Raw genomic sequence first — 264,829 nt, forward strand, 5'->3', positions numbered from 1 at the left:
TGTTCATGTTAAATATAAGCCTGGGGTGGCTAATAAGGTATCTTCCATCCATGATTAAATCATGGGTAAAGCCCTTGACTTCGTTTATGTAACTAACCCTTTGTTAGTTTCAGCTTTCTCCAGACTCTCTCTATGTAGCATGAGTTGAGAGAATCTCTGAGGTGGCTCAGCCTGCTTTCCAACTCCAGATACAGGAGCCGAATCTGACTTTGCCATGATTTATTTTTATCCTGTTATTTCTGAGACTCAGGTAGGGTTAAAGATAAGAATAATTATGGCGAGGTGTGAGCTGAATTAGTTTTCTCAAAACAGCACTGGTTTCCCAGTTGCTCATTGGTGAAGTTCCAGGGGGTTAGATATTGTTCTATGGAGTTCTATATGGTCACCTGAGAGACCACATCCATGCAATCCTACTGCAGCTGAGATCAACTGAGCCATCTGTGCCAACAAGTCCACAGATTTGAATGTCTAGGAGTTTTGGGAAGGATGTTCTGTCACAGGGCCCTTCAATAGGCATTCATTTCTTCCCCTCCACATCTGACAGATTCCTGTCAGGGTACTGATTCCTGTCAGGTTACACTTCAGACCATTGTGGTTTCTTTTTCTCAGGCCTGTGACTGGTAGAAAGGGGAATTGGGTAAGAGTCTTGTTCTGTGGGTGTCAGCTTCTTCAAAACAATGCTCATGGGTTCAGATCTTGATACTGGATGCGTTTCATAAAAGTAAAAATAAAGTAATGCTGTGAAACACTGCTGAAGAAGCATTACTCCAAACAATTTACCCGTGACATTAAGAGTTATTGTACTATTTACAGTAAATCAATTTAGTGAGATCTACTAGTGCCCACTCAAGTTAGTGACCAAAACACCCACAGCACTGAAAACATTCTGACCCAGTTATTGACTTCTCTACAAGAGGAAAAAAAACCCTATGACACAGGCCTAATAGGCCGAGCTTTCTGTATGATTCCTTTGGATCAGGAAAAATGAGGTAAGGTAAAACTTCACCCTTGAGTGAACTTAGTCATATGTATAAACTTGAGACCAAAATTTCATAGGAAACCTGCATGCACAGGATACATTTTCATCCTGGCTAGTGTCAGCAAAAATACGGAAAGACGTTCTTAAAATCAGATGGATAATTTTGGCCCAGTTTTCTCATAAGTGGTGTGATGGCTGGCCACATCTATAAAACAGGCTTTCTTAATATTCTGATGTATTGCATATGATAAAAGAGAAGTAATCTATTAGTCATTTAAACATTTATTAAAACCAGACTAACTCTCCTTCCAAGGGTAGCAGCAAAATGTTTCCCACTTTGAGTCAAAGCATCACTCACTATTCTCTCTCTGTTGCAACCTTAAACATGGATTTGCTAGCTAGGATGAATTCGTTTGTCTTTGAAAAAACAAAACAAGAAACCAAAATAAACCCTAACTCTTCTTTAATCTGTTGGTGCCTCCACACACCTACCTACACGTTAGTATATTCCAAGAACCAGGCTTACATAATGTCACTGGAGACTGTTTAGTTTTGTGGAGATATTTTAGTTGAAATGAGGCTTGCTTCCCTCCCCTTTCAGAATAACCGAACAGCTATAGGGACTTCACCCTTATTGCAAATCATTGTGGTTTTAAAAAAAAAGTGGCCATTGTACCACTGATGATTGATACTGAAACTCACTTCAAGCAACTAGCAAGGGACTAACAAATACTAGTTTCTGAGGACAAAATTCTCAAAAACACCTGAGTGATTTAGGAGCTTAAGCCATGACTGAGTTGTAAGGAACTGAATTAAGCGAGCCAACTTTATCATCATCATTGTGGTATGGTTTTAGGTTTGTTTTAGCCTTGACCTATTTTCTTGTGTTTCCTCCCCTTAAACCACAGGAGCTCCTAAGTCACATAGATGCTTTTGAGAAGTCTACCATCAGTAGAAATGCTGCATTACCTTGAAACTGAACAAAAATGTTCTGCATGGGAATTTCTGAAGTAGTTTGTTAAGGATTGTTCCTGGTGTGGTCTCTAGTATTGCTGAATTCCCTGCACATACACACACCCCATCACCCATATGACACACCTATATGGATAAGTATAACTATGCTTTATTTGTACTGCAGGATCTCTCTCTTGTTTGTATGTCTGTTGAACATACACTTAGGCAATGGAAGTGATCACTCACAAAGATCAAACTTACGCAGCAGTTCCAGTTAATAAATCTAATTTAAAAACAAACAAAATACAGCTTGTAACGTTCAGGGGAGAACCAAGACATCCTGCATACGTTGAGTGTCTAACTAAACTCAGGGAGACTACTACTCTAGTAAGTAAAGTAGGGTTTGGCCCTCTATCCACAGACAAGATACTCAAAATACTACAGAGGTGAGGGGGTGGAAAAGCACAGAGACATGACCAAAACTTCTGAATGCATCCATGTAGTCGGAGACTAAAGACAAAAAAATCCAGGGCTTTCAGTGGTTTAGAGATTTCCAGACAGAGATCTGGCAGATTTCAGGAGAAACTAACCAAGCAGCACGGTGCTGGAATCCCACAGGTTCACTGTTCCCGATGACTACATCCTCCATGTAGACAATACAAGGATGCCATAATTTCCAAACTCCTCCCCTGTATGAAAACCATGGAATTCATGCAAACCATTTCCAGTCCCACATATTCAGTTAGACACACTCTGCACCTGACATTTAGTCTGGGTGGGGACACAGCAACGGACACTCACCCAGGCAAAGATTATGGCCTTCCTTTTCCTCTACCAGGCAAAGGAAGCAACAAAGCTGGTTCAGCCAAGAACTGCTTTATCCCACATATTTTCAGCACACCTTAGGCAGGCCAACTACTCACATACAAGGCTTCTACTTGCTCGTAAACACTATAATTTCCCAGTGACCATAGCCACCAATGCCTGTCCCTGAGACAGCCTCTCTCCTGAACTGACTGGAAAGATCAATGGGGTTCACAAATGAACTATACTGAATGAAGTGGATAGGCAGTAGACTAGAATTTGGTTGGTGTAAACCTGTTTGGAATCTATCTGCCAAGATCACCAACTATTTACAGGACTATGCCATTGCTATAATGGAAGGAGAGAGAGCCTTCTACCGCATCACAGCTTCAAAATCATGGCCAGCAAAATTATTCTGTGTAGGGAAGGAGCGAGTAAACTGAGACTGTGATGCAGGCACTAGACTAGACTACTGACTAATGTAAACCATTTTCATTATATTCTGCAGAAAATCTTAACCACAAAAGTGAGGAACTCTGTAAGGTAGTTAAACTCTAATCACCCCTGCTGGAGTTGGGTCCTAGCACATATACACACACAGGTGAAAGCCTTTAAGACTAAATAAGCCACCACCTGGCTGGTGAAAGCCAGTGAAGAACTATGTCCACCACTACTTTCAAATTATCAGCATCTCCTTCAGAGAAGTGAACCTGCCAACCTTCCTGGAAAAAGTCTGCAAAAGCCTCAAAAAGCTAACAATCTATGCATATGACCTCTGCAAGAACCACCCTGTTCTTAATTTCCCATCCTTAAGCAAAATCATTTACAAAGTTGTGACAACCAAACTCTATGCCACCTGCCAACCTCCTGAATACTTCACAATCAGGCTTCAGACCAGGACACAGCCTGGGACTGCTACAATGCACTGAAAGTTGAAGGTCACAACTCAGTGCTAATATTGAGAGGGGAGGGACTGACAAGAACACATCAGCCCTGAGCTCCAATCTCTCCACTGGCTCACAGTGGGTTTCCGGGCTAGTTCAAGGCCTCTCATCTTCAAGGCTATCAGCTGGGTCAGGACCAACCTAGCAATATCTTCTTCCTATCTCTTTATCTAGGGCTGGGCTGTCATGCAAGCATCTGTCATCCATCTGAGGCAGCACCAAGGTCCACCTGCTTTCCATCTTCTCTGATGCAGGCCATCCTCCACTTCATTGGCTTTCCTCGGGGTCTCTTTCCAACCACCCTCTCCTGCCCTGCTATCTTCACGGGGTACTCTTCATTTATCCTCTTTATGTGTCTGAACCAGTGAAGCTGCACTTCCTGGATTTGGTCGGTCACACTACAGACATTGACTTCCATTCTAATGCTTTCATTTCAAACTCTGCCCCTTGGTGTAACTCTGTTTATTGTTCAAAGACATCTCATCTCAAATACCTGTAAACTTTGAACCTGCTGTCTCTCTGCTGCCCATGCTTATGAACCATACAGCCTTGAGAGGCACAGCACTGTTCACTACAGTTGGGCTTAGTCTCAGTGGCATATACTTGTCATACACAACACCCGAGATGTTATTCCACACTCTTCCAGCACACCCCAGTATGGACGGTATCTCGTACAAGCTTGCTGTTTTCCATAGCCCAGCTGCCAAGGTACTTGAACTGGTCAGCCTGGTTCAGTCACGCCCCATTAATCTCTATATTCAGTTTCCTGATGACACCTCTACTGACCCACATGTCTTCAGTCTTAGTCATGTTCATTTTCACCCCAGGCCTGCTTAGCTGGTCATACCACTAGTTTACTATTTCATCTAGATCAGGGGTAGGCAACCTATGGCACGCGTGCCGAAGGCGGCACACAAACTGATTTTCAGTGACACTCACACTGCCTGGGTCCTGGCCACCGGTCCGGGGGGCTTTGCATTTTAATTTAATTTTAAATGAAGCTTCTTAAACATTTTAAAAACCTTATTTAATTTATATACAACAATAGTTTAGTTATATATTATAGAGTTATAGAAAGAGACCTTCTTGTTGTCAGTAGCTACCGGTGTGGTGCGCTGCTCTTGTTCGATGATGATAACAGTCGGCTGCATGCGTATCTTACTACACTTCTGAAAATGTTAAAATGTATTACTGGCACACGAAACCTTAAATCAGAGTGAATAAATGAAGATTCGGCACAGCACTGCCGAAAGGTTGCCTACCCCTGATCTAGATCTTCTTTTGAGGACATTCTTATCACCATGTGTGACCCAAGGACCTGTTGGTACACACTGGCAGAGGGCACCTGGGTGCACAGGGTTATGGGGATCCTGTGGGTCTGGCCTCCATTGTTTGTCAAAAGGTGTCATGTAAAGTCTCTAATGAAAGCCTGTGTCCCACTGATCATCATAATCATTGTGAAATGTATGTAAGGAGTTGCATGTGTATATATGCTGAAAATTATGCTCTTAAAGTCTGTGAGTTGGGATTGGTCAGCAGAAGGTGATAAGCAGGTTTCTGTCAGGCTATATGTAAATGGAGTATTGTATATGTTACAATGAATGCCTGTTTACTGTCTGAGCAAAATACTAATCAAGTGATTGCAGTCTCCAGGGAAGATCATATACAGGAAAAAACAAAAAGAACAGGAGTACTTGTGGCACCTTAGAGACTAATACATTTATTTGAGCATAAGCTTTCGTGGGCTACAGCCCACTTCTTCGGATGCATAGAATGGAACATATAGTGAGGAGATATATATACACAAACCGAGAGCATGAAAAGGTGGGAGTTGTCTTACTAACTCTGAGAGACCAATTAAGTAAGAGAAAAAAACTTTTGAAGTGATAATCAAGATAGCCCAGTACAGACAGTTTGATAAGAAGTGTGAGAATACTTACAAGGGGAGATAGATTCAATGTTTGTAATGGCTCAGCCATTCTCAGTCCCTATTTAAGCCTAAGTTGATTGTATCTAGTTTGCATATCAATTCCAGCTCAGCAGTTTCTCATTGGAGTCTGTTTTTGAAGCTTTTCTGTTGCAAAATTGCCACCCGCGGCAGACAGGTGAAAGTGTTCTTCCACTGGTTTTTGAGTGTTATGATTTCTGATGTCAGATTTGTGTCCATTAATTCTTTTGCGTAGAGACTGTCCCATTTGGCCAATTTACATGGCAGAGGGGCATTGCTGGCACATGATGGCATATATCACATTGGTAGATGTGCAGGTGAATGAGTCCCTGATGGTATGGCTGATGTGATTAGGTCCTATGAAAAAAACAAGCATCAGGAGATACCCTGTTTACAAGTAAAAGTAAAGGATGGTTGAAACTATAGCTAAGGGCGCAGATGTACACACAGGTATCCTTCACCTAGAGGCAAGCTGTCAACCGACTTGTCTTATGAATGGATGATCACAGCTGGCCTGTTTGATCAGCACTGGGAGAAAAACTTTGGGTGAACCATTCTTTATGAGACAGGAGAATGTCTTGCTAGGTAAGTTTAGGCTCTAGAAAGTGTGTTGTGATTTTATTTTATATACAACCATTTGTTTCCATTAATTCTATTTGCTTACTGTTCTTCAAAATCTGGACTGCATGTCTCACTTCTTCCTCCACTGTGTCAGATTCATGCCCTACATTCAGATCATATGTTGGCAAATCCACCAAAAAGGGGTTTGCCTCCTTTAAAAGATTCTCACCTTCCACCTCACCTTCACTTGTTCAGCTCTTCCTAGCAGTCTCCCCTGGTCATCATTTACAAATACCGAGCTGTAATGACAACATGTCATCTATGACTCGCCAAGGCAGTTGCACACTGCTAGGTCAGTTCTGCTCACAAAACCAAGAATCTGAAAGCTGGGGACAATTCGCTGCCAGCTGAGTGGGCTTTGCAGTGATGAGAGCTTCCAGAGGAGCTCAGACTAAGCCAGCATCTGATTAGCTTCAAGGCAGGATGCACAAACCCTTCCTCTCTTTCCCACCATAACCAAACTCATGAGTATGTGTGGGTGAAAATACTTCTAGGGCACTGGGTTTTTTTCAAACTGAGGTATGCATACCAATGGAGATACTTAAGCTCTTGCCAGGAGATACATAAGAAAAATCCTGTACTAAGGGCTAACACTTGGCAATCTAATCATGTCTTTTATAACCAGATGGGGGTACACGCTAGACTACTGTATTTGAAAAGGGGTATGTGGCCTGAAAAATTTGAAAACCACTGCCCTTGGGAACCTCTGTATCAGGGAAGAGCAGAAGATTCCTGAAGCCAAGGGATGCTGGAACAATTTTTATAGCAGGGGTGTTGAGAGCCATTGAACTAAACTGTAAACCCTGTGTATGATGGAAACCACTTCAAGCCAGGGACTGCAGCACCCCTAGTTCCAGCCCCTATGTTGAAGTCCACTAGATACCTGATCAGGCCAGTTAATTTGATAGGGAAGCACACAGAGGCTACAGGGATGGTCGCTATTAAAGGGCTAGATGAATATTTCATTTCCAAGCCCGGAGAGCGACCCTTCATTTCACTCAAAGAGAGACAGAGCGCTAGCCCTCGCTTCCGGTCCAATGTGACACCTCCAGGGCTCCGGTTTGTGGTCAGCGTTGGTGGCAGCTCGTTGCAAGGCAAGGGGGGCTTTCAGCGCCCCGCTTGTCGCCACCCGGTGCCCTGCGGTTTGGGAGGGAGGCGGCGTTTGCTGCGTATCGAGCCCCCACCCTGCTTAGCGTGCGGCTCAATGCAGAGAAATTCGGAGCCGCACCCCACGCCCCGGCTGGAGCCCTGACCCGCCCCGCCCCAATCCGCAGCAGGTTCCTTCTCCGAACGTTGTGCTGGTAGCTCGAACCGGCTTCCCCGTGTGTGTGTTTGTTAGCGCCCTGCCTAGCCCAGTGCCAAGCCGCCTGCTCCGGGGTGATTAAACAGCAGGGACACAATTGCACCAGAGTGTGGGCGTGGGAGAGCTCGCTCTGCCCGCCGGAGCGGCTAGAATAACCGGCGGCTTGTCAGTATCAGGGTGGGTGTGGGTATTTTGCACACGCTTGTTTTTGTTTATCCCTGTCCTCTCGGCCCCGTCACGTGCTCTTGTGTTGCATTGTGTTTTCCGTGGGAGGGAGGAGGGGGGGAGCTGCCTGTGTCCGTGATCAATGTTGTGACTTCCTTCTTGCGCTGTAGCAGCATTGGAAACACAGCTGAAGGAAGCCGATTGCTGCTAGTTTCAAATTGGCTGGGAAGGAACAATACACACAACCACACACACACACTGGATTCCGTGTCGCTTCTCTTTGAGAGGGGGGGAAGATGAGCTCGGGGGACGTTGTTTGCACTGGCTGGCTCATCAAATCACCCCCCGAGAAGAAACTGAAGAGATATGTAAGTAAAGCGACGCTCCTGATATTGTTCCATCCAAGAGCATTTTTGCATCTGCTCCGTGTCTAACTCTTACTTTGAAATGTGTGGGGGATATAAAGCTTTTGTCGGGACCAAAACAATAAGAGAAAAGTCGATGCGCTTATTAAGCAATTTAATTTTCAGCAATATTTTTGTGCCCTTTTAAAAGGAACCTTTGAGGCTCGCAAGGTCAGAATACTTCAATTGTATGTTATGCAACAGAGCCTAGGTTTAAACCACATTTCAGTTTCAGTTAATGTTGCCATAACTATAACAGTTTTGTAACAGTCACTCATGGGTATCTTGTTCAGAAGCTAAGAAGAACCTACTGTCCCAAGGTTTTTAACTCCTTGCTTGAATTAGGGTGGCATGTTTTGCTAAGATGCTAATGTAATGGCAATGACACTTGATAATGCCAATGCCTGTGATATTCTTGTTTACCAAATTAACATTCCAGTTGCATTTACACAGCTACACTTTTTGCCTGTCATAAAGAAGTACAAGGAGATGCCTTGCTATAAAGTTCCAAATGGTCAAAAGGTAAAATGGACTGAACAAAACAAACCAGGATTTCTAAGCCTGGATAGCAGCAATGGCATTCTGAGCAACGGGGACCCCTTGTTTCATTTTCTATCTGTCTGCCTGTTTTTCTGCAAAAAAAAGGGTGTGTGTACAAACATAGGAAACTGTATCACTGCAGGGCTGCAAAGGAAGGCATTCCAGGCAAAAGTAAATGACCTTTTTAAAAAAAAAAAAAAATTTTGCTTGGAACAGCACTAAACTTAAACCCATCTTGGGCCATTTTGCATGCATGTTTATGAAAATCCTTATCGAGGCGTGTTATTGTTCAGTCTTTTGGAACCTTGTGATGTTCCCTTAAGTAATGCACTTTACATCTATCTTGCCCCAGAGCACTTCCCTAGACTAGAAGGATGCCACCATATGTTTCTATCATAATTTTGTAGCCATTTACATGGCTTACATCATTTGTCATATTTGCGTGGGTTTATCAGCATTTTTTTTTCTGGGTTGCTGATGCTAGCTTTTTTCTAGTAATATGGGGAACCACTCTGGCTTCTGAAGACTAAAATCACAGCTCTCTTGAAATGGACTTCTTTTGTTTGCTTTTAGAAAAGGAGTAATTTACTGATGATAAAATTGACATCAAACTTATTCTAAGCATCAGTTTCTCCTCTCACACCATGGTAGTGCATTTAAATTTGCTTTGTTCAGTTAACATTTTCTAACTAAAATAACCCATGAATTCTGTCTTGAGAGAACAGCATATAAATAGGGAAATCTAGTTTTTGTAGTATTTTCTTTAATAGCATACTAAGACTGTTTTGCAGCAGTGTATAAGCCACTGATTCATCCAGCTGGTAGGATTAGAAACTCTGCCAGTGAAACTATTTTTGATGACTCAATATTCATAAAAAGGCAAGAAAGAGAAAACCGAATGTGACAAAGCTGGGAGTTGAAAGCCCCCATTATACAGTCAAGATAATAGTCACAGCAGGAGCACTGATCAGCTCACAAAACTAGCAGCAATCTGCAAAAGCTGTCCCTAGATCTTGCACTACAACCCCCAGTGGAATTGAGTCTAAATTATTCCTCAAACCTGAGCCATTAGATTAGCTAGATTTCTCTTGATTAATGTTTGTTTTCTGGTCAATGGGATAAACTACCGCCTTGTTCACAGTAAAGCAGAAGCAAATCTGCTCTAAATACAGCAAAGATTAACATCCTTTCTCTTATCCCCATGCTTAGAGTGTGGGTGGTGTAATCTGAATGGTAAAGTAATTTTTGGTGGTAATAATAATATCTAGTTTTAGCATTTTTCATCCATAGATCTCAAAGCACTTCATAGAATCATAGAATCTCAGGGTTGGAAGGGACCTCAGGAGGTCATCTAGTCCAACCCCCTGCTCAAAGCAGGACCAAACCCAACTAAGTCATCCCAGCCAGGGCTTTGTCAAGCCTGACCTTAAAAACCTCTAAGGAAGGAGATTCCACTACCTCCCTAGGTAACCCATTCCAGTTCTTCACCACCCTACTAGTGAAAAAGTTTTTCCTAATATCCAACCTAAACCTCCCCCTCTGCAACTTGAAAGATTTGGAAGATTCTTTTTTTTTTCTGTTATGGTTTCATCACCACAATTTTTTGTTATAAAGACAAAAAACCCTGCTAAAAGAGTGACTAATTTAAATTAATTTCTGTAGATATAAGTATAAACCATTTACTGCAGAATGCTGTAGGCTGTGATTGTGAACAGAAACCATCCACTAATCCCAAAGATTTGCACCACTTTGTGCTCAGTTGTCAGAATGTATACTCTGATACTGAAGCTTTCACAGATTTTAAAAATTATGTGCAAATTGTACACATGGGTCTGATGTGCCAGTCATTTGCACCAGTTTTACACTGGAGTAACTCAGCTGACTTCTTTGGTGTTGCTCCAAGTTTATAGTGATTTGAGTATAGGACAAGGCCCACATAGGTTCAGGTACTCTTCCTGTTATACACACAAATGATTCCTAATCCTGTACCCATTGCAGCCATTGGGGAATTCTCAGTGATTTCAAGGGGATAAGGAGCAAAGGTATATTGAGGGAAAGGGAATAGACCCTCAGTTTCAAACCTACGCCTTAGTGTGCTGACACTGCAAAGACTTACAGGTGCTTAATGTTACGCATTGTGAGTAGTCCCACTGAACTCACTGGGAATACTTACAGAGTGTAAAATTAAGCATACGTGTATGTCTTTGCAGGATAGGGACGTAAAGGTGAAAGCCTGCCTTCACTGAGGCCTGGTCTGTAGTTAAAAGTTAGGTCAAAGTATCTACGGCGTTCAAAGGTATGAATCTCACACCTGAGTGCTGTAGTTATGCCAACCTAACTCCATGTAGACACAGCTCGACCCAGCTACCATCACTTAGGGAGATGGAGTTCCTACAATGACAGAAAACCCCTTTCAGTTGCTGTAGGAAGTGTCTACAACATGGGAGCTACAGTGACATAGCTACAGCACTGTAGCTGTGCCGCTGTATCACCCGTAAAGTGTAGACATGGCCTTGCACTTGTACCCCATGAACTCAGTTAGGTTTTGTGAGCATAAAGAAAGTCCGAATTTGGCAGTAAATAAGGATAAAATTATGTTGAAGCCTGTGAAAACTGAAAAACAGGTGTTGGAGTCTGTATTTTTCCTCTAATGTCTCACAAAGCTAACACTCTTAGTATTACTATTCTTAGAAGTGTCTTATCATTCCCTAACAAAGGGTGCTGTCTTACATGTGCAGGAAATGAACATGAGATTAATTACCAACATGTAACTTTCTGTAAAAACAGAGGCTAATGCTAAATGCAGAGACTTCATTAGAAACACAGGACACTTGGTTTTTTTTATAAGGAAATATTTTAACAGTATTCTAATATCCTATACAGTATTGTACCGCTCTCTTATCGTGAAACATTAATCTTTCATCAGCCTATCTAAAGGCTCAACTGTGCAAGGAATCTCCCTGGAGACTATTTGGTGTTTGCTGCAGCTCTTTGTCCCATAAATGTGACCTGCAAACTGCTGAGCTCTCATTTCCCCACTGTGTTCTATTGTGGGTTTTTCTCATTGGTTTAATCTATGTAGGTTTTGGGGGAAGGTTCTGTAAAGTGCTGGTGTAGGGTTTGGTGAGGGTGGGAAGACACTGGGTGTTACAGTGAAAGCAGAGGTTACATAGTAGGGTCCATAGTTTCCTAGAATAAGAATACTAAATACACTGCTACTTCGATATAACGCTGTCCTCGGGAGCCAAAAAATCTTACCGCGTTATATCCAACTTTGATCCGCTGGAGTGTGCAGCCCCCTCGCCCCCCCCGGAGCGCTGCTTTACCGCGTTATATCCGAATTTGTGTTATATCGGGTCGCGTTATAACAGGGTAGAGGTGTATCAGACTCAATATAATTAAATGTTGATATTTCAACACTTTGGGTGAAATCTTGACCCCATTGAAGTCAATAGGATTTTTGTCATTGACTTCAGTGGGCCCCCCCCCGGGGTTCCATACTGGATGAAACGGGATTATCTGGGCTTGTTTGGTGAATGAGCCCTGGATATTTAGGTCTCTTGTTGGGGTGCTTTTATCCCCCCTATTAGCACTTAATAAACACCGAATTTGGTTAAGCGCTGGTGCACTGTCTACGCTGCCATTTTACAGCACTGAGACTTGCATCGCTCGGGAGGTGTCTTTCCACACCCCAAACGAGAAAGTTTCAGCACTGTAAAGTGGCAGTGTAGACAAGGCCTAAGGGTGCATCTTTCCAGCCAAAGCTGACTCTAGCTACTTGTAGATAAGGCAATGAGCGTTCAGAAAGGAAGAGCAGGCAGGGATGTTCCACCTACAATCAGTTACACAATATGAGCCCCGAACAATAGGGAGCTTTTTGGTATCCTTAGTGTTGTAGATGTAGCTGGGAACAACCACCAGTTTCTCATTGTTGATAAAAATAACAAAACTGTTTCATGGCCTAGAAGAGAGAGTCGGGCGTGAAATTTACCAGATTTGCTACTAGCCAAGAAAGACAGAAAAGAGGAGGATCCAGAGCTGTGCCAGTGAACTCCAGGTCAGAAGGCCAGCCCTATAGATACTTCTTGGTGTCCCGTCCCCCCCCACCCCCAAATCATAAAAACTATAAACTCTAAGGCCAGGTTCTTAGCTGGTGTAAATCAGGGTAGTAGCTCCATTGAAGTCAGTGTTGCAAAGATTACCAGCCAATGAAAATCTGACCTTCAGTTTTTAACCTTCAGTACTGTAGCAGGGCTGCCCAGAGGGGAGGGGGGGAAGTGGGGCAATTTGCTGCGAGCCCGGGGCCCCCACGAGAGTTTTTCGGGGGCCCTGGAGCAGGGTCCTTCACTCGCTCCAGGGGTCCTGGAAAACTCTTGTGGGGCCCGGGCCCCCGGAGCTTCTTCTGCTCCGGGTCTTCGGCGGCGGGGGGTCCTTCCACTCTGGGACCCGCCACCAAAGTGCCGGGTCTTCGGCGGCAATTCAGTGGCGTGGGCCCCCCGCCGCCAAAGACCCCAGGCCCCCTGAATCCTCTAGGTGGCCCTGTACTGTAGAAATTGATGGAGTAGGTCCCCTTCTTCACCAGGCCCAAGGTCCCACTTGACTTGGGTGAGTGAATATTTCAAACACTACCAACAATCAAGATTCTTTATTAGGAGCTTGAAAATTATAGGCTAAAATGAATCCCATGTAAGTAGAGATTGAGTTGCATTTCTCACCATAACCCTTCTTGGAGTTTGTGTGTTAGAAATGTCATGAGTTGATGCTTGCTTTAGATTTTTGATGGTTTAACTAAGTGTCTAGGCTAGGTTGTGGTAAACAATATCAGTTCCAGATATCTGAAGCTTCATGATCCACATATATGGTTTGACGCTGAATGTGAGGCTTTAAAAAGATACGAAAATGGCTAACTGTTTCCTCTGAACAACTTCTCCATTTTTTGCTGAAGTTCTGGTATTTGTCAGTAGAACATACAGGAAGCTGCTAGCAGCTACGAAGAAACCAAGAAAAAATTAATTATGGGAAAAATTTGTTCAAGCAATGGAAACAAAAATCTCACAAAAATTCTGGAGGCTGCTGGTATGTAAAATATCATCCAGAAGGTTGTCTGATTCCCTAGTAGTTGAGTTGATATCAGCAGGAGACACGTCCTCCCTGCTCCAAACAAAGTCTGCACATTCTAGGTACAGGCCAAATTAACCCCATTAGTAAGGTTTGACTTTTCTGGTAGCTCTTGAAAAATAACAGAAGAGAACCTTCAACTTAAGTTTCTCTTGAAGCCAACTTATTTCCTGCAGAATCTTCCCATTTTTGCCTTGGTCCCCTACCATTTATGCTCTGGTGAAGTTAACAAACTGCACTTGTCACAGTGAGACAGCTGATTGGACTCAACCACTTTATGAAAGGTTAACTCCTGTTGACAACAGAAGAACCCTATGTCCTTATGTGGAGGTCATAGAGCCTGTCTCCTTGGTATAAACTGTGTGTTCTTCAGCTATGTAGTCTATTCTATCTGGTGATATAAAACCTAATCTAACATCTGACTGGCTGGTGTTCTGATCAGGCTACTAGTTTCTGAGAACGATGCAGAAAAATAAGGTACCAGTGAAAAGTGATTGCAATGGAAGTTACTTTTGAGCAAGGACCATGTTCTCCTCTGTTGTGAAGCACTAGTTGATGTCTCTGAGTAAATAACTGTGAAGTTATTTTAGGGCAGAGTTTCCTTCTCTAGTATTAAATGTTCATAATTTGGTGAGTGTTACATCATTTTATCCTATTTTAACCATGTTTTGGTGGTTTGATACAATGTTTAGTCTTCTGACATGGCGATGAATTCTAAGAAACAAATTTGTAAAAAATAACCACTGCTGTTCTTGGCACCCTGAATATCAAAATTTCCGTCAGACTATTAATTTGGGTGGAGCTGTAATAGCTCTGAAGTCCCTGTTTAATCTTTGACTACATATTTTCAGTGCCCTGGAATGTCCAGCTATTGATTTCTTTTCAAAACAGCAACACAGAAGTTATCAAGTCTTCACATTTGAAAATAAGGACTTATATATAATTTAAAAAAAAAAGAAAAAGGAAAAAAAGGCAGTTCCACAAACTAAAGTGGAGAAGGAAACGTTAACTTACTGGTAATTAATCTAGTGATGAAATCAGACATACATTAGAGGAAAAAGTTGTTAAAGTAGTGGCCCTGTGGTAGACTCTTTGTTATAGCCTATGAAAATGGTAAGGCACCTAACAATGTTTCTTCTACCCATTATTATTATTTAAAACATTACAATAGAGAAATATTTGTATTGGTCATCTCAGAGCATCTGTCACTTTTAATCTATTGTATACTAACGTGTTTTATGATTTTTTTTGTTTTAAGAAGGAAGGGAGATTATGTAGCAAATTTACACGTATAAAGTTCTTTAGAAGAGAGGATTTTCATCTGTGTTGGAAGTGAATTAGTAATATGATCATGCAGGAAAAAAAACCCACACATGCTAAATTAGAAATGAAATTTGCATGTCAAAACATTGCATCCCGGCAGATGATGTAAACTTGCTCTATCTTATTTGACTATTGAATAAAATGCTTTATTTCAACTTTTTGTTTTATTATATTTTAAAATCTCTGCCTTGGTTGGTCTTCTGTTTCACCCAACTTGCACCAGGACACAACTGGCTTTCCAAATATATATCAAGAGAAAATTAAAATGTAACGTGGGTTGAGAGGTATTGTTAAGGATTGTGTAAATGACAGTATTACCAACCCCAAGCGTTCAAAAGTCACGAGTCAGATCCCAAAAAAGTAATGAGATGCTTTTAACAAGAATGAACTTTTTTTAAATAAGCCTTCTGGCTTTTGCACCTGTGGGGTCCATGTTTTTAAGCTTTTCTCCGCAGTGATGATCATGAGGGCTAGAAACTTTATTCTTTTTTTTAATTAGATCTGAGATTCTCACAGTCACATGACTCTGAGCTGAAGCTTTAAGAAAAACAAGTATCATGAGAGTTGCAATGAAATCATGACAGCTGGCAGCACTGTATAAGGTTTGGACATTAAAGGTGCAGAGGGTAAAGTGTTGTAAAGTTCCCATTGAAAGTGAGGTGAGGTTGAAATATAGTTAAGAAGATCCTGCAGCCTCAAAGGTAAGGGCCCTGCCTTACAATATAAGGGGTTAGGCAGGGCTCTGAATATAACTTACTTCTGCGGTCCATTTTTTTTGTTTTGTTTTGTTTAGAAAGAGTGTTTGTTTGTGCTCTGGTGCTATCAGTTAAAATTAAATCTAGCCTTGGTGGTGGAGAAATGCTCCCTTCACCGTTTTGAAGGCTGACTGAGCAGTGTTATCTTCCTGAGTCTGCAAAGAGACAGAGCTGAAACAATAGCTCTTATAGGTGTGAGCTGCCCCATTCATTTGTGTCAACAGGCTGTTGAATTGTGAAGGCAAATGGTAATGTCAACATTGTTAGTTACTCCCTGCAGGTCATTTTAGCAGGAACATCAAGCTAAGATACTTAACCATTGTTACTGGATGTATTGGCAGATACTGGAGGGGGCAATTAACTGCTATCATAGGTTGCTGAAATAAGGGATTCAAGAACCCCCTTTCACTTAGCATTTAAAGTAATCATTGCCCTTCCCAAAATGGGGATGGGCGGGGAAAAGATTCATCCCTGACCAATAACAATCTGGCTGTCAACAGCCCCAGCTCCCCTGGACTGTCACAACTACCTCCAGCTTCCCTCCCAACAACTTGTACAGCACAGTTCTGCATTTTCATGGCAAATACTAAAGCACCGTGAAAACTGAAAATAGAGAAGCAATGTCAAATTCAATTCAGTATCAAATAGCATGAGAAACAGCTGATTTACTGATGTTTTAAATCACTCAAAACCTGCATTCTCAAATTTCCCGGAATGTGCAACAGAATGACTAGTTTGCTGCACGAAAACCTGCAGTTTAGGCCCCTGATTAAAGTCCAGACTACATGGGTCCTGCTCTTCTGGGGCTCCCTTCCTGCAGAACTTGCAGTTCACAGGTAACATTCGGAAGAATAATGTTGATGTTATGTCTATGAATGCAAGTTCACTTCCTTGTTAAAGAATTCAAAACTTATCACTTTATATTTTAATTTTTGTTACTTTGCTATTGTCTGTTTCCTAGGAATCCAGCAAAATACTTCTCTTTGTGCTTTCGAGCTACACAAATCTCTTTTTCAGGTGTGGGAGGTATTACAGTTAAATATAAGGTGGAAAAGATTGTTTAGCATATGTAGTGAACATATATTCTAAGAGACCATTCAAGGTAATGGTCTAAGAGACCATTCAAGGTAAAGTTCAAGGTAAACCTCTGAGGTTAATAGGCCTAGTAGGCAAACACTTTTCACAAAACAATCACTGTATATCTGACCTCTCAGTCCTCATCCTCAAAGGAAACCTGCACAATACCTTCAAAAGATGTGGGAGCTTAAATTCGTAACTTTGCTAGATACTTGGTGAAATGATGATAATCAATGGGACGCTGTAATACCAGGGTACAAAACATAGGAATAACTATAAATTGTACAGGTGGGGGAGTGGGAAAAAGCATAGAGTCAATATAGTAAGGATCTTAAATGACTCAAACAGTATAATAGAATCTCTATGGAGAGAAATTCCATGCTTGAATAATAAGAGTATAGCAGCAGGAATATAGTACTGACCACCTGACCAGGATGGTGACAGTGATTGTGAAATGCTCAGGGAGATTAACGAGTCTAAAAAAACAGAATAGCCAAGAATAATGGGGAATTTCAACTATCCCCATATTGCCTGGGAACATGTCACCTTGGGATGGGATGCAGAGATAAAATTTCTAGACTCCATTAATGACTGATTCTTGGGGCAGATAATCCTACAACCCACAAAAGGAGAGACAGTTCTTGATTTAATACTAAGTGGAGCACAGAATCTGGTCCAAGAGGTGAAAACAGTTGAACCACTCGGTAACAGCAACCATAATCTAATTAAATTTAACATCCTTATAGGGGAGGAAATACCAAAGAAACCCAACATAGTAACATTTAACTTACAATAGGGGAATAGGTGCCAACTCTGTGGGTTGGGGCCCCGGGGCTCAAGCACTCAGGGGAAAAAAAAATAGGGGGTTCTCAGCATCCACCAGCCACATTGGTTCCATGGCTCCAGGGCTGGCTACCGATGAGCTGTTAAAAATTGGAAGTCAAATTCTACTGAGAAAAATAGAAAGGAGCATAAACTCTGGCAAGCAAGCAAAAGTATAATTAGGCAGGCCAAAAAAAAATTTGAAGAGCAACTAGTAAAAGACACTTTTTTCTTTTTTGCTGTTAGTTATTAAGTACATTGTTTGGCAAGTTTCCTGCTTCTAATCATTGGGGTCACTGGACAATAAAGGTGATAAAAGGAGCACTCAGGATATAAATGTCTCTTGGACAGGGCCGGCTCCAGACCCCAGCGCGCCAAGCGCGCGCTTGGGGCGGCATTTTGCCGGCAGGGCGGCAGGCGGCTCCGGTGGACCTCCCGCAGGCATGACTGCGGAGGGTTCGCTGGTCCCGCGGCTTGGGTGGACCTCCCGCAGACGTGCCTGCGGATGCTCCACCGGAGTCGCGGGACCAGCGGACCCTCCGCAGGCACGTCTGCAAGAGGTCCCCTGGAGCCGCGGGACCGGTAACCGGCAGCGCGCCCCCTGCGGCGTGCTGCCGTGCTTGGGGCGGCCAAATTCCTAGAGCCGCCCCTGCTCTTGGAGAGAAGCTAAATGAATTCTTTGCATCGGTCTTCACTGCAGAGGATGTGAGGGAGATCCCCACACCTGAGGTAATCTTTTTCTGGTGACAAATCTGAGGAACTGTCCCAAATTGAGGTGTCAATAGAGGCACACATTGATAAATTAAATAAGAAATCACTAGGACCAGATGGATTCACCCTAGGGTTGCCAGGTGTCCGTTTTTTGACCGTAACGCCCGATCAGCACTGCCAACCAGGCTGTTAAAAGTCCAGTAGGCAGTGCTGCAGGTCTAAGGCAGGCTAGTTCCTGCCTGTCCTGGCACCGCGCTGCACCCCGGAAGCAGGGCCAGCTCCTAGTTGAGGGGACCACAGGGCTCCACGCACTTCCCCCAATCAGAGCACCAGCTCTGCACTCTCATTGTCCAGGAACTGCAGCCAGTGGGAGCTGGGGAAGGTGGTGCCTGCGGGTGAGAGCAGCCTGCAGAGCCTCCTGGCACCCCCTCCTAGGAGCTGGACCTGCCACTGGCCGCTTCTAGGGCACAGCGCGGAGCCAGGACAGGCAGGGAGACTGCCTTAGCCCCGCTGCGCCACTGACCAGGAGCCACTGGAGGTAAGCCCGTGCCTGAGCCCCAATCCCCTGCTCCAGCCCCGAGCCCCCTCCCGCACCCCCAGCCCAGAGCCCGCACCCCCAGCCCAGAACTGTACCGCTGCAGCTGCGCCGCTGTAAGATCTCTCATGTAGCTGCTCTATGCTGACGTGAAAGAGCTCTCCTGTTGACATAATTACACCACCTCCAATGAGCGGCAGTAGCTACGTCTGTGGAGAAGTTCTCCCACCGACTTAGCGCTGTGCACATTGTCACTTATGCCGGATAAATTTATGTCGCTCAGGAGGGTGCATTTTTCACACCTCTGAGCGACCTAAATTTTGCTAACAAGTGGTAGTGTAGACATGGCCTAACTTCAGTACCAAGCAAATATAGTAGAGAACAGAATTATCAGACAGATGGTTGAACACGGTATGTTTTGGGAAGAGTCAACACGGTTTTTGTAAAGGGAAATCATGCCTCACCAATCTGCTAGAATTCTTTGAGGGTGTCAACAAACGTGTAGACAAGAGTGATCCAGTGGATATAGTGTACTTGGATTTTCAGAAAGCCTTTGACCAGGTTCCTCACCAAAGGCTCTTAAGCAAAGTGAGCAGTTATGGGATAAGAAGGAAGGTGCTGTCATAGGTCGGTGGTTAAAAGATAGGAAACAAAGGATAGGAATAAATGGTCAGTTTTCACAGGGCCCCTCAAAGGTCTGTACCGGGACTAGTGCTGTTCATAAAATGATCGGGGAAAACAGGTAAACAGTGAGGTGCCAAAGTTTGCTCCTGCCTTGCCCACAGCCTTGCCTCTGTCCTGCCCCAGCCTTAAACCTCTCGTTGCCTGATACCCTGCTCACTCCGGTTCCTGCCCTCCAGTTCGACCTTGGTTTTGGCTCCTGAGTGCTTCCTCTGGCTTCACAATCAGCTCTGGTATCCAACTTCTGCCATCCAGTTTTGACCCTTGGATATGGCTCCTGATTCTGGCTCTGACCCTAGGCTCTGGGGCCTGATGCCTGCTTCAGTCACTAGGTTACACCACCCTCATCCCAGTTGGCTGACAATGTGTTAACTACTTCTATTAAACAATTTGTTTTACCTTGTATTTAGCTGGGGCTCTGAGTACCTTTTCCACATCTGAAGAAGAGCTCTGTGTTGCTCGAAAGCTTGTTTCTTTCACCAACAGAAGTTGGTCCAATAAAAGACATCACCTCACCCACCTTGGCTCTCTAATGTCCTGGGACCAATGCAGCAAAAACAGCATTGCAAACAGTACAATATTTGTTTTTAATTCAATTTTAAATCTGTTCTACTAATCAAGGGCCTAATTTAAATAGGAGTTGGACTGAACCCTAAAAATAATTTTATGATGTCTCATGTTAACTTTTAAAATGTATTGTCTGAAATCAATGGTTACCATAAACTCTAAATGGCAGACATTATAAATTCTGTGAATCCCATGTTTTAGTTATTGTGGATTATATAAACTCTTTGGACAGACTTTGTAATGGTCATAATTGGACCATTTGAGTCAGAGTTGTTGTAAACTCAGCAGACTATCTAGCTCATGAACCAGCTGCTTTTACATCTACACGTGCCAAAGAGAAACCAACAGTTCATAGTGGTCATGAACTTGCTATTTTTATACTTGCAGCCACTCAAAACTCTTCAGAGAAAGCAACTGAGTTAATAAAGGCCTTGAGTTAGTTATCCCTGAGATCACAAACTTATAAACTCTGCAAAAGCTGAACATTTATAAAAGGTGTGAAATATCATTTCTAGGATCCACTGCAAATTCCACAGAGAAGCCGCGAGTTCATAAAGGTTGTGCACTAATATAATAGGTCTGAGCAGAGAAACTAGCACTAAGATGGCAACTACATTTTCAGTGGCAGCAAAGAGAGAATTTTTAAAGAGCTCATACCCTAATTCATGATAGCATAATTAATCCTACTAATCCATCTATTATTTAATGAGGTGGACAGCGGTAGCTAGGTGCTTCTCCACCATAAGTAGTTTTGCTTTTAATAACCCAAACCTAATATAATAATTGTCTGAATTCTCACTGAAACATAGGGCAAACTTTTCAAAAGTGCTTAAGTGAATTAGGAGCCTAAGTCCCTTTTTTTAAAGTGATTTAAGCACTTAAAGAGACTTACTTTCATTGAAAGTCAATGGGATTTAGACTGCGAAATGGGACTTTGGTGCTTAAATTACTTAGGGTTATTTCCCGAAAAGGCACTTAGGCTCAGCATTGCAACACCTAACTTAGGTGCCCTGTGACCTAACTGCATCAACAGCCGAGAGTCAGATGTCCAAGCTTCCTATAAAATGCACGTGGAGACTAGGCGGTGCCTAAGAATAGGTTTGACAAAAGCCATCAAGGTGACTGGAAAGCTACCTAAGCTAGCCAATAGGAAATGCCAAGGAGAGCGGTATGGCCTAAGCCCCATCCCTCAAAGGGAGCTAGGCGCTGCAGTCTGCTCCTCTCTCCACTTGGGATTCACAGCCTCTCCTGGATTCAGATGCCTAAACCCTTTGTTGCAAAAGACAGAGGTGGAGGCAGCACCTGCTGTATAACCTTGGGCACAGTGGTTAGTGTACTCACCCAGGAAGCCTGGGTTCAGATCCTCCAGCTGCCTGATTTGGAGCAGCGATTCGAACCTACCTCTCAGGGGAATATCCTAACTACTGAGGTACAGGATCTTCTGAGGTGGGACTTTCTCAGTCTTTCAAGTTGAAGCCATTCCACTGGACTAAAGACTTGGGCCTCCCACCTCCCTAACTACTGGCTATAGAGTCATTTTCACTCTTCCTGTGGCCCAATGAATATTTAATTATTTATACACAGTGGAACAGCTTCAAAAGGAGAGACCAAAAGATAACACTCTCCAGAATAGTTTGCGGTAATCTCCCGAGTCCTTCCAATGCCTGCTCCAAATCAGGCAGAAGTGAGATCTGGACACAGGTTTTCCACCTCAGTGGTGAATGCTCTAACCAGTGGACTAAAGATTATAAAGAAATCCATGGCACGACTGCCACCCCCTCCAGCAGCTTTGTCCTGGGCACAATCTGTTTGGCAGCCTGTGAGAATGCATATCGGATCAGACTGTGCCGGTGAGATAGGCAGGGGAATGCCTAGTTTGAGGGCCCCACTGTTGCTTAGGTGTGAGATAGACAGTGGGTGTACGACTGACATGACTGTGTACATGCTCACGGGTGATATTTAGGTATTTAGGAGACTTATATCAGCAGAAATGCCTAGGGATTTTAGGCACATACAGGGTTAAAGGCAGTTGAGAGGGGGAAGTGGTGATCTGAATTTTGGACTTAGGCACTTAAAGTGACAGATGCCTAAATCCCTTTGTGGATCTAGCTCTTGGACACTTTTCAAAATTTTACTCCTAGACAATGAGCTTCCTCGATCACATTGTTTTGGAACTATAGATGGTCAAATAACGAACCATTTTTGAAAAGTGGGGGGAAAAACCAAAAACCACTAAGTTGCATTATTAATGCAAACTATTCCCCCCCCCTAAAAATCACTCTCCTGTGCTTTGAAACCATACTAAATATGCTCACACATTTGTAAAATAAAGGTTGGAGGGGGAAAGGTAAGAGGTTTATTATGGGAACAGTTGCCACGATGGCTTTTTTGTTGCGACTCCATCTGCATCTCTCTGTACTTTGAGTATTTGCCCAAACTGGAAACACGGTAATACTGGCTTTCAAAAGGAAAAATGAAACCATTATTAGAGTTATTACACTGAAATTCTTTAACAGACTTTTCTTATGAAAAACAGGTTTTTTTGTTTTTTTTTAAACAAAACCAACATGACATCTGAAAATACTGTTGCTATGTTACTGTAATAGTGTGTAGGCTGCTAAGTAAATAAAGGGAGTTTAGTCCATGCCAAAAATAGAAAGCCAGGTCAGAGGTGACGTTTGGGGAAAAAATATATATCACTATTACTTTTCCTTCCTATCCCCCTCTTCTGCTTCTTCACCCCAGACGGCTCTGCAAGAAATCACCAGAGTGTTTCTGGGCACAAGTGGGTGCTGCGCTAACCCCAGAGGCTTTGGGTCTCTTGTGCCCCAAGAGTTCACTTTGGTGTGTTTTGGTGTGTTTGTTTCAGATTCCAATCCAAATCTGCAAAGGAAACTCTGGCAAAATTACTGGGTTTTGCATGCTTCTTAAACCGAGGATAAGGCCCTCCCAGGAGCCTCTGGGGAGGGGGATTGTCCAAAAAATGCAGCGCAAGTTGGTTTGCTCAGACAGTAAAAGTCATGAATAGTGTAGACTTGAAGGGAGGATGGTCTTGTGCTTAAGGTGCCAGACTGAGATTTGAGCAACGTGGACTTGCTTTCTGGCTCTGCCCCAGGCTCCCTGTGTGGCCCAAGGCCAGATTTACGAAGGTATGTAGGTGCCTTATAAGAGGCACTTTTGTGAATCCCACTAGGTGCCATAGTGAGTTAGGTGCCTAACTGTCAGTGACTTTCAGTGGTAGTTAGGCACCTAACCTGCTTAGATGATTTTGTGAATCCCACTGGTTGCCTGTCTGCATCTTTAGGTGCCTAAATACCTTTTAAATCTGGCCACTTAATTTCTCGTTGTGGCAGTTCTCATCTGTAAAATGGGTAATTCCACTTCCTTTACCCTTCTCATCTGTCCCTCCTGTAAGCTTTCCATGGCAGGGGCTATCCCTTTCTCCGTGTGTACAGTGCATAGAACAACAGGACCTTGGTGCTACTATTATACCAGGGGTGGGCAAACTTTTTGGCACAAGGGCCACATCTGGGTATGGAAATTGTGTTGCGGGCCATGAATGCTCATGCAATTGGGGGTTGGGGTGCAGGAGGGGTTGAGAGGTCTGGGGTGGAGCCAGAAATTAAGAGTTCAGGGTACAGGAAGGGGCTCCGGACTGGGGCAGAGAGTTGGAGTGTGGGGGGGGAAGCGAGGGCTCTAGCTTGGGAGGCGGGCTCTGGGGCGGGGCTGAGGATGAGGGGCTGGGACCGAGGGGCTCAGAGGGCTGGAGGGAGTTCAGGGCTAGGGCAGGGGCTTGGGGTATGGGAGGGGGTCAGGGGTGCAGGATCTGGGCAGCGCTTACCTCAAGCAGCTCCCGGAAGCAGCAGCATGTCCCCCCTCCGGCTCCTACGCGTAGGGGCAGCCGGGAGCTCTGCACGCTGCCCCGTAAACAGGTGCTGCTGCTGCAGCTCCCATTGGCTGTGGTTCCTGGCCAATGGGAGCTGCGGGGGCAGTGCTTGACGTGGGGGCAGCGTGCAGAGACCCCTGGCTGCCTCTGCATGTAGGAGCTGGAGCGGGGGACATGCTGCAGCTTCCAGGAGCCGCACAGAGCCATGGCCTGGAGCCGGGCAAGCCCCAGCCCCTGCTCCCCAGCAGGAGCTTTAGGGCCAGATTAAAACATCTGAAGGGCCGGATGTGGCCCCCAGGCTGTAGTTTGCCCACCCCTGTATTATACAAATAACCGATAATAAACCAGTGAGGCTGAGACAAGTTTAGAGTTTGTAGCAAAACTTAAAACCAGGCAAGTCATGGGTGCCTTGTGCTTTCAGACTGAACGATTATCCCTGCGGAAGTTCTGATGTCAGTTCATCTCCCAGAATGTGAGCCTGATCCTGCCTCCATCCGTGTGAATGGGAGCAAATGTAGTCCTGGTATTGCTTATGGTGAATGCCCTTTGGCTACAAACCTGTTTGTTACTCAAGTATTATCCCACTTGCTGAACATTTCTACAGTGCACTCATCTAGCCACAAAACTCTTGCTAAATACCTGTATCCCCAAAGCATACCGTCTCGTGTCTGTGTGATTGTATTGCTCACCTGATGGTCCATTCTTGTTATGCCTGTGGCCTTTATCCCTTGGTTTTGGTACAGGTGATCTTGCATGAGAGCCGATAGCCCTGGTCCATGCAGTAGAGCAGATCTAATTTGTCAAACCTTCCTGCTAGAGGGATGAGACTGATTGATATGGATTAAGCTCACTGGCCTCTGTTGTTTAAGGTCTGGTCTACACACAAAGCTGAACTGGTTTAATTGAAGGTGTGATTTTTATACTGAGTTGGGGCACTACCAGGCACCACAGTCAGGGTTGTGAACCGTAGAACACTCTAATACGTTTGTCCTCTGTTCAGGTTGTTTAGACTTAAACACACTGCAGAAGTGCAGGTGCAGCACGGTAAAGAAGTGGGGAAATGGAGAGAGCTTTCTTGAAGTTGGAACTATGCATAGTCCTTTCAGAAGAGTAGCTAGGAGGGAGAATCAGTTACTGAACTAAACTGTGGATCTGAACTTTGTGAAAATTCACATCCAAACGACATGTCTCAGCACCATCCACGGACAGCTTGCATATGTTATAGTGCCCTGAATTATATAAATATTTGATCAGTGTCAAGCTTATTTCTCCCAAGCACAGAATTTATTGTGAGCCCAGGGCAAGGTTTAGTTTGCCTAGTTCATGTGGGTTTCCTGCTTCCAGCAGTGGGACCAGCAGTGCTCTGTGAGAATATCATTATTTGCATTGAGTTAGAATGTAGTCGTTGGAGAGAGCAAATTTTTAAAAAATTCATACACCCTTAGAAATGTTCAGTAGATGAAAGCAAACTCCAATATCTGTCTTGTGTCAGGGATCTGTTTGTGGCAGAATGTATCATATCAAGCAGCTTGTCACCTCCATCTGTTGTGAATAGTGCTTGGGAACATGGCATTGTGGAGTCACCTTAAATAAAATCCTGGATAGACTTGTCAGCAGGCCAGGGTCATTATTGTCGTAGTGCCAGGACAAAAGGGGACAGGTTCCAGTGATACACCCACACCAGCAACTGGGTATGGAGGGGCGAGGCCTGAGCATTGGCTGAGTCAGCACTCTGACTGGGAGCGTCTCCACTGCAAATAATAAAACAATGATCACAAGGAACGCTGACAGCTTCTCTCATTAACTGATAGAATTAAACATAACAATGTGCTAGCTCGGGTCATGAAGTTCAGCTCTTGTGTCAAACTGCATCCAGTTTCAGGGAGCTTAGATCTGTGTTTTTAGTTTGGACCCATTGGTTCACACACCTCTGTGAAATACCTTTTTGTCCTTGTTAGTAAGGATTGTATGTGAGGTTCCCATGCTTATTGAAATAATTTACAATATCCAAGTTACATATTCTGAAAAACAAATGTAATCTCATGCTGCTTGGAAACTAGAAAGGTAGAAGTCTAAGGAGAATCCAGGTAAGCCAGAGTCTCCTCAAGTCTTAACCTTTTGGGATCTTGACGTTACTAAAATTTGTGGGCAATACTTATATTTGCTCTACTTGTTCGTTGCTTCTGACTGTAGTTTATGATCACTAATACTTGTCTTCATGAATAAAAAATGGACTTGATTGTAAGAATTGAGCTACAGGTTTTTCTCTTTAAAGAGTGATTGGGTTTGGTATCTGTTACATTGGCAAAGTGAAGCTGAATGCAGGAGAAGTTGAGCAAGCAGTACTTTAGTAAACGCAGCGTGCTGCTCTGTCCTTGTGGCAGCGCTGCTTCCAAACTGATTCCCTGTGTTCCCTGTTTTTGTTCTGGTGACTTTTCAGTAACTCTCTCTCTGGGGAACGTTGGCCCTCTGACTCCAGCTCCGCTAATCACGGTACATCTTCCCTATTTTACAAACATTTTTAATACAAACATTAAAACTCATAATTGACCTCCCAAAAATTTGAGTAGTAGTCGGCTGTAATCAAGTTCTGCTTTTCTTTGAAAGTAAATAATCCTACTCCCACCTTTTCCCAGGGTTAGGTGGGCAGCTCATGTGATAACCACCAGTCATGTGATAACTTTATACTGGTCATGTGATAACCACCAGTAGAAAGTGACTCTGTTATCACATGAGCTGCCCACCTGACCCTGGGAAAAGGTGGAAGTAAGATTATTTACTTTCAAAGAAAAGCAGAACTTGATTACAGATGACTACTGCTCAAATTTTTGGGAGGTCAGTGCTCTGCCTGATACAAGAAGCAAGTCAATGACTGGCAAACTGAAGGCCCACTTTTCAAACTGTGGCATTCCGCACACTGTGTTCATGACAATGGACCCCTTAGAATTAATGGATTGGGCGTGCAAAAGGGAATTTGACCACTACACCTCCTCCCCAGCAACCCACAGAGTAATGGTAAGGTGGAATCAGCTGTGAAGATCACTAAGCGACTGTTACGCAAGGCTGTTCCTTCTGGCTCAGACCCCTTGGTAGTATTTTTGACACACAGCAATACCCCATCACAGGGGTGCCAAAACAGTCCAGTGCGGAATCTGATGGGATGAAGGACCAAAACCAGGTGATGAGACCTGTTGCAGCCAGAAGGATCAGGACATGGCTGAGAGGAGATGGCCAACAATCGGAGAAAGCAGGCACTGGAGAACAACAGGTCAGCCAAGCCCTGGAGACAGGCTGTCCTGTGAGGATACAGCCATTACAGAGACATCAGGAGTAGACTAAAGGAGTCGTGAGGAGTGCAGTGACATCCAGGTCATATGAAGTGACTACAAAGAAGGACAAGTGATCCAAAGGAACAGGAGGTGCGTACATGCCGCCAGACAACACCCAGAGTGAACCATCGGGGGGCCAACACCACAGGGAGGGAGGAGACTCTACAGAGAAAAAAGTTTGCTAAACTTGGAGATAGGCAACAGGGAGACAGAGATAAGTTGCTCCTGGCGTAGTTGCCTGGTGAGTAGACTATGGAACCACTTAAGTCTGTAGTAAAGAGGAGACTCCCACTTGGCTATGTACTAACAGCCTCTGGCTGAAGAAACACAGGGTGGGGTTCTGGGCATCAATTATGTGTTTTAGTGTTTGTTTGTAAAATTTTTGTCAAGGTGCGGAGTCGTGTATTTATTCCCAGCCAGTAAACACACTCTGGAGTCCCTTTAAGACAGCTATCAATGCTCAGGTGCGAGCCATATATTTTTTGCATGACATCCTTCTGTAATGAGGCAAGAATAACAGTTCTCTGTTCTCAGAATGTGATCCCATCCTGCACATTCAGCTCACCTTTAATTTGAAAATATGGTTCTGCTCCTACCGGGACTTGGTTTTTGTCTTTTGGCCACGCTGCTAGGACTGCTCTCTTGACTGCTTTTCTGTAGTCTCTTTGATTTCCATCAGTTATGCTGTTAAAACTGAGAGATTGAATCTATTATCATGCTATACTGTGTCTTGATCTCCTTTCCCCAGCTTGCTGATGCCGGGTATATATGCCCTGCTCAAGATATGAGCTAATACCAGTAATCATCCAGAACAATACCTGATCTCTGTGTGATAGCACTGGAGGTACATCAACATGCTCTGCAGTCTTTTTGGAGCACTAAGAAGGGGCTTTGCCAGGATTGTCTCTGGAGGTTTGTGGCCTGATTGAACTATTGCTGGGTGGCCATAGATGTATTGAGGGAATTGGTCCACTCCAGATACCACAGCCAGAAGCTCTTTTTCCTATTTGGGCATACCCTTGTTCAGTCTCTGAAAGGGGTCTGCTGGCATTAGCAGCCAGCTGCTCCTGCAAAAGAGCTACACCCAGTTCTTTCTCTGAGGTATCATACTGGCGTGTCAGTGGCTCTCCTGGCCAATAGTATTTCAGGACATGGGCTTCCATTTTCATTTGTTTCGGTGTGACAAATGCTTGCTGTTGGGCACCTGCCCAGTCCCACTCAACATCCTGCCTTGTGATCTGACGTATGGGTTCTGCTGCTGCAGCCAGGTGTGGACAGAAGATTTGTCATTCCTATGAAGTGCTGAACCCTCTTTCACATCCACTGGAGCTGGCCTGTCTCTGACTGCCTTGATTTTGTTGGGATCTCTTTTCAGTCCCTCTCCTGTGAGCCGATGTCCAATGTATCTCACCTCATGTTGCTTGAGTCACATTTTTTCTGGGTTATGTTTTACATTCTTGTCACTTAATTGCTGTAGAAAAGATTGTTGTTTTCTGTCATTCAGCTTCGGTATCATTCACCTTCACCTAAAGTGAGAATATGATCTGGCAATCCTTCCGCACTTAGGTCAGTGTTCTCTGGGGAACACCTCTGGTGCTGGGCTTATGCCCACTGGCATGCACAACCATCTCTGGCAAACAAATGGTATTGCAAAGCTTGCCAGCATGCTGGACTCTTTATCCGGGCTTATGTGCAGAAACCAGTTCCTCATCTCACAGACTGTAAAGATTCTGACTTTGGAAAGTTCTGGCAAGATGTCATCAGTTATGGGCAGTGGATAGTGGCATCTATGCAGATGTGTAATTTGGCTTCTTTACCACTGCTATGCTGCTTACCCAGGCTGTACTAGTCTCTACAGGTGCTATGAAACCCCTGCTCTGCATACTTTCGAGCTCCTTGCATACTGGTTTATGTTAGGGTTGCTAGGTGTCCAGTTTTCAACTGGAAAGTCTGGTCGAAAAGGGAACCTGGCAGTATCCGATCAGCACTGTTGACTGGACACTAAAAGTCCAGGTACCTGAACGCGTCTGTTTTTAAAATCATCCCCATATGCTTTTAAAATTGTCTCCATTGTCCATGGGTACTCTGTCTTCTAAAGGAAAATACCAATGTGCTGCCATGGCCAGAAATCGTGGTGTCTTCAGTGTAACTGTGAGATATAGTAATTGATATAGAAATTGTGATGCATTGTAGTGGACAGTGAAGACAAAAAAAAATTGCGTCTAAGAATCTATCAATAGTGAAGGAAAATATAGCACAGTTCATCTGTCTTTTGAACAGCATTCTTCATACAAACAGTATCCACCAAAAGCCATTAGATTTGGATCTGATTCTGGTGATAAATAAGAACAGAGGCAGAGAGAAACTAATCTCTGAAAGAACAAACTGTCACTATTTGAAAAGTCTCTCACTTTCTAACTGAGGGATCAAAATTTATACACAGAGTAGCCATTTTTGCTTTGCATAGTGTGGGTTTTGTATGACTCACACTCAGCAGCAGTACCTATTGCTGAGGACTGAGAGAGAGAATTCAGAAACAGATGCCGGCTGCGAACTGGAGAATTCTCATAGCATCCTTGAGACAAAGAACTTATTTGGTGGGGCAGAACAAGGTGTGCCATGTCTGTGTATTTACTGCCCTTCCCCTCTACGGGACAATATGTGAAGTGAGCAGCTGTAGCACTAGCTCTAAAAGCAGCTGCAGATGCAGAAGTCTATCCCAACTGAAGAGGAGGGGCTATAATAGGCCAAGCAGGAAGGAGAAGGTTTCCAAATGGGAGGGTGTAAGGACTGCATGCAGAACTGAGAGTTGCATTCCTAATTTAGAATGCAGACAGCTCAGCAGATGGCCTAGCAGATGAGTTGTTAGGTATCCGAATATTGCGTGAGAACATGAGACTGTTAAGTGAAATAGGGAGGCTGTGTACAAAAGATTTACAACCCTTCTTGACTGAATGGTATGAGGGGTGATCTGATGCCGTGTTGCCCCACCCTGGCTGGCAGCGGCACCCATGTTTCTCCCACTGTCCTGCCAGTGTGCCTCATTTCCTCTGGTCACAAGAGGGTAGTTCAGCTTTCATGTCTCCCCTGGGTTAGCCTACCAAAAAAGGTGTCCTTTAGCACCATTATGTGAACTGGACCATGACCACCAAACCCATTTCATATAGTCCAGTATTAGCCACTTCCTGTCATACTTATTCTAGCTTGCCTTTGAACCAACTACCTATTCATCATTTGAACCCACCTAATGTACTATTCATCCCCTGAGCCAGTGGTCCCCAACGCGGTGACCATGGGCACCATGGCGCCCGCCGAGGCATCTATGTGCGCCCGCGTACTGGCCGGCCGACAAGCATCCGCCGAAATGCCACTGAAAAGTGGCGTCATCAAGAGGCGTCGCCACCAAAATGCCACCGAAAAGCAGCGTCACCAATAGGCATCGCCGCCAAAATGCCGCCAATTTTCGGCGGCATTTCGGCGGCGACGCCTCTTGACGTTGCCACTTCTCGGCAGCATTTCGGCGGATGCTTGTCTGCTGGCCACAGTCCTTGGTGGCTCGTCATCTGGCGCCTGCCACCCGGAAAAGGTTGGGGACCACTGCCCTGAGTCATGAACTCCCCCAGACAGTGGAGTTTCTATAAAGCAATATGTGAGTGACACTGCTAATGGTGCTATTTGTTGTACTGCTGTTGGGTGCTTAGCAATGAGCGTCGTGCATTCTGGTGCTTCCCGAGGAAATATTTATCAGAGAATTTGGTGTAATGTTAGCTGTCATTCTAAACCAAGTTTTTTTATATACAATAGACAAAAACCACTAAACTCCAGAAAACGGTTGATATAATGATGCTGCCCAAACTGTCTTTCAAGCGAAGGGGCTATGAATAGAAGTGAAATGTTCTGTTCTAGGGACGTGGTGAATGAAACCTCATCTGATACAAGTGCTTTAGTGAGAGGAAGCAGAAAGGTGCTTAAAAATACATTACTATGATTTATTATTTTATTATAAATAAGATGAACCCCCAGGACATCATATCTTTATATATTAAAGCAATTAAATAATGAAATGCATCATAAAATTAAAATGGGTTTTTCCTCCGTAACATACCTGTGAGGTGGAATCGTTAGAATGCAACAATCTGACTGTGTTTTTTTTCCACAGCTTGAAGCACTGGTGGCCATCTGGAAAATTACATGGTTCAACAAGTCCAGCAATCAGGCTAGTCACTTTCAAGGAATTAAAACTGTAGTTGCTGTACACAGCCAAATAGAACTGTCAACAGTAGGAAACGCCTTCAGTTCAAATGATCGTGTTTGGCATTGTTCTTACTTTGTGATAATATCAGTCTCTCTCAGTGGGCCTGGTCCTGCAATCCTCACTCAGTCAAAATTCCCATTGATCTGAATGTGAGTTTTGCCTCCATGGGTATGTGTGCACTGCAATGTAAGCCCAGGGTTTTTAGAACTCACATTAGCAGACCCTGGGTTTGTTTATTTAGGGTTTCAGAATCTACACTCATTTGTAACCACAGCTCAGGAATTATTGAAATCTGAGTCCTGGCATGGGGCTCCAACGTGTACAGTGTGCTATCCGGGTCCACTTCCAGCCACCCATATCCCAGATTTCCAAGCGCCCTCCCAAAATGTGGCTATTCTAACCCTTTGTTTGTGGTGCAGTGTGGGAAAACTTGACAAAGGAAGTTGGCCCGTGGGATTGTGGGATCCTTTTGGCGGATTCCTAGGGTATGCCTACACTGCATTAAAACATCCACAGATGGCCTGCATCAGCTGACTCAGGCTTGCGGGGCTATAAAATTCAGGCTTGGACTGGAGACAGGGCTCTGGCTCATCTATGCTGCAATTTTATAGCCCCGCAGCCCAAACTCCACAAGCTGATAGAGGCCAGCCGTGAGTATTTTAATGCAGTGAAGACATATCCCCAGAGCACAAGTCCTGTGGGGCTGTGTCTATACTGCAAAGCAATAGGGTTTGAGTGCTGGGGTCCTAGCTTGACTCAGGCTCAGACTCTCCACCCCTGTGGGGCCCTGGGCCCAAGTTCAAACCCTGGACTTACATTTCAGTGTAGACATACCCCATGAGAACAGCAGGAACAGGCCCAAAATGTTTCAGTTAAAAGGCATTTGAGACCTCTTCAGAGCTGGCTTCATAATGCAGAACATATATGCAGGCCGTCCCTAGGGGATGTGGGACGCGGGGCGGAAGTGACTGATTTGTCTCTTCCGGGAGCGACCGCACCGGCCAATCACACCGGCCCACTGGGCCACCCAAAGTGCGGGGGCTGGAGCAGTCGCCCCGATTCGCCCTACCCGAGGGACGGCTCTGCATATGCACGGCCCACTACAGGCAATCTGATAATTCCCTCCACCAAATAGGAGACAAATGAAGGATTCCTGCCTGTGACCTTTTACTCGTGTGAATAGTCTTTAGTGATATAGGCAGTCTCCTCCGCATGAAGCAGCTAAACACAAAGCATGACTTAGCATTAATCTCAAGTCAGTCAGAGGATCCGGTTCTTTGTAAGGTGATTTTAGAGAAATCCACCTAGAGCTGAGTAAATTACACTTTTTTGTTTGTTTGTTTGTTTGTTTTGGGTTGTTGGGCACTTTCAAGAAGTTGAAAAAAAATCATTTGGGGTCAGACTAAAAATGAACATTTTTGAAATTTTCAGCAAATTCAAAAATAGATTTGTTTCAGGTTGAATGAAATGTTTTGTTTTGATACATTGAAACCTTTTGTTTCAACAATTGGAAATGTTGCATTTCAATGTTGACCATTTTTTAAATGTTTTTGACATTTTTAAAATTAAGGACACTGAAATGGAAAGTCGTTTCAAACTGAAAAATGGAAACATTCTGATTATTTTTCTGAATTGTTTGTTTTTGAAAGAAACAATTTGGTGAAATTGACATGAATTCGCAAAATGTTTCAGTGTCGCGTAACTTGCATTTTTTTTTATGAAAAAAATTTCAGCCAAGATAAATGTCTCCCAGCGCTATATCCAAAGGCTTCATCTTGCTCCCACTGAATTCAATTGAAAAATGAATTTTTGGCTATTGACATCAATGGGAGCAGGACCAGGACCAGTGACTGTGTGCATGGGGAGGAGATTCCCTGTCTTTGGGGGGGGACAAGGGGAGTGTTTGGGGTTTGTTTTTGTTTTTACAAGTATTCCTCTGACATTTTAAAAACCCATTCCATTTGAAGTTGCCATCTATCCTATGATTAATAAAGTGTGTTACTTTTTTCTCTTCAGATTAAAAATGCTGAGCCGTGCATTGTGCTTCTCTGCTTTGGAGAACATGCTATGGAGCACTCTTAATTAGTCAGCAAATACCAGAGCCGCACTTCAGGGAGTCAGTGAAAGAGAAAGGGGGAAATGTTCACTAATGATCCAGTTATTCAACAAGAATAACGACATTCTGGTAACGACATTCTTCTAGTGCTTAGCATCTAATTTGTTTTCAAGACTACAAGTGTGATAAGACTGCAGTATCTATTAGCTGTGTGGAATGAAGAGGTGAGATATCGGATAGCTACATATCTAACTGGGCCTTCACAAGACCTTTATGGCTCTATCCTACCACTCTTCGGAAATTACTGTGGCAAGGCACCTCCATCACCTTGCCAGGCTATGGGGTGGGGTGAGGAGGGCTGGGATAAATCAGTCCCACTCTGGAGAGTTTTTATTTCTCAATTGGGTTTTATTTTTCAATATTCACAAGGTGGGCCTCAGGGTAGGCCCAAGGAGTACTCTTCAACCAAACCAAAAAACAGATTCATAATGCACAAAAAAGGAATATCTTTCCCTGGCCCCTCTCTGGAGTATTGCCTTAGTATGCAGGCCCCAGGGTGCCAGTCCTTCCTCAAACAGGCAATTACCTTGGTTGCTTCCCCTATAGGGAAGGGAGCAGCCTTCCACCCTGGAGAAGCCTTGTCTCCCTGCTGCCACTAGCCCTGCTGCAGCTTGCCTCTCCTGCTTTCCTCTCACCAGAGATAGTGTCAGAGAGGTAGCCATGTTGATCTGGATCTGGATCTGGATCTGGAGGACTCTTTGCTGCTCTCACCAGAGAGGGGTTTTTATTGTTACAGGCAGCCCTTAATTGGACTCAGGTGTCCCTAGCTCGCTTGAGGTTACCTCTCTTCAGCTCATGGGGGAAAGGGCCTTTACCATTCTAGGGCTGCCATACCTGCCTTCTACCACTCTCTTACATCTCTGACTCCTCTTGAACCTATTCTAATGGTTCTGGCTGCTCTTCTCCCTGCACCTTCTAATCTATGCTCATCCCATCCATGGCCCCACGAAGTCGCGAGACCTCCTCGTCAGCCTCTTCCTAGTGATGGCCAAAGTGGCCATTTATAATACTAGGGAGAGGATGTTGACTGAGGGGATTCCCTGCAACTGTGGGGCCTATTTCTGTTCCTCTCTCTGTTCATGTATCCGGGCAGAGTTCCTCTAGGCCGTATCTGTTGACTCCCTTGACATCTTTGAGGAGCAGTGGGCACTGTCCGGTTCTCTGCTCGGTGTCCCCTTCAGGTTCCCTACTCTTGACCTTTGACCCTCACACCTCTCCCAGTTGTTGTTGTTGTCTCCCATACCTATTTGAGTCTCAGGTTCAGTAGCTCCTCCCCTTAGGCTGGGGGAGGGGCCTGTAGCTGTGGGTGGGCTTGTGCCCACCCACTTTCCAGAAACCAAGAAGACCACTCTCTTACAGCTGTTACGTCTGACTTTGTCACACCTCTATTCAACTGTATGATACATTCAGCTGTCAATAACTTCAGGGCTTGTTCAGCTTTTCAATCAGTTTGTCATGCTATGTAGTGCAGATTCCATGGTTTAAAGGATCAGTTCAGTGGAACCAGAAGGGGTCTATCATATAGAAATAGTGGTTTGTCTCTTATGTAAATTCAAGTAATAATTCCCCCTTACTGAACACAGTTTTGTTGGGAGAAACTCTTGTCCTCACAGCATCTGGCCATAACTAAGTTCTGATCTCACCTGAGGACTGGATGCTTTGGGGCAGATCCTTAGCTAATGTCAATTATCATAGCTCCATCCTACTTCTAGGCCTGTAGTTTTGCTTCTTTTGGCTTCCACCAACCAGCCTCCTTCACCTTGCATGTTGCCTTCAGTTATTTTAGTGGTTAAACCTAAAAATTCACACATCTGCAGGCTTAGCCTTCTCTAGGCTGCAGGAAGCATGGGAGCTACCAACCCCAATCCCCATGGAAAAGACCAAACAACCACAGGCAGACTAAATGGCAAACAAACATAAGTTGGTGTTTTTGCAGTTTCTGTCTGTTCAGTTCCATTCCTTTCTACTACATCTTGGAATGGGAATTCCAGAATGGGGCCTTTAGGCCTGAAATAAACCCTGCTGCCATTTCCTGGGCCCCTAGATTCATAGGAGATGTAGAATACTTATGGTTCAGGCCATGTCTACACTGTAGGCACTACAGAGACGCTTCCTGTGGAAGAAGTTTTTCTGTTGCTGTAGTTAATCCACCCTTCCAAGCAATGTGAAAACTACAAACTGCTTTGTCTTCACTAGGATATCACCGTGTGTTAGTTAACATGAAGTAAAAACACACCCTTTTCTCTAGTGCAGACACACTTACTCCGTGTGAGTAACCCTTATATGAGTAGTTCCATTTTCTTCAATGAAACTACTTAAATGAGGAAGTGAGACTCAGTCTGAGTAAGATTTGCAGAATTTGCACTCTACAGAAACATGCAACTAAAATGATGTTGCAGCAAGGGTAACCTGTTCTTATTAAGACTGACATGTAAATATAATCCGTTGCTCTAGTTTGGAAGAGTTTTCATATGATTTGTAATGTTTCACAAATCATGGTGCCGGCTTAATTAGTAAAAAATAAAGCTTGTCTGTTTGGGCCCAATTTTGCAGTCCTTATTCAGAGAAAACTCATGAGAGTAAGGACAAAGGAGTGTAGGATTTGAACTTCTAATAGAACCATTTTCTGCCTCTGAAGCACATGAGTGTGTGCATAGCGCACCCCGTCGCATACACACACAGATCTTTGCACTTTCATAAGCAAAGATTAAGGAAAAATATTAGCTCAAGTTAAGAAAACTAACTAGGTAAATTTACGTTAGCATAACCAGTTTATCCTTTCTCTATTGATTCTTTAATTGTCAGGATCTAATGCAAGTTCCTCATACTGATGAATAGAAAGCCTGCCCATCTTGTTACGCTATTGGCAATATACAATGTTAAGTCTCTGTTCCCTGGGTTTGGTCAATTTGTATGTCTAAGTTCAAAATGAGACCTCTGTACTTCATTTGTCTACCATGCAAATTGAGATGGTGAGAGGAAAGACTTGACGACACAGGAACAGGCGAAATCTTTACCGATGATCTTTACTGATTCACTTGTGGTTCCATTACTTGTCAGTTAAAGGTTATGAACAATGCTTGGCAATATTACTTATCTCCGTGATCAGTGCATTGGCGAGCGTGCCTTGTGTAGAGGTTATTCTGCTACATCTCAGGCTTATTCATGCAGTCTTCTTGCCATTTACACAATATTGTCAGGGTGAAACCACGGCACAGCAGCAAAGGTTTTGAGCTGCTTGTGAATGTGGTTGTTTTGGCAGTTATATTGTCACCGTTTTCCAGAGCACCTGAGCACTTTACCTCTGATGCTGCAAAGCCAGAATGTGGCAGAGAGCAGAGGTGAAATTCACCCCTGTGCAGAGGGGTCATACAAGGCCTATGTATTATTTCAGTGCTCCAAACAAAATTTAAGGTGGACTTAAGTGATGGATAGGCCTTTTGCTGGCCTTCTGCACAGGCGAGTATTTCACATCTTTACATTATTCTCATGCTCCAAGAGTACCATGGGGGTCTGATTCAAACCCCACTGACTTCCCTAGAACTGGATCAGGCTGGATATTACTCCTGATACGTTCCCGCACTGACATTCAATAAAATCACATTGATTTGAAAATTCTTGTTAGTGATAGTTTAAAGCATTGAATGGACTTACACCATCCTATTTATCTGATCTTCTAGTTTTATATTCTGAATTCTTTAGTAAGAGCCAAATAGGTCAGCTATTTAACTTGCCCTGAATTTAATCTCAAAATTAGGAGCCAGAGCTTTGTGTGATTTGAGCCATGTCTGCGGCATGTCACCATTTAAAAACTCCACATCAGCAGCGGAACAGACAGGAATCGCTATTGACTGCTATGTTTTGTTTTTATTGCTGCACTGGATTCTGTTCTTGTCTACACTAGTATGTACAGCGGTGATATACTCCAGTATAAGCCTAACTCCATTAGAGTCACTCCAGATTTACACCTGCATAATGGAGAGCAGAATCTGGCCTTCTGTTACTTGTAGTGTAGGAATATAGAGTGCTCTGGAATTTTTCTCTAGCTGTTTTACAGTGCAAGTTTTCTGTTATAGATGCTCTTGTACGATGATGAGGGACATAGTGTAAATATGAAGAAAGATATGCAACATATTCTGAGCTAAATTTTCAAAGATTTGGCCTCCCTTTTTGCAGATGCAAATCGGGCAGCTAGCCATCCGACTGGTGATGTTTTTATACACTAGCTTGGCTTTGATTTGTATATAGCTTTCGCTAGGTTTAAAAATGCTTCAGAGAGTCAGTCAAAAGGTAAAGAGAGAAGATGAGATTCAGAGAGCGGATTCAGTGCCTCCTAGGGAGAAAGAAAAAGAATTCCAGATGGGGAGAAACACAAGTCAAAGAATGACATAGCCCCACATCAGATCACAGAGAGGCAAAAGTGGGGAGCCCAAGAGCCTGACTCTCCTTTCACTGGTGTAACTACTCTGGAAAACAGTGGGCAGGCTATCAGCTGGTGTAAATGGCCTGAGACTCTGCCCTAGTGGAGTTGCATTTGGCTCAAAGTGTGTAAGAATCTTACCTAGAAAGACTCCCATTGACTTTAATAGGGCCGCAGGTGAGAGGAGAGTTGGGCTCCAAGATGACAGGAGGGAAGTAAGCAGATGCAGCGGTAGCTGGAGATCGGAGAAGTAGGATAAAATCATCCCATGGAGTGTTTTGAATACTAGCGGGATAAGTTTGTCCTGGATCTGATGACTGAGAAGAAGCCAATGAAGTAGACACGTTCTTCAACTCCTGACCCCAGACAGGCTAAAATGCTACTTGAAATGTGTTGTGCTTTAAATATTTCTTTGTTGGAGCAATGCATGGGATAAATTCATAACTATAATAGTGCTGCCTTAGTCTTCAATCCTCTTATAGTGCATATGCCTCAATCTTTATAAATAACAAACTCCTGGAATTAAATAGTCTCATATGTGTTTTTTTTTCTTTAGAAAAGCGAGACCACACTACTATCAATGAGGCCAGAAGCTCTAAAAGTTGCCAAGTTTAATATTCTCCAAGTAATTTTTTAATGTCTTGTGGGTTGTTTCCAGTAAATTAGGGGAGATCTTGTACAAACACTTCCAAGCATTTCTTGCATTTGTTCCTCTAGTTATAGACTATGAGACAAGATTGTTGCCTGTCTTTGGCCAGGAACTTAGATATTAAAGCCACTAACGCTTAATTTAATTAAAAAAAAACACAAAAAACTTGTAAGTGGTTTTGCCATTAATTTTACTCTTAAAAAGAAATCCTCTGTGATAATGCAACTCTATATGTTTATGGAAATATGCTTATGAGTGTAAATATAATGTAACTGGAATATGCTTTATGCAAAAGGTCTCTTGTAAGGTATCATTACAAAGCTTATAACCTACTGAGTGTGGTCATCCTATTTGTATGAATGTATCATTCTTGTATCTGATGCTAGAAATATGAAGTATTACTCTGATATCCTATTGTAACTATGCAAAGTGTGGGCCATTAATGGTGGCTTGGAATCTTGATGGCTCTCATTAACTAGGACAGTTGGTTGTGAATGGCTCTGTTTACTCGCAAACCTTCATTGGTACGTGCAGACCAGCCCTGAAAGAATGGAGAATGAGGTCTTACAGTGACATGTGATCATGTCACCTGGTGCTGGAATCCATCTTAAACCTGGTGCGTTTCCATTTAGAAAGAAGGGTGAGGACCCAGAGAGACAAAAGATTCCTGCCTTGTGCCAAAGCTATAAAAGGGGGTGGAACAGAACAAAGGTGACCAGTCATGAGAAATCCCCTAGTTACCACTTGAGCTGGAACTAACAAGAACTGTACCAAGGAAAGTATTGGGCCCAGACTAGGAAGGAGTCTAGTCTGTGAAAGAAGCTTATTGGAACATCTCTGAGGGTGCGATTTATCTGTATTCAGTTTCTTAATGTACTAGGCTTAGACGTGCGTGTTTTGTTTTATTTTACTTGGTAACTTACTTTTTTCTGTCTGTTATTACTTGAAACCACTTAAATCCTACTTTTTAAACTTAATCACTTTTGTTTATTAGTGAACCCAGAGTAAGTGATTAATACCTGGGGTAGCAAACAGCTGTGCATATCTATCAGAGATGTTATAGAGGGTGAACAATTCATGAGTTTACCCTGTAAAAGCTTCGTACAGAGTAAAATGGATTTATTTGGGGCTTGGATCCCAACTGGGTGTCTAGGTGCTGGAGAGAGGTAACTTGCTGAGCAGTTTTTGGTTAAAGTCTGCAGCTTTGGGGGCATGGACCAGACCTGGGTCTGTGTTGCAGCAAACTAGCATGTCTGGCTCAACAAAGCAGGGTTCTGGAGTCCCAACCTGGCAATAGAAAATGGGCTCAGAGGTAATTTCAGCACATCAGGTTACAGTTCCAAGGGGGTTTCTGTGACCGAACCCATCACACTTCCATATTTTGATGTAGATTGAAAGAAGCAAACTGAAAACTCTTTATGTGGTAAAATTCAAAGCAGGAGATCACTATAGTGATTACTGGCAAGAAGCTATGTAAATATGCTTAAAAGCGAAAGCCATAGCAGATCTGGGAATGATGTCTCTGCCAAGCTAGCTCAGATTCCATGGTTGATTATATTACATAAATAAATTATTGGGAAGGTACATTCTGAGCTTGTCTTTTTTCCAGGGGGAGTGGGGAGAGTGATCCATATTTTATCTTTTGAAAGCGGAGCCAAGATGATACAATGAGCATGACATGGCTAGTTCACTGCCAATTACTTTGATTTGTAGATGGCCCTTCTGAGCAATGCTGGTGAAAATATTCCTGAGATTAACTTTCTGATCAATTTTTAGTTATTAAGGGCCAGATTGTTCAAAGGTAGTTTTGTGCCCTAAGATGTAGATAGGAGCCTAGTGGGATTTTCAGAAGTGCCTAAGCAGTTTAGATGATTAACTCCAATTAGTGGTAATGGGAGTTAGGCACCTAACCTGCTTGGGAGCTTTTGAACATCCCATTAGGCTCCCCTCCACTCTTTGGGTGTCTAAATGTCTTTGAAAATCGAGCCGTAACTATACACTCAGTAGCCCTCTCACATCTCTAACAAAATGTTTTTTGAGGTTCCCTCTGGCCCTCCACCCTTATGGATAAGGCATAAGAGTGAGTATCCAAGGACCTTTACCTAGCTCTGCCACAAAATCATTGTGTGGCCATGGGCAAGTCACTTAACTTCCCTCAGTTACTCCATCTGAAAAATGGAATTAATAATAGCTATCTCACATGCAAATTTAGGATTAAATAATCATTGCTGTAGTTATGAAGTACTGGGAGATCGGGGGATACAAGCATTAGTTTAAATCTTCATAATAAATGTCTAAATGTTATGGTGTTTGGTTTTCAAGTCCGTGTTTTTTCTGCAGAATCTCATAAATGCTACAGTATGACTCCCTATATTGTATTGCGTTGGTTTCTTGCATACGTCAGGGCTTCTGGCATGCTGCTTTTTACCATGAAAGGGGATATTAAGACCTTAAGAGCCATGACATTATAGGATCACTACTGTTCTTCTTTAGTGAAGATGAATCTGTGATCGCCACACAGAGGCGGAAAATTTCTCCATCTTCATGCTCATTTGTGTTCAAGGCCAATCTAAATATGCTATATAAGCTACTGTTTGCCTCCAAACCATTTTCAAATGTAAATTGATTCATATACAAAATACAAGGAACATGGCCTGAATATATGTTCCTCTTGGCATCTATTTTTAGATTATACCTCGAACAATCACTGTTATGCCAATGGCATTCAGATTTGTTCTCCCTGCTGTTCCTTCTAAGGCCAGCTCAGTCCCATAATAAAGTTCAAATCTGGATTTCAAAGATATATTCAAATCAATGCTGACAAACAAGGGGTTTTGAAAAATGTCTGCTAACCCCTTCCACTGACATAAACGTTGTTTAATGGCACTATAACTCAAGATGAAGAGAAATCAATGCTGTTTTTTAAAGTGGTTTTTTTAAATTTTAATTCATTTTTTTTAAATAAACCTATTTAAAAGTAAAATTGACATAGGTTGTTACAATGTTAAGGACTAACCTTATACTACATCTATGAAAATAGTTTAAGTAAAAAATATCATTCAGTACATATTTGCTGCTGAAGTTTAATCCACTAAGCTCGTGGAAGCCATTGGCTAAGCATCTGGAACTACAGTTTGTTAAAGTGCTAAACCGCTTTTGACAGCAGTAGCCTCTTCTGCAGGTGCAGAGAATATTTTCTTCATTTCAGTTTATTGAAGTAGTTCAGTGCAATGATTAGTTCATTCAAAGTTGAAAAACTGAGTGGGAGTTGAAAAAGCAGGAAAGTTTATTTTCTTCTTCCAATCTATGAATAAAAATGAGTTGAGAAAAGATGAGAGGTGGTGACCAGAAACAATCAGTTCCATTAATTAGCTACTGATAATACTTCTTTTGTTTAATAAATCAGTTAGTTTTAAATGCAAAACAGGCATTGATAAACATACTTTTTTCTTGTGTGTCAGCACATTTGAGATAGTTTTATTGAATCGATTTTAAAATCCTGGTTTTGTTCATTTTTAATTGAATTATAGTTTCCATACAAATGTAGCTTTACACAAATCATGAGTTAAAAATTAATCATCTAATAGTTAAGAATTGTGTCTTTCACCATTTTCTAACAAAATAAAAATAAAATTAACAATCTGAATAAATATGTTAACTATATAATTGCTTAAATAAATGTGTATAGATATTTCCTCCTGGTTAGTAAAAAGAAGTATGAAATTATACCAACTAACGAGAAACAGCCTTTCCTTAGGAAAATAACTAAAAAGTACAAATGCAAACCAAGATGAATATCAATAATTTAAATGAAAGTTTCCTGCTTGGTGATTTAAATCATTATTAAAATCAGCGAGTTAAATCATTTTGATTTAAATCACTCCACCCCCTATGACTGTTCCGTTTAAGGCCATGTCTATATGAACCATGCTGCAGCAGTGCAGATGTGCCGATGCAGCTGCGCTACTGCAGCATGTGTGGTGAAGACACACTGAGTTTATGCTGACTGCAGAGAGCTCTCCCGCTCGCATACAAAAACCACCTCTGCGAGCAGCATAAGCTGTGTCGGCGGGAGAAGCTCTCCCAGCGCCGTGCACACAAACACTTATATCTGTATAACTTATGTCACTTGAGGGGGGGGGGTGTTGGTGTGACATTCTATACCTTGGGGGAGCATCCTGTAACCCCCATATTCCTCATTTTTATATAATCGTGATTTTACCTTACAAGGCATGCTTTAAATGTGTCAAGGGAAAGGTTATGATCTGCTGAAAGTCATTTCTCTAGCCATATATGTGTATTATTAATGCATATGAAGTTATGAGAATTGTGTTGTATGGTTGTCACTAAAATATGCTGCAACTTAGGGAATCAGCCAGATATTAGCTCCCCAGAGGCAACAGCAAGGAAAGTAACCAACATCCAGGCAGGGTGTCAAACAACCCACCAACAACCATTGTCCTGCAAAGGAGCTATAATTCAATGACTGCATGAGGCCACACCAGGGGAATTGCTCAGCCTTGCCTGGAGACTCAGCAGTGCCCCCAGACATGCCTGGACTTTGCTCCCCAAGCACATGGGACGGAGGGTATAAAACAGAACCCAGCGGCCACGTGCTGGGCCTTTCTCCTACTCCCACCTATGCTGCAAGCAACAAGGACACGGAGAAGATTTAAGACTCCAGCAGAGGAGACTGGCCCAGATTTCAAGGGTGAAATCTGTGTACTATGAACTGCAATATCCAGTGGGGTGAGAAAAACTGCTTAATTTAGATGTTGCCCAGTCTGCTAGGGTTGAGGAGTTTAGTCTGCGTGCTTATATTTCATTTTATTTTGGTAACTAATTCTGACTCTTTTTACCTATAACGTAATATCACTTAAAATCTCTCTTTTGTAGTCAATACATTTGTTTAGCTGTTTATCTTTACCAGGGAGTTTGTATGAAGTGTGTGGCAAAACTGCTCAGGTTTTAAAGTGGTGTAGATCCACTTTCCATTGATGAAGTGGTGAACCAATTAATAAATTTGCACTGCTCGCAGTGCAAGATGGTATGTTACTGAGTTACGGTTCTGGGAGCTGGGGGGGATTTGGCTCTGGTGCCTTTCTCTGTGTGATTCAGGAGTGGCTCTGGGAGCATTCATGCAATTTAGCTGGGTGTGGGTCTCCACATGTGGTTGTGCTGAGTGATCACAGCGCCTGGAGGGGTTGCTGCTGGTCACTAGCAAGGCATTATGAGAGCCAGCCCAGGCTGGAGAGAGTTAAGGGGGCACAGCAGTCCCACGGTCCCAGGCTGCACCCCGGGGTCCCATCACAGTTGGAATATTCACATCCCTCAGCGTCATACATTTTGCCGGCATAGGCTATAGTGTAGAACAACAAGAGTTAGGAGTGGTAGTGGAATCAGTGGCATTGTTGTTAGTAATCTTGTTTGCTTTTTGTCTTTTTAAACATCTGGGAAGTACAGCTGATGTGGTATTGACATCTAAAGCTGAATATTGTCAGTCATACTGCTTTGTGGAGTTCCATCCCATCCCAAGTTTTCATTTGTGTGTCATCTGTTTAGATCTTAAGCTCTTCACAGCAGAGTCCTGCTCATCAGACCTTTCTCTAAAGCAGGTAGCATTAGGGTGACCAGATGTTCCGATTTTATAGGTACAATCCCGATTTGTGTGTCTCTTTTCTTATATAGGCTCCTATTACCTCCCACCCCGTCCCGATTTTTCACACTTGCTGTCTGGTCACATGCTGTTGATAATATATAAATAAAAACAGCAGTTCTCTACTTACGGGTCCTTCTCTGTGCACCAGCCAGAGTACCTGCCCATATTAGGCGGAGCACTCCACCAAATACTATGATTTAGTTTATACAGGGTGTCTCTGTGAATATTTCCTTCAATTCCACACTGTGTGAGCTTCTCAGCCCTCTGAGTTTCTGGCTCAAACTCAAAGCAAAACTACTTCTGAGTTTTACCTGGTTCTGTACTGAAATGATTTGAAACCACAAATTTCACACGTTTTTTTGGTGCAAAGCCATAAGTGGCCCACAGTTTCTTGACTGGTTCTTGTGCTTGAATTGAACCCCCCCCCCCCCCCCGTTTACTTGGTTATCAGTTTTGCTGCAAATATTTCACTTGGCTTTAAGTATTTCTTAAATTTCCTTCCAATTTTAAGACACGTCATTGGCTCTCTATAAAGCAAACCCACCAAAGTAATTTCATAATTAATTCTTTGAGGTGTTGCATGGTCTTGCTGATCCTTCCTTTGCATAGAAGATCTGCTGTTTGTATGTTCCTGATTATTCTTGCTTTTCCCTTGGTTAACTGTAATAGGGTAAAATCTTGGCCCTATTGCAGTCCATGGAAATTTTGCTATTGAATTTATTTTCAAATATGGTACCAGCTTCTCCCTTCCCAGTTTCCCCTCTAAATTGTATTCTGCTTATCTTTTTTCACTGCAAGGTCATTGGTGTGTTTCCTATCCTTTAGACTCTATTGAAAACATCTTGAAGCCATCAGAGAGTCCTCTATATGATCATTACCTCACTTATATTCCCACCCATTGGTTGGGTTCCTTAACATTACTATTTAATTTTTAAAAACCCACTTACCTCTGGCTAATATGGCAAATTAGATATATACTATTTAAATTATTTTCATTAGTAATTGATATTTGCTTTCTATTGTGCTCCCTTCCATTCTAGCTGCTGGGTTTAAGCACTTAACAGCCACGTGTGAGTCTAGCTCTTCATCTGATCCCTTTTTGTTTGTGGCACACAATATCTTTTATTTTTTACACAGTATCCTTAACACACACTCTCAGAAACCACTTCACTGAAAAAGTCATACGCGAAGGAGAAGAGTAGGAGGAATTCAGCGTTGAGATCTAAATTTGTATCCCGTGTGGGATGTAAGTTAAAATAAAAAAGAGCTAATAATTGGAGCTCTGTTGTTTCTTTCCACATGGCTCTGAAAAGGAATCTTGTGATAACGCTGCATCTTTACAAAATGTTATTTTCTGCTGGTGGCTATTTACTAAAGTGGTGCATAGCTTAAAATTAACCGTGAAAGTAAACAGTTGGGGGATATTTGCTCTTGCCTTTTTTTTTTTTTCCCATCTGCCCAGAAATGGGTAACGGGCAAATGTTTCTCTGTGGTTTAAACAAATAAGTCATGAAGCCTAAAAAAGGAAAGCAGCCTGTGCTTTCTGTGTACGACCTTTCCTTTCAGATCAATCTCTTGTGCCTGTGTGGTTGGGGATTGGCTTTTACCTTAAAAAAATAGCATGGGTGTTGATGAGGGTGAGGGGAGACGTGTTTGTAGCTCTGTTGTTGTTTTTGCCGGAAAGAGAGCTGCTAATAGCAATCGTATGAAAATGAGTTATGGCTCTGGAAATAGGACAATGAGAAAAGTGCCGATTTCACTATAAAACATAAATAATTTGTTATTCAAAGCACCATCGGGGATTTGTTCTTTAAAGGGACACCATCAACCTAAAATCAAGTTAATTTTAGAAAACTGAAGTGAGGGTGGTTTCAGGTACTTTGACTATCCCTGAGTTCCCCTCCCAATCTTGGTTTTACAAACGCATTTTCTATTGTTTTTTTTAAAATGTTGTTCTCACCCCTGTTGCTGTGTGATACATCCAAACAAACAGGGGAAACTGACTATGCAGGGGAAGCAGGGCAATGGGCTTTGCATAAAGTTCTGTCCAATACACTAAGCAAACAAACTCAAAAAGAGAGAGAGATGATTTTTCACTCTTTTTATTCAGTTACCGCCCGTGGGGTTGTTACAGGTAACAATTATTTACAACAAAATTTCAGACAGAAGTGACAGTGTTCCTTTAAGGGCCATTTTCACAAGTTGCTGAGCAACACACTGCTGAGTGCCCAACGCCTTCTTTGCCAGTCCCTCTGGCCAAGACTTTCCAATGGGTGTCTTAAGTTACTCTCCTAAGTAGAACTAGTTGGAGAATCTGTCAGGGGCCAGCCTGAAGTTCTGGGGGAGGAGCCTTCAGACATCCACCCGCCTCCCAGAATTCAATGAGGCCAGCCTGAAGTTTCCTAACCTAAGGAGCACAGCTGATTGTTTGAGCTACCTGGTTGGCTGTAGGAGTTACTTAAGCTCAGTACCAGCAGTTGCCATCCACTGGCTGCTCAGTGCTCCTTGCCTGCAGCTGTGCTTGGTCCTGTCCCTGGCTCCTGCTCCAGTCACTCCTTGCACCTGTCCCAGCATCCTGCTCTGTCCTGGCTTCTGACTTCACACAGCACACAGTCAACCTGTGGAATTCCTTACCTGAGGAAGTTGTGAAGGCTAGGAATATAACAGGGTTTAAAAGAGAACTAGATAAATTCATGGAGGTTAAGTCCATTATTGGCTAATAGCCAGGATAGATAAGGAATGGTGTCCCTAGCCTCTGTTTGTCAGAGGGTGGAGATGGATGGCAGGATTACCTGTTAGGTTCACTCCTTCCGGGGCACCTGGCATTGGCCACTGTCAGCAGGTGGACCTTTGGTCTGACCCAGTATGGCCATTCTTATGTTGTTATGTTCTTCTGACTTCCAGCTCTGACCCTCAGCTATGCCTCCAGACTCTTGATTCCGGTTAATGCTTTGGCTTCTCGATCTTGGCTATGCCTTCTGACTATGACTTCGGCTTAGGCTTTGCTTTCTGATCCTGGCTCTGACCTTTGGCTTAGCTTCAGGACCCTGCCTCAGCTGAATTCAGCTCTGTTAGGTCAAACAGTTGCTCCAACCATTAGGCAAGACCACCCATGACTCAGTCACTGACAGAAACTTTGCGAGAACTATATTTCTTCAGAATATGCAGTTCTTTTGAAATCAAAGCTCTTTGCAAGACTGGGTCGATTTCACTGGAATTTCATTTTGGAACAAACCCAGGAAATACATTTTTTGACACTGTCAAATGAATTTTTGAAATGATTTTTTTGTTTGTTTTGAAACAACTTTTTGTTTTGAAACATTTTTATTTTGTATTTTATTGCAAATCTCAAAATCCTTTGTAAAATGGAATTTCCATCTGGTAGTCATAGCGCTAGTCCAAAGGCTCTAGGCAGCTTTTATATTGATGTTTTTCAATGAAAATCAGAAGGAAAATACAACTTCATTATATTTTCCTCTTATCCTTTCCATGTTGCTAAATGGAATTGAATTTATCATGCTGGTGAAATGGAAGTCTTCCCGGGATTAGCTCTGCTCCATTTGGGACTGTCACTGCTCCATGCCCCACTATGAGAGTCCTGTGCCCTCAGCTGGGAGAATTCTCTTGTGCCTTATTAATGGATCACAACAATCTCTCTCCCCTGTATAACCATCCATACTTTTAAATTTAAATTAATGGAGCTATCCTATCTCCTAGAACTGGAAGGAACCTTGAAAGGTCATCGAATCCAGCCCCCTGCCTTCACTAGCAGGACCAAGTACTGATTGTGCCCCAGATCACTAAGTGGCCCCCTCAGGGACTGAACTCAGAGTTTACCAGTCCAATGCTCAAACCACTGAGCTATCCCTCCCCGCTTCAGAATTGCTACTGTAAGGAACCACTGTAACAATGTGTAATGCAGCAAAAAGATCACTGAATAGTTCAGTATTTGACAGTAGTTGGAATTGTTCCTTCATATGCTCAATTTCTTAATTAGTTCTGACTTATGTATATTAGTCTTATTTTAGGAGATGCTGGGCACCCACAACTCTAGTCGAACCAGAGGAGCTGCAGCGCTCAGCACCTCTGGAGATCAGGCTGGTACTTTATATTTTGTAGGAATTCAAACCTCTTGAAGCTCAAACAATTTTTGTTCTGCTGGTGTGATTATTATTATTATGGTTCCCATGTCAGTATAGTCTGTGACTTGCATATCTGAAAAGTATTTGACTCCTGAGCTGTTTTCTTTGTAATATCATAAATCAACCCACCCTCCCCCCACCTCCCCCAAATCCATAGAAACATTTTAACTGTGACCCTTTTAGGGAGAATAATTGTAGAAATCTATTGGCATAAAGCAGAACGACAAGTCAAAATCACACGTTTTGGTCTAAAATGTCAGTGAATGTTTTGGAATCAAAAATCAACTTTCCTGTACAGTGGCTCTCTCTGGAAGAGCTCCCTTCCTGGAATCCAAGGATCTGTTTATTTTTGCAACTGATTATGCACTGACTTCTTATGACATCTACAGATGGTGTGTGGAAGACTGTATGACTCAAGGGAGACTGGAAACTGGACAGAAATTTTCACAGGGCTTAAGAAACTGAAGGCCAACACACATACTATCCAGAACATGCAGAAACATGTGAGAGAGAGACAGCTATCAATACATAACACATATACAGTCCACAATACAAAAAATGCCCATTCCTGCTCTCATGGAGGAATGGCCATTAACTCCAGTAGTAACTGGACTGGGCCCATGCCTTATCTAATAGGGAAATACCAGTATTCTCATGTTCCTTAACTCTGGTAAGCATCTTCCAGGTAGCTGGTAAATTTATAGCATTGTCATCTAGGCTTAAATTCACTTTCCTCTCGTTTACATCACTATAGGCAAAAAATTAGAGGTCTTCAGATCTTGTTTTTCTCCTGACCCAGGGTCAGTCCGCTGGTATTTGTTGTTGTCATTTCTATAGTTACGCTAGAAGCACTAAATATTTTGGCTGCCCAGTGCCAGAAATAACTAGCTGGAATAAAGTTAATAATATGATGGCTGTGGGCATGAGTCATAGTCCTGGTGGCCTTTGAGACAGAAGAGAGATTGCATTGGTGTAGTAGTGACGAGAGCCTTCCCCTTGGACATTTGTCTCCAGTTTGAAATGCGTATTGTAGGCCACATCCCAAGGTCCTTAGAGGGCAAACATCCATATACTCTTCCTTCCCCGACACCTTTGGATGCATGTGGATCCCACGACGTATTCAGGGGCTGGATTCATGAGTTGTCCTGTAGGTGGGTAAACCCCACCCCAACCCTCAATGGAGCATCTAGGGAGAAATCTCTGTGAGGAGACCCTCACAGAGATTTTTCCTCCCTGGTGGTGTCTACTTCCCACAGGAGCAATTGATTGGGCCCATCATTTTTAGACAACCCTTTCGAACTCCCACTCAAGTCTTGAGTAAGGACAGGAGGCTTTAGTTCAGTATGTGTAAGTCACTCACACATGCATTTCCATCTGGTGCATGTTTTCCCCTGGAATTTGCTTTAGAGGATTTTCTCATTTGCCTTAGTAGTGCTCAATCATGTTTAGTGTAACCAAGGTGAGTTAGGCTCATTCATTCAGAAAGAAAACCTCCCTATCCTATCTCTACATTAAGAAGAACTGTCAAATACGAGCAATTCAGTTGCTTGGAACCAAATCCTAAGATCCTTAGGACAGTCTCACTCAATCTTTACTCAGACGTCAAACAATGAAAACAGAGCAAAGAACTCAAATTGTGGCCCAGACACATTAACATCCCAATTCCAGCAGGTATATAAGCACATGCACATGACTATTGCCATTGAAGATTGACTACTCATGTGCTTGATGGTAAGCATATGCTTAAGTACCATCTGAGATTGAGGTCTATATTTTGATGACAAATGTACTGGCTAAATGGCTTCTTTGGTACTCACAGAAAACTGCTTTCAACCAAAGAGGAGTCGTTTCTCTTCAGATTTCTGTCTAGGTAGTTGAATCCTGAATTTATTCCCTTTAGATTTAAAGATTGTATTTTTTAAATAGCATTAACTCTATTGAGGTTTAAGGATCAAAAGATTCATGTTTGTTTTTTGTTCTGTACTCAAAACAACCCTTTTCTCACATCGCTTTTTCTGTGATTCAGCTAGCAAACTTGGTCACAGTGAACTTTGCGCTTCCTCTTGTAGGTTCTGACATGCTCTTTGTGTGGTGCATTCTATAAATTTTGCAGATTGTGTTTGAGTTTTGTTGTTAACGTGAAGCTACAGGCACCACAGCAGAACATGCTGTGGCACTTGATTAGCATAGCTTCCCGTTCTGTGGCCAGAGCTGGAATTAGATCAAATTACAAAAGCAAATAATTATTGGAACTAATTGCCTCCATTTTCAAAAGTTACTGGTGATTTTGGGTGACTCCTTGGTCTTGCATGCTCAGGTTGAGACACCTTAATGGGCCTGCTTTTGTCTGAAAACTAGAAGCCCCCAAAATCATTAGTCAATTTTGAAAACGTTGGCCGTTATTTCTAAACATACAGTTGCACCAAAAGGAAATCTACCCAGAAAACATTCCTCTGTGCGTGTGTGTGTGTGCGTGCATGTGTGTGTAAATCTGGAAGGGGGAAAGGGAAAGGATGCAACTGATTTTTTTCCCCCTAACCTATTGCAGTGAATTTTTTTCTTATTTTTGTTTTAATCTGCTCAGAAAGACTGCATGCATGCAAAAGATTTTTGTGGTTTTAAGTAAATAGGCTTGCAGTGTAAAAATCTTTGCATGAAGATTCACTTGGTTTCTTTTAACTTTTTTTTTTTTAATTGCAAATACATGTTACATATACATGCTGTTTTCATCTGCTGGAGACAGAGTGGGCATAGGAGGAAGCAGTGTTCCATTATTAGAACTGTACACCATACAATACTGTTTGGAACAAACCTGCATTTGAAAGGGATGGCACTTGGTGAAGAGAGTTTTGGAACCACATTGTTTCCTGTGTACCCTACTCCAAAATATGGTGAAAGCCTCAATAACAGTTTTAGATGCATTTTTGATGATTATCTTTGGCCCCGGTGACTTCAGTGGGGTTGTTCACAGTGCAAATTGGGCATCTGCCCAAATCTTTGCAAGATTGGGACCTTTGTGCAATGCTAAGGCTTTAATCCATTTTATTCCGGTAGCAGTTTGTTTTGAAACTGCGATGCTATATGAGTGACAGTCTTGGGATAGTCTATAATTTTGTTATCTAACATAAGCTTGGTATGGGGATTTTACTGCTGTGAACATCTGATCCAGCAAAAATCTTTGTGGTGATATATATTTGTTTCCGGGGTGGCTATCTGCTCTGTATCCAACCTCTAGACCGTTGTTCGCACACGGCTCTGAGATCCCCTTGAAAACAGGTGTAAAAGGACAGTGTTACTTTCTGCTGCTGAAACAGAATTTGCTCAGTGGGTCATGAGACTATCACAATGATGAAGAAGAATCACCCAAAAATGTCATAATGTGACGTGCATATATCCATAGTTGATTGTGTTGTTTTTAGTGGATCCAGGAGCTTTGGATGAAAAAACAGGGAAAATCCTGACTAGGATTGTGTCAAGGAGCAAAACTCTACAGCTATATTGTTAAATTCAGAGGCAAATGTGACTAAGGATCTGTCTATATTGAGGATATCAGAATCAGTCAGTCTGCAGAGTGAGTCACAGAGGAAAACGCCAGCACATATGACTTTCACACAGTCATTTGCCTGCTGATCAGTACAGTATTCGAGACTAATTTATCTGATACAGCCTAAGACTTTGCTTTAAAAGCCATTGTTTAAAATATGTGCTCCCTCACTTCACGAGGGGCTCCCAGCAACTCTGCCTGCCAACAGGTGAGCATCCGGATCTGGTCCCCCACTTGGTTCCTCATTCACTGTGCCAGCAAATGGCTGAGAGTATCAGAGATGATGCTTTAAAAAAACCACCGAAACCATGCTAACAGCTGCTCTGCTGGACAGTCAGGTAAAAGCTGTTCCCTGGGCTCCAGTCTGGAATATGTGACTGTGGCACTAATCTCCCTGTGAGAGGGACAGGAACTCTTGCTAATAACATTTAGCACTTGCAGTGCAGTGCTCATGACGGTACACTCTTTGGGGAGTGCCTGTTGTGTTTGTACAGCACCTAACACAATGGGGTTCTGGGCCATGCCTGGCCACTGGGGTAATACAAATAAGAACAATGGTATGTGGCTCTTTGCACTTTCAAAGTGCTGTTCAGATACTAATCTTCCCCCGACAGGTAAATATGAGTAGCTCTATTTTGCAGATGTAACAGTTGGGCACAGAGAGCTCAAGTGACTTTCTCCAGGCCACACAGGGAGTCAGCGTCAGAGCTAGAATGACAACAGGGGAGTTGCCGACACCCAGACACAGATCACAACTTTCAAGCAGAAGAGCTGGAGGGATCTCCAGGGGGTGGGACGAATCTGGGAAATAATAGAGGCCCCACTGTAAAATGTTTGATGCAGATGGAGCAGCCCTGCCTCCCCTGATCCTTAGCGTCTATCCGGAGTCAGTGCCTTACCCTGACCATAGTTGGGAACTAGGGAGAGCTGGTGTGGGCGTGATACAACAATTATATGCTCCTAGACTCCCAAAGGATTGATTTTTTTTCCCTTTCTCATTCTCACACACACACGCATGCACACAAACATACCCCTCGCTACTCCAAAAAGGAGTCTAAGTTAGCCTCGGAGGAATAGCTATAAAAAATACAGGCAAGAAGTCAGCTTTAAGAGTTGTCAGTGGTTCTACATTATTGGCTCAATGGCAGTGCAAAGCACTACTGCCCTAACACGGCAGGGTTGGGTAACTGAGTCCTTGCACAATTCTAATACACATATGGCCTCTTCGGGGTCTTTTATATCTTTCTCCAGTTAGTCACACAGTAAAGGCTTTCTCCTTTCCTAAGCAGGCCCGACAGACATAGCTATCTAGCTAGTCAGACTAGCCCTCTCCAGCACAATCACAGGAAGTTATTCCAAGCCTCAGACAAATCCCATTTCTATCTCTGGAAGAGTAAAAGGTCAAAAAACACCAGGCTGCAGCTTTGCCAGCAATATCAGCCCTAGCAATCGCAGCAGCAACTGCAGGGCAGAACAGAGAGGAGCATGTAGCAAGAAATCATGTCCTGGTGACTGCCAGCCTTCTGCTCAGTCTCATCCTGACATGCCTGGACTCCAGTTCCCAGTGGGTCACAGGCTCCCAAAGTGAAGGTGAGTGGTGGCTCAGAATGGACTATGGAAGCTGTGTCAGTCAGCCCTGGGAGAGTGAAGAAGAAAATATAACAGCCAAATTACCAAAGCTGCTCTCTTCAAGCTCCATGAAGCCCACTGTCCCTCAGGACTCTAATATTTTCTTGCCTAGCAATTAATATTGGCTCCTAGCCACATCCCCATCCTCTCAGAGCAATATGTAGTCTAGCTCTCTTAACATGACTCCTCCTTAGTTTTTACCATTCAGTCCCTGCATGCTAGCAAAGCCATTCTGCATAAGGAAAACCTCCTATTGCAATGTGGTTTCTAAAGCTCCTTGGATTTCTTGACCCGTAGGATATTTTTAATGGGATGACATTTTGGTGGCATTACGTTCAGACTACTCCTAATTCCTTAGTATCCATCAACATTACATCACATAATTTTTTTTTAATGTCCTCAAAATCCAGATGAAGATGCAGGTTTCAATGATCTGTCATGCCAGAAAAATCTAATACAGTTTAAGTAACTGCCTTCTCCCTACTTTTGCCCCATGTGAGCTGGGGTTACTCCACCCACCAGAAAGACTGAGGATCTGATTTTGAAAAGCAGCCATGTTTCTGTGATCACAATTGTGCTCTGACGGAAAGGGAGAGTTGGGAGGGATACACCTCTACCTCGATATAATGCTGTCATCAGGAGCCAAAAATATCTTACCGCGTTATAGGTGAAACCGCGTTATATCGAACTTGCTTTGATCCGCCAGAGTGCATAGCCCCGCCCCCCCAGAGCACTGCTTTACCGCGTTATATCCGAATTTGTGTTATATCGGATCGCGTTATATCTGGGTAGAGGTGTATTAAGACCCATAAGCACTGACTTTTGGAGCTGGACAGAGCTGTATAGCAGGAAGGCCGAAGCCATCGCAGTAACTTCTGGTGCCTCACTCCCCTGTCAGGGGTCTCCTCTATGCATAGAGCTCTTCCTAACCTTGATGAGCCTTGAACCCCCTTGGGAATGGGCTTCTCTGACTGACCCACTAAAAGGAAAAGGTCTTCTGGTGCTTCTGAAGAACCCAGTCATTTCTCCCCACGCCCACTGACTCCTGCATTTTGCTCCCTCTTTTTTCCTTCTTGGATCAGCTTTCCTGTTCCACCCACTCCCATCCTTCATGAAGTGGCATTGATGCTTTACTGGGCTGGGGCTCCCCATGTTTCCCTTCATGTTTCAGTTTGGCCCTAACCTTCTCATTAACTTTCCCTTTGAATGAGAGACTCAAGGTAACGCCGGTTTAGACACACTTCTAGGACATCAGTGTCACCAACAAAAGCAGATGCTTTCTGCAAAAACACAAACCCAGTTTTCTGTCAGTAAACAGCTTTGACAGGTAGCTGGTGATGGCTGCCTTATTCTCAGGAGCGCCACCAGCTTTTTTGCTGCCCTAGGCGGCGGAAGGTCCCGCCCCTGAAATGCCGCCACGACAGAGGCGGCGGAAGGTCCCGCCCCTGAAATGCCGCCCCTGACAGAGGTGGTGGAAGGTGCCGCCCCAACAGAGGCGGCGGAAGGTCTGTCCGCCTCGGTCGCCGGCCCCCAAATGTTCGCGCCCTAGGCGACCGCCGGCCCTGCTTATTCTCTGCCTGCTCCCAGCCCTGCGTATAGGTTAGGGCAGCTTCCAAGCTTGCCCCATCCTACTCCCTATGCCAGAAGCTGCATAGTAGTTAGATATGCCAGCATCACACCAGCTGAGGTCTCCCCAGCACGAGGGGTATCTTCAGCTAGGGGTTTAGGATTAGTCTCTGCTCCCTGTACACAACTCCTGCAGCACAATGGGAGCAGAGCAGGTCAGAGAATCTGCCCCCGTGTCAACACCCCACTTCCCCGTACTTACCTTCTGAAAAACACTGAACTGTCTGTTCTATTTCTGTACAGTGCGTAGCACAATGGGGCCCCGGCGTTGACATGCCACAGCAATACAAAGAATAAACGCTATTTAAAAACCCCAGTCCACCAAACGTTCAGCATTGCTTCCTATTTCTATCCCCAGATGATCACTGTTGCTCTAGCCCTAGTCAGGTGCATGCACAGGATCAGTGGCTGGGGTCAAGCCAACCAGAAGGCACATGCAAAGCCACCAGAAAATGCTTAGCCAACTGGGATTTGAGGCTTTACAATTAATCTGTGACCTCAGTCACTGGATGTACTTCAGGAAGTTAAAACCATGGCACTGTGGGACTTCAGCAAAAGAAGGGACGGGAAGGGACGGAGAGGAGATGAAGCAGTAGATGGTGAGAGAGACGTTACAGAAAAGCAGAAATAAGTGCTGCAGTTCTGAAAATGATTGTGGAAAAACCCTGTTGGTTTGTTATCAGCACTTTCGTGGATGTGAACTCAAGTAACCATTCCACAAACACACATTTTTATCATCGACGCTGATTACTGAGAATGGTGTGACTGTTTTAAAAAAGATTAAGACCCCCGATCCAAAACGGGTGTAAATCAGCATAGCTCCATTGACTTTAAGAGGAATTATGCCCGTTTATACCAGCTGAGAATTTGGCCCTGTTTCAAATATTTAGCATTGTGACAGTTTGTGAAATGAAGTAAAGGGAGCTATTCCTCCTCTCCCACATTACATATATTTAAGGTATCGCTGAGCACATTTAATTGCCCATTGTTCCCAACAGATCAAGCTATAGTCTCTGAACTTTTCTTTCCAAAGCATTCCCCCCCAAAAAAATTGTTTTGTTAATTATAGAGTTTTACATGGAGTTTTACTTCTGCTGCACTGGTAAAAGCCTGCCTTAAAAACTCCTAACAAATTGCATAAGGTAACCCCAAAGAGAGAGCCCCTGTTTGGGAATACAGTCCTGTCTGCCTGTAGTTTAGGCAGTTGCATTTTTGCTGTGCCTAGAAGAGTCGGATCATGAAGGGAAGAACTGAGAATTCCAAGGAAATAGATTTAGGGACACGTTAGCTCACAATAATATTGTGATAGGAGTGTAACGTTGTATCTGAATCAGAAATATAAAGGGAAATGTATAATTCACAGTTCTAAGAAGGTTCAGTGTGCAATGTGCCAATTTTAATTGTTTTCCATGTCTGACCTATTATATTCTGATGGTGAGGAAATGATTTAATAGTTTTGAGCACTGTGATTTCATAGTTTGGTTAAGCAAGGGAAGTTTGAGAGTAATGTAATTTAAAACAAACAGCAAATACACCCTAGTTAGTATTTGATTTAGTCTTATGACTTTCCATTACCTTAGGTAAGTCACAGTCCATAAATTTAAAAGCAACGTTATGCAAAGTATGCAAGTCAGTCACATTGTCTAACTGAAAGACATAATGCACACCAATATTAGCAAACAATATTAAAAAGACTTAACCTGTATGTGAACCACTTGTGTAAGTGAAGTGCACAGTGCTGTCTGATCCATTCCAAAGTCCTCTGATGGCAACAAAAAGACTCCCATTGATTTCCATGGGCTTTGGATCAGGCGTAAGTTCCAATTCCAATTTACCCTTTTAACATGTGCACTGGTATACGGTAGGCAGAGGGTGAAATCAATACACTGAGAAACAAAGCACTTGTCTGTAGAATTTCACATCCAGTGTTCCCTTTCCACACCAGAGTGTGAAACTTCACATAGGCTTATCTCATGAGCATGAGAAGTTTAAGTAATAAATGCTTAAATGCTTGAGCCAACTTTACCCATGTGCAGAATGCAGCTAGAAATGGTAGCTAGAATTCAAAGGAAAGTAGGTTTTTTTTGTATAAGGAATGAAAATACAATTTTTTAAAACTCTTTCCACTCAGAATGCTGCTTGTTTGCAGGAGCCAGATAATGCAGAAAAAGAAAAGAAATAAAAAACCACACTAGCAACAACTCACAAGGAATTCTTAAAAATAAATGAATTACATAAACTCAAAAGTGGCAGATAGAGTTTTGTTTTTATTTTGTATTACATTTATGTATTTTGAAATGAAAAAGGCAGACAAATGTCGATGCGTTATCCTAGACAGTCCGATGAATGACCAGCATGATCCCACAAACTAAATAAGGCCAAAAAGTAATTCTAAAAAAAGTGCAGACATCCAGCTCCTATGAAATGTAAGATCAGGGAAGAATAATTCAGAGTAGCTTTTAAAGAAAAGAAAAAATAAGTTCTTAACTGAACTATTCCTAATTAGATACAGAAAGGAAAAAAACACCTCTTAGGTGGTAAAAATCCAGTTAAAAACAACGGAGATAAGCTTTTTAAATTCCTTAGGGTAATTTTGTAATTATCCTAGTACTGTACTCTGAATTAAGCAGTCTCGTGTATATCAACTATTCAGAGGTTCCTATTGTTATTGCTTGATCTTCAGTGTTTTTCAAATAATGCCAATGTACGAAGTACAGATGGGCCTACAATGGAGTTCAGATCCAAATTCAAACTACCTTACCTGTTGTGCAGAGTTCAGGCCTATCCTGGGTGGGTGGGTGGTCAGGGGGGTGGTGTATGTATGTGCAACATGTTATACATACCAGTAATATACATGTATATACAATCTGAGCAAATAATTTATTCAACAGATGTCACCACTTTGTCTTGTTTGTTTTTGTTTGTGAATTGCCTGCAAGCAGCTAACTATTTTCTTGAGTGAGTTCAGGCTTAGAATTATTGACTGAATAATTCTGACACATAAGTCTTAATCTGTAAATTGTTCAAATGTCGGGTTTTTGTAAGTATTCTATTATTGAAATTTGAGCTCTGATGGTTAGCTTTGATTGGATGCACAAATCACATGGTGTGTTTCTAGTCACTGATTGAATCAGCATGACTGGTAGAATCAAGTTTCCAGGGCAAGTACTCATATTTACAAATTTAAAATGTTAATTATTTATCACTTGTGCCTTGGTGGTGCCCACAATGTGCCAGGCGCTGTCCACACACAAATGAAAAGCTACTGCCTTCCCAGAGAGCTCACCATTATCTTTTTCCAGTATTGGCTCAAATGTTGCTATTTCCACAACCCCTCTTATCAGTAAACTTGTGGGATAGAATCTTCAGAGAATGGGGCATAAATTCAGCTGACAGGAATTCATATCAAAATTAAAACAAATACTTCTGGAAAATAGTATGCAGTGTTATATGTATGCATACCGCTCTTCTGTATGTTATAGACGCAGGAGCGCCGCCAGCTTTTTTGGCGCCCTAGGCAGCGGAAGGTCCTGCCCCCGAAATGGCACCCCTGACAGAGGCGGCGGACGGTCCCGCCCCCGAAATACCGCCGACGACCGGGGCGGCTGCCGCCCCCCTAGTGTTAGTGCCCTAGGCAACCGCCTAGGTCGCCTAATGGGTTGTGCCAGCCCTGTATAGACGGATGTATCGACATCATCCAGAGCTATTTATAAAGCTATAGACAGATATGGACAATATAGCTGTATAACAACAGGGGTGTGCAAGCCAGTTCAGATGGGAAAGTAATCTTTTCCCAAAACTTGAACTGAGGCCAAGAGGCAAATATTTGTAGATTAAACACAAGAACCACTCCTGGTCCAATGAATATCTTAGTCCACAAGTGGCCCCGTTGAAATCTATAGGGCTATTTGTGAAGTTAGGTAATATTCATTGAGAGTAAGTGTATACACAAAGTCTGCCCTATTGACGTGAGTGGAAAAGCTCCCATTGACCTCAGTGGGTGCATCCCATCACTTCTCAGTTCCATCTGGTACTGGAATTGTTCAAAACATGGAATGAAATCCTGAAGTCCACTGGAGTTTGGCCAGGATTTCATCAGGGGTGTTCCCTTCCCAGTCTGCCCTGAAGCATGAAGTGGCAGGAATCTGACCAGAAGGCCTCTTCCCATGAGATTTCTAGCCCACTTTTACAGGCCTGAGGGATGAAATCCTGCACCCACTGAAGTCAGTGGGAGCTTTGCCATTGACTTCAGTGGAGCCAGGATTTCACTCAGTAAGACTGGATATTTCCTACAGGACTCGGTCCTTCAAGGTGTTGACTACTCTGCCCTCAATCCAGCAAAGCATTTAAGTGTCTGCATAATTTTTCAGCATGTGAGGGAGTCCCATTTGTAGTCAGCGGGACTACTCAGGTGCTTAACAGTAAGCACATGCTCAAGTGCTTCACTGGATTGGAGCCTAGTGATGATATATTACTATTTCCATCTTCCTTTCTTTGTGTATATGGTGGGAATGTTAATTCTTCTTTTCAGCATTTTTTTTTTTTGGCATAGTCTCTAGGACAAATCCGCCCTGGACACCCTAGTCATTTACGACAGGGAGAGTGTTGAAGCTTCCTGAAGAAATCTCAGAACAACACAAATATTTCCAGATTTGATCACCTCCCAAAGGAGTTATTTATAGAGACCTTCCCCTTGTCACTTGGATGAATCTTTCTTTCTCCAGGCAATTTTCAGTGGGAAACAGGATGCAGAGACAAATCCTGCTCACTTTATTGTGCAGGTAGTACTAGTGAAGGCAGTAAGGTATGAGTAAGACCATCCAGATTTGGTCCCCAAAATAGTTTAGAAAATATATTCGAGCTGTCATCTTTTTATTCTGCTATGAGTCAAGCTGTGAGAATTTCCTAAAAACTCTAGAAGGTGCCACAGGGCTCTCTGTCTCTTTTTACAGATCCAGACTAACACGGCTACCCCTCTGATAAATGGAAGTCAATCCTTTCTTTACATTCTTGTTGAGCAGCATTGTTAGTATCAGCCATCACCATCACAGCACGGACCTTTGTGGCTTTTTCTGAACTCCCACTGTTCTAGTTACCTTGGTAATTAAATACAAAATGTTACTATTGCTGAAGAGTTGGGTTTATTTAACAGTATTGTGGGGCTCCTGCTACCAGAGGCGCTTTGCCCAATTTCCTGTTTATGTTCCTTCTCTTCAGAACTGTAGCATCATGTGAGTTCAGACAGTTAAAGAGAGACTGTTGCTGACCTCATACCACATGCTCAGTTAAGGTGAAACAGCAAAATTTGTTCTGTTTCTGTAGAATGTACTGAGAAAACTGCCAGTTCTGGGTAAAGCAAAAGGAGAGAGACTCCAGATAGCCTAAGACACAACGTAATCTACAGACTCTAGACACCTGCAGATCTTTTCAGCCTTTAACTGCTCTGCACATCTGTATTTACAGTAAGCTCGCATGCTACAAGAAAGGGCATTAGCCCCCACTCTTTTTTTTCCTCAGCAAAGAAGCTTTGGAGGCTTTCCATAAAAGCAATTAGTTTAGCAGTCTTACTCCAAATTTCTCAAAAGTTCAGTTCCCTTAATACAAGCCACTTCCCACCCAACCCCTCAGAATAAGAAGCTAATTCTCCATTTACTTCAGTTGCATTACACCAGCAGAGAATTTGTCCCCAGATGTGTGCATTTCAGTGCTGTTGTCCTTTTAAATTACATGGGGGAATAAACAAAACAGGGTAACTGCGGTTTTTATGACGCTCTCAGGGTACATCCAGAAAATCACTTGAGATTCCATAGACATTTCAGAGATGGAACTAATAGGGATTCCCTAATAGGCGATAGGGATTTACCTGTACTATATTCAGTATTATATGGCCTTACTGCTTTATTGATCATTAATAAACCATTTGTAAATGAATTGGAGAAATCGCCAGTGTACCCATGTCATTTTACAATAATGACATCGATATTGCAGGAGAAATCATCACTGGCATAATTGTGAATGACGGCTACATATCTAAATCCAGGAGCACCATGGGAAAAATGTATTGGTTCTTTCATAAATTTTCCTGTTTCTTAATCAGTTTATGTAAAGGGCCTAGGCCAGCCACCTTTGAAATTAGTGGAAGTTTTACTTTAACTTCGACTTCAGGTCAAACAGAATGAGATCCAAACTGAATAGAATAGCAATATTAGTCCTTTGCATGTTTCTAGTGCTTTTCCATCCACAGCTCTCAAACCACCTTACACCTTAATTTTCCCCTTTGTACAGATGCAGAAACTGAGCCACATAGAGATGAAGATCAAAGTGTTCACATTTGGATGCATAAAGTTTAGGCACCTACACCCATAATTGGTCACTTAAGTAAGTGGCCTGATTTACATCGGAGTTGATCACCACCCCAGAGGTGGACGCATTTCAGTGATGAGTGAACTAGTCACTGCATATGTAACTTGTAATCAGCTTGTTCAATTTGTCGAGTGCTCTAGGATTTTTGAGTGAAAGGAAATATAGGAATCTAAGTTACAGCCATGTCATCTTAGATATTACACATAAATATGCGGTTGATGGGAGAAGGGGAATGGAACTAAAACTCTTGGCTAGCTGGCTTATCTGTAAACATCCTCACATAAAGAGCCTTGCCTGTAAGTCTTCACTGTCAGTAAGCTCAGATGGCTGGGAGAATTCGGCAGCATTCAGAAGGTGCAATTTGGGAGAGGACCAGAGAGAAGTAGTTTTTTCAGCTTGCATACCCTAGAAGGGAAGGAAAGAGAAGCAGGTGCTCCATTGTGGGGAGAGAAGAGGAATGCGCCCAAGGGTGATGGGAGACCATCAGATGACCTAAACTCAACTCCCTTGTATCCAGTTGTTTCCGCTTGTTTCTCCTGCCTTTGGGATCTACCTTTTGAACCAGAATCTACTTTACACCCCGATTTAAAAAAGAAAAGAATCCTGTAGCCTTCAGGGAACCTTAGTGAAGCCTGCAGTAAGTGAGCAGTTTAAAGTAATTGAGATTGCCATCCTCGGAGGAATTCCACATGATACCTTAAAAAGGATGGATGTGCCCTGTGCTTCAGCAGATTTCACACAAAGGTTGGCTTGATTGTTCTCAGACTGAGTTTTTGACAGTCTGCAGATCCTTGCAGGCTTTGCTTTTAAAATGACGCTCAATCAAGACAATTACTATTACTTTTCTCAGAACATTGTCACCTGAATCTGTTTCCACTCTACATTAGTCATAGTAAAATAATATCCCGACTGTGCTTGAAAGATGTCATTTTATGTGGTTATTATCTTGTACCTTTTTACTGAAGCTTGGAAGATGAGCACAGAACCAAAAAAAACCCACATCAGCTCCAAAGACCAGCAACCATTAGGAAAGTTTTACTAGGGACCCAGACTTTGGGCTTATAATAAACAGGACTGAACACACCAAACATGTACCTTGTTAGTAATGAGTCATGCTTACACGTTCAGTAAATGAATTAAAAGAAGCCTTCAGATATTCACAGGCATTTATTGGCAGAAGAGCTCCAAGATTTCATCATTGCTCCAGGATGGTTAAGGAAACCCTACTTTGGGGTGACCACTAGTAGCATTGCTTATTTATGGCCTATATTTGGACTTCATTGTTAAGTGAGCCCAGTTAAATGGCTCTAGGCCTGCAGTCCCTTACTTATGTGTCTCGACCCCAGGGATTTGCATGAGCCTACTCCTGTAAAGGTTTACAAGACTGGACCCATGTTCAGTCATTGTGTACCATCAGAGGCTGGCTAGCATTTAACTCTGAAAGCCACCAAAGAATGAAACTCCTCTCTTATAGCACTCATAGTGCAAGCACTGAATACACTGTAAAAGGACAGGGCCTGATTCTGTGCAGTGTTAAAACAGATTTAGACCCACTGACATAAAACTTACTGGCATTGGGGTCAACAACATAGGAGCCTTGTATTATAGCAAGTTATCTTTATGCTGGAATCACCTGTCCAGTCAATACCCTTCCTTTTTTCACCCTATCACTGTGCCAATAACATTCACATTCTTTATTTACTGGAGAGGCTCTTGCTATACACAGCTTGTCTTCAGAAAGGCCCTAAGATGTAACCGAAGACAAAGTGGAAGAGGCAGTTACTGGAGCCACTTTCTGTTGTCCAGGATGTTCCTAATGGGAAATCTCTGCTTGCAGTACTTGCATGAGAAGGAAGGAGACTCTCTTTTCCTGGCAACACCCTACAAGAAAGTCGCTGATCAACAATTTTGTGAAAACTGTGACAACTCCCGTTTCTTTGCCCTCCCGACAAAGATAGATTTTTGTGGGGAGGGCAAATGCAGATATTTGATTAAAACATCATTTAAGTGTCATTTTAGTCAAGAGTGGACAAAGAAACGGGAGTCGTCACAGGTTTTCACAAAATCTCAAATCAAGTTCTTAACATTGAAAAAAATGTGTCTAGATCGAGATAGATTTTAGACACATTTTTTCAATGTTAAGAACTTGATTTGAGATCTTCTCAATGGTCCTTTTAAGTAATGACATTCCAGAGCTTTCAGGTCACTTTGACTTTGACCCTGCATGCCCAAAGGAACATTAGCTTTACAAAGAATTTGCATGTTTATTAAATAGCAGTGATTCACTCAGTTGCAGATGTTCGTATATATAAAGTACCATAAATATTATGGATTAGGATGTGGAATATGTGATGGGAATGTGTTTGGGGAAGCAGGCAACATTTTGCGGTGGTTTTATTCAGTTTGGGGCAATCTTCTCTTTCTGTGCAAACCATAGGCTTCTTTCTGTGCATTACAGAAACAGAGAAAATCTTGCTGGTTCATGAAGATGTCATCTCAGACGCTTTATTATAACGCACTCATCACACACTGTGGTGCAGGAAATTTTCAGACTAGTGCTTTCAGTCAATTAAATATGTGTGCATCACCATGAAAGGAACAAGGTATTTCCCCTCTGACTCTGCACGGCTAGAAACTTAGTAGGTCCTCGGAGCAAGATTTCTGCTGGCTTTCCTGAAATAAGGTCATTTCAGAGTCGTATTGAAACTCAGTAAATGATTCACTTCTCAGCAGATGGCAATGCAATGAGATTAGACAGTCTGTCCTAAAATGATCACAGCTCAGTCATTTGCCATAAGATGAGAGGCACCATTCTTGGTCTCAGTACAAAGTTAGCTTTGTAACTTCAGGCTCGCTTTGCTCCTAAATGGGCACTAGCCTTGAGGTGGCTGGTGGCAGCAGGACCATCAGAAACCAAACTGCAGAGTAGCGGGGAGAGGGAAGGGAGAATTCGCACCTTGACTGGTGTGGTTGCATTGGCAGTAGTTAGGCTGGGTAACCAGGGTAGCAGAAAGTCAGGTATGTTGTGAAGCTGTCTCACTAACAGAAAGGGTTCGGCAGTCCATTTAGTGAAATGAAAGCAGAAAGTAACCCAGCTGGAGCTGGAATTGGCAAAAGCTTCTGAGGACCTGGCATGGAAGGTGAGACACAAGTGACTTTACTGCTGTTTTATTTAGAGCCTGGTGCCCTCAGAGATTTGTTATGACATTGGTGAGGTGCCTCGACCACTCCCAAAGCACTAAACCAGCACTCGGCACTAAAGCTAGCTGAAATTTGGAATTTCTGGTTTGAGGACGTTTCAGAGGGCTCAGGATAGGAGCGCATAATGTGTTCTTGCTACTACTTTTCCTGGCTTGCGGCCTGATCCAGAGGCCCTTACCCATGTGAATAGAGGCTAGCACCCTCGGGGCCCCAACGGAGGGCTTTCATTAAAGGAAGTGTCAGGGACAGGGCGGATAAAAATCATTGATTTAAAAAAAAATCCAAAAAATTGGATTTTTTTCATTTAAATTGATTTTTTTGATAAAATGTTTTTGAGGACAAAACCTATTTAAAGATAGTTTTAATTAAGATACATTATAGCTCAAAGATATCTCATCATGGAATAGGGATTATAAATTCTCATTCTATAGTATGAGATAATTTCATGTAATGTTTAAGAAAAGTTTTGTAAATGAGTTCCAACAGCTCATGGATTGGGGACCCAATCTTATCGGGTTCCAGGGGCTTCTGTATAGATTATTTAGATTAATCTTTCTATCTACCCAATGGGACTCAGTGCTCAGTCTAGAAGATACCATCAGAGATGCTTAGTTTTGCAGTTCTCAAACTGTGGATTTGTGTCTCCAGAGATAACATGCCTCTTAACAGCAACAATGTATTTAAATAAATAATATATAGAGGTGAGAAATAACAGACCTCAACCCTACTGTCCCTCTGCAAATTTGTGTACACCGAGTTAATCCCTTACCTCTCTTTAAAAGTGCAAAGTTTCAAAAAGTTCAATGACTAGAAGATTGTTGGGGGCGGAATAGATCTGGACAAGGAGAAGTCGTCTGGAGATAAATGTGAGAAGGGAGGGACAGGCAGTAGAAACAAAAGTGAAACTGTTTGAGCAGCATATTCCAGAAGTCTTGAGGTCTTTCTGAGTGTAGCCGTCATTGATTTGAGCTCTACCATACCATTCTCTCACTAGAAGGGAAAACCTGTAATGGCAGCAGGCCGTAAAAGAGAACCAGTTTGGGAATAAGAATCATTCAAGAAGTACATGTTTGCTGATGATGTTTTAAAGAAAGTCACACCAGTGAACTGGTGGAAGTCACTTAAGCACTTGGATTCAGAGACTGTTGAAGTGATAACCTCACTTTTAACAGCAGTAGCTTCCTCCGCTGGGTGTAGAAAGAATATTTTCTTTCTTTGGACTAATTCATTCCAAACTGAGAAATTGTTTGGGACCTGAAAAAGCAGGAAAGCTTGTTTTTCTTCCAGATTATGAACAAACAGGAAAATGAAGGTGAAGATGACTGAGTTAGCTGCAGAAGCCAATATTTTAAGTTTCTCATGTTGGCCTGGCTGACACAGTCAATGTAATTTTTTTTTTTAATTTCATTTAACTATTTTAGTTAAAAACAATTTTAATGAAAACAAACCTGATTTTTAAAAATTTGAATGTTTAACTGAATTCTATGTTCCGAAGAAGTGAGCTGCAGCTCACGAAAGCTCATGCTAAAATAAATTTGTTAGTCTTTAAGGTGCCACAAGTACTCCTGTTCTTTTAACTGAATTCAATAATTCATATGCTTGTTTTGTTAAAATATTATATGTTTGCTGTTGAAGAAAAAAATTCAGAATACATAACGTTGTTTTAGTCAAATAAGACAATTTAAATGTCTCCCTGGTGATGTTCTCCTCCTAATACAGCATGGCGAGAAAATCCTCCAAATATTAATGATTAACCTATTGAATTGGAGTTAGCTCACTTCCCAGTGACTTCATAAATATCTGCTTCAGTTACCTTTGGTAAATGAAATAACCAAACAATCATTCATTTTCTGATATAGCTGTAAAACTAATCTTTTGAAAAGTTTTCAAACTAAATCACTTTAAAAATGTATAGTGTGTACCTTCTGAAAATGAAACCTACAGCTATCTCTGAGTTGTGAAGAATATGTATTAAGGTTATAACAACCAACAAGAATGTACTTTTATGTAGAAATCCAGGATTAAATCGAGTCTTCCTGACTAGTGATTTAAATCATGATTTAAATCAAATCCACCCTGGTCAGGGACCCGAGCAGCTAGGAACAGCTGCTGGCCTGCTCCCTAATTGCATTGCTGGACAACCCATGAGCCCCACTGCATTGCCTTAGAACTCTGAGTGGCCACAGGCCCAATGGGCTGCTGGGTTTGCAGACCTGCTTCCCAGCCTGGCCTGCGTAGCCATTCATTGGCTGCTCAGTGCAAACCACGCCTGCAGCTCTGCTTGCCCTTGTTCCACTCCCTGCTCCTGCTCGTTCTAGCCCTTGTTCCAGCCTGCTTCCAATCCCTGCTCCTGCTCTGTTCCAGCCCCTGCTTCCTTCTGGCTTCGATCGAGGCTCTGCCTCTGGTGTACGACTCCAGTTGACCCTCTGGCTCTGGCATTTGGCTTCTGCCCCTCTAATACTAACCCTTGACTTGTTTCCTGGACCCCACCTACCCTGCATCTAGCTCTAACTCGTAGGCCAAACTCTCACCTTCATCACTAGGACCACGGCCTGATTGTCAACAGGAAGGAAGTAATTGCAGAAGATGCACTCCCTCTTCTGCCCTTCCCTGGGCTGCATATGCTGGGATTACATGGCCACAGAGACAGAGGGAATCCTTGTCTCCTGGAGGAAGGATGTTCTCACCTTTAAATTAGATCTTCGTTGAATTTTTCCAACCATAATGCACAGCGTTAGGTACGTCAATGCTGTGGAGATGGGTGCGGGGTGAGATCCTAGATAGATAATTAGTGGATCTAGGTAGGTAAGTCAACTACCAAAAAATAGGAGTGAAGAATTAAATGTATGGGCAGGAGTGAAAACAGCCAAGCTGATTGCAGAGTATTGCAAAGAGACACGTTAGAAGGCACAAGCAGGCAGCCGCATTAGAGAGAGATCTATTATGCAGAGCTGACGGGAGCCAGGATTGAAATCGCTCAGCAATAGCTCTGGCAGGGGGATGGACTAGATGGCTGATTTGGTCTCTTTCATCTCAGATTTCTGTGCACAGTGCTGTGTGTGATAGTACGCAATGAAAAGGAAGACACAGTCCCTGCTACAAAGCGCTTACAACCCAAGCGAACGTGGTTTATTAACTACTGCCTGATTTCTGTCTTGTAAAGTGTTTGCTCCAACAGCACATGACACACCGACTGTATCTTCCCATTCCCTTTGAATCCAGGCATACTTCCTCGCAGCTCAGTCCTGAGGTCCTTACATAGGCAAATCTCCTTCCTCAGTCCCATGCCCAGCAGTCCCATCTCTCCCCAGGCTGGTGCAGAGGGAGAAACTAGTTTGACGTATATATCCTCAATAGGCTAGACATCAGCTGCTCTCAAAGCTATGTATGAATTTTAACTTCCTCCTTTAAAATCATTTATAGGAAATGCTGTAAGGTTCCTCTTAACATTTTCCCCTCAAATGACCCATTTTAAAGCATTTCCATGCTTGATTTTTTTAAGCACTGAAAACTTCAGTCTCGAATGCGTAGGACTTGGTTTGCTGCTCTGCTCGGGTACCCGCCTCAGGGCTGTCTCATCGCTCTAGAAGCCTCAGCCACAGTGGGTACACGAGGAACACTGCTAGTGCAGCAGAGCCCAAGTACATACGCTTCCCCAGTCTGTCCACTTGGGAGTCCCCCTATCCTCCATGCCATTCTGCAGCCATGCCCACTGCACTAGGCCCTACCCAGAATGCTGCTTCTGGGGCTTAGAATGCTGCAGCAGCAGCACTGTCAAGTTGCACCCACTCCTTGTACACCTAGTGTTGCCAGGTGTCCGGTTTTCAGGACCGGGCGTGCCTGGTCGAAAAGGGATCCTGGTGGCTCCGGTCAGCCGGTACAGACCAGGCTGTTAAAAGCTCTGAGCAGCTCTTGGAAGTGCCCAGCATGTCCCTGTGGCCCGTAGGTGCAGGGGCAATCAGGGAAGCTCCGCGTGGTGCTCCTGCCCTGAGCACCAGCTCTGCACCTCCCATTGGCTGGGAACTATGGTCAATGGGAGCTGCAGGCGCAGGCAGCATGCACCATGCAGAGCCACCTGGCTGCCCCTGCCCCTAGGAGCCGGACATGCCATCTGCTTCCGGGAGTCTTGTGGAGCCAGGGCAGGCAGGAAACCTGCCTTAGCCCTGCTGCGCCACAGAACGGGAGGCGCCTGAGGTAAGCACCTCCTGGCTGAAGCCTGCACCTCAAATCCCTTCCTGTACCCCAATCCCCTGCCCCAGGTTGGAACTCCCTCCTGGAGCCTGCACCCCAACTCCAGCCCTGAGCCCCATCCTGCACCCAAACTCCCTCCCAGAGCCTGAGCCCTGCACCCCCTCATGCACCTGCCCGAGCCCTGAGCCCCTTTTGCACTCCAAACCCCTCATCCCCACCCCAGAACCCACAGCCCCAGCTGGAGCCCACAGCTCCTCCAGCATCCCTGCCCCAGCCCTGAGCCCCCTCCTGCACCCCAAACCCCTCAGCCCCAGCCCAGAGCCCTCACCTCGTCCCATACCCCAACCCCCTGCCCCAGCCCAGTGAAAGTGAGTGAGGGTGAGTGAGTGATGGAGGGAGGGGGGATGGAGTGACTGGGGGGTGGGGCCTCAGACAAGGGGCGGGTCAGGGGGCAGGTCAAGGGTGTTCAGTTTTGTATGATTAGAAAGTTAACAACCCTATGTACACCCCAGCACTCCCTCTATATTATTGACTGCAGAGTAAGAGGTGCTGGGGGAAGGGATTCTTCCCAGCACGCTCCCTAGTGCAGCCATTCAGGGCAGCCAGAACTAAACCCTTAGTATCGTAATTAGGAGTGTTTGAACCTGCTCAACTAAAATGAATTTAAATCCAAAACTTTGGTCAGATCTTGACTTGAACCCAAACGTACCCCTTTTCGGAGCGTTTAAACTAGTTCAGTTCATTTCTCCCATTGTGTTCAGGCTTGTTTTCCATCCTGGGCTCTCCCAGATCAGCCCGATCATCACTCCACATTTCCTGAGCCGTTCTTGCAGGATATTCGTGGCCTGGATTCCAAAATCACCCTTGTGCCCTGTGACACATCACGTTGCATTGTTTCTTTGTAGTTTGATGCTTCATTGCATGGTCACATTGCTCCAGAACTTCAACGGGAGTGAAATGTTGCCCGATCCTGTTCATGTGAGATTTCCAGCCCAGCTACTTCTAGAGGCTCAGATGGGCCTTGCAGAGTTTGGTTAAATATGGGAACTTCTACGTGTAGATCTGTCGCAAGCTTTCAGTTCTTTTAAATTTCACCTGTTGCTGAACTTTTGCCCTTTTGTGTGCATGTTACGATTTCATTTCTGAACCTGTCCATTGTAGGCTAATAGACTAACACAAATCACTTTCCCAAGAAGGATGGGACTGGAAGTCAGGAGACATCAGTTGTTTCCCAAACTTCCTGTAGGCATCCTCGAGCAAGTCACTTAATTTCTCTTGGCCTCAACTTCTCATCTGTAAAAGGAATAAGATAATTCCCTACCTCTCAGAGGAGCTGTGAGTCTTAATTTGGTGGTGAAGACCCAGGGTGGATTTAATTTAAATCAAATTGATTTAAATCATGATTTAAGTCACTAGTCAGGAAGACTCGATTTAATCATGGATTTCTACATAAAAGTGCATTCTTGTTGGTTGTTATAACCTTAATACATATTCTTCAACTCAGAGATAGCTGTAGGTTTCATTTTTAGAAGGTACACACTATACATTTTTAAAGTGATTTATTTTGAAAACTTTTCAAAAGATTAGTTTTACAGCTATATCAGAAAATGAATGGTTGTTTGGTTATTTCATTTACCAAAGGTAATTGAAGCCGATAGTTCACCTCCCAATGACTTCATAAATATCCCCAGTTCAACAGGTTAATCATTAATATTTGGAGGATTTTCTTGCCATGCTGTGTTAGGAGGAGAACATCACTAGACAGACATTTAAATTGTTTTATTTTTGTTCTACACCGGCAGAAGAAGCTACTGCTGTTAAAAATGAGATTATCACTTCAGCAGTCTCTGAGTCCAAGTGCTTAAGTGACTTCCACCAGTTCACTGGTGTGACTTCCTTTAAAACATCATCAGCAAACATGTATTTCTTGACTGGTTCACTCTTAGCTCTGAAGTTTATTATAGTTGGCATTATGAAGGGATGATTGCTGGATGTCCATGTCATAGCCAACTCCTCCTCTTCAGCAGTCAAGGTTCGACCCTGGTACCGATTATTGAGAATATTTGCAAGAAAATGAGCTGGAGATAGTGCTTGTCCCATTCGTTTTTTTAATGCTTGTAATTTAACTCTGTCATTGCATATTTCTCTTTTTAAGATCTCACTCAATTCCGTCCAAATTTCAACAGGGTCAGCAATAAAACAGCTATTTCCCTGCATTTTGTTCAAGGCTACAGAAATAGGCTTCAGGGTACACAGCATGTGTTCAACATTTCTCTTAAGCCCAATGTTGAGAACTTTGGCTGTGACAGTGCCATCTATTTTTTCACAGTTTTGTTCACAAACTGTCATCAGATTAGGCCAGTTCTTGATATAGTGCTCAAAACAGTCCACTGCTGAGTTCCATCACGCGTCTTGTGGGAGAGTTAGCTTGGTTCCTCCCACTTTTTTCAGATCAGCTGCTGCAGAGTGGTTGATACAGAAGTATTTTGCAATTTCAACAACATTAGCCTTTATTTCTGGAGCACTGAAATCTTTGGCTAGGAGGTGCATCAAATGAGCACTGCAACCGTATGTTGTTAGCTGGGGACTCTCTTTCACTCTCTTCTAAATTTCTTCTCATCTTGGATACATTTGCAGCATTGTCTATGACCATGCTGCGTACTAGACATTTGAATTTTTTTTCACAGTTTGTTATAGTTTTTACTGCTACTTCTTGTAAGTATTCTGCTGTGTGTGCATTTCCTGTTGTATCAATTGTTTCTGTAAGGAAGTCATTCCCTTCTTCTGTTGTCACACAAGCACATACAGCAGGATCATTGTGGACATTGCTCCACCCATCAAGAGTCAGGTTAACAATTTCACCTTCTAGACCTTTTGCACACTGCTCAATTTCTCTTTCATACACTTTATCCAGCAATTTGCAATTTATCCAGCAACATCTGCTCTGTTGGGTGGACTGTATCCTGGTCTTACTAACTGAACCATGTTAATGAAGTGTGGGTTCTCAGTCATATGGAAAGGAGAGTTTGTTGCATAAACAAACCAGGCAATTTTTTCATCAATTACCTTTTTTTGTAACCTGCTGGTTCTTATCACAAACTTATCTGTGGTTGTTTCTGGATGATGGACATTTTTTTTCTTTTTGCTACAGGTGATATACTGTGGCTATGTGACATACATGATGCGATTGAAACACTATCATTGGCAGATAACTCTGAAACTATAGAAAATGATGGTGATCTTGAAGGTGGATAGTCTTCAGAATCCTGTATGTTGAGGATGGATTCTCCTAAACAAAATAAGTCAGTGCAGTTATTTAATTATTTTTACCATACTGCTCATTTAGTATTACTCATTACATTCACTGACACTCAGTACTACTTTAAAGGTGAAATTGTAAAAGGAAGCTCTGCCTATTTCAGCTATTTATTTTTTATCACAACTGCATCTAAAATGATAGTACCATAGAGTAACAACTATATTTTTTGCTCAAACTCAAGAATTCAAGAATAGTTCAGAAGAAAAACAGGCGGTCCTTAAGAAAGTAGTATGAAATAAAAAAGTTGACCAACCTGAAGATCCTGCATGTTCAGACACGTTCCTTTCATCATCTTCAATGCAGCTTCCTGCTGAGAAGGAACACTTCTCAGGATGTTAATTCATTTGGGCAACCAGGCCTTGCATTTCTGTGTTGCACTGTTTGCATTTTGCATGCATGCCTGTCTTACCAACAGGTAGAGGAACTTCATGAAAATATTCCCAAACCGGGTCTCTTTTATGGCCTGCTACCATTATAGATTTTCCCTTCTAGTGAGAGAATGGTATGGTAGAGCTCAAATCAATGAAGGCTACACTTAGAAAGACCTCAAGACTTCTGGAATATGCTGCTCAAACAGTTTCACTTTTGTTTCTACTGCCCATCCCTCCCTTCTCACATTTATCTCCAGACTTCTTCTCCTTGTCCAGATCTATTCCGCTCCCAACAATCTTCTATTCATTTAACTTTTTGAAACTTTGCACTTAGAGAGAGGTAAGGGATTGACTCTATGTACACAAATTTGCAGAGGGACAGTAGGGTTGAGGTCTGTTATTTCTCACCTCTATATAGTATTTATTTATTTATTTAAAACATTTTTGCTGTTAACAAGCATGTTATCTCTGGAGACACAAATCCACAGTTTGAGAACTGCAAAACTAAGCATCTCTGATGGTATCTTCTAGACTGAGTACTGAGACCCATTGGGTAGATAGAAAGATTAACCTAAATAATCTATACAGACGCCTCTGGAACCCCATAAAATTGGGTCCCTAATCCAAGAACTATTGGAACTCATTTACAAAACTTTTCTTAAACATTACATGAATATATTGTCTCATACTATAGAATTAATAATCCCTATTCTATGATGAGATACATTATCGCTCAAAGATATCGTAATTAAAACTCTCTTTAGATAGGTTTTTTCCTCAAAAAGCATTTTATCAAAAAAATCGAATTTAAATAAAAATCCGATTTTTTAATTTTATTATTTTTTTTAAAAATCATTGATTTTTATCCACCCTGGTGAAGACCTTTTAGACCTTTTGGATGAAAGGGGTTGTGATTAAAAAATACAAAGTATGAACTGCATACTTTATGCTAGTGTTATATCACATAGCTAGTATGTGTTCTCATCTGTGCTTACCTGTTGGTGTGTATTTTGCACGAGTATTTACAAATGAAAATATGTTCACCAAACAAAATGCTCATTAGTCACCTCTTCAGTTGAAACGTAACCCTTGTTGGCACGCCTCTTGTTCTTCTGTTGTTTACTAGTGCTCTGGTTGTTTTTCAGTACATTATTATTTTGTTTGTGGCTTGTCTTACCTGACAGTGCAATATCCACGCTAGAGCAAGAGTTTACAGCTCACACCAACTTCACACCACTTATTTGGCAGATATAAAGGTATTGGTCTGCGGGAGCAGCAGTTATTTATGGAAGAGTGCTATTGTAATAATAATGACAGAGGTATTCCTTTAGAAGTGTCTGTGGAGATACCTGACATTAAAAACTCAGAGGCAAGCAGAAAACACTGATGTCTTGTGTTGCACACAGCAACACCTGGGCATCAGACCAACGCTGCTCTAAAACCTCTCCTCTCATTGGCAATGGACCATTCCACGTATGAAGGAGAGATGAAAATTATTACTAATTTATGTTACCTCTTATCTGATAGTTGTCGTTTTCTGACAAAGATGGCTTTCTAGTGCCAACAATGGCAGACTTCTGAAGCTATATAACATATAGTGAAGTCCTCAACAATTTCGAAAGGCACCAAAATACATGTAATATTTCTCCTGGAGACAGTCTACATTACAATAGCAAAACCAAATGCAAACTGGGGAATTCCTTGCTGGAGAGGTCCCAGCCCTTCTCCCACTGCAGTTGAACTAAACTCCCCTGTAGATTTGATACCGTATTTAGTTTTGAGCCCGTAAACAAAACAATCCTCTTTCCAGACTCTACCGGCTCTGATCAGATGAAACCAAACTATCCCCACCTCCATGCTGCCACTTCTGGTTTTGCTAGTTTTTGAAGTGTCCATGAAGCTCAGCACGATCAGCATGCACAATATTGCCCTGCCCCTCAAAATGCCAGTCACTTGCTAGTTTTGTATTGACAAACCGGAGCAGCAACAGAAACTGTTGCTGAGACAGTGACGCAATTTTATTTCAAAGTGATCCTGCAACTCTGGTAGCTCGATGAGCAGCACTTTGAGTGGATTGTGAGGAATGAATTAAAACAATCTCTGGATCCCACTTACACTGCGGTAGGAGAGTCCTTTAACCATCTGTAAACACACCCCAAGAAAAGGCAGAGAAAGTTTGACCCCTGTAGTTGCTTGCAGATAAAGGTGATATCATGTGAGTGGCTTTCTTTAGTATGCATTCAAAGTCAGCCAGATTTGCATATCTCATAGACTTGCATGAATATCACATATTGGCAAATGTGTAACCATTTCAGATGAGTTTTGCAGTGCAGTCCATGGGTGCTTAAAACTCTCAACACATAATGAATGCATTTAGCATAGTTGAATGTGCAAAAGCTTTTTAGGTTAAAAATATTTTGGCAGATCAGAGGCATAATAATGTAGAAAGCTTTTTAAAATGGAAATAACCCATTCTACGGTAGCTGTTAACTGTACCATGATATGGTGGTATGATGAAAGTTTAAACAGGGAAAAGAGGTGAAAAACAGGCTCACTAACCAAATAAAAACCCGGATACAAGTAAAAGCCTGACGTTGCCTTTCCCCAGAGGTGTGAGACATGCCGTGTAGTGGGCCCTTAGAAAGTAGTAATGTCGGTTGAAAACAAGTGACAATACCTGTCACTTATAAAGAGGAGGGTTGGCCAAGTGATTAGAAATTAGCCTAGGTTTTAAGAGACCTGGATTTAAGTCCCTACTCCAGCACCTTGGGCAAGTCATTGAGTTTCTCTGTGACTCAGTTCCTGGTCTGTAGAAGAGAGATAACAGCACTTCCCTGCTTTGCAGGAGTGTTGTGTGGATAAATACATTCAGATGCCTGTGGTAATAAAGGCCATCTAAACACCAAGGAAGGTAGATGTACTGTAATGCTCTTTATCTAAGGATCACCATGCTAGTATTTTTACAATCACTAATGAACCCGGTGTCACATCACCCACATGAGGCAGGTCTTAGACTTACTTTATCGATGGGTAGACTGAGGCACTGGACTGGACAGTTCAGCCACTTCCCCAGGCTAAAATGGTGAATCAGAACTAGGAGTAGAACCCAAGGGCCCTGGTCATGAGTTGTGGGGCCTGTTGCTAACCCCGCTCATCTCCACAGAGGTCTTTCAGTTCTCTTTGGTCGGTTTCTGTGGAATCTAGGGGTGTCTCCGCCGTGTGGGCTCTGTAGCACATATGTGACTTGCTATGTATGCTGACGTGGACGAAGGCAGTGGCTTTTTGTGATGCATGTTCTATTACTCATTTTCTTTATCCTTAGAAACCACAGAGCAGCTTACTAGCCCCAAACATTTGATTACAGAGAAAAAGAAATTGTGTTGCGGTAGAAACTGCCTTCTGCTATGGTTGTTTACTTCAAATGCTCTCTGAAAGCACATTAGGAATTTAGTCATCTTTCTGAATGTCAGGACTGGGATTCACAAGAACCAAAGGCCCTACACTGTTTTATCTCTTTTTCAGCTCGGTTTTCATTATAGATTTGGTAAGGGAGGGTAAATTGGCCGTGGATTATATGACTAGGTTTGGAGTCATCTGTGCTCTTAAGAGACGGTGTGCAATGAAGAGAGAAAATGAGTCTTCTGCTTGGAATCTACATTACTGCTAAGCATGTAACTGCTTTCATTTGTGTCACCGTACACAATTCAGCACGCCACCCTGAGACTTAACCTGGCGTTCCTTGCACACCCAGACCTCCATTGAAGTTGGGTCTTGTCCATCCCCCTCCAGCATTCCCTGACACACATTCTTTATATTAGAGCTAAGAATAATGTTAATTTTATCACATATTTGTAACCAAAAAACAAAAATCGAGTTGTATGGCCACAATAATGTGAAGGTGAAACCAATCCAGTTAGAATCATTTTACAGTAGTGAAGAATCTGGCCCAAGGTTTTGAAATGGCAGATTTGAAATACTTTGTACAGAGTTCTGTTCCAGCTGACGATACTGTGCTCTCTGGAATTGTGCCTGAGATCCTACAGACTTTAGATTCAGCAAAGCATAAAATCTAAACAAAGTGAGACACAGGGCTGTCCTGCACTGTACCTTGAACTGCTCAGGAATGTTATGTCTCAGACTGTGTACTTCATTCTCAGCATGGAGAGGGTGGAGGAAGCAGTTTACAGTTCCTTGATTCTGTGCCAGCCCAGCTCCAGCATCAGTTAGCGCAGCCCGGAGTCGCTGCCCTGGGGGAATCAGAGCAGCTGGCACAGGAGTGCTTCCTCTCGGTTTATGCCAGCAGGGAGTTTAATAGGAATTCTCTGCTGATCATTTAGAGCCAGAATTGTACCAAAGAATCGAGTCCTATATGTTTTGTTTTGTGATGGACTGTTCATGATATAAGCATGATATTTCATTGAGTATTGGGCTGTTCCCTGCTAGGTTATTCAGGAAACGTCCCACTTTTTAAATTGTGAAACAGCATTCTCTTGGGTCTCTTGGGTCCATAAATTCTTTGGCTCTAATGAGATCAGACACATCTGAAACTTCTGGGCATTCCCCCACATAAACAGTAATTACGGTAGAACCTCAGAGTTACGAACACGTCGGGAATGGAGGTTGTTTGTAATGCTGAACAAAAGGGTATGGTGGTTCTGTCAAAAGTTTACAACTGAATATTGACTTAATACAACTATGCAGAAGAAAAATGCTGTTTTCAACCATCTTAATTTAAACAAAACAAGCGCAGAAACAGTTTCCTTACCTTGTCAACTCTTTTCTTAAACTTTCCCTTTATTTTTTTTAGTAGTTTACATTTTTAACACACCACTGTACTGCATTTGCTTTTGTTGTTGTTGTTGTCTCTGGTGCCTGACTGCGTAATTCCAATTCCAAATGAGGTGTGGGGTTGACCGGCCTGTTCGTAACTCCGGTGTTTGTAACTCTGAGGTTCTACATATTTTCGAAAGGTTGGATAAAAATTCACAGTTAGGTGGCATATCCTAAGTGCCAGCATTTGAAAGCAATTAAGAGGGCACTTTGGAAGGGAAGGGCGAATATTACATTCCAGTATTCTTTTTTTCATTAAAGCACGTGGCTTGAAAAAAAGAGTGGGAAAAAAATATAACTGTGCTTCTTCACTGAGGCTAGTGACATGTCTGTCCGATCAACTGCCAACTCAGGAACTGTGCATGATAGTAGAGAAACCCAGAAGTTGGTTAGGAGAGAAATATATGTATTCTGTGGATATATTATACACCTCAGCACTTCAAAAATTGCTGGTGTTGTCCCGCAGGTGCCCTGAGTTTCTCCACAAACAAAGAAACAGATGTTTAAATCTTGACATGCTGTCAGGACCGGTCCTGTTTTACAGACCTAATCATTAACCAAAAACTTTACAGAGTTTGTATTTGCATAATCATGTTTTCAAGGTATGAAATATCACAATTTGTCCTTGAGAGATTGAATCTCCAGGCCTTGTGAGAAACAGTCCTTGGTGGCCTCTAGGACAGGAGTCCACATATCAAAAACCAGAACCATGCTAGCTAATAACCTGATTGGAAGATGCAACAGGAGAGCCAATGGGCAAAGAGATCAAATCACCCTCTGACTTCTAGAGGTCAAAAGATCAAGAGTATACCATAGTGGGCAGTATGCAGCGAGGGGAAAGCTTGAATTGCCAGTGCTTGTGCTCTCCACCCTACACCCCCTTCCTGACCCGGTCCACCATGCCTCATTCAAGTCCCATCTCAAAACCCACTTCTTCACATAGGTTGACAAATGATGGTTCAGGCTCGCAAAAGCCTTGTTTAACATATTACTTTAGTCTCTGCCCTGATTTGGATAGCCTTGCACTTTAGAAGTAGGTCATGGTACAGCTGGCTGAATTGACATGCTTTTAAGTAAGCAAGTCAATTAATATTTTATTGGAGTATTTATTCCATGTGCATCTCTGATGGTAAACTTCAAAAGCTTTGAGGTGTCCTGACAGGAGGACTGGACACCCCTCACGTTCGGTTTATTTGCATCAAAAAAAATATGAGAATAATGGAAATCAGCTTCAAAGCCTTCACTGTCAGGCAGCTACTTTGGGGGTCATGTTACATTTCCTTCTTGATTAATGTAGGCCATAGGGGTTATTTTCTTCCATATTTTAGGGGCCGTTGTACCCATTGGATATGAGAATCAGCAAAAACTGTAGTAATTGTATTGACTTTTAAGGTACATAAATGAGGATTTTTACATAGCAGCTAAAACATTTTGCAACCAATTGCTTGGTCTCAAGAGATGCTGGACCTGTTTGCCAGCTTAAAAATAGACTCCTACCACAAAATGGGTGTGATCATAGCTCATGCTAAGATTTCTCAAATGACAGACAACTGCTCAGTTTTGTGTTATGATGACTAGTCATTTTGCAAGCAGGAGTTGAGTAAGATTCAGGCAAGGAGATCATCTCTTCTGTTGTTGTTCAAATTGTTTTTCTTGTTGTTCCTTTTGAATTTTATGAAGTATGACACAGCCAGTGGCCATTTAGTAGATGTAGTGAACTGGCTAAAGTCTGTGTGTGTGCGCGCGCGCATGCCCCACTGCTCTCTAGTGGGTGGAATCAGAATTGCTCATCTAAGGGTCATAGCTCCTACACTGCTTGCAGCCAGTGAAGATGCTCCTTTCATTCAAATGCTTTTGGAGCAAAGAAATCTGAGTTTTGTCTCTGCTGTCACTTTGAAGTTCCAGCTGACCAAGTATGCAGGGTAGTGTTAACAGATGTTCTTAGTTGGCCAGGAGTTTCTTATACAGTGTAATTGAAGCTCTGTGAAGGTAGGAAACAGTTCTAAGGTTGGTGACATCACAGGGACATGTCCTATTTCCTTGGGCCAGCCATCAAACAGCATTGTTTTATTTTTGATCATGTGACCTGATTTTATCCAATCACATTCTTTATACAAATTCAGCAGATGAAGAGCTCCTAATTTCTTAGTTTAATATTTATCCATGGAATGGGAAATATGGAGGGGGGGTCACTTCTGGGTCTTGTAGTAAGTATATTGGTGACAGCTGTAACCAACACAGCACTGTACGTGAACTGAAACAGCTGGTGAAATGGAGGGGGAAAAATATCTCCCCCCCCCTGCTCCGCCCAAATCCTGCATACAGCTTTATAAAATCATATGGTGTCTTAATCTATATGTGACTTTACTTAACCCTGTGTGAAATCCAGGCTATTAATCATTTGGGCCAAAAAGAGATAAATATTTATTAATTTACAGTTTTGGGCAGAGAGAGTTATACAAGCCGTTATGTGAGATATACAGGATTTTGTAGCATTCTGAAGTCATCTGTTTAACTTTTTAGCACTGCAGCCCCCTCAAGGTCTGTTCTCCTTAATTTGCATAAGTAACTGTCAGCTCATTAACGGCTCTTTACTAGCACAGAAAACCATCTGACGGAAACATGCTGGGTTCATCTTAAGGCCTTGTCTTCACTAGGAGAAAAGGTGTTATCTACCAGGTGCTAGCTAACACATGGCAAGTAAGGCCATGTCTACAATATGCGGACTGTAGCAGCATAGCTACAGCACCATAATTATCCTGGCATAACCCAATAAGGTCAGCCTTGACAAAGCCCTGGCTGGGATGATTTAGTTGGGTTTGGTCCTGCTTTGAGCAGGGGAATGGACTAGATGACCTCCTGAGGTCCCTTCTAACCCTGAGATTCTATGATTCTATGAATAATGTAGATACAGCTTAGAGTGATGGAGGTTTTTTGTTGTTGCTATAGGAACACCACCTCCCCTTGCGACGGTAGTTAGCTCAAGGGAAGCATTCTTCTGTCAGCCTAGCTGCATCCACACTGGGGATTAGGTCGGCATAGCTACATTCCTCGGGTGTAGATTTTTTTCACACCCTCGAGTACTGTAGCTATGTTGACCTAAATTTCAAGTGTAGACCAGACCTAACACAGTGAAGACAAGGCATGCCTAGGATTTTATCCTAAGATAAAAGATGTGTTCTTTCTTCATGTTAGCTAACGTAGCAACTAAAATCCTAGTGAAGACAAGGCCATTTGTAGCTTTAACACGTGGTACTAGATCGAGGTAGAGACTGTGGAGAAGCCTATAGCTTACCTGCCCTGCAAACTGATGTTAAAATTACAACTACCCACCTTTCTTCTTAGAGTAGACGCACCGTATGGGAATGGATTTCAAATCACCAGTCACCATTCAGCCCGGTGATTAAGATAAGCATAGAAGCTAAAGAAAATATGCATATTTAGATCTGTTGACAAAATGTGACAACCAGTTTGAAGGCTAAAGCAGGAAACAAATTCCCCCATCTGTGACATGTGTCCAATTGTGTCTCCTGCAGGCATGGCGGAAGCGCTGGTTTGTGCTCCGCAGGGGCCGCATGAGTGGGAACCCAGACGTTCTGGAGTACTACAGAAACAACCATTCAAAGAAACCCATTCGGATCATAGACCTTAACGAATGTGAAGTGCTGAAGCATTCAGGGTCCATCTTCATCAAGAAAGAATTCCAGAATAACTTTGTCTTCATTGTGAAAACCACCTACCGCTCCTTTTACTTGGTGGCGAAAACGGAGGAGGAAATGCAGATATGGGTGCACAACATCAGCCAGATCTGCAACTTTGGACACTTGGAAGATGGCACAGGTAGGAACGGAATCATGGCTCAAGCTCTGTGGAAATAACCTGGAGCTGGAATCTCCCTCAGGCAGCACAGTGGCCAGAGGGGAGTGGAGACTTATCCTGCTGGGGAACATCATAGTACCTGTGGTAATTGGTTTGAGTTTAGAAAGATTGCTTAAAACTATCAAAGTTATTCAGTTCTGCAGAATATAAATAATAGCCAATTGGTTTTGGTCTCACTTCCGTGAACTAACTCCTTTTTGAATAAACCAACAGATTTTTTTATAAAAGAAGGTACTGTTTATGTACAATACTGATTGAACATTATATAATGAGACTTCATATTTCATTACATGCTCGGTATTTATTTAGTTTGACTTAACATCAATCACCCATCTCAGAGAGAGAGAGAAAGTGTTCTACAAAGTTCACATTGTCTCAAGCATTATAAGATGTGATCTATAAATCTTAATGCTAACGCTGTAAAGCCCTCTCACTCTTGTAAAGAGAAGAAAAGGCAGAAAAAAGAGGCAGAGAATCAAATGCTCCAAGAGTGTGGTAGGAATGTGTGTCTAGATCCAAGATATGTTCCTGCCCATGAAAATAAGGACAAAGTATTTTGTCAAGGCCTCCACCTATATGGAGAAAGAGCCCGTAAGATAGTTCATTACAGTGAATTTGTTGGAGTGGGGCCTAGAATTAGCCACTACAGGTTGAATCTGGCCATTAATTAACACAGGGACCTGTATCATTAGCTTGATTTCTAAAATGAGCAATTCAGCCTCAGATAAATGCAAACTGTATTTCCCCCGATATTTCCAAGGGGCAGATACAGCAGTGATTTGAAAGCAGCAAAGGAAATAATTCAGATTGAGTCGCATGGTCATGAAGAAGGCCATTGCAACAACAGAAGTGGATGATGCCGGGGGAACTCACTGAAAGACTTGTCTCATTAAAAGGGATAATAGCACTTTTAATCTCATAAACCTGAAAGGAGACAGAAGACCATGCTGAGATGCTTTAATTTCCTCTATTCCAGTTCATGCATTCTTTAATCTTCTCTTCATTAGTATGCTCAGAGGAGGAATGGAAGGGAGTGGGGAGATTTTGGCAGAGTTCCCATTATAATCCTGATAGCTGCAATTTTCACATTCAGTTTAGAGTCCGTCAGGAAAACTTGGAGTCATGTTTGGTATGTGCCAGTGTATAGCCGTAACTCCCAACTAGCAAAGTAGGACTTAGACACAGGCAGCATGAGCTAGGAGCCTTGAGAGGGCTGGAATCACTCGCTCACCTGAGCTTGGATGAAATATGAGGATGGTTCAGAAACAAACTCTCTCAACCTTGCTGAAATTGTAAGGTTTGAGAGGTTGGGTGCTGCATTGTTGTTATTACTGTATGTATAATTTTGTCAAAAAGTCTAAAATGAGGATAAGACTGTCCCTGTGAAGCTAAAGACAAAGTGAGTCAAAGAAGTAAAGTCATCAAAAGCCAAAGAACAGGATAGATGAAGGTTCGTTTCAGTGAGGCCTAGTTGGCTAGGCCTCGGCTGTATTTCGCTCAAAGGATCTCTCCAATGGGATTTGAAGAGATCCTTTTATAAAGGCAGTAAGTGTTTGTCTGAAATCAAGATACCTTCAGAGTGTAACCCTTCTGCCGGGCCGAAACGATAGCAGCAAGGGCCGGGTTCAATACATAGGGGTCCCTTCCCCACAACATAATGCAAAACCAGCTCGAGCCCCCACCCAGTGACCTGGGAAAATCTTACACTCACCCCTGGGCGCCTCGAGGAGGCAATACTTCCCCTCTCGCAAGCACAGAGTCTTGGTGTAGCAGAAAAGGTTTAATTACATGACAAACAACAAGCATTAAACTGGGAAAATACCTCAGCTAGAGTTCATAGGTCAAACCGTGAGCAAAGACCCACTCCAGCAAATTGGGCCATGTCCTTCTCTCGGGGCCCTTGAGTCCAGCAACCCCCAAATCACCCACAGTCCCAAAAGTCCCACAATCCAAAAGTCTCTGTCCCGGGTCAGTGCAGCCCCAGAGCTCAAGAGTCTCTCTGCAGAGGTCCCCCTCCCCAGCCTGGGTAGAAAAGGGGCACCTTACGTGGTTTCGGGGCCAACTGCCCTGCCTCTTCATGGGGTTCTGCTTCCACTAGTCATCTCCGCAAACAGCTCAGCTCCGCTTGCTCTGTGGGCTGCTCCGCTCTGCCAGCTGCTCTGGTCCACCAGCTGTCCTGTGAGCCACTCCAGCCATCCTCACGAGCTGCTTGGCTCCACTCACTCAGTGGCTGCACAAACTGCTCCACTCTGCTCTGCCAGCTGCTCTGCTCCACAGTATGGCTTCAGGCTCCCCCACTCATAAGCACAGTACTTAGTGCTCTCAGCTCAGCAAGTCCAGCTCTTCAGTGATTTCAGCTCTTAGTGATTCCAGCTCTTAGTAGGGGAGCCCCAGTACCAGTGAATTCAGCTCAGTAACCTGCATTTAGATTCTTAAGGGAATCAAAAATTAACTCTGACATTCCACAGTGGAGAGAGGCACAGGTGAAACTGGTGCTTCTGGCTCACACAAAGAGCCTACACCACCAAGTACAGAGCTCTGTCCCCAGCCCCTCTCTTTTCAATGGGTTTTGGAACCCATGTGCCCCATCTAGCAAGCGCTATCCAGCTGACAATGAAACCCCCCATCACAAGACAATTTTGTAGTTCCCCATTTACCCAATCAGGGTGACAACATTTCATTCCTCCTGCCCCAATAACAACGAAATTGGGGCTCCCACAGCTGCGAAAATAACCATCCCATGCTGCTTTGCGGAATGCTAAGTGGGGTGGAAGTGCCCATGCAAATAACCGAAATACCAATGCAACACTTTCCGCACTCCCCATAATTTACCACCAGATGTCAGGGTGGGGCTCATCCTGACTCTGCTTACATCAGCTAGTGCTCAAGCAACGTTCAGGCCTTATCTTCTCACAGTTTGTGCTCCAGTCTAAGGCTTTGTGTATCCTTGGAAGTTTTATTGGCATAAAGAGCGCCTGCATTAGGCACTTCTGCCAGTGCAACTGTATTGATCAGGGATAACGTCTCTTCACAACCCTGAGTGACACAGCTATGGCAGCAGAAGTGTAGTGTAGACCTAGCCTTTGGCGCTGATATGCTGATATAATTTATGGCAAGGGCACCAGTATAAGCACATTGATACTAATAATACTGTGTCCTCACTAGATCATGTTGTTGGTTTAACTATGCCGATATAGCTGTATGCAAGGTCTAAGGGTATGTCTACAGTACGGGATTATTCCGATTTTACAGAAACCAGTTTTTTAAAACAGATTGTATAAAGTCGAGTGCACGCAGCCACACTAAGCACATTAATTCGGCGGTGTGCGTCCATGTACCGAGGCTAGCGTCGATTTCCAGAGCGTTGCACTGTGGGTAGCTATCCCGTAGTTATCCCATAGTTCCCGCAGTCTCCCCCGCCCATTGGAATTCTGGGTTGAGATCCCAATGCATGATGGGACAAAAACAGTGTCGCGGGTGATTCTGGGTAAATGTCGTCACTCAATCCTTCCTCCGTGAAAGCAACGGCAGACAATCATTTCGCGCCCTTTTTCACCTGGATTGCCCTGGCAGACGCCATAGCATGGCAACCATGGAGCCTGTTTTGCCTTTTGTCACTGTCACCGTATGTGTACTGGATGCTGCTAACAGAGGCGGTACTGCAGTGCTACACAGCAGCATTCATTTGCCTTTGCAAGGTAGCAGAGACGATTACCATCCCTATTGCACCATCTGCCATTGTAAATTGGCGATGAGATGATGGTTATCAGTCATTTTGCACCATTTGCATTTGGAAATTGGCGATGACGGTTATCAATCCTTTTGTACTGTCTGCTGCTGTCATGGGTGCTCCTGGCTGGCCTCGCTGAGGTCGGCCGGGGGCGCATGGACAAAAATGGGAATGACTCCCTGGGTCATTCCCTTCTTTCTGTTTTGTCTAAAAATAGAGTCAGTCCTCCCTAGAATATGGGACAAGTGTACTAGAGAACCAGAGAGCACAGCTGCTCTGGGTCAGAGCCCCAGAGATCCCGCAGAAATGATGAGCTGCATGCCATTCTAGGGGGTGCCCCTGCAACAATCCCACCCGTTGCTTCCCTCCTCCCCCAACCCTCCTGGGCTACCGTGGCAGTGTCCCCCCATTTGTGTGATGAAGTAATAAAGAATGCAGGAATAAGAAACACTGACTTTTAGTGAGATAAAATCAGGGGGAGGCAGCCTTCAGCTGCTACGATAGTCCAGGCAGGACATTAAAGGGTGGGGTGGGGAGAGGAGTGCAGCCTCCCACTGCTATGATAGTCCAGGCAGTACAGAATCTTTTCTTTAGACATGAAAGGGGGGCGGGGGCTGATGAAGCTCAGCCCCCAGTTGCTATGATGAGGACGGTTACCAATCCTTTTGTATCATCTGCCGGGAATGACCGGGAGTCATTCCTATTTTTACCCAGGCGCCCCCGGCCGACCTCACCAAGGCCAGCCAGGAGCACTCACGGGCTGATGATGGCAATGGATAGCAGTCATATTGTACCGTCTGCCACCGGGAAGGGGATGCTGGTGTTCAGCGCTGCAGCACCCCGTCTACCAGCAGCATACAGTAGACATAGGGTGACATTGAAAAAAGGCAAGAAATGATTTTTTTCCCTTTTCTTTCGGGGCGGGGGGAAGGGTGTAAATTGACGACATATACCCTGAAACACCCGGGAAAATGTTTTTGACCCTTTAGGCATTTGGAGCTCAGCCAAGAATGCAAATGCTTTTCGGAGACTGCGGGGACTGTGGGATAGCTGGAGTCCTCAGTACCCCCTCCCTCCCTGCATGAGCGTCCATTTGATTCTTTGGCTTTCCGTTACGCTTCTCACGCAGCACTGTGCTGAGTCCCTGCTGTGGCCTCTGTCTATCATAGCCTGGAGATTTTTTCAAATGCTTTGTCATTTCGTCTTCTGTAACAGAGCTCTGATGGAACAGATTTGTCTCCCCATACAGCGATCAGATCCAGTATCTCCTGTACGGTCCATGCTGGAGCTCTTTTTGGATTTGGGACTGCATCGCCACCCGTGCTGATCAGAGCTCCACGCTGGGCAAACAGGAAATGAAATTCAAATGTTCGCGGGGCTTTTCCTGTCTACCTGGCCAGTGCATCCGAGTTCAGATCACTTTCCAGAGCGGTCACAATGGTGCACTGTGGGATACCGCCCGGAGGCCAATACCGTCGATTTGCGGCCACACTAACCCTAATCCGACATGGCAATACCGATTTCAGCGCTACTCCTCTCATCGGACTTGAGAGTCTTGTATGTAAAAATATTCCCTGGAGTGAATCATCATATCAAAGCTATGTCAATTGGGGGAGATTTAAACAGAAATCGGTTTAAAGAGCCCTTTATATCGATATAAAGGGCCTCATCGTGTGGACAGGTGCAGGGTTAAATCGGTTTAATGCTGCTAAATTCGGTTTAAACGCGTAGTGTAGACCAGGCCTAAATTGCTTTAGAACAGGGGTAGGCAACCTATGGCACGGGTGCCGAAGGCGGCACGTGAGCTGATTTTCAGTGGCACTCACACTGCCTAGGTCCTGGCTACCAGTCCAGGGGGCCCTGCATTTTAATTTAATTTTAAATGAAGCTCCTTAAACTTTTTAAAAAACCTTATTTACTTTACATACAACAATAGTTTAGTTATATATTATAGACTTATAGAAAGAGACCTTCTAAAAACATTAAAATGTATTACTGACACGCAAAACCTTAAATTAGAGTGAATAAATGAAGATTTGGCACACCATTTCTGAAAGGTTGCCGACCTCTGCTTTAGAAACTGATTAATTAGGTTCAGCCTCTTTGTGTGGGCACTCTTAAATTGGTTTTTAAAAGCCTTACATCCATGTTGTTTAATTCAGTTACTGAATCTGTAGTTATGCCTGTGCACATTTCCCTAATATAGACAAGCCCTGAGTCTTGCTGCCACACTATAGGAGTCTTCCCCCTTATTCAGACTTTTAAAGAGCAGTCATTATCTCCAGAGTCATTAGGACCATACCTGGTTTATCCTGAAATGCCTGGTGATCTGGTGAAGATTGGGAAGGGGTGGATTCAGGACCATATTCTGGGCCAGTTTACCACCACGCCTATAAAGTTGCATAGGTTGTACATCAACATTTAAACTGCTGCTGATTACTCATGCTTACTAGAAGCACCTCAATCCCCAAAGTGTCTGTAAGTTTCAACAAATTACCATTAAACATGAATATAAGAAGAGAACAGAGCTGTAAAATGCCATGTGCTTTTTTGACTTGAAGTCTTGTATGTAAAAATATTCCCTGGAGTGAATCATCATATCAAAGCTATGTCAATTGCCGGAAATTTTAATAAGCTTTTCAGTGCATTAAAAATTAATCTCCAAACCAATATTATGTAGCTAACCCGATCATTCTTATTCCATGTGCCTTTTTCATTTGTTTGTGACTGTCGGGCCAGAATCTAATTTCAGATTCTTTGTGCATGATGGGTGCAAAAGGGCAGTGGCAGGTTTACTCAGTGACTTAGCCATATGCCCAGCGCTCCTGTGCTTCGAATTAGCCCCTTCAAATGGAGAAGAATCGGGATTAATAGGCCAGGCTCATACGATCAAAGAGCTACTAATTTGGCATTTCTACAGCCAAGACGGGCCAGACACGAATTGCGATTTGTGAGTCCTACACAGGGTCCATACTGCCCACCGCAAGTAGCTGTTTTGAGTCAACACAGAGAGGGACAGCAAAGAGTAAGTGAAGAGAAATGCAAGTTCCAAACAGATGTCAGGAAGCACCTGTGTGCATAGCTGTCGGGAAGGGTTTACCAGGCCAGGGTGTTCAGGCTGCAACATTTGAGTAACCCAAGAAACCATGCCACTTACTGGTAACACTAGGAAATGGCAGCTAGAGAAGGAACTGTGCAATCCTCCATCGTGTTTCTGCTTTGCACCCTTTTCTGCTGTAGTGGAGTCCAGCTGGAGTTGTGAAACTCCACACCAGTATTTCCCTACTCCCTCTCTTTAACAGCCTGCTCCCACTCCTGGCATAGCTGAGAAGCACAGGACAGAACTCCCTTGGAAGCACTTCTGCCTATACTGCCTCAAATGGGCCAGGGAGAAATAATTAAGACATTACCAAAGTGATATAAAAACCTAAACTGACAGATTATACAAGCCTTGTTTCCCTATCACAGGCCACAGATGCCTGTGCAGGTACAGCATGAATAGGGCACGCCGGTACCAGTGTACAGGAACATAGAAAAACCTATCAGATCATCAAGTCCCATCACCAGGAAGGGCAGGATCCATTCCCAGAGAGAGGACTCTAACCCCACTTGCTGCTGAGCCACCCTTTTGCTGTACACCAGGTGTTCTCAAACTGTGGTCCACAGAGCACATGCTGGTGATCTACAGATTCACTGCTGATTGGCCATGTGGTGCTGGCTCTCATCTTTGTTCCCAGCAGCTTTTACAGGCTGCCAGGCAAAGAAGAAGCACAAAATCAGATGAGAACAAGCAGGAGCCAGCCTTGCTGCTTACACAAGGCAGGCACCCAGGGAAACGAGAGGAGTAAAGGACCAAGTGGCTGGGCAACATGTCGAAGGAAGAAGGGAACCAAGGAGCAGAGACGCCCATGCAAGAGGAGAGGAGGAAGAGGGGACCAGGCAGCAGAGAAGCGCAACACGCCCCATACTACATGCAGGCTGAAAGGATGGTTAACAGGAGCAATATAATCTAACAGGATTTCATTGGAGAACCTGTTAAGATTGTTTAGGCTTTTTCATTACCAAGCCCTACTTTCAAAGATTATAACTCTGCATTAAAAACTCCTCCAGGAGCTCCTCAGCCCAGGAGGGACCTTTCATCTTGAATTCTCTCTTCAAATTCCTCCATGTGCCCCCGGTAACATTTCACATTGAGTGTGACTGTTCTGCTCCTTGCTTACAAAGGCAATCACCTGGCCATCTACGTGACCAGGGAGAGGCGGTTGGCCAATGGAGACTCCTGCGACTGTGGGGCTTGTTTCCGGTCCTTAGTCCGTTCACGTATCCAGGCGGAGTTCCTCTGGGCGGCATCCACTGGCTCCCTTGACGCCTTCGAGGAGCAGTGGGCGCTGTCTGGTGTTCTTTGCTCGGTGTCCCCGTCAGGCTCCCTTCTTATGACCCTTTGACCGCACTCCTGTCCCTGTTCTTTTATTAGTTGTCCCCCGAAATTAGTGGGTTTCTGAGGTCCTGTAGATCCTCCCTTTAGGCTGGGGGGGGATCCTTTAACATTGGGCGGGCTTCCGCTCGCCCAGTTCCCAGAAATCCAATAGATACAGTCATAAACATCCTTGAAACTCACTGGTCTCCGCTCACCAAAAAATCGCTGTGTTACTCCCCGCCCCATAAGCTGCTCCAGGTACCACAGAGTCTAGAGTGAAATCCCTGGGCTTGATGCCTTGCACAGGTGAGCTCAAAATATTTCAAAATATTTCTCCATGCAGGTTCTTACAGACTGTAATCAAGTCACCCCATAACCTTCTCTTCATTAAGCTAAATAGACTGAGCTCTTTGAGTCTATCACTGTAAGGCATGTTTTCTAATCCTTTGACCATTCTCGGGACTTGTCTCTCTGAATCTTCTCCACTTTATCAACATCCTTCTTGAATTGTGGGCACCAGAACTGGACATGGTATTCCAGCTGTGGTCGCACCAGTGCCAAATACAGAGGTAAAATATCCTCTCTACTTCTAGTCTACGTTCCCCGTTATACATCCAAGGATTGCATTAGCTTATGGGAGCTCATGTTCAACTGACTAGCCACCATAACCTCTTGAAAAAGAAATTTTGAATTTTTTGTGTGTAATTTTATCCTTCATAACATTTACCTCCCTATTTGTGTGCTCCTGTGTCTTATTGTCCTGCCCCCACCTCCTCTGGTCTGCGGGTAATGCCAGCCTCATCAGCCCCCTTCTTAGCTCCTCACAAACACATTTCTGTGCCTTCTTCCAGACCACCCCCTCCCCCCCATGCATGGAACACCCTCTCTGAAGTGATCCATAAGGTGCTATGCACCCCTCTGTCAGACCTGCCACAATTCCTATAAAAAACAGCCAATTAATAATGGCTCAAGGGGCCATTAGAGAGTGCCTGGGGATACAGTCTTTCTGTCTTTTTGAGGTCATGCTTGGAGTCTAGTGGGGAAATTGTACAATAAATTATCTGAAAATAGGGGAAAGTGGGGTAACCCAAGTATACGGAAGAGAGTCAATCTGGAAATGGAAGTGCAATGGAACACGCTTGAACGAGACGGCTTAATGCTAGTGGCAAGCCAGCCAGAACAAATGCACCATCACAGTCAGCACTAGCTGCTGGATTAACACTGTCCTTTCCGGAGGCGAAGGGCTGATACTCCGGTCCTCCATATGGGCCATCCAGGGAGAAGCCCCTGGCTTCCATAAGAGAGCAACCCCTGAGGCTCCCTCGTGCCACATTTTGATGTTCTGAAATCACACCAGCCAAGCAGAAAAATTGACTTCTAACGAATAACTATATTTGTCTTCAGCTCCCTTTAGATAGCTATTGATCATCAGGATATTTGGAGGAATTATTTTATTCCAGCTCATAAAGCATATGCTACATTTCCATTCTGGGTGCTGCTGAGACATGATGTTTGTGGCGGGTAACTAAAAAAATGTGAAATGAATGAGTCCGACTTGAGAAGTGAGTATTGAGAGCAGAGGGCTGGGAGCCAGGAACTCTGACTGCGAGTCTCTGAATGCTGGGGTAAGTAACCTCTCTGCCTCAGGCTCCTCTCTGTGCAATGGAAATTATACTTATTAGGGTGTGATGAGGACTGGCTAATTAGTGTCTCTGAAGGTCAGTACTGTCATGATTGCTCTTTGATTCCCCTTTTGTTTCAGGGAAGTAGGAAGGAGCACGGGTGACAAATAAACACACCCCTAGCCCATGCTTTGGAATCAGTGGCAAATGGAAGGCAAAGAAAGGTGAGCGCTGGCATCTTAATGGACACGAGCAGCGCACAAGAGGGAAAGCAAAGTTCATCAGGTGCAAAGCACTGAGCAGATGTCGGTGAGAGTGGTGCAAGCCAGGAGGCTCCTCAGTGTGGGATCTATGCTGGGAACGTGCACAGTTAATGAGTGGATTTCTAATGGGATTCTTCTGTCCTCTGGGCCCACCAGGTCTTGCTTTGACTGCAGACTCAGCCTGGGAACCTCCACCCTTTTCTTGAAAAATATAAACCTGTCTGGTGTTCAGCTCCCCGCTGGATCTGGTGTGGTTTGTTCTTGTAACTCCGACAGGGGCCTTGGCAATGCAGCTGTTGCGGTAGCAGTCGCTTCTCTCTGGTTAAAACATAGGATAGTCAGGCAGGGGCAGTTCCTGAGGGGGGCTGTGAACCTTCAACCTCCATTGACAGAGAAGAGTGGGTTACACAGCACCTCTCAGGCTCCAGCCTAACACCTTGCTGTTGAAGACACCTCTCCAAAGGGGCTGTTCACTTCTCTGTGTGTGTGTGTTGGGGCAGGGGTAGGTTTCATCTCCAGGGGAGGGGTTCTTATTTTCCTTTTTTTTCTTTTTCTTTCCCTCTGTCTGAATTTAGTGCTCATGCAAGATGGATGCCCCACAGAACAGCCCTCCCCTCTCCTCCCGCCAAGCAGCATGGGATGGTGTAGGCAGCAGCACAACCAGCTTATCCTCATCGGGCTAGATGGCTCTGGTCCTTGTGTGAGCATGAGGGGAAGTGTCAAGGCACCTCCCAGTGCTTACTGGAGAACTCAGTGACTAATCCCTCTGCAAGGGACTAATACCTCCCTGAGCTCACCCAGGGGCAGCGTGATCCAGGGCCTCTTTAATGCCATGGTGTGGTCCATTGCCACAAGATGTGGGAGGGTACTTTCATCTCCTTGACTTTTCTGCTGATACGGCCAACATGGAACCTGGCTAGGTGTGTGCTGTGATGGGGAAGTCATTTCACCTACCTCCCCAAACAGGATTTGTACCAGCAAATGAGGGGCAAAGAACCTCCATTGAGGGGAGTTATGCACATACATTGAAGGGAGATCACCCAACTAAGGGTGCAACGGGGAGATCAGTCCTCCAGAATCTACTGCACTACAGAGGTTGGGTTTTTACTCATTGCCGTCGCTTAACTTGCAAATGAACTCCTCTACAAAACGGTGCCGCTTTGTTACCGCTTTGTAAAATACAGAGCCCAAATCCATACAGGATGGGGCTACATTCAAAACATGCAACCAATCTGCCCCCCACTCCCCAGCTCTCCCTTGTGGCAATTCGCACTAAATGAAGCAGTTACTTTGGTCAGCTCGCTTTCTTGTTGGGGTGGGGTGGGAGGAGGCAAAGCAGCATAAAGCCTATTCTCTGCATTCTCTCTGTAGAAAATGGCCATGCATAATTTATTCTCCCCGGCTGCTGCAGGATAACTTTAATGCACACCGATTCTATTACCAGCAAAGCCCGCAAAGCTGACCTCGGCTCTTGGGAGCTGACTACAGATGTCAGGACAGCCCAAAGGTTACAAAAGGGCACAGCCACCTTCCCCCTCATCAGTGCAGTTGACTGTGACTACAATGTATTCCAGACCCAAGAGTCTTTACCAGTGGGACAACTCTGATGCTAAAGGTAGTGAATAGCAGATGGAATTAGTGCCTGTCAATTCTGTGTTTGTATTAATAATCCAGAGAGCCACTGATTTCTCCTTGTTGTGAGTTTTTTTCGGTGCAGTCAGATGGTGACACTGAGATTCCCACAGAATTAGCTCAGTGTATATTTGGGTTGCCACAGCTTAGGATATAGCTCTAAGAATTCAAAGTCTGAATAGCTCAGTTCACCATTTGAGCCTGTAAAGAGAGTCTTGGTGGTAAAACTTCAGGAAAAGTTCTTTAGCTTGTGTGTAATGCTTTGAGCCATCAACGCTACCCAGCAGATGTAATACACTTTAAGAGCCTGATCCTGGAAACACTTACTTTCGGATGTAATGCTTCATGCTGTGAACAGTGCTATTGAAACCATTCGATGCAAAATTCAGGAAAGCACTTAAGCATGTGCCTAAAGTTCAAGTAAATGTAAAAGGCATAGATTTAAGCACATGCTTAAATGCTTTGCTGAATCGGGGCCTAACTGTGTGTAGGATTGGGTCCTAATCCAGCAAGAAGAAATAGTTGTCAGACACAATATTGAAAAGAAAAAAACAAATCCCCAGTAACTCCATTGCTAAACTTTATATAAAGCAGGGGTTCTCAGACTTGGGGTGTGGACCCCTCAGGGGGTCACAAGGTTGTTATAGGGGGGTTGCGAGCTGTCAACCTCCACCCCAAACCCTGTTCTGCCTTCAGCATTTATAATGGTGTTAAATATATTAAAAAGTGTTTTTAATTTATAAGGGGGTGGGGTTGCACTCAAAGTCTTGCTGTGTGAAAGGGGTCACCAGTAAAAAAGTTTGAGAACCATTGATAAAGGTACCAGGACTGGGGCCTTTGATAAGTAGCGGTTTGATTGCTCTGGGCCAGATTTTGCTGGCATTACTTATACTGCGTATGAGTATTATCTTGCTCCCTTAGTCTCACTGAAGTCAGCAGAATATGTTACTACTCAGCATTAGGCTGGCAAATTGTGGCTCTGAATGGGTTTTTATACTCTTAGACTAGATAGTCAATGGAGCTACGCTGCATTTATGCCAGTTGAGGAGCTGGTTTAGAGTCTGCCATGGGTGAAGTGTACTTCTGTGCTCATTATATGGCAGGGGGGTCATTTGTTTGGGGGTTGAGGTGGAAAGTGGGGGTTATCGAACATCAAAGTATACAGGGCCAAATCCTTGCTCTGTCCTTATTGATGTGTTTACACTTATACATTGCATCTATCAACAACTTTCCAGGGGTGTACAAAAATGGAAGCTATACACATTCATCAAATACGTCACAAGAACATTGATGTCAGTTGGAATTGTGTCCAGCGAAGGACTGAGTAAAATCTGAGTAAGGGCCTCAGGATCTAGCCCACAAAGTAAGATCTGGCCCACCTTTTAATGCTGGTTGACCAGGAGATGTCTTCAGGATTTCTAACAGGCAGCCCCTGAAATTGGGACTTTGGAGAAACTGACAAGCTTGCTACTACTGAATCTTGATGCAACAATACTTAGGACCTCGAAAGCATACAGTACTTGTGGAGTTCTGTATTGATCAGTTGCTGTTTTTTGGTGGAATACAGCTGCTTTGATTTATGAAATGTGTAGGTGTTTTGAGACATGTGGTTTGCCCTGGATGGTAAATACCTGCTGATCACGTCAGAGTAACACTAACAATAGGGAAACAATTGGTCGTGGAACAAGATGCACACCATCTGGCGGCCGTAATGGAGTAGTGCAGTATCTTAGGAATTATTTTGGATTCCATTGCTCACCAGTTACTCCGATGAAATCTTATTGCTGGATTACATTCAAAACCCGATAGGGAAAGAGGATAATTCTTTCTTGGATGGCTTTTGTAGCTTCTCTCAGACTTTTTCTCAGATACTTTCAGGAGTTCCCATGTATCTGATCTTTTAGCACAGCCTGTTGGGAGCGGGGGGAGGAGGAATTATGCCAGAACCTCCAGGGAATTGTGTACAAATTCCACGGGGAACTCGCTGTCCCAAAGCTGCTCAGCTACAAATGGGCCCAAACTGCAAATTGGGAGGAGTCAGATTCAGAACGAAACTCCCCCAAAGTTTGGGGAGGATGGGGACTGTATCTAGGTTATGGTTCAGACCCGGCTTTAGGTTGTTCTCCGTTCTTTGATCACTAAGCTATTTACTTCCATGTTCAAACGTACCCAAGGGGTTAAAACACGAAGGACACTGTGTGTGAAGGAGAGACTCTAGCCCTGATCCTGCCCCTTTGAAATCAAAGGGACACACTTTCTGCTCTGGCTGTTTGGTGCTGCTCTGGAGACCTGGTGGGTGGAAACCCAGTGCTGGTATCAAGTTTGTGGAAGCTGCTCCTGCACCAGCCCTGCCATTGGGGATGTGGCGTCTGTCAGCCTGTGGCACCCAGTCTCTCAGGAGTCCCTAACTAATGCTGGGGCCAGATGGCACCCAATAAGGGGGCCCTAACTGTCTCCCTGATGTCCCTGCCTGTGCCCCAAGTAGAGCTCAGGCACAGGGAGAATTGAGCCCAACGCACGCTTTGTCATTGGCTTTAATAGGTGCAGGATCGGGCTCTATAAGAGGAGCAGTCAGGGAACCCACAAGCACATCACATGGGCAGACTGAAAAAGTCACAGCACCCAATCAAAAGAGAAGTCATCATTATACTGGTGGTGCCACATTTTCATTTTCCTATAGGTGCTGCACTGCAAATACCGCCCCTGGGGGGAATTGTAGGTCCTCATAAAGTGGAGGATGACTTTTTTATTTACCTCTAGCCATCATTTCTGAGTGATTTAGACTTGGCTTTAACCCTTTGGAGCCTAGGATTTTTTCCATACAAAATTTTAAAGAGTATTGGGCACATTGTACATGCAGCTGACTGCCACGTGCAAGCATCGGGTTTTGTGCTGGTAATCCCCACTTCCCAAATACCTTGCGGCTCATGGAAAAAGGAGCGTGTGTCTGCTGTGTAAGTAGACTAAGTTGCTGAGCCCCTAACTGTGTGGATCATATTGCAACACATCCCTGGCTCAGGTAGGCTTTGTCCAACATTAAGAGAGACAAGAAGACCGCAAACAAATTCTGCAGTGCAACAAATCTGGATATTCTGCAAGCAGAAAGTAAAGATCAATTTCATCCTCAGAGGTTTGGAGAGTGGGAAGAAAACCCTCTCTAGTCTCCATTAATTTCAAGTGTGTCTCATGGTTCTTTATTTGTGCTAGAGAAGTCTAAAACTGTACTTGATAAAACTGACTGCTCCAGCTAGGTGCTTTCCTCAGAGGAAGTGATTTGTTTTCTTCCCGACCTGAGAGAGGAGTGCAGCAACCGAGTCGGTTAGAAAGGGAGTTTTCAAGGCTTTCAAGGAGAGATGGCTCCAAGCCACAAGATTTGGATGGATCCCCAGTGTTCTGTATTTCAGCAAAGTTTTGATCTAGGGTTCTGGTTCAGGCCATTCAGAGTGAAGGGCAGCCAGAAAGTCTGGATCCAAATCTCCCCAGGGTTTCAGGGGTATTTTAGATCTGAGGTTTTGTTTTAGGCTAATCTCTAGTTTAAGATGATGCTTCCCCGGAACAAAAAGGATCTTCAGGGGCTGTCAGGGCTGGCCTAGGAAGGATCTGCATTCACATGGATGCTGTGAAATGGCTGTTAGGGTGGGATGACTTACGTGTAATGCACGGTACAGTTAAAACTTGAGCGCTCTCCTTCTCTATACTGTGTGCGCAGGGAGCACCGGGTCCAACCTCAGGAACCACTGTGGTAATGACAGGGAGGCTGCCAAGAGGCAGAGGCACGGCATTTTCCTTGGGGATTTCCAAATGCCACCGGCACTTGCTGAATTCAGTTTGTTACGGACACGAACTTGCTTGTGTTTTAGGGCTGCCTTTCAGCGCAGATGTTGGGGTCTGGGTCCTGGCCTGGAATCCCCTGCTCCCTAGTCCTGTTCGCTCTTTCTAGTGAATGTCCATGCAGAGTGGTTGTGGGAAGCGTGATTTTTGGACTCTAATGTCTCTTACTGAGTAAATACTGCACTTCTTAGAACATTACATGAGTTAATGTCTTGGCCTCCTTCCCCAGACACTGTTTATGGGGTAGGGAGGCAGCGTTCCCAGTCAGTATCAACACCTGGTGTGATCTGTGACTGCTCAGTGCTCTTAAGGAATGGGTGGGTGTGCAGCGTTCTCGGGGGAGGAAGGCTGTGCAAATCCATCACAAGGTGCAATCCTGTTCCATTGCAGATTCTGTGGAGAGCCTGTCTCACACCACCTCGTCCCTCCAGCCCTCGCCAGCTGTCTCCACCCATACCTCAAGGATCACAGACCCCTCCTCCTCTGTAGGCAGTGCCACCACAGACGCCTCTACTTCCGAAGAGACCAGGAGTGAGTCGGAGTCAGTCTTCCTCCCCGATTACCTCTTCCTATCAAACTGCGAGACGGGCAAGTTCAATCATATCAGGTAAACTGCAGGTCGTGCTCTAAAGCCATGTTACAGTTGATATGTCTCTCTGCCAATGAGCCACATCCACCATTCCTGCGCTGGACACAGGAAGCAGAGTCGGGGGCAAAGGGGCTTCATTCTACTTGTGTGCCTTCCGTATTCATGTTGCCATGGTGTGCTGCAGCCCCAAGCATAGGTCAGAGCAGCCCTGAGGCTGATTTAACTTACACTGGGCTACAACAGCTCTATAGGGGCCTTTCTGCTGGTGAGACTAGCTGGAGTGCAGCATATTCCAGCCATGACCCTTTCCTCCCAACGTCCCCTTTGTGAGCTGCAAGAGGGTGAGGAGTAGGGCTTTGGCCTGGTTCTGCACCTCCCCCGCCCCCGGATACCCTCTTGCACCAAGGAAATTCCCTGGGGGCTGGTTACAGCCCTTTTACATCCCCAGAGCAGCATGCAGGGGCTGCTGCACTTCTAGAAATATGCTCCAGGGTTTGTATTCCGCTCCACTCGTCCTGAGTCCCTTTGTCCCCCTCCTCTAAATGGTTGAATGAAATCTTAAAGAACCAAGAAAAGCTCAGCTCATTCTGCCCCTTCTGGTTCCAATACCCCAGCATGGCATTAGGGAGCGCTGGGCTTCAGGAAATGGTACTGAGGGTTTGCTGTCCTCCCGGGAGCCAGTACTGAAGTAAGGCCCGGGGGGTGCAGCTAGAGGGCCAGGTGCTCCTAGAGGTGCCATCTCTCAGACAGGATGTAAAACTGGGGTTCTGACCGTCAGTAGCTTTTAAAGGGCCCAGGCACTTTTCCTGAGTTAGGCTGTTAACCTCAGTCTCCAGGACACACTGTAGGTGGGGTAAGAACATTCCTTCCCCCAACTTGACTCTGTGGTTGATACAGTACCCAGCAGTTAGGACTGTTGCTATGTGGTGTTAAACAGTAGCTGCATGTCTCCCTGGAAGTGGTGGTTCTTCAGTGGTGGGTGACATCATTCCTATGTATAGGTCTGTCAAATATAGATACACAATCGCCTGTCCTGCGGGAAGCACTAACGGCTGTGCTGCTCCTTGGGGGCCGTGGAGGAGAAAGCCTCCTACCCCAGGCCTCTGAGTGGCCGCAGTAGTGGTGGTATCTGGCATGTTACCCTTTCACATGCTGAAAGCCTGGTGGACTCCTGTATCTGGGGATCCATCGGCTGCCCATAGCCTGCTCCCAAACCTCTCCATGTGCTGGGGTGCAAGGAGCCCCTGCAGAACTAGCACTGTGCTGAGTCCCCTAATCCTGCCCCCTATATCTTCCAAGTGGAACCTCCTCTGTTCTCTGGGGGTGGGGGGGCTCCGTACCCATGGAGGAGAGGGCAGGGTATAGCCCATAGTACGCTTTTGGGCAGGTAGCATCATTCTTCCATCAGCATTCACTACGCAATGAAAAGTGACACAGGCCTTAGCCAAGGACCATAGTCTCAGTCCTTCCCTGGCTGTCCCGAAAGCCCCCCATGGTTTGGGTTGGAGCAACGAGAAGAGCTGCATGCGTTATTGAAGTAATGTTGTGGAGGCCACTTATCTATAGTCTGGGTGAGTAGATCCTCTTTGGCTACGATGTTGAGGTTGAAACTCCAGTAGCAACGTGACCCAAGAATTGTCTTCCTTGTTCATATATACTACCAGTCACTTTGACAGAAAGGTCAAAACTCCCATTGGCTTCAGTGGGAATAGGATCAGACCCTAGTTGGAATCCTGGCTGCTACTATAGACTGTTAACTGGCTGGTGAACAAGGATTTAGTAAACAGGAAGTAAAAGTGAATGACATGGGTTACTCTGAGCTGTATCCCCAAAGTGCACATTGTCCTGTGGATGAGCATGTACGTAACATCACTTAAGACTTCAGGCATACATCCAAAGCCCAGGACCCCAGCCCAAGGGCCAAGAAGATGTCTGGAGGAGACTATACAAAGTGCCTCATGCAATCCCCCCCATCCTGATAAAAGTGGAAGGGAGGTTCCTCACAGCAGTGGATGTTCTGGTTCCACCCTGGTTTCCCAACATGCTGCCCCACACTGAGTTCAGTCAGAGCAGGTTTCTACCCCACACAGCGTGTGAGCCCGCTGCACGGCCCCCTTATGACCAGTGCCCCCTCGCTGCACAGCTGCACTGCACCACATGCTTTGTAAAGAGACAAAGGGGCTGAATCTGCCACTCCATGGATTGGACCCTTTGTGGAAAATGGCTCCTGCAATATGAGTAAAGACAAACACACACAGCACTCCCAGGGTGGGTGCTTACAATGGGTGAATGAAATTAAATGATCAATGCGCAGTTTCAAAAGTGGGATAGAAAAGCCCAAGTGTGAGGCTGGACTCAAGAACTGACTTAAATCTGATGAGACTGGATTTTGAATTTAGAAACCCAGAAAAGAAAATTGTATGAAGCAGTTGAAGCCTTGGGTTGGCTGTGTTATTGTGGAACAATGGGCATGTATGTGTACCTCTCGTACTGTGTGAACTCATTGGAGTACATACTAGCTCACTTGCAACAGTGGTAGAATGAAGATACAAAATTTGGTCTTTGTCTTCCATCCAGATGTGACAGCTGGTCGAATTCTGACAGATCCCTGGAGCAGACCTCATCAGATGATGTTTTCGTGGATGCCTTGCAGTCTCAACCCTCCCTTCACGTACTGTCATCCAGCAACGGCATTGTGCACCAGGATGGGGGCCAGCCAGCGAATCATGGGATTATACCCAGAAGCATAGACGTTAGCGGGCCGTTCAATGATGTCCTCTCCTCCTCTCCACTCTTAGGGCCTCCTTTAACACCAACCTTTCAGACTGACAAAAGCCAGACTGCGCTGCCCTATGGTGTAACCGAACTGGATATTTTGTCTAACACACCACCACCCCGGCCACCCAAACCAACCCATTTCTCAGACCGGAGCGGGGAGGAGCTATCCAAAGGGGCTCTTCAGAATGGACACGGTGGGATCTGTGGGGCTCAGATTGCCTTGGTGCCGAGAAGAATCTCCTTGTCCAGTTTGGATAATATGCGGCACTGGAAAGGTAACTCTTCCCTTCCCCTCCTGAGCTGTTGAGCCGTGACAGTGTGATCACATCTAGAGAGGTTCTTGTGTCTAAAGCCAAGCGAACGCCTTTGTGAGTGTGCACAGGCTCCTGCTCTGCATGAAGTGGGGTCCAAGTGGCAGTGGTTAGAGGTTGTGCTGCCCACTGAGAGTGGGAGACAAGACTTATGTGTTTTCCTCCTGGTTCTGTGACCTCCTGAGTCACCCTGGGTGAGCCCTGAATGAAGTGGCCAGGATTTCGGCTCCTCTTGAGACCTGGGTGCTAAGAACTTTCGAAAATCTTGCCACAGCATTCAGGTGCCTAAATAGGAGCTAAGAACTTTTCAAACTCAGGCCCTTCTGTGCCTTAGTATCCCCAGCTTCTAGGACCACCGTGCAGCTCAGTCAATCACTGACAGGTGGTTTATAAAGGCCAAGTATCATTGTAACATTGATCGAGGCGGAAGTGGTATCCCTCAGCTACATAAAGCACCTGCTCCTGTATGTGGAATTAACAGTGTAAGTACCAGTCAGCAGACAGCTGTTGTGAGTTTGGTTTGTTAATTACACACACACACACACACACACACACACACACACACACGTATGTATGTGTACACACACACACACACACACACACACACACACACACACCCTACATGTCAATCAATTCCAAGCTCAAACTTCCACTTACATGGCTCTTGGAATTTTTTTCATCCTTAGATGAGTCAAAATTCAGGCTTACTCGAGTTAAGTGCCCCTTTAAGTGCGGCAAAGAGTCCTGTGGCACCTTATAGACTAACAGACGGATTGGAGCATGAGCTTTCGTGGGTGAATACCCACTTCGTCGGATGCAGGGATCCTTTAAGTGCAACATCTCTGCTGCTGCAGGTAGTACACTCCATGGAAGGAGGATGTTTTTTAGCATGTAGAGAGCAAGGGACTGGAAGACAGGAAGAAGCTGGCGATGGGACATAATCCCAGAAGAACCAGTGGCGCCCAGTGTGATATTAAGCGAATCAGCTGATGTCCCTGCATCTCAGTAAGACCTAGCTGGAAAACTGGGAATAAAGCGGGATGCTGTGCTGCCCTGGAGCTGAGCGGGATAATTTCACCCATTCTTGAGACATTGTTTAAAAAGAAAACAAGAAAGGAAGTGTGAGCCATGGTACAGTGTGACCCAAATACAGTTGTATTCTGCAGAGTCTTAGAACAGAATGGGCAGATAAAATGTCTAGTTGGAAACTATCAAATGTATTGTACAGGAGCCATAACTTTCTAAGTGGAGGCAACAACAGGTATTTGTATTCAGCATTATTGATTGGCTTCCTTTATTCTGCAGTTTAAACGGTCACTCGTGCATTGTGCAGAGCCAAGGTGTTTAGCTCTTCTTATTAAACCCAAAGCATGGAGAGTTTTGCCCAGCCCCGTTTATCAGTGTTCAAGCAATTCCTGGAAGCTTTTAGAAGGAACACCCATAGCTGGAAATAGTATTCTTAATAATCAGCTATGATTGAAAGCTGCCTGTGAAATGTTCTGGGTGTGTGTGTGTGTGTGTGTGTCTCACACACATACACAATCTGGCTGGAGACAGTTACTATATCTCCGTTCTAATTTACACTGAAGTGCATTTCAGAGGATTAAGTGCCCAAATGTCATATTCTGTGGATGTGCTGCAAGGTTATCTCAGCCTGACAGGAGGCAGCAATGAATTAATAAGCGTTGCTTCTTATTTTTATACCCCAACTTTTGGGGTATAAAAATAAAGTATAAAAATACTATTTCTGACTTTTAAATACAAGTGTGAATCAAAATTGAGACATGCAAAAGACATACAAATGGTCCAGCTGCTTCTCGCCGGTTGAGAAGGCGAGGTGAGCACACCCCTGGTGAGTTGTCTGTTCGTAGGCTTTATCTACACGTACAAGTTGTACTCCTTTAAATATCCCAGTATAGATAAAGCAGTACAACCCCCTCGTGTGAACTCAGTTGTACAGTATAAAGATGCTTTATGCCAGTGTAGTTTATTCCCGTATGGGAAGGGGACTAATCTATGCTGGTCTAAGGCCCTTTTATAGTGGTAAAATGGTATGCACACTAGAGCTTGTATCAGTATAACTATTTTGGTAAAAAATAGCTCCCCTAATCAACACAGTCATACAAGTACAAAATCTGCGTGTAACTGAGAAAGTACAGGTAGCTAATAACAGCTGTCTAGAAAGCTGTTTATTTTGGGTACCAATGATACAGTTTCATTCAATCTTGTCATCTTTATATTGTCCATTACACTGTTATCACTACAAAAAAAAATACCCCACTACGAGATAGAACTCTACATCAGGCCGATTGTATCATACGCCATTATATACTATTTACCCTCATGGAATTTTTTTATGGTATTCCAGAGAAAAGCTCTACAGGATCTCAGTAGGGAAATGGCCCATTTCTCCATTTATAGATGTTTTCTACAAAGGGAAAAGGATGGACAGTTTAAGCATAGGGAGAAAAATAAGGGTTTGAGTGGAAAGAGGCAGCCATTTGCCCTCCCACTCTCTGAGTTACTTTTTTTCTTCTGTAAACAAACTCCCCAAAAGCAAATGGCAATATACAGCCATAGCTTTAGAGCTAAATCTGACCCAGCTAACAGAATCTGCTACCCAGTCCCACTACTGCTCCACAGATACACTACCTCTGTCCACCATGCAATGGAAACAATCACACGAGTTCTGTCCAGCAGCTGATCAACACTGAATACATTTTACAACCTCTTTTGCCTCTGTTTTGAAAAGAAAACCTATTAAGAACCAAAAAGAAAACACTATAAGTATCATAAGCCAAATTTGCCCTAGCAGGCATTGTGACAGAGACCTTTTCACTTGTTGGGGAGGTGGATTTATTCTAAACCACTGGTGTGTTATGATTGTTCATCATTAACACATACACATACTTCTCCTCTCATAGTGCATACTAGCATGTATTCCATCTATAAATAATTTGCACTTCCCTAGTGCCTTAGATCTGAGGATGTCAGAGCACTTTACAAGCAATAATGAATGAAGCTTCCCAGCGCCCCTTTGTGGTATAATTGTCCCCATTTTACAGATGGGGAAGTTAAGATATAGGAAAGTCCAAAGGTTATACAACAAGTTGCTGACCGAACAGGAATTAAATCTCCTATCTCCTGACTTCTTTTCCCATAGACAAGAATCTTACACTTTATCTAGATGTGATTAGAGAAAACTCAGAATAGGTTTATAGGTGTGTGCTGACTGTTTCTTGTTTTCAATGTGCTTAAAACTAATATAGCATTATAAGTAGCCCACTCATAGAATTATAGAGAGTTATTTTTGATCTCGTATTTCATCAGGTTTTCCCAATTCAGGAAGACTAACAAGATATTTCATGAGCTTTAGAAAGTCATAATTATTTTAATGCCATATGCCTTGCTCCAGAATTATATCCTTCAGCTTCCATTCCCCTTTTGCTTATTACATTGTTAATCATTGTGGGTATTTTTTTTCAGCCGGCATGGAAGGAAGCTCTCTCAGAAGTCGAGATAAGAGGCTTAGTTTGAATTTGGTACGTACTCTATTTGCATATATTTAAACACTGGCACAAAACAGACTAAAGCACTAAAGTTAATTGTCTTGTGACCTGATGCTCTGTTACTCCTCTCCTGTGCTCAGCACAGGAATGGAAGAGGAGGGCACAGGTGACTATATCACAGTTGCACCTCCTATATTCTGGAGCGTGTGGCGGCTTTCCCAGCCCCGCTGTAAGTTAGAGAAGCCTCACACTAGGGTACTAGGGTTTTTCATAGCCCCTTACGGGATCCCTCTTAACATGTTGGGCAGGCCCCCTCCTGACACTCCTAGAACACCGCTTCTCTCCCATCAGACACCCCCTACGCTGCAGGCCTGGAGACAGAGCTGAACATGTAGGTCAGCTCTTCACAGGGGCCCTTGCACTAAGGGGTGTTTCCTGGGGTCCATTTCCATGTTAAGGGGATAGGTCACAACCGAGAATGGAGTCCATGTGTTGCAAGTTTCTGTATCACTTTGGAGTCATGCGGGTTACCTCCTTTTGGGGACCCGTTAACTGTCCCAACCCTCAAAATCCCCTATAATGTGGTGACCCAGTTTTTGACTACAGAGAATTAGCGGACGCTGGTCAGTGTTGATGTGAAAACACATTAGGCAGTGACGTTCCCACCAGGTGTTCCCTCCCCCTAGAGCTGATCATGCTGCCTCTGCCTCACCAGTCCAGAGAGCCTGAGAGCCAGAACTGGATTCTCCCAAATGGGAAGGCCCTATGCTGCCTCTAGGCTGCTAGGCCAGATGCAGGCTCTGTTGTCTTTGATGGACGCCATGTTTTTCTCACATTTGAAATTGATCTTACCCGATCTGTAGTCAGTGTCTCTTGATACACAACCAGCATTAACTTGTGTGACATGAATCTCCAGGATTAATCCTCAGCTATCCAAGGCAATCCCTGTGCATGTGTCTCTGCACTCAGAGCTCTCACCTTTGCAAAGGAATAACTCACCAGATGATTGACATGTGAAAGTGCTCATTACATTATAAGCCTCCTTTCATTCTGTGGCTCAGATTTGCTGCTGGTGTAGGCAAGTGCTCTTCCTTGGAAGTCAGTAGATTTGAACCGGCTTATGCCAACAGTTCATTTATGCCCACGTTTCCAGCAATCATGGGCCTCAGCTGCCAAGTTCAGATCTGAACTTTTCCAAAGTTGGCATGGATGTCTGTCTTGGTAGTTTTGGCTCCTGCCATTCCAGAGATAGGCCACCCCAAAAGTTCAGATGGAGGTGTTCAAGCATGGGGTTTAGTTCAGGCTAATTTGTAGCAATGTCTGAATTAGCCTTGCTTGAGTATTAGAGTTGTTCAGCTGACTGGAATGCTCTTTGTTTTCCTTCTCCTTTCGGAAGCCGTGTCGATTCACCCCGCTCTACTCTTCAGCATCGGACAATACAGAGGACAGCTATGTACCCATGCACCCCAGCACCTCTCCACCCATCCCAGGACCAGATTGCTCACCCGATGGCTACACTCCCATGAGCCCAAGCTCAGCGACCTTTACCTTTCCTGTAGTCACCAATGACAAACTCTCCAGCCCGCTGCCGGAACTTCCCACAGACCTGGAACCACCTCCAGTGAATCGAGATCTCAAGCCCCGTAGGAAATGTAAGGCATTAGACCAATCTAGTAAGCAATTCAAAGCTAAGGTACATTGCTATCACTGACCACTAACTTCCATGTCATGGCACCTGGCATCCAGGGCATCACAAAGCACTTCACATACTATAGATGCAGCCAGCTCTAGGGTGGAAGATGGTAGCCAATAGCCTTGAGGGGAAAACTTTTTTGGCCAAGATCACGTGGGCAAACCTCTTATCTCATTAAAAGTGCCATGGAATTAAAAAAAAAAAACAAGATAGTATCCACTCTGCTGGGATGCTGAAGATCCTAGGAGAAAGATCCTAGTGCAATAACCTGCTATGTACTGGCTGTGTTAAATTTGGGGTATGCTGAATGACATGCTTTAATCTAGTGGCCCCCAAACTGTGGAGCATGCCCCCTTGTTTGGGAGTGGGGCACGGCAGGACTCGCTCTGTCCCCAGCTCTGCTCCAGCCTCACCCCCAGCTGTGGCCTCGGTTCTGGGCTCACAGGCTGGCCTCTGGCTCCTGGCCCAACCGCAGCTCCAGACACAGCCCCAACCGCAGCCCTGGACCTGGCCCCGACCGTAACCCCACTCCCAACCCCAGATCCCGACCACAGTTCCCCGGGGGTTGGGGAGGTAGACAGGACTAATGTCCTTCCACTGATTTGGTGAAAGGGAAATTTTTTTCCCCAAGCCCCATGCCACCTCCAAATCCTCTGTGATTCATACACATTTGGAGGATCCACCCGGAGACAAAATCCATCTTCGCAGAAGCCCTCTGTCTCTGCACAGTCCCTTGGACCTTCTAGCTCCCTGGGGGCTCCTGGAGGAACTAAGCTGCCCCTGGAACGATCCTTGGTTGGGGAGGAGAGAATTCCACAGCACTGTTGGGAAAGCACTGCAGGTTACACTCCTTTGTCATGGGGGCTGGGGAGGCCGGTGGAGAATCTGGTGGAGACCTACAGGCTCACTCTCTCTTCCCACAAATGGAGCTGGAACCCCAACAGAGAACCCATACAGAGGGGCTTCCACTGGGTGAGGGGGAGGGAGGAGCATACCGTGGAAGTGGCACTTCCCATTTCCACACACCCTCAACCTGGGATCAGGAAGTGCAAGCTCACGTCCCCTGTCAGAAGCAGAGGGGAGTTTGGGGGCATAAGCTCCTTAGACTACAAGTGGTTTACTTATTGGACCAAACCCTGCTTGCCTTACTCATACTCCTTATGGGCCTGCTTTCATGAGAGGATGAGCACGATTTGGCCCATTAAGTAGACAAGAGAAGAGGAAAAATTCATTTCTATTCCCACAGCCTGTGCCACAGGGATCCAAAATATGTGATATTTCTCGTTCACCCAGCTACATTAAGCTGCTTAATATGCACACACTCGAGCGTTCTGCCTGTTTGTTGGAACACCACAGGATTTGTGCGATGTTCTGGAGTGGACTGAAGGGTTTTATACTCCTTCCTGAGTTAGCACCCGTGGATAAGCTAAATTCCAATGTGGAACTCGTCCATCTCTCCCTGAGTGGCACTCGGCATTGTCGTAGAACAAGTGCTAGATGTCGTTTCCATGTAGAAAATGTGGAGAAACCTGGTGAAATGGGAGAGGTTGGCTCAGGGGAAAGGTAAAGCTATGGCTTTCACTTCTGGTTGCTGGTTCAAATGCAGCCCAGGAGGCTATTGATAGAAATTTGTTACTGCCTCAGGCTTGCTTAGTGACCTAGGTTAAACGAGTTGAAGGCCTCAGTCCATTTCCCCGTGGAGAGATGTTCACAACACAGAAAGCACCACCACACTTGGCACCCCTATGGGCACCAACCGTCTCAGAAGACAGGCCAAGGGTTGGCTGGACCTGGACACTGAAGTAGCCCCTCCCCTGTGGAGACATCACTTGCTGACCCGGGTTCAGGCGTGTTCCCGGTCATTCTGGAAAGTCTGCTCTCCTGCTGCCCATCATGTTTAGCTCCTTGTTTTAGGAGCCACAGAGGACTTTAGTCGCCAAGGCAGATTTAAATGGTCCATTTATTCCACAAGATTTCCTGAGTATAATCTCGCACAAATGCTAGGCTGTATAACCTTGTTTGTTACAATAGTGCCTAGGTGCCAACAACGAATAGGGCGTCATTGTGCGAAGCACTATACAAACGCAGGAGTAGACTGTCGCTGCCTGAAGAGCTTACGGTCTAAACCAGGGGTAGGCAACCTATGGCACGTGTGCCGAAGGCGGCACGCAAGATGATTTTCAGTGGCACTCACGCTGCCCGGGTCCTGGCCACCGGTCCAGGGGCTCTGCATTTTAATTTAATTTTAAATGAAGGTTCTAAAACATTTAAAAAACCTTATTTACTTTACATACAACAATAGTTTAGTTATATATTATAGACTTATAGAAAGAGACCTTCTAAAAAGGTTAAAATGTATTACTGGCACGCGAAACCTTAAATTAGAGTGAATAAATGAAGACTCAGCACACCACTTCTGAAAGGTTGCTGACCCCTGGTCTAAACACCCAGCACAGATGCAAGGCGATGAAGGGGTAGAGCACACAAGCAAAGTGAATAATGTGATGGCAGCAAATTACATGTTAGTTCCAGGACTTTTGGGAGGGTGGGATGGAGGGTTTAGTTAGGCAGCAACCAGCTAAATAGGAAAGGAAGGGAGATGAGGGGAACAGGACAGGGCAGAAGGGGTAAGAGGGGCAGGTCTGGAGTGAAGCTGAGGTGAAGAGACACAGAGAGTTGGAGCAAACAGCCATTCAGCACAAGGCAGAGTAGGTCCAGTGAGAAAAGTGGAAAGTTCTCTGAGCATCTGAACGTTCCTGCTTTGGCTGCTTCTGCCTCTACCAGCTGGAGTTTCTGGCTGGTTCCTCTCTGCAGTTTTTTCACCAAGGCCACGTGGGGGGCCACCACCTGGCTTCTGGCGCCCCCAGAGTTGGGGGAGGTGTCTCCCATTTATTTATGTTGGAGCCATTAATAAATCCTGCTTTTAAAATTCCTGTTGTACCCATTTGCAGCACGACCCCCTCCGCTGGATCTGAGAAACCTCTCCACAATCCGGGAACACGCTACCTTGACCAGGATGTGGACTGTGCCTTAGTAAGTGGATGAGAAACCTGACATTGAAACCTCTTAAGCATGAGCATTGTGAAATGGAGTTATAAATAACTTATCACATTCCGCAAGAAATAGTTTGTTGGCAAAGTCTATAAACAAACATGCTATGCAAATTCCATGGGACTCCTGCCAGCATTTTACAGGCTTTTGCTGCCATAAAAAAAGGCTCCTTTTAAAGACAGACACAGTGCACTCCCTTCAGACTGTGCCGTGAGAAATTCTGTGGTTTGGATCTCTTGCAAATTAGCACTACCTCAAAGCCTAAATTGTCTCTTGTGAAACCTCCTTATGTAACTTTTTAGAAGGCTGGAGCTAATCTGTTCTCTGGTACAGCTGCCATAATGTTAGCCCTCACGCCTTCTAATATTTTTCCAGAGGAGAGCAGACATCTTTGTTCTTGAAGATTAAGATGGCAAAGGGAAAACGAACCTGATTTAAGGCCTGGCTGGCCTGATGACCTGGGGCTAACGTTCTGTGCTGCCATACTGAAATGGAGACTCGATTCTTGCTCCTCATTTAATGTCACTGCAAACCAGTTGTGGGGTGGAGGGAATGCCTCAGGTCACTCTCCCCCAAATGATGACAAAGCCACAGTATCAGTGTGTCCCAAAGGGAGTCACAGCCAGGAATTCTTAGCTGGTAGGATCGAAGCAATGACATGAGATGAAGCATGCAGGCCACAGGCAATGGTGGCAGTAAGTTCTCAGAGCTGATGGGGAAAGTTGGAAGGGGTTTGCCAGTTTCCCCTTGAAAATACCTGGGTGAGCAGAGAATTCTCACAAGCCTTCCTGTGTGGATCCTTTTACTGCCTGGCACTTTAACAGTGGCATGCCAAACACTGCCTTTTTAGCTAACGTGGCAGGTACTCAGAGGAAGGGCTTGCTCTCTTGGGAGAAGTTGACACAGTCTGCCAGGGCCAGGTAATCTGGTGCCAGCAATCAGAATCTTCCCCAGGCTTCCAGGTTAGCAGTTAAACACTGGCTAACCCCTGAGGTGCTGTGTACTTGGCATATTGGGCAATCCCACAAGTTCAGTGCTGCCTCATGAACGTCCCTGCTAGCGTGCCATGGTTAATGAACTCTGACACATTCAACTGCTATACAAGGTCTGCAGGGAAGAGGAGCATTGAGGAGTTCATTCATTGTAAGCTAAATATCAAGTTTTTTTCTATTAAACAAGCCAAACAAGAGTTTAAATGACCAAATGTGCTCAGAACAAATAAAGTGAAAACCAAAGGGATAACTGTTTGGATTAAATTGTTTATGCCATGTGAAGTACACAGCTAATCTCTGGTTAACTAGCCATATTGGCCAAACTGCAGTAATTTAGTGATGATTTGCAGTAGGTTTGAATTACATTATACAGACTGCTTCTGACAGTTAGATTAGCAGCTACATTTTTCTTTTAAAAGAACTGAGTTGCAGACAGCTCCAAAGCACAGATAACATGTGTTTGTACTGCATTCAAAGCCAGCCAAGTTGTTTTGCAGGCAGCTACAGTAGCTGATTAATTCATTTCAATCTCAGAAATGGTGGTACCCATACAACAAAGTAACTGCTCCATCAGCGCATATGACACAGATGAATGTCTGCCTCCATTTGCGTTCCTTGCTGGAGAATTGCTCTGATATCTCCTGCTTTCTGTCCTGCCATAGCTGCCAAACTTTTATAGTGTCAAGATAAATCCCAGAAAATCCACCAGAAATGTTGTTGATGTAACTGTAACATGCTTTATAGCTAAAAAACATTTTTGGATGGCCTCTCCATTAAGGCTTCAGAATTAGGGTGAGTTTATTCGCCATATGGGCCATGTCAGACTTTGGCTTCTTTTCAGAGCATCTGTTAGATGCTTCCTTAACCTCTCCTGTGTTTTTCTTCCTAGCAATCGAACGAGCTTTATCTCTCCAGATAGAGACGGTATTAATTCAGCAAGAATATTTGGCAATTCAGTTTCCGGAGAAGAGGAAGAAAGTTACATTCAAATGGTAATCTTCATTTTCACGCAGCTATCCTGTGCTCTATTCTGCTCTGTCACATGCCCTGAGAATTCTGAAGCTCATTTTCTAAGAAAAATGTTCAGCAGGTTTGTCCTTTGCCCTCTTTAAAAAAAAAAAATCAAATGGTTTTAAACTAAAGACACTGGGTCTGATTTACAAAGAGATAAGGGAAGCCTTTTTTCTGCTATGCAGATCTCAGCTGTTCACCCCACAAGCTGTTGCGGAGCAGTTCCAAGAGATCACTGGGATCAGGCATATTTACATGAGAACTCATTAAAGGCAAAGGAAAACTAAGTCCTTTCACCTTTTACAAGGGCCCCCTGCAGAATCTCCTAGGAAATGACAGACAATCTTCAGTGCACTTCCTAAAGGAACACACACAATGTTGTATAGAAAGAGAACTCCTATTAAAGTCTTAGTTGCATTAACCCTACTTCCCATTACATAAAACAAAAACGTTGTGGCTTCCTTTTCTTCATTAATTCTTTGGCCATGTTTAGAAATAGGCCAGAACCTAATCCCCTTCGAATTTCAGGTGGGAATTGATCTAGAATTCCTAGATCTGAACCAGCTGTGGCAGATTTGGTTCCAAATCCAAAGCCCGAAGGGGCCAGCTTTCCACTGCCAGTTTGGGAATGATTGCACAAAGAGTTTACACAGTTGGCTGCTCCAAACAGAAATCTTACCTCCTCACTCCAGACTAAACCTGAAGCTGATCTGAACCTACACAATAGCTACTCAGCTCAGCTCTAGTGATAATCACACTCCAATTGTATTGTTCAAAAAGCTAAAACCTTTAACATGTTTGTCATCGTCTGTGACTCTCCATTTTGATATGCAATTGACAGAGATGAATCAGAACCATTTATCCATACCTCCCAGAACTTCAATGGCTTAGATGAAATGGGATCCAGATGTAAGCCATCCCAGGTTTTGGTTTTGCAAAACAAAATCCTTACTGATGTTTTGCTAAACCTGAATGAAAATCACCCCCGCCCCATTTTGCCCATATTACTGTAATTACCCCAAATCAGAGTTCCTGAATTTCTTTGTACAGTCACGTAATTAGACATTGCTAGGATCTTGCAATTAGTTGATGAATGCATCCCCTGACATACTATACAAATGTGGGCCAGAGCTCTCCTTCTTTGCTTACTGCTGGATTAGGAGTAATACTAAACAGTCTGGTCTTTTTCCTTTTAGGATCATGATTTAAGGGTTTTGAATTACTCTTTAAAAGTTTCTCTCATTCCTCAACAGGAGCACAGCCAGGCAACATCTCCATGCAGTGGTGCTTTCCCATGGTCAAGGAAGTCCAACCTTGATTACTTAGCATTGGATTTTAATTCCGCTTCCCCATCCCCTGTACAAAAGGTAAGAATCATTTATGCAGATACCACCCTTTTTTGTACATCCTGGTGTCTCTCTCTGATGGAGGCAAACAGACAGAGATTCTCACTTCTGGGCAGCCTCAACAGAATGAAATCTGTCATGCTCTTCCAGCTGATTGCATCCATAACAGGCTCAACATGAATATACTGGTAACGTGATAAAACCACAATTAAAGTTATTACAGTGGTGCCAGTATCATGCTGTAATATGAATGGAATCACATTAGGCATAGTGGCTCCACTGGAATATACAGTAGTAAGAATATATGGGAAAATTTATAGGTGCTTGCAGGAATTCGGCAAGCTCTCTTTTCATTCTCAAAAGAAACACGGTTTCCCACAAAACTTTCCTGCCAATTTTCCCACAAATCCCATCTGCAGTAACTTTCTGTGACGTGAGTATGACTAACAGCAGGGTCACAGGAAGACATTATAGGAGATCTTGTTACACGGCAAAAATATGTATTAATATTATTTATGTCATTGCAGAAGTGTCTTAGATTCTTTAGACACAGCCAAAAGATAAGATCTCTGCTGCTCCAAAGAACTTACAATTTAAATAGACAATGGTGGACAAAGAAGAAATACAGTGAAAGCAAATAAATTTACTGTGAAGTGTAGAGACTATCCTGATAGATTGCTGAGTTTTTGTTTTACATCATTTCAATCATCAGTTTTGCTCATATATCTTTGAGGGGATTGACGTGATGCTTGCTAGGCCTCCTTTAATTTAAACCCTCCTATGGTTAAAATTTACACAGGTCATCAGTGTAGCAGGATCTTACTAAAGGCAAGAGAATAATTATCCTTGCTCTGGGATGGAGTTAGCCCATACAGAGTGTTTCCATATCTCACTATGCTGGGCAGGGTGACAAGGTGACAGATGGATAATTCTATCTAAAGCGGACTGCAAAGCAATGCTCTTGTCAGCTGATGTTACTTCAAGGTGAAACGAAATGACCAGGAAAAAAAGAAAAGGAGGAATAGAAAACAAAACCAGTTTTACTAGCATCCATGTTCTCTCTAATATAAAACAATTGTTTCTTCGTCTGTCCTACAGAAACCTTTTCTCTCGGAAGAGCAGAGAGTAGACTATGTCCAGGTAGATGAACAGAAGACTCAAGCCCTACAGAACACTAAACAGGAATGGACAGATGTGAGGCAATCTAAAGTTTAAAGGAGGAAGGGTTGGGGTTTGGTTTTTTGCACTGGAACAACATTGTTAACCAAACAGCTGTAACAGCAGAGTTCAAAGGCAGACAGAGTGTAAGATCCTGGTGATCTCTAGAGGAATGACATTTTTAAGGAAAAACCTTCAAGTTCAGCTGGAAAGACTATGTTGAATGAGTGGTTTATAAGATTATTAAAGTATCACCTTAGTCTTCTTTGCCACCCCTTGCAAGCAAGTTGCATGGTACAGTTTTATGGCCTGATTGTGGGAGCCACACATTTAATGGTAACAAATGCCACTACATGTTGCATTTATCTATTTAACCCCGCCTTCTCCCTGTATTAGGTAACTCCTTGTTGCTAAGGCTGTTTTTTGATATTCTACAAATACTGCAGGTGCTAAGGCTGCTTATAGATTCTGATATCAGACAGGTGTTGGTGATTATTCGACCAAGGGCTAAAATACTGAAATAATAAAAAGCAGAACATTTTAATATATATATAGTGCTTAAGCAAACAGAATTTTGGAGAATATTTCACCCCCCCCCCAGATATAATGTCTGACTTTGAGTGACACTGTTAGAGACTATAAATAGGTCTTTGCACTGATGGAACTGGAATGCGTGGTAGTCAGCACCCCGACTGACGTTCATCATATTGAGTTTCTTCTTTCTGTTGCGGTTCACGTCATCACCTTTTCCGTCCAATTGCTCCCGATGTTTTCTCTCTCGTGTGAGGACTTTCTTCAGCACAACACAGCAGCTCCTCTGACAGGAAGCTGCTGACACACAATTCTTTGCTGACCGAAAAATAAAAAAAGGAAGACTCTGCAAGTCTTGGAAATCCTGGCAAAATATCAAAACTGTTTTTGTCCGAACTGCAAAAGAAGAAATGCAAATGAAATTCCTGATAACGGTGATCGACCCCACCTGAGTGTTTTGTTAGCCTCATCCTAGCAAATGAGATAATTAGGAAACACAGTCTTAGTCGGGCACTCAGGTAATAATGAGGGAAGGAGCATTGTTAGGCAAGCAACTCTGCCTATGTAAAACAGCCACTTAATACACTTCAACAATGTCAAGACATGTATTCAGGAAGCTTATCTCCTTTGGTGTTTATTATGGGGACAATCTCAGGATCAGATAAGTGTATGTTTTATAATGTATTTAACTTTGTGAATTTGCTGAAAATCCTTATTTCAAGATGTGCACAGGCAGTTCAAATCAAGAAAGTGCAGCACCCTCCAGCTATCCCATTGGGTTCAGTCTTGAAGTCTTTACTTATGCAAGAGATCCCACTGGCTTTACCGGGACTACTCTTGGGAGCAAGGACCTCAGAATCAGGAACTTTATGAAGGATTTTCCTTCATGCTGGATCCAAATTCACATTCCTCCTCCTCATCCCTGCTGATATCACACTATGTTACTGTAAATTATTGACATCCAAAAAATGCTGAATTACCAAACTGGGATTAGAAAAAATGTTGTTTATGTCAAAGAAATGACTCTGACATCCTTTCAAGCTTCTGTCGTATGTTTCATGCATCCCTTATTTTGTATTATTGTCACACATTTGGGCCCATAGGAAGATTGAAAGCGATGACTACCTGATTCTCACTGTACCGCTAGAAGAGGGCAGCTTAGCTGATGAAAACATCATTTTCTCCTACCTCAAGATAGCTGAAGTGTTTGTAGTTCTTGCTACTTCATCAGAGCAAGACACATTTGTGACTCTGCGATGAATGTTTGCTCAGTTTTGCTAGTGAGAATGACAGGGTTTACCCGTGCATTTATTGACTTGGGGGCAAATCACACATCCCAGTCTGCAGGCACCAAGTGTCATGGATTAGAGCTGTTTGGAAAATGGGGTGTTTCTGCCTTCTGCGGAAAATGTTGACTCTCCCTCCCCCCCAAAAATGGCTGAAGAATGCCAATTTTGCCCAGAAAAGTATAGACAAAAGCTCAATATTTTCTGCAGAAAGCTCACTTCTAGTGAAAATTTTTAATTTTGTTGAAAACCCAATTTTCTGTTGATAAACAGATTAGAAAAAGGGAAATCTTCAACCAGCTTTATCCGGGATGCAGTTTTGCTGCACGAGAGGCAGGATTCAGGGAGCCTGCCTGTGCTCAGTGGTACAGAGCACACTTCTGCGGAGGCTGGCACGGAGGTTTGCCTTCCTGCCCAAAAGCATTCCCTTTATTTTGAGGAGGTAGGCAAGATAGCAGCCTGTGTCTATTGGGCTATGCAAATGATCAGTGGCTGAATGTGCTTTGTGCGTACTGAAATACTGACAAGGAAACACAAGACCAGGTGAGCTTTACAGCAAGACAACAGAACCCTAAGGAGCAGGGAGAGGTACAAGTCACAGCAGGCGCTACCCTAGAAGTGGGAATTAAATTGCATTACGCTGCCTTGGCCCCCAAATGCTTAGTGATAGCAAGGTAGCGTCTCAGTCATTTTAAATTAAAACTTTAATAAAAAACATTCTGTGTTTTACTGGAATATGTTCTTCCATGATGTAAAAAATACTCTGGAGCAGAAAAATACAAAGTCAAAAGTTTTAAGGAAAAATAGAGGGGGGCTGTTTTTCCCCACTGTTCTTCTTTGAAATATTTAAACTTTGGCAGATGCGCTGAAGGGTCACTGAGGAGTCTAGAAGGTGTCTTTTCTGTCAGTGTTTCTGAGAGATGGGCCTGAACCATAAACCTGGATCTGAATATCCCTGAATGTGGGTCTATATCTAGTGTCAATGTACCTCCTGCCTGCCACTGGTGCCACAGCCTGACCCTGCAGTTGTTGATCAAACAAGGCCGTGCTGCTTTTAACCTTCACTTTTTATCCAGAAACTAACTTTTCCCCCCATGATCCAGTGTAGCAATCCATTTCCCCAGGTCTATGTGGTAACTCTCATTGGCATTAACGTGTGGGTATAATGTGGGGAAGTGCAAGCAACTGAGTTTGGGTTTTGGTGAAAGTTAAAAGCAGTGCTGAGTGCACCTTGATCACAATGAAATGTGTCTTTGCAAACAAGTGGGTTTTTCCTTTTTACTCAAATGGAGAATTCTACAATGTGACAAACTAGAGTAATGGTGTTATTTTTCAGTACACTTGTGTGTTAACCAGTTATTGTTCAAGGTTTCAGTCTGAATACAGTTGCACTCCCTTGTAGATCAGCTATTCCATCATAGAATATCAGGAGAAAAACGGTATTACAGTGAAAGAAGGAGCCTGTATTTATTTAAACACACTCATCACTGACCCTCAGCCAAAAAGGAGAAAGAAACTGAAAAGCACCTGGAAATGGATTTATCTTTTAACAGTGACACATCTTAAGTCTCTAAGGTGCCACAAGGACTTCTCATTGTTTTTACATCTGAAAATGTTAGCTTGTCTGAGAATCCTTCTTTAGTACTAATTAGTGAATCAGCCAAACCGCAGCTTATTGAAGCACAGAATGCATCCTTCCTTAACCGGGGCCTAATTCTTTATTATTTAGTTATTTTTATTTATTTATTTTTTTAAAAAACAATAAAGAATAGAGATGAAGAGGGAGGTGTGGCCCTCGGTGAGGCAGTCTAGCTAACAGCAACTGCGGCTGTAGTTTCTTTTTAAATTGTCTTTTGGGGGGAATCTGCTTAAGGCATGGTCCAGCATGCGTCCTTCAGCAGTGCCTTATCCAACCACTCTTTTTTATTTAAGCCAGAGGGAAGCATTAGACAACTCTAATACTTTTGTTTAATTATAAATGTAGCTTGGTTCAGTGGAGCATTCAGATGAAACTCAGTAGCATGGCAAAGTGAAAAGTAAACAAGGAAAGTGGTTTTAGTCCATGTGTTTCTCATGAGAAATCCACGTGGTTGGAATGTTATGTTGATCAGTTGGATTTTCCCAAACTATTGGGGACACAGCCGATTTATGAGCGAGAGCTTTAATGCCTACTCATCGGAAAAAGGAAGACTGTTTCCCCTGGTGTCTTCCTTTGCTATACCTTAAAGAGGCAGGATCCCATCTAACCAGGCACTCGGTGCTCTGAAGAATCTGCCATCCCATTTGTAAATCTTTGTTAGCGTGAGCTGATCTGCCTCTGGGAATAGCAGCCTGATACAGAATGGACCGTACGATTCTAACTTTTTAGTGCAGGTATTTGGGCCAGACCCCGCTGTTTTTACTCAGACAAAACTTCCCCTGACCTCAGTAAAGATGGCAGATTTGAACTGTTGTTTCTTAATTTCTGTGAGTATGTCTGCACTGCAGCTGGGAGGTGTGGGCAGACAGGCTCTTGCTAGCTCGCTAAAATAGCAGTGTGGAACTGACGGCAGCTGAGGTTAGCCATCGGAACCCGGACCCGGGGGCAAATGGCCTTGGACTTGGGCAGCTAACCTGAGCTGCTGCCCATGCCGTAGCTTCCACACTGCTGTTTTTAGTGTGCTGCCTCAAGCTGAGCTAGCACAGGTCTGTCTACCTTTGCTGGGAATCACACCTCCCAGCTGCAGCATAGACAACCCCTGTATGCTACAATACAACACGGTGCTAATTCAACAAAGCACTTGAGCCCCTGCTTAATCACATGCTTAAGGCCTTTGCTGATCTGGGAGGGATTTAAGTACTTGCTTAAAATTAAGCACATGCTTAAATTCTTTTTCCTGAGTGGGGCGTAAGCCATATTCTGCAGTCTGTATGTGATTTGCGCAAGGGTTTTGCAGAACCCCAGGACCCTTTTGCTCAGAAGGATAAAATATATTTTTCACTTATTTCTAAGGGCACCATCACATGCAACAGCATTAATTACATTAGAGGCAGAAATGAGCATTATAACTGAAAAATCTCAACATGTTTCTAACTCAAGATCGGTGTTTTCAATCAGTTCACTTCAGCCAGGGGTAGCGCTCCCTCTCTTCACTGTTGCTAGCGCTGTAATAGATGTGGGGTTTGGAACTGCATTCATTTTAAATAATTCAGTGATTTAGTAATTAAAAGACCATCAGATGCTGTGATCAGAAGAAGTGCAGGGCAATGCCTTTTCTTTATTCCCCTGTTCTGCAGAATTCCTCAGGTTAAAAAAAAAAAAGTCACCAAAATAACAGACTTTTTCAATTTCAAAGCCAGAGTATTTGTTGTTCTAATAATAAATAAATAAATGAAGTCTTGTGCAAACAAAGCATTACACTTTGTATATGTAAATCTTTGGAAAAGCATTAAAACAGTCATCTCTGGTATGAAGGATTAAAAGTCATTAAACAGAGGGGAGTGACTCTGTCTTCCTGCTGTTTCATTGTGATGTTTGTTGTATATATTTGCACATTAAACTGTGTTCCTTTTTTCTAATAAACTAAGATAAAATCTAATCTTGATCTTTAGTGATTTTGATGATCTAGACTGCTCACAGAAGTATTCCCCTTCCACTTTTTTAATTCATTCTCTTAAACACTCTTTCTTCCTATTAGCATGTGAAAGGTTCATGGTAAATTCCATGTATGTGTCTTCTGTCTGCAAACTGATTTTGTGCAACAACGTATCAGAAATATCATTTGCTGGTGGTTTGGGATGTGTCAGTTAGAAGAGAGTGGTGGTGGGTAGGTCCTAGATCTAATCTTGGCTCCAACACTGACTTCTCTTGGTGACTGTGGTAAGTCACTTGGGCCCAGATCCTCAAGGTTACTTAGGCTAGGTCTACAGTGGGGGGGGGGCGGGGGGAGTCGACCTAAGTTACCCAACTTCAGCTGAAGTCGGCGTATCTTAGGTCGATTTACCTGGCCATGAGGACGGCGGCGAGTCAACTGCTGCCGCTCCCCCATCAACTCCGCTTCCACCTCTTGCACATGGTGGAGTTCCGGAGTCGACGGCAGAGCGATTGGGGATTGATTTTATCGCGTCTACACTATCACACCAATCCGGCGGGTAGTGTAGACATACCCTCAGGCAGCTAACTCCCACTGAAATCACTTAAACACCTTTAATTCCTATTGATTTCAGTGGGAGTCAGGTGCCCAAATACCTTTGAGGTCCTGGGTCATAGCCTCTCAGCCTCAGTTTCTGCACCTTTAACATGTGGCTAATACCAACCAAATGGGTGTCGTGCACACAAATTAACTGCTTGTAAATGCTTTGAAGTTCAAGTGAGGCATGCACTTTGATGGATCGCGGCCTAATTAGAAAGTGTGGTTATTATTTGGGCTGATCTTGCAATCAATTGGTGCTCAGCACTCCTGTTGATTTTAATGGGATTTCCACACACAAAATGCTGGCAAGATTGGGATCATTGTAACATACATATCTCAGCAGCACTGAGGCCAAAACAAGATACGGTCCAAGCGGCCCAACATTAGCATCCCTTTTAAATAGTCACAAGTGATGAGAAGGTCTGGAAAATATTTTACTGGCTACTTAAAGCTCCTGTTATTTTGAGAAGTGTAGGTCCTTGCTAGATACGCACTGTGCTGTTGATAAGAGGGACGGACTATGAGAGCTGAGAGTGATGTTGATGAAAACTCAGGTACGTGTGCCAAGGAGTCATATAAACAGTTGTCAGACTGAATTTATTGGGCCCCCTAAATGGGTAACTGGTGAAATTCTCTGGCCTGTGTTACACAGCAGATCAGACTAGATAATCTAATGGGCTCTTTTGACCTTAAACATCTCTGAATTTGAATCTATGAATAAACATTATAGGAGAAAAGTGCTGTTGGGTTGGTACCAAACTCAAGAAACTATTTATTAACCCAAGAATGTAATACCTACTGTATACAGTCAGTGGTGCTAAGTGACACAGAGAGAAGTTGACTGCTAGTCACAGATCAGGAGGTCTCACACAGCCGGATTTATATACAGATTTGGTAAAGATTAGCCACCTTTCTTTACCGAGATTTTTGCAGTTCCAAAACACCCTTTACAAATCGACTGAAGAACAAAGACACACAATGAACTGCTGGGTTATCAAATCCTGGTTACTTTTGCACAGTGCAAACCTGCCTCCATTCCTAAGCGTATCCAATGTCATATAACAAGCAAAAAAGTGGAGATGCTATGACTTGCCTGGAAATGCTTCATCCCCCTTCATTGATTTATTACAAAACAGTTTTTCCTCTTCACTTTGAAGAACTGAATCCTAAGGCTTGCTCAACACACAGTTTTTGTACTGATTTAACTATTTTTGTGTTAGGGCTGTGGGTTTTTTAAATTTTATATATATTTATTTTATTACTGAAATAGTTATGTCAGTACAGCCCTTAGTGTGGATGCAGTTATGACAGTATAAAGGTGCTTTATATTGCTACAGCTTATTCCCCTATAAGCATTGTACCAATGTAACTATACCAGTTTCACAATATAGCTATAGCACCATAAAACTGTGTTTTGACAAGTCCTAAGATAAGCTTTCTTTTTCAAAGAGAGTTAGGTGACCAGACAGCAAGTGTGAAAAATCGGGACAGGGGTGGAGGGTAAAAGGAGCCTATATAAGAAAAAGACCCAAAAATCAGGACTGTCCCTATAGGGTGACCAGATGCCCCAATTTTAGAGTCCAAAGCAGCCATGCCAGTTATTCAGAAAAGACAGTATAGAAGGTCTGTTGCTGAATCTCAAGCAGTCATATTTTAAAAATCCATCCATGTGTGTCTCAGTAATGCCACATCTAGACATTTAAAAAAAGAAGTCTGGTCATGCTGCAACCCATGTTTCAACTGGGGAGCTGATTACAGGGATGTGGTGTAAAGCAGGAGCAAACACTGAACAACAGAGCCCGGAATTTACTGTTCTTTTGTTACTTAGAAATTTTGATTTCCTTTAAGATTTGACAGCAAGATCTATGCTAATAGTCAGGAAATACCAACGAGTTACCCATTGTGAAAGCTAGTAAAATCTCAGTGCTTGGGAAAATATTGGTGAATTAATCATACTGTACAACAATAAAAAAAAACCCACTTCGTAAAACTGCTAGAAATATACTTGTCCAACAGGTGGCTATTAATAGGTTTCATGGACTTGATGTGGCCTTTTGCATATATTCAAGATTGTACAAATGAAGTATGTTAGGGGAGGGAGGGCTAATTCAGATGTATATTCAACTCCTGGTTGGAAAAAGGGAGCACTTGCTTATTGTGAGCACAGTCTACAGAGGGTATTATTAATATTTCATTATAACCTCCTTCCCTATGAGAACAGCAGGTAGTGATGAAGGAGACCTTCACTGCACAACTTCATCTTTCCTCTCCCACAGGAAAAAAATAGAGACCTAGCAAGAAAGCTGCTTTGCTAGCTGGCTCCACAGAGAGCACTACTTGCAGAATCCAGCTGTTCTCTGGAAAATTATAGGGCCATGGAAATGACAAAGCATCCAATTAAGGCAACCCCCAAGGCAACCTGCCCAAGCTGGAGGAGTTGCCAGAAGGCAAACACAGCTTTTGACATCAGATTGTTAGACCAAAGTTCAGGACTGGCACTCCGCACAACTCTTTGCATGCTCTGGGACAGACTGTTTCCCTGGAACGAAATGGAGAACTGAGGGATATAGAGAATCATAAAATCTCTAGGACCTTTATGTTTTTGGGCTCCATTTGGAAAAAAAAAATTCAAGTCAATGTAATGTTTGGAAGGATACCAGACTAGCCATTTTAGGGACAGAAGAGCCAAGATTTTCCAAGGGGACCAGTGATTTTGGGGTGTGGCCATGCCTGGATTACCAAACTGAGACATCTTAAAATGTATCAATTTTCAGAAGTGCTGCACATCTGCCCTCTGAAAACTGGGCTGCTTTATGGTGCCTCAGATTGGAAACTGAAGCCCCTCAAATCACTACATACTTTTGAACATTTTATCCGAGCTCTCTTTTTATCCACAGCACAAATACAGCAATGTGTGGTACCCTCCGCTGTCCCACCAATGGACCTCTGGGCTGACGTAGAGAGCCCAGCTCTAGGGACAAGAAGGGAATCGGTTTGATTCCATTTAATTTTTGTCCGGTCTGCTGATGCTCGGGGGGCAGAGACTGGGGCGACGCGATGCTCAGGGAACTTGGGCGACGTGACGCTCGGGGGGCGGGGACTGGGGCGACCTGACGCTCGAGGGGCGGGCCGATGCGATGCTCGGGGGCGGGGCAGCGCTCTTTGTTTTTGCTTGGGGCGGCAAAAATGTTAGAGCCAACCCTGCCTATGGCACACGTGCTGAAGGCAGCACATGAGCTAATTTTCAGTGGCACTCACACTGTCCAGGTCCTGGCCACCAGTCCAGGGGCTCTGCATTTTAATTTAATTTTAAAAGAAGCTTCTTAAACATTTTAAAAACCTTATTTACTTTGCATACAACAATAGTTTAGTTATATATTATAGACTTTAGAAGGTCTCTTTCTGTAAAACGTTAAAATGTATTACTGGCACGCGAAACCTTAAATTAGAGTGAATAAATGAAGACTCAGCACAGCACTGCTAAAAGGTTGCCGACGGACTGGAGGTTCTAGCACAAGGGTGGAGAACCTCCAGGCCGTCAGCCAAAGCCATCTGGCCCACAGCAAGTCTCCATGCCATGGGCCAAAAGCCCCGAGCCTCGGTGCCCCCACCCCCGTCGGACTGGAGCTGCAAGCGCCGGCTCGCTGGCATGTCCCTGAGGCCCCTAGGCAGAGGGACAATCAGGGAAGCTCCGCATGCTGCCCCTGCCCCCAGTGCCAGCTCCACAGCTCCCATTGGCCGGGAACTGCGGCCTGTCCCCTCCACCTAGGGGCCAGACATGCTGGCTACTTCCGGGAGCAGCGCAGAGCCAGGGCAGGCAGGGAGCCTGCCTTAGCCCCGTTGCACCACTGACTGGGAGCCACCTGAGGTAAGCGCAGCCCGGCCGGAGCCCGCACCCCAAACTCCCTCCCACATCCCAACCCCCGGCCCCAAATCGGAACCCTCTCCCACACCCTAACTCCCTTCCAGTGCCCGCACCCCCTCCTGCACCCCAACCCCCTGTCACAGCCTTGAGCCCGCTCCCACACTTCAAAGCCCTTGGCCCAAGCCCAGAGCCCCCTCCTGCACCCCAAATCCCTCATTCCCAGCCCCACCCCAGAGCCCAGCCTGGAGACCCCTTCCAAGCCTGAAACCCTCATTTCTGGCACCACCCCAGAGCCTGGGGGTAGCCTCGAGCCTCTGCGCGGAGTCACAAGCGCCTGCCTGCCCTGCTGCGGGGGGGAGCCCCAAGCCTCCGTGTCCCCCCGTCCCCCACGGGGCTGTGTGTGGCCCGCGACTGAATTTTTCCTGTGAGTCAATGGCCTGTGATAGAAAAAAGGTTCCCCACCTCTGCTCTAGCATATCGCCCTTTAGCAGGCTCTTTTCTAAGCTAAACAGTCCTTGTCTTTTTAACTTCTCCTCATATGGAATTTGTTCCATACTCCTAATTTTTTTGTTGTTGTTGTTGACCTTCTCTGTACTTTTTCAATTCTAATGTCTGTCTTGAGATGGGGTGACCAGAACTGCATGCAGTATTCAAGGTGTGAGCATGGATTTATATAGTGACATTATGATATTTTCTGTCTTATCTATTCCTTTCCTAATGGTTCCTAACATTCTGTTAGCTTTTTTTGACTGCCACTGCACGTTGAGCAGATGTTTTCAGAGAGCTATCCATAAATGAGGCCATGATCTCTTTGTTGAGTGGTAACAGCTAATTTACACCCTATCATTTTGTATGTATAGTTGGGATTATGTTTCCAGTGTGCATTACTTTGCATTTATCAACATTGCGAACTTTGCCTCACTGTTTTCCCCTTTTTCTAGATCATTTATGACTATGTTGAACAGCATCAGTCTTGGTACAGATTCTCTGGGGACTCTACTGTTTATGTCTATGCTGTGAAAACTGACCATTTATTCCTCCCCTTTGTTTCCTATCTTTTACTGGTCTATGAGAGGACCTTCCCTCTTATATCATGACTGCCTATGTTGCTTAAGAGCCTTTGGCGAGAGACCTTGTTAAAGGCTTTCTGAAAATCCAAGTACACTATATCCACTGGATCACCCGTGAACACATGTTTGTTGACACTCTCAAAGTATTCCAGCAGATGAGTTAGGCATGATTTCCCTTTGCAAAAGCTGTGTTGACTCTTCCCCAACATATGTTAATTTATGTGTCTGATAATTCTGTTCTTTACTAGTTTCAGCTAATATGCCTGGTGCTGAAGTTAGGCTTACCGACCTGTAATTGCCAGGATCACCTCTGGAGCCTTTTTTAAATTCTGTCATTATGTTAGCTTTCCACCAGTCATCTGGTAGAGAGGCTGATTTAAGCAATAGGTTACATACCACAGTTAGTAGTTCTAAAATTTCATATTTGAGTTCCTTCAGAATTCTTGGGTGAATACCATCTGGTCCTGGTGACTTTAATTTATCATTTTTTTTCCAAAAGCACTTCTATTTACACCTCAATCTGGGACCGTTCCTCAGATTTGTCACCTCAAAAGAATGGCTTGGGTGTGGGAATCTCCCTCACATCCTCTGCAGAGAAGACTGATACAAAGAATTCATTTGGCTTCTCTGCAATGGCTTTGTCTTCCTTGAGTGCTTCTTCAGCACCTCGATCATGCAGTGGCCGCATTGATTGTTTGGCAGGCTTCCTGCACCTGATATACTTTTTAAAAAATTGCTGTTAGTTTTTGTGTCCTTTGCTAGTTGCTCTTCAAATTCTTTTTTGGCCTGCCTAATTATACGTTTACACTTGACTCGCCAGAGTTTAAGCTCCTTTCTGTTTTCTTCAGTAGGATTTGACTTCCAATTTTAAAGATGCCTTTTTGTCTCTAACTGCCTCTTTCACTCTGTTGTTTAGCCACGGGGGTGTTTTTTGGTCCTGTTGCTGTTTTTTTATTTGAGGTATACATATAGTTTGAGCCTCTATTATGGTGTTTTTAAAAAGCTTGCAGGCATTTAAGTCTTATGACTGTTCCTTTTAATTTCCGTTTAACTAGCCTCCTCATTTTTGTGTAGTTCCCCTTTTTTAAGTTAAAGGCTATTCTGGTGGGTTTCTTTGGTATTTTCACCCTACAAGAATGTTAATTTATTTCCATTATGATTGCTATTACCGAGCAGTTCAGCTATATTCACCTCTTGGACCAAATCCTGTGCACCACTTAGGACTAAATAAAAAATTGCCTCTTCCCTTGTGGGTTCCAGGACTAGCTGCTCCAAGAAGAAGTCATTAACGGAATCTAGAAATGTTATCTCTGCATCCCATTCTGAGCTGACATGTTCCCAGTCAATATGGGAATAGTTGAAATCCCCCATTATTCCAGGGTTTTCTGTTTTTGCAGCCTCTCTAATCTCCCTGAGCATTTCACAATCACTCTCATCATCCTGGTCAGGTGGTCAGTAGTAAATTCCTATTGCTATATTCTTATTATTCAAGCATGGAATTTCTATCCATGGAGATTCTCTGGTACAGTTTGAGTCATTTAAGATTTTTACTATATTTGACCCTATGCTTTCTTTCACATATAATGCCACTCCCACACGAGTACAACCTACTCTTTCGTTCCTATATGTTTTGTACCCTGGTATTATCATGTCCCATTGATTATTATGGTTCCACCAAGATTCTGTGATGCCTATTATATCAATAGCCTCATTTAATACCAGGAACTCAAGTATTTATACTTCTTGCATTTCTACACTAGCACTTATAAAATTTGTCAATATTTAGCTGTCTGCCTTCATAGAATCATAGAGTCAGAAGGGACCACAAGGGTCATCTAGTCTAATTGAATGAGACTCCTTTCATTTGACTATTTCTCTTTAGCTCCTACCTGTACTTTATCTGCTTCAATCCTCTCCTGTTTAGGATATAGAGAATCCCCATTAATAGATCCTCCCCTAAGGGACATTCTCTGTTTGAACCATGTGCTCCTCTGCACTTGTCAGCTTTCATCCAGCCCTTAGTTTAATAACTCTTCTACAAATGTTTTTAATTTTACATGCCTGCAATCTAATTCTGTTTTGGTTTAGGTTGACCCCAACCCTCCTGTGTAGTCTCCTTCTTGACCAAAAGGTTCTTTAGTTCCTAATAAATCTAAAGCCCTCCTCCCTACACCATCGTCTCATCTACAAATTGAGACCCTGCAGTTCTGCCTGTCTAACTGGCCCTGCTCCTGGAACTGGAAGCATTTCAGGGAATGTTACCATGGAGGTGCTAGACTTTAATCTCTTACCTAGCAGCCCAAAATTGGCCTCCAGGACCTCTCTCCTACTTTTCCCTATGTACCACATTCACTGGTTCCACCCCAGCACCGCATATAAGTCTGTTTAGGTGTCTCGAGAGCTCCACAACCTTCACACCCACCAAGCAATTCACCATGCATTTCTCACAGTCATCACAAACCCAACTATCCATATTTCTAATAATCAAAACCCTTGTTCAAATAATAAAAATAATAGTAATAAAAAAAAACCCAAAACACAAGATGCTGAACATTGGCAAATAAAACTTTTTAAAAGGCCAATAACCCAGCAGAAAACTGATAGGGATTTTTGACGTATGTTGCTCTCTCCTCAAAAAGGGGAGACCCCAGATTTAGAGCCTTTAATAGAAAACACATTTCTATCATGATCAGCTTTTTGAAGTTCAAAAATAGTAGAAAGGGAGAATTTTTTTAAAAGATTAAAAAAAATAGAAAGAAAGATTCATCATCATGCTCTCCAGGCTGATTTCCTCAATAGTTAGTCATCAGGAAATGCTACTCAGGAAATACTTCCTGCATGATCAGCACAAGGAACTTGTGCAATCAGAGAAGAATGGGTACGGAGTCAGTGTTACCAGGCAAGACAATGGGGGAAGCTTGAAAGAGATAGCTCGGAGCAAGTCGAGGTGAGGTATAGAAGGCAAACATTCACGAACAGGAAAATACAATAATGATGGATTATAGCTTTCCGCAGTTCGGAGTGTAACCAGGGCCAGAGTCTGATCTCTGTACACCAGTGTAAATCTGCAGCAACACCACTAATTTCAGTAGTTACTTCAGATTTATGCTGCTTGCTTGTGTTACAGGTAAGCAGCTAGCTCTGTAACTTCAGCTCCTCAGGCTTTACTGGTACGTTCCCCCCAACCTGTCCTGTTTCCTGCTTGAGATGGACCCTAGGTTGTTGCTATAAATCCGTTTTATACCGCAGAATTCCAAGCCGTCTCTGTTCCGCTTGGTTGGCTGCTGCTGTACCTGTTACTCTTCATACAAGCTACAGCTGGGTTAGTTCTCACCTAGTGACGGTCATTTTCAGAGAGTGGCTGAATACCAGCTCCAGATTCTCTGAATCAAGCTGGGGAGAAGCCACTGCTATTTCCTCATCAAGTACAGTAGTCTCTCCAGCCAGGGGCTGAAAAAAAAGGAGAAATACAAATGAATATGAGGATCTCTCTTTTCACTGGGAAACGCTAGTGTTTCCCATTAGCTTTTGCTGAACTGTGGCTACAATGAAGCACTCCATCCTCCAGATAGCCCCTAGGGAACAGGTGGGAAGAAAAATCCATTCCTCTCTACACTGGGAAAGGGTTAGAAAGACAGAACCATGCAGTAATTTAAAGAAAAGAGGAAGGATTAAACAGAAGAATAGTTGCACGTACCATACCATTCACATCACACCTGCAAAAGCCAGGAATCCCCTGTGCAGAGAAAAGTTTAGAAACTAAAAGGAACATTCCTATGGTCTAATTGGCCTTTATGGCACAGTGAAAGGCCTAGCTCTTTTCTCTGGCTCTGCCTTGAGGGGAATTGATTTAATTAGTAGCAATATTTGTTTGTTTATACTACAGTAGCACCCAAAATATGCTGGGTGCTTTATGGACACACAGAAAGGGATAATCCCTCCCTTTAAAATCTTGGAGTCTAAAAATACAGTAAGCTATTTTCAGAAATGACCTGAGCACTGAGGACCCAAAGTCTCACTGAAAGTCAAAGAGACTTAGGATCCTAATGGCCAGATTTTTAAAGGGATTTAGGGGTCTATGGACAGAGATAGGTGCCTATTGGGATTTTCAAAGGTATCTAGGCACCAACTCTCATTGATTTCAATGGGAGTTAGACACCTATGTGCTTTCAAAAGTGCCTCTTTTACTATGTATGCACCAACATCCTTTCAGAGCTCCTCACCCCATGTGAAAAAATGTCTACAAAAACAAGCAAAGAGGATCAGAATAAAGTACTCTCACTGGGGAGTTAATGCAAAAATATAGTAGTTCCTTGCTAACTATGTTGTTTGGTCTTCAGCTAGGCTGAATACTTTTATGTCAACACTTTTCAAGCAAAGTTTTCTAGACAGACTAAACACTGCTGCATATCACAAGCCAGATCAGCAACATGTTCAGTAGGCTTCTGTTCTACGTACGTGTTTAGCAACTCAGTTGTAAAATAATAGTTTGACCACTTCCTGATGTGATGCTTACTTCCTCTGTGTGCAATACACAAAAATACAAAGGCCCAGGTTCAAAGGTGAGTCTAATCAAGTTAGAATTGTTGTAGATGTCCCCAAAAGAAGAATGTGTTAAGAAAAGCAACTAACAAGGTGTAAAACTGTGCAAGGTAAAGACAGGCCTAGCTCTCTGTAAAATACTTCTTTCAGCAACTTGGCATATCAATTACAGCCTCTTACTCTTCCTTATGCTCATTTACATATTGGTAGGTGGTTGTAAATAGCTTGTAGGATCTACACTAATAGGAAGCAGTTCTATACTAACTGAGCACGCGGGCACAGGCGCCGACTTTCCAATGTGCCAGGGGTGTTTGACCCCGGCTCTGCCCCAGGCCCTACCTCACCCTACCCCTTCCCCCAAGCCCCGTCCCACCCCGCCTCTTCCCACCACCCCTTCTCCCAAGTCCCTGCCCCCACCCCGCCTCTTCCCGCCCCATTCCACCCCTTCCCTCGAGCATGCCGCGCCCTCGCTCCTCCCCCGACCAGAGCCTCCTGCGTGGCACAAAACAGCTGATCACGGGTGGGAGGCGTGGGGAGAAAGGGGGAAGCGCTAATTGGCGGGGACCACCAGCAGGCAAGAGGCACTGGGGGGAAGAGGGGAGCTGATAGGGGGGTTGCTGGTGGGTTTTCAGCACCCACCACTTTTTCCCTGTGGGTGCTCCAGACCCAGGGCTCTCACAGAGTCAACACCTATGCATATGGGAGTCTGAGTGTAAGCAAATCCACTTACACTAATTTAAACAGCACATCTTACTTTGACCCAATGACTTGACAAGCATCTTGGTACCCTGTGATCTATCAGAAGACTTAGGCCCAGACCCTCCAAGAGGCTTAGATGCCTAACTCTCATTGAAATCAAGGAAGTTAGGCTCCTAAATACCTTTGAGGATCCAGGCCTCAGAACCTAGACTCTCTTCTCTGCAGGTACCTCTTGGCCTCACTGATATCAGCTCATTTAGAGGAAAAAAGAAAAAGCTTTCAGTGAAAGAACATCATTACCTCTTGTTAGCAAATTGCTGGTGCTTATCAATAAGAGACAGCGAAGATCTTATGGATTTATCATGTCATACCAAATTCCGCATTGACTTTTAATGGCAATAATGCTTAAAAACTATTGCTGTGACAGGCCCATGGTTCATAAGTTAACTGAAAGTGAACATTTCTCAGCCTTTATTTTATCAAGGCAAATAAGATGGGCCTTGATATACCTTCCTAGGGCTTCTTAGTTAATTTTCTTTTCAAGTTGATGGAATCTCTTTAATTGTGACCATAGCTGTCCTGATGAACTAAAGAATGTGGTGGTAGCATGGGGAGAAATGAAGCATCCCTTTTTTTAACTTTATGTTTGCTATTGGAAAAACGTGTTTAAGTGCTTTGCTGGATTGAGACCAAACTGAGCAGCACTTTGTAGGATTGAGCCCTGAACCTGGTCCTTGGCGTTGGATTTTAACCGTCCTAAATTCCGAGGCTAACATTCTGCTTTCAGCTGCATAACTACAAACCCACTGAAGTCAGTGGTGTAGCAAGTGTATATGTGAGAGAATTTGGCCTGCTGTCTGCACAATTCTCCAAAATGAAATTTTGCATTAACTTTCAGCGGCTTCTGTTACACACTTGGAAGATTAAAACAAAAGTTAGTTGACATCATTGCAAGCTGTGTTGATTATAATAAATTTAATTACCTTTTTTGATCAGTACCGTACATTACACTGGCCATACGTCATTCTTACACTTGTGCTGTTTGCATAGGTAATTCTCTAGTAACAGTGGTTGTCATTTCCTGTCTGCCTCAAGCAATGGTACCATTTATACTTTTATATCTCACCAACTGGCCCGTGCGAGCTGGCAACTAAAACACAGCAATTTGAATTCTAAACAAGAGAAAGCATGTGTATTTAACTATCTGCATATTCAGGTCACTCTAGTGCAAAGCTCTCTCACCAGACTGTTTCTAGGACTTTGTCCTGGATAGATAACACACTGAGCAATATCTCACTCTACTCAGCTATAGTGCAACGTACTGTACTCTGGATAGGGTGACCAGACAGCAAATGTGAAAAATCGGGATGGGGGTGGAGGGTAATAGGAGCCTATATAAGAAAAAGACCCAAAAATCGGGACTATCCCTATAAAATCAGGACATCTGCTCACCCTAATCATCCCTTAATGTTTTGGAGGTTTTGCTGAGTAGCATCTGTATAACATTGATCAGCTAACACTTTGAAGGTGGAATGGCTGTGATGTGTGTCACACAGTGTATGTATGTCTGTCAGCTGCTGTACTTTAAGTTCATTTTCCTTATTTTGACTCTTTATCTATATTCCTTCTGATTCTTCTCTTTATCATTTTCTATGTTGAGTTCATTTGTCCAGCCGATGTCTCTCCTTTGTGCCTTTTCGAGTTGTAGGAAGTTCAGCAGCTTCTTTTCACAGGGGTTCACATGAATATTTTATTCATTTGGAGGCATGGGGATTTGTAACCCCTACTTCTTGCTTTTACTTTTGGGCTCTAACTCCTAAAACTCAAAGTCAGACAAAACTATGAGCATGGGAATAGCCTCTTCTGCCCCAGAAAGTACTAGGGCCACTATTATCTTCTGTTGGGGGCAGCCTCCCCACCCACATGTTCCAGAGAAGTCAGTTGGCTTCAGTTCTCCGATATCTTCAGGTGCAGATGGCTGGCCTATTCTCCTCCACTGCAGTGGTTCGCCTGCAGCTCCCCACCCCTCCCATTCCCCTCCACAATCTATAGAAACCATCTGCATAGAAATGAGTGCTTTGCCCACTCCAATTCAGCAGCAGGGAGACTCTAAATGAAGAGGGGAGGCTGATTCATGGCACTCCAGAATAAGAGACTATTCTGTGCCCGGGGCGCCTCTAGACATTTCGCCGCCCCAAGCACGGCGGTATGCCGCGGGGGGGCGCTCTGTCAGTCGCCGGGAGGACGGCAGGCGGCTCCGGTGGACCTCCCGCAGGCGTGCCTGCGGAGTGTCCGCTGGTCCCGCGGCTTTGGTGGACCTCCTGCAGGCACGGAGCCACAGACCCTCCGCAGGCACGTCTGCGGGAAGTCCACCGGTAGCCGCCTGCCGCCCTCCCGGCAACCGGCAGAGCGCCCCCTGCGGCATGCCGCCTCAAGCACGCGCTTGGCTTGCTGGGGCCTGGAGCCGCCCCTGTCTGTGCCTACTGGCCAGTAATGCTTCGTAGCTCCCGATCCTCAGTTTCTAACATTGTCTTCTTTGTTTTCTGTTTCTTCACATCTTAGTTTAAGCAGAGGAACAATCAGCCACTCCCCCAGCAAGTTAGGAAAGCTGGGTACTCTTTCTTCCACAACCGATGTAACTTTCATTCCTGTCAGACTTATAATAGTCTCACAGAATCTTACAGATGGAAAAAACCTGTCACACTGTCAATCCACCCTGTCAGTTCACGATTGTTCCTTATGTTCTATCCCCAAGAATCCATCAGTTCTGAGTAAATTGCAGAGAAATATCAAAGGACTGGACTTAGAACAGGGGTTCTCAGGACAAATTTTTGGTGGCCTCAGAGTGTGGCCACCAACTCTTGCTGATGGCCACTCTCACACTTTTTCCTAAAATACGTAATTAGATTTAGGGAAAACAAATAAATATGCACATAGACACGTCCAAATCATTGTAATTTATTTATTGCTAGCTAGTAAATCTGTTGTGAAAAGTGATATTAACAAATATTTAAGTATCACTTTTCATAGCAGACTTACTCAGTCCCAGCAAGCCTGGGGACAAATTAAGCCCTGGATAGGAGGGCAAAGGGAGGCAGTGGAGGGCTAGAGCCTGATGCCCTGCCACCGGAGGCTGAGGCCTGCTGCTGTGCAGCCAGAGACCGGGACTGGAGCCTGAAGCCCCACAGCTAGAGCCTGATGCCCTGCCACCGGAGGCTGAGGCCTGCTGCTGTGCAGCCAGAGACCGGGACTGGAGCCTGAAGCCCCACAGCTAGAGCCTGCCACCCTAGGGTTGAACCCCAAAGCCTGAGCCCCACCGCCCCTGGATAATGGAGAACCCACTGGGTGCCTACTCCTCCAGCATTGTGCCCCAGATGTCTCCAAAGGATAGAAGGGCCCAACACCTGCTGACGGCCCCAGCAACCAACACCAAGGCAGGGCATCCAGGAGCAAGAGGGCGAGGGAGTGGCAGAGGTGCTTAATGACTTCTTTGTTTCAGTTTTCACCAAGAAGGTTGGTGGCAATTGGACGTCTAACATACTGAATGCTAGTGAAAATGAGGTAGGATGAGAGTCTAAAATAGGGAAAGAACAAGTCAAAAATTACTTAGACAAGTTAGATATCTTCAAATCACCAGGGCCTGATTAAATACATCCTAGAATACTCAAGGAGCTGACTGAGGAGATATCTGAGCCATTAGCAATTATCTTTGAAAAGTCATGGAAGATGGGAGACATTCCAGAAGACTGGAAAAGGGCAAATATAGTGCCCATCTATAAAAAGGGAAATAAGCACAACCCCCTGTCAAGGTTCCTTCCCCACTCTGAATTTTAGGGTACAGATGTGCGGACCTGCATGAGAACCTCTAAGCTTAATTACCAGCTTAGATCTGGTTTGGCTGCCCAAATCATTTAAGAGTTATTTGGGAAACTCTGTCTACCTCCCCCCAGAATATATCCCTCCACCAATTCCCTGGTGAACACTGATCCAAACCCTTGGATCTTAAAACAAGAATAAATTAACCATTCCCCCTCCTTTTCCCCCACCAGTTCCTGGTGAGTCCAGATCCAACCCCCTTGGATCTTAAAACAAGGAAAAATCTATCAGGTTCTTAAAAAAAGAAGGCTTTTAATTAAAGAAAGAAAGGTAAAAAAATCATCTCTGTAAAATCAGTATGGAAAATAACTTTACAGGGTAATCAGATTCAAAGAGCCCTGAGGAATCCCCTCTAGCCGTAGGTTACAGCAAACAGAGGTAAATCCTCTCAGCAAAAAGGAACATTTACAAGTTGAGAAAACAAAGATAAACCTAACACGCCTTGCCTGGCTGTTACTTACAAGTTTGAAATATGAGAGACTGGTTCAGAAAGATTTGGAGAGCCTGGATTGATGTCTGGTCCCTCTTAGTCCCAAGAGCAAACAGCCCCCAAAACAAGGAGCACACAAAGATTCCCCCCACCAAGATTTGAAAGTATCTTGTCCCCTTATTGGTCCTTTGTGTCAGGTGTCAGCCAGGTTACCTGAGCTTCTTAACCCTTTACAGGTAAAAGGATTTTGGTATCTCTGGCTATGAGGGATTTTATAGTATTGTACACAGGAGGGCTGTTCCCTTCCCTTTATAGTTATGACACCCCCCCAGGGAATTACAGACCAGTAAGCTTAACTTCCGTACCTGGAAAGATAATGGAGCAAATAATTAAGCAATCAATTTGCAAATACTTAGAAGATAATAAGGTGATAAATAACAGCATGGATTTTTCAAAAACAATTTATGTCAAACCAACCCGATAGCTTTCTTTGACAAGGTAACACGCCTTGTAGATAGGGGGAAAGTGGTAGATGTGGTATATCTTGGCTTTAGTAAGGCTTTTGATACTGTCTCTCATGACCTTCTCATAAACAAACTAGGGAAATACAATCTAGATGGAGCTACTATAAGATGGGTGCATAACTGGTTGGAAAATCATTCCCAGAGAGTAGTTATCAGTGGTTCACAGTCATGCTGGAAGGGCATTTTGAGTAGGGTCCTGCAGGGATCAGTTCTGGGTCCGGTTCTGTTCAATATCTTCATCAATTATTTAGATAATGGCATAGAGAGTACACTTATAAAGTTTGCAGATGATACCAAGCTGGGAGGGGTTGCAAGTGCTTTGGAGGATAGGATGAAAATTCAAAATGATCTGGACCACTGGAGAAATGGTCTGAAGTAAATAGGATGAAATTCAATAAAGACAAATGCAAAGTACTCCACTTAAGAAGGAATGATCAGTTGCACACATACAAAATGGGAAATGACTGTTTAGGAAGGAGTACTGCAGAAAGGGATATGGAGATCATAGTGGATCACAAGCTAAATATGAGTCAACAGTGTAACACTGTTGAAAAAAAAAGCAATCATTCTGGGATGTATTAGCAGGAGTATTGTAAGCAAGACACAAGAAGTAATTCTTCTGCTCTACTCTGCACTGATTAGGCCTCAACTGGAGTATTGTGTCCAGTTCTGGGCGCCACATTTCAGGAAAGATGTGGGCAAATTGGAGAAAGTCCTGAGAAGAGCAACAAAAATGATTAAAGATCTAGAAAACATGACCTATGAGGGGAGATTGAAAAAAGTGGGTTTGTTTAGTCTGGAAAAGAGAAGACTGAGGGGGGATATGATAACAGTTTTCAAGTATATAAAAGGTTGTTACAAGGAGGAGGGAGAAAAAATGTTCTTCTTAACCTCTCAGGATAGGACGAGAAGCAATGGACTTAAATTGCAGCAAGGGCGGTTTAGGTTGGACATTAGGAAAAACTTCCTAACTGTCAAAGTGGTTAAGCACTGGAATAAATTGCCTAGGGAGGTTGTGGAATCGCCATCATTGGGGATTTTTTAAGAGCAGGTTGGAAAAACACCTGTCAGGGATGATCTAGATAATACTTAGTCCTGCCTTGAGTGCAGGAGACTGGACTAGATGAGCTCTCAAGGTCCCTTCCAGTTCTATGATTCTACTTTGCGCCCCGCCCCCCAGCCCAGGAGGCCGTGGCTGCAGGAAAAGTCCCCAGTGGCTGCAGAAAAAGTCCACGGTGGCCTCATTTGAGAAACGCTGACCTAGAAGATATGACAGTGGCATCCATTTTAATCAAAGTTCAGCTACAGACTCAGGAAGAGGCACTGACTTCCGTTCAAGATTCACTCATTCTTAATCTTTTACAGTTAGTAGTTATTGTGACATTTTATTAAATGTACTATTCAATTGTTTACCTCCTCATGCTAACATGCTGCTACTTTTCCCATTGCCATAAATATCCAGTACAGTGTGAAAGCTGCATTAGTTCAAGAGGGAACCTGTGAATGATGACTATACTACTCTTTACGAAATTAGGTCAGTATTATTACAACTGATCCCTACGAGGCGGGAGGTGTTGGAACAGAATGCCAGTTGAAGCATCTTTCACTAACCAATCCACGTCATATGCAGCTGCATGTTCAGTGTTCTGTGAATAATACAAAGAGCGCCGATACCGTCAATATATGTTACAGGCTAAACTCTACATTACATAAAACATAGTTTCTATTAAGTATATAGGAGAGTATGTTTTCTCATTTGTAAGATGAGTGTCTGGAACGGAACCCTAATCAGCCTAAAAGTAGCATCAAAGGGGAAGACCCTGTCTGTTTGTCCCCTTGACTCCAATGCGGAAAACACACACCTGCATTAATCTGACAAAAGCTGCATCTGGGGCAGCAGTCTTTTCCTTTAATAAAAGAAGAGGAATTATTCCTTTATCAATCAGTACCATGGAATTACACACGCTGGATGCTCAGAATCAAAAGCCAATGCTCACGCCAAGTAAAAAAACAAGGCACAACAAGTGTCAGTTTGGATTATTTTTACTGTAAAAATAATCACATTGGGTTTCCTTCCTAAGAAAAAGAGACAGTGTTATCACACAGAGAATGAATCAAATTGCTCTTGCTTTACACTGGGAAATCTGGAGTTACATTGTATTTACTGTTACTAACTAGTTCACTGCCATCACCCTTTTTATTATGTTTATTGTGGTGTCCACAATGAGCTAGGTACTGGCTGAATGCACAGGAAGACACAGACCTTGCCCTGAAGAGTTTACATAATCAAATAAAACAAGGAACATTAGAAGGGTGGGGCAGAGGGACACATTAAATGCATCTGTTTGTAACATATTGCATATTTTTTATAACAAATGTAAATATCAACTATCTCTGACTGTCTGTGATGGAGTGCTGGGAATCAGCAACTGAACCAGCATGCTGGTCACTTTTTAACCAAGTTGGCCCCATAGGAGAGCCTCAATAAGGAGAGGATTTCCTAATCACCAGATCTGATTGGGGTGGGTAGCTAATGAGCTCATTAACCAGGAAACTGGATAAAAGAGCACAAGAAGGATGTGCTTGTGGGGGCTATCTGGTCCTGATAAAGGAAGTGCTCTGTGTGGTGAGACTAGCCTCATCTCAAAGGGATAGTTAAGCTGAGTGACTCTGTAAAGAGTGTATATACAAATGTCCCTAAAAGCTTCTTGTGAAGGACCTAATCAGCTCTTTTTGAAAATCCAAATGAGTTATATCAACCATTTTGGTTCTGTTAGCTGCTATTTTGCCAACATGCTCAAAGAATTCTGTCTATTTAGAGAGACAACATTTCCCTTTACAGGGATCATGTTGGTTGGTTGCTATCCTATCATGTTCATACAAGCTTTATATTTCCAACCAATTATTGTTTTAACCAATTTATTTGGTAGTGAAGTAAGGCTTGATAGTTTGTAATTCCTATGGTCACTCCAAGCTGATTTTAATACGATATTCCTTTTTGTTGTTGTTGTTAGCAGTTTTGTGAGTTGTTCCTCTTTGTTTTCATAGAGGCAGTGCAGACCTGCTACTCAGCAATTGAGGGCTAAATCACTCTCCCTTTGAATAGATGTTTTTTCCCTCCTTAAGTAACAGTAGCAGTTCCAGGTTCTTATTTTTACCCATGCTAGTCAGAATATAGGCTGCCCATGCTACAATCACCCCCTTCCTTTGCTGTGTAGATGTACACGCAGAATGGCCCCACACCAGTGGGAAACATACTGTACCTGGATGAAGAAAATGGAGAAATAATTAAGAAATGTATTGGTTAGCTTCTGATTTGTTTTGTAAATGGAAAAAGAGCTGCAATGGAGACGAGTGTAATTCCTAAGATAGTTGCTATCCTTTGTTACTGAGCTGATGATGATACCAATGACTGTTAATGTAGAAACTGCATCTACAAACAAAAATATTACTTTACAAATTGTGTGTAACTGTGTATGAGGAACGAGGAGAAAGTAACAACTGCTATTCCTGAGTTAAAGCTTAAACTACTCAACACCTATGTAAAAGGCATAGGCTACTTTCATTTAAATAACTATATATGGATATAAGACCTTGACTTTTGACCCCCAGGTTTGGGAATGCTGGCTTAAATCTACAGTTTTAAAATTAGTGTGGTGTATGGAGTCTGAGAACTCTGTTTGCATGATTGTTGAATCTTTAAAATCTGAGACATAATTTCTGGAGTAGAAGAGTTCAAAAGTCTCTTAATTTGAGTTAGATACCAAACTAGCTATGGCTTTGTTCATCTCAAAAACACAGCCCTTATAGAAAATTAATCCATTTACTTTTGCTGTGTCATGTTCTTATAAACTGTATGCAATCACATCATTTGGTGGCCTTCCTTGTAAAGTCTTTAAAATACCTTACCTTACCTAGATGCATTTTAGAAACTATACTGAAATTCTATCTAGTGTTGTGGCACTAAAAAATCCTCAAGAAACAAGTTCAATTTGAAGCAAAGAACTATAAAACAGCTTCCATACCTGGAGATCCAAGAACGGGCGCCTGTCTTTCTTCTATGACATTTGTAAGCATGGCTTAACTACATTTTTTTATTTGTTTCTTCAGAATTTCAGCAAATTGCTTTACAGATTGCAGCAATAATACTTGCAATGGCTGCACCCATAGAATTCTGTGAAATTGAAAATTCCCAACTGCAAAACTGTGGACAACTCCTGAGATCCACAACAAGGCAAAACTTCCATTGTTTATCAATGAGAGTTTTGCCTAACTAAGGAGCATGTGAAGTATGATTTATCCACATGGGGCAGATACTGAGAAAGTTAATATGTGGCCTACCAAGTACTACCTACATACTGTTATGCATTGGAAGTACCACAGACATTTTAGATATTCTAAGTTCTTTAAAACTAAATAGAGCCAAAGACACCAGGTTTTGTGTTTGATTGCAAACATAACCCCTGAAACATGTGTGATTGGGATTTGAACTACCAATGTTCAGGGGAGTTGGATAAAAGGTTTTGTCCCATCTCAGTAGGGTCTGGTGAGGCTTAGTGGTACACAGACCTTGTATTTCACGCTCAGTATTTTGGGCCATTACTAGAGTATTGCAGTGTTTTCATAAGGGCTGCAAGCTCAGCAACAACTATTTTTCCTCTGAGGAATTCTTTTCAACCATGAGGATTGTGAGGGACTGACATCAAGTTTTTGACTGAAGGTAGGTTTTGTGTGTGTGCACGCGCTCTGGCATGATTTCCCTCAGACTTCACAGAAATCTGCACTTAACTTAAATTCTTTCCCATGGTAGTATAATGTGCCTGTCTGCCCACAACACACACACACACACTCTCTCACGCACACTTTTTAAAATATTCTTTTTTAATCATACTGCATTGAAGGCTGACAAACATTTCCCTTCATTACAGTTAGTTGGAATGTCCTTAGTTGTGATGAGTTCACCATGAGTTCACTCTGTCCTTGTGGTATCTTGTAACTTTGTTCACCTTTTTCCTTATGTGATCCCACAGATATAGAATTTCACCCATCAAATATCTCCAGTTTACTAGCAAAAATGTCTGAATTATGTCACAGATGTAGAAATGCATCTTGGGATCAATGGATTACAGATCAAGTCATGCTCTTGTCATCACACCCTTTCTATTTATGCTCTCACTTGCTCATCAAGGCCAGGTCCTCCATTCCTTTTCATGCTCAAAGGTTCCATTGATCCCAGGATCTGTGGTAAAGTGGAAAAGAACTTACTTGCACAGTGGAAGATGCCAAACATGTTCAGAGCTGAATCTGGTTTGTTTCCCTTACATGATTTTTTTAAAAGTTGGCACTCTTTCCTTTATAAAGCAGTAGTGTGAGTTAATACTCATGCAATAATAATTCATTAGCATAATTTAAAACCTGTGTCCTTTAAAACACACACACACACACACACACACACACACACACACACACTGCTGAACAAATAAATGCAGAAGCTAAGAAATACACTACCCTAGCTGCATTTTCTTTTATCCCCTTGTAACATGCTAAGGAGTCTTTCCTTTCAATGCACCAGCATAATTCAGTGGTGGAAGCGGAACAAGAGTTACACAAGCACACAGAACAAGATGACTCAAGTATTATCTTACTAAGAGTTAGAAATATTTAGAATGTTTGTTTAATCTGTTCAACTTCTCTTCTGGTGAAGTTCTGATGTCAGGCCTTGATGATTCAAGCTTTTTCTAAGCACTACCAGTCTCAAGGCAAAACTGAGGCAGCGTGAGATTTCCAGTTGCCAGAGGGACTAATGAAGATTTCTTAATTTTTTTTTAACTGCAGGATGTGTTTGTCATTACTAACAGCAGTGATCATGTTTTAGTGCGCTTATGCCCTTGGGTTATATGAATCTTTCACCTGTGTCAGGAGTTGTATTTTTTTCCTGAGAGAAGAGTTAGAACACTTTCTCTACACACATGTTGGATCAAGGACTGCTAATATCTCTGCACTGCTTCTTTGACAATGTACTATGTATGGATTATTTGATAAACAAATACATGAGTGTTTTCAAAACAGTCATTCTGGTGAGCCTTATTTCGAATGTAAACTTCAGGACAGGGTCTGTCTCTTACCAGGTGTTGGAAGGGTCTAATATACTAGAGCCTCAAGACTGACTGGAGCCTCAAGGCGCTATTGAAAAACAAAAAACAATTCCCGGTGTGACAATGACACCTAGTCACCATGGGACTCAGAGGAATGCCACAGTTTGGAACTGTTAGTACAGGATAAATAACTACAGGTCTGTCGCATCTTATGCTGGGGTTACGTTCCGCAGTCAGCACATAAAGCGAAAATCACGTATAGTCAAAATTACATTGAGTGTAATGGCGGGCGGAATCACCCGCACTACAGGTACAGTATTAAAATTGTTAATTTTTCTTTTTTTGTTTTTGTTTTTGCCGACCGCGTAAAGCTGAAATTGCGCATGTTAAATGTGCATAAGATGCGACAGACCTGTATAATGTCACTGTCACAGTTTCAGGGTAACTGTACCTGTATTCCCCCACTATGGTCTGCCAAGAGCACCCACTTTTATTTCTGGCTCCCACCCATCACCTTTCCTGGGTAGAAACCCACATCTTTATCCCTCCGGGCCAGGCTCCACAGCTCCCTGGTTTAACCTGTGATATTAAGGCTGCACAGCTCCCTGGTTTAACCTGTGATATCCCCAGCAAGCCTGACTGCCTACAAGGCTGCACTGTGGTTTCTCTCCAAAGGCTATGAGCACAGTATTGCCCTCAGTTATAAGTTACCACACAGCTCCTTCTAAGCAAGCATATTTATTCTTAAAGTAAAAGCAAGATAGAGAAAACACATTAAAGCAATAAAAGAACCTATACACACGCTAAAATGCTTATCAAAGGTCAACCTAACACCAGCCTAGGGCTTTGGTAGGTTTCAGTCCTTCCAAACCCACAACTGGGTTTAGCCAATGATTACAAGTTCATATCTGTCTTAGATCCAGAACTGAGCCCGGGCCAATCAGCCAATTTTTTTATACAACTCAGGTCTCTGATCTTGGGCTGTGTAACAGGTAATGAACAGACAAACACCCTCTCCTCAGGGCATAGCTTCAAAAGACTGGGGTTTTGCATAACTAGAGTGGGGGATTTGATTAATCTCTCCCTAGGGATACCCCAGGAAATCAACTTAATACTTATTGTCCCAAAAGTCCATACTTGTCTGGCGTATTTTCAGTATAGTCTTTTGAACTCCCAAATCTCACATCTGTCACGTCTTCCCCCTAGAGAAGTTACAGACGATCCCAGCTCACGATGATACATAAATTTAATACAATAAGGGCTTTCAATTATATTGCAGGGAGATTGCCATATCTGTCAGTCACAACATATGCTTGGATTAACACATGGAGCAGCAGAGAATACAGCAATAAGTATTTGTTTTCAGGGAGGAAGAGTGTCCCAGTCAGCCTGAAGTCAGAATTTAAAATTATTCTGTCTTCTGCTGCACTTCTGCTGTGATGAGCAATTTGCAGTAATGTGCTACAGTCTGATTTCTTTGTGAAAGCAAAAAGTATCTTTTTCCACTCCGTAAAATGTCCAAAAAAGGTAAATTACTCATTTTGCTCTAGGGGTCGAGTTCCACTCCCATTGAAATCAATGGGAGTTTTGTGACTGACTACCATTGGAGTGGGAGGAGCAGACGCTCAATAAGAGATTTCCTTCAAAGAGCTGCTGCTTCTCTCTTGTCTTATTCCAAGAGCTGCCATTTTTTATGAATATAGACAGGAGAGTGTCTAAGACAGTCTTTCAAAATCACAACCAACTGACCTATGGGAAGCAATCCAAACTCCACAAACCAGACTAGTGAATTTCAGCTATAAAATTATTCCAAGTAGGAGAAGGCCCTGACTCACTTTTACAGTTCCACTCAACCATCTGCACTATTTTAGCCAGCTGATCAGCTGGCATAAAGACAGCAGGAATGGATGGATCAAGGGAATTGCTAATGAGTTCCACAGTCTATCATTTCTAGACTGTTTAAATCCAGTGGCCAAATATCATCACCATTTGATTGATTATTGTTTGACAGCACATTTGAAATGAGTTGTTGGATACAGTCCAGCTCCTAATGGACAGGTGTCCATATCACAAAAGACCACCATCACACTTGACAGTCACCACTCTCCTTGTTGGCTGTCTCAGCAAAGAACTGAATGTACGTATGTAGTAAGCTACCCCTTTTCCTCCATTCTGACTAGATCTATCCCCAGCTACCATCCTGTTTGGCTTCCAGTTACAATTTTAAAGAAACAGGACATATCCTCATAGTCAAACCAATGTCAGATAGCTTCCACTGTGGTTAAAGAAAGGTTTTCAGTCTCCATGAATCAATTTATGCCCTCTATGAAGGAATCACTCATGAAGCTCTTAGTATATTTGATCATACAGAGACTCATCATAGGATCACTGGGAAGAGACTAGCAAGGGAACCAGCTGTTCAGGCCAAAGTTTCCCCTTTTGTATCAGAGCAATTCCACTGAAGCCAATGGTGTTGCACAGATGTAGCTGAGAAACCTTGGCCACAGAAACTAGAGATGCAAATAAGACCTATTAGGCCATATCTTCCATCACTTTGACAATGCACAATTGTACTTTTACTAGTGTTTTGTAATACTTCGCTTATCCACAGCCGAAAAACAGAATAACAGCAAGCAAGTTTTTCTTTCTTTTTTTTAACTCACGAGGAGCAAGAATCAGATGAGGACAGTGGAGAAAACGGCCAAGAAAAATGACAATTTTTTTTCTTGGAGGAGCCTTTCCCTTTTTTCTAAGTTTCCCTAGAGGACCGCTAACTGCAATATAGCAAACATTGCATTGCAACATCTTCATGCCACATCATGGCTGGCATCATTTCATAACTTCCTGATGTGCTGAGGCAGTCTGAAACTACAATTCAAGCTGTATGATCCACATCTTGATCCAAATTCCTGAGGCTTGGGGGATTTTTTTTTTAATTGTGTGACTCTTGAAAATCTAATAGGTCCTCCAAAAAACAAGATGAATAGCACACCCACCCAGGATCTCTTTACAAAGACTCATGTCTAGTTCAACAGCACTTGCCTGGACACTTATTTAAGCGGATGTTGCACCTATGACTCTGTCTCCCAGCAAATTAACTGAATGCGTGTGTGTTTTTTGAGCCATAAAAGGCCACCCCCTGGGTCAGTGCATAGCAAAATGCAATCGCATTTTCTCTCCTGGAAAAGCTTTGTGGGGCAAGGAAGGAGGCAGGGAACACCTCCCATTCCCCCACTCGCCCCTTTCTGCTGTTCTGGCCAGGAAAGCAAGTGGGAGGCCAAGGTTAATTGAAATCTGCCATATGCTATAGTGCTTGTCCGAGGGAGCCCCGGCTTTGGGGTATTTCTTGGTGGGGGGCTGCCTGGGCACCCCAGGGGTCGGGATGGACACACTTTTGGGGTGGGGCTCCCTGAGGTGGGCAGGGGTTTATTGAGGGGCTCCGGTAGCACCGAGACCAGCTGGATTTCGGGTGTATTTGGGAGGTAGCGGTGGGGGGAGGCTCTGCGCTAACTCTGCCCCTGACCCCAGCAGCGCTCTGGGGCGGGTGGGCCGGTTCCACCTTAACGCGGGCGGAGGCGGGGGAGTGAGGGGAGCGTGGGAGGCGGGGCCGCCGCTAGGTCACGTGATTCCGCCACCGAGGCGGAGCCGCCGCCGCCATTTTGTCTGGGAGTGGAAATGTGAAAGGAAAAGCCGGAGCGGAGCCCAGGAGACCAAGCGGGGCGCGCGGCGGAGAGAGCCCCTCCCCTGCCCCCCCCCCGGAGAGCGGCGCGGCCCGGGCCCGGCGAGCAGCCCAGGGAAGGAGGCAGGGGGCTGCGGTACCCTGGCCCCCGGCGCACAGCAGGGGCCGCAGGGGACCTTGGTTCCTAGGCTGCGGGCGCTCCCAGGGCGGGCTGGTTCCCGGCGGGTGGCAGTCCCGTCTCTCCCCTTGGGCGCGGCGCGGCGCGGGGCAGGCCGGGCGGACCGCAGGCTGGTGACGGGGGCCGGCGGAGCGGAAGATGTCGGGCCAGTCGATCACCGACCGCATCGCGGCCGCCCAGCACAGTGTCACCGGCTCAGCCATCTCCAAAGCCGTCTGCAAGGCGACGACCCACGAAGTCATGGGGCCGAAGAAGAAGCACCTGGACTGTGAGTATCCCCCAGCGCGCCGGGCCGAGCGGCGCCTGGGCACGCCCGGGGCCGGGGAGCATCGCGACTCCCCTGCCGTGTGGCGGCTGAGCGCGCCGAGGTGAAATGCTTGGCCTCGGGGCCCGCAGAGGCGGTGCAGCGCCAGGAATAGGACTCACGATTCCTGTCAGTCACCTGCTCTGGCTGTTAGGCAGCGCCGGAGCTCCCTTTAGAAACCACATCGCTTCGCTTTCTGTCGCCCCTGAGATAATGGGGCGGGAGGAGGTGACTGTGCCGCCACAGCGCCTTAGAAGGGCTACCTGGAGCCGTGACAGTTTCAGGAGGGTGAGATTCTACCCCCTGCAAGAAAGTGAGCTTGGAAACGTGTCCACAAAACACCTGGATGTTACTGTGTGGAGACAACTGTGTGTCATTAGTGATGCTGTTTAACTCCGCTGTTAATGTCCAACATGAGACTTGTAGGCACTGCTCTTGCTGTGTAGGAAATAGTCTGATTTTTAAGAGAGAAAGCAGATTAATATGGTAACAGAGGTACTGTATGGAGGCCCTTCAAAATGATGACATACCGAACATTTAATAGCGGCTTTCCCAGATATTTTATTTCTAGTATGCCAGATTTTTTCTTTTTCATTTTCTGCTGCCTATGGTAGATTGGAGTTGAGAGGTAAACCTGAAATCCATAAATTGCAATGTAACAGGAAGACAAAAATGGTGAGAGTGAGAGGTTCTTCTTAGTTGTCTGAAGGTTTCAGCTGTTGACTTGATTAGTGTATTGAGTGCATCACTTAAAATAAAACCGAGTCTGATGTAACTCAAAAGATGAGGAAATGTAAGTTGCCTGACATTCTGTCTTCAACTTGCCACCACAGTAACTTCCACTGAGGGTACGTCTACACTTACCTGCCGGTTCGACGCGGAGAGTTCGACTTTTTGGAGTTTGAACTATTGCATCTGATCTAGATGCGATAGTTTGAACTCCGGAAGCGCCGCGGTCGACTCCACCTCGGCAGAAGGAGTTGGCGGAGTCGACGGGGGAGCCGCAGAGTTCGACCCCGCCGCGTGTGGACGGGTGAGTTGTTCGAATTAGGGTACTTCGAATTCAGCTACGCTATTCACGTAGCTGAATTTGCGTACCCTAATTCGAACCCCCTTCTTACTGTAGACCAGGCCTGAGATTGTATTGTGTTCATCAGATTCCTTTGGATGTCTTTTGATACAGATCTCTATTTAGAGGTATCGCTTTTCTACAGGGATTTGTGTAGAAGGAATTCCATGGTTTGACATGGATTTTTGTGCTATTAAGAACAAATAAGCATAATTTGGACTGCGTATAAGAAGTGAGGAGATGTCATGGGAGTGGTTGTAATGTAGACTTTAGTGAAAATGTCTTATTCATTGGAATTTTTCACAGAAGCTGTCATGGTGTAATACATCCTAACTGTTTTTCAGGGGCAAGGCTTAAACTTTTACCTAGCATTTGTCATTTGGATCACAGGTGTACAGAACTTTTTCTCTTGTTTCTGGTGTGTGTGTTAGTTACAGCTTTCCCTCTGTGCAGATCCACAAAGGTTGAGTTATTACAGCCATAAGCTACGGAGGCATCCTTTGCTTTTTGGCTTAAGCTGGCAGCTCCTACTTTTAGGTCTGGAGGTCCCAGGTTCAATTCCTGGTACGTTGGCCAAGAGAGCAGTCTTCACATAAGCAGGTAGGATATTAAAGTGTATGATCATATAGCTGAAATATCCATAAAGTATGTTTCTTAGAAGTGTGGTAAATATATTTCCTGCACAGAACAAAGCAGAAATAGGGCTTTGGTTAAAGTGAAAATTACTGTGGTCTCCTCCTGGTCCCTCATTGCTGCTCAAAAATGAATCCAGGACTAGTATATGCCTGTTGAGGGTTTCTACATTTGTCTTGGACTATGCCCAACTTCAGTGCTCTTCCTCAGACTAATACTAAATATCTCCAAATACACACTCATTTAAATAGTAAGAAAAGCACTTAATGTTAAGAAAACATTGTTATAGGCAAAGACCTACACATATGATGTGTGTGTATGTAAGCACTTGCATAGTGTTATGGAGCTTTGACTTTGTTTCTCTTGGGCTGCTGAGTAGTACAGTCACATAACTAATCTTTGTTAATTTTTGTTAAGTCAAGGGATCAGAGCCGTGTGAATGGAAATATTCCATTTTTAATGTAGGTCACAATGTCCCAAAAGTAAATCAGCTGCTCTATTTTTCATTATGTTAAGATATTAGACCAAAGTAAAGTAACTTTTATGGTGGTATTTCTGCATTCCCAGTGGATCACTGAGATTCTCCTAACTTCCCCGCTTACTTTATTCTCCAGCGTCTCTTCCCACCCCCCAATTTTATGTTGCAGTACTTGGGTAGGATTAGATATCTTTTATTTTTAAAGTAGATCAGAATCACCCTCTTAAATGCACACCTCTCTTTCCTTGTTGGCTGTCTTTAGCATGCATCTTATCCAGTGGGTTGAATGTTCTGTGTCTGCTGACTTCACAATCCCCGCTTCTTTGTTTTCACAACAGGTCACTTGCTTGGCAATATAAACTCTGCCACGAACACACTGGGGAGAAAATAAACTGATCTAAAACTAGTTTTTAAAAAATAAATAAAACCTGTATTGAGGCTAGCATCTTATATAGTAGGCAAAGTTTTAGCCCAAGAAAACTGCTTTAAATTTTTGATTGGTAGTATTTACCTGGGATTCAAATCACATTGAATTATTTGACTCAAATAGAAATTTAAAGAAACATCATCAAAGCCAAGATTTTTTTTTTCCATTTTTTAAGTATACGGAAGTCAAGACATACCTAGGAAAAATTGAGGGAAAAAGTTACAAGATATTTACTGCTGTTGATTAATCATACAGTTAAAATTTACAGTCTGTAGAGTATACAAGTTTTAAATGTTATGTAGGAATGGGGACTAGCACTGCAATAGCACAGCTAATGAAAATTGTACTTATACATTGCAAAATTAGACTCTGATCCTGCAGTCCAATCTGCACAAGCAGATTTTTGTGCTGTGTAGACCCTCTTTGACTCACTTGGACTTTGTGCAAGCAGAATGGTCCATCTGCCTAGATCTGATTGCAGTCACACTGATGAGCAACCCTGTGGTAACAAATTAGAGTATGTAGGGAGGAGAAGTCCAATATTTTCTGTTTCATACTTCAAAGGAACCGTTAAACAATAGTGAGTAAAACAGTGGGTTTTTCTTAAAACGTTCAGTACCTGGACACTTCAAGGTGCTTGCTAATACCACTGTTTTAGCAGCCTATAAAGTATACAGTTTTCCCATACTAATATCCTGTAACCAGGGGAAAATTTATAACATCTAAATATACCTTTGTATATGTTCTCATATCATTAGAAGTATTCTAGGGGGTCTCATTGTTAAATTTTGGATTATTTCTTGTTTTATATGCCAAGCTTTTTTTTTAAAAACTTTTGCAATATATTTTAGTGTGCTCTTTGCATATCAGTAATCTTGGACATTTTCTGGTTTTGTCTGAATGCATTTTGGCAGAAGAGAAGGGGGTGTAATTTTTTTGTCACGAGAGTAGAAGATGACTATGCAGTAAAATATGTAGTAGTGCCAATTAAATATGTAATCCAATTGAGACAGTACCTATTTTTAAACGCTCTTTTGTACTGCCCATGGTGTGTCAGTCCAGTATTTTTGCACCAGTCTTTAATACCTTCTTTATTGATCCTCTGCATTTACTCATAAAGGGTGTGTATTGTCATTTCTACAGGAAGGAATATATGCACACAGCTAGTGCTTTAATTTCATTTTTGTACGTGAGGTGGGGCCCTAAGATAGTTAATACAAGGGCAAAGGGATATTCTTCTCACACCCTCAACCTCACATAATCCTTCAAGAAGGACGGGGGAAGGGAATTCAAAGAGTTTAATGGAAGGTTTTATGTCTGTATTTTAGTTTCCAATCCATGGAAGAGGTTCAATGGACATCTTTCATTGATGTTTTCTAAGTTTTCAGTGCTTGACTCTGCAACCTTAATGTTCTTTTAAAATAGTGTATGTAATAATAAATATTGAAGGTGGTTGCATCAAAACTGAAACGGGTTTAAGTGTTTTTATGGCATCAAGCCTGCTAAATTTGGTATGTGTTTCAGTGGACTTTGTCTGAAGAGGTAAAGATTAGAAACTAGGGATGAGACTTCAAAAACGGCTCAACTTTGTCCTAACAAATCAATACTGAGTGCTTTTGACAGTCCCAACCTAAATGTAGGATAGATGGTGATATCCATTACATAGTTCACTGGTTTAGATTTGTGAGGTGGGGGGGAAAATGCCCTGTATCAATTTTTATAACTGATTCCAAATATCACAATAATCTAACTTGATAGTTTATTTTCTTTTAAGAAGATTGTCTTATTTATGACCAGACTAATTTGTGAAGTGGAATAAAAATACCTAGTGGCTTCTATAGTTCAGTTATCAGTTTAATCCTGATTTTATCTGAACACTAAGGAGGGAGGTGAGATAGTGTTGTATGTAATGTGAAATTATTTGAAACGGAAAGTTTTCCTTCACCTACTTCCTGTGTTTCAGTTTTTAAGAGTAGAACCTATTCTGTATCAATGTATCGAAATAGAATAGTGGACAGATTGAACTTTGACCGTGTACTACTAGTAGAGACAGGAATAACACATACATATGCAGTGAAATATCTTGATGTTTTGAACGTGCTAAAAATGTTACAAAAGTTCAGCCAAGAATTTGAAAGGGATTTAAAGACTCTGTAGTGAATAATAAGGATCTTCCAACTCATTTTATTAAAGAGTTTGGAGTGTCCATTTCTTATAAGATGAAACAAAAATTGAGCGCACTTAGTTTGTGTCCTGAACATTTTATTAAAGAGAACTTCAGTGAAGACTGACAGACGTTTGTTTAACTTCTGTTTTGCATCTCCTATTGATTTGAAGGCTTTCCAATCAGTTATGCTTTCCAGTTGGTCAACAGTTGGTGAAGGAACAAGAGATAAGGATTGTCTGTGCAAAAGTTGGAATCTACTTTTTAAGGCTTTTTAAAATTATTTTCTTGGCAAACTTGATTTGTCTAAAATATTTTAATTGCAGAGAATATATTAATCTGACTTTCTTAAAACTGATCATTTTAATGATAAACGTGTGGGCTTTTGGAAACCAGTCATTTTAAGTTGTGAATTTGCAGTTCATTATGATTTTGTTTTTTATAGACCTGATTACTCAGAATATTGCAATGTCATCACAAGCCAAGTTTAAGAGAGCACTAATGCTTTTTTGTGTAAACCTTACATACCAACAAATCTTCTTTAAGTTTGTTAAAATAGAAAATCTTTGCTTGTAACTGATTGTCAAACTTTTTTACAAACTGACTGTAAAGCTTTGTAATTCTTAAAGTAAGCTTGATACATCTATTCAATAACTAGATTCAGTGCTTAATTCAAAAATAACTTTTCCTGTCACTTTGATGTCAATGTGCTAAGAACAATGGAATGTGCCCCCGGAAGTCCTAGAGCCTACACAGGTGAGAACAGCACCAGTGTGGCCCCAGTAATTCAAATATGGCTTTGCATGGTGGCCACTTACAGCTAGGCCCAGGTCCTGATCAGCTGAATTAACTTCACATGCAGACGTACCCCCAAACCCTTAACTTGAGTGTGGTAGTGCTTTTGGTCTTGTCTACATGGTGTAGCAATATGCACCAGAAAGGTGTAAATTGTAGACTTCTCTAACTGCCCTGTGTAGGCCCTGCTGACATGCTCTGAAAGATATCCAGAACACAGTGGTGTAACATTTGAAACAGTAGTACTTCAGTGCACACTAGGAACCTTTCAGACCATGTCAGCATGGTCTATGCAGGGCAGTTAGAGTGCTCTACAATTTACATCACTCTAATGTGCATTGCTGCACTGTGTGCCCTTTAACTCTAGTTGACTGTCAGGGATATAGGGTACAGCTCAAGGGCATGGCTACACTTGTGAGTCAGAGCGCATTAAAGCAGCCCCGTGCGCTCTAACTCATGACACATCCACACTGGCAAAGCACATAGAACACTCTGACTCTGTGGCTGGAGCGCTCCTGGTAATCCACCTCCATGAGAGGCATAACGCTTGGTGCGCCCTGGCTCAAGCGCCGTGGCGCCAGTGTGGATGCCCTGGTCTGTTAATGTGATCTGATCGGCCTCCAGAAGTGTCCCACAATGCCTATTCTAGCCACTCTGGTCATCACTTTGAACTCTACTGCCCTGCTCTCAGGTGACCAACCATCAGACTCATTCTTTAAATTCTCTGGGAATTTTGAAAATCCCCTTCCTGTTTGCTCAGCAAGGCGTGGAGTGCTCTCAGCGCATCTTTGCAGGTGACCATGCCTCCACGCGCCAGGCAATCCCCAGTATGGAGCAATGGCAAGGTGCTGGACCTCATCAGTGTTTGGGGGAAGGAAGCTCTCCAGTCCCAGCTGCATTCCAGCTGTAGAAATTACGATAACTTCGGGCAGATATCAAGGGACATGATGGAAAGGGGGCATGATCGGGATGCACTGCATTGCAGGGTTAAAGTGAAGGAGCTGCAGAATGCCTACCGCAAAGCCTGCGAGGCAAACAGCTGCTCCGGTGCTGGCCCCGCGACCTGCCGTTTCTACAAAGAGCTGGATGCAATACTGTGGGGGCGACTCCACCTCCACTCCAAGGACCATGGACAATTCAGAGCCAAGTTCAACAAGGCAGGAGGAAGAGGAAAGTGGGAGCGAGGGTGCTGAGGAGGAGGAAGACACCCCGCCATCCCTAGATGCATGCAGCCAAGAGCTATTCTCAAGGTGGGAGGAAGGTAGCCAGTCTCAGAGGCCAGTGCTTGGGGAAGGACAAACACCAGAGGACGTGCCCGGTAAGTAGCTTTGGGAAGGAAGTTATTCGGTGCGGGCTCTTGGGGTGAGGAGGGTTAGAGCTGCATGCGTGCCTAGATGCGGAATAGGGCGTTGATGTGCTCTCTCACATCACGGTATTTGGCCTCAGTGATCTCTCCAAAGGTCTCATCCAGAAGCTGTGCAGTGCGCTTGCGCAGGTTCCTTGGGAGCACTACTGTACTCCTTGTCCCAGTCAGGCTAACATGCTCGCGCTACTGTGCCTAAGGGGTGGCGGAACCATTGCTGCACCACAGGCAAGCTACATATGGGCCAGGGTAGAAACTGCATTGTAGTAGAAGACCCTCCCTTGCTTCCCAGGTCACCCTCAGCAGCAAGAAATCTTCCAGGACGAACTCCTATGGAAAATGTGGGGACAGTGTTCAGTATAGGGGCCCCCTGCATCTGTTAGCTCTCCCCAAGGCACAGAAACCCAGAGGACAGTACAGCAGTGAAACAATCAGTCCCCCTCAACCCCATGCTTACTCACCATTTTGAGGCTCCTGTGGGTTATGTGCGCTCGCTTTGGGACAGGCAAATTTTGCTATTGTGTAGACTGTGCTCGTCTTTTTAAGTACGGGCGAATCATTGCACTGTCTGGTGTGAACAATGCTGCCTCTGTTAAGTGTTGCATTTTGCCTTTACACATGCAGCCTTGAGATCTCAGCCATTCATGTTATCACCGTCCGAAAGACTCCAAAGAATTAGGAAGAGGCCACGTAGAAGCAAAGAAAATGTGTTGCATGAAGTAATGCAGCATTCCCTTCATGAAAATCAAAAAGCGCAGGAGTGAAGGGAGAGTGAAAGGTTCCGCCAGCAGAATGCAGAGCGCTGGCGCCAAAGCACAGAGCGTCTGATAAGCATTATGGAGTGCCAAGCAGTCTCGATCCAGGCACTTGTAGCCATGCAGGTAGAGCACTGCCGCGCCTGCCCCCGCCCCTGCAGCCGTTGTCCCAAAACTCTTGTGCCCCCAGGTCACCTCCAACCCACTTTCCCCAGCATCTGGGTTCTTATCACCACCAGCTGCCTCCAACACCTGTAGCTTCACCACCCAGCCCTGCAAATTACGACCTTTACCCACTGCGCTCAATCCCCACCACCATGCATTTTAGCCAGCCTGATGTGCAGCACTCATTGCACAGCACTCCAGACAGGAAGGCTGAGTATGAGAACAGGACATAGCAAATCTGTGATTGAATTGTTCCCCACCCCACCCCCTTGTCCTTTCTGTTTCCCAAGCAGTTGTTTCTTTTCAATAAACGAATTTTCTTTTAAATAAATGGCTTTTTTGGCTTTGAAAACATTCTTTATTATTGCATTGAGTAAAAGATACCTTAGCCCAGGAAAGCAACAGGCACTGCAAGTCAGTGTAGCAAGCACAGATTCCTGCTAACATTGGAACCACTGCACTTCGCTCAAATGCAGAGCACCAAACATTACTGGTGGCTTTCAGCTTCAGATTGCTCCCTCAAGGCATCCCTAATCCTTTCAGCCCCGTGCTGGGCCCCTCTAATAGCCCTGCTCTCTGGCTGTTCAAATTCAGCCTCCAGGTGTTGAACTTCCGAGTTCCATGCCAGAGTGAATCTTTCACCCTTCACTTCACAAATGTTATGGAGGATACAGCATGCGGATATAACTCCGGGGATGTTGTCATCAGCCAGGTCCATCTTCCCATACAGAGCCCCAGTGGCCCTTTAAACAGCCAAAAGCACACTCCACAGTCATTCTGCACTGACTCAGCCTGTTGAACCGCTCCTTGCTGCTGTCAAGGTTCCCTGTGTAGGGTTTCATGAGCCATGGCATTAAAGGGTAAGCAGGGTCTCTAAGGATCACAATGGGCATTTCGACTTTCCCTACAGTGATCTTCTTGTCTGGGAAAAAAGACCCTGCTTGCAGCTTCCTGAACAGGCCAGTGTTCCGAAAGATGTGTGTGTCATGCACCTTTCTGGGTCAGCCTGCATTAATGTTAATGAAACACCCATGGTGATCCACAAGCACCTGGAGAACCATAGAGAAATACCCTTTCCGATTAATGTACTCGGAGGCTAGGTGGGCTGGTGCCAGAATTGGAATATGCATCCCATCAATCACCCCTCTGCAGTAAGGGAAAGCCAGCTGCAAAGTCATGCATGTTACCAGTGTCACAGTTCTTCTGAGCAGGATGTGATTAATGGCCCTGCAAACTTGCATCAACATGATTCCAACGGTCGACTTTCCCACTCCGAAGTGGTTAGCGACCGATCGGTGGCTGTCTGGAGTTGCCAGCTTCCAGACTGCAATAGCCACTCGCTTCTCCACTGGCAGGGCAGCTCTCAATCTCGTGTTCTTGTGCTGCAAGGTGGGAGCAAGCTCATTACACAGTCCCATGAAAGTGGCTTTTCTCATCTGAAAGTTCTGCAGCCACTGCTCGTCATCCCAGACTTGCATGATGATGTGATCTCACCACTCAGTGCTTGTTTCCTGAGCCCAAAAGCGGCGTTCCACAGTGGAGAGCATGTCCGTGAATGCCACAAGCAATCTCATGTCATATGCGTTACACGAGTCGATATCATCAGACTCCTCTCTCAGTTTGTAGCTTAAGGAGTAACTCGACTGCCAAACGTGACGTACTGGCGAGACCCAGCAGCATATTCCTCAGCACTTTGGGACCTATTCCCGCAGAACGAAAGGGAAGACAGAGTGCACAGTACAAAAAATGTTGAAAGATGGAGCCAAATGTGGATGGAAGCACAGGGATTGCTGGGATGCGAAGCGATGCATCGTGGAGCGTTTGGACAGGACCCAGAATGCCCTCCCCACCCACCCTCTTCCCACAAGCCACAGTGCCAGAATGGGAAGAGGTGCTCTGTGGGATAGCTGCCCATAATGCACCGCTCCCAATGGTGCTGCAAATGTGGCCACGCCAGTGCGCTTCCAGCCGACAGTGTTGGACACACTACAGTGCTTTCTCTACTGCGCTCTCCGAGGGCTGGTTTAACTCACAGCACTCTACATTTGCAAGTGTAGCCATGCCCCAAGTTAGTATAACTCATCAGCTTCTAACACAATCATTCTGTAGAACAGGGGTCCCCAACCTTTTCAGGACCAGGGACCGGTCATGCCTGCGGAGGGAGCGCTCGTCCCGCGGCTCGGGTAGACCTCCCGCAGGCATGCCTGCGGGAGGTCCACCGGCTCCGGTTGAGCTGCCGCAGGCATGACTGCGGACAGTTCGCTGGTCGCGCGGCTCAGCTGGACCGCCCGCGGGCATGCCTGCGGCAGCTCAACCGGAGCCGGTGGACCTCCCGCAGGCGTGCCTGCGGGCGGTCCAGCTGAGCCGCGCGACCAGCGAACCGTCTGCAGTCATGCCTGCGGGAGGTCCACCAGAGCCCCGGGAGCAGCGGACCTCCCGCAGGCATGACTGCGGAGGGAGCGCTCGTCCCGCGGCTCGGGTAGACCTCCCGCAGGCACGCCTGCGGGAGGTCCACTGGGTCGGTTCGCGGCCCGGTTTGTAAGAGGCCGTGGACCGGTACCGGGCCGCGGACTGGGGGTTGGGGACCCCTGCTGAAGAACATGGGTGTTATTTCACAGTGTGGCCACTCTTCTGAGTGAGGCTAATTTAAGAGGCATTAACTTGTGTAGATAGCCCCAGTTTCATATGATGTGATTCAATCACACTGCAATAGCAACTTCCTTGCATATTTCTAAAATACAATCCAATTCTTACAGCTTTGGAAGAAGATAGTGATCTATATTTTAAAAAGGGAAACTGAAAAATTAATTTACTTTCCGGGTAATCTGAAACCAGTTTACTTGTTTCCACATCCCCAGGGATTCTTTCTCCCCAAATTTTAAGTTCTTAATTAAATCATAAACCCATTTGAATAATTGGAGAATCTGACTTGAACTCAGAAAAGTAAAACAAAATCACTGTTAGGGCTAAGCTTCTTCCTAAATGTTCTCATTGTGCTTGTGTTGTAGTTTGTAGATCATACAGGTTTGGAAATACCTAAAATGAGTTGATACAATGATTATAAAGAGTAGCTTTAGTCCTAATGAACAAAGTAAAGAAACCTGAAATTGAACTTGCTGCATGACTTAGCCTTTTATGAAAACTGTGATTATTAGATCACTATCTCTGGACCTCTGGCTGTAATCATGAATACAATTGAAGAAACATTGGTCTTGGTCAGTATTTGGCTGAGAAATCTCTAATGAAAACTCTGTGCTTGTCAGGAAGTAATGTGTGTTATTCGTTGAGTAGCTGTTTGATTTCAAATGAGCTGTGCTGATATTTCAGATGTTATAAAATGGATGTCCTGAATGTTTTGTAGGACATTAAAGATCCCATGACCCTCTTTATATGGTTACATGGTATTAATCTTGGTGTCTTGGCCAAATTCTAGTGTGGTTAATTTTCAGCCTGTCTATAATCCCCTTCAATTTTGATGGGATATGGTATTCTTCCAGTTTAAAACTGTTGTTTAGTGTTGCTCTTATAACAGTTTCTAAATTCCATTCCAGAAATAGCATTTCACTCTTGGTGGAAGTGATGCCTGTGTTTGTGGTTTGTAAAACACTCTAAGATGAAAGGTGCTATATAAATGAAAAGTCATATTGGAGAACTAACATCTTTTACCTGATGTGTTTCATTCCTTTCGTAACCTACAACATTTATAATATTTACTCCTATATTAGAATTGTGTCTACCTGTTGGTCTGTCTCACTGCGCACGCATACTCACTAACTGTTAGAGGTAGGTGGGTGATGGCGTGTAGAGTATGTTAACAATAGTCGACTGTCACAGGCCTGCACAAGTTGAGGTGTGGTTTTGGTAATATTTTTTTCTCCTAGTTTTTTTTCCCTTTCAGTAACAAGTTCAATTATTTAACATTTCTCTGAAAATAACCTTTTTATAGACCTATCTGTTCTGGAAGAAGTCACTCAGTTTTTTAAAATCATGAAAACCGCAGCAGTTCCTTATAAAAGTATTTACCAGCTGCCTAGTGGAAGATAACTAATATTTCACAATCATAACTATGCTAGAGCAGCAGGAGTTCAGCTAAAGGACAACAGAATCTGGCTAATGTGTAACTAAGACAATTAATACCTTGAATTTAGAGATCTAAAACAAGTGAGCTATAGTAGTCACAGGTTTGGTTTTGGTTACAACATATTGCATACAAGAATAAACATAGCTGTGGAATGAATCTAACCTTAACCAGATTATTATTTGTACATTAAAGTGTTTTTAAAATCTTATTAAGGGACTTCTTATGTCAAATTTAAGTTTAGTGAAAGCAAGCTTTTAGCCTATAAAGCACACTATTTCCATGAGCTCCCTTTTTATTAAATATTCCAGTAGAAAGATTTCTAAGAAAAACATTCCTCAGTTGTCATCTAATACAACACCACAGTGTCTGGATTGTGGTGTATGAGAACCTGAAAGTGGAATTGTGTAGAAAATGAATATGTAAGACCATTTTGGTAGATAGAATGATATACAAATTCTAGTTCAGCAAGAACTTGGAAGCTAAGGGCTTAATCTCAGTTAAATCAACTCCCACTTCCTTCATTGGATCGAAGATTGTACCCTTGGTTTGATCATGTAAGATTCTTGAGTACCCATAACTCAGTTTTGCCGTTAACTTTATTGGATTTATGATTTCACTTCTAAGATCCCTGCTCACGTGAAAAATACTATTGTATCGTTAGTCACCACTGTGGGTGAGCTCCCATCATGTGACGAAAATGCATCCCAAGGTGGTAGGTTTGCAGGATGCCTCACGTGTTCAAAAGTGTGGCTGGCTACTCATCATAGAAATGTAGGGTTGGAAGGGACCCTGAGAGTTCATCTAGTCCAGCCCCTGTGCTGAGGCAGGACCAGATATACCTAAACAAACCTTGACAGATGTTTGGAGGTTTTTAATAACCAGTTAGACAGTGCTGGCGATTCCACAAACCTCCCTTAGTAACCTACTCCAGAGCATAATTATCCTTATAGTTAGAAAGTTTTTCCTAATATCTAACCTAAATCTCTCTTGCTGCAGATTAAGCCAAGTACCTCTTCTCCTATCTTTATTAGATGTGGAGAACAACTGATCACTCACTTATTTATAACAGTCCTTTACATATTTCAAGACTTAGAGGGTACCTCCCACCCCCCCCCCCAAGTCTTCTGTTCTCAGAACTATGCTTGTCCAGTTTTTCTAATGTTTCCTCAGGTCAGGTTTTTCTAAACACTTTATCACTTTTGTTGCTCTCCTCTGGACTCTATCCAGTTTGTCCACATCTTTCCTAGAGTGTGGTGCCCAGAACTGGACACAGTACTCCAGGTGAGGTCTCACCAGTGCTGAATAGAGCAGGACAGTTGCCTCCTGTATCTTACATGAGACTCCAGTTAAAACACCTCAGAATATTAGCTTTTTTTTGCAACTTCATCACATTGTTGGCTCATTCAGTTGGTGATCCACTGTGAACCCCCAAGACCCTCTTCTAGAGTACTGCTTTCTAGCTAGTTATTCCCCATTTTGTAGTTGGGCATTTGTTTTTTCTGTCTTAAGTGTAGAACTCTGCACTTATCTTTATTGAATTTCCTCTTGATGATTTTAGACCAATTCTCCAATTTGTCAAGGTCATTTTGAATTCTAACACTGTCCTCCAAAGTACTTGCAACCCTTCCAAGTTGGTGCCATCTACAAATTTTATAAGTATATTCTCCACTTCATTCTTCAAGTTACTAATGAAAATATTGAATAGTATTGGACCCAGGCAGACCCCTACGCGACCCTCTCGATACAGCATCCCATTTTGACAGCAAACCATTCATAACCGTTTTTCAACCAGTTGTGCACGTCCCCCAATAGTAATTTCATTTCAACCACATTTCACTAGTTTGTTTGAGAGCATCATATGGGACCATGTCAAAAGCCTTATTAAATTGAATATATCCTGTCTACTGCTTTCCCCCCGTCCACTGGGCCAGTAACCCTATCAAAGAAAAAATTTAGGTTGGTTTGTCATTTGTTCTTGACAAATCCATGTTGCCTTTTGCTTATCCTATCAGTGCTTGCTAGTATTACTAGAGAGAACTATAGAAATTTTTATTCTTAGTATCTTATATTGGTATTGAGCTTCATTTCTGGAATAAAAGATAATGGACACAAATTTTAAAAGCTCCTAAGTACCATTGATTTTCATTTCATTATTGCCACTTGCTAGAAGACTGATTTTGTTTTGTGTACCAAAGAATAAAGCTGTTATCTGAGTTCAGAGAACACAGATTAAGACATTCAAGTGACTTTTATTGGGGAAGTAATTAAATAAGAAATACCATTGTGATGGCAAGTTGCACAAATGAATTTTTTATCATATCTGTAATGGACATGGGTATACAAGTGATGGTGATACCTCAAGTGTTCAGTTTTTTTAGTGGTCCAAGCATCTTTTGTTACATATATTGGTAGATTCCTATTTTCGAAGACTTAAAATCTTATGGGGGGTGGAAAACCCTAGGATTAAAGCTTTTTTTTAATTTAATGTAAATATTCTATAATGTCACCAGGAGGAGTGGGGGAATCTTGTGTGTTTTTAAAAATCACTTTAATCTAATCTGGGCTCACTAATATCTTTTAATCATGTGGTTGTTGCATTATGTTCACTAGAGGGTGAAGTTAAGATTGTGAGAGTGGCCCCTAACTTTGTATTTCCATTTTTTAAAGTTAAATTAACCTTAACTCTGAATTTGTAATGCTTGATTTTGAGAATAATTGCAGCATCCCTATAATATATTTTACTCTATCTTAATATAGTTTTTTAATTGTAATGTATGTAAGGATTTTTTCCTTTTTCTATTCAAAACTTTTAGAGCACGTCTACGCTAGTAAATTGATATGTGCTTTAGTAGAGAAGCTTAGAATAAAGAATTCAGTTCCACATTTTAGTTTAGTTTTCATTTATTTTCTGTAAAACTGCTATTAAGGAAATAAAGCAAGAGATGGAAGACTGTTTATGGTTTGCAACTCCAAAAGGAAATATAATTGTTAATGCGTCAGGTTAAAGCTTTCAAATGGTATGGAGTCCTGTATAAAGCAATTAACATTCATGTTACATGCTCAGCCTGTGAAACTTATTTCTGTCGCATCTTTGAATGTCTAAACATAATGCTTTACTTTTTTTTATTTTAGATCTAATCCAGTGCACAAATGAGATGAATGTGAATATTCCACAGCTGGCAGACACGCTTTTTGAGAGGACTGTTAACAGTAGCTGGGTTGTAGTGTTCAAAGCTCTAATTACAACACACCACCTCATGATGTATGGAAATGAGGTGAGACTGATTACCTTCTGATAGTTATATTATGGGGGCATCTCTGGAAAAAAATCAGAATGCCATAAAGAAATAATTGTGAGCTGTGAACTTGAAGGGGGGAAAAAAAAGTAATACACTTAATTTTTCTATCATTATTGGTTGTAAATTACCTTTCTGATAGAAAATTAGTGAAGTGCTATTCATCACTACTTATAAAGTCAGTTAATTTCAAACGAAACTCAGTAGATGTCTAAATCCATGTCATGCCTCTTTTCCAGTAACTTTCCGTCCTAAAGTACTATTGACATTCATTTACCACCTATGTTTAGTTGAGTTTAAAAACAAAAGATCAGCAAAACTTATTTTAAAAACCTTGTGGTATAGTAAGCGATGGGACAGATTTTCTTTCCCAGACCACAATATGACATTAGAAATGTCATCTTTAATTGTACACAATTTCTCAACTTTCCAATGAAGCCTAAACAGTCAACCTTTTATGTCAGATAATAGAGCTTGTCATCTCAAATATCCAAGTCTGCATCCCCATGCTTATTATAGGTTGTCTGTTGCGCATATGACAGAAATCGGAGTGCAGAATTGTGGCTGAGGCAAAGTATCTCTAGAAGAAGGTTTTACCTTTGCTTTAAATGTAAACATTAAAGAACCACTGTGAAAGATTTGGACCTGATCTTCAAGGGGTCTGACCAGGTTATTGAAATAGGCAGTATATGACTGTGACTTTAGAGAGACATGGTGGGTGCAGTAAAATCTGTTGTTGGAAGAGACAAACTTTCTAGCTTACACAGCTAGCTTACTCTTCTTCTTCAGGTCACGGAATATTGACTCTATTGAGTTAATTTATTATATGCATATGTTGATTTAGTTATAGCAGCCTGTTTGGAAATAGAGTATGGGCAGACAGTGGCTCCAGATAAAACACCACCTGTAAACAATTCAGGATGTTAAGATCACTGTTGAGCTCTATTAGCTGTGAAGATGCTACTTCCAGGTTCTTGCCAAAGTTACGCAGTTTCTCAGCCAAGTCTGAGAAGGAACAGATCAAAAGGGCTATAAACAGTTCAAAATTTTCTCTCTGCCCACAGTGAGGGAGATTGTCATAAGGGAGTTGTTCACAAAGAACAGCCTGACACAGCCACAGACCCTGTGGGAGGGTCTGAAGCAGGCCTTCCTATTTTAACTAAGATGGACATGCGTATAGACTGTTTCATTGTTTTAAAATCTGTTTCCTCTTCGCTTTGCTGTATTCCTACTGTTAGGATAAAAATGGTTGGTATTAAAAAAGCTGCCTAGTCACTGTGTTAGCCACTGGTCACTGAAGCTGGGTGGGAAATACTTTGCCTCTCCTGTGATCATGTTTGAGATTTCTAAAACGTCCCTGTTCTGCACTGGGATGAAACCAAGATCTTTCAGATGTGGGGTGTGTTTGTTTGTTTGTTTGTTTTTGGGTGGAAAAACAAGAGACACACCCCAGGATAGCTTGGCATTGAGGGTATTCACCTGATTCAGACTAATGACTTGAACCTGGGTCTCCAACCTCCCCGATGAGTACCATTACCACCAGGCTATAGAGTCTGTTTCTGTCTTTTGAAACTGTTAGTGTGTATTAAAAAAAATTCATTGGGTCAGAGAGCAGGAGAGAGAGAGAGAGAGAGAGAGGACCACCTCACCCCAGAATAGCAGCCTGGTGGTTAGGACACTTAGGATGTGAGAAACTGGTTCAAGTCCTTGGTCTGAATCAGGCAAAACAGAGAGTTGAATCTGGGTCTTCTACATACTAGGTGAGTGCACTCACTACTGGCATATTCTGGGGTGGGTTGTGTGTCTGGTTTTGACCAGAAATGCCATACTGAACCTGAGAAACCTTTCCCTATGAAAGTTTTTTGTTGAATCTGGTATGTTCCCAGGTAAAGTTTCCGTTTTGACAAATTGGACTATTCAGGCAAAATACTGTTTTATTGAAAAATTCCCAACTAAGCCTACTGGTCACAATTCACGAAAGGCAGACTTACAGTACCAAACTCAGCCGGGCCTTTGAAGCAATCGTTGTTGGTAGGAAACGTGCTATAGCCCAAGACCTAGGGGGTTGCAGGATTCCACCCTGAGAGATGTGAAGGCATGCGGCTTTAACCTGAGGGGAGCTGCTCAGACTCAGTAGGGGTCAGAGGTGCAGTTAGTCCTGCAACTGTGATGACAATATTTTTTTTTCCTGAAAAGATAAGTTCTAACTTATAGTTTGAGTTGTAGGAAGACATGATTGTGTGCATATTAATATGTATTGAAAGTGACAGAGAGACTTAAATTGTTCATGAAGCAGTTTCCTTTTAAATAACATTAATAAGTCGAGCTATAGATTTAGTCATCTCCTCTTTCTTGTCTCATCTGTTTAGTCAAATATTTGAGCAGGAGGAGGAGGAGACTAATGCTATAGACTTACTTAGAAGTAGTATAATGCCAGGTGAGTTAATTACTCCATTAATAACTATACAAATACTTGAATGCTTTAATGTCTGTTTTTATAAAGCTCTGTTAAAGTAGAAAAACATTCCTAAATAGTTTGTAATTGTCTCTTTAACCCTTACATAGAAGTTAGAGTCGTACAGAAGAAACTTTTAGAGCACCTATAGTTTTTCTCCAATTTCCCTACTGTGAGCTACAGAATTAACAAAACTTTTACTTAAAAAGGCATGTAAGCAACTCCCTCCAATGCTAATGTAGCTTCATGTGTGGACAGTGGAGTGCTTTTCTTCAGACTGAACCAATTTCCTCTGCTGAACGCTCAGTTCTGAAATTTAATGTATTTAATTCACATTAGTTTACTAAGTTTTGGTGAATCGTTTTTGTTCCAACTAATTTGTACGTTGTAGATAAAAGTAAATGTTGCCTCTGAAATACCCAAGTTACATGCAGTTGTTTTGTAATCTGATTCTTAAATGTATTACATTTGATGAAGAAAAAGTAATTTTCAAGCAGTTGACATTTTTTTCCCCTTCATCAGCGCTTTATCCAGTATCTTGCATCCCGAAATACATTGTTCAATCTAAACAACTACCTGGACAAAAGTGCCATGCAGGGTAAGAATCTTTTTCTTTGTGAAAACTAAGTTGCAAACAGTAAAGTATTACCTTTTTCAAGACAAGGTTGGCAAAGCAACCAAATAAAGCAAACTCCCCCCCCCCCCCAAAAACCCCCTACATAACAAAACAAAATTGATTTTTTTTCATGTCTTAAATATATGCATTTTTCTAGCTCTGCATTAGTAGTGATTGTAAGTCACTGGTGTTTAACAGAAAATGACATTTCCGTGAAAGAGGGCTTAATTTATATTATGCAGTGCAAAGTGATGACAGTAAGCAAAGGAAACGGGGAAAATTATGGGATGGCTGACAGTTACACAGGTGAGAGCTGGAAATGTGCTTATAGTTACTTGTGTCTTTTTAAAAAGGCATTTATAACTTAACACATGAGCACTGGAATAATCTTTTTCATATGGCTTCATTCCACAATGGGTGGGAGTTATTAATTGTCAAGCTTCATAATATGGTCATTAGAACACGTTACTAGTGGTTAGTGAAAGCCTTTCATGCAGATCTCTGAAAGGTGTTAGAGGTAGTTTGTGTGATGATAAAAATATATATATTTTAGTATTTTTTTTGAGAGCATACTTTTTTTACAGTAGCTGAAGTTCAGTAGTTCCCATCTTTAGTCTTCAGCATTTGACTGATTTCTGTTTCCAGTGAGCTGTATACTATAAGAATAAGAGTGCCTCATGGTTGCCAACAGTAGCCTCTCCTGCTGTTGTTAGGTGAGGCATTAACATAGTCCAGATAACTTCCATGGAGTTGTCATCACTTGAGAAGATGGTGGCTGCAGTGTGCCTCAAGGCTAGTGCAAATAATCAAGAGAAGAATATGGAGGGAGGCTTTAGAGCCTCTGCAAGTGAACATGGAGTTCTCTCCTTATACAAGTTGTGTGCAATGACACACCTTATAGAATAGTACTAAAAAATGATTACAAAATAGATACTCTTCCTCTTTGAAATGTCTAACTAGTAAACATTTAATTTTCAGGTTATGATATGTCTACCTTCATTAGGCGATATAGCAAATACTTGAATGAAAAAGCACTTTCTTACAGACTTGTAGCAGTTGACTTCACCAAAATGAAAAGAGGGTAAGAAATATTCTCCTTTTTGCCTTTCATTTCAGATATAAGAGGTTACTAATAGTCATGTATATGCTTGCCATAGAACTTTGCTGCCTTTTAAACTGTAGTTAAATACAGGGTACTAATCATATCAAGGCATCATATGTTCTAGGTCACATGTACATTTATACATTTGGCATTTTACACATTGTAGGATAGATGGAGTGATGAGAACTATGAATACTGAAAAGCTTCTGAAAACCCTTCCAATTATTCAGAACCAGCTTGATGCGCTCCTTGATTTTGATGTAAGCACATTCTAAATTGTATTTCATTGTTAAAATATTTTATTTAATTGATATGGGAAGAAACTTATTGGTATTTTTCTCCCCACCAACACTTTTAATCTCTCTCTTCACTTTCTACACAGGCAAATCCAAATGAATTAACCAATGGTGTAATAAATGCTGCCTTCATGCTTCTCTTTAAAGATTCCATTAGGCTTTTTGCAGCCTATAATGAAGGGGTTATTAACCTATTAGGTATGTGGAACTGGTGTGTATATGTGTGCATATGTTCTTGAATCTTTGGGGGAGACAGTGAGGGAGAAGTAAAAATTTAAAAGCAAATTGAGTCTGTTTAATAGCCTAACAAATTAAGGGCCAGATCCTGCTTCTGTTGAAGTCAATGGTAACTTTTATCATTACTGTCAGTGACAGCAGGATTCATCTTAAAGACATTGATATATAGGCCTTATTATTTTTCAAGCTGAAGTGTAAATCTGAGTTATTCTTGCCTTAATTTCTATTTTAGAAATACTAGAAATGTGTTTTGAATGTTCCTTATAACCAGGTTATAAAATAATGTAGCCTATAAATACACTTTAATTGGGGGAGGGGCTCTAAAGTAGGTTGGCCTGTGCTGGGTTTACTGAGCATACACTTTTTTAAAAAAGGTTACTATTTATTTGCTGAATACACAGTGCCCAGTGCGCATTGTTGGGTTTCCTATGTCTTTGTTTTATCAACTTTAACAACTGGTGTTCATGGTCTTGTGCAGATTGTAGAGTTCTACCTTGCTGAGTTCTTGGCTATGGTTAACATATGTCAGATATGGTTTTTAAGTGGATTGTGCGTTCAAGAGTAACTAAGGGGGGAAAAATGTGAGAATCTTGCACAAAAAAGACAGTAAAGCAGTAAAATAATTTATTTAATTTTTGGATTCCGCTTTCACTCTCCTCCAATAAATCTGCCAGTGTATTTCATTTTATTGATGCATTAAAATCTACAAGTTTGAGTATGAAAAATAAAACTCAGTACTCAAAAGGGTGCAAATGCTATTCCCGTTTGACAGGTTTACTCCTAAGGATTCTGTACATTAATATTGACAAGTCAAAGTTAGATACATGTGAAAGTTGAATTTACATTTGAAATGCTTCCTTCAGATTTTATATCTCCATTTACAAACCACAATATTATTGAGATGTTGATGTGTAGTTTAAAAATGCTTTAAAAATAGATAATACTCATGGTGCATTTTTAATTTACTAAAATCAGCTACTGCATTACTAGTGGTTGAGTGCATCTCATGGACTGACTTTTTGCAAACATTTTTCTTCAAAATAAAGCCCTGCTTAGCTGACAAAGAATTTAAAAACAGATTAAACACTTTACATTCAGGCTGACTACAATTGTCCACCAAGTTATAACTTGCTGAAATCAACAAACTCATTGTAAATATGAAGATTATTATGAGTAGTCTGAAACACGTTACTCTTAAAGATAACATGGCTTTCTATATTAGTTAATATCTCCTCTCCCTAAAATTATCTAAAGTTATTGTTTGCAGTGTTGTATCTTTTTAAATCTCTTGCAATAGCGTTAGTTTTCTTGTTCTGGAGTTTTTTGGGGGAGAAGGGTTTGGGGTATTTTTGTATCTTTTTTACAAATGTCCTTTTTTTCACTCTTCAGAAAAGTATTTTGATATGAAGAAGAACCAGTGCAAAGAAGGTTTGGATATTTACAAAAAGTTCCTAGCCAGAATGACCAAATTGTCAGAATTCCTCAAAGTAGCAGAGGTAAATAAACTTACATTCATTAAAAGGGTGTCATTTAGCTATCTGTACTGGTACAGTAGTCCCATCACAAACAGTCTAATGTTTGTGTGATTTGCTGTGCAAAATAAAACTTCTGTAGGTTGCTGAATCTGAATGTCGCTTAAATGCTTTTTTTTTTATATTGAGTGATATTTTTAAGGCACCTTTCTTCACCTAACAATTACTAACAGCACAGTAAACCTTTCTGTCTAAAATGCTACTAAGAATCTGCTTTTACACATTGATTAGTAGATGGAAATGACTGGGCTGGATGATATTTATAAATATTTACAAAGCATTCCTTTGATATTTCTGCTCCAAATAGAGCATAAATTCAAGCAAGCTGTGTTATTTCCAGCTCTTACAGTAAATCTCAGCATTTGTGCATGAAATAGTGCAAATAGAAATATGGTTTGAGCTTGTTTGACATATACACTGAAATTCTAGCTTAAAACTTGTGTTAGAATTGGCATGTACAATGTACCAGTTCAGAAAGTTATTCATGTCCCTTTTGATACCTTAGCTTCTGTGTAACATTCAGACCTCAGTTTTTCTTTTCATTGCCGCTGCATGTAGTAATGTACATTTTTTTTCCCCCCTTTTTTGTGAACCCAGCAAGTTGGAATTGATCAGGGTGACATTCCAGATCTTACTCAGGTCAGTGTACATTTCATATTAATTTAACCCAGTTCTTTTGTCCTTTTGTGTTTTAATGGTTAATGTATATCATATTCATCCTGAGAATATATTCTCTTCCATATATTTATATATGGAAATATACATGTTCACTTTTTCCATAGATTGTTATATGTACACAGTTCTTAAAGGGTTCTGCAATTCTTTAATAAGAGTTCTGTTTTAAAGCAGTGACGTTTATCTGGTTTATGGGGATAGTTTTACTAAAACAGAAGTTTTTCCTTTGAGTCCTTTGTGAATCTGCCTCTCAAGTACACAGGCATACTGTGCCACATCTTGGGGAAAACACTCAACTCCATTCAAGCAACAGGTTTCATACAAAGTTACACAGCAGTACATACCTGTATCTTAAGCTTTGTTACTCAGCTGTGGAAGCTTTTCCAAGGTCCACAAAGATAACAATGTAGGTCTTCTGATATTGGCACCAGTCATATGTTCAGCACTGTAAGATATGCACACAAATTAAGTCCCTGCTCCCCAAAAACTTTAATGATGGGAGACATTGGGAAATCTGGTGGTGAGGGTAATTTACAAGGCAGAATAAACTAGGTTGATTCTAGGTGTCTTGATAAATTGGAATGTGGACAGTACAGATGGAATCGGTATGTATAATCAATTTAGAGGAACATTGACCATCCTTATGACAACCTTTTTATTTTATTATGAAAAGTGTTATTACAGCACCCAACTGTCTGTCTTTGTGCCATTCATTGTTCTGTACAGTATACCTCCATCTAATCTTGTACGAATTTTTTTACAAACTAAATAGCACTAGTCTCTGATCTTTGTGAAAATTTCCCACCCCTATCAATGTTGTTAATATTCATTATCCTTTTTTAGGACTTTGCTATTTCTTTGTTTGTAATAAAACAATCTGGATTTCTTGAAATAGTTGATTTCTCTTTGCCTGGTCTAAGTGGACCAACAAAAACACTGCCTATCTATCTTCTGTACTAGTCAAGACACTGGTTAGTTCCTTTCAACGATTTATTGGTATGTACTTCATAGGCAGCTGTAGAAGTGGCCATCAGATCTCTAGAGACCAAAGATGAGGACTTGTAACTGGCCAAGAAACTCCCATTTCTGGACTTGCTCTCTTGTTTGTGAGAGTCCATGTCTATTCTAATTCAGTCAATTTATGGAGCCATGGCTGTGTTGACGACAGGGAGTCCTATGTGTAAAACAGTGGAGAGAAAATTCTTGCTCCAAAGCCAGACTAGCAGCCCTGCCCTTAAAGGCAGGTTTATTTTCAAGGAGGTGTTGAAAAAGGCTAGGATCATCTGAAACATTGCTAATGGTGTTAAACTGAGTCAATCAGTGTTGAGGGGAAATTTCAATTGAGTTAAACTAACTTGAATAAAAAAAGACACCCTATTTTTGCCCATGTAGACAAGGCTTTTAATCAGCGTCTGGCTACTTTTTCTTACATCTTACTAAGAACTAAATCAGCGCTGGATTTTGGTGTGGTTTATTCTTCTACTTTATTAGCTGCTTGCTTCTGTTCATCCATTTGTCAGTAGTTCAGGTGCCTCATTCACTCAATCTTAAGCACTTCAGAGAGAGATTAAGGTTTCCAGATATAGAAAGACTTTGTAAATTTATTTGTGGTATTTTAAACACATTTACTGATGTCTACTGTTGAGCTATTTCACTTTTTTAAAAAGTCTGTACTTTGACATTTTAAAACCTAGCTTTTTGCTAGGGATAGTGGAATGCCAGAGAAGTCTGCTTTAAAAAAAAAAAAAAAAAGGGGGGGAAAAAAAAAAAGAACATTTAATGTATAACACTTTTGTCCTGACTGAAAACTATCACCGTATAGTCAGTTTTAATGTCTAGATTATAAGAACTGCTGGTATCATGTGTTGATTTTAGTTCACAGATGGATCTGAGAAAAGAGGGAGGGAATGTTAACTTGCCATAAAGATATGAGTGGTAAAGGAATAGCAATTAATATTCTACATTGGTGTGAGTGCAGTAAAACTATTTTGTTGCTTCCAATAAAGTGGTTATGTGGGTTATACTTCAGTTTCTAAAAGGTAGTTCCCCGTTGTACTGAGAATTGTGTTTGCTCACACTGGTTGAAAGGATTTATCATCTGATTTAAATTTGTTTATGGATTTTAGACAAATGAAAGTATATCCTGCCATTTTTTTTTTTTTTGCTACTGTAGCTAGAGAATTAACACTTTCTGTAAGCACTCTCACAGTTTTGGGGCATGCTAATTAGAGCTGAGTATAATTAACTGACCTGCCTTGTTACTGAAGTGCTTAACACAGCTAATGCTGTTGCTAGAAAATTCCCATCTTTGCTTCTATACATGTGCCCAATTTGGGGGAACTTCTGTTTCGTAAACCAGCATTTAGTGATCATGTTTGCATATTTTGATTGAAAAGGGGATATTGCCAAAAAATGAATCTTGTGAATCGAATTCAAGTGTATGATCTAAAAAGAAATGCATAATTGTTTAGTTGGTGGATGGGGGAATTAATCTGTACACAAGATGATAATGCATTGTTATCAAGCAGATGTTTTATGAGAACTTTAACTTTAGGCACCCAGCAGCTTGCTTGAAGCATTGGAACAGCATTTGGCTTCTCTAGAGGGGAAAAAAACGAAAGAAGTCTCAGCTGCCAGCAGGTAAGCATCAAGTGGATCACAAAGATGTCTTCTATTTTAATTCTCTTTGTACTGAGGTATTTTGAGTATCGGTAAGTTTGAGGTCTTCCCTGAGATATTCGCATCCTCCTAGAAGTAAGTGGAAGGAAACAATGTGTTTTCGTTTTCTAGTAAGTGTGGAAAGCATAGACTAAAGCTTTATTAATAATGTTGCTCTGTTAGTAGAGGATATCACTTGAATGTACATTAAATGTTCTTATCTAGTGCATTTTAACATACAACAGTAGTAGCAAAGTGCTGAGCTGAGGCCACATGTAATAGCTTTCCTCAAAACGTTTTTACTTTATCTGTTAAATTCTCATGACTTGTCAGACTACTTTAACTGGCTTTTAAAGTACACACATGCCTTCAGTGCTTGCTATCTGGTGTGTATATTGCAGAATACAAGTTCTTCTAAAGACGTATCAGTTGTGTTAATTAACCTTATTGTGTAATTCCTTAACCCCAAAATATGGATTACCCTACTACCTTTATTTTATTTATTTTTGCTCTCTTGTGGCATTATTGTTGCGTAAAATAGTTCAGAAGCCTCTAAGAACTTGTCACTTTCCTTATGCTTGATACTGAAAATTTCTTCAGAGAAACTTATGGTGAGTGGTGAAATATTTCCCAGTATCCGAAGGAGTTCCATGTAAGAGTTTGTTTAGAAACCTAATATTAGGGAGATAAGATTTTTTTATTTGAATATTCCTCCTCAATGTTTGCAGCAGAAACCTTGTAGAATTGTCTTAATGTGCAGAATCAGAAACTGAAGCAGATTGTTTTAATTGTTTATGATGAATGAAGAACAAAAATAAATGTATTAAAATACAGATGACTACGAAATTAGATTTGTAAAGATTTTTAATTTCAGTAGTCTTAAAGGGGTTTTAAATACAGGTAAGGAGTCTTTTTTTTCTTATTTGATCTGTAACATCTCTTTATTCTATTTTTTCTTTTGAATTTGGAGAGAACAGGAATCAAGATCTCCTGAGTTCTAATCCAGATTCTGCCACTGACTTGCTCCATAGCCTTGAGCAAGTTCCTTTGTGACTTGCAAAATCAGCAGTTGTGACTACCTAATAATTTGTACAGTGCTAAGTGTTAAGTAATATTTATTCATGACCTCATAATCATTGTCCTTCTGCCTGAGTATTGGATACGACTTCTTCAGGACCTGGCAATACTCCTATACAGTATCCCTCGTGATAATTAAGAGATGGAAGGACCCCATCATGGGATGCACTTCCCAGTGCAAGCAGCAAGCTATTAGACTTGTAAATTAAAGGTAGACCCAATCTGTTGAAGATATTATCACTTTTGGCGTATGTCACCAACTTTACTTTTGTAAAAGTTGTATTGCTTTTTAAATAGAGATTTAATGAGTTGCAGAAGGTGTAAGAGATGGATGCAGAGAGTTGGGAATGTGTTTATGGAAATTATCTCCTCTCCCACTGTGGGGGTGCAGGAAAATAGTAATCTTTAAGGGCATATTTCTCCTGTCAGACATATGTGGGCCATTCTCACTACTGTCTGTTCATCCTTGCACACAGGCAGGGTAACTGATGTTACTTCAGATCCTCCTGTGCCTCCTATGTTGGTAGGAACAGGAGTACTTGTTGCACCTTAGAGACTAACAAATTTATTTGAGCATAAGCTTTCATGGCTCAAATAAATTTGTTAGTCTCTAAAGTGCAACAAGTACTCCTGTTCTTTTTGCGGATAAAGACTACACAGCTGATACTCCGAAATATGTCGATAGGCTATCCCTCAGCCCGTGCCGCTTCCCACAGCACCCATTGGCCTGGGATGGCGAACCATGGCCAGGGGGAGCCACGATCAGCTGAACCTGGAGACGTGGCAAGTAAACAAACTGGCCCGCCCCACTGGAGGCTTACCCTGGCAGGCTTCATGCCAAAGGTTGCCGATCCCTGGGCTATGTGAAGATGTTTCTGTGTCCTGCAGTCTCACAGCATGTGGTAGACTTCAACCAGTTGGCAAATCCAGACCCAGCTATGGTATTCTGGGATCTGATTGATTGTCAAATGCAAAATTTGCTTCTTTCTTCCACCTGGCCTGAATGCACCTAGCGTAGCTTCCTAATTGTGATTTGATTAGCATTATCTGAACTCAAAAGCCAGACACTATGGTTACACTTGCTCAGATAGCATGATGATGATGATCAAAAGCATGGTATACAAACTTAGAATCATAGTCATGCTGGAAATTGAAGAGCACAGCCATTAGTTTTTAAGATTGTTCATGACATGTTATTCCAAAACTAGTGCTTATTACACATGGGTAAAAAATGCAAATCCTCTACTGGATATTGTTTCAAGTCCTGTTTAGTTACCAAGTAGTTGCAGCTTTCTGTAACAGATACTGCTTGCATATGATCCCATGATGTTTTTGGTATGCTAACCAAATTCCACTGTGCTAATCGCCAGTAACCAGCCTTCATAGGACAGCCACTAATCAGGAATGCCATGTTGCTTTTGCTGCACTGATAGGTAAGCCATGCTTGCCACATATATGGCAGAAAAATCATGCTAATAGAATTTTGAATGGCTGACTACCTCCCCACCTTAAAATGGGGCATGTTATGGTGTTTCACACCACTGTCCCCATTTGGCTCCTTACCAAGCTGTGCGTTTGGATGGGATGATGGCAGATCCATTTATTTTTACTACTGAAAGATGCGTTGTCACTTGATGATGAGGTGAGGAAGAGATGGATATAGTTTTAGCTTCTTCACCAAAAGATAGAACAATATGTACAATCAGTGTTTGTGATAGTTGGACAAAACACCCTTTTTTTTTTTTTTGGCAAACCCCTTTTTTGAGAGATGAAGTCAACATAGGTGTGCATATTTTTCAGACAGCCACAGTTCTGCATTGCAGCAGAGTCATCGCTTGAGCCTCTTACCTCAGATTTTCACAAGTAGCTGGGAGGATTTGGCTCTACAGCATCAAGTGTGTGTGGGCATGCTAGCTCGCTAGCTCCTTACAGATTTACAAGTGCTGTTTCTCATGTCAATATAAAATACTAACACACCTGTTTATGTATGCCATTTGCAATTTTGTTCAACTTATTTAAAGTATCATTTACAGCAGGTATATAAATTGTGTGGCAAAATCACAAACATCTATATGAAATTCTGTACTTGATTATTGATATCTCTTCAGCTGAAACCATGGAAAAATAATTAATTCTACACTTGTCCCCTTCTTTACGCTTGTCCCAAATGTACAGTATTATGCGTTTGCTGTTTTTCCTCACCAAAAGGTGATAGTCTCTGGACTCAGCACTAAATACAATCTATGAAGCACTTCAGGTGCCTTTTGGATGCAAATTAAAGGTCACAATTTAAAAAATCATTCTCTTGATGAAACTTTATTTTAGAGCGAGCACCCTATCCAGTGCTGTTTCCACACTTGCCAACACAGGAATGTCATTTAGCAAAATGGATGAGAGAGAGAAACAGCAAGCTTTGGAGGAAGAACAAGCTAGACTGCAAGCACTTAAGGTATTCTATCTTTTAAGGATTGGTGTTCTAGGACCCGATGGTTAAATATTTTGTGTGCGGAATCCTGGTCCCATTGAAGTCAATGGAGAAACTTCCACTCACTTCAGTGGGGCCAGATTTTCCCCTAAATATGCAAGCATGGTGGCTTCCAGTAAATGGTGGCTCTTGCCGTGATTGCATAACTTGATAACTAAAATCTGACCACTTTATTCACCTATACTTCTAAAATAGATTGGGTACACATTTTGTCAGAATACATGTCCACGTAGGTTTTTATATTTAGGATGATTTAGCAAGTATAGCTCTTATGTCCCCATAAGGTAGAATCCTGGGGCAAGAGCCATATTACTACTCATAATGCTCCAGTGTGGACAGGACAATAGTTGACTCCCCTGTCCATGAAAATATAGAAAGGCAAAAGTGTTAATCTTGCACCACAGTTTATTTTTCAATCCCAGGGCACATCTATGTCCTTTTTAAATTACAGTTTTGACAAACTAGTGGCCTGTCTCAGGAAAATGAGCTTGTTTTTTGTTTTTGTTTTTTGTCTGTCCTGCCTCCCCCTTTTGGTTCCTTAAAGACTCTTCCTTTATTTGCCCTCTGTTACTTGCTCAGAGGCCGCCATGGCAGCATCCCACTATTGTTGGAGAACTGGAAATTAGTCCTTCAAAATCCTATTTCTATAGTAGCTCCCTCTGGGGAATGTGGTGTAGTATAGAGAGACATAGCTAGTATAGACATGTGGTTGGTGAGATGAAGTGAGCTAGGCAGTTAATGAGTATCTTTGGGGCATTTCTGTCTTCTTGTTGTTAATTAACCTGGGGGAGGGGGTTGGGGGGTGCAAAAAAGGAGCACTTCTTTGTGCTTGGAATTTGCCATCAAGTTTGGTAGGACTTGTGAGCTGTTTTGCTGTATTCGAAATCTAGGCTTGGTTGCTGGCTGACTGGGCTAGATTTCCCTTTATATAGGAGAAGGAGGCAGGTTAAATTATTGATAAGGAGCAGAGATCTTAATTAAATGCAAAAATAAAATTTTGCTGGCAGTTGCCTTCTGGAATGAAAAGCTCTCCTAGTACTATCAACATGTTTTTGTTTTTTCTTCAAGTAACTCACATTTATTTTTCAAAATTCCCATTGACATGCATAGAAAAGAGATTCCATTGACTTAAATAGTATTTAAAAAACGAACATGCACCCAAGCAGAGCTGTTGTCAGGAAAAGGAAGGCGGGGTAGACTCCATGAAGTCTGCTAGGAACTTCAAACGTTGTCAAATTTAACAATGATGGACAGAAGTATAAAAACCTAAAGTAGATAGTCATCAGAAATGTGTCTAGTACAAACAAATGTTTAGAGATGGGTATTCATAATCAGTTTGTCTCCACCCTATACAGGGTAGTTTATAAAGATTCACCTTTATCTAGTGTTAGCTACCTGCTGGGCCTGGACCATAATTTTTATGTAACTTTGGAATGTTCCAGAGGTCAGGAACCTCCTTGCAGGAGAAGTTAGTTCCTTTTACATAGCAAATGTTTGTAATCTAAACACTGTAAAGCATATGCCTATCCTACAGTGATAGGTGCTATATAAATATATGCCACAGTAGACAATAAGCATGTACTATGGGACCAACAGCATGAGTCAAGTATGGTGTGCTAGCTTCAAAACTAAACATCCTGGTATTTGTTCTTTGTCAGATTCTTGATGTTTCAACATAATTTTGAGATTTCCACTTTTCCCTTAATATTTCAGCTAGCAATAATTCAGCTAGCTATATGTCTATTTCTTGGGCATCCCTAAAGAATATGTGATTGGTGTTAATCAAGCCTTTATTACTAAAAATCCTTCTTGAAAAATAGTACTTTCGAAGATTGAATAGCTAGTACAGTTAAGTTTAAATTAATTAGTATGTCTCTCTTAATTTATCTTTCAGGAGCAGCGGTTAAAAGAGATTTCTGTAGTACCAAATTCCACTTCTACATCAGCATCTCCAAGCACCTTATCAGAGAAAAGTGTGAATACCACTACAGCTGTTGACCTCTTCGCAGCACCAGCACCTACAACCAGTAGGTGAGGGACACTTTCTTCCCTAAGCAAATGTAAAACACTGCCTTGGCCAATTGCTTGAAAAATTGAAAGGCATAGATAAACTTTACAGAATATATTTCTCAAGAGTCAGAATAATCTTATGGCTGACTGTGAGATTTTCTTGATATTAGACCAAACTTTAAATGCCTCACTTGAGAGTGTGTGGGGTAAGGGTTGGAGGGGGGGACAGTTATGTCCTGTAGCACCATTCTTGGCCTTCACTATGACTTCCAGAAAAGTAAACTTGGACACACATGAATTACTCTGTAATTCTAATAGCTAAGTAAAATGAAATTGAATATTGGAGGCTGTAGCAAACAAAAATATTTTGTGCAAACCACATACTTCAAAAATTGCAGTAAATGCATATTGGATATATTTTTAGCTGTTGGTATTTCTAGGAGTTGGGACATGTGTGCAGACACTTAAAAACAAACTCCATTCTTCTTTAATCTGCTCAGGAAATTTAAATCAGAAAGCAGACCAAATGCTGCTTAATAATTAACTTGTGTAGCTCATATTTTTTCTCTCTATTTTCAGCATGCCTAACCTTTCCAGTGATCTCTTTGATCTTCAACCTGCATTTGTTCCAACTGTACAGAGTACTCCAGCTATAGCAACATCAGCAAGCAGTGCATGGGGGGGAGGTAAGTTACTATGGTGGTTTAACAGAATAGATAATAATCTTAGTATCTGGGAATTCATCTGTTATCGTTGTCTGACTAAAACAAAAACTCATGCTTAAGGATTAAGTTGTATGTTCAGTTAACTGCCAGAAATCCAAATACTATTTCTTACCTTGATAAGAGATGAAACTGGCCATCTTAGAGTTGACATTAAGTTTAAATGCATTAAAGAACATTGCATTCTGTATTTTAGAGAAATTACACGTTATTCTGTTATGGCAGAAAACAAATTTGGAGCACAGTTAACAAACTCCTGTTTAAATTTGCAAACTTAAAAAAGTTATTTCTCTGACAAGAAATATGTGAAATCTAGAGTTGGTTTTATTCTTTTACTGCAAACAATGGACTTGAGGAGCATTCTTCTAGTAGAGCCATAGTAAAGCTATGGAATTAAAATTTAGATGACTGTTTTAGTGTTAATGTGTGAAGTAGAGTAGATTACAGCTTGCTCCACTGCAGCTACAGCAATTGGCTTTGCAATTTTTGATGATAGTAAAAATTGATACTTCATAGTAAACAAAGCAAATTTAACTGGGAAAACACAGGGCCAAATTCTGTCCTTCCATTTGGACATGCATCTCTCATTAACTTCAGTTACTTCAACTTGCACATGCACAAATGCCATTGAATTACCTGAGGGAAGAACTTGTTAACTAACAAGGTGCAGTTTTTATAAACACTTAAATAAGGAAATGTTGCCACCACTAAAATTGGTAGTGTGTTAGTCAGTGGAGCTGTGAATGATCCCAGTGCCATTTGCTAAACTTGGAGGCCCAGGAATGTGTCTCCATAGGTAGTGCCTTCCGGGAATTCAGTTCACAGGTGAGTAAATGTCTTTTTTCTTAACAGGATGATGATGATGTGAAAAACATCAGAATTAAATATTGTCCCTTGAGGCAAGGATACTGGTATGAGTTTCAGTAAAACTGTTCTGCCCAACCCAGACACCATGTAGGAAAAATTATAGCTAGACATTTATTTCAAATAAGTTTGCTTAACCCTAGTTCTGGGAAACTTTTATATTGTGATGTTCACAATCTCTGTGCTTCTCTGTGTGCTATTTGAACTCTAGATTCTCTTCTTTCCTTTCTTTATTTCTTCTATATCTGAAAGGTCCTTTCTCATCCTCAAATGGTTGTGTTGGTTCTCCATCCCATCTGGACATCTTTGACATGAAGCCAGTTGAAGAAGCTGTAAAATCTACTATCCCTTTCGTCTCTTCCACCTTTACCTCCAAACAAACAGTGGAACAGTTTAGTGGTAAAACATCCTCTAATTTCTTTCCAAATGGAGACAATAGTGATAGCAAACTGGGTTGCATAACTCTTTGTATGTTTCTAATCCCTTCTAATATTAAAAATAAGCGCTATTAATTTTTTTAATCCCTTGACAGCCCAATCGTTCAATTAATCACACTGTTAAATAATAGAATACCATTTATTTAAATATTTTTGGATGTTTTCTACATTTTCAAATATATTGATTTCAGTTACAACACAGAATACAAAGTATACAATGCTCACTTTATATTTTTTGATTACAAGTATTTGCTCTGTAAGAAAAGAAATAGTATTTTTCAATTCACCTAATAAAAGTACTGTAGTGCAATCTCTTTAACATGAAAGTTGAACCTACAAATGTAGAATTTTATGTACAAAAAAAAGCATTCAAAAATAAAACAATGTAAAATTTTAGAGCCTTCAAGTCCACTCAGTCCTACTTCTTCAGCCAATCACTCAGACAGAAGTTTGTTTACATTTGCAGGAGATAATGCTGCCTGCTTTTTGTTTACAGTGTCACCTGAAAGTGAGAACAGTCATTCTCATGGCACTGTTGTAGCCAGTGTGGCAAGATATTTGTGCCAAATGCGCTAAAGATTCATATGTCCCTTCATGCTTCAACCACCATTCCAGAGGACATGCGTCCATGCTGATGATGGGTTCTGCTCATTAACAATCCAAAGCAGTGCGGACCGACGCATGTTCATTTTCATTATCTGCATCAGATGCCACTGGCAGAGGGTTGATTTTCTTTTTTGGTGCTTTGGGTTCTGTAGTTTGCGCATCATATAGTATTGCTCTTTCAAGACTTCTGAAAGCATGCTCCACAGCTCATGCCTCTCAAATTTTGGAAGGCACTTCAGATTCTTAAATCTTGGGTCGAGGGCTGTAGCTGTCTTTAGAAATCTCACATTGGTACTTTCTTTGTGTTTTGTGAAATCTGTAGTGAAAGTGTTCTTAAAATGAATATGTGCTGGGTCATCGTCCGAGACTGCTATAACATGAAATATATGGCAGAATGCAGGTAAAACAGAGCAGGGGACATACAATTCTCCCCCAGGAGTTCAGTCACAAATCTAATTAACACATTTTTTAACACGCGTCATCAGCATGGAAGCATATACTCTGGAATGATGGTCGAAGTATAAAGGGGAATGCGAATGTTTATTATACCTGGCATGTAAATTCCTTGCAATGCCGGCTACAAAAGTGCCATTCATATATCTGTCCTCATTTTCTGGTGACATTGTAAATAAGTGGGCAGCATTATCTCCTGTAAATGCAAACAAACTTGTTTGTCATAGTGATTGGCTGAACAAGAAATAGGACTGAGTGGACTTGGCGCTGAAGTTTTAGGTTGTTTTGTTTTTTGAGTGCAGTTATGTAACAAACGAACAAAAAAAATCTATTAGTGCAAGTATTTATAATAAAAAAATACACTTCGATTTCAATTACACAGAACATAATATATATGACAATGTAGAAAAAATCCCAAATATTTAATAAATTTTAATTCATATCCTATTGTTTAACAGTACAATTAAAACTCTGATTAATCGCGATTAATTTTTTTAGTTAATCACGTGCGTTAACTGCGATTAATCGACAGCCCTAATAAAAACTGTTTTGGATTGCCATAATTTCAACCAAATAATTATATTGTATATTTCAGATCTTGTAATGCAAGTAAATATTCACATTTTAAAATGTTGATTATATTTCTAGATTTGAAAGTATCTGGTTTATATTTGTTTCTCTACTTGATGTGATCCAAGTATCCAAACATTTCTGCATTCATTCGTTTTTACTGCCTTTCTCTCAAAATTCCTTTGGACATCATTCTTTAAAATTCAGGAATGAACATTTGAGGTTTCCAGATGATTTGCTATATATTTGGTAGATACCGGATTCTTCCTTTTTATTCTTGAAACACAATTTCAGGTCTGTGGTAACAATTAACTTTCTGGTTTTTTGTTATTCTCTTCTCTCCAATCTACATTTCCTTTCCTTTTTGCATGAAGATGAATTTAGTGCTTATAAATCTACATACACTTGTGTGTTCTCCTTTGGCAATTGATAACTTTTTTTTTTAGCTTTCTGGGTTCATTTCAGGTGGACTGTACAGATGGCTTTCCTGTATATCTAATAATTTTTAAATTTATATTTTAGGATTTCCTCTTCATTCAGCTCCTCAGAGCACCACCTCTTCCATAATTAATGTGGATTTTGATGCTGTATTTGGAGGAAAGTCAACGGCACATGAGTACAGGACCACAAGTGGTAAAAACTATCTTACATTAACAAACTTAAGATGACTGAGAATGCAAAATTGAACTTATAAATTGAACATAGGTTTGGTAATTTAACAAATCACTTTCATAATAGCTAGCTTGTTTGAGTTCTGCTGTAAAAATAAAATACTTAACTAGCTTTCATTCATCTAAAACATTGTGTAATGTCTCTTCTCTCCCCCCTTCTCCCCCTTTTTTCCCCCCATGCAATTTTCCATTGTGGCCCACTGGATATCTCTTAATGGGTAAGTTTACATATCAAACTGTTTTAAACACTTAAAATTGAATTGTTGTGTGGTTGCATAAAACTTGTGTTCTTGTTAGTTCTGTTTGAAGCATGTTATATTTATCTCAAACATGATTATTGTGTTTGAGGGATAAGACATGATATTTAGTTCATGCAAACCATTTCCAATCTGGGTAAAGGTAATATAATGGATAACACATTCTGTGCACGAATATTTTAATAGTTTCTGCTGGTCACTGGTAGCTTGGTGTGTTCTTGGAAGTTATTAATAGCAACTTGCCCAAGGAAGTATCATGTTGCCATGCTTTTGTGACAGAACGCTTTTAGATTATTTTGTAACACTATTCTGTCAGGTAGTTTTTTCACTGTAAGACAGGAATGGTTCAGCTTTGTATGAAACTTACGTACCTTTTCAGGTCAAATTATCTTAGTGTAGGAGCTTTCTAAAATTCCTGCCTGTAACCCTTTAAATGAAACTCATACATGTTCTGGTATTTTATTAGAATTATACACAGAATTCAGAATTCCAAGAAAAAAAATATTAACCTAAATTTTGCTTAACCCTTGAATACCTCATTGGCATGTTGAAATTGTGCCCAAGCTACTGACAGTGTCATCTGAGGGCTAGTCTACACTTACCTGCCAGGTTGACGCGGTGAGTTCGACTTCTCAGAGTTCGAACTATCGCGTCTAATCTGGACGCGATAGTTCGAACTCCCCGCGTGCTCCAGTCAACTCCGGTACTCCACCACTGCAAACGGTGGAGGCGGAGTCGACCTTGGAGCTGCGGACTTCGATCCCGCGGCGTCTGGACAGGTAAGTAGTTCGAACTAGGGTACTTCGAGTTCAGCTACGCTATTCACGTAGCTGAACTTGCGTACCCTAGTTCGACCCCAACCCTTAGTGTAGACCTGCCCTGAGAATAGTGCTTTCTGGAGAATGGAAGTTTGTTTGTCCGTTTTCTGTATCAGCCAAAATGTGGTTGTTTTAATGATGACATTTCTATGTTCTGTTTTCAGTTTTTATTCCAGAGGATGTATTACAACCAACAGTACCGACACAATGTCAGAGAACCGTTCTAATCAATCAGCAGAGTGGAAAAATTTTAGCAAATGACCTTGATTCATCACTTGCGAATTTAGTAGGAAGTAAGTGTGAGATTTTTTTAAACTTTTTTTTCCTTGTCTATTAAAGATAGATAACATATTTTGCTAAATAAACATATTTTTTGGGGGGGGAATCTTTTTTTGTTACAGATCTTGGCTTTGGAGGAACCCCTTCCAAAAAGTAAGATTTTCTTTTTTGTACTCTTGACTAACTCTTAAAATTATGCTGTGTGAAAAGTAATATATTCTTTTTAAAAGAACCACTTGTCATAAAACCATGCTATAGACTAAGAAACATAGTCCATCAACGTAAGAAACACAGATCCATTAAGATCTTTGGTTAACTAAGATCTTCATTCTGAAAACCATCTACATTGGTCAAGAAATCTTAAGTGTTCAAACATAATTGTGACTAATAGGTTCTCAGCCATAGTATGGACTGGTTCTAAATTGCATTTGATAGTATGAGTAAATAAATCACTGTAAGATGGAGAACTGTTATGTATCCAGTCCTTGTTGTTAAAAAACAAACAAACAAAACTGTGAATTAGAAAGCTCAGGATGAAGTAGCTACTGGTTCAGTGGCAACCTTTTAACCGTCTAAATTAGACTTGGAGATTCGAGCAATCTTGCCTGTTAAGGTCAGATAAGGCATAATTCAAGTGAGCCACTGAATAAATAGCTCTGGCAAATCATTTTCTGTAACATGCTCTCTGAGAAACCATTGAGCTACATTGCATTGGATGATGTTTAGAAAGTTTACTTCTCATCTTGCTCCAAAAGTAGTGGAAACTTCATAAGAGCAAGAACACAGATGATAACAGTGATAATTGAAATAAGTTAATGGTGAAAATTAGATTGTTATATAAGAATTTCTGTAAATTTCTGCTGCCTACATGAGTTTTCATCTGTAGTGTTAAGTTTTACTGATCCTCTGATATTTGTTTATCTGCTCATAAACAGAAATTCTTTTCAGTTTCAGGTCAAAGTTGTTATACTTTATGCAAGAGCCTGTTAACTCCATGGGGAAGCTTAGTTCTGTAATTTCTTTTTTAGGTCAGACATGCAGTGGAATCAGCCAACAGAGAAGAAACTTACTGGCGGAACAAACTGGCAGGCAAAAACAAGCACATCAACTACATGGAATACTGCCCCCATTCCTCCTGCTCCACATATGGTAAGTGTTGTACCATTTCTGACTTCAAATTATGCACCATGAAAGTAAATAAACTGCCTTTTCTACTGATATGAATTTAAAAAAAAAAAAAGTACCAGAGGCTATTCCACTTGAGGCTGGAGAATTGCCTACAGAGCAGTGACTTCTCTCAGTGACTTGAAGGGGAGTTGACTTCTCCCCTCTGCCTCAGAAACTCCTGGCCTTTTGGGTCGGGCTGAGGCTAGGATTGTGCAGTGAAAACTCTGTTCTTTTAAGCTGTCTACAGATTCAAGAAGACCCACTGTATTGGTTTCCTTTGTTAATAAATGGAAGGTCTATAAGGACTAGAAGCTTTTCTTTTAAATAAAAGCTTAGCAGCAGCAGAAACTGGTGAGCAAGTTCCCCATTCACCAGGAAAAGTGTTCTACTTGGAAGTGGTGAGTGGATTTGTCAAGACTCAATGACGAGGGGAAAAACAATATCAGAAAATGTGAAAATGACAGAACTTTGTAAATGATTTTTTTGTTACCGTTTTCACCAACAAATTTAGTAGCGATTGGGCATTTAATATAGTGAATGCCAGTGAAAATGAGGTAGGATCAAAGGCTAAAATAGGGAAAGAATAAGCTAAAAATTATTTAGACAAGTTTAGGTGTCTCCCTGTCACCAGGGCCTGATGAAATACATCATAGAATACTCAACTTGCTGACTAAGGAGCTGTCTGAGCCATTAGCGATTGTCTTTGAAAAGTCATGGAAGATGGGCGAGATTCCAAAGGATTGGAAAAGGGCAAATATAGTGCCAATCTATAAAAAGGGAAATAAGGACAACCCGGGGAATTACAGACCAGTCATCTTAACTTCAGTAGCCAGAAAGATAATGGAGCAAATAAATAAGCCATCTATTCACAGAAACTTAGAAGATAATAGGGTGAAAAGTAACAGTCAGCATGGGTTTGTCAAGAACAAATCGTGTCAAACCAACCTAATAGCTTTCTTTGACAGGGTAGCAAGCCTTGTGGTTAGGGGAAAGTGGTATATGTGGTATATCTTGACTTTAGTAATGCTTTTGATACTGTCTCACATGACCACCTCATAAACAAACTCAGGAAATACAACCTAGATGGAGCCACTATAAGGTGGATGCATAACTGGTTGGAAAACCATTCCCATAGAGTAGTTATCAGTGGTTCACAGTCAAGCTGGAAGGGCATATTGAGTGGGGTCCCACAGGGATCAGTTCTGGATCTGGCTATATTCAATATCTTCATCAATGATATAAATAATGGCATAAGCAGGGGTCGGCAGCCTTTCAGAAGTGCTGTGCCAAGTCTTCATTTATTCACTCTAATTTAAGGTTTCATGTGCCAGTAATACATTTTAACATTTTTAGAAGGTCTCTTTCTATAAGTCTATAATACTAATACTAAACTAAAATACTAAACTATTGTTGTATGTAAAGTAAATAAGGTTTTTAAAATGTTTAAAAAGCTTAATTTAAAATTAAATTAAAATGCAGAGCCCCCCGGACCAGTGGCCAGGACCCGGGCAGTGTGAGTGCCACTGAAAATCAGCTTGTGTGCTGCCTTCAGCACCCGTGCCGTAGGTTGCCTACCCCTGGCATAGAGAATACACCTATAAAGTTTGTGGATGATACCAAGCTGGGAGGGGTTGCAAGTGCTTTGGAGATAGGATGAAAATTTAAAATGATCTGGACAAACTGGAGAAATGGTCTGAAGTAATTGGGATGAAATTCAATAAGGACAAATGCAAAATGCTCCACTTATGAAGGAACAATCAGTTGCACGCATACAAAATGGGAAATGACTACCTAGGATGGAGTACTGTGGAAAGGGATCTGGGGGTCATAGTGGATCACAAGCTAAATATGAGTCAGTATTCTGGGATGTATTAGCAGGAGTGTTGAAGACGTAAATCTTTTGTTCTACCCTGCGCTGATAAGGCCTCAATTCGAGTATTGTGTCCGGTTCTGGGTGCCACATTTGGGGCCCCCCAGGAAAAATGGGTGCCCCAGCCCCAGAAGAAGCCCAGGGCAGAAATCCCTATGAGGCCACCCTGAGCCCTGGCAGGTGCCACAGGGGAAGAAGCCTTGAGCCCTGGCTGGAGTGGGGGAGCCCTGGCTGGAGGGGTGTAATGGCGAAGCCCCAGACAGGCCCGTCCCTAGCTGTGTGGGGCCCCACCCCAGGCCTCTGCGCGGATGGGGGGGCTGGCCCCAGGCCTCCGTGGGGGATTGGATGGGGGGGGGGCTGGCCACTTCCTGCGGGAAGTGGAGTGACCTGGCCCCAGCCTGCTGTGCTCCCCTGGCTCCCAGGCTTGGGGGGAGGGGGGAACTGCCCCTCAGCACTCCCTGGCAGTGTGGCTGAGAGCCAGGGGAGCAGAGCAGGCTGGGGCCAGGTTGCTCTGCTTACCAGTGAGTGCAGGCCTGACCGCTTCTGGAGTCTTCAGGGGAGTGGGGTCGGGGCTGGGGCAGGGAAGAGGCGGAGCAGGGGCTGGAGCCCTAAGCAGCTGCATATGGGTAAGGACGGCCCTGGCCCCACAGCCTGGTCTGCCCCCACCCCAGAGCTCGGGCTGCCCCAGCTTCAGCTGTTGGGAGTGAATGTCCCCAGCCCGGCGGAAGCCACGCCTGGAGCTGTGGGGGGAAACTGAAGCCTGGAGTCCAGCTCCTGAGCTGCTGCAGCACAGAAATCAGGGTGTACCACCCTCATCTTTGCGCTTCCCTTGGAGGTGGGTCTGATCTCCCCACTAAGTGTGGCTGTGCAGGGGAAGGACAACTCCTGTCTCTCCCCAGCACGGCCGCATTAGCAGCTCGGCTCTGAACAGCAGGGGAAATCAGATTTCATGAGGGAGGGTTGATTTCATGGTCTGAGACATGCTTTTCACGGCTGTGAAATTGGTAGGGCCCTACATCTAAGGGAAGATTGAAAAAACTGGGTTTGTTCAGTCTGGAGAAGAAAAGACTAAGAGGGAACACAAGTTTTCAATTACATAAAAGGTTGTGACAAGGAAGAGGGAGAAAAATTGTTCTCCTTAGTCTGAGACTAGGACAAGAAGCAGTGGGCTTAAATTTCAGCAACAGTGATTAAGGATGGACATATTAGGAAAAACTTCCTAACTGTCAGGGTGGTTAAGCACTGGAATAAATTGCCTAGGGAGGTTGTGGAATTGCCATCATTGGAGACTTTTAAGAGCAGATTAGACGAACACCTGTCATGGATTGTCTAGATAATATTTTTAATCCTGTCATGAATACAGGGGACTGCACTAGATCTCTCGAGGTCCCTTCCAGTCCTATGATTCTATGACTTGCAGGAATATTAGCTATTGATCTTAGTATGCTGGCCTTCATACCATTGGAAAAACTTAGATTAAGGGCATTTTAAAAAAAATCTAGATTCCAGTTTATTTCATTTTGGAGGTGGACAGAAATTAACAGTGTATGTTTGCCCTTTGGGGAAGGTACAGTTGTCTTAAGATGAAATTGATCTCAAGGGATAGTTAAGTTTGTTAGGAAGGGACCTAGTCCATCTTGCTTCTGAATCCTGAGAGAGACCATCTCACATGTAATAACTGCCATTCCCAGTTTGTTTTGTCCCTGTCAGGCTTCAACATGGCTGTTTAACTACTTCATTGCTGATAATACTTTGCCTTTTATACTACTAGTCTTCTATGTAGAGTGCTATGCCAAGAACTACATCTTATTAAACCATCTCAAAGTACTTCAGTCATGAAACACTGCTGCCCAGGATGTCAGATGAATGCTATAAATATTTCTCACATGGCAACATGCTGACTAACCACTGAGGAAATGAGTGGCAGAAATAAATCCCAAATCAATTATAAATTGAAAAATTCAGTTACAACTATGTCAAACCAATAGAAGAAGAGTGGGAAGCACCCATAGTTTATATCTGTGGCTCCTTATTTAGACAAACACAAAATGAAGGGAACAATGAAATAGTTAGGACTGATCTTTTTAATTAAACTTGTCATCTGCTTCTATTCCATCCGTGGTTTAGAACAGGGGTAGACAACCTATGGCACGTGTGACGAAGGCGGCACACACACTGATTTTCAGTGGCACTCATGCTGCCCAGGTTTAGGGGGCTCTGCATTTTAATTTAATTTTAAATTAGGCTTCTTAAACACTTTAAAAACCTTTATTTTACATACAACAATAGTTTAGTTATATATTATAGACTTATAGAAAGGGACCTTCTAAAAATGTTAAAATGTATTACTGGCACGCAAAACCTTAAATTAGAGTGAATAAATGAAGACTCGGCACACCACTTCTGAAAGGTTGCCAACCCCTGGTTTAGAAACATAACTTGTGAGTTTCAACAGATCCCAGGAGAGTATGTAAGAGACATTGAGGCAAAGGTAGATTGGGGTTTGACAGTTGACTTTCATTTAGTACATTTGTATGTTTGTTTTTAATGTATCAGTTAAAGTTCTTTTTATTGAGTATTTGAAATACTTAGCCTGTATAGAAAAAATACAATTCCAGGTCTTGGATAACATTTTCAAAAGGGCCTAACTCCCATCTTCAAGGTTCCTTATTTATTTAGATACTTCTGAAAATTGTGTGCCTTAGGCTGTTTTGGGGGGGTTGGGTACTAAGGAAAATATTCAGTATTTTATGCCTCTTGCCTTTGATACATAGACTATACTTTTGGAAAGATGAGCAAATGCCCATTTTTGTTGGTTCACAGTTTGTTGTGCCACACCTAAATCAGGTCAAGCATTGTGACAGGGACTTTAAGTCATCCAGTGGCTGAGGAAAAATAGCTATGCCAGAACTGAACAGTAACTGGAAAGTCCTGAATTAAACATTCCATAAAGCGACCCCCAAAAATTCAAGGAACAGTTCTAAGCATCTTCGTCTTTCTCAGTAGTGACTTCCTGTCAATATTCTGGATGTTCAACAAAAGATATGGAAAGATGCTATGGATCTATTAAAATCTGCAATAGTCTGATTGTTGTAGAACCAATAATAGGGGATGTTCCTGGATTTATTCATCCTTGTCCTGAATGTACTAGGAACACAAAATATCTTCCTACCCTTGCGTACAAATGTGCTAATTGTATCCCATTGGTAGAACTAGAATGTTAGGTTTTGATTCTTTTAATAAGTAAAACAATCAAATGGCCAAGGCGATTTGGAGAGCTACTATGTGTTCCACAAGCTCACGTACAAAACACATACTCTTTCATATCTGTCATGCAGATGGAATCTTCTAGTCTCCATTTTCATATGCACTATAACTTACCAACTGTTAATAGTGTGCACATTTCCCATTAGGTCACAATGGGACAGCAAGACCTAGGATGTGGCCCTGTGTAGAAATGAATCCCTAGATGGTTGTTCTTGGGACTGATTTCCTCTTCCACTTGCTCCTGCTCTTCAGTTTCTGGGCTCGCTTCAGACACCTGGTTCTATATTGTAGAAAAACATGAAAGCTGTCTTTAGGCTAAGAATCTTTTATGATACTTGAGCATCCTTTCCTCTCCATTCTTCACTGAATTTCATGATGAGTGATCAAGGCTTTCTTGCTCTCTCCTATTCTCTTCTTCTTCTCCTTAAGTAACTATACAGTGTCTGTTTCCTGAAGGTTTGAAAAGCAAATAAAGCCTTTAAATGTGGCTGGTTTTAGCAAAAATATAATGAATTAATGCCTCCATTATTAGACTGAAACTAGTTGTTGTTTACATGTTAGAAAAGGAAAATTCTATCCAAGTTACGTGGTACAGCCTGTTAAATTAACTGCTCTTACTGTTATAGCACACTGAATTATATTGTTTGTACATTTATTCTGGTTAAAGACTATATTATATTCACAATGAAAAGCATGGAGATAGCTAATGTCATTGCTATATCATAACCCAATCCTGGGTTAAGTTGTCTAGTTTCAGTACCACATCAATAATTTTCTGTCCTTATTCCTTTTTGGTATGCCAGAATGGAGTACATTATCCTGGATATGTAAGTTGCTTTCTTGTAAACTTGTAACCTATTTCAAGTACTTTACAAAATATACCTTTATATTTTGTAAAGTCTCTTATTAAATGTTACTAGTAGAACTGTATTTTAGATCATTTCAAGCATAATTTTTCTTCCTTACATTAAAGGTACCTGCTCCAATGACCTACCCAGTGACTACACCTCAAGTGCCTGTGTATGGAATGGTAAGGAGTTCATTGTTATAACTGTATTTTCACACTTTGGAAATGTAATTGTACATTTTAATTGTTTTGTTGCCATGTTTCAATATGCTAATTTGTCGGTTTATACTCTTTTCTTTACACAAACTAAAAGACCTGAAAGACTACATACCTGTTGTTTCTGTTGTTGTGCTGATTTCCAGTATATGACATACAGCACAAAATATTCCATATGAAGTTTCCAAGATTAATTTGAGTTTAAAATATTTCTTTGATTAACTCTTCCCCTGTCTTTCTCTATACCTTACAGGTACCTCCTCAGATTGGTGCTGCTCCTTTAATGGCATCCCAGCCAATGATTTATACACAGCCAGGTCTCAGGCCAACAAATCCCTTTGCGCCTGTCCCTGGAACACAGGTGAGCACTTTTTTTTTTTTTTTTAAATGTGAACTTAAAAGATTATGGAAAATTTCTAGTCTTAGGAGTAAGTGAATGATCCCAAAACACAAAAAAAACTTGGGATTCCAGTAGTTTTACATCTATCTTTTTCTAGGACCCTTAAATTACAAATGCGCTTGAGTGAACTAGCCCAGTGTACACTGATGACCTCCTAGTCTGCCTTTAAAAAAGGCAAGTCCATCTTTTGTTAATATTGTATAGGTCTCTAAGGTTTAACGCTATGGAAAAAAAATTGCCATAAAGATTTAACACTGCAATCTAAACTGGAACGGGTACAAAGAAGGGCCACTAGAATGATCCGAGGAATGGAAAGCCTGTCGTATGAAAGGAGACTTGAGGAGCTTGGTTTGTTTTCCTTAACCAAAATAAGGATAAGAGGAGATATGATTGCACTCTTTAAATATATCAGAGGGATAAATACCAGGGAAGGAGAGGAATTATTTCAGCTCAGTGCTAATGTGGACACGAGGACAAACGGATATAAATTGTCAGTCAGGAAATTTAGGCTTGAAATTAGACGAAGGTTTCTAACCATCAGAGGAGTGCAATTCTGGAACAGCCTACCAAGGGAAACAGTGGGGGCGAAGGACCTCCATGACTTTAAGATTAAGCTAGATAAGTTTATGGAGGGGATGGTATGATAGGATAACGGGTTTAGTCAATAGGTCAATAACGTGCCACAATGGTAATTAGTACAAAGGGTCAATGATAGGATATTGTTAGCCTTTTTCCAGAGGGTCTGGCTGGAGAGTCTTGCCCGCATGCTCGGGGTTCAGCTGATCGCCATATTTGGGGTCGGGAAGGAATTTTCCTCCAGGGTAGATTGGCAGTGGCCCTGGAGGTTTTTCGCTTTCCTCCGAAGCATGGGGCAGGGGTCGCTTGCTGGTGGATTATCTGCTACTAGAAGTCTTTAAATCATGATTTGGAGCATTCAACAGCAGAGCCAAGGGAGAGAATTATTTCAGGAGTGGGTGGATCGGCTTATGTGGCTTGCATCTTGCAGGAGGTCAGACTAGATGATCATAATGGTCCCTTCTGATCTTGAATTCTATGATTCTATGATACCTTAAAGGATACAATGTTAAGTAAAACTGGACTTTCTTCCTTCCAAGCCAGTGTTACCATTCTGAACTCATTAGAGCTACAGTCCTCTATTTCCATGCTTGTAGGGGTTACTCTCATCTGTGTAGCGGCTCCTAGTAGGCACTACATCCTGGAGGGGGAGGAGGTAAATGAATGGAGAACAGCAGAGCACAGGTTATTGGTCAGCTTTGCCTAGCTAGCTGTGAAAATCCTTGCCTAGAAACTTTAGGCATAGGGGGGATGAGAGGGCAGTATTTGGCTTCTAGGACTAGCCAGCCAGTCATTCCCCTGGATGAGTTCAGCCTTACACAACACAGCAGGCAATGAATTCATGTCTTCTGCTGGTTTGGGCCCACAGTTGGGATGATAAAATATGGTGGTCTTCATGCATTTGATGTGGGATGTGGGGAGAAGATTCACTCTAATTTATGTGCTTCATTGGGAGAACATATATTTCATGCTCAGCTGTGAATTTCACTCTGTATCTATTTGTATCATAACCCTAAATGTTTGGGTTTGGTGGTTTTAAATAACTCTCCATAAGAAACCAAATAAGTAGTGCACTATCTTCTACCTCACCCCCAAATAAATCCCGGTTGTCAAGTAACCAGGTTAACTGTTCTGCTTGTAGATATGTGAATTGATTCATTATTCTGCAGAAATAGTGCACTGAGTAAACAAACTTAAACTTTCATTTCTATCTTACAGATACAGTTTATGTAGAGCAGCCAAAGCAGCGAGATACATTGACGACCAAATACTGGTAAAAAGAAGAGATTGAAAATTCAGTGTTCTCACAGTGCAGTCTTCAGCAGGGCATCCACTTACGACTCCCTGTGTAACATAAAATTACTTTGAATTGCAATGCTTTAGAGATTCTTGTTTATAACAGTCACTATGGTATGGAATCATGTTTGTTCATTGCTTTTAGACTGTAAGACTAGCTTCAGTAGAAAATCAAAATCTTTGAAGCTAAAGGTCAGTTTAGAAGATGAGAAGAATCTGACTTTTAAGGACCTATACCTTCTGAAGAGGGGCTTATTTACGTAAATTGCTTTGCAACTTTATTCATCAACAGATGGCCTGTAGAAAGTTGACTGAGGGCATGATATTTCTATTTATTTTATTTTCTCCCTGAACTGTGTGGCTGTTGTAATCAAGGCACAACTCAAATGAAGTTGAGCAATAAAACTTTCATATGCTCTAATAAAGTACTCTGATAGAGTAATGCTTGTATTATCATATAAAGCCAATATTGTGTGAAATCAGACAGCTTTCTCATATTAGAATAGCTTCTTATAATTCACAAATTTTATACTGTGAGTTTTAAATGCTGTGAATCAACTAACTATAAATAAAAACAATTAATGGAAAACTGATCCATTGGCATTATGGCAGTGCGTTATATTGCCAACTGAGAGATTCAGACTTTGGCATAGGCTTGAGATCTGTCTCCAAGCAGGAGAAGATAGTAGTAATGTTACAGAATAGCATGTGCAGCTTACAAACAGAGATAGTGATAGCTGCACTTCCTTACAGTATCTTTTGTGCAGGTAGCAGCATCGTTCTTAGCTCTAGCAGGAGTTGCCTTTATGTCAAGTAAAACTGCAGACACATCCAGCAGCAGCAAATTGGAGGGATTAGCAAATCTTGTTGCTGGCCACTAAAGAGGAGAAATGTCCACATTTGAGTAGTTGGGCAGTTTAAAAAAAAAAAAAAAAAGTTGATCTTTTTGGACTAGGAATTACATTCGTGATATTGTCCAGCCTTTGACTATAGCTTTTGCCACTTGTTCAACAACAAATCCAGTCCTTACAAATTACAAAAAAAGTAATTATTTTTAAATGTGTAAATATATGTGTAAACTTTGAAGTACGTTTCTTTAATCCTGCAGTAACTTTATTTTGTTGAATTTTCAAAATAAAAATACTGCATTGCTTAAGAAATGTACATACATTTCTTTTATAATAAAAATCTTGCAATCCATTATCTAATCTATGAAAAATATAACTGCAGTCTAGCTACGCATATGCCAAAATGATTTAAAAAATTAAGGTTTTCACTTCCATATTTATTAAATAAAATATTCCATAAAAATACCGTAGAATGTTGGATTAAAAAATACAGCCTGATCTTTCATATCTTCGAACACCTGAAGAATAAAAATGATAGCTTGAAAAAAGTATGTAATTTGACACACACACAATTCAGAACATGTTTCCAGAACTTTAGTGGGAGAATAGAAGAAAAGGGAAAAGTGCTATTGTATCATTTAAATCTCGCTGTGGGATAATCTTAAACTGGGTCATCATAAAAAGAAAATAAGCGTCCTTGTTATTTACGTCAGTATAGTAGTGACTGTCTTGTCTTGGGAATGTTACATTAGCAATAATATCATTAAGGGTAGCTTACGAATGCCAACATGTTATTTAGTAATCTTGCCAAGTTGATCTAGAGCAAACCTTTGAAATACAGCACTTAAATTCTATAATACCCTTTTCTGTAGGTATCTTTTTGTTCATTAATTTTGTGCCAAGAGTGTAAGGGAATATACTTATTTCGTAAAAGAAATATACTTTTTGTCAAACTAAATGAGAATTTTTAAGTCCTTTTGACACATGTATTTGAAATTTTGTAACCACTAACTTTCTGTGAAATTAAATGTTGCAAATGGAACAGATGTATTAAGCCAAAATTCTGGACATGTACTGGCAAAGATATAAACTGGACTAACATACAGTGATTAAATATTGAAATTTGAATTTAAAGGCTTTTGGCTTTAATCCCCTCTTCCTGGGTTGACCAAAAATACTGTATAATTAGTTTTAAGTCAGTGAATTCTCCAGTGCACACAGTGGCCCTCCATATGCTGGGGAAATCTACCCATAACTTGGAGTGAGTCATAATGTTTCAAACTTTATTCGATACAGGGATGAATTCCATTGAGTTTACTCAGCATTTAAAGATCTTGCTTCCAACAAATTCTTCTGTCTTAAATCCAGTTTAGATCAGTACCTGTGATAGACTAGTATGTGTTTTTTAAAATAGTTAAGCAGTAATGTCAATGCTCAGAGGTTGTGAACAGGTAATGTCTGGCTCTGTAAAGTAAATATCAAGACTCTTTTTTTCCTGTAGCAGATTATTTTATAGTCCTGTTCAAATCCATTTTAAATTATATCCCTTATATGATTCATTTTAAATTGCTTAAATGAATGAATGGGCAGACAGCATACATTCACTGTAACTTTATTGAAGAGCTACATTCTGATTAGCTAGAATGTATTTGTTCTCTACTTCCTGCAGTCAGAAATAGGCTCAAATACTTTTTTTTAAAATTTCTGATTTGGCTAGAGAAATTTTTAGTGACTTTGTTGGGCAGCTTTCCTGTAATCAGACCGTCTGATAAGTTTTATTTAGAATTAAAAAGGAAAAAACAGCCACAGTGTACATCTTAATCATTTTATAAACTACCTTCCCTTTAGTCTTGTACAGCATTTGTTGATGCATTAATGGGTTTATGTAAAAATCTTGATATAGTTTTATCTTTGAAGAAAAGGTGGTTTTAGCATATTTCTGACTTCACAAAAGTGTACAGCACTGCTTTTAGCAACTTCCTTGTGAACATACTTGAACATGTAAAATGCTGGAGTATCATTTTTAGCCCCCAACATATGGTTTCATAATTAAGAATAATGTAACTGCAAGGAAACAGGACACTGTCAAGATTCTTAAGGCTCAGTATTTGCCCCTTGATCCTCTGAGAGAGACTTTTTGTTGTACAGCAAAATTATCCCCATTATTGGGGACCATGTGACTTTAAAAAAAAAAAAAAAAAAAGCCTTGCCACGGTTGCAAATAGTAGCTGGTACAAGAGCAAGACTACAAAGGACCTGTATGTATATGGCATTGTCCATTCACTCTCCTACTAACCCTGTTTTTTGTGATTAAGCATCCTGTTCTGAGTGCTCTTCAGCTCCTTCCTTTCTCTCAAAATCAGTGAAATCTGAGGAATGCCATGCACTTCCATCATGTATTCCTGTGGCATTTGTGACTATCATTCCGCCTAACAGCTGAGATGTTAACACTGTTGCATCCCTTTTTTGGGAAGCAAGTTAATATCTTTCTGATGGGGCACTTTACCATAGAATCTATTGCAGGAGGTGGGATGGAACTTTGTAATATTGAGCTTGTTGGACTTGAAAGTGTCCCTTTTTAATATCTTTAACGTATGTTATGAATTTGCCTCCAGGAAGTTCTCTACCTTAAATTTAGATTCCCAACTAGAATTATGTAATAGAGAAATTTTAGTTCTGTGCACATAGTGGTGGAAAAAAATGTAGGGTAAAAATAGTGAGCATACTTTTTGTAAAATGTTGAATAACCTCTTACTTCAAGACTGAATACAGGGTGTGTCCAGATCTGGTTTTTTGATGTGACAGAGAGGGTGGGTTACAATTTTAGAGTATCATGCACTGTGGATCGGTGCTTTATTTGTAAATAAAAGGGAAAACTTTTTTCTTTTGGGTAGTTTGTATCGTAAGGATAACATCTAAAGGCACTGTGTACCAGTCATTTATTTCCATTTTAAAGATTATATTTTTGAGTAATGGAAATTGTACATGTTATCATTTATACATTTATTGGTAGAGAAATAGAAAAGTTATGTTGCTATTACTCTGAAGATGTATTTGATTGTCACGTATTGCTAAATACATTACTGCATAGCTTTTTTTCCACAAGTATCTCATGTGCATTTATTTAAAGAGATTGTAATATCTGGTGCAGTTTAAAAAAAAAAAAAAAGATGTACATTAGGAATCCTCCTTCAGTATCTCAAACCTGTAGCCTTGTGTTTCAAGTCTAATCCTTTACCAGATATTTGGCTGGGGATTTCATCATTTAGAGCACTGGCGCAAAAAAAAAAGGTGCTGAACAGATTTATTCCTTTGGGATTATTTATTTAATGGTTCTTTCATCATTTTATATGTTGCATTTTCCCCATGTATAACAGGTTTGTGCCTTTTATTGGGTATTTATTTAAAAGGAGCTTACTATAATGTAGGAGGTTGTTTTTACAGGCTTATTCTTGTATGGCTGTTTCTTTAAATGAGTTCCTTTCCATTTTATAATAATGGATGCAGAATGTGTGGAAAACAATCCATTGACCATAAAACTGGGAGAGGGGGGAGGTTTAAAGATACAAATTCTGCAAAATAAAACATTGCAAAAGCACAAGACTGGCTATGTTGACATTTAATTGTGGCACTTAATTTAACAACATACAAAACTGTTTTGGGTTTAAGATTGTTGCTCAGATTCATTCATTTGTTATTAAAAGGTTTTGAAAAATAAACTTTGGCACAAATAAGATGTGTTTATTTTTAATGTGTTCAGATATTTAATGCTTGTTTCAAAATTGCTATGAGAGAGTGGAGTTAATTGTTCTTGCTTCGTCTTCCTAAACAAAGTGTGATAATCAAAAGGCTGCTTAGTTTATTATATTTAAATATAGTTATGGCACTATGCCTTTCTTGCTGATGACATTCAGGTGGTGCCTGCGCTTTTGTAATTTGAGGGTTTGATCTATCAGAAAGTGAGTCCAGTAAATGGGAAGGTCGGTTGCTTTGTTTTCCTTATGCAGGCTAATCTTTAATGGGGAACTATTTCAGTTAGTCACTAAACTTTGTGGGGATGTATTGAATCATTGAAAATAAAGTACATTAGAAAGACAGTTATTCTCCCCTATACTTATCCCCATTTGGGATCAGTGTCCATTTGCATCTTGGATGCAGTAGATTTGGTCAGCACAAATCTACACATATGGATTGCACAAAATACTATGCCTCTGAATCCAGTATAATAGAAGCAAAAAGAGGCAACATCCTAGGTTGCATGGTTTCGTTATGTATACTGTTAACTAGAATCCCTGACACAAGGACATGCAATTGTTATTCTTAACATGTGGCTGACATTTGTAGCCAGTAAATTGCCTTTACTGAGATTTTTTTTATTCTCGGAAAAATTAAATTGATAGTTTTTCCATCACAAATTGCAGCATTATGCAACTGCTTTGTTTAAAACAAGGAACAAAAAACTATCCGCTAATGTCAAAACTAAGGGCATAAATCCTAACCAGGCAGTGTTCACTGCAGGTAGTTACTTAAAAGCCTCCAGGAACCAGCAAATGAAAGGCAAATCCATTTACACATTGCATTCTTTGGATTTTACTATTTTGGTTTATTGTTGCCAGGGAAATGCTATGCCTAAAGTTCATATCATTTGATGTCACAGTGAGTTGCTCTTGGAAATGGTTGTCAGAAAGAACTGGCTAGGTCTTAAGCTGAGTCATAGGTAGCATGAACCAGACACAGTAATGAAGAACATAAATCCTGTCTGCATGCATATGTTCCTAACACTAATTTAGAAAGGTTTTTCAAAGTTTCCTATGAGACCAACACTTTAAGCAACAGTATTCTGAACCAACTGCACTTTAGTGCAAGTTTGTTAGAAGATTTGTTTCAATTAATAACTTGAAATAGTAGACTGCAAATCCTTGAAGTACTGGGTCACTGCCAGCTGGTCACATTCTAATACAGAGGCACAGTTCCAGCAAAAACTTTTGATTCATTATAAAGCATATCGGAAAGTTCAGGAAATCAAGCTATTTGGTTGACCAGCCCTGATCTATATCTGTGCTGTGGAGCTGTTCCATAGAATGTTGTTATACTCTTGGAATGGTGTGCCAAAGAATTAAAAATTCTGTAAAATTTTGCGTATTTTGTCAAAATAACACACTATAATCACCCCAGTTTCAATTATTTTGGTAATTTATTTCAAAATACCTATTAACAAGTATGTCAACAATACAGACAACAGCAAAAAACGATTCCCTTACCAGCAGAGTTAAAGAAAGCCTTGCTACAACTCAGTTCCAGTTGAGGAGTGCTGGAGGGGGCTGTGTGGGACCCCCAGAGCCCTGACATTTGAAATTCCATCCTACTCGAGAGCCTCGTTGCAGGGCAGTCCTATCCCAAACACCAGCACCCCCTCCACCCGGGCCCAGACTCCACCTCCTCCCCCCAGATCCCAGCCATGGAGTACCACTGGCCCAGACACCAGCGTCCCCTTCCCCCTAGAGCCCAGACACCAGCACCCTCAGAGCTTTTACCTCCCCCAAGCTTCTTTACTGTCCTGCCAGGGGGTGTGGTGTGGTGTGGTGCAGTCCTGCCTTTCCTCGCTCCTTGCTAGAGTTGGGGTCCTTGTCCATTTCTGGGAGAATGAGGATCAAGCAGAGCGTGCAGCCTCCAGGCTAGGCAGCCCCCTCTCTGCAAGCTGGGCTCTACAGAATCCAGCAGGCCCTAGTAGCAGCCAGCAATTCTGTGGGGGAAACAGAATTCTGCATTGCGCAGTAGCGCATAATTCCCCCAGGAGTAAAATGTATGCTTTGATCCTAAAAGTGGAGCTTGGTAGGCAGTCCCTTGTACCTGCACATAGTCCAGGGAAGTTGACTGTACTCAGCTCCTAAATATTCACTATAACTTATATAAAGACATATTCTTAAATTATTTGTATTATCATAGCACCTATGAACCTTAATCATGGACCAGGCCCCCATTGTGCTAGGCCCTGTACATTAGGGTGACCAGATGAGAGGGAGAAAATATCAGGACACATTGGGAGGGGTTTTGCCAGCAGAGCAAAAAAAAAAAAAAATGCTGAGTGCTGCCAGCAGAGAATAAAAGAATAAAGAATAAAAAAGAAAAGTCACCGTCTCTGTAACCAAGATGGACAATACAGGGTCTAAACTTATCAAGCTCTGGAGAGAATTCCCCCTCCTCCTTTCTCAGTAAAAGCAATATCAGTACAGACTTAAAGAAATTCTATAGCAAAACACAGAATTGCAAATACAGAAATAAAAGTATAAGAATACTAGTTCCTTGCTAATACTCACTAGCTTGAATAGAAGAATTTGTTGCAGAAACCTGGGAGGACTTGATTAAGATGTCTGGACTCTCTTAATACCCAAGAGAGAGACTCTAAGAAAACAAAGAACAGGGAAAAAAAACCTTCCCTCCACGGATTTGAAAATAATCTTGTCCCTCATTGGTCCTCTGGTCAGGTGTCCACAGGTACTGCTTGTTAACCCTTTACAGGCAGACAAAAACCTTAACCCTTAACTAACTGTTTATGACACGCCCCCCAAATCACCAACAGTGGGAACTACTGGTGGTGATTTCCTTCTAGAACTGTAAAATAAACAGATTACTGAAACACATGCAGTATTACGTATACTACTAAGCATGTAAACATGTGAAGAACACTTTTTAACCACTTGATTCTGGGAAACTTTCACGAGAGAGTGCATCAGCAACTTTGTTGGAAGCTCCTGAAATGTGTTGAATTTCAAAATCAAAGTCTTGGAGAGCTAAGCTCCAGCGGAGAAGTTTCTTGTTGTTTCCCTTGTTAGTATGAAGCCACTTTAGCGCAGCATGGTCAGTTTGTAGCTGGAACCGCCGTCCCCAAACATATGGTCGTAGCTTTTCCAGGGCATACACAATGGCGTAACATTCTTTCTCACTGATGGACCAGTGGCTTTCCCTCTCAGACAATTTCTTGCTGAGAAATACGACAGGATGGAAGTTGTGATCCGGTCCTTCCTGCATTAGAACTGCTCCTACCCCACGTTCAGATGCATCGGTGGTTACTAGGAAGGGTTTTTCAAAGTCCGGGGCCCTTAACACAGGGTCAGACATGAGTGTCGCCTTAAGCTGGGTAAAGGCTTTCTGACACTCATCAGTCCACTTAACAGCATTTGGCTGCATTTTTCTGGTTAGATCAGTTAGTGGGGCAGCGATTTGGCTGTAGTGTGGTACAAATCGCCTGTAATATCCGGCCAAGCCTAAGAAGGATTGGACCTGTTTCTTTGACCGTGGAACAGGCCAGTTTTGGATAGCCTCCACCTTGGCCTGTAGGGGGTTAATGGTTCCTCGACCCACCTGGTGCCCTAGGTAAGTCACTCTGTTTTGGCCTATTTGACACTTTTTGGCCTTAAGTTAGTCCTGCCTGCCTGATGCGCTTAAAGACCGTTTCCAGGTGTTCTAGGTGTTCGGGCCATGAGTCAGAAAAAATGGCCACATCATCGAGGTATGCAACTGCACATTCTCCCAACCGTGCTAGTAGACCATCTACCAGCCTTTGGAAGGTGGCGGGTGCATTCCGCAGTCCGAACGGAAGCACATTAAATTCATACAGCCCTGCATGGGTGATGAATGCAGATTTTTCTTTGGCGGGTTCATTTAGTGGTACTTGCCAGTACCCCTTGGTTAAATCTATTGTGGAGATGAACTGGGCACGTCCCAATTTCTCCAAGAGCTCATCGGTGCGCGGCATTGGGTAGTTGACTGGGTGAGTGACAGCATTAAGCTTTCGGTAGTCCACGCAAAAGCGTATTTCCCCATCTAGTTTGGGAACTAGAACCACTGGAGATGCCCATGCACTGGTAGAAGGGCGGATGATACCCATCTCCAGTGTGTTTTCAATCTCCCGTTTTATAGCAACTTGGGCATGAGGTGGCACCCGGTAGGGTGGGGTTCTAATCGGGTGAGCATTACCTGTGTCAATGGTGTGGTACGTTTGCTCAGTCCGTCCTGGGTTGGCTGAGAACAAAGGGCTGAAGTGAGTGCACAGCTCCTTGATCTGTTGCCGCTGTAGACGTTCCAGGGTTGTGGAGAGGGTCACCTCTTCCACACCACCATTTCTTTTTCCTTCGTAGTAGACACCTTCAGGCCACTCAGCGTCATCTCCTCTCTGGGCTGTAAACTGACAGACCTGGAATTCCCTGGGGTAAAAGGGCTTTAAAGAGTTAACATGGTACACTTTAGGTTTTAAGGAGGAATTAGGAAATGCAATGAGGTAGTTAACAGCTCCTAGGCGCTCCTGGACCGTGAATGGTCCTTCCCATGATGCTTCCATCTTATGGGCCTGTAGCGCCTTCAAGACCATGACCTGGTCTCCTATCCTGAAGGAACGCTCTCTGGTATGCCTATCATACCAGACCTTTTGCTCTGCTTGAGCATCCTTTAGGTTTTCTTTAGCAAGGGCCAAAGAGTGTCGGAGGGTGTTTTGTAGGTTGCTTACAAAGTCTAGAATGTTAGTTCCTGGAGAAGGCGTAAACCCCTCCCATTGTTGCTTCACCAACTGTAATGGCCCCTTAACCTCATGGCCATACACAAGCTCGAATGGTGAGAATCCTAAACTGGGATGTGGTACAGCCCTGTAGGCAAACAGCAACTGCTGCAACACTAGATCCCAATTATTGGAGTGTTCATTTACGGATCATGGCCCCCAAAGTTCCATTAAATCTCTCCACCAGGCCATTGGTTTGGTGGTGGTATGGGGTGGCAACCAAATGATGTACCCCATGAGCTTCCCACAGGTCTTTCATGGTGCCTGATAGGAAATTTGTTCCCGAATCTGTAAGAATGTCGGAGGGCCAACCTACCCTGGCAAAAATGTCAGTTAAGGCCTGGCACGCAGTTTTAGCCCTGGTGTTGCCTAGAGCTACTGCTTCCGGCCATCTGGTAGCAAAGTCCACAAAAGTCAGTATGTACTGCTTTCCTCTGGGGGTCTTCTTTGGGAAAGGACCCATAATATCCACAGCTACTCGCTGAAATGGGACCTCAATTATGGGAAGTGGCTGGAGAGGAGCCTTGACCTGGTCTTGAGGCTTTCCTACCTTTTGGCATACCTCACAAGACCGGACATACTTGGCAACGTCCTTGCCCATCCCCTCCCAGTCGAAGGACCTTCCCAACCTGTCTTTGCTTCGGTTCACCCCAGAATGGCCACTGGGATGATCATGGGCTAAGCTTAAGAGCTTTTCCTGGTACTTAGTTGGAACCACCAACCGTTTTTGAGGATGCCAGCCTTCCTGGTGTCCACCAGAAAGAAGCTCCTTATATAAAAGTCCTTGTTCTACAACAAACCGGGATCGGTTAGAAGAGCTGAGAGGCGGTGGGTTGTTCCGTGCCGCCGCCCAAGCTTTCTTAAGGCTGTCATCGGCTTCCTGCTCAGTCTGGAACTGTTCCCTTGAGGCTGGAGACACCAGTTCCTCCATAGACTGTGGACTTGGGCTTGCTCCCTCTGGAAGCGATGTAGGTGAAGAGGTTGTTTCTGTTGACTGTGGACCGCTCTCCGCTGGTGCACAAGGTGATATTTCAGGCTCTGGCTGAGCCTCTTGGGTAGAGTTGTTTGCTGCTTCTGCCAGTTCAGGCCCGTTGGCGCCCCCTGGCGGTAGAGTTGCAAGCGCTGGCGTCAGTGCTGGCGCTGATTCTGCCGCTGGTTGCTCTTCCAGTTCCGGTCCTGGGACTGGATGTACTATGGCTGTTGTAGTTGTTGGCATGGGATCCGGTTCCACCACCTCTGTCTGGGTCTCTGGTAACACAGACGGGGTCTTGGTGGATGGCTCAGGAACAGGGATGGGTTCGGCAGCTCGTCTGGCTTGGCTGCATGTAACCACTCCCACTGTGTTGGGGTGCTCAACGTGGGTGGCCAAGTCTTCCCCTAGTAGCATGGGGATTGAATAATTGTCATAGACAGCAAAAGTCCACTTTCCTGACCAGCCCTTGTACTGGACAGGCAATTCAGCTGTAGGTAAGCTTACCGATTTTGACAGGAATGGAGAAATTTTGATTTTGACCTCTGGGTTGATGAATTTTGGGTCCACGAAGGCTCGATGGATAGCTGACACATGTTCTCCAGTGTCTCTCCATGCGATAACCTCCTTTCCGTCCACTCTCAAAGTTTCCCTACGGTGTAAGGGTATTTGAGAGACATCTAGGTCTGGGTTTCTCTGGTGTGAAGGTGCAAGGAGTTGCACTCGGGTTAGGTTCTTTGGGCATTTGGCTTTGATATGCCCCAATTCATTACATTTAAAACATCGCCCAGTTGACGGGTCACTGGGCCGATGAGGATTACTGGAGACTGGTGAGGTAGAAGAAGTAGTAGGTTGTGGCTGTCCTTGGGTTGTAGGTGTGGGCTTGATTGGTCCTCGATGGTAGGGTTTAGTGTCGGTGTGTACCCTGTGGGATTCGCTCGCCTTGACAGTAGCTTTCTTGTTCTCTGCAACTGCCATCCATTTGGCTCCAATCTCCCCTGCCTCGGTGAGATTTTTTGGTTTTCCATCTTGTATGTAGCGTGTAATGTCCTCAGGAACACCATCCAAGAACTGCTCCATCATTATCAGGAGGTTTAGGTCCTCTATGGAATTAACATTGGCTCCTGATAACCAGGAAAAATAATGCTTTTCAAGGTAGGAGGCGTGTTTTGGAAATGACACCTCTGGTTTCCATTTCTGGGCTCTGAAACGCTGACGGGCGTGATCAGGGGTTATGCCCATTCTGTATCTGGCCTTGGTTAGAAACAGTCTATAGTTGTTCATTTTGTCCCTAGGCATTTCAGTTGCTACCAGTAATAATTCTCCGCAGAGCTGTGACCTCAGCTCTACCATGAATTGGTCTTCAGGGATCCTGTACCCAATGCAGACCCTTTCAAAGTTTTCTAAGAAGGCCTCAACGTCATCACCTGTCCTGTAGGCGGGAAATTTTTTTCGAGAAGGTTGATCAGTAGTTGGAAGAGGGGTTGGATTGGTTGGATCCTGCTGCTTAGTCTTTGCTAATTCCAGGTCTTTGTCTTTTAACTCCATTTGTCTCTTGTGGTCAGCCTCTCTGGCTAGTATCTCCATCTCCCTCTTGTGGTTAGCTTCCCTGGCTTGACGTATCTCCAGCTCCCTCTTGTGGTTAGCTTCCTCCCTCTGGTGGGTAGCTTCCTCCCTCTCCTTTTCTGCCTCAAGTAATTGTAATTGCAATCTAGCAAGCTCCATTTTTTCAAGTGTATCACTCATGTCTGTGCCCTCTGGTGCTGGCCACACCCCTCTGCAGTCAGGGTATGTGCTGTGTTGCTTGCTTCAGTTGCTTGGGTTACAGTTTCTAACCCTGCCTATCACTGACTAAACAAAGAGAAATCAGATCTTTTGTTTTGCAAATTGTGTTTTGTGAATGTACTGCTTTGTACTGAGAAAGAGGATCAAAGAAAAAATTTCTCTGTCCCTCCCTCTCCCTGAGCTGTTGTACTCAGTAGCCCAGCTGAAAGGCTGCTGCTAACAATACCTGCGAGAAAAGTTTGGTCTATTTCCCTCCGGGATCTGTGTTCTCCTGCCTCCTGAGCATTTCAAAAGACCCAGGGAAAAAAAATCTGGCTTGAGGTTTCCTCTCTCCCCCGCCCCAAACCTGTTTTTCCCGCTGGACGGGAATGAGCTCTGACGAGCACTTTCCCCCCACCTAGGGAATCCTGAGTGGTACCTCGTATCACAATGGAAGGAAGCACCTCTCAGCAGGAGGGCTTTGTAACAGAAAGCCCTGCAAGAAACTGAAAATCCTTCTAACCCTGAAACTGCCTCAGAGTGCCTTTGGTAGAAAAGCCGTGCCTCTCTCTCTGGGTCCGGAAGGCCGCTGCCACATGTCATAGGTCTCACCCCCACTTAGAGCTGTTGGGTTCCAATGTGGGGACCTGCCTTGGTTTCCCTCTAAACTAAAATCCTAGTTTAGATCTGGTAAAACTGCCACCACCCAATCAATTATGTGGATTGGGACACAATCCTTCCCCAAAATCCTAGGGGATCCCAAGAGCCCCAAATCCATGAAGTTCTTATACCCAGGAGAAATAAACCATTCCCCCCTGCTTCCTCCCCCCTCCCTTTTCCTAGGAGAGACACCTGGATCTAACTACAGAGGGATACCTCCCCCTCCTCTTTCCCTGAGAATCCACCCAAGGAAAGACCAACCAAGTCCTTAATAGAAAAGAATTTATTAAAGAATAAAAAAGAAAAGTCACCGTCTCTGTAACCAAGATGGAACAATACAGGGTCTAAACTTATCAAGCTCTGGAGAGAATTCCCCCTCCTTCTTTCTCAGTAAAAGCAATATCAGTACAGACTTAAAGAAATTCTATAGCAAAACACAGAATTGCAAATACAGAAATAAAAGTATAAGAATACTAGTTCCTTGCTAATACTCACTAGCTTGAATAGAAGAATTTGTTGCAGAAACCTGGGAGGACTTGATTAAGATGTCTGGACTCTCTTAATACCCAAGAGAGACTCTCTAAGAAAACAAAGAACAGGGAAAAAAAACCTTCCCTCCACGGATTTGAAAATACTCTTGTCCCTCATTGGTCCTCTGGTCAGGTGTCCACAGGTACTGCTTGTTAACCCTTTACAGGCAGACAAAAACCTTAACCCTTAACTAACTGTTTATGACAGCATCAGTTCCAGTTTGAAATGAATTCATATTTCTTAAAGAATGGAGACTAGAATTGCACAAAGTATTCCAGATGAGGTCTCACCCATGCCTTGTATAATGGTAATAACTGTTCCCTCTCTCTACTGGAAATACCTTGCCTGACACACTTAGGATTGCATTGGCCTTTTTCACAGCCGTGTCACGATGGCTCGTAATCACCCTGTGATCAACCAGTACACCCAGGTCTTTCTCCTCCTCTGTAGCTTCCAACTGATATGCCACCAACTTATAGCAAAAATTCTTATTGTTAGCCCCAAAGTGCATAACCTTGCACTTTGCACTATTACATTTCATCCTATTTCTATTACAAATAAGATTGGTCCTAAGATGGATCCCTGTGGCACTCCAGGAACTCCACCTTTCAGCATGACCCATTGTAGTCTGCCTTTCAACCAGTTCCTTACCCACCTTTTCAATTCTCATCATCTCCAATTTAACTAATTTCCCATGTGGAACTGTATCAAATGCTTTACTGAAGTCCAGGTAGGTTAGAGCTACTGCATTTCCTTTGTCCAGAAAATCGAGTATCTTCTCGAAGAAAGAGATCAGGTTGGTCAGGCACTGTCTACTTCTGGTAAATCCATGTTGTATTTTATCCCAGTTACCGTTTACCTCTGCCAGTATCTACTCTCTCTAACAGGGAGTTTCGCAAGGGAGTTCTCCAGGTGAAGGAGGAAATAACCCCAACGATACATACAATATGATGGGAGCTAATTTAGGTACAACAAAGGAGGAAAAAGATCTTGGAGTCATCATGGATTGTTCGCTGAAGACATCCACGCAGTGTGCAGCGGCAGTCAAAAAAGCAAACAGGATGTTAGGAATCATTAAAAAGGGGATAGAAAATAAGATGGAGAATATCTTATTGCCCTTACATAAATCCATGGTACGCCCACATCTTGAATACTGCATACAGATGTGGTCTCATCTCAAAAAAGATATACTGGCATTAGAAAAGGTTCAGAGAAGGGCAACTAAAATGATTAGGGGTTTGGAGCGGGTCCCATATGAGGAGAGATTAGAGGCTAGGACTTTTCAGCTTGGAAAAGAGGAGACTAAAGGGGGATATGATAGAGATATATAAAATCATGAGTGATGTAGAGAAAGTAAATAAGGAAAAGTTATTTACTTGTTCCCATAATACAAGAACTAGGGGCCACCAAATGAAATTAATAGGCAGCAGGTTTAAAACAAATAAAAGGAAGTTCTTCACACAGTGTACAGTCAACTTGTGGAACTCCTTGCCTGAGGAGTTTGTGAAGGCTAGGACTATAACAGCATTTAAAAGAGAACTGGATAAATTCATGGAGGTTAAGTCCATTAATGGCTATTAATAGCCAGGATGGGTAAGAATGGTGTCCCCAGCCTCTGTTTGTCAGAGGGTGGAGATGGATGGCAGGAGAGAGATCACTTGATCATTGCCTGTTGGGTTCATTCCCTCTGGGGCACCTGGCATTGGCCACTGTCGGTAGACAGGATACTGGGCTAGATGGACCTTTGGTCTGACCCAGTACGGCCGTTCTGATGTTCTCTTTCAAAATTTGTTCTAAGACCTTGTGTACAACTGAGGTCAAACGAATGGGCCTGTTGGTTCCCAGATCCCATTTTTGTCCTTTCTTAAATATAGGTACCATATTAGCAATTCTCCAGTCACAGGGAACAACCCCTGATTTTATGGATTCATTAAAAATCTTTGCTATTGGACTTGCAATTTCATGTGCCAGTTGCTTTAATATCCTCGGATGGAGATTGTCTGAGCCCCTCGATTTGGTCCCATTAAGTTGTTTGAGTTTGGCTTCCACCTTGGATACGGTCATTTCTGCTTCCACCCTGCCACTGCCCCCAACCTTCTCATTAAAATCTTAGGCAAAGTATTTGTTTAGGTGTTGGGCCACACCAAGGTTATCTTTAATCTCCATTCCATCCTCAGTGCTTAGTGATCCCACTTCATTGTTCCTTGTTTTCTTTTTATTTGTATGACTAAAGAACCTTTTACTATTGATTTTAATTTCCTTTGCAAGATCCAGCTCTGCTTGGCTTTTGGCAGTTCACTTTCTCCTTACACTTTAACCTCCAAGAGGAAAGTTTCCTTGCTGATCCATCCCTTCTTCCATTCCTTGTAGGTTTTCTGCTTTCTCTTAATAACTTTTGAGATGCTTGTTCATCCAGCTTGGTATGCAACCCTTCCCTATGAATTTTTCTCCCTTGCTTGGGATGCAGCCTTCAGATACTTTAAGTCAAAGAGGCAGAAACTAATTCCAAGCCTCCTTGAGTTCTTCAGTCCAGTCGACTTCTGTAACAAGCATGCATTTTTGGAATCAAGAACCCTAGTTACAGACCTATTTCTGTTTATCCTTCCATTTAGTTTAAACTGAATTAACTCATGATCACATAAACTATCGCTGACCTTTACAACTAGTTCTTCTGTGTAGTCCTCACTACTTACTATTAGGAAATCTAAAATGGCATCGCCTCTCATTGATTCGGTGACTGATGAAGAAATCTGTCAGCTATCACATCCAGGAATATCTGGCCCTACCATTATTAGTAGCACTTGTTCTCCAATCTGTATCCGGGAAATTAAAATCTCCCATCATCACATTCCCACTACTATTTATTTAATCAAAAATATTCTCTGTCCGTAACCAGATAGGCTCCTGGGGGTCTATAGCAGACCCCAAACGCTATACCAGTGGTTATAAAGATAACCTCTGTTACCTTTCTTCCCCAAAGTGATTTTAATCCCAAGAAATTCTGTTTATCCACTCAATCATTTCTAAATTCTTTACAATCTACCTTGTAATTACAATACAAGTACTACTCCACCTTTTACTTGTCTTTCCTGAATAGCACATACCTTTCAATATTTGTATTGCAGTCATGACTACTGTTCCACCATGTTCCTGGTATCCCTACAATCCCTGCCTGCACCAATAGTTCTAGTTCCTTCATTTTGTTACTTAGGCTCCTTGCATTGGTGCATAGACATCTTAGTTGTTTCTGCTTGGCTTCATCTAGATTCCTTGCCTGATTAGGTACAGTCATTTAACTGCCAATATCGCCTGTTGCTGTCCGTGGGATTGGCACTATGTTTCTTCTAGTTGTCCAGGCTCTTACACTCCGTTGTTCCTTTCTCCATGGCTGTATCCTCTTACTTTATTTTTGTCCTGCTCTGTATTAGGATGAGGTGTGGAGATTGAATGTGCATCTCCCAACTGTCTCCCCCGAATTCCTAGCTTAAAGCTCTTTTAATCAATTGTGCCAACTTCTATCCCAGACATTTATTGCCCTCCCTACTCATGTGGAGTCCATCTCATAAGAACAGTCCTCTGTCCACGAATGCCTCCCAGTAGTTGAAAATCCCAAAGCCCTCCTTATAGCACCCTTTGCCCAAGCCATCTGTTGAGCACCATAATCTTGTCTGGTCTTCATTGTCCTCTGTTAGGGACAGGTAGAATCCCACTGAAGATCACCTGAGCCTCTATTTATTTTAAGCATCTTCCCTAGCCTGGTGTAGCCTTCCTTGGTGCGTCCCAACAAGAATCTAGCAGTTATCATTTGTCCCCATGTGAGGGGCAATCTGGATTCTTTCCTGATCCCATGAGGATCCTCTTTAGCCTTAGCTCTACATTGTGTATCTTTGCTCCCAGCAGACCCTTCTGTTCTCTGGGGCTATGTCTACACGGGCAATTGAGCAACAAAACTTTTGTCTTTCATAGGTGTTTTTAAAAAAAAACACAACAACAACCCTGAAAGACAAAGTTTTGCTGCGACAAGCGCCAGTGTTAACAGCATGTTGTTGGTAGGAGCACTCTCCTGTTGACAATGCAAACGCCGCTCATTGGGGGTGGAAGTTTTTTGTTGGCAGGAGAGCCGACGAACAGTTGCTACACGGCGTGACTTAGCGGCACATCTGTAGCAAGACAGCCATGTTGCTAAAAGCTGTGTCATGTAGACATAGCCTGGGTCAACTTTGGTGACAGGCCTGTCTGTTCTTATAGGGAGTCTCCAACACGTAGACCTCCCTCTTCCTGGTGTTTGTGTGATTCTCTGGCCTTCCCCCTTCTGTTCTTTTTGGCTGCAAGTCTTGTCTTCTGCTCATGTTTAAGTATCTATAGAAGTAGCCTGACTTCTGAGGAATTCTGAGCACTTACTGCACCCTTCTGGGAGCAGCTATCTTTGCAAATCTACATACCTAAATATAGATGTGGAAGCCTCACTTTTTTGCCTTTCTTCTCTCTTTTTTTAATCTCTCCCACTTTTCTTCATACTGTTCATGTTGCTTCTCCTCCACAAACGTGTCTGTATCTCTGCCTTTACCCCCTGCAGCCCCATTTGTCTGTTTTGCCTTGTCTGCTCACTGTGGCTTCTTTCATTCTCTCATCCTCTGTTGCTAAAATACACTCTAGTCCCTCTGCATTGTGTGGCTATTTAGGATGTTCTAGAATCTAGGTTACCCTTATTAATCCATCCATTAACCTGAGGAGTCAGAGAAAAAGACACCTTCTTGATCTGGCTTGCATAGCTGCATGCCACCCAGTGAGACAAAGCAATTCACTACCATTCTGTTGGGAACAATTCCTGGCTAACTGATGTTTGTTGATGCAAAGGCACCCGGCTACACCCCTTGTACATCACAAAGGAAAGATGCATGTCGCTATGGAAACTAAAAAGGAAGAGCACCAGCTATGAAGGATACTTACATATAACAATAGAAACATACAGTGAGCAAAACAAATGCCTGGGCAATAAACGCTCAGACTCCCATGATTAAGCAACGCAAAGCATAAGTGATAACAGGATGGCATAAAGGGCATGGAATTTCTGAAGCAACTTTCATACCTACACTTCTGAGTGTAATAAAAGGAAGTGCCCAAGTATCCATGATTTGATGACAAAGAAATAAAAATACTGACTTAAGAATTGCTAATGTGCATTAGTAGTGACTGAGAGGGTTTTTTGGCGTGCGTGTGTGGTGGGGGAAGGTGCTGGCTAAGGAGAGAACTATTATGGTAATACTAAACAAGCTACAGCAATCTCTAACTGTTCCCTTCCCCCTCTCAAAGTAGTATGAAGAGATACAGTGTCATTTTCATAAGGTTAATAGGCTAGTTAATTCTCAAACAAGTAATTGCAAAGGAAATAAAATGTGGAGAAAGCACAAAGCTAATGGAAGTGATGAGTCTACTCAAAGCTGTGAGGAGATTGATTCGGGGCATTGTGCAAGTGCAGTTTGGAGTTAAGAGCATCATTTTTTATTATGTCCAACAAAATGTGATAAATGCAAAATTTCCTGATGAAATAACAGATTGGAGTCAAGTTTATCAAGTCCGGGGCCTTTAGATTTTGCCCTCTATCTTAACCTAGCTCCCTTTCCCTGGCATATTTAATACTGGGTGTGGTGTGCCATAATAATGAATAAACATATGGCAGCTTCTTGATTTCACATTCAAATTTGACATTTAAGTCATATAGAAATAGTATTAAAAGGCCCGAGTTCTACCTATATTCAGCTTCCACTGTTTCTAACCCTAGTGGCCCTATTTTTGGCAGGTTTGACAAGGCCCTGTTAAATCTGCATTAGCGGTTAGTTGGTCATCACTTTGCTATCAAAGCTGCACCTCCTAACAGGCTTTCAACTGATGCATGAGTTTACCTTAGCAGGCAAAACCGGTTAGTCAACTGTAAACTTATTTGATTCATGTTGGAACAGGGACTGTCTTTTTGTTCTTTCTTTGTACAGCACCTAGCACAATGGGGTCCTGGTTCAAGACAGACTCTTAAACAATATAAATAATAAACCCAGCCATATAATAGTAGCAAAACTGTACCTCTGTAATGCTATTATGGCTCTTAATAGCAACAATATGGTTGACTTTTTATTCAATCTTTTTAATTTCTTTTGCAATGAGTAGAAAACACATTTGTGAGGTTTCAGCCCCCTAACTAACATCAAAAAGCAAAATCAAGATTATCAATAAAACTTTGCATGCAGAGAGAACTGGCTGAATGCAGGGGAGTTCTGCAGGGGTCATGGGAAGAGTGAGGGAATTCTTTCCCTGCAGCCCATCATGTGCTATGTTAAGAAAAGCTGCTCTGCAAGCAACTGCAGTGAGGGTCCACCCTACCCTGTGTCACCCTAATTAGTGTTGTCCCCCACTTCTATGGGAAGTATTAGCCAAACAGCCAGTCAGCTTCACCTTCAAATTTCCTGTGCATGCAACCTGTGCCAGAGTTCTTGCAAAGTGCAACTGCAATAACATAGTAGGGCACCATGCTTTTTTGCCTCCATGTTCAGACCATATGGATTGTTATATGCTCTCTGGCTGTGGAGAGCAGATTCGCCCCCAGTGTTTACAACTGAATTAGTGGATGTTGCTTGTATGTAATGGGCATCTGCCCCACGCTGCCCTTTAAGGGGTTAATAGAGTGTGAAAAGCAGCCAATAGGAGAGGAGCTGTGAGGAGCAGCCAATCAGGGCCTAGCAGGCCCATATAAGAAGAGCTGCTGGGAAGAGCAGATTCAGTGGTTCCCTGGAGCTTAAGGAGGGAGGCCTGGCTGCCTTGCAGGCAGAAGCAAGCTAGCACTCTGGACAGAGCAGTGTTGGGCAGGAATAGGGGAGTGAGAGTGAGCTTCTGCTGGCTGCTAAGACTAGCATGCTGAGGTCTTGAGGTAAGGGTGAAGAAGATGCTGGGATTGCAGGGAAGTGGCCTGGGGAAATGTACTGAGAAGTTGGAGGGGATGCAGCAGCATCTTCTGGGTCCCTGGGCTGGGATCTGGAGTAGGAAGTGGCTGAACAGTTAGACTGCAGTGTTGGCCTCCAGAAGTGGGGAGCACAGATTGTTGCATGGCTGCAGGGCAGTATCACGAAGAGGATGCTGCAATCCTTAGAATGATGTGGGTCCAGGAGCAGAAGTGGTGGTGGACAAGACACCACCAGGAGTGGGTGTACCAACCTGATCCCTAAGATGACCAGCAGGTGCTGCTAGTGTGATGAATGGAGCCCTATCACATAGCAAAGGAATATCACTTCTATGAGATTTAGGAACTCTTCTTGATGGGTATATTCTCCACTTGTGTAGCTTCCAAAGTTTAGGTCTCCTGAACCACTTAGAACAGGCCTGCACAACATGCGGCCCGCAGAGCCTCACTGTGCGGCCCGCGGGGGGATTCTAAATCCCCCGCACATGGCGCTCTGCGGGCAGCTCAGAGTCCTTTGAATCCCAGCCGCGGCCAGGAAGCAAAGAGCTCTGGGCTGCCGGCAACCGCGGGGAGTCCAGAGCCCTTTGAATCTCAGCCGCGCGGGAGTCAGAGGGCTCTGGGTTCCCCGCCGCTGCGGATAGCCCAGAGCCCTTTAAATCCCAGCCGTGGCTGCGAATCAAAAGGCTCTGGGCTGCCTGCAGTGGCGGGAGCCCAGAGTCCTTTGAATCTCAGCCGCGGCCGGGAATCAAAAGGCTCTGGGTTGCCCGCAGCGGCGGGGAGCCCAGAGCCCTTTGAATCTCAGCCGCAGCCGGGAATCAGAGGGCTCTGGGCTGCCCGCAGAGATTCTCAGCCGCTGCTGGGATTTTAAGGGCCCAGGGCTCCCCGCGGCTGCAGGCAGCCCAGAGCCGTTTGAATCCCGGCATGCGGCCGCTGTTTGCCCCCTCCCCAGACCTCTGCCCCAGCTGCCCTCCAGGACCCCCACCCCCGTATCTAACACCGCTGGTCCTTGTCCCCTGATACCCCTCTCCTGGGACTCCTGCCCCTAACTGCCACCCAGACCCTCACCCCCATCTAAATGCTGCTGCTCCTTGTCCCCTGATTGCTCCCTCCCAAGACCCCTGCTCCAACTACCCCTTGGGATCCCACCCCCTATCTAAGCCTCCCTTCTCCTTGTCCCCAACTGTCCCCTCCTGAGACCCCCCAACTTTCCCCCAGGACCCCACCCCCTACCTGTCCCCTGATAAACCCCTGGGACTCCCATGCCTATCCTACTGCTGCCTGTCCCCTGACTGCCCCCCCGGAACTCCCTACCCCTTTTCCAACCCCCAGCCCCCTTACCGTGCCACTCAGGCCAGCGTGTCTGGCTCCATGCAGCTCCAGATACATGGAGCCCACAGGCCCCCCCCCCACCCAGCACCTGCCTTCCAGATTTGAACACCTCAAAATTCAGGAGTGCTCAAGCTCAGTTTGGGCAGCTGTTACTTCATTTCTCCCAAACCAAATATACTGATCCACTGTAACTTGCTTTAGAAAAAGCAGGATAAAATTGAGCAAGAAATGCTTATTAGCACTGGAATTGCTATTTTCAACAGCCATTGCCTTTTTGTTTGTTTACGGAAGACAGTGATATTGCATTGGCAAATTCCCCATAGAAAGAAAGAGTGGAACAAAAGAATAATAAAGGCACCTCAACTTTTCCTCATTTATGGAGGACAGTCTTATAATATGCATCCAGATATCTTCCAATCACACAAGCTGAAAATTGTTCCACGTTACTGCAACTCTGTAACCATATGGGAACCAATCCTGTCTGTGTTTTGTGCACATCCAAAATTCCTGCTGAATGACCCGCCCTGGGAGCGTTACCAGTGACCCAGGGCTGGAGAGGCAGGAGGTGTGGGGGGTGGGGGGAAGGCACTGGTGGGGGAGAGCCCAGGGCTGGGGCAGCAGCAGGGTGGGGGGAGGGCACTGGTGGGGAGGAAAGGGGGAAGCCCAGCGCTGGGGCGGCAGGGGGTGTGGGTCAGTGGGGGGAGAGCCCAGGACTGGGGCAGCAGGGGGGTACAGGGGGGAGCCCAGGGCTGGGACGGGGGGCAGACAAGTTTTTTTTTTTTTGCTTGGGGCAGCAAAACACCTAGAACCGGCCCTGCCGGGTTCCCCCAGCCGCCGGAGCCCTGAGCCCTTTAATTTGACCCTGAGGGCTCCCAGCCACCTCTTCAGCTGGGAGCCCCCGGTTGATTTAAAATAAAGTATCACCTCCCCCACCCCCCCAACCTTCCTTTTTGACCCACAGCTGTTTTGGTGGGGCGGCACTGGGGAAGGAGGGTTTATTTCTGCAGGGCTGGACGGCCCTGGGGCGGGGTGTTTCTGTGGGGCCGGGAGGTTTCGGCCCTCGGCTGTTTTCTTTGGAGGAATGTGGCCCTCGCTGCTTTACGAGTTGTGCGGGCCTGACTTAGAAGCAGCACTGGAATAGAGAGCTGCCACCAAGTGGCACCCAGAAGCCGTACAGAAATGGTGCTTTCTGCCCCATACCACTGCCAACACTACCAGTATGGCAACTGAATCATGTTTCCTGCAGTCTTGAATTCCAAAGGAGGTTCCTCTCTGTCTCCTTTGAGGGCAGCCATGTGGAGAACTCCTTGAGCAACTTCATGGGGGGCGGGCTGAGGCAGAAAAACACATCTATGGACAAAGGGGCAAGTTGCAGGCACACAGAGGAGCTGGAAATTGGCAAGGAAATGACTATTTTTATGGAATTACAAGACTGACGTCTTAGGTAGCATCTTGACAAAGAGGTAAATTTGGATAGAAGCATAATCATATATTATACATAGGGACCTGAGTAGCTATTGATTATAAAAATGTTAGGAGGCTTTTTTCAATTGTATCCTGTCGTTCTCATTACTTGCCAGACTCTCTGTTCTTTTCTGACTTGCAATCTTCCTACGAGGGGGTTCCTAGAATTGAAATATAAAGGTCAAATAGCATGTGGCTTTCAATTATTTATTACAGAAGCATACAAAAAAATTAAGTGAGCTCTAACTTTTTAAAAAATGACAAATTTTAGCTTGATTGACTGGAGCTTGAAGTCCACCTACCAATTACAAGTGGAACACATTTTTATAATTTTGAAGTACAAAAATAAGTTATGAATTGGTGCAGTATGTTAGAGTCAATGTAGAGAAAGTGTTATAGTACTCAGCACGTAGTATGCATCAGTTACTACCTCAAATTTCTGCTATTTCTTGACTGGTTGAAAATACATACATGAATGGATCAAAGCCTCAGCTACATCAAAGATCAAACTTTGATCTATGAACAATTGTGAGAGTTGTGCCCCTTGGACAATGCAGATCACAAAACCCAGATGACACTTCTGGGATCTGGAGACAAAACATTCTCAGTGGAAGGGAGCTGGTTATAGAATAATCTCCCAGAGGAGATCAGGGGAAATCAGAGTCTGATCACCTGTGCGAAACACTGCAAACTCTTTCTCTTTGAGAGAACCTCTCTACCATAAGTGACACTCCCAATACGAATGCCCCCTTTATTCCTAAACTCCTACCACTCTGCACAACCTACTCCCAAGTAGAGTTTTGATCCCAGAGAAGGAAAAATGCCAGGAATTCCACTGACTATTGATTTCACATGGAAGGTAGGAATGTAAATATCTGTTTAAAAAGTTAACTGTTTAAACTATTACAATTATCATTTAATCAGTTAACCAATTAAAGGGAGAGGGGTTAGGGCCGCTGGGGCTCCTCTGGCTGGGGTAGATGGACTGGTGTGGGGCCAGGGCTGCTCCAGCTAGCTGGGGTCGGCACAGCTGGGGCTGCTCTGAGTGGCTGGACTGAGGCTAGGGCTGCTCCGGCTGGATCTGGGGGTGGGTTGGTTAACCGGTAAGACTAATGCTTACCAGTTAACCGTTTTAATATTTTTACATCCCTAATGGAAGGTGCTCAGGATCCCTAACCTATGGTGATGGGCAGCAGTATAAAACCCTATCATTGAAAGACATAAGATACACATGCTGGATATGATTAACAATGCTAATTTAAGCCCTGAAGCCTTGTTTTGCAGGAAGTGACATTCCTGTAAACATCATTATGCTAACAGACAGGGCCCCCCCACAGGAGCCCTGCGAGCCCTGGCCCGGCAGCGGTCCGGGTCTTTGGCGGGGTGGGCCCTTCAGTCGCTCGGGGGCTTCAGCGGCATTTTGGCATCGGGGGGCCCTTCAGTGCTGCTGAAGACCCGGACTGCCACCGGGTCAGTACAAGCACCACAGCTTCCCTGCATTACCCCAAGCCCCCTGAATCCTCTGGATGGCCCTGCGAACAGAACCATAAATATACTATCATGTGTTTTTGTAAAGTCATGTCAGTGCTAAGGGTCTGTAAAGGTGGGAGCAGCATCCAGTTCCACAATCCTTTTCACAAAAAACTGGAGATCCTTCTTCCAACATGGAAGAAGCAGCTCTTTGTGGAAAGAGGCCCAGTTATTTATTTTAGAGAACCAACACACAATGCAAAGCTTCTTCATCAAGCTCCTCAGGTTCCTCATGCTCCTTATTCAAAACAAGGTTCTCAACACACACAAAAATAAAAAAAAATACAGCATGTTTGGCCATACATTTAAAAATTAGCTGTGCTGGGCCTTGTTAACAAAATATAGTAATGCCCATTCGCTGGAGGCACAGCTATGTTAAATCAGAACTATCCCAAGAATTAATACAACAGTATATGGTGACGGTCATCAAACCTCAACTAGGTTGTCAAGTATCTACAATGCTGAAGACTGATCTGAAGGTTGGTGATGTGGAAAGCACTTTACTTGACACATTTCCCCTTTCCTGCCTGAACCCACCAATCATAATCCAAAAGATGGTAACAGAGCCGAACAGCAGAGAGATGAACACCAAGGAGAGATGGGAGGTTGAAGGAGGGAGAGAGTTCAATGGGATCATCAGCAGAGCCCTTGCTGCTCCTAACAGCGCCCTGTCCTAGAGCCCTGCAGCAGGCCTGTGATCCTGCAGGACCTGCTGCTGTAATAGTGGGGGATGGGGGAGGTAAAATGTAATTTGTTGCAGGTGGGACTGGATGGACAAAAAAACCCTAGACCACAGATGCCGACTTTCCAGTGTGCCAGGGTGATTAACCTCTGGCTCTGCATCAGGTCCTGTCCCCACCCCACTGCTTCCCCCAGGGCCGCCACCTAACCCGAGTGCGCTGTGACCTCTCTCCTCCCACCCTGCACGCCACGAAACAGCTGATCTGGGCAGGCAGGAGGTGTGGGGGGAGAGGGGAAGCACTGATTGGCAGGGCCTGCGGGAGGGAGGTGCGGGGGGGGGAAGAGGGGAACTGATGGGGAGGGGGGTTGCCGATGGGTGCTCAGTACCCACCACTTTTCCCCTCTAGGTGCTCCAGCCCCGGAGCACCCCCGGAGTTGGTGCCTAGGCACTGGACTGTATTGATTTGTGGGAAAACACTAAATCTCTCCCCAGTTTGTCATAAATAGGATTTCAGCAATGAAAAGCCAAGTTCTTTTAATGCCTCCGTTCCAGAGGTGGCCAGGCAGGGGCGCGCCTCCTGGGCATGGAGGCAGCACAGGCAGTAAGACCGCCCCTGCCCCGCCCGGCGAGAAACCCCGCGGCAGCAGAGCAGCTGGGACTAGACCACTCTCCACCCCACTCTTCCCTCTGCAGCCCCCTACAGCGGCAGCGATTCCCCTCTTCCAGCCCAGCGCTACGCCACGCCCACTAACACTACCCTATCCCGCCCACCGGACCCCGCCCATGCAGCTAAGCCCCACCCATCTCCGGGCCCACCCTACCCTGTCAGTCAGAGCGCGGCAGCCAATGGGCGCGGAGGGGAGGTGGGCTTCACGCTGACGCAGTGACGTAGGGCTCGTGTGGCTCGGCGGAGGCAGGCCGCGCGGACGCACGGCACGCACCGCCGTCGGTTCCCCAAGATGGCGGCGGCCACCAGCGGCGAGATTTGTTGCAGCGAGGCGCCCGCGGGCGGAAAACGGGGCCACCTGGGCATCCCCGAGGCCGTGTTCGTGGTGAGAGCCGCGCCCGGCCCGCTAGGGGGCCGCGGGCAGAGCCGAGCCGGCGGCGCCGCGGGGGAGATGGGCCCGGTCCCGGCGCTGGGGTCCCGGGGAGGGGGCACCTGGCCCGGCCCCTCGGCCACGCCCCGGGGTCCCTGCGCGGGCGTGGTTGGCTCTTGCCCGTCTGCGGCTCTCGGCGGGGGGTTCTGCCCGGGCTGGGGCTGCCCCTTGGCCCGTAGCTCCCCCGGGTTCGCGGGTTCTTTTGCGCGGGCGGGCGGGGGCTCCTGGGCCCCGTTTCCGTGCGGCGGGGGCAGGGCTGGTGCTGAGCAGGGGGGCTGCGCTCCACGGGGGCGGGCGGGTGGCTCAGGGCGCGGGTCCTGCTGTCCCGTCTGCGCTGAGAGCAGGCTGGGCCGCTGGGGCTCACAACCGCCGTCGGTGGGGGCGCTTCCTGGGGCTGGGAGATCAATAACCCTCGTGGGTGCAGTTCTGGATTCAGCATCGTCGCTACCCCGGTCGTGTCGTCTGTCTGCCCCAGACTCGGATACTAGTGCAATTTCTGGTGGCGATGGGTGCGCGTTTAGGGAGTGGGTCGGTATCCGAAATCTGAGGTTTTCTTTTGTGTAATGTTCTCTGACCTCCTACAGGTCAAACCGAGTAGAGTCTTGTACCGTACAGCCCCGCGATCCCTGGTTATAGCCCATTGTCATCTGCATCCACAGCAGCAATACTCAGTGTGGAGTGCTCGGTCTTTATCTAAAACCTTCAAGTATCAGAGAGGTAGCCGTGTTAGTCTGGATCTGTAAAAGCAGCAAAGAATCCTGTGGCACCTTATAGACTAACAGACGTTTTGCAGCATGAGCTTTCGTGGGTGAATACCCACTTCTTCGGATGCAAGTCCGACTTGCATCCGAAGAAGTGGGTATTCACCCACGAAAGCTCACTTGCATCCGAAGAAGTGGGTATTCACCCACGAAAGCTCATGCTGCAAAACGTCTGTTAGTCTATAAGGTGCCACCGGATTCTTTGCTGCATCTAAAACCTTGTTTTCCGTTAAGGTGTTTTGATATCTCCAGAGCTCTTGGGAAAACTGGTGTTGTCCTGTACAGAGAAATTCTTTTGACTCTAAGGTGGTGAGCCATCTTTTTTTCCTTTCAGAAAATTAAACAGCATCACGCATCTTTGAAATGAAGTGTGCTTTTTTGCTATATTGAATTTCCTTCAAAAGTCTGAGGGGAAAATAAAAATAAATAAATTTGCGTTATGATCAACTTGCCTTGATGACAGAGTTTAGACTGAAAACTGACATGATTAATGACCATAAGTTATTTAGTTTGGTCAGTATACTAATGAACTTGTAAAGGCAACTCGGTATTTAAAAAAGGAAAAGTGAGTTTGAAAAACCTTAATGGAAAGACTGAATATTGTGTAATGTGATGTAATAAGGAAAATTTTCATAAATTCAGAATCATTTTAGGAAGAAGGAAGTTCCCTTAATGGCTCAGAGAAGCGTACTGTCTAGTTTGGTGTCTAGTCTTCAAGAGTAGCCAATACTAAATGCTTCACACAAAAATGCTAGAATCCCTGTAATGGATATTTATAGAATAATCTATTTATTTGGGAAGCTTCTGGTCAGTTAATACTTGCGACCCAAAGCATGAAGGTTTATATTTATCATAACTTTTCTAGTTCTGTATAATTTTACTATGAATGTCCTTTGTATCCATACAAATGGCTAATCCTTTTCGAAGCCTAAGACACAATTTGATATTGGGGCAGAAAGATCCACATGCATTTTATTTTTTAAGTTTTAAATTGACCTTTCAAATGAATTGTCTGTCTCCTCATTCTTGTATTTTGAGAAACTTTCTTTATTAATAGGAATGCCTGAATGACATTCTCTACCATTCATTAAATTAAGTCATGTTCCTTCTTATTCACATCCCTTTTAAAGTAACCAGTGAGCTCTTTTCCACCTCTTGTCATATAGAGAGCTTCCCATACCTCATATCATTTTGCAGTGCCGGCAGAACTGAACACTGGTCAGGATTTTCAGAGGTGACTGTAGGTGCTCAGTTTGACACTTCTTAAGTGTGACTTGATTTTCAGAAAGTGCTGACAAGTTGGGCACAGAATCACTAAACAGTTTAAAAATTGCCTGTTATTCAAGGGAAGGTAGTCCATCAATTTGTATAAAGGCAATAAAATTTCAGAATTATTTCACAATCTAGTTCTTTCTGTAGCTTATCACTTTGGTGTTTTGACTGTACTGAACAGAACTTTTTATCGAGCTGTCAGTGATGATATCTAGATCTCTTCTTGAGTGCTGTAGTTAATTTGGAATCCAGAATGTGTGTATATACACCTCTATCCCGATATAACGCTGTCCTCGGGAGCCAAAAAATCTTACCGAGTTATAGGTGAAACCACGTTATATCGAACTTGCTTTGATCCGCCAGAGTGCGCAGCTCTTCTCCCTCCCCCCCAACGGAGCACTGCTTTACCGTGTTATATTTGAATTCATGTTATATCGTGTCGCGTTATATCAGGGTAGAGGTGTATATATATCTTAAGTTATTTTTCCCCACGTTACTTACTGCCTTGCATTTTCTAGCAATGAATTTCATCTGCCATTATCTATCCAACTGTCTAGCATTTAGGAAGAGACATGCTTTTGAGTTTCACAGAGGTTTTTCTTCAGACCTAAAGAAGAGCTCGATGAAGTTTGAAAGCTTATCCCTTCCACCAACAGAAATTGGTCCAATAAAAAGATATTATCTCGCCTATCTTGTCATTGGAAAATCTTAAACCATTTTGCTCTTTCTCTTGTCTCCCATTCCAGGTTATTAATGAAAATATAAACACCTGGTATGGACCCTTAGGGTGTATTTCACTATACATCTTTTGCTACAATAAAAAGTTACCATTTAGTTTCCACTCTCTGCTTTTTGTCTCTTACCCTTAAAAAGGTGTGGATTTAGGCTCCTAGAGATGTAGATAAGCACCTAATGGGATTTTCAAAAGTACAGTAACTCCTCACTTTAATGTTGTAGTTATGTTTCTGAAAAATGCGACTTTAAGCAAAATGATGTTAAGTGAATCCAATTTCCCCATAAGAATGAATGTAAATAGGGGGGGTTAGGTTCCAGGGAAATTTTTTTTGCCAGACAAAAGGCATTATATACATTTTAAACAATTTTAAACAAGCAATTTAATTCAGTTGATTACTGCAGGCAGGGAAGGTAGGGGGGAGGCTGCGTGCCGTGTCCTTGCTCCTCCCCCCAGCTTCCTGAATGCCACAAGACAGCTGATTGCCACAGGCAGGGGAGGCGCTGATCCAAGTGGGAGGCAGTGCGGGGGGCGTACAGGAGCTGATGGGGGACTGCCAACCATGAACAAAGCAGTTGACCAAACGATGATGTAGGGGAGCATTGCGCAACTTTAAATGAGCATGTTCTGTAGTGGAGCAGGGATGGAACATCGAAACAACGTTAAGTGAGAGGATATTAAGTGGGGAGTTACTGTACCTATGCACCAGACTCCCAATGATTTCATTACTCACTTTCTAATGTATGACAGAATGACCTCTATGCCATGATTACTTAGTTTAGGTTCCCTTAATCCTTACTACCTCTTGGTGAGGGATTTTGTGAAAGACTTCTTGAAAGTCCAGGTCCATTATGTTCATCGGCTCTTTCCCTTGGTATCTTGTTGCTTCACCAGAGAACTCTTGGTGACTGAAGGATCATGACTTTCCTTTACAGAAGCCATGCTGGTCTGACGATTATATCATGTGAATTTAGGTGTTTTATAATTCTTGAATTATTGCCATCAATTTACTTGGCAGTAAAATAGGTGCTAACTTGGCAGTAAAGTAAGGTTTGCAATATCCAGGATCATTCTTGAAGCTTGCTACTGTCTAGTCCTCTGGCATAGTAGCTGATTTTAATGAGAAATTGCATATTTTGTTAGTAACTTTTCTACCCCCTTCTCAAGTTCCTTCAGAACTCCTGAATGAATGCTATTGATCCTATTGACTACTTGCTGTATAATTTGTTCAACTCACTGTTTTTTGACACTCCAGTCTCTGAGAGTCTCCTTTTTATTACTTGAAGAATAGGTCAGGGTAGGTATTGCCATGTAGTACACAGTTAGCTTTGTGTACCCGATCAAAAGTAGTGGTTAACTTTCTAATCTTAGTAAAACCTATGTTACTCAGTGTGGGGAAACTGACCTTTTCACATACACCAACAGAACAGCTCCTACTTTCAGTGTCATGCTACAATACTTGGAAATTGATATTAACTTGGTACAGAAGGGATCCGGGGGTATTTTTCCAAGTGAATGAGGTGTCAAGTCTCATTGTATTACAAGTAGTTTTTAATGGTGTTCCATTGTGGGGCCGTCTTGAATCTTTCGTGTTTTATGGCTATTCTTATTGTGAATTTTTTCTGGTAATGATATATTCTTGAATTGCCTTGAAATTATTGATGCATCTGCAGTGTCTGGCAGCCCATCTCATGTAGGCAACCAATTCTCTTGTGTGGGTTGATTGAAAAGTGTTAATGAAGGTGTTGGTGACTTTGTACACTGTTGAGAATGTTGTGTATGAATCCGTGTCCAAAAAGAGATTGATTCAATATGGAGTATGTCACTAGGTATTTTGGAAATGGATGATAAATGTGCATGCTTTTTGACTTGACTGAATGTATAACATCCTGTTGCCAATTAAAAGACCATCAGAGAGCCATATTGTGACACAGTAGTGGATTGTTTGAAAACTGCAAAAGTGATAGTCATATTTTGTCATCTCCAGATGGAGAAGGTAATGCCTTTAGTGAGCTGCTGAAATTCCCAAGTGAAAGTAAGAGTAAGAATTAGCACAGTTAATGCAGCCCCATGAGTTGGGTGCCACAGCTGGAATCTCTTTGTAAACTATTTATCTGGGAAAGCTGCTTGAAGTCTGAGGGATTTTGTGAACCAGTTTTGCAAGTTGGTCCTAATGTACTTTTGCAAGCTGTCCTCAAGAGGCAGGAATGTGTTTTCCTGGTTAAGGAATTAGTCTGGGAAGATGATTATTTGTAATTATAGATCAGGGTTTCCTCAAACAGGGGTCTCCACTTGTGTAGGGAAAGCCCCTGGCAGGCCGGGCCAGTGGATTTACCTGTGCTGTCCACAGATCGCACCGATCGTGGCTCCCAGCCAGTGGGAGCTGCTGGAAGCGGAGGCGCCACTTCCAGCAGCTCCCATTGGCCTGGAGCAGCGATCCGCGATCGGCTGGACCTGCGGACGGGGCAGGTAAACACACCGGCCCAGCCCGCCAGGGGCTTTCCCTGCACAAGCGGAGACCCCTGTTTGAGAAACCCAGTTATAGATCATGCTTATATGGTGCCTCACATCCAAAAGGTGTTACATAAATAGCATCTATGGAATGTGGTCTCTTGACTCCCAGTCTAGTGTCCTGTCCACTAGACTTTGTAGATTATTTATCAGGGGGCAGCAATGTGAATTCCTCCTACTTCAGATGAAGCTTGGAATTCACATTTGGTTGTTGGTTCTATGCTGAGAAAGCAGGTTGACTGCACTTGCCTATTTGGGCAAGTGCACTGTGAGTCTCGCTAGCCCAAGGGGATTCATGCTGTCAGTGGCATAGTAAACTATAATAAAACCAACCACTTGCCTCCCTATTTAAATAAATATCACTGCAATAAAGCACCATGAACATACATAGTCTGTATTAATGGAACTGGGTTTTTTTTTGCATTAGTAAAGAATGGAAGCCTCTAGCTAGAAAAGAGTAAATTGAGAAAGGGCCATATTTTTGTGTCCTCTAGCAAGATGTATGTATTTAAAAAATGCCATCAAGCCAATAGCTTGTGAATTAACTCTAACCATATTTCTTTAACATGAATGTCACTACTTTCCTGACAAAATGAGAAATCTAAAAGTAGCGGCCCTAGAAAGTTTAATTCTTCGTATTGCAAAAGTGCCTACAAGTCCCAACAAATATCATGGCCCCTTTGCTCTTTGCACTGTATTTATATATAGTAAGATGGTCCCTGTCCCAAAGAGCTTACAGTTTGAATAGCCAGAGTGTGAAAAGGAAGTATGATCCATATTTTACAGATGGGGAAACTGAAATACAAAGAGGTTAGGTGATACTACACTTTGAATGGAAAAGAAGATAGTTTCATGTTGCATGTGGCTGAAACTGTAAGGCATACAGCACCAACAACTCTAGCATTGTGAAATACCGTCTGTGTTCACTGTACATGATCTAGCTTCTAAGTAAGCAATGCTCTGAGTGATGAGTCAAGGGAAAATAATGATTGAAGGTATAAAATCACTTTTAGTGCAAAATAACTTTTGTCTACCTAATCTTTCTGATCACATAATTAGACCTTGGGTTTCTATAAAATTCTTAATTTTATCTTTTTCTTAAAGGAGGATGTAGATTCTTTTATGAAACAGCCTGGAAATGAAACTGCAGATGTAGTACTTAAGAAGCTGGATGAACAATATCAGAAATATAAATTTATGGAACTTAACCTTGCTCAGAAGAAAAGGAGGTGAGTTACAATTTTTTCAAAGTTTGGAAAACAAAAATAAGACTTCAAAAAAAGGTTATATTTTGTTAAATATTTCCGACTGCCATAAGAAGTGATAGGAAGAGTAGTGCCAATAATGCAGTAAATTTAAAAAGGTGCAACTCCACTTTTTTTTCCCCACAGACTGATCAGCAGTGTCAGTAAGCCTGAGTTTATAGCTTGATAGACTTTAAGGCCAGAAATGACTACTGTGACTGTCTAGTCTGACCACCTGCATAACACAGGTCATAAAATTTCACCAAGGCACTTTTACATCAAGCCGGTAACTACTTTTTTTTTACTTTTTTATATGAAATATAAACACATAAAAGAAAAGTATATAAATATAGGCACAAGATAGAAATAGCATAAACATAACAAAATTCAACATTAATTGTTTGCAAAACCTGGAAAAAGCAAAGAAAAAACCCCAAACCTGCAGAGGTCATGCAAGTCATCAGTTATTAAAGTGACTAAATAGATAAGTGAGAATATAACCTACGAGTATCGGGGACTAGTATATACTAAACTGCAAAAGTATGCAATAGTTTCATGTATGACCAGACATCCTCAATTTTTCCAAGTGTTTTTATTACAGTCATTTTTTCCATTAATGCAATAGTAGAGAGCTCACTATGCCAGTCTTTGTATAAGGGAGGAATTGCAGATTTCCCATTTTTTCAAAATAAGTCTTGTGGCCACTAAAATAGTTAATGCAATCCATTTCTTAATGTTAACTGGTAGTACCAACGGATCCAGCACCCTTAAAATTCATAAGCTTGGAGAAGGAAAGATAGCATCACTTAATTTTTGAGAGAGCATTGACTGTTTTAGAACACATGCATTTTTTGACAGGTGAAGTTGATGTGTGAAAACCCATAACTTCTGTTTTAGCAAGATAATATCTTTTAGAAAGACATCAAGTCTTGATTTAAATACTTTCAAAACTTTTTGGTGTTGCTGAAATGAAATAAGATGCCCTGGGAACTGTGTTGTGGCAGCCTGCCTGCTTGGCTGCCCAGTTGCTTGTGAACCTAAGGAGTTGACTGAAATTGAAATGATTGTCAGATTCACTGCTGCCTGCCACTGAATAGCAGTGTGAAACTGACCAGGCTTTATTAATTTTACTCAGCTGCTACTTTTGGAGAAAGCACTGAGCAATAACAGAGGCAGATACTGGGGCTTGCTTTTATTGAGGGGGATCCTTATCTATGAATAACTCCAGTGCCTGCCGTTGCAGCCAACCTGGCAAGCTGCTGGGGTGTCTGGGTTGCCAAAGAGGTGGATGCACGAGCAGGGGAGCTGGCAGTAAACCAGGCAAGTTTCCGTCAAAAGATTTGCCCAAATTGCCACATTCCCACAAAACTTTTCAATTTTGATTAATCAGCATTTTCTGATGAATGTTCCATCAGAACATTTCTGACCTGCTCTAACTTTAATTCTTTGCTCAGAGTAACACACTTGTTCCATCAGAATTTTCCTTGTATTCATTAGAAGGTTGGAACATGCCAGGTACACCCAGCCTCCCTAGTTAAGTGTACTTGCTAGATCTCTTGCATATTCAGAAGTGAAGTGTTTGTGTTAACTTCCAGGCCTAATTATGACTTTTTAACACCTGATTAAAATGAATAGAGAATGCCTGTAGAACTTGAATTTCTAAAATTTAAAAAAAAGGTTGGATTATATAATAGCTAACTGTTTGGGGAATCTATCTGTATGTGCAAAATACTAAATTATGACTGTTGTTAATTCACAGGCTAAAAAGTCAGATTCCTGAAATTAAACAGACATTAGACATTTTAAAATATATGCAGAAGAAAAAGGTAAACTATTTTGATTATTTAATGGGGTATGAATAAATAAAGTTAACAGCTTTACCATACTAGCAGAAAACATTTAATAAATGTTTTGGAGAGCACACACAATTCGCTTTTATAAAATATAGTGGAATTATTCTTAAGGCACATAACTTTATTTACTAGCTTTCAGAAAATTAACATTCCCACTGTAAGCTTCACTTTTAATAGCTGCAAATGATGCACTAAGCTTGGGCTCCATGGACTGTTAGTCTTTGCAGCCATTTCTAATTTGTGTATAAAATCACCACCTTATAACATGCTGTCATCAAACTTAGAATTTTAACTTCTATTTTGAAGTAAAAGTTTACAGTAGTCCCCCAAAAGTTTAATATTCACATTACTTTAAAAAAAAGGCAGAAAAGTATATTCTTTATGCTAGTTTCTGTACTGCTGTCTTAACCATTTGCAATGCAATTAGCAACTTCAAGTTCTGTGATCTGTCTTAAGGAATCCACAAACCCAATGGAGACCAGGTTTTTATTGGCAGATAACCTCTACTGTAAAGCATCAGTTCCTCCTACGGATAAAGTCTGTTTGTGGTTGGGGGTAAGTAACTACAGAATTCCTCTAAATATTTTTTTAAATAATTAAATTGTCAGGTTCATAATCTTATTTGTTTATCTCTACCACTCACAGCGGGACAAAATTCTGTGCAATTATTGAGTTTGATGGAGTTGTATGAAGTATGAGGAAGGTTAAGTACCTGGTGTAATTATGGTCAAAACTAGAAAAACAGCACCTTTAGGTGATCAAGTAACTGGTCCCTGTACCAGCCTCCAGAGGGAGTTCAGTGCAAAAAGGTCTTCAGAATGTAGTACCTACTATTCCATGGACAAGTAACTTGCATAACTATAGTCTTACTCTACAAAACAAAACAAGGCTAAGAAAATGCTGTAAATTCAGTGCCATAATTTGTGCAGTTATGCTGAAGGGAGACACACTGGTGTGTGTTTGAAAAGCTGGGTCTTTGTTGTTTCTTTGCCCATCTCTTCCATTTCTAATTTTACCTCAGCACTTGTAAGCTCTGTGGGGTATGGACAGGTTTTTTCTTCTGTGTTTATACAGCATCTAGCTCAGTGGGGTCTTGGTTCATGACTGGCTCGTAGGCACTGTGGTAATACAAATTAATACTGCAGTAATAGACATCTTAAAAATATCGGTGAGAACCCTTCACCTTTGGGTCTGGAAATCAAGCTGTATTCTTTTTTTTTGGCTTTTGCATCAATCATTAAGATTCTTCAGCTACCCCTGTGCAGCACCATTGTCTTTCACTTGGCACAGCTTAGCCAAGTTCCGGGTGCGGGACCAACTGGAATGTTGAAGCACAAACCAGAACAGACTCCAACTCTCTCTCCCCTATAGCTGTTGGCTCTGCTGGGGTAACAGGAGTACCAAGTAGTGACACACTTTTTTTTGGTAGAGTCAAATATGACACAAAAATCACATGGGCTAGAACTCTTGAGGAAGAAGCTGACATCTTTATTTGGTGACTTTTTCTAACCGTAATTGTATATTTTCAGTTTGCTTTTTCTTATTTTATGTATAATTACCAACAACTGTCAAATATTCGCAGCTCGGAATTTAACAACTCGCAATCTTGTTGATTCTGCTTGCAGCAGAACATGATGTAGCTAATCTGCAGTTTACATTGGTTCTACTGCTTGCAACAATAAAAACTGTTTTGTCAGTGATGTAAACCTTACAGGGCAATTTCAACATGTTAGGGACTTAATTTAATCTATTTTATTCAATGCTCACACTTTTTAACATTCTGATGAGCCATAAATTCCAATTTGTCTTTTAAGATTAAATTAATCAGAATGATTAATTATAGGTATTTCATCATTGCACTGTGGTTCAGAATACCAGTCCACCACTACCTTGAAGGCACGTGCCCAATAAAGCTGTTTGTTTTGACAATTAGGTCTGCTAATATTTTTCTGTTTGTCTTCTGTATGTTTAGCCATATGTAGCCTCTTACAATGTACTTTGTGAATAGGATAGTATTTCAGATGAGGGAAGGATTTGTCTCCTATCTTACATATTTATAGGGCACTTATCAACTTTGTATCTAAGCACAAATAATGGGTTGGCTGGGTCAAAGGTTCTAAACAAAAGAGATCTCGAAGTACTTAAGCAGTATCAGCAGGGATATCTGTGTTCATACATTTCCTTATCTGCAAAGATAACTAACTTACTAATGTTTATTTTGAGACCGCTAAGTCCCTGAACTCCCCATGCCAGAACTGAGTCATCTGCTTAGGACAAAAACATTGTCTGCACACAGTTAATCTGCACAAAGGCAATGTTAGTGTGGAATAAGAGTGTCCACGGGGGCAGTTAGTGCACACTAGCTATTTTGGGCTTTCTCCTTATGAAGACAGGCATTTAGTGAAGGCTGGAAGTGTGGAAGTTTTGGAAACATTTAGAACTTCATTCCAACCTGAGCATCCTTTATTAAATGTTAACTTTTCAGAAGGATTTCTCCCTGGTGCCCATCAACGTAAAAGCTTGAGAGCAGAATTCATATAGCTTTGGCTCCGTGAAAGCTGTTGCGGACTTTTAGGTGTGGTGTATTCACATTCATTTACAACTGTCAAAATATGGTGCCCAGTGGCTTTTTTGCATTGAATATTTGTTGCCACTAATTAGTGTTCACACACAAATCTGCTACCAAAAATTAGTCATGCTAACAATGCATTTTATGTGGTTTTGGGGCATGCCTTGACCTTACTGACTCATCATGGCTTCCAGCGTATATTGGTTTGTATTGGGCTGTGTATGCTCTGTTTCTAATTGCTTTCTTGAAAAGTTAAGACTTTCTATGCCAAGGAAAAAATGAATTACTTACATAGTGCATCCTCAGTCTCATGGAGGCTACCTGTAAGAGGAGTTAGTTGCCATAAGATGCAGCATACACTGATCCAAACCAGTGTTGACAAGGTGTTTCTGTGGAATGTTTGCTCAATGTTGTTCCGTTCTTTGCCCCACAATCCTTCAAGAATGTATGTTAATGTTGTCTTCCACTATTAAGTGCCAAACTGCCATTTATGCCTTTGAAAATCACTCCCAGAATGAGCTTAATAGTCTGGAGATATAACAGAGCTCTTCTATTTCTAACTCTGATTCTGTGAAATTCCACCGACTGATGATGCACTTGACTGATGCTAGTTGCTACATAAATGTGAAATTGTAAGCACCGGCCTCCAAATAAAGAAAATAATGTTGAAAAACTGTGTATAGCTCTTACTCAGTACTCACAAAGGACAAAACTGCTCTAGGGTCTCCAGCACTTTCACTTGACATTGTTGGTCTTTCTACCTGGGGAACTTGTGCACCGAGAGAACAACGTATTCGCAATAAGATCTGCCATGTATATGTCAAAAAATAATTTTGTCCTAAATTGCGTCAGATGGTTCTGTTGATTTCTGTTGTTGATACTAGGGTAAGAGCATTCTGCTATTGAATCTGGATACTGCCAGAAGACTTTAGTATATTGTTTAACATTTCAGAGATACTTTGGAGAAACTCTTGCTGAGGGAGCCCTCTTCCATTTTGAAAAGAAGATGTTAGAATTGTGTTAATTAAAATGTATGTAATTCTGAAGACATTAAAGTCTTGCTTTTGTTTGTATGGACTGCTGGCCACAACTGCAGCAAGCATCCATTTGTTGCTTAAAATGACATGGGGAGCAGTATTTGCAAGCCTTTTGTGGGTTTTACTTCTCAAATACTGAGGTGATAGAGGTCGCAAATGGATCCCTGCATTGCACTTCCTTTTTGTTTACATAGCTTTGGTGTGTGCCTATCTACATAGTAGGTTAAAATCGGTCTGAAATGTTTGTAACATTCCCCTTGGATAGAGTTAATGTTTTCCTTAAGGTGTGTTCAACCTAGAGTAAAAGCTTTATTAAAATGAAATATCTTTTCTCTTAGGCCAATGTGATGCTTGAATACGATATCGATGAAGCCCAGGCTCTGTTAGAAAAGAATCTGTCAACAGCCACAAGAAATCTTGAATCTCTAGAGGAAGACCTGGATTTTCTTAGAGATCAGTTCACCACCACAGAAGTTAGTATCCTTTTGGAGAAAAACAACTTTACATTAAACACTGGTACAAATTTTTCTCACCTTTCCACAGATAAATAGATTTTTAGAAAGAGAAATGCATTATTCAGCTCTGCTTATTTGGTTTCCTAACCAGACTAGTGGATGGAGAATTAGCAAGTAGCTGTCTTGAATGGTAATGGTGGACCTTGTGTCTCAAATTCTGAGCAAGGGAAGGGACAGTTTAATGCAGCACAGCTAGTCCCTGTTGGAATTCCATCTCTTAACAGACAGAGCAGGAATATGGGCTGCCAGTGCAACCTATTGTGATGTGCACTGCTGTTCTAAATGGGTAACTTGAGGGCATAGCCTAGTGCTTAGAGTTGGTAGCCAATTGGATTTATTGATGCTTCAGAGCAAAATGGTTCCTTGTCACGACTCTGGATAGTACACAAGTGCTGTTCTTTGGGTTCTCCACCAGCAGAATGCCTAATTCAGCTTTTCTGAGCAAGAAAGCCAGTGCTAGAACCATGTAAATGAACCTCTCTGGGGAGTCTTGATAGTATCACATTCATTTTGCGTTATGTTTTTGGATTTTCTGCTTCAGACCTGCCTTTCTCAAAGAGCACAGATTATTTACCTAGTTGAAGACCGATACTTTAGCTATTTATTAGTACTGGAGGGGAGCTATTAGGGGTTCAAATGTTGCCAGTGTTAAAGGACATTCAGTGCTGAATAAAGTCATGTATGGCTGAAATAGGTAAATGTAGCAACCAAAAAGGGATACGTTGTAACTGGAAGCAGTTTTAGCTTTGGTACATAGGAGTGGAAGTAAATATGAAGGGAGAAATGTCTGTGCAAAAATATTTAACTGTTAGCATGTAGCTCCTCTGAACAGAGGATGAGTAGTGACCCATCAGTTGTCAGAATTTCCACAGCATCAGGGTTCTGCACTGCAGTCAGCTGTTTTGTTAATCCGTTTCTGTGTTGTCTGTCATGCATCAGTGAAACAAGCAAAATTAACTTGGATTTAAGGTACTTAGGTGGTTCTGCAATTAATTATCTCTCTTTTTGCATTATAGCAGCTTCCTTAACTATACCCTCAGATATGGCTAGAGTTTATAATTGGGATGTAAAGAGAAGAAACAAGGATGATCCTTCCAAAAACAAAGCATAGTTCTACCAATTTTAAATGTGCTTACGATTTCCAAATACTTTTATTTTAAACACCCCCGAAATTCATCCTTAAGGGACTGAGTTAAGTTAATCATTTCGATAAATGATAAAATATATAAAATCAGTAATAATGGTGAGCGCCATTTTATTTATTTGTAAACTCACAATTTGGTTTCATGCATGCTTCATGAAATTCTGAATTATTTGAAAGGATACCACACAGTCCAACAAAGGGCATAGCATTTTTGACCAGTTCAATCTGTTTGTCATAAGTAACTTCTTTACCTGAAGGTTTGTCTAAAAATGTGAGGTGCATGTATGAAATTGAGTTTAGGACATTTTATAAGGTTATTGTAATGTAAGGGTTTACTTGTTTCATGTTTGCTGATGTGTTGTATACACTTGATGAGGTGAAAAATAACTTTGGGGTGGGGAAGACATGCAGCTGATAATTTAGCAAACAGAGAAAATACAGTGAAATCCTGGGTTTCATTTCTTAGTCAATTACTGCTTTGGCGACATCAACCCATAAGCATTCCCAGAGATATACTTTGGACAAACTTGATTTTAATCAATTCTGGGTTAGCCAACTGATAGCTACTGAATTTTCTGCACTTTACATACAACAGTTCATGATTTGTCTTCAGAAAAGAACTATTGATGGATTTCATTCAATAAACAGCACAAGCTATATCAAGACTGCACATCGTCTCGCCCCAGGCCCCTTTCACATACACGCACACACTGTTTATCTTTGCAAATATATAGAACTAGCACCTCAAAATGCTAATATCCTATAATACAAGAAAAACCCCACTTACAGCCCTTAGACAAGAAGATGACTAGTTCAAATGTCTTAACACTTTTGCAAAGCCTCCTAGGTGAAACCTGTATTAACTATGGATGGTCTATTTGAGCACAGCTTCTGTTGTAAACAGGCTTAATATTTTTTTTCAGTTATAATGAAGCCTCACAAGATTGTTGCCTTTTACCTCTGCAGTTTCCTCCTAAAACAAAATGCACACATGGTGGTGAAATTAGTGGTTAGTATTTACACTGCTGAGTGACTGGTAATACAGGTTTTGCTAGAAAATAAATGCAAATGTTAACTGTTCTATCTTCATGTAATAAACAATATACCTGTAAAGTTTTTGTACTTTTATTTCATGATATTAAAATAGTGAAACTCAACACTTGTGGCGAATACCTCTTTTTGTGAATCTTTCTTTTTCAGTGTAAGATTACAAGTCTTGCACCTAAGCTTGTATAACTCTTCAATCCCTTGGAGGGGGAAGAGAAACTTGAGTGAATCAACAGGTAAAGAAATTGGCTAGACTGAAGAGGGGAGAGATGACTGTAGCTCCAAGGAGACACTTCCATGGTGGGAAGCAGGATTTGAGGACTGAATATGTCGAAGGGCTAGAGATTAATGCCAGAGGCCCCAGCTCCAATTTGGCAATATCCTGAGTGGGAGTAGACCAAGCTAATTCCATGATTTCAAGTTTGAGAGCTGGGGAGAAGAGTGCAATTGTCAGAGGTAGTGAGAGATTAGGATCGGGAAGTGAAAAGTTCCAGGTTTATCACATTTCAACAAACCAGTGGACCATCCACAAGGAGATGAGGGTAGGCAAGTAGACTGCAATCTTGACAAAAGTGACACTCTAGAACAGGGGTGGGCAACCTTTTTGGCCTGAGGGCCATGTCGGGTTTTGGAAGTTGTATGGAGGGTCGGTTGGGGGGGGGGCCCCACCTCCTATCTGCCCCCCCTACCCCATCCACACACCCCTGCTCCCTGTCCCCTGACTGCCCCCTGCTGCCCCATCCAGCCCCCTCCTCCTCCCTGTCTCCCCAGAACCCCTGCCCCATTCAACCCCCTGCTGTTCTTCCCCTGACCCCTATCCACACACCGACCCCGACCACCACCCCGAACTCCTCTACCCAACCCGCCTACCCCTGTACCGTGCTGCCTGGAGCACCAGTGGCTGGCGGCGCTACAGCCGTGCCGCCTGGCTGGAGCAGGGCTACGCAGCACCGAGACTGGGTCAGGCCTGGCTCTGCAGCAGGGCTGCCCCAGGAGCTCACTGTCCTGCTGCCCAGAGCACTGCGCTGGCGGTGGGGCGAGCTGAGGCTGTGTTGGAATGGTGGGGGAGGGGCCAGGGGCTAGCCTCCCGGGCCAGGAGCTCAGGGGCCGGGCAGGAGGGTCCCACGGGCCGCATGTAGCCCGCAGGGGCCGTAGTCTGACCACCTCTGCTCTAGAAGGTCACTGACAAGAGACTAGTGAAAATAGAAAGTGGAGCCTCTAGTGTCTTACTAAAAGAGCACAAAAGTTAAATATATATACCCAGGGTATCCAGTGAGAGCCTGATCTAAATTATCTACTCGTTCCTAACCTTTCTGAGAGCGAGACCCATGTTTGTGATCTGTACCTGGGCATGCCATAGCTATTGCACCAGTTACTGCAATAACTGGGGTCGGGAGCCTTTCAGAAGTGCTGTGCTGAGTCTTCATTTATTCACTCTAATGTAAGGTTTTGTGTGCCAGTAATACATTTTAACGTTTTTAGAAGGTCTCTTTCTATAAGTCTATAATATATAACTGAACTATTGTTGTGTGTAAAGTTAAATAAGGTTTTTAAAATGTTTAAGAAACTTCATTTAAAATTAAATTAAAATGCAGAGCCTCCTGGACCAGTGGCCAGGACCCGGGCAGTGTGAGTGCCACTGAAAATCAGCTCACATGCCACAGGTTGCCTACCCCTGCGCTAAATGGTGCAGGCAGCTCAGGATCCACTGCCCTCACTGCTTCCTGTCCAGCCTCCTAGCAAGTGACTGCCTCTTTAGGAGCTGGGAGAGGGCGGAAGGAATCTTGTAGTTTCCCCACCCTCGACTCTCTCCCCAAGCAGATTATAAATACATGTCCATTCAGAACTACCCTCAGAGTGACGTGTGAATGCTTGTGCCAGGCTGGTCCCCTGCAAACCATCTCCCAAGAATTACCTGCTGGAATTTGGTGCACAGCGTTGGTGGACGATGTCTGTTGGGGCATAGTGAATGAATTAGCAGAGATGGGGCAAAATTGGTTGGATAAACTCGTAGGAATTAGTTCCCTACCCCTAGCTTTAAGAGGCTAGGAGATGCAAGCGAAGAAGTGAGTACCTAGAGTGGGAGTGTGGTGGCCATTAGAACAGGGTAATTCTCGCTAAGGGGATTAGGAGGGTTCTGCTGTTTTCTTTCTGCTTTTCTAGCCCCATTGCCCCCGTCAGTCCCAGCTGCAGCATGCTCCGGCTTGGCTCATCTCTCTGTGCCAGACTCTGTTTGCTCCTCTCTGCAGTAGACAAGAAAGGGGCTAGTGGATTATTGCATTAGCTGGCAGCTGTAGATAGTGGAGCTGCTTGTGGTTAGGGGCTGCCCAAAAAGTGTGAAGGAATCACATAATGTTTCTAGGGAGGGGCAACTGCAGGCCCATGTAGTTTTCCACTGTTTTCCCCCGGCACCCTCTCCCCCGAGGTGGATTAGTATGAGTCTCACATTGGGAATTTCTGCCTGAAGCTGCTCCCTTTTGGATGGCTTCAAGGCAGTGATTGCATTTCTTCACCGTGCCCAGTAAAAAGCCAAACTAAACATTTACAAGCCAGCAAAACTATTAGCAGCTAGTGCTTTGGAGTAGAGAGGGATCAGCAATAAAACCCAAACAGTATCCCCACCAGTTGCACCTAACACCCAATCTTGAGAATTTATGTTTTGAGCATAATGAGCAAGCAGAGCGATTCTGTTCATGGTGGAAGCAGTGGGGGCCACTCTGAAAAGAGATCGAAACCTTTACGTAAACTTATAAAATGTGTGTCTGCTAAACAGAGACCTGCTAATGGGTTTCTGAACCACCCCCATTTCAGGCTAACTGGTCTCTGAACGATGGAATATAGCCTTATGCATACAGCTTACAGACAATGATAACCTTGCTCTGTTTTTTGTTTTTAAACCATTCTTTAGAATTTAATTGCAAATCCTAGATATTAAATAATGGTGTTTTAAAGGAAAAAACCTACAGATGGTCTAACTCTGCAGATTCTGGCTAGTTAGTCTTATTCTCATATTATAGTCTCTTTAAGTTCGCTTTGCTTTATATGGGGACAGATCAGCAGCTGGTAGCATATGTTCTAGCTTCACTGAACTCAGTGGAGCTAGGACAAGTTACACCAGCTGAGGATCTGGCATATGGTGCTTTCATATTTTGAATAACGACTGTAACTGTCACTGGCTGTGAAGCAATGAATTACTTTTAAAAAAATCCATTGGGTTTTTAGAATAATTCCTGTTGAGTTGTATTGACTTTTGATAGAGCCCTATTGATTTTCCTAGGACTCTTTCACAAGGACAATGAGCGCATCTTAAATAGCGGCCACCAAAGCAGGCATCGTTAGAGAAAATGCATGGTAGATTTGTTGTAAACAGAGTGCATGTTGTTTATTATTTTGTATTGGATTTTCAGTCACGGTTGCTGTGTGGAAGTACAGAGTCACTAGATGGCTTACTGATGAAGAATGGGAGTGCGGGGGAAGGAAAAAACACAAGTTTTTCTTTACAAGATTTGAATTTCACATAATCACATTAACAATTTTGCTAAATACAAGCATGTTTCATTCACATACAGCTAAATACAGCGAGGGGTTTTCACATTTCATTACAGTGCATAACAGAAAGCAAGGAAAAGTGTACAGTATACTTTATTCTGGAGGTTCTGAGAAATTCCAGTCCAACATGCAGATTGTTTGTTTGTTTTTAATCTGTGACCTGTACCACATAACGTTTTTTCCTTTGTCGTAGGGTAAAACCTCCTGGATGTTTCTTTTGAATGATACCACCATCTGATTTCTCTAATGCCTTTTGCAGTAGTCAAAGCACTAAAACCAGTTGTTAGAAAAGAACGTTTATCAAAGCCTATAAGGTTTTTCATTTTAGAAAAAGAAAAAAACAGCCCAGACTTGTACACAAGACTGTATTACATTGTCTATTTGTTTTTATAAGCTGCCTAGAAAATGCAAGGAATTAGAAAACAGGTGTACACAATGGTCTTTTATTCAATATTAACCATGTCCTTTTGTTTCATTATTTTTAAGTAGTTAGTTTCAGACAGCACAGATTTTTTCTCATATTGTACCTTTTTTGAACTATACTTACAATACAAATTCAAGGTTTACTCAAAGCCTGAACAAGCTTTTTTATGATTTTTCTAAGTTTTATATTTAAATACTAAAAACCCGACGCCACTAACTGAAAAGTAGATTTTCTGTATCATTTAAAAAAAAAACGGAAATGCAGTGAAAAGCTCAATTATTTTCCCCATCAGTGAGGTCCTGCTATGCTGGCTCATGAGACTTTGGTGATACAGGAAACATAACCAGCCCCAAAAGTTTTACTTCCATCTATGTTCACAGAGTATTACTTGATTAAACCAAAGTCTCTACATTTAAGATGGATTGTTGTTTAAAGTAGAAAATCAGAGACAACTTTAGAGCTGACTCAGCCTTGAAAGGCTAAAACGGTAGCTTGGCATATTTTCCATTCAGTGAATAAAGGTACATAAAGACACTGGACCCTTTTAAATATGGCTGCTCTTGTTTGTGAAGGGGAGAGACTGACAACTCTGGGTAAATGCTGCATGTGCCTCACCACGCTCCACCACTGCCCCTCAGTTCTCGCTGTCGTTGGTGTAAGCTGAGGGGGGGATTGCCTGCAATACCCATGTTGTTGTAGGTCTCTCCTGAGCCAAGACTCTCAATCATGCCAAATTGGGCCATTCAAGAAAGAGGTTTTGTAATGCTCGCTGCAGATAGAGGGCCATCTCTACCTTCTCTTGAAAGCACTGGAAAGGCTTCCATGGACTTCAGTGAGAGTTGAATGGGAGTCTTAGAGTTAGGCCAGCAAACTGAATACAGCTGTGACCTAATCAAGATTGACCATTGGTATTCAGAAGTAAAAGGCTGTTTCATTTCCTGCAGCCAACCCCCATTTCAATATCCTCTGGATCTACATTTGCAGCCTATGAATTCACAGTGGCATACCATGTTTGCTCTCACCCGCTGAGCTCAAGGATTGCAAATGTTACTAGAAAATTTAAAGGTAAAATATTATTCATTTAAATTTTTTTTACAGCTTTCATACCTAAGCAACGGTCTTGTTATTTTTATGATACAGTCGGGCTCAAATGGTACAAAACACAAGAACGGATCTGAAGCAAGACAGATTCAACTTGTCAGAAATCCTACTCTTATGGAACATGGTACCTTAGAGGAGCAATTAGAAGTACTTTATTCTTGTCTACCTGGAGGCCTGTATTCAAATGCTGGATCTCTATGTGGTTTGCCTAATCCCTCATAACCAAATGAACAGTTTGGCTTGTAAAGCTTGCAAACTTGAATAAATGTCGCTGTCTGTTCTGCTAACGTGTTGATCCTCCTCGGCACAATACAGGCACATTGTTACCCGTCTGCATTCCAAAAGCTTTAGTTAATACAGTACTTACATGAAGCAAAGCTGAAATGGTAGATGGTGTTCCCAGAAAATGGACACTTAGTTATAGCCTTTGTAAGTCAGCTACCTGCCCGGTGTAGGCTCCATCTTGGGTAGAATATAAATAAAACAAAGAGAAGAGATTTTCTCCTATGCTTCTCTCATCTTCCCTTTTCACCCTCTCAGACACTTTAGCTCTATACCCCTCCTTCCACTTCCTATGTCTCTCCTTCCCCAGACGCCAGTACAGAAAGCAACCCAGTAAGAGCAGAGAATGCTGCCCCTAGCCCCTGCTTTCAGTACCGGAACCAGCTCCAGGGATGTGTGATGCTCTTGATTTAAATCTTCTTTAGTTCTTTCCTTTTTCCCTAAGGAGCAATGTACGTTTACAGTGAAATGCTGCCAACGTCATTCTGTTTCTGACAGTAAGACAGAAATATCCGCCTTTCCCAACTGACTGCTCATCATTGGTTGTCATGACCCATCTGTGAGATACTGGATGTGAGGATACACTTAGGAAGCTTTATACTCTTGATCTGTTAATGATATTGGCAATCCATATAGTCGAGGTACTTCTACTACAGTCATGTAGAGAGAGAACAGTGTTTATAAATTCATCCGATGATTATAATTGGAGCTGTCATGCTGGACTTGGCCCTTAGTCTCAGCTAGGCAGGGCAAGGAAAACACCCCTCTCCAGGGGGATGGAAATGCTTAAGTTTTAATTATCAGTAAAATAACCCCTATTTTCCTTTTAAAGGACCATATTATAGTCTTAGTCTATGTTTTAATGAGGTACAAGACCATTAAGCCCCAAAAGTGTGTGTGCCACATCTGTAAAATGTTTCTTTTGAGTTAACTGTGGAATTAACATTCGCACTATATTCTAATCTTCCTGGAAATAAATTGTTGATGCAAACCAAGATTTTTCTCTCTCCTCTCGGGTGTGTTGTATTAATAGACTGTTCAGACTGTGGCTTCAACACGTGGCATACAAAACCAGTACATGTAAAATTCCCTCTTCTGTTCCATCTCATTCAGATCCCCTCTTGTTCTTATGCCTCCTGTCTCCTATAACATAAACATGCACCTTTGTTCATTCTCACATAGATGTGTAGGCCCTCACCCACCCACCCCCAATTCTTAAAGAGGTTATTTGGAACTGACCATTTCTTTCCTGGTTCTGTTCCTCTAGTGTCCAAAACAACGTGTGAGGCCATTCACCATGCTAGTGTTACAATCCCTTTTCCATCACACTGAGTTCACTTAATAGAGTATGTTTGATTAGTAGAGTTCATCATAGCTTTTCTCACTAGACGTGATTAGCACAAGCATCTCCTATCTGATTTCACCACCTCTTCTGAAGAGTGCACTACGTTCGGTACAAACCCACTCTTTACCCCTTCCCAGCCCTCCTGGATCGAAATGTCCCCCCTTTTAACAAGCTCGTATATATCTCGAGTCAGGTCAGTGAAGGCCTTCTCTACGTTAATGGCATCCCGAGCAGATGTCTCAATGTACTTCATGCCATATGCAGCAGCCAGTTTCTCAGCCTCGTGTCTAGTGACTTGCCGCTGTGTGTCAAGGTCACATTTGTGACCTACCAAAACGAAGACAATCTGGTAGGGCTGGACGTGCACCTTTGTCTCTTCTAGCCACTCATGGACGTTCTGGAAGGACCTGCGGTTTGTAATGTCAAATAAGAGGAGCCCGCCTACTGAGTTTCTGTAGTAGGCTCTGGTGATGGATCTGAAAAAGAACCCCCCCCGCCCAACAAGAAAGTAAAGATCATTTTAGAAGTTGAACATTTTTGGGGGACAAGTTTTGTCCTTTTGTTGGTAGTGGTTGAAATTTTCATTTCCCCAAACATTTTTGACCAGCTCTATTTGTTAGCAGGTAGTTGGGTTCAAAGACTTATAAGCTAGAAGGGGTCATTATGATGATGTAATCTGACCTCCTGCACAACAGGCCAAAGAATTTCACCTGATAATTTCTGCTTCAAACCCATAACTCTCTTTTTGAAGTATAAAATCTCTTTTAGAAAGCCAGCCAGTATTGACTTACAGACTTCAAATGACAGAGAATGCACCACTTCCTTTGATAGGTTGTTCCAATGGTTAGTCTCCCTCACTGTTAAAAATTACTGCCTTATTTCTACTCTGAATTTGTCTAGCTTGAGCTTTTGGTCATTGGATCATGCTGTGCCTTTGTCTGCCATCTCAGAAATCTCTTCCCCGGATACACCATGATCAAGTCACTTCATGTTTAGAGCCACTGTACCATACCCCTTCCCTAAAAGGGGTCTCTCTGGAACCAAGCACTCAGCAGGTTCTAGCTTTTTGTAAGGCAAAGAGGGCATTTTCAAAGGCCTGCAGTGGAATTGGAAGCTGGAGCCTAGAAACTATGAAAAATCAAAGACATCATGTGCACACACGTGCACTTTCATTCTCTTACAGCTGCTGTAATGGCTTGTGGTAGAGGCATCACAGCCAACGCATTGCTAAGGAACATTCAAGCCGCTCTCTGGTGCAACACCTACTTGAAGCAAGGTGTTGGGGACAGGGATATTATTGATTGTTAGCAATGATACAGTTTAATAATAATGCTGGCTGAAAATATGGGGAACAAATTCCACTGACAATGTTGTGCCTTTTTTTTTTTTTTGGTCAAAAATGTAAATCTTTTCCAAATGCTGGCACCAGCACTATTTGTTCATTATCATTTTTGTTGCCCTGCAAGACTTGAACTCATGGGGCTACAGCCACAGAAGCCTTTACGCTCCTAACTGCTGCTTTTGGCATCTAAGTTCAAAATGTAGCCCCTCAACCCTCTGCTCAGTTGCTGCCTAACCCTGGAGGCACCCAAAGTTCCTGGGCACCTAAGTTTCCCCTGCTAAAGTCTCTGCCCATAGGCATATGCAAATCCATCGAAGTTCTGCCACTGCTGATGGAGATGGAGTGATTAGAGCACTCACCTGAGAGGTGGAAGACCCAAATGCAAATCCCCAGGCTGTCTAAGAGGGAAGCGAGTGCCTGAACCACAGGGCTGTAGGGCATTCTGGGGTGGGCTCACTCGATCTTTTGTGTTGCAGCTGTTTCACTTTGTATAAAATACTTAAACAGTCATTGGGCCAAAGAACGAATGACTCTATAGCCATGAGGCTGGTGCATTCTCCCCGCAGCCCCAGGTCCCAGTTCCCTGCTCTAAGGGCTAGCTAAGTTTTATACAACGCGGAACAGTTTCAACAGGAGAGACCTGTGACAAGTATGGCCCCTTCCTGCAATATCCTCAGCAAACCTTATTGAATTAAGTTTAAATGTCTTTGGAGTCCATTGTATTAAATACAAAGGTTAAGTATTATTCGGGGCCTGGATGATCAAAGGGCTATATTGAACAATGTGTAGGGTGGCCAGACAGCACATGTGAAAAATCGGGACGGGGGTAGGGGGTAATAGGAGCCTATATAAGAAAAAGACCCAAAAAGTGGGACTGTCCCTATAAAATCAGGACATCTGGTTACCCTAACAATGTGGCAGACAAGAATGGGCTTTTGGGACAATAGGTATGACATGGATTTCCTGGGGAATCACTGGGGGAGGAGAATGCAAAGTCCCCAGGTCCGGTTATGCAAAAACCCAGCCGTTTGACGCCCGGCCCTGAGGAGAGGCCTGCGTTCCCAGATCAAAGGGCCAAGCTGGGCACGGGAATGCTGAAACTATTCTGGTTCTGAGCCAAGATGGTTATGAATGTGTAACCACAAAAAAAAAAACCCTTGGTGGGTTTGGCTGGACTGGCACCTACCAGAGTCCTTGTTGGCACTGGGGTAGTGATCGTTAATGAAGAACCTACATGCCTGCTAATAAACTGAATGGTTTTTAATGTTTTCTCTGTGGTGCTTTTACCTTAAGAATAAATGTGCTTGCTTAGAAAGAGCTGTGGGGTAACTTGTAACTGCTGGCCATTAGAGCTGCTCATGGGCTTCGAAGAGAATGGGAAGTGTAGATGTTGGCCTGGTTATACAGTCTGGCTTGCTGGGGATATCATAGGTCAGATAGGGAACTGTGCAGCCTGGAAAAATTCCAGTCCGGAGGGCCATAGTCAGAGATGCGGTTTCTGCCCAGGAGAGGTGATGACTGAGGAGCTGGAAGCCTACAGTGGGTGCCCTTGGTGGACCATGATGGGGAAATAGAGGTGGCGTTGCCCTGAAGTGGGACAACCCCCACCCCAGAATACCTATAGCCTGGTGGTTAGGGCACTCACCTGGGGTCAGGTCCCTGCTCCGGATCAGACAGAGTGGGGACTGAAGCAGGGTTTCCCGCACCCTGGCTGAATGTTCTAACCAGTGGGCTGTAGTGTAAAAGGAGGCCCACTCCTTCCCCTCACATGTTCACAAGAAAGGACTGACCTGCTTTAAGCACCTACTGCTGGAGAAGGTTCCTGGCTCTGAATCCTGAGTGGAGGGAGGCACCTAGCCACCTTTGACGGGCAAGGCTTGGGCCTCCCCCCTATTGGCTAGCTTAGGTGGCTCCCTGATCAGCATGTTGGCTTCTGGCTCCCATCGTTAAGCTCCTGACTCTCCAGCTGCATTGTCTAGGGAGCTTGGGGACTGAGGACTCCAGTGGGCGGCAGGGCACCTAAAGTTAGGCATTGCAACGCTGAGCCTAAGTCCCCTTTGTGGATCTGGCCCATGGTAACTGAAGCATCTGGATTTTCAGGTGGAGGATGAAAAATGAAGGCCCCGATAAATGTTTTACAGTCCCCAGGTGTTACTAAAATGAGTGTGGTTTTCTTTTCTGTACAATATGTGGCATACAGGAGTCTGACCCAACTCCCTTTGCTGTCCGTCTCTCCATTGCCTCCAGAAGAACATGGCTCAGGCAGGCCCACAAAGAACGGCTCCTACATTAACACTCATGTGGGCTGATCTTCCTGATGGAACAATCCCAAGCATACAGCGAAGTGTAAGAAGGGCACTTTGATTGGCATTAGGCCTCTTCCTTTTGTTTCCAGCTCCACTGAATTACGGCCATAGGTACTTGATCCTTCTACTACCAGTGATGCTTTAGGCCCCAATTCAGTTGAGCACCTGTGCACCTGCTTTTGCTATTAGGCTTCTAGTGGAAAATAGCAAATGCCAATGGATTTGTGTCCTTACATGCCTGACCATTCACAGGTTCTCTGTTCTCACTGCTGCAAAAAACAACATGCTGGGAACCGTGAGGCACCTTACAAGAGCTTTGTGAGCCAGGGTGGCTGCATGTGCAATGAGAACTGTGATGTGAGAGCAAGCCAATCTGTGTATTATTCATGCTGTAAACTGAAGTACTACAAAACCAGCCCGTGAACTTTAGCCCGAGCAGATTTACATTTTGATGACAACTAAACTTGAGTAAATACCAAAGAAGCTGTAGAATGCTTGCTGACTGGTGTTTTCTGTGCAGGTTAAGGGATTCATTGTCAATCCAGAAGGAAGTATACATTTCTCCCTGGAGGAGATCAGGCTCCTGAACACTCTTGCCTTTGTGGGATCCTCCTATTTCATGATGGAACGTATTCCTGCTCTTTTATCATAGGACAGGAACCGATTTCTCAATCTAGAGCAACCAGAATCATAGCGAGGGGTCGGTGGGTCCTGCAAAATCTTTGTGTATCCAGAGAAATTGCCCCACAGATGACTATTTGGGGCTTCCAAGTTTTGCTTTATCAACAGCAAGCAGCACTGCTGTAGTGTGATGGGAGACGAGCCCCAGGGCAGAGAGAGAAGAGAACAGAGAAGAAGGAGGATTCCTTGCCTGTGCTATAGATAATCAATGCCCTCCCAAGTCTCTGGCTCTGAGACATAAGCAGCTCTGAATATCTAGGTGAGTGCTATCTAGCCGGGTTCTGGAGCCTTTAAGTTCTCCCCTACACCACACAGAGCATACTGCTCCCCAGTATAGTCAGTGCTTTAGCCATGGCTCCTCTTCTCTCTGGGGCAAACTCACCAGTGATGCGAGAGGTGCCTTAGAAAGATTTAATAGGACATACGTTAAACAGTGGGAGGGGTGGGGTCTCAGATCATATGGCTGGTGAGGCCTCCCACCTTTGTTGAAAGAGGAGAACGTGTGGGGGGAGGGGAGGATTCAATCTTTAAGCAAGATGCCCTTTTTCCAAAAGGTTTGTTAGTCGTTGGCATTAGAGAGGCAATAATAAAACCAAAAAGAAGATTTTGCACAGTCAGACAAAAATCATTTCCCCTCCCCACTGCTCATCTTTCAGCTTCTGGAGCTGTCATCATCTCACTGGTTACGAGTCAGGCAGGGTTATCGTTAGGATGAAGAAAGAGTTCTCCTGCTCCCATAGTCTAGCCAGGATGGACAAAGACCAGAATTTCTAATGTAAAAAGCATCAGGAAAAAACCACCAAACTCCCTTTTCCAGGTCTTCTTTGTATGGCATCAAGAATGAGTCCGTTTTTCTTTTTGCCCCTTTACTGGTCTCTTTTAAAACGGTGACGTCATTATATACGAGAAAGGTCATTTTTACAACATTGTGGAGGTTTCTAAAATCTGGTAGCTCGAATTAATTCTCCCTCTGAGGGCCGCAGGCTTTTCAGGCTTGCGTGTGAAAGCTAGTACCAGGGAAATACGCTAGCACACTCATGGTGGTGTAGGGTGATACTGCACTAGCTCCCAAACGTTTTTTCACAGGTTGAACTACTTGAGATGTCCTTTCATGGACACACCCCCTGCCAACCCCAGCTTCCATGTCTTTGCTACAGCAATTCCATTGTTTGCTTACATGGAAAAAGTAACTCTAGGGTAGTATTAAAAAGACAGGTGAAAATAAACTCGCTTTGATCTCATGGCTGCGGCTCCTCCTGTTTTGTAGCTGTGCTGTTCCTGGACCTGGATTAGGGTTAGAGTTAGGGATACTTCCAGCATCCTGGAATGCTCTTCCTGGACCTGATTCTGACCTCAGTTATTCTGGTGTAAATCAGAAGCAAGTCCACTGAAGTCAGTGGCTCAGTCAAAGTTAAGCACGTGCTTGAGTGCTTTGCTGAACCAGGGCCCAAAACAACATGGTCTGTGGGACACACAATATGCTGTGGAGAATAGTCTTACCCAGCGTGCACCTAGCCGGTTTGCTGTCCCAAATGTCTGTCATTCTGTGATTTCATGTCTTCTTGCCCTGAATGTACTGCTGAAGGCCACGCGATTGGGTAACGTTAACAAGAACAAAAGACTTTGCAACCTGTGTTATGTGAAGATTTGTGCGGCCACTTGCAGCCCAGCTGTCTAATTTCACCAGGCGGCCTTCCAGCCACTTACAGGAGGAGGGAAAGATTCAATCAGCAATCGACTCCAGCTCGGAGTCTCCTGCCCAGGTATAGGGCAGAACAGGCAGAATCAAGATTCAGAATCGGTGGGCCAAATTAAGACCTGGTCCAAATGGGTGGAATCAGGGGATAAGTAACTGACTGGTGTAATTTGCCCCATTTAGCATTCGAGATGTATGTAAAACAAGGGGTAAGCAGCCTCAGTATTCCCACGATTTCTAAGACTTTAAAGCAAGAAAAAATATTGTAGGGGAAAATCTTTCAAGCCTTCTTTGTGCAGCATAAAGCATGGGGGTGGGCGCACACTGGCATAAGCTCATTTTTTTAAAATTCCTTAACTGGTCACCTTTCCATTCCAAGCCCTGGATAGAGTCTGTAGCAACTGAAAGCTGGGACCTGCCCTCTCCCAATGGTATAAATCTGGTGTTTCTAGCCCTGAATGAATGCAAGATATTAGACCTTAAACATGTCACTAGCTAAGGACTGAACACTGTCCATCCTGGGCCACAGCCAGTGTCGTCTGAGCAAATGTAGGGAGGGATTCAGCAACTGAAATGTTTCTGAATCAGGTTAACAAAAAATGGCAGCTTTCTGAGGCTGCTCAGAGGTTTGGCAGGATGGAAGTTGCCCAATAGGGAGTTGGATGAGTCAGCAGAGGGCAGGTGAAAGAGGTATGATAAATACAATTATCACATGGCTGCAATTTACCACAGGGTTCTGCAGTGAATCTCGTGGATATCCCCCCATATAGTCCTTTTCTTTGCTAATGAAGTCAAGTTTGCTACCCATTAGGCCTGGTCTACACCGGGTGTGTGAGTGGTGGGGTGTCGATGTAAGATACGCAACTTCAGCTACGGGAATAGCGTAGCTGAAGTCGACGTATCTTATTTCGACTTATCTCCCATCCTCACGGCGCGGGATCGACAGCGCGTCTAGACGAGACACGATATATCGATCCCCGATAGATCGATCACTACCCGCCTGGACGTACCCTTAGTCTCTTAAATTACTCGTCCCCCGTTCAGTATTCAGTGCTAGAGGCTGTGAGGCACGCTACTACAGTACTCTCCCTATATGTAACTGTTATTTCCAGTCAGCCTAAAATCCTTGAACTGCCCTGGTTGATCTCCATCCCATAGCCTAGAGCCTTCAATGGAGCTGCTGCACTACTGACAATCCGGTTGAATATTTAGATGCCTCAGCTAAGGCCTTAGGAACCTAACTTTAGGCAACCATGTTTGAAACGCTTGTCTGCTGTTTCTTTACTCCAGCCTGTTCCATGTTCTTCCTTCATCTTCCTGCATAAACTGCATTTTTGATGTGAAGACGCTAACAATTTGCAATGAATTTGCCTTGACTTTCTGTGCTTGGTGAATATTAATGTCTGTTCCCATAGATAACACGCAGAGATCTGTTTTGATTTATTTTCACTCAGGCCAGTGGGAGGCAAACAAGCCTTGTTATGTTTCAAAATCTTCCATTCATCCTCCGCAGTAGAGAGAGAGGCTGTGTGCTTCTGGATAACTTGGACAGACGTTAATACACGCTCAGAATGTGTATTTTGCCTACTACATCTTTTTGGGCTCAGCAGAAAATTAAACACTAAATCTTCTCTGTGCCATTGACTTCAGCGGGAGTCAGATGTGAACAAAGCAAGCAGGATTTGGCTCTAAATGGAACTACATCTGGGTCTCTGTGTTACAATTTATAATTTTGGCTTGCTCGGTATATTGCACAGATACTTACAAACCAAGTCTGAAGAGGGTATGTATGGTGCTACATCTTGCTGCTCGAAAGACTGTTTAGAATTCCAGTTTGCATAAAATAGCATCAATGGACAAATAATTCATAATGACATCGAGGGACCATTTTTTCTGGCTTCCAAGGGCCTGATTTCTCAACCTTCACATATTAACAACGATGGTTTTTCTAATCAGAATTGTGCTAACTCTTTCGATTTCATTCATTCCACCTCTGAGGTTTGAACTTATTGTTCTGTTGCATCAAAAACCAGAGCAGGCTCACTGACTGAAAACCCACCTAGTTCTTTGTGCAAAAGGCAAAGGCCTCACAGAAAAAGCTGAACAGCTGCTAGCTAATTTCATTCAGTGCGGGCTGGACAACACCCCCAGCCAAAGGGGGAAATCCAGATTCCCTCCACCTAACACACTTGAAAAGCCAGCTCTGCTCTCCGGCCCAACAGCCAGGGACCAGCCTTTTCTCCATGCCCAGCCAGGTGTCTGAGGGTTGCAGTGTAGTGGGGGGCGAGCCCTGGGGCAGACAGACAGGCCAGTTCGATTTGCTCCAGCCCGGGCGGGGCTTGCTGCCTTCCCTGCCCCAGTGGCAGACGGTTGCCCAGGCCCGCGTAGGGTCACAAGGAGAGAGGGAGCCCTGGGATGCGGCCCCTGCGGGCGCTGCCTTGAACACAGGCGCTGCTGGGTCCCAGACCAGGTGCCTCCATCCCCTCGCCCTCCGGGAGGCCCCGGCTGAGGCCAGGCCGCTCTCGGGGAGCTGCACCGCGCTGGGTGCGGGCGAAGGGCCCTGAGCCAGGCCCGCGGGTGGGCTCCAGCTTTGCTCTGTCGCCTGGAGCGGGCTGGCTCCTCTCCTCTCCCCCGGGGCCGCCCCTGCAGCCCGCCCTGCGCGGCCAGGGCGCAGCGCTTCCCTCGGCTCCATCCCAGCGGCTCCCCTGCTACCCCGGGCCCTAACCGAGCCACCCCGGCGGGCTGCAACCCAGCCCCGGGCGAGCTCGCTTCCCCCAGCCGGCGGGCACAGATCCCACCGCCCCCGCCTCCTCTCACCTGAACCGCTCCTGCCCGGCCGTGTCCCAGATCTGCAGCTTGATCCGCTTCCCCGGCTCAATCTCCACCAGCCGGGAGAAGAAATCCACGCCCACCGTGGGGTCCGAGACCTGGGCGAAGCGCCCCTCGGTGAAGCGGCGGATCAGGCAGGATTTGCCCACGGTGGAGTCTCCGATCACGATCAGGCGGAACTGGTAGAGCCAAATCGCTTCCATGCTTCCCCTCCGCCCCCCCCGCGCAGCGGCTCGCGCAGCTCTGGCCTCGCGGAGCGCTGCGCCCGGGGCAATGCAGCCGCTGCACAGCGCCTAGGGCCGGGCACGCTCCGCACAGCCCATGCCGAGCCGCGCGCGGGTGCGAGGGAGGCTCTGCGGCCGGCAGGTGCCCGGCGCTTCTGCTCACAGTCCTGCAGGCACCCAGCAGAGGGCGCTGTAGGGACGCTGCCCACCAGAGGGCGCGCTGCGTGGCCCGCACTGCCCACCAGAGGGCGTCTCAGCCTCCCCGCTGCTGCTAGGTGCTGGCTCTCTGCTTTAGGAGAGAAATAGACGCGCTACAAGGGCAGGTCTGCGTGGCAGGTGGCTATCAGGGAAGCCTTCAGAATGCGTGGGAGCTCTGTTCCCCTGTCCAGTCATGGTTTCTGGCTGCTGGGAAATCTTCTTGCAGGAGATGCGGGTGGCAGGATTGCACCCCCGCCTCTGCCTCCAGTTCTGCAACACACACGCGAAATGGCTCTGCTGGAAATGCAAAGGTCAGATGGTCTCCATTTTGCCCCAGACCAGCCTAGATCTCCCTCTTCGCCAGCTTGTTGTTTTGCTTTTTTAATCAGGATCCGACATGCATCTTGCTACTGATCCGTGTTTCCTGTTGCAATGGCAGAGAAATGCTTTTGTAATGCATTGAAAAGAACTTGGCAATGGCTGGCCTGGTTACAACAGCAGAAAGGGGGTTGGAATGAATTTCCAGCTCTCATTCAAGGGCTCCAACCTTTTCCCCCCCGCTGTGTTAACACAAATATCTAGAGCTATAACTCAGCAGCCTAAATCCAGGTCAGCAAGGAAGGACTCCAAGAAAAGGTTCTGAATCCCCCTCTCCGGTACCCCTCACCAAAACAGAATCCACCCTGCATACAGGAAGATCAAAGCCTCCAGGCTCAGGAAGTCCGAGCTTGATTAAAACAGAAAAACAGCCCGATGCTAGAAGGCTTCCTAGGCTCTATTATTCTGTGCCTCCAAGCAGGGATTACAAAGGGGATAGTCCTCAAGGGCATCCGGCTAGCTCCAGAGAAGAGGTTTCATCTGCAGACAGAAGAATCGCAGCCCTTCCTCCAGTGTGGGCTTCAGTCGCAGAGATGCCCAGGGTTGTAAAGATGGAGAGCTGGTGAATAGGGGATGCTGGGGATCACAGAGCTGATGAAATGGCAGCAACATCAGCACCAAACACTCTGACTCATCATTGGCATCAGCAGCTACTGTAATCTCTAGGATAGAGGAGCAGCCGCCTTCTGTCTTACTCTACCACATTGACTAGAAAAGAAACTACTTACAAAAAAAAACAAACCTAACACAACAGAGATTCATATTTGAGCTGAAGACAAAGGAAATTAGCAAATGGATCAACCTGGTAAAAGAGGAGGCACATTGTGCAAGCCACCTAGACATGCTGGCAGTGAACATCTAATATTATCATGATTTATTATTTCTATGTTGGGAATCCCCATAATGTGCTAAGTGCTGTCCTCATGTACAGAAGAAACTGTCCCTGGTCCAAAGAGCTCACAATCTGGATAATGATACTTTTAACTGGGTGACTAATGGAACACTTTGTACTTGAAATAAAATAGCTGCACTGGTATATCTTTGCAAATATTCACCCCTAAAACAAGTGGCTAATAAAAATATTCAAATAAGGAATTATTTAAATATCACAAAACTTAGCCAACTCATTGATTAAATCTGACCACTTTTATTTTTCCAATGTTTTGAATGAGCGTTCCTATCTGCTACACACGATAGTTTTTTGAGCAACATCAGCATGGTTAGTGCTGTCCAAACAAAACCACAGAAACAAGTATCTGTATCTAGTAGCTTTCATCCTGAAGGAGCACACAGCATTTTGCACATTTAGAAGTAGCTCCACCCATCACTTACAATGCAGCCATCTCTGGAGTGGAACATGGCAGCTCTTTAACACCACATAGCTGCATCATACATCAAAGCCATGTGGGACAAGCTAATTAGATTATAAACTCAGGGTGGAGACTATCTTTAATTTCGGTGTTTGTACCTAGTACAATGGCACGTTGATCTTGACTGACCTCTTTAAAATAGAAAAACAGTATGCTGAAAATGACAACAGAAACGTTGATTAAAATTTTTAATGTAGCAAATCGTGAAAAATTCAAATGTTGAAAATGTGGACAATTGGCGAATAGTTTTGATTAAGAAAAAGGGCCATTTTTTTGAACAAAAAGATTTGTTTTTGTTCAAAAAATTTCTACTAACTCTAACACTGACCTGGTAATAAATAATAAATGAAGAACAGCTGTGTCCAGGTGACACTGCAAGGGCATTTATTTAGGCAGATGTGAATTTCCTAACTTGGCATTTTACCAGGATAATTTAGTGTTTTTATGCCTGAAAAAAATGTCAAGCGATTTTTATTGGACTTTAAATATATAATTTATTAATTTAAAATATTTACCCAGGACGTGCTCATTTCAGTAATATCTTGGGAATGGCGGGGAAGGATGCTTCAAGTAGTTATAGAAATAGGGCAACAGTGAGATATTAAAAACATTAATCAAGGTTAGCTTGAAATTAACCAGAGCGTTGTTAGCAGTAATACTCGGCACGTATCAATTGTATTTTACCCAATAATTTCAAAGCATTTTGCAAATGTGAATTAAGCCTCACAACAGATCTCGCTGCTTATCACTATTTTTTCACACTTCGCCTCCCCCCCATGTGTGTCTTACATTTGGACATTACAGAAGGCTAGTGAATCTAATGTTACAGTTATTATTAGTCATTATTTTAGAGCACTTGAGCGTGTATTAGCCACTTTAAAGCATTTCTGAAAGACAAAGACCTTGCCTCTGTCCTTACAGGCGTCCTAGTGCACAGCAGCTGAAGGCCATGGCAAACAAAAGAGAAGGGATGAGTAGAGCAAGGGTTACAATAATAAAACCACTTGGTTACTCAGCTGCAGGCAAATGGACAGCTCCAAGGCTGCTAGCGTGTGCCTGAATTAACTTATTTTCTGTAGGTGAAACAAGAAGAAATGTACCTGGGGGGGCTATGAAGAAGGAGGAGGTGGCATCATGAACTGGGACTGGGAGGATGCTCCACTAGAAAGAGGCATAAATGTGAAGGTGGGTGAAGCTAACAAAGAGTCCTCAGACCTGGTATGGTGGGTGTGGCAGGTAACTGCAAAGGAACCAGGACTGAGGTCATAGTCTGATCACTGAGCTCCAGTGTGGCTTTCTTCAATGTGGGGGGACTGAATCCCGAGGAATTCCCTGAGCCTCAGGGCCTGTATTTCCCACCAGACAAGCCAGTAGGGTCACAGGAAATATCCTTATTTTTATTTCCTTCAGACACATGAATATAGATGACCATAAACGGCATGACTAGGCAGCCCAGACCTTAATTAGTAGCAACTGAGAAAGCAGAAGAAAATGAGAGCCTCAGAGAAATTTTCTTCTGGGGCAATTTTGGAAAGTGATAATGCTGGTGCCTAAAAGAAACAAAAGTGTGCAAAATACCTACTCGGACTAGCTAGCTAGAGTATGTGAATATTTGCAGTCAAGTCAGTAATCTGCAGAGCGCATAACTGGACAGGAGAGATCTTAACAATGCCACATAGCGTATCAATGATCTGTGGATTAAAAAAAAACCTTTCAGGACTCTTTCCCATTGCTGTAATGACAGAGTACGGAAGGAGTTCTTTTTAAAAAAAAATCCTGTTCTAGAGGTCAGCGGACGATTAGTGAACTGCATAGTTCAGCCTATGGCAGAAAGTTTCAAGGCTGCCCTGAGGCACCATTCACATCAGCACACCTGGAGAAACCTTTGGCACTAAGCTAGCAGCCAGTGTGATGCAGGGTTCCTTGCTAGCGCCCTTCATGTCCCACACACTGTCGCTTTAAGCCTGGAAAGCCTCATGCCAGCTTTGAAAATCACCTCAAGCCACATTTGTGAAACCAGCTTAGCACATTGGCAAATAAGGGGCTAGCTCCTTCCCTGACTTTTGCCCTGGCAGCCCACTGAACTCAAAGGGTGGAAACAAGGCCAGCATTTGGCTCATACTAACTGATGTTAGCCTCAGAATTGGGCTGACAGTTAACCCCTCGCAGGACCACTCCAGTGCTGGCAGAGCCGCACAGTTGTGTCGTGCAGCCTAGGGTCAAGGCCCCTCTGCCGGGTGGACGGGGCTTACCATGTAGACCTGGCTGTAGCTAAAACACACATTTGTTTGCTGAGAGTGTCTTTAGGCTCCAGAGGACATGCCTCACTCAGAAACTTGTTTCAAGACAGGAAAATCCAAGGGCCTGAGGAAAGGCCCTTTTTCTGGCTACTCTGCCGCATGACTGCTGATGGCTGAGGCTTTACGTGTATTTTGCAGGGAGACGGCTTTTAAAATGCAATTCTAGCCCCGTTTCAAATCTGTGCTGGGCTCATGTTGCTGTGCCACTCCAGAGGCAGCTGCACGTTAATGAAATGAAGCACTAGATAGTTAGACAGTTTCAAAGCCAGTTTAAACACCCACCGTCAATTACAATGGGAGCGGGCCTGAGGGAGTTGAGCACGAGCGGCTATCTTTGCAGAGGGGCTGGTGCACGGCCGGGCTGGCTCATTCCTTTCCCTGCCAAAGCCTGGCATGCATGGGGTTTGGAGGCTGCATGCTCAGGCGCCTCGCTGGGCCCCAAACTCCCCCCTGAGGCCGCCCCTCTGCCACACACACACTCTCTCTCTCTCTCTCTCTCTCTCTCAGGCAGGTAGGACACTGGGAATCTCGCCTGCACTGAAAGCTGAGTGAGAATCTCGCCTGCACTGAAAGCGGAGTGAGTTTTCCTCTGCCTTGCCCAACACTAATGAGATAAATCAACTGATGACTGAAACTAGCACAGGTGAATTGTGACTAACTAGCCAGTCACTGAAGGGCGTGTGTGTAAATCCTTTCGCGCCTCGGCCATGCAATGGGGTAAACACCAACTACTGGGGATTGCGGCTGCTCTTCCCTCTGCAAACTGGGCAGCTTTGCTGGCCATGAACTGGAGCTCCTGGACCATGCATCCTAACAGCCTGAAAGCCCCCGATGCTGCTGATTGAACAGCCTGCCCCCCGGGGCCAGTCTCCCGCCCAGTTCAAAATTCAGCCCACTCTGCCACTCATTGCAGTATCGTGGGTGGAAGCGTTTGATCGGCTGGTACATAGCTGCACAGAGCTCCTTGGCGGATGGCTCCTTTGTTGCTGGCCTTGCAACTGCACTGTGGCGGAGACCTGGCCACGATGGGGCAGTGCTAGGCATTGCTATTCGGTGTAGCCCTGAGCGAGGTTGTAATGAAGCGGCAGGCGTCTCTACGTCCCACACTGCACCTGGCTCCCGCGGAATCTTCAGGCCACGCTTGTTGTAAAGTTACCCAGTCTACAAACAATGAGCCTGTCTGAAAACCCAGCCCCGTTGCCTCTGGGAATGACTCAGTGTAGCAGAGGGGCAGCGGCTGAGCTCTCCTCGGCCTTCATGGGAGCAAGAACAGATCTGAGGCACCACATATGCAGAAGACATCGTACAAGTAAATAAGAAGCAAACGTTTCATGCTCACAAGAGAGAACCAACACAGGGCATAACTAGGGGGCCCACTACTCACCTGTAAATGAAAATGCCCCCCCCCACCTCAAATGAACATTTCTCATTGCAACCAAATAAATCCCCCAACCTCCCAGCGGTGGAAGCCTCTGCTTTGGCTGTTGTCTCATCATTAAGCACACTCATCCTGCGAGTGTCCAACCATGTGCCAGCACAGAGTGTCACCACTCAACTACCGGTGTTCCAGATAGCCAAACAGCTGGCAAAGGTGCGCTAGAGAGTCCAGATTTTCCTGCAGCGGTGACACATGGTCAGTGCTATGGGAACATTTTTATGGAAGGTATTTGTGCTGAAAATGTAAACAGGCCCATTCTGAACGTCTCTTGCTGCTACTGTGTGGTGTTGTAGCCATGTTGGGCCCAGGATATTAGAGAGGCTACGTTGGTGAGGTAATAGCATTTATTGGACCAACTTCCGCTGATGAGAGAGACAAGCTTTCAAGCCACACAGAGCTCTTCTTCATGTCTCAAGAGGAAGAGGAAGAGTTCTGTGTAAGCTCAAAAGCCTGTCTCTCTCACCAACAGAAGATGGTCCAACAGATATTACCTCACCCACCTTGTCGCTCAGATGGCTCACTGTGAGATTAGCAAGCAGCTGTGCTGTAGCAGTTCTCCTCAGCGAACGCAGCCCTATGGCAAAGGAGAAGTCTCTCCGATTTAGGAACACTATACGTACTTTAATGAATCCAACAAGCGCGTCCCCACCATTCTATAGATAACTTGCTGTCTCTTCCCCAGAGACTGTTGAGCTGCAAGTTAGCTCACGCAATGGCCAGAATTGGTGCCTGTGTTACTCTTCCTGTGGCAAGTGCTAATGGGAAACACCCATTTTCTGAAATGAAGCTGGTTTTTCTAGGTGAGGCACAGCAAGGGATAGATGATCCTGGGAACACTTTCACACATGCATACCTCTGTCACATGAGTAGTGCCATTGTCTTCAAAGGGCCTTCTCCAGGGAGCAGAAACAAACAGGTGTGTATATAGCTTTGCAGGCTCAGAACCTTATGATTCATGGCATGAGCAGCTACAGTGTTTCTTAAGCTTTGCCATTCTGTGACACTCTCCCACCCCATAATACAACATCTAGCCAGCGAAAATAGGAGGGTGGCATGACTACCACCACCTCTGCCCCGCCCCCTGAAACCTGTTTGTGATGCCCTGAGAACACATGATCTGCTATCACTTTATGATGCTGCTGAGACACTAACTTCTGAGTTTAATGCTTTTGTTTAATAACATTTACTACAGTATTTGGAAGTGGTTTGAAAACTAATTTAAATGGTTGATTAATAAAAAGGCAGAATTATAATTAAGTGCCACTGCTAAATTGACAAAACTTGATTGACGATACACTTTTTAAAAAGAGCGCTGCAAAAACAGGGCTTATATTCCCCCCTCAGAAATTTTAGCATAAACACAAGAACGTGGGGAGCTGCCACACCGACATCACCACCTCTAGGCAGACCTGTGCTAGGCTAGCTATGAAAATGAGGGGAACAGCGACGAGCTGCCAGGGTCAGAGCTCAATTCGGAGCACTCTTTTACATTGGTTTGCTTTTACATTTGTTAATTACGCTAGTAACATTTGCGGGTGGTGTCTGGGCCCCACTGACTGCTGCCCTAAAGGAGTGTTCATGGAATCTGCTCCTGCGATTAGTGCTTACTCCGGTGGGATCACTCAAGTGAGTAAAGGTTTGTGGGGTGGGGCCTTTGACAGCCGAGACGGGCGCCATCCTGGGGGAAGCGCACACATTTAATCACCCTGGTCAAAAAGCTAGGAGTGAAATCCTGGCTCCCTCAAAAGGGAGAGTTTTGCTTCAGTAGGGCCATGTTATCCTCGTGGTACCTCCGGTGTTGTGGCTTGATTGGCCACCATGTGCCTCTCGAGCAATGAGAACACATCGGTCACTGAAAGGGCAGTGCCACCGTAAGTACTGTTGGTAGTGTTAGGTAAAAAGCAAGTCCTACTCACCTCTCCAGCACCCGAGTTTGTGCGGAGTTGGTATAGGGCTCAGAGATCTGTCAGAGACCAGACAACAATTCGTTGATCAACGGGCTCACACCATCCTTAGCTTAAGAGCCAAGCTTTGGAGGAGTGTGGCAAGTTTATTAGGGGTGAGCATCAATGTTTATACACAGAAGTAAACAAAGTGATTAACAGATCATAATGGTCATGCATAATCAATCAAGATTCTACGGGATAAAACAGGTTAAAATGCAAATTGGAGAAGACAAAAGGGGAGATGGCTACTTATGGCTACTTATTGGGAGGGGAAGGGTCATGAGTAGTTTGCAGGTCAAAACTTTTGATTAAAAGTTTCAGACACAGACATGTAGTCTGAGTTAAGTTTCAGTTCATAAAGAGTTCAGACTCAACATTCCTCCATTTGTAGCTATTGGGATAACTATTTACCAACAGCTACACCCCATTTTAAGGAGCCAAGGGCCGCTTGGCAATTTCAGCCTGGGCCAACTCGAAGAGAGTAAGGCCTTTGGCTGAAGTAGAAAAAGAATAAACTGACCCACATGAGTTTATGAGGGAGGGAACACATTGAATACAGCAACACAGTATTATAAGGATTACTATGGCCCCAACAACACCCACCAAGAGTTTTTTAACCCACCCAAATCCAGGCAACCAATTCCATAAGGCTCCCCACCAATCATAAGGTGGCTGGCCAGAGGAGTAGTTCTTAGCCATTTCCCTTAGATGTTTGGTACGTTGAAAAGTGTCAGGGTAGGTGTCGTTTACAAAAACACAGCATTTTTCATAAGCAGAAAATAAAATAAAAAGGCATAATAAAAAACATACAGTTGTCAGAATAAAAGGTCCTTTCATTTTTTGAGTCAATTTAAGTCTGATGTCTGAAAGAGGTAAGCTGGTCCACTGGTTAGACGCAGTATCCTCAGTGGTGGCAAGAGCTGCTGGTTCGTCACTGTGGTCCACTACGGCTGGCTTGACGTGGGAGTGGTGGATCCAGGATTTGCGTCCTTCCAGGAACACTGCAGTCTGGGTTGTTAAAAGAACCTGGTGGGGTCCAGTAAACCTTGGCTGGAGGGCGTCGCCACGAACAAACTTTTTGGCCCAGACGAAGTCCCCTGGTTGGAACGGGTGTATCTGTTCTTCCAGCGGCACGGTCTGGGAAAACTGTGAGGCTTTCCAAAGGGTACGGAGGCGAGCCTGTAGGGAGAGAAACTGGCACGCGGTCATATGATCCCCTCCCAATAGTGAAACATCAGCACGTGGTAGCGCCCCGCCTTTGAAAGGGGGGTGTCCATAGAGCAGTGCAAAGGGGGATAATTTCAATACACGGGTTGGGCGAGTACGAAGGTGAAACAGGACCAAGGGAAGTACCTGAGGCCAGTTTAACCCTGTTTCCTGACAGTATTTAGCCAATGTAAGCTTAAGCTTCCTATTGTCAGAGGGCAAACCAAAACAAGAAGGTGCTTTTTCCCAAAAGCCTTTGGCATATGTGCAAAGTTAATTTGAAGATGTTGAAATGGAGCAGCAGGCGGAGGTTTTTTACCCTTAATTTTGTTAAGAGGCGGAGCAGGTTCATTACGCTGACATGTGCTGCATGCTTTCACTATTGACAGGCAGTAGGGTTGAATGCCTGGAGCATACCAAAAGCGAGCGATGGTGTCCACAAGGGCGTGCGTGCCGTAGTGACCCCCCTTATCATGGTGCCAGCGAACTGCCACGGGGTATGTGGAGCGAGGGAGGCAGGCTCGGCCATCCGGCATAAGCCAGGTCCCTTTGACCAGAGTGGCTCCGAGGCTCTCCCACGACTGTAGTTCAGCGGGTACTGGTACGGGGTAAAAGCATACTTGCTATTAGTAAAAATGGTAACGGTCTTACCAGCGGCCAACTGGCAAGCTCGGGCCAGGGCGTAGAGTTCGGCGGCTTGGGCTCCCCAGTTGCCTGGCAGTGAGGCGGCCTCTTGAATGTTCCATTCAGAGGTGACTGCATAACCGGTGAAACGCTTGCCATCAACATAGAAGGAGCTTCCGTTCGAGAAGAGGATGCAATTAGGGTTGTCCAGTGGCACGTCAAACAGGTTGTTCCTTATCTGTAAGATGCTATGAACTACTTCCACACAGTTGTGCTGATTCTGGAGGACTGGCAGATCAGGAAGCAAGGTAGCTGGATTAAGGGGCCCACACCTTTTAAAAATTAGGTTAGTGTCTTCTAGGAGTTCGGCCTCTAGCTGCTGCTGACGATGGGCCGAAAAGACTTGGGTCGTGCCCTTACGCAGAAGGGCTGACAAGGCATGAGAGGTCCAGACCGTGGTAAAATGACCCAGGGTCAGGCTTTTTGCCTTTGTGATCAGCAGGGCAGCTGCTGCCAGAGTCCAGGTGCAGGATGGGGTTCCCTGAGCGACAGGGTCGATCTGCTGGGAGTAAAAAGCAAGCGGGAAATGGTGGGGCCCGCTCAGCTGGGTAAGGACGCCACTAGCAATTCCGCCCCTCTCGTGGACAAAAAGGTGAAAGGGTTTGCTGTAATTGGGGGGGGCGGAGAGACATGGAGGAGGCCACACTGTCCTTGAGTAACTGAAAGGCTTGAATCGTGTCTGGGGACCACTGCAAAGGGTCAGGAGCAAGGTTAGCAGTGAGTCGGTGGAGCGGTTTGCTCAACTTCCCGCAGGACGGCAACCAAGGTCGACAGAAGCCAATTAATCCTAAGAAACCTCGAAGTTGTTTCTTGGTGTTTGGCAGAGGGCAGTTTTGGATAGTCTTTATGCGGACTGGGTCCATTTGTCTCCCCTCTGGGGTTAACAGGAAGCCCAGATATCGGACCTTCTGTGAGACCCACTGAATTTTGTTAGGGTCTACATTTTTTGTAGGTATAATAAAAGTGCCTTACCATCGATGCGGAGGGCGGCTTTTTCGCGGTTACCTAGTAGGATGTCATCTACGTATAGGACTAACGTGGATCCCTGCGGACTGGTGAAGCCTTCCAAGTCGTGGCGGAGGCATTGGCTGAAAATCGTGGGGCTGTCTCTGTAGCCTTGAGGAAGTCGTTGCCAGACATAACTTTGTCCCTCCCAGGTGAAGGTTGCACAGGAATGCTGAAAAAGGCTGATTTTAAGTCAATAACAGTGAACCACTCAGCATCCCAGGGGATTTGGCTGATGATAGTAGCTGGATCAGGAACTACTGCATGAAGAGGGACCACATACTGATTAATAACCCGTAGATCCTGTACAAAGCGCCAACGAATAGGGTCTCCGTCCTTTTTAGGAGGCTTTTTGACAGGCAGTATAGGGGTATTACAGGGAGTGCGCTGAGGGCGGACTAGCTTTTGTGCAATGAATCCCTCGACAATGGGGCGGATGCCTTCCCGGGCTTCCAGCGACAGGGGGTATTGGGGGACTGACGGGGGGGCTAAGGAGGGCTTCACTTGAATCCTTACTGGCTCTGCTGAAAGGAGCAGGCCAACATCCGTGTCAGAAATTTCCCAGAGGGTTAAAGGCAAGTCAGTGAGGTCAGGGGAGAGAGAGGGGGGGGTTTCCCAATTACCCTGAGTTAGGGCCGAATCTTCTAACACTGTTATTAATAATCCTACCCCTTCAGGAGTGCAGGTTAAAGTAGCCTCAAGCTTACAGAGTAAATCCCGGCCCATCAAAGGGATCGGACAAGCTGGGGAAAAAAGAAAACGGTGAGAAAAACATTTATCAGCATAAATAACATTTAGAGGCAAAGTGAGTCCCAGAGACTGTGGATTGCCTTCCACCCCAGTTGCAGTTTTAACCTCAGAGGATAGCCAGGGAGAGGGGGCATGATTTAAAAGAGAGAAAGTAGCTCCAGTATCAATGAGGAAACAGACAGGCAGTCCCTGGACTGAAAGGGTTAGATGAGGCTCTTTGCTGGGAGGGGAGAAAGTGAGGAAGGAGCCGGCTAAAGACATTAAGGAAATAAGACCATCACATTGTTTGCCTTTGCCCCCGGGGTACCGTCATTGAGAAGGCTGAGTTTGCTGCAGCTGCTGCTGTTGCCCGTAGTTGATCCAGGCCTGAGGAACGGGCTGGGCTGGTGGTGCAGGAGTGTATTCGTCCCTGGTGTAAGTATCTGCGGATGCGACCGGACCCTCTGGGCGTCCCCAGGGGCATTCACGTTTAAAGTGACCGGGTTGTCCGCACTGAAAACAATTTCCTGGTGGCTGGGGTTGCCAGGACCCTCTTCCCCGAGCACCCTGAAATCCCCTGCCACGGCCATGGCTTCTGCCTCGAATACCACCGCAAAAAGCTAAAGCCATCAACTTATATTCTTCCTTTTCTCTTTCTTTTTACTACTTTCCCTTTCTCCCATGCAAAACTCCTCCCGAGGTGTGCCCCTCCATTTCCTCCTTATCCCTCTGCAGAGATTCCAATCTGGAGTCCTGCAGATTCCCCTCTGCACTCTGGAGAGAGTCCCCTTGCGGAGGAATAGGGGCAGGTGCAGTGGGGACCAACTGACGAGTTAAAACACGCCGTGGTTTACACCCTTCATTGAAATAACATGGAGGGGGTTCACTCTCGGAAGAATACCTGACTGCCATAATTTTTAAAGATTTCCACAGCTCTGCTGCTGTGTCCCAACAAAACCAGTAACATAACTGTCCCGGATGGTCTTTTTCGATCTGGCTCCTTACTCCTCTTAAGGCAGCCTGTTCGAAAGAGCCATACGAAGGCCACCTTATCTCCGGGTCGGCCAATACCCCGGTATACCCAGTCCAATTCCTTACACACAGTGTGTACAACTTCCTCCTAGACATTCCTGTCTGTACTGGGAGTTTCCCTTCATTCCATAACTTATTTACAATCCCCAGCGGACTCTCAAGAGGCACGCTAGTCCCTTGACCCATGGTGTCTGACAGGAGCCCTCCAACTGGCGTTTATCCTGCTGTCCAGTACACGACCCCTCAATATTGAATTGGCTGGGAGAAATCTCCCGTGGCGCCTGCCAATTCGTATATGAGTGGTCTGACCACTGGACAGAGGCACCGCACCAGAAGGAATCCCGGACGAGCCCCCAAATTGTTAGGTAAAAAGCAAGTCCTACTCACCTCTCCAGCACCCGAGTTTGTGCGGAGTTGGTATAGGGCTCAGAGATCTGTCAGAGACCAGACAACAATTCGTTGATCAACGGGCTCACACCATCCTTAGCTTAAGAGCCAAGCTTTGGAGGAGTGTGGCAAGTTTATTAGGGGTGAGCATCAATGTTTATACACAGAAGTAAACAAAGTGATTAACAGATCATAATGGTCATGCATAATCAATCAAGATTCTACGGGATAAAACAGGTTAAAATGCAAATTGGAGAAGACAAAAGGGGAGATGGCTACTTATGGCTACTTATTGGGAGGGGAAGGGTCATGAGTAGTTTGCAGGTCAAAACTTTTGATTAAAAGTTTCAGACACAGACATGTAGTCTGAGTTAAGTTTCAGTTCATAAAGAGTTCAGACTCAACAGTAGCGCTGTGATTGTTTGAAATGAGAGTTTCCTTTTAGAAGGAAACCACTGTCTTTGTCTCCGTTACAACACGGCCCATTGTGGCAGTGCGGTAAAACCCTATCACCGCAAGCAGAGGTGCTATTGACCCATGGTCAGTGATGGCTAAAGGCCAGAGCTCCAGCCAGGACCTCAGCACTGATAGTTACTAGGGCCCTTTGCTCCAAATATTGTACCATTTAGCCCTGATTTATGGCCCTCATAAACAGCCAGTGCTTTTTACACCCACTAATTGGCAGCTGGGGATTTAAGCCAGCTCCAGTCTGATGGCAGAACTACAACAGGAATACATGAAACCCTGCTCGGCACCGTACATGCCATGCAATTTTAATGCCCTTTTGGTTTCCAAGGATACTAAAACATAAAATCAATCCCGCATACGTTTCTGCAGTGCTGTTTGTGCATGAGCCTCACAATACGGCACTCTGCTCACAACGCCGCCTGGAAAAGTGCAACTTTATTATTAACTGTAGCTTTTCTAAGGACTAGAATAACCAGATTCTACAACCGGGAAACACCGGACCTGGTTTTGATCTCTTTTTCACCAATGTAACGCCAGTGCCTTCCATGGAGTTACACCTGATTCACACTGCTGAGAGATCAGCGTCGGGCCTACAGGGACAAGCCGTGGTGAGGCTCTACACTTTGAGGGCTGATTCTCCACTGCCTTGGGTAGTCAGCTACACCCACTCAGATTACGCCCACTAAGCAGTTAGGCTGCTAATGCTGTACCTTATACTGGCTCTGACTTTGGACCCTGAATCTCCTTTCACTTACACTAAACTCCATGGGATTTCATCCTGGTATACACTGGTCCAAATCACAGCAGAATCGGGCCCTATGTAGATACTGACCGACCAGCTGCTGGTGCATTATAGACAAATAGATCAATGTGCTGGATTTGATTAAAATTAACTAGCTGCAACAGACAATTTATGAGCTAGTTACAGAAGTAAATCCCCTGTTAAATTAGCCACGTCCTGGCAGCTGTGAATCCAAGACCGATTACAGTACTGACAGAACGGCAAATGTTCGTACACGAGCCGCGCCAACTGTTGCATCCTATTGTGAAAGCCAGAAGCAGCAGGACGACGTTAAGACGATTATTATTTTGACGACACCAACAGTTTGCAGGGCCTTTACTGACACGTATGAAGACAATGGTACAAGGGTGCCCTAAAGCGACTGAGAATTGAGCCCACAGACTCCACTAAACTTACTGGTTTTTTTTTTATAAAGAGCATTTGATGATGGTTAAAGGTGCCAGAGTGACAGCTCTGAAGCCGGAAGGGCTCATATCGCCCCAGGACAGGTATAACGCGCTGTCTCTTGTTAAAGTGCTATAACTTATTGTATGGTGCCCTGCCACTCAGAGTGCAGCAGACGTTTTAGTCTAGCCCCACTAGTCAAATAAAGGAAGGACTCACTGTATGTTTTCTCAAAAAGAGCCCCAGGCTCCCTAGCAAAACACTGATGTCCCTGAAAAATGAATTAACAGCCATTGCTCAGTGTATTGCAGGTGTGCGGGCGGGGCCCTTATTTCAGAGTATGTTCAAAAGGGCACAGGCTGATTGGTCTACGTGGCAGTTTTCCCATTCAAGGATTCCAGCTGGCCAGCTAAAACTCAGATTACTGAGCAGAGCAGAGCCTCCGTCAGGAATATTATGCCCTTGTAGCCCTGCAGGTCTTGCCAGTGAGAGCACAGGATCTCTTCATACATAAAAGCAGCCCCATACATCAGGAAGAATTAATAATGAAGGGAGGGGAGGGTGCAGCAAGTTTTCTCCGTGCAGCCTGCCTTTAGCTACTTACATTGTTAGAAAATGGTTCTATGGTTTCCCCTTTGAGACTTGCCATCAATCACTTGTTTAGAGCTGGAACGCTCCTTTGGCTTGCTGGCAGCCTGCAAGGTCAGCTTAGGGATGCTACACGTACAGAGTCTGATTTTGTGCGACTGAAGTCAATGGCAGGGTTGCTGTGAACGGGGGAACAATGCAGCTGGCCTGTATTTTGAAATCCTGGGCCGAGCCTAAACACAACACATGATTATTCCATCAGTTGCATTTTTATCAGATGCGCAGCTACTTGGTTCGACACAGTATTGGGGGTTTTGTGGCTGTGTGTATTAATGTGTTTCCATTTTACAACCGGCATTGTAAATAATGTATTCCAACAGAAGGCCTGAAAAAAAATGCCTTTAGGTTTAGCCAGCAGAGCTTTGTACTTTGATCTCCCACCTTGTGCCTTTAGACAGGCCATTAAAACACAGTGGGCAGGCCTAATTCTGACCCACGAGAGAGCTTTCATTGGCATTAAGGCATGGCAGAGCCAGCTGTGCACCTTTCTGGTTTAATAAGAAGAAAATATTTGCCTGCTTATTTAAACCCATTGCCCAACTCAATGGCTGTGCCACAGAATGAAGCTGTGCTAAGTAAGCCGGCAAAGAAATGAGCCTTTGTTACATTTTTGATTAACCTGATTGTATTGTGGTAGCATGAAGCGGCACCAAATAATAAATGTTGACACCCCCCCCTTAGGGCCTGATCCTGACTTTATTAGGTGTGGCAGAAACTCAGCACCTCCCAGGATTGGGCCCTTATTGCTTGGCTTATTGTTCAGGCGCCTAACTTCCTGATGCACGTGCAACAGTGCTAAGCCGAGCTCAGAGTCTGATCCGCTGCCCACTACGGTCCAGGGCAAAGCTCCCATTAGCCTCAGTGGACTGATTCAGGCCCTCAGCCCACGGTTCTGTGAGGTGCTGGTGGGAGGGGAGGGTGCCCAGCAGAATCCCTGCTTGTCTCATTCCAAATGTTCATCTTTGCTGGGCACCTGCCACCCATCCTCTGGTTAGATTTTACCAGTTGAATCAAAGGGAAGTTCACCTGCCTGAACATTGACTAGAAGCCAAAAAAGGACATGACCCAGGGATATTAAACAAATCTGCAGTACCAGCCAACTCGGCAGCTCTGCCAGGCCCGGCCTGTGCCCCTCAGCAGAGTAATGAGATCATATCTCCATTCTCCATGGGTGGTTTTTCCTCCCTAGGAATGCAGTTCTGCCTAGCCCCCTGGGTAGTTTGGTAGTCAACCCAAGGCTCTGACTAGCAGTAAATATTCATTTGTGCTGGGGAAGGGTGGAGGAGCATGCTTGGCTTGAGAAATGCTGTGCTAAATCCGTGAGCTACAATACTTTCCATGGGGCTGGCTGTGATCTGAGAAACACGCGTGGGAGAATAATCAGGATTGATTGAAAGGGAAAATGAGAAGCGTGACAAACCTTGTAGCAGATATGAGTAGCTAAGCTGAGAGGTCAGATGTATGCAGCTCTCTCTGGCATCTCTTCTCTCCAGGTCAATTATTAATCGTTACTATTTACCAAGGGACAGCTACATAATATACCTTAATATTGGTTAACACCATATACCCCAGCCATCCCCTGGCTTCAGGGGGACTGTTCGTGGAGTGAGGTGAGGAGGGGAATAAGAATCTGGTCATATTGTTTATGGGAATGTGTACAATATGGAATCATAGACATGGAGGGTGGGAAGGGACCTTGCAAGGTCATCAAGTCTAATCTCCTGCAGTGTGGCAGAACCAAGTGATCCTAAACCATCCGTGACAGGTGTATGTCCAACCTGTTCTAAAAAATGTCCAGTGTTGGGGATTCCACAACCTCCCTTGGGAGCCTATTTCACAGCTTAACTACCCCTACTGTTGGAAAGTTTTTCCTATTGTCTACCCTAAATTTCCCTGGCTGCAGATTAACCTCATTACTTCTTGTCCTATCTGCAGTGGACATGGAGACCAATCAATTCCCATCCCCTTTATAACATCCTTTAGCACATTTGATGACTGTTATCTTTCCTAAAGTGTTGCATGCAGAATTAGACGCAATACTCCAGCTGACACTGTGCCGAGGAGAGCGGGACAATTACATCCCATGTCTTACATACAACACTATTAATACACCCCACAATGAGATTAGCCTTTTTTGCAGCTGTATCACATTGATGACTCCTATTCAATCTGTGATCCACTCTAACCCCCAGATCCTTCTTTGCCTAGTCAGTTATTCCCCAAGTTCTAATTGTGCATGTGATTTTTCCTTCCTAAGCATAGTTCTTGGCATTTGTCTGTGTTGAATTTCATCTTGTTGATTTCAGTCCAGTTCTCCAATTTGTCAAGGTTGTTTTGAGTGCTAATCCTGTTCCCCAAAGTGCTTGCAACCCCCTCCCAACTTGGTGTCATTTGCAAGTTTTATAAGCATATTCTTCTCTCTCTCATTCAAGTCATTAATGGACATATTGAACAAATAGCAGACCCAGGACTGACCCCTGAAAGA

At 43.3% G+C, this 264,829-nt stretch overlaps 4 protein-coding genes across 12 annotated transcripts; 3 read left to right on the forward strand and 1 right to left on the reverse strand.

The window, feature by feature from the left end:
- The first annotated feature begins 7,237 nt into the window (after positions 1 to 7,237).
- Positions 7,238 to 118,988, forward strand: GAB3 (GRB2 associated binding protein 3). Of its 3 annotated transcripts, none has more exons than XM_045031548.1 (11): positions 7,238 to 7,316; positions 7,889 to 8,086; positions 81,318 to 81,621; positions 97,546 to 97,762; positions 100,322 to 100,797; positions 104,320 to 104,375; positions 105,739 to 105,994; positions 108,987 to 109,068; positions 110,968 to 111,070; positions 112,343 to 112,456; positions 113,534 to 118,988. In XM_045031548.1, exons 2-11 carry the CDS (start codon positions 8,015 to 8,017, stop codon positions 113,648 to 113,650), a joined length of 1,797 nt encoding a protein of 598 aa, XP_044887483.1. In that variant the 5' UTR covers positions 7,238 to 7,316; positions 7,889 to 8,014; the 3' UTR covers positions 113,651 to 118,988. The 3 variants fall into 3 exon arrangements, with proteins under 3 accessions (XP_044887483.1, XP_044887482.1, XP_044887484.1); XM_045031547.1 differs by lacking the exon at positions 7,238 to 7,316 and adding an exon at positions 7,439 to 7,527 and having other exon boundaries at positions 7,892 to 8,086; XM_045031549.1 differs by lacking the exons at positions 7,238 to 7,316; positions 7,889 to 8,086 and adding an exon at positions 7,485 to 7,730.
- Positions 118,989 to 144,338: 25,350 nt separating this feature from the next.
- Positions 144,339 to 195,111, forward strand: LOC123377216 (phosphatidylinositol-binding clathrin assembly protein-like). Of its 6 annotated transcripts, none has more exons than XM_045029824.1 (21): positions 144,339 to 144,808; positions 159,907 to 160,049; positions 163,048 to 163,123; positions 164,120 to 164,222; positions 164,410 to 164,503; positions 164,626 to 164,737; positions 166,166 to 166,272; positions 166,906 to 166,947; positions 169,538 to 169,623; positions 173,044 to 173,167; positions 175,098 to 175,234; positions 175,793 to 175,899; positions 177,052 to 177,198; positions 179,388 to 179,498; positions 180,788 to 180,904; positions 181,013 to 181,043; positions 181,919 to 182,039; positions 187,998 to 188,021; positions 188,168 to 188,224; positions 188,511 to 188,618; positions 190,452 to 195,111. In XM_045029824.1, exons 1-21 carry the CDS (start codon positions 144,679 to 144,681, stop codon positions 190,464 to 190,466), a joined length of 1,992 nt encoding a protein of 663 aa, XP_044885759.1. In that variant the 5' UTR covers positions 144,339 to 144,678; the 3' UTR covers positions 190,467 to 195,111. The 6 variants fall into 6 exon arrangements, with proteins under 6 accessions (XP_044885759.1, XP_044885761.1, XP_044885760.1 ...); XM_045029828.1 differs by lacking the exon at positions 144,339 to 144,808 and adding an exon at positions 146,377 to 146,513; XM_045029827.1 differs by lacking the exon at positions 144,339 to 144,808 and adding an exon at positions 147,766 to 148,031.
- Positions 195,112 to 216,703: 21,592 nt separating this feature from the next.
- Positions 216,704 to 231,700, forward strand: VBP1 (VHL binding protein 1). The gene is made up of 6 exons (XM_045031363.1): positions 216,704 to 216,859; positions 223,286 to 223,410; positions 225,185 to 225,251; positions 225,735 to 225,833; positions 229,223 to 229,361; positions 230,440 to 231,700. The coding sequence occupies exons 1-6, from the start codon at positions 216,767 to 216,769 to the stop codon at positions 230,508 to 230,510; spliced, it is 594 nt and encodes a 197-aa protein (XP_044887298.1). The 5' UTR covers positions 216,704 to 216,766; the 3' UTR covers positions 230,511 to 231,700.
- Positions 231,701 to 235,063: 3,363 nt separating this feature from the next.
- Positions 235,064 to 248,580, reverse strand: LOC123377937 (ras-related protein Rab-39B-like). Of its 2 annotated transcripts, none has more exons than XM_045031313.1 (3): positions 247,134 to 248,580; positions 238,623 to 238,767; positions 235,064 to 238,089 (listed from the first exon to the last, which is right to left on the reverse strand). In XM_045031313.1, the coding sequence occupies exons 1-3, from the start codon at positions 247,346 to 247,348 to the stop codon at positions 237,985 to 237,987; spliced, it is 465 nt and encodes a 154-aa protein (XP_044887248.1). In that variant the 5' UTR covers positions 247,349 to 248,580; the 3' UTR covers positions 235,064 to 237,984. The 2 variants fall into 2 exon arrangements, 1 of the variants encoding a protein (XP_044887248.1); XR_006582391.1 differs by having other exon boundaries at positions 238,186 to 238,767.
- Between the last annotated feature and the right edge of the window lie 16,249 nt (positions 248,581 to 264,829).

This window comes from Mauremys mutica, chromosome 9, assembly GCF_020497125.1.
Source record: "Mauremys mutica isolate MM-2020 ecotype Southern chromosome 9, ASM2049712v1, whole genome shotgun sequence".
Lineage (NCBI taxonomy): Eukaryota > Metazoa > Chordata > Testudines > Geoemydidae > Mauremys > Mauremys mutica.

Bases quoted from the DNA above. Each gene is read 5' to 3' on its own strand.
- LOC123377216 (XM_045029824.1), top strand. From the start codon at position 144,679: ATGTCGGGCCAGTCGATCACCGACCGCATCGCGGCCGCCCAGCACAGT. The intron at 164,738-166,165 runs GTATGTGGAACT...TTCACTCTTCAG, and splicing joins AGGGGTTATTAACCTATTAG to AAAAGTATTTTGATATGAAG. The intron at 179,499-180,787 runs GTAAAAACTATC...TTTTTATTCCAG, and splicing joins TGAGTACAGGACCACAAGTG to AGGATGTATTACAACCAACA.
- LOC123377937 (XM_045031313.1), bottom strand. From the start codon at position 247,348: ATGGAAGCGATTTGGCTCTACCAGTTCCGCCTGATCGTGATCGGAGAC. The intron at 238,768-247,133 runs GTGAGAGGAGGC...GTTCTTTTTCAG, and splicing joins GCCGGGCAGGAGCGGTTCAG to ATCCATCACCAGAGCCTACT. The intron at 238,090-238,622 runs GTAGGTCACAAA...TTTATGTTATAG, and splicing joins ACCAGATTGTCTTCGTTTTG to GAGACAGGAGGCATAAGAAC.
- GAB3 (XM_045031548.1), top strand. From the start codon at position 8,015: ATGAGCTCGGGGGACGTTGTTTGCACTGGCTGGCTCATCAAATCACCC. The intron at 8,087-81,317 runs GTAAGTAAAGCG...TGTCTCCTGCAG, and splicing joins AGAAGAAACTGAAGAGATAT to GCATGGCGGAAGCGCTGGTT. The intron at 81,622-97,545 runs GTAGGAACGGAA...GTTCCATTGCAG, and splicing joins ACACTTGGAAGATGGCACAG to ATTCTGTGGAGAGCCTGTCT.
- VBP1 (XM_045031363.1), top strand. From the start codon at position 216,767: ATGGCGGCGGCCACCAGCGGCGAGATTTGTTGCAGCGAGGCGCCCGCG. The intron at 223,411-225,184 runs GTGAGTTACAAT...GTTAATTCACAG, and splicing joins CTTGCTCAGAAGAAAAGGAG to GCTAAAAAGTCAGATTCCTG. The intron at 225,252-225,734 runs GTAAACTATTTT...ATCTGTCTTAAG, and splicing joins AATATATGCAGAAGAAAAAG to GAATCCACAAACCCAATGGA.